At 43.9% G+C, this 243,793-nt stretch overlaps 4 protein-coding genes, 1 long non-coding RNA gene, 1 other non-coding gene and 1 pseudogene across 13 annotated transcripts; 5 read left to right on the plus strand and 2 right to left on the minus strand.

Moving 5' to 3' along the window:
* Positions 1 to 8,158: 8,158 nt before the first annotated feature.
* Positions 8,159 to 18,846, minus strand: LOC120100797 (uncharacterized). 2 transcript variants are annotated; one of them, XR_005500853.2, is made up of 4 exons: positions 17,250 to 18,846; positions 10,524 to 16,401; positions 10,297 to 10,420; positions 8,159 to 9,244 (listed from the first exon to the last, which is right to left on the minus strand). It is a non-coding gene; the product is annotated as an uncharacterized LOC120100797 (long non-coding RNA). The 2 variants fall into 2 exon arrangements; XR_005500854.2 differs by having other exon boundaries at positions 8,161 to 9,244; positions 10,524 to 10,636; positions 17,250 to 18,820.
* On the plus strand, positions 10,293 to 10,433 carry LOC120101270 (small nucleolar RNA SNORA48). Its single transcript, XR_005501645.1, has one exon. It is a non-coding gene; the product is annotated as a small nucleolar RNA SNORA48 (small nucleolar RNA).
* Positions 18,847 to 39,332: 20,486 nt separating the features above from the next.
* Positions 39,333 to 62,885, plus strand: Actl6a (actin-like 6A). 3 transcript variants are annotated; one of them, XM_063282052.1, is made up of 14 exons: positions 39,333 to 47,129; positions 49,589 to 49,665; positions 49,818 to 49,992; positions 52,206 to 52,306; positions 53,006 to 53,103; positions 55,138 to 55,232; positions 55,474 to 55,580; positions 55,671 to 55,760; positions 56,876 to 56,937; positions 57,158 to 57,272; positions 57,401 to 57,481; positions 59,724 to 59,819; positions 61,227 to 61,313; positions 62,438 to 62,885. In XM_063282052.1, the coding sequence occupies exons 3-14, from the start codon at positions 49,872 to 49,874 to the stop codon at positions 62,516 to 62,518; spliced, it is 1,134 nt and encodes a 377-aa protein (XP_063138122.1). In that variant the 5' UTR covers positions 39,333 to 47,129; positions 49,589 to 49,665; positions 49,818 to 49,871; the 3' UTR covers positions 62,519 to 62,885. The 3 variants fall into 3 exon arrangements, with proteins under 3 accessions (XP_063138122.1, NP_001034122.1, XP_006232315.1); NM_001039033.1 differs by having other exon boundaries at positions 46,858 to 46,956; XM_006232253.4 differs by lacking the exon at positions 39,333 to 47,129 and adding an exon at positions 47,288 to 47,411.
* Mrpl47 (mitochondrial ribosomal protein L47) lies at positions 62,326 to 73,917 on the minus strand. Of its 4 annotated transcripts, none has more exons than NM_001037183.2 (7): positions 73,366 to 73,488; positions 70,748 to 70,899; positions 70,216 to 70,276; positions 68,156 to 68,252; positions 67,132 to 67,262; positions 65,704 to 65,799; positions 62,326 to 63,620 (listed from the first exon to the last, which is right to left on the minus strand). In NM_001037183.2, exons 1-7 carry the CDS (start codon positions 73,461 to 73,463, stop codon positions 63,497 to 63,499), a joined length of 759 nt encoding a protein of 252 aa, NP_001032260.1. In that variant the 5' UTR covers positions 73,464 to 73,488; the 3' UTR covers positions 62,326 to 63,496. The 4 variants fall into 4 exon arrangements, with proteins under 4 accessions (NP_001032260.1, XP_038957911.1, XP_038957912.1 ...); XM_039101983.2 differs by lacking the exon at positions 73,366 to 73,488 and adding an exon at positions 73,778 to 73,917 and having other exon boundaries at positions 63,405 to 63,620; XM_039101984.2 differs by lacking the exon at positions 73,366 to 73,488 and adding an exon at positions 73,643 to 73,659 and having other exon boundaries at positions 63,405 to 63,620.
* On the plus strand, positions 73,732 to 88,070 carry Ndufb5 (NADH:ubiquinone oxidoreductase subunit B5). The gene is made up of 6 exons (NM_001106426.1): positions 73,732 to 73,929; positions 79,456 to 79,544; positions 80,772 to 80,838; positions 82,290 to 82,351; positions 84,931 to 85,037; positions 87,532 to 88,070. Exons 1-6 carry the CDS (start codon positions 73,806 to 73,808, stop codon positions 87,650 to 87,652), a joined length of 570 nt encoding a protein of 189 aa, NP_001099896.1. The 5' UTR covers positions 73,732 to 73,805; the 3' UTR covers positions 87,653 to 88,070.
* A 2,816-nt stretch (positions 88,071 to 90,886) lies between these two features.
* Positions 90,887 to 91,012, plus strand: LOC120101231 (small nucleolar RNA SNORA70; annotated as a pseudogene).
* Positions 91,013 to 128,937: 37,925 nt separating this feature from the next.
* Usp13 (ubiquitin specific peptidase 13) lies at positions 128,938 to 243,176 on the plus strand. 2 transcript variants are annotated; one of them, XM_008760924.4, is made up of 21 exons: positions 128,938 to 131,802; positions 152,812 to 152,937; positions 161,591 to 161,648; positions 167,614 to 167,735; positions 172,739 to 172,881; positions 176,177 to 176,361; positions 186,346 to 186,440; positions 187,845 to 188,032; positions 192,383 to 192,454; positions 193,167 to 193,260; positions 200,624 to 200,749; positions 203,536 to 203,689; positions 206,956 to 207,130; positions 213,351 to 213,439; positions 215,800 to 215,922; positions 216,660 to 216,686; positions 217,338 to 217,481; positions 219,073 to 219,230; positions 220,540 to 220,693; positions 237,350 to 237,434; positions 238,193 to 243,176. In XM_008760924.4, exons 1-21 carry the CDS (start codon positions 131,641 to 131,643, stop codon positions 238,284 to 238,286), a joined length of 2,574 nt encoding a protein of 857 aa, XP_008759146.1. In that variant the 5' UTR covers positions 128,938 to 131,640; the 3' UTR covers positions 238,287 to 243,176. The 2 variants fall into 2 exon arrangements, with proteins under 2 accessions (XP_008759146.1, NP_001101135.1); NM_001107665.2 differs by having other exon boundaries at positions 131,570 to 131,802; positions 161,588 to 161,648; positions 238,193 to 240,682.
* Positions 243,177 to 243,793: the final 617 nt, after the last annotated feature.

Below are 243,793 nucleotides of genomic sequence, written 5' to 3' on the forward strand. Positions count from 1 at the left end.
CTACACGAGCAGACAGGAAAAATTTTATAGCAGAGTGAGGCAAAGGGGAATAACATCAGACCAAAGTGCAGGATCGGATTGAAGAACCAGAAGAAGCCTCTGAGAAAACCAGCAAGGATGCATCCTCCATGATGGCTCCGAGGGTGCACCTTCTCTGAGGGCAATTAGGAGAAGTTGGTCTGAGGGGAGCAAATGTTATGTTTCCTCTTACTTCTTGGTCCTGTAGTTTATGCAGATATGTAGAACCATGTAAGTGCAGATGGTATGACATGACAGTGGGATTGGAGTATCTAGGGGACAAAGGGACAGGTGGGTGTAAGGAGTGGGAAAGGGGAGTTGCACCAGGACATTGCTTAAAGTACACTACATACTTGCAAGAAAACAGCCTTGTGTAGCCCAGTATAACAAATCAAATCCTTAAACGTGCCTCAGGGCAAGAGTCTCTGACACACAGTGATGATGATTACCGTGTCGTTCTCCTAAAACTCACAAGCCAAAACTCCAACCCCCAATGCCACGGGTTTTTTTTTTAATCACATTATTTTATTTTGTGCATGAGTATTTTCCCTCTACCTACATCTATACACCACACATGTGCCCACAGAGGCTAGAAGAGGATGGGTTCCCCTGGACCTGGAGTGAATAGGTGGTTGTGAGCCTCCCTGCGTGTGCTGGGAACTGAACCAGGGTGCTCTTGAAGAGCGGCCAGCACCCTTAGCCACCGAGCCCTCCATCACTCTAGCTTCTGCCGCTCTTCTTCGGTAGTAGAGGCTTTGAGGAAATAATAAAAATTAAATGACGTTGTGGCCTCTCAGAGTTCATTGAGGTCACGATGTGAGGCACCATGTACTAGAGAGAGGCCCCGGGAGTAGGCTCCTGTGGTCAGCAGCCTGACATATCATCCGGAACATCCGGCTTCCACAACCATGAAAATAAAAGTTGTGTGGGTTAAACTACCTGCCCTGTGGCGTTCTGTTACTGTCAGCCTCGCAAACCACACAAGGCTTATCATTTGGCTTGGAGCATTTCTTTGTTCTTACTAAAATAAGCTTTATAAGAGTCACTCTTCCCGGGCAGTGGTGGCCGCTGTCTGAGATCCCAGCACTCTAGGGGCAGAGGCAGGTACATCTGTGAGTTCAATGCCAGCCTGGTATACAAAGTCAGGGCAGCCTGTCTCAAACATCAACTACAACAACAACTACAACAAGGACAAGAATAAGACCGACAATAACAACAACCCCAAAAAGTTACATCTTAAAGTTATTGAGTTGTTCTGACCCTCCTGGGCTCTCAGCTTCTGCATCTGAGCGAGGAAGACCAGCCCAACTTCTGTTTTCTGTGGTTATTTAACTTGACCGCCTTAAATCAGTACTTATGGTTTCAGAATGTTTGCTTCCATAAACTGTTCAAAAGTCATCCTTAGCACTCTGAGTGACTTCCTCGGAAGGCGCTAGAGCAAAAATCACGACAAAATGGGCGTGCTAAGACCATGTATACAGTGTCCCACTTGGGACTGCAGTTGAATTCTCATACTTGGGTTAGTTACTACCATGGCCACCCATGTGAGGGGAGGAGACTGGGCAGGGAGGAGAAACTGACTCCAGGTCACACAGATGAAAAGAGGCTATCCTAAACACAGAACTAAGTTGGGAATCGACTTAATTTCCTCAGATGTTTGACCTTATTATTCAGCCACTAAGAGGAAGTAAAACTATCTGGCCACTTGTAGAAGACTTTATTTTTAGACGTGACTCACAATTTCAGTGGAAATTGAATTCTGTGATGAGCATTTGGCCTCCATCTCTCCAGAGTCCAGGGCTTCTCTGCCTCTTTCCTTCCAGCTCCAGAGCATACATGGCCATGCGTGCCTCACATACGGCACATTTCTCTCTCTGGGTGAGAGAAAGCCAAGTCCACCCTTCATCCTGATGCCACACACCTATCTTTCAGATGTCTCTCTGTTCTTTCCTTAACCCAGCAGGGTTTTGGTATCTTTATTGCAGAAGTCAGAACCATGTGGCTGGAACAAGACCGTGTTCACGCTCTAGACTGAGTTATATAAACTCCAAAAAGCCAAGGACAACTTTTTCTTCCTCTTTCTCAGGTTAGTTGTTTTGGTGATACCTCTGGTGCTACCTACAGAAGATCCTCAAGAAGCAGTTCTGAGCTGCAGGAGAATAAATGGGGGCTGCTTTTCCTATCAAAACCAAGAAAAAGTAGTCTTCTATTTGACCAGTATGATGGACTTTACAGGGTGCACATGCTTAAATGAATCAGGGGCGTGTAGCGAACAGCTCTGCAAGATGGGAGGGGAAAATGTAAGTATATGCACCAATGCACCACATATGCGCCGTTTTGGAAGCGAGGTCTTTAGCAGTGAAATGGTTAAAGCACAGAGAGGGCTGGCTGTGTCTGGAGGGAGTGTTTATGCTGGGAGACAGGAAATGTGAAGTCAATGACTTGTGCTGGCAGAAGGAAGACCCAAGGGGAGGGGGTGAGGAGCAGGATGCCAGAGGGAAGATTCTTAGTTTTTCTTTGCCTGGAAGGCTTTCTTTCATGATTGGAAGAAGCAAGATATTGGCCAGAAAACCTCTCCCATTGCTTCAGAGAAGCTTAAAATGAGCCAAGCGCAGAGTGAAGCTAAAGTTGAGAGACACAGGCGCTGTGCCCAGAACACAGTCCAAACCTTAACATTTGAATGGGGCAACACAAAAGTGGGAACTGAGATGCCCAGACATCTAGCAACACAGTTGGTAAAGCCCTCTTACATAATAATGATAAAAATACTTAACATTTATTTAACATTTTTACACAGGAGTGCATGGAAAGGTTGATGGCCGTTATCTGGTGAGATTCTCAAAAAACGATGTGAGAGCAGTCTCTGCTTTACAAACTGTCTCTCTTCACAAACACATACACGGGCTTGGCAGGCTAAGAAGTCTGCCCGAAGTCACCATTTAAATAGTTTTCTCATGCCAGAGTGCGAATTTCAAAAAGTTAAAAAGACAATGTTTTTTAAAACGTGCAGTAAATGGCTTAAGGTTTAATTTACTTCTGTTGTGAGAGACCCAACTGGTTCAGCAGGGTGTGTGTGTTAGTGTGTGAGACCAGTGAGAGGCAAATACTGGATAAGATTGTGCAGTAAAATGGAGGAATTGAAAACTGACTAATACTTCCTAGAATAAGCCCCAAACTTAGCATTCTTTCCTATTTGTATGCATATTATGTTCTTCTATAAGACAAAACATAATTTTCAACGTATAGTCTTATAGTGCACATTTAATTTTAAAGACTTACACCCAGCTGAGAAAACATATGTTCCCTAACAACTGGATGATCTCAGGTGGACTTACCAGACAACGTGTGGATATCTGTGTCGCTTCTAAGTTCCTGAGTTGGCACCATTGCAGCGGAGGTTAAGAGATGGGATCATGTACAGACATAGAATCTCATGAACTGAATTAGTACCTTTGCCTCCTCAATTCTTGTTTTTTGTTTTTGAGAGAAGATCTCATACTCCCAAGCTGGCCTTGAACTGACTTTGTAGCTGAGGCTGGCTTTGTACTGATGATCCTCCTGCCTCCACCCCGTCATGTGCTGGAATTACAGCAGTGTGTCACCTGTCCGGTGGATTAGTTTCCTTTTAAAAGCACAAGGGAGTTAGTTTTTCCTTTATACTACGTGAGGGCTCAGTGAGGCTGACTTCTGTGAATCATAAAGCAGGCCAGAGGCTGAAATCACCACTGCCTTCATCCAGGTTTGGAGCTAGGAGGAGCTAACTTCTGGGGTTTATATGCTACCCAGCCTGTGGTGTTTTGCTGTAGCAACTTGAGTGGATAAAGACAATAGATTGAGCTGCCTTGTGTTCTACAATGGCACTGGCCATGTAGCACTTGACAGTGACTATCGTGGACTGAAGGAATGATTCTAATAAGATTAGTGTCTTATGACTAATAACTACTACAGTAGCTAATCTTGGTTGTCAACTTGACTACATCTGGAATCAGTAAAACTCAAAACGCTGGGTGTTCCATACACACACACACACACACACACACACACACACACACACACACACACACACACACACACGTGTATTCAATCTATCAGTCCTGTTCCTCTGGATAACCCCACCTAATACAATACTATGTTCATTTTGTGGCCCATCGCTTTGGAAGAACTTGGTCTACAGAACACCTAAGTGAGTCCCACGTGCAAGATTCTTCGAGGAACATAGATATAGGAGATTTTGGCATGAGTGGCATGAAGATACATTTCCTATCCATACCCTTCCACGATATTACTTCTTCAGACCTATTATCTCAGGACTTCGAGACCAAATCACTTGGGATGGTTTCAATATGAAATTAGTTCCCATAGGCTCGTGGGTCAAAGGCCTGTAGGCTCTATTTTGAAAGGCGAGGGAAACTTTAAAAGGCAGAGTCTCTCTAGGCGAAGAAGGTTACAAGGCGGTGCCCCTAGATCCTTTTCTCTCTCTGCTTCCTGTTTGCCATGAGATGCGTGGCCTCTACCACGGGTTCATATCACCATGATTCTAGATCTACAGATCCTTGAGCTTATTAAACCACAGCACTGGAACCTCAGAAGCCATGAGCTATGAGCACCCAGCCCCTTGAGGTGTTCATGGCATCTATTCGCCAGCTCCACCAACCTCAGCAATATGCTTGTGAGAATTTTTCATTTGGGGGTGACTAGGCAACATTCCCCCCATCCCTCCTCATAAAGTCCCAGTGATAATCCAAGGTTTGATTATATCAGCATTTACCTGGAGGAACCAGAGAGCTTAACAGACTCATTCACAGAGCAATAGCTGAGGAGTATAGCAAGAACATAGATGACCTCAAAGCAGCCACCCTGCAGCATGAATGATGGCTTCCTTCTTCCCCTAGACTTTCTAGTCCATATACTATGGCCTCTCTTGGACCTCAAGGCCATGTGCAAATTAGGGCAGAATTACAAACATCTTGTCAGGACGGGTGGCCACATACTCAGGGAAAGGTCCTATGACCCTCCTGTTCTCTCCTACGGTGAGGAAGCTCAGCAGGCAACACTCCAGCTGTGACTACCCTTTGCAAGCAGGCCCAGCCAAGAAGGTGGTAGCTTGGTTCAGAGGATGTCCTGTATAACATAACCCAGGAGTGTATTGTACCTTCCAGTATTGTAGATTTTCTGCTTGGGAGGTTGGGGATAGTTCAATGGGTAAAGTGCCTGTGGTACAAGCACGAGAACTAATTCACATAGAAGCCATGCATGGTCCTACTTTTGTAACCCAAGAACTTGGGTGGAAGTGGGAAGGGCACATATTTGATCCTCAGGGCTCACTGGCCAGCCAGTTTAGCCAATCAGTGAGTAGTGGCTCAGTGGGAGATTCTGTCTCAAAATGATAAAGTGGAAAGCAACTGAGAAAACACAGGATGTTGACCTCTGACCTCTCCAGACACACACGCACACATACAGACATATCATACGCACATATAGTCCTGTGCTTGTGTGAGTGAACACACAAAACATACATTCACATATATCACTCCCCCCAGCACACACATACCACACAACACAAATTTCTGCTTTAAAACTTCTTCATCACATCTCAGAAATGTGTTAGTTTGAGAATGGCCCCCATAGGATCACATATTCAAATTCTGGTTCCCAGATAATGGAACTTTTGGGAAGGATTAGGAGGTGTGGCTTTGTTAGAAGAGGTATGCTATTGTCTGGAGGTTTCAAAAACTCGTGCTAGGCCTAGGGTCTTTCTCTTTCTGCCTGCACTTTATGGATCTTATGTGAGCTCTCAGCTACTCCAGCACCATGCCTGCCTACCTGCCTGCTGCTATGCTTCCCTCCATGATGATAATGGACCGTCTTAGTCAGTGTTTTATTGCTCTGAAGAAACACCATGACCAAGGCAACTCTTACAGAAATTAATATTTAATTGGGGATAGCTAATAGTTCCAAAAGTTTGTAGTCCATTATTATCGATGGCAGGAGGCATGTCAGCTTCTAAGCAGACATGCTACTGGAAGAGCTGAGAGTTCTATATCTTGGGTTGAAGGCAGCAAGGAGTGACTGTGTTCCACACTGGGAAGAACTTAGGCATAGAGGATTTCAAAGCCCACCCTCGTAGTGATACACTTCCTCCAATAAGGCGACACCTACTTGAACAAGGCCACACCTCCTAGTAGTGCCATTCCCTGTGGGCTAAGCATTCTAAAATATGAATCCATGGGGGCCAAACCTACTAAGTATCACATGGATTTATCCTCTGAAACTGCAAGAAACCCCTTAAATACATGCTCTCCTTTGTAAGTTGCCTTGGTCATGGCATCTCCTCACAGCAATGGAACAGTAACTAAGACAGAGTAACATAGCATTATGTTCATGTGTGCAGTTCAGTTTCCACAGCCTTTAAAAATTCCTACATATAGAAGACACGGGTCTCCTTCAACATCCAAAACCTCTTACCTGTTGTGTAAAATAAAAAGAATGCTTTCCTGACCTCAGAGGGAAGAACCAGGGCGCCATTACAGTGAGAACAAAGCAAAGCCAACATCCAGAAGTGTAAATCAAATCCTGTCTCAGTGTCCAGCGTCTGGGACTTCCGTATGATCATCCAGGCTCCAAAGGGCTTGGGTGGCTCCTCTCTCGTTCTACCATCTGCAGTAGACAGCCTGTGTCATAGGCTCAGGCTGGCTCCACTCCACAGCTTCTCATGAACCTGACACCTCTCTTTTTTTTTTTTTTTGGTTCTTTTTTTCGGAGCTGGGGACCAAACCCAGGGCCTTGCGCTTCCTAGGTAAGCGCTCTACCACTGAGCTAAATCCCCAGCCCCCCTGACACCTCTCATATGTTGCAATGTCCACTGCAACTGAGGCCACGTCTCCACCAATGGCTTCTCCACACCTCTCACGTGCCAATTTTCAACTTCTCTACGTGACATCCTCAATCCTGGGGTCTCCACTGCAACCGAGGCTGCACCTTCATCAATAGCCTAGCTCTCAGGCTCTCTAAAGAAGAGACTGACCCTGACGTAGGGTACCATTCCTTAACTGCTCTCGGTGGTCCCTTTCAAGGCCAGTACCACCAGTGAGACTGCGTTTGGTCAGAGATAATTATTTTGTGAATGGATTTCCAAGCCCTTTAGAGAAGCCCAGAAGAGCGTGAGTGACTTCCAGAAGTTAGGCACTAAGATTCACTGTTAAACTTTGGTTTCTCTCTGATTTAATTGTGGCTGTGCCCTTTCAGAGTTCTCTCCTCGTGGAGTAAGAAAATATTTAACTTATTTTGACTTTGCAAGAGCTCACAGTTGTGAGAGATTGGAGTTTGGGAGATATTCTGGAGTGTTAGAGAGATCGGGGATATTTTAGAGAGGTGTGAACTTTGTAAGAGACTTTACATGTTCTAAAGAGATTTAACTTTTAAAGTGCTTGGATTTGTAAAGACTATGACTTTTTAAAGTTGGAATGTTGTATATCATGATATTAATATTAATATGTAATCGTGGCAATGAAAAAGAAAGGGAAAGTTTTATTTTAACTGCATTCTGTTTGTGTGTTACATTGACAAGCAGTCATATTTTTATGTTTTATGGACATTTTTCATAAACTTCTCAAGGCCTTGGGAATCCAAAATCCATTTCAACTTAACACACACTAGAATCGTTGTAGAAAAGGGAACCTCAAATGAGAAAATACCCTTATTAGATTGGCCTAGGAGGAAGCCTGTGGTTCATTTTTTAATTGAGGCAGATATGGGAGGACTCAGCCCATTGTAGGCAGTGCAACACCTGGGCTGGTGTTCCTCTGTGCCAAAAGAAAGCAGGCTGCTAGGCAAGCCATAAGAAGCAAGCCAGTAATCATCAGGTACCTCCTGTCTCCAGGTTTCTGCATAGAGTTTTTGCTCCAGCGTCCCTCAGTGATGGATTTAATAAGCTATAAGGTGAAATGAACCAGTCACTTTTGTCACAGAAAAAGAAATTCTAACTAAGACAGAGACTCTTAAATATCATCTAATTCAGCTACCAGCCTGATGTGGTCTTGACACCCCTGGACGACAGCTTCTGTGTGTGAGTCCTGAGGAGACACTCCCCAGAAGATTTCACTTCCATTAGGCAAGTGTCGTCTTAATCGTGCCGAGTTTTCGGCTCCAGTTGAGCACCATCAATTGCCCTGGAAAAGCACAGCTTTCCCTTGGGCCATGCTGGTGTCTTATTACTCAGAGCACATTCTTTTAAACCTAAGCTGAGCAGGAGCCTTACACTGAGCTTCATGAGCCAAACCCAGGTTGTCAGCATTGCTCTCAATACCACCATCCAAGCCCCTACACTAGTACTTCTTCAAGGTTTAAGCCCTGATAGCTCAAAGCTCCAAATGCTTCCCCAACCACTCTCTCCCCAAACAACACATCTGTGTCCATAGCAGCAACAGACCACTCTTTGGTACCAATTTCTGTTTAGACAGACAGACAGACAGACAGACAGACAGACAGACAGACAGACAGACAGACAGACATAGTAGAAGGGGAACTTACAGGAAAGAAGTAAACCAATAAGAGTGGCAGGGACAAAAGAGAGTACTGGGGTGTGTGTGTGAATGTGATCAAAATACACATATATGAAATATCATTATGAAACACTTCTTATAATATATAAACAAGAAACCTTTTGTATGTGAATTTAATCTTTATTTAAACTTTTATTAGAAATTTTTTTATTAACTTGAGTATTTCTTATATACATTTCGAGACAAGAAACCTTTTTTAAAAATTTTTCAAAATTTATGCACACAATGAACATGTGCAGCTTTTCTTGTCATTGTCCCCTAAACAGTTACATTAACAACTATTTTCATAGCATTTAAACTGTTAAGCATTTAAACTAGAGATGGCTGAATGAGTGTAGGGGATGTGAGCACATTATGAGCAAATGACACCATACTCTATGGGTCCCCGAGGATTTGTTTTGGTCACTTCACTGGGCATTGGTGTGGTCCTCTCACAGATACCCAAAATAGATCTGGTCTCCTCCATGCCTGTCTTTAAGGTAAGTAGGTCTTTCTCTTGTCTTTACAACTTTATGAGCCACATCCAGCTCCTCTCATGTAGTTCCTCAGTGAGAAGAATGGTGTGTACGGAAAGGACTCTGCAGTTCTTGCCAAATGCAGCCATGGAGCAGAAATCTGCAGAAGCAGAGATGGGAGCTCATTCCTGCACTGCAAAGTCTAGGCTTCTGGAAAGAGAATTTCATCAAGATGAATGTGTTATGAATGTTAAATATCGTGCCTTTGATTCTAAAAGAGGAAAAATACGTATGTTGTCCTTTCTTGAAGTCTTGTGTCTGGTCACTACCCTGGTAACTTCTGAATGGAAACTGACATCTAGGGAGGAGGAAGAACAATGCTGGGGGCTGCCTGCCATGCCTTCTAGACAACCCCACAGACTCATGCAGGCTCTACCTGGCTTAAAAATGAGCGTATTTTTAAAAAATGAGCATATTCCATTGATGGTCTATGTCATGGATATTTTTCATAAACTCCTCAACGCCTTGGAAATCCAAACAGCATCCAAGTTTAATGTAAACAGATGACAATTCATTGTTTATTAACTTAGGTGTTCTGTGCCACCATTACTGCCAAGGAGCAGCAGAAAATCCCTAAATAACCAGAAGTTCCTCCTTTGTTCCAAAAGTAGTTTTCTCCAACATTCTATTATATAAAACCTCACACATAGTAATCTGAAAAAAGGTTACTGGAGATACCCATGTACTTTTTTTTACCAGATTCTTTCATTGTCAAGTTTCTTTAACAGCCTTATCATCATGTGTCTGTCTGTCCATTTGTTCACATCCAATCAGGCACCTGTATCTATCACTCCCCATCCATTCACCATCCATCCATCATCTATCATCCATCCATCATCTATCATCCATCCATCAATCCATCCATCCATCATCCATTCATCATCATTCCATCATTCATCATCCATCCATCATCCATCATTCCATTTATTCATTCCTCTACCCATTCATCATTCATGTATCCATCCATTTTATATCCCTTTATCTATCTATCCACGAATGCACCCATCTGTCATCCATTTATCCTCTCATTCATATAGTAACTCTTCTAATTTTAATGCATGGAAAATAAATCATTTACTTTTTTATTCTTTGAGATAGAGTATTATAGTTCAGCCCTAGTTATAATAATATCAACGTTATATTAAAATTAAAATAATATAAATACCTATAAATATAAAATTAAAATGATATAAATAACTCACCCATCAATGGATGAAGAGACACCTTGTTGGTGGCATTGCCTTGTATCGGTCAGGGGCAGAGTAGATGACAGTCTTTGTTCATCCTAGCTTGATGCCTGGCTTGGTGGCCAAAGCTGTCTTATGTCTAGGACACGTAAATATCAAATCAAATCAAATCAAATCAAATCCAGGCAGTACAGCACAGGAAGAGAAAGACAGGGATCTGCAGACTCATGGCACATAGATACCTGCTTGTCACCACATCATGTGGCATGGATGGAGGATGTTTCCCAGGGGCCTACCAGCCATGGGGTCAGTCTTTAGCCAGAGTCACCACAATGTGCAAGTATGTGGTAGGCAGCTGGGAAAGAAAAACAGTGGGCAGCTTGAGCATTATGAAGTGAGATGGACCTGGAGACTCAAGGGTAGAGAGGAGCAGCCTGTTGTGAGTGTCCAGCCTATGGTAAGGCCCCAGACGGGGCTGCCACTGAGGGCCATGTCTGAGTCTGTGAGTACACAGCAGTCGGGGTCAGGATAGATGTCCGTGACTCATTAGACCAAGCCAGCCCAGTCAATCAACGAGTTCTCCAGATCAGGAGTGAGGATTAAAAAGAAAAAAGACAATTAGACAATGTTGTAGCATGACCCCAGGCAGTTCTGAGGCTAAGGTGGGTTTATTTTTTCCCAATCTGTTTTTATACCATTTTGATAACATGCAAGTAATAAGGTTAGTTCTAGGTTGAGGAACAAGCAACACAAATAGTCAAGGAAGAAGCAAGGCAATAAACAGAGTCCCATGATCACTGTTTCTAGGGCCTTATCGGGATGACCAAGATACTTGAGCCTACTTCCCTGTCCTATCCCAAAGTCATACTCTTGCCTGAAGCCTACTTCTTTGTTCTAGCCTAAAAATCAGATTCCTCTCTGAGCTAACTTCCCTGTCCTGGTCCAAGGTCAAATTCCTGCCAAGTGGCCCCCAAACTCTCCACACTCATTATCACTAGAGAACATGGGGATCTTTCTGGTCCGCACAGCTGCAGGGAACCACATGGATGTTCAGGGACTATTAGCCCCGCCTCTCACAAAATGTGGCCCTTGGGAGAGCTGGGCCCATCTCACCAGTGGCAGGCCTTGGGAGAGAGGGCCCTACACCTCGCCCAGGCAGCACAGTGGAGCTGGCCCTGAGTGTGGGAGAGCTGACCTCATCACTCACCTCCTGGGGGTATGTGTGTGTGGCACCAGTGCAGAGGTGATGTTTACCCCATTCCCCCTGCAACTCCTTGGCACCCCTGGTGGCTGGGAAAGCTGCCCATTATTGGGCCATGGGCTCCAGAGAACTAGCCCTGCCCTCACCATTCAGCACTCAGGGCAGTTGATCCTGCACCACTCCTGGACAGCACTGCAGAGCTGACCTCAGCAGCAGGAGTACACATGAACCAGAGGGAGAGAGAAAATGGGAGCATGGAAAAGCTGGTTTCACCACCTCCCTGCCATGAGAGGTGACTTGGGAGAGCTGACCTGGTGGTCATGAGAGTGGGTGGGCTGATCCTGCCTCTCACTCAGGAGTGGCTGCAGCACTTGGGAGAGTGGGCCCTGCATCTCACCTTGGCAGCTCAGTAGTACTGGTTCTGGTAGCAAAGGCATGGGTAAGCCAGACCCAAGGGTGTGGGAGCAGGAGAGCTGGCCCAGCCCCTCACAGGATGTGGTACTTGGGAGATTGGGTCCCACACCATGAATGGCAGCACAGTGGAGCTGGCTTTGGAGACATGGATGCAAGGTGAGCAGACCCCAAGGGCATGAGAGTAGGAGATCTGCCCTGGCCTCCTGACTATGGTGGGAGCACTGAGTGGTCTACAGAGCAGTGCTGGAGAGCTAACCCTGGTGGTACAGGATAAGGGAGAGCTGGCAGGATGACCAGCTCAGCTTCCAAACAGACCCAGATCCAGGGCTCTAAGATGGCCCAACCTCAAATCTACATCATTTGCAAATGATTGGGGTTTGTGAAGGGGCCAGCACTGCTGTTCCAAAGCTGCAGGATCTCCACGACACAGACCAACAACAGAATAACCAAGAGGAGTACTAATGAGAACTCAATATTGATGGTGTTACAGCAGCCAGAGACCTCAAACCAGACGAATGAGTCATTGCCATGAACATTTACAAGTGAAGATGTGTGGACAGAGGGATACACTGTGGGACACAGTATGGCATACTACAGCTTTCATGATGAGATGTTTTCTATGCTTTGTTTTTGTTGTTTGTGTTCTATTTTGTGAGGGAGGTTGCAAGGGTGAAGGGTGAACATGAGGGGATGGGGAGATGAGTGTGACTAGGGTGCATGATAAGGAATTCACAAAGAATCAATAAAGTTAAAACAGTAATATAAATAGTTATTTAACTAGTTAAATAAATTCTATACTTATTTGTGGGATTTCTTCTGATACATTTAATATACCCATAAAATGCAAAAATACTAAATATACATTGCTGCTTATGTGTGACCCAAACTCCATCAAGATATAGAACTTATGCTGGAGAGACAACTTGCTGGCCTCTTGCAGAAGACTCAAGTTCATTTCTCAGCACCCACACAGTGGATCACAACCCTGCAACCCTGGTTCCGGAGAATTTGGTGCCTTCTGTAGTCTCCATAGGAATAGCTCAGACATGGTGCACAGACAGACATAAAGGCAAAACACCCATACACACAAAATAAAAATAAATACATCTTGTTTTACAAAAGGATACTGAACTTATCATGCCTTGAACCTCAATACTCAGGAGGCAGAGGCACCTGGATCTCTATGAGTTTGAGGCCAGGCTAGTCTACACAGTGAGTTTCAGGCTGGCCAGGGCTGCACATACTCAAAAAATAAAAAATAAAAAGATGTAAATGATGTAGAACCTTATTACCACCTCAGAAGATCCCTGCTCCACTCATTGTCTCCAGTCAGCAACTGTTCTGACTAGGCTGGCTTCAAACTTATAGCAACCTGTAGGGGTGGTTTTTGATGCTAAGGTCCTGTTCCCCAATTGGTTCTTGATCTGTCAGTAAAGAAAGCCATGGGCTAATTGTATGTGCTGAAGAAGACACAGGCAGGACTTCCGGGTCTCTGGAGGAAAAGAAAGACACAAGGAAGGAGAGGAGGAGGGGTTTTTCATCATGCTTTGGAAGGGGAAGAATCAAGCAGCTATGTAAGGTCTCAGGAGGAGCTGGGCCCTGTGTCCACTATAGGCAGGCGGTCAGGGATGTTTGACAGGGCTAGTTGGGACTAGCCACTGAAGTTTAGGGCAGGTGGGAGGTACAGAGCTAAGAGTATTGATAAGGGCACACCTTTACAGGTGGGAGATAGTGGTGCCCAGCAATTGTGCCAAGAAGGCAAGATGAAAATGAACAACTGTGTGTGTGTGTGTGTGTGTGTGTGTGTGTGTGTGTGTGTGTATCTGTGGATTTCAGGGAATCTGGGAGGGGCTGGTAGTGCGACCCCATCCCAGAGTAAAGACAGGTAGATAAAACTACATACAACAGCAACCCACTTACCTTATCCTCTCATGTGATGGGTCCACATGCCTGGCATAGGCTATGATGGCACCTGGCTATGGAACTCCTGTAAGTAGTGATATGTACAGTGGATTTCTCACCCACACCTAGCTCTCTGACATGGAGGAGCTGCTCCCAGACCAACCCCTAACACTGGACTTAAGGCTCTAGGGCCACAGAGTGTTGGATTATTAATGGCTTCCCTTGTCTCAAGTGGATCTCTTACTCTCTCTAGGCTTCCCTCGTGCTTGTGGAGTTGGAATCTGCTCTATTCCTGTGGTATGAGGGTTTTTGTATGTTGGATAATAGTCCCTTCTCAGAGAGTATGTTTTGCAAATGGTTTCTTTCTTTGTCTTTCTTCCTTGTCTATGGATTTTTCCTTTCACCCTCTTGATGGCATTTTTTTAAAAAATCTTTTTCACTTTCTTTTTCCCCCTGCCATTTAATTGAGGGGTGGGTTGGTCAGTAGACAGAGAGTGTCATCATCATCTGGAACCTATATTTTAATAGAAGGAGTTACAACAAGTATATAAATGAGAAAACATCATGGGAAAACCCTGGTGTGATGGTGTAGCAAACTAACACTAGGGAGGCAGATACAGCATTATCACCATAAGTTCTAGGCCAGCTTGGCCTTCAAAGAAAGCTCCAGGCCAGGGAGGATGAGCAAGCCTCTGTCTCAGCAATAAAAAACAAACAAATTAACCAAAATGAAAACAAAAAATTGGCGTTGGGAGATGGTTTGGTAGGTAAAGCATTTGTTACACAAGCACAAAGAGCTTGTGCAATTCTCACTTGTTCAAATTCTCAGAGACCACATAAGGCATGGGGAGCATGTCTAATCCTAGGGTTCTACAGTGAGATGGGAAATAGGAACTGGAGATTTCCCCAGAGTTAGTCTGTGTATGCAGTGGGAAACAAGCAGCAGATAACTGTCTTGAGCAGGTTGAAAAATCAGGACTGATCCCCGAGGTAATCCTGGGATTATCACATGAGCAGTTGCATTCCCGTAAACATGTGCACGCACTACACACATGCAAAGATATAAATATAGAAAATCAAAACAAGTATATATGGTAGATGTTTCAGTGGTTGAGGTTGGCAGGGTGAGCATTCTCACAGAATACCTGAGAAAGCTCTCTCTGGCCGCTGTGGAGCCCTAGTGGAGTGAGGTTGTGAGCAGGTAGGAGTTAGCTATGGCTAGAAAATGAGAGGTGACAGGGCAGGAACTAGGGTAAAAGCAATAAAAGGGTCATGAAGCATCCAGATTTGGGGTGTTTCTTCCTGGCGGTTTGGTCGTGGATGTGAATCAAAGAAAAGTCTCCAGGATAGAAATCCAGGTGTGGGTGTATGCAACAAAGTAAACAGAGGGGAAAGTGGAAGGGAAGCAGAAGCAAGGGACAGGGGATACAGTTTGGGATGGGATGTTCATGTAAAAACTCACATGGAGTCATCCAGGTAGGTCTGTGATTCATCCTGGAATGTGGAGTCAAAAGATGGAGAAATTTGAGAGTGTGCAGTCTGCAACATTCATATACAATCCCATACTCACTCTCCAAAGAGCCATACTGGTTAGATCTGACTAAGAGATCAGCTTCAGTGAATAAGGCAGAAGAGTGCAAAGGATGGTTCTCCAGATTAACCTTAGGCCTCTACACACCATGCACGTGTGTGTGCACCCACACGTAGAAACATTCACACACATGGAAACATGCTACATATACACTTATAGCATAACACACACACACACACACACACACACACACACACACACACACACACAGTGAATGGGGGAGGGGGTCCTTCCTCTTTTTCAGTGAATATCTCAGAACCCTTTCTGCAGGGAATGGATGTTAAGAAAAGAGCTCAGGGTTCTCGGGGTTGAGAAGCCCACAGTTGGGTGGCTGAGTCTGGCCAGTTTCTTTGATGTTTTTAGGCTGCTTCAGCTCAGACTAGAGAGAGGAAAGGGAAGTAGGTAAGGAGGAAGAAATACTTCAGTCCACTCATTCACTGTCTGCTCTAGCCCTAGGAAACCAAGAGCTCCATCTGTGAGAAAATCATTATCATTCAAGAGGACTCATTGATACCTTAAAGGCTCTCAACATCACCAAAATGACTATCAGATCTTAATATGGGTTTGGAAGGGGACAAACCACAGCATTGGCCAGCACATAGTGGTTTCTTTCCATCAGTAATCACTGCTGATTGGATGAGACAAAGGATATTGCTTAGAGACTCATACTAGACAGAAGAGAAGTGAAGGAGGAAGAGGAAGATTCCACTGGGGGCAGGGAGGGGGAAGTCAACAGAGGAGAAAAAGAATAGGAACACATGTGGTGTTTGGTGTCTAGTTGACAGCTCAGAGAAGATGATCCAGGAAGCACTTCTCCTGAAGTCCGCAAGCTTCCACATCCCTGGGACCCTAGGATCTCTTGATGCCCTGATCATCACTCTTGACCTTTTCTTCCCTCAGGAGTCATGAAACTATTTTCCAAGTTGACATCCGTCACGTCTGGATCAGATGATGTTGAGTGTCAGAGCCCTCTGGGGACATGATGGATGGAACCCATTCACAGCAGCTGAGTCTGTCCACAGATACATCAGATATGAGGAAAGGACAGAAACAAATGAAGCCCCGGAAAACATGAACACAGACAAACACAGTCATGTTACCTTTTACCTATGTCACACACTAGACCGAGACTGTGGCCAGGGCAGGAACAAATCTCCATTCACCACTGTTATTAAGTACAATATATAACATCCACTACACAACAGCAGCTCTTTTATGAGTAAATTTTTTAAAAAGGTTTACTGTGAGCCATTAAACGTCTCAGTGGATAAAGGTACTTGCCACAAAGACTCATGACTTAGATTTGATCCCTGGCATATGCATGATAGAGACCCAACTCTTGCACGTTGTCTTTTAACCCCCAAAGCAGTGCAGCAATGTCATGGTCTGCTCCCCTCTCTCTCACACTCACCCTCACACACACCCACACATACACATACACACACCCACACAATAATAATAATAATAATAATAATAATAATAATAATAATAGGAAGAAGAAGAAAAGAAAATACAAATCTATTGTGATTTTTTCTTTTTTTTACATGAAGATCCTTTTCCAGGTCTAACATCATTCCTTGATTTACCCTATTTTTTCATAATATTTTTATTGATTGTTTGGGAATTTCCCATCATGAATCCTAAGCACCCTCACTTTTTTGTCCTCCCAGGTCTGCTCCTCATTCCCTGGAACTGCCCCCCCCCCAAAACGAAGGAAGAAAGGAAGGAAGGAAGGAAGGAAGGAAGGAAGGAAAGAAGAAGAAAGTCCAGTTTGTGTTGCCCATATACTCACTAGAGCATGGTCAAAGTCCCAGTGGCCAACATCTTAGAAAAAACCCAATTCCTTCCCCACCTACACACCTGCCAGAAGCTTTCAGTGCTGGAGAGCTGTACCTCAGCATCTTTATCACAATTTTTAGAAGTTCTCTTCAGTGGCTTTCTGTCTAGGCTATTCCTTTGGGTGGCGGGTGGGTTGTCACAGATGCCTTCTACTTCCCTCTTTCTCAACTTTCAGTCCCATAGCAAAAGTAGCTTCCTTGCCCTTTATCACATTGAGACGATGACAAGATTAAACAAAAGAAGCCAAAGCCATGGAGTTGGGCTCCGTGAGCTCTGAGCTTGCTGGGGAAACATGTCGATCTGCACTCTCACAACACTGCTCTTTGTTTCAGGAGGTGACACTCACACACTAAAGTCCTGGCGCCTTTCTCAGAAAGCAACCCGCAGAAGCGACAAGTGAGCACAAAGACTGGTCTAGGTTACAGGCTTTATGTTAGTTAGCTTGACTGCTTTCTCCAACGGTTACTCTCTTATGTCAGCTTAGGTAAAATGGCTCCTTCTGCAGTTTGTATAGTTAAGGCACATTTTAAAATGGAAATATATGTGTAGTGTGTAGCTCTTATTACCCAACTTTAAACTCTGGGCAGACAGAAATATCAGATCTGCCCAGGTTCCTTTGGATCCATGGATGAAAGACACACACACACACACACACACACACACACACATACACACACACACACACACAAACACACACTAACATGTTTTTCAGCCTGTCTTTTTTTGTTGTTGTTGTTCTTTTTTTTTTTTTTTCGGAGCTGGGGACCGAACCCAGGGCCTTGCGCTTGCTAGGCAAGCGCTCTACCACTGAGCTAAATCCCCAACCCCTCTCAGCCTGTCTTATTGGCTCAATTGCTGGGCACTTCTAATCTCCCGTGGCTAACATGCCCTTCCCAATACTCTTAGATCAGCACCTAAAGCTGCTGGCAACTTTAGTTACTCAGTTACCTTCTCCTTGTTTAGCAACACAAAAATGCCCTCTGTTTAGTTGCATTTCTAATCTCCTGCCTGGGGAAGTGACCTATGGCCAATCTGTCCAAGATCTCAATGGCTGGTCACCTTTTCTACCTCCAAAGCATGGTGCAATCTCCCTTCCCCCTTCCTGTACTTAAACTGCCTGTGGAGACCCAGAAATCCCACCTCTTTCCTTCCACCCAGCCATTAGCCCCTGGTATCTTCATTGATTGATCAAGAACCAATTGGGGAACAGGACCTTAGCATCAGCACCACCCCCTATATCTATATTTAAATTTCTCTTTCTGGGGATATAGATTGTGTTAATGGAGTGCTTAGCTAGCATGTTTGAAGCCTTGGGTTCCATCCTCAGTACCAGATAAGCTAGGGGTACTGGCACACACCTGTAAAAGCTCAACACTACAAGGTGGAAGCAGGAGGATCACAAGTTCAAGGCCATCCTTGATTGTGTAATGAGTCTGAGGTCAACCTGGGCTGCATGATATTGTCTCAAGTGAAAAAGAAAAGTATTCAAGTCAAGTAACCATCACATTCTGCATATTTCCAAAGATAAATATGCATTCAGACTTTAGAGTGTAGTCTCAGTATCACAGTAAGACACAGAGGAGCAAAGCCAAGTAGAGAGGCAAGGTTTAGAACCCTGGTGGAGAAGGAGGAAGTCACTGCTTATTGAAGCCTGTTAGGTTCTGGTGAGGGGATAGAATGACTAAACATTCCATGTAAGGAATCTTGGTTGTTGATGACAGAAATCTAACCCAAAATAGAATGAGGGATATGGGAACTTTGGGGTTGTATCTGTTGGAGAGGGGGGTGGGGCACTAGTGGGCCTCAGGGACTGTAGGAGGCAGGAAGTGAGAGCCAATGGAATTCCCTGCCTTGAACTCTTTCTTGGGATATCATGTTGATTGGGAGATCCAGGGTTCCCCCAGAGTCAAATACACAGCTTCTCAACAAGGGGTCACTTCTGAAGAGGGACTTTGATAGGCTGGATCTTATCACATGTCACTGCTGGGATGAGGGTCCCTCCTTGTAGTTCTCCCAGGAACAGGACAGACAGGATGAAGCCCTATTATCTGAGCCCAGCTTGCTCTGGTGGAATGGGTCCCAACTAGCTGTGATGAACTTCTGAACTGTAAGTGATCTTGGCCCAGTTTGACCCCCAATTGCAAGCCTCTCAAAACAAACAAACAAACAAAAACAAAACAAAACAAACGCCCAGTGTCTTCATTTAGGGGAGTTTTGTAGAAGGGGAAGGTTTACTTGGTTGTGTGTGGATGTGTTTTCTGTATTTTGTGTGTGTGTGTGTGTGTGTGTGTTTGAGTTAAACTTCCCTTTTCCAAGATACCATGTGTACCTTTCAGTGCTGTTTCTCATCAAAATACAGGATATGAAAACATTCTCAGAAAAGCTGAGAGATATCTGTAAGAACTCTGTCTACCCACAATCTAGGTGCAGCCATATTGTGGAGAAAAGAGTCAAAACATCAAGGCTGAGGTGGGGGCTGGGGTATGGCTAGTCTGTTAGAGTCCCAACAGTCTCATGATCAAGATCTAGTCATGCTATTGAGGGCAGTCCAAACATCAAGGCAAGAGGTTGGTAGGGCGGCCGGTATGGGGTGCTGAGAGGGGAGCAAATAGCAACTTAAATCGGGGTCCAAGGGAAATGTGTTTCTCACGATGAACAGAGCAGGTCTGAGCTGGAGATGGCTCAGTGGGTAGAGGGCTTGGAAGTATTCAGTGTGGAAGTATTCAGAGGGCCTCAGATTTCTAACACTCACATTAAAAAAAAAATGCAAGGTGGACCCATAATGCTAGCACTGAGGGGTAGAAAAAGGAGCCTCCTGGGTGTTCACTGGCTAGCCAATGAGGAGAAACAATGGTCTCTAGGTTCAGTGAAAGACCTGATCTCAAGAAGTAATATGGAGGGCCTGCAAGATATTCAAGAGTGTGGGCACTTGCCACCAAGACTGAATTAGATCCCCAGGATGCATGGGTTCACTTAATGGACGGAGGAGATAGTCTTGTAAAGTTTCCTCTCCTCCACACTCATACTGTCCATACTAAATAAATAAATGTAAATTTAAAATAAGCAGAAGAGTGGTTAAAGACACCCAGCTTGGCCAATCTCCCACTGGCCTCCATAGGCACACACACACACACACACACACACACACACACACACACACACACACGGTCATGCTGTGATTGTTGCTCTTGTGGCAATCCTGTGATACTGTAGCCAAGACCAGCACTGCTCTTGAAGTGGGATTTTAGGCTGCTACTCCATCATGTCAGTGTGAAAGAAATGGAAACGCTCCCTGCAGGTGAGCCAGGGGGAGCCAGGGGGAGCTCCTGAGCCCCAAAGCAAGAAGAGGAACATGGGCTGGGGGCATAGTGGGCTGAACTGTACTCCATTCACTTCCGAAGGAGCTATCTATAACACCTAACCTGTGTTACATGAGGTTGTGACTCTGTGGAGGGATACGGGTTGTGCACATGGATTTAAGAGTGGATTCACTCAGCATCACTAGAATCCATTTAAGAAGAGGGAACTTGGACAAAAACATCTCACAGGGAAAGATAGTGAAAAGACAACGGGGAAAGAACGGCCTCTGGAGGACTTCGCACAGCAGCCATCAGAAGCTGATTCATCTCCCGAGCTGTGGGCAATCAGGAAAGATCCCCCTCCAGTGGTTTCCAGAGGGATGGTACTTTTTTCACCTTGGCTACAAGTTCGTAGACTAGATCTGTGAAACAATGAATTTCTATTGTATTTAAGCTACCCAGGTTGTGACAGCTAAAAATAAATAAATAAATAAATAAATAAATAAATAAATAAATAAATAAAATCATCTGAGGGAGATAACCCAGACAAATATTGTGTTTTCTCTTCTATGTGTATGTTAGCTTTTAAGTCTTTTATAGGCATGCTATAGTTCATATAACCATAGAATTTATATTATCAACGAGGGGCTCAGTGAGAGGGAAGGATCCCCCAAAGGACGGGAAAAGAGAATTTAAAGTTAGGGAGAGATAGGGAAAGTATACTGGAGTGAGGGAATTAAACAGAGCACAGGGTGTAAGAGTCAGATGGGGTGGGGGTGGGGCATCAGTAAGGGCCAGTTAAGAGGTCATGAAAACCTATTCTTAGAGAAGTGTCTTAAAATATATCCATGTATTAAAGAAATCTAAACAGAGTCACCAAATTACAAGGAAGACAATTTTCACCAAGTGAAACTTCCAGGGCCAGGAATAGGTTAGATCTAACTGAGTCATTGGCCAAAGGGCCCCCTGGAAAGCCCCAAATAACCCAGGCTATTGACAAAGCTATTGGTTGCTCTCCACCAACTGGAGTTAAGGCCCTATTGCTAAAAAACGTTCATGTACCTCACTGAACATGGAGAGTTCAGCTGGTGCCTAACTAGGGCCTTCACCCCTACTGACTAGTAGTGTTCCTGGCGCTGAAAGGTACTTTGCATGTCCTCAGAGGAGAAAGGTAACCACTAACCTAGTTACAAACCCAGTGCACTACAAAGGTGACCGGCTGCATAGCACACTGGTGCAATGATAGCAAACATGGTAGGATTAACCAATCATCCCCTGCTTGGATTCAAGGCTCCCTCCACAAGGTGAAACCCATGCCTGACACTACATGTGTGGCTGAGAATCAGAGACGAGGTAGGCCATAGGTCTAGGGGAAAGCCAGGTACTATTGTCTTTTTAAAGACCATAGCAATAGAATGACTCCTCACAACATTCTACTAAACTTATAGATCATCGTCTCACTCAGCAATCATCAGAGAAGCGTCCTTCTGTATCCATGGAAACTAACACATCTGGACCCACATCTGGACAGTGTGCAGAGAGAGACTTTGGAACGCTCAGTCCTAAACGGGATGTGTTCATCAAACCCTTCCCTCAGGGCTCAAGGAGCTGTATAGAAGAGTATAGAAGAGGGGGTAGAAAGATCATAAGAGCCAGAGGGGACAGATAACACCAAGAAGACAGTCTCTTGCAGACACAACAGAGCGCATAAGAACTCATAAAGAGACCCGCGGATCCCGGCCCGCAGCAGCTCTCTGCTCCCAGACCCGGTGAGAGAGAGACCCAACCGCCTGGTCAGGTGGGCACTCCTGAGGCTGCAGAGCGGAAGAGACCACCAACACTGCTCACCCCTGCCCACATCCCTGGCCCAAGAGGAAACTGTATAAGGCCTCTGGGCTCCCGTGGGGGAGGGCCCAGGAGCGGCAGGACCCCTGCCACAGACACCGCCGGACCCTGAAGGAAACAGACCGGATAAACAGTTCTCTGCACCCAAATCCCGTGGGAGGGAGAGCTAAACCTTCAGAGAGGCAGACAGGCCTGGGAAACCAGAAGAGACTGCTCCCTGCACACACATCTCGGACGCCAGAGAAAAAAGCCAAAGACCATCTGGAACCCTGGTGCACTGAAGCTCCCGGAAGGGGCGGCACAGGTCTTCCTGGTTGCTGCCGCTGCAGAGAGCCCCTGGGCAGCACCCCACGAGCGAACTTGAGCCTCGAGACCACAGGTAAGACCAAATTTTCTGCTGCAAGAAAGCTGCCTGGTGAGCTTGGGACACACGGAAGCAGAATTTCTCTAGAACCGGGCACGTTCTGTGTTTACCGGAAGTCCCACACCCGCGGATCCCGGCCCGCAGCAGCTCTCTGCTCCCAGACCCGGTGAGAGAGAGACCCAACTGCCTGGTCAGGTGGGCACTCCTGAGGCTGCAGAGCGGAAGAGACCACCAACACTGCTCACCCCTGCCTACATCCCTGGCCCAAGAGGAAACTGTATAAGGCCTCTGGGCTCCCGTGGGGGAGGGCCCAGGAGCGGCAGGACCCCTGTGCCTAAGACACCACCAGAACCAGAAGGAAACAGACCGGATAAACAGTTCTCTGCACCCAAATCCCGTGGGAGGGAGAGCTGAACCTTCAGAGAGGCAGACAAGCCTGGGAAACCAGAAGAGACTGCTCTCTACACACACATCCCGGACGCCAGAGGAAAAAGCCAAAGACCATCTGGAACCCTGGTGCACTGAAGCTCCCGGAAGGGGCGGCACAGGTCTTCCTGGTTGCTGCCGCTGCAGAGAGCCCCTGGACAGCACCCCACGAGCAAACCTGAGCCTCGGGACCACAGGTAAGGGCAAATTTTCTGCTGCAAGAAAGCTGCCTGGTGAACTCAAGACACAGGCCCACAGGAACAGCTGAAGACCTGTAGAGAGGAAAAACTACACGCCCGAAAGCAGAACACTCTGTCCCCATAACTGACTGAAAGAGAGGAAAACAGGTCTACAGCACTCCTGACACACAGGCTTATAGGACAGTCTAGCCACTGTCAGAAATAGCAGAACAAAGTAACACTAGAGATAATCTGATGGCGAGAGGCAAGCGCAGGAACCCAAGCAACAGAAACCAAGACTACATGCCATCATCGGAGCCCAATTCTCCCACCAAAACAAACATGGAATATCCAAACACACCAGAAAAGCAAGATCTAGTTTCAAAATCATATTTGATCATGATGCTGGAGGACTTCAGGAAAGACCTGAACACACTTAGGGAAGCACAGGAAAACATTAATAAACAAGTAAAAGCCTACAGAGAGGAATCGCAAAAATCCCTGAAAGAATTCCCGGAAAACACAATCAAACAGTTGAAGGAATTAAAAATGGAAATAGAAGCAATCAAGAAAGAACACATGGAAACAACCCTGGATATAGAAAACCAAAAGAAGAGACAAGGAGCTGTAGATACAAGCTTCACCAACAGAATACAAGAGATGGAAGAGAGAATCTCAGGAGCAGAAGATTCCATAGAAATCATTGACTCAACTGTCAAAGATAATGTAAAGCGGAAAAAGCTACTGGTCCAAAACATACAGGAAATCCAGGACTCAATGAGAAGATCAAACCTAAGGATAATAGGTATAGAAGAGAGTGAAGACTCCCAGCTCAAAGGACCAGTAAATATCTTCAACAAAATCATAGAAGAAAACTTCCCTAACCTAAAAAAAGAGATACCCATAGACATACAGGAAGCCTACAGAACTCCAAATAGATTGGACCAGAAAAGAAACACCTCCCGTCACATAATTGTCAAAACACCAAACGCACAAAATAAAGAAAGAATATTAAAAGCAGTAAGGGAAAAAGGTCAAGTAACATATAAAGGGAGACCTATCAGAATCACACCAGACTTCTCGCCAGAAACTATGAAGGCCAGAAGATCCTGGACTGATGTTATACAGACCCTAAGAGAACACAAATGCCAGCCCAGATTACTGTATCCAGCAAAACTCTCAATTAACATTGATGGAGAAACCAAGATATTCCATGACAAAACCAAATTTACACAATATCTTTCTACAAATCCAGCACTACAAAGGATAATAAATGGTAAAGCCCAACATAAGGAGGCAAGCTATACCCTAGAAGAAGCAAGAAACTAATCGTCTTGGCAACAAAACAAAGAGAATGAAAGCACACAAACATAACCTCACATCAAATATGAATATAACGGGAAGCAATAATCACTATTCCTTAATATCTCTCAATATCAATGGCCTCAACTCCCCAATAAAAAGACATAGATTAACAAACTGGATACGCAACGAGGACCCTGCATTCTGCTGCCTACAGGAAACACACCTCAGAGACAAAGACAGACACTACCTCAGAGTGAAAGGCTGGAAAACAACTTTCCAAGCAAATGGTCAGAAGAAGCAAGGTGGAGTAGCCATTCTAATATCAAATAAAATCAATTTCCAACTAAAAGTCATCAAAAAAGATAAGGAAGGACACTTCATATTCATCAAAGGAAAAATCAACCAAGATGAACTCTCAATCCTAAATATCTATGCCCCAAATACAAGGGCACCTACATATGTAAAAGAAACCTTACTAAAGCTCAAAACACACATTGCACCTCACACAATAATAGTGGGAGATTTCAACACCCCACTCTCATCAATGGACAGATCATGGAAACAGAAATTAAACAGTGATGTAGACAGACTAAGAGAAGTCATGAGCCAAATGGACTTAACGGATATTTATAGAACATTCTATCCTAAAGCAAAAGGATATACCTTCTTCTCAGCTCCTCATGGTACTTTCTCCAAAATTGACCATATAATTGGTCAAAAAACGGGCCTCAACAGGTACAGAAAGATAGAAATAATCCCATGCGTGCTATCGGACCACCACGGCCTAAAACTGGTCTTCAATAACAATAAGGGAAGAATGACCACATATACGTGGAAATTGAACAATGCTCTACTCAATGATAACCTGGTCAAGGAAGAAATAAAGAAAGAAATTAAAAACTTTTTAGAATTTAATGAAAATGAAGATACAACATACTCAAACTTATGGGACACAATGAAAGCCGTGCTAAGAGGAAAACTCATAGCGCTGAGTGCCTGCAGAAAGAAACAGGAAAGAGCATATGTCAGCAGCTTGACAGCACACCTAAAAGCTCTAGAACAAAAAGAAGCAAATACACCCAGGAGGAGTAGAAGGCAGGAAATAATCAAACTCAGAGCTGAAATCAACCAAGTAGAAACAAAAAGGACCATAGAAAGAATCAACAGAACCAAAAGTTGGTTCTTTGAGAAAATCAACAAGATAGATAAACCCTTAGCCAGACTAACGAGAGGACACAGAGAGTGTGTCCAAATTAACAAAATCAGAAATGAAAAGGGAGACATAACTACAGATTCGGAGGAAATTCAAAAAATCATCAGATCTTACTATAAAAACCTATATTCAACAAAATTTGAAAATCTTCAGGAAATGGACAATTTCCTAGACAGATACCAGGTATCGAAGTTAAATCAGGAACAGATAAACCAGTTAAACAACCCCATAACTCCTAAGGAAATAGAAGCAGTCATTAAAGGTCTCCCAACCAAAAAGAGCCCAGGTCCAGACGGGTTTAGTGCAGAATTCTATCAAACCTTCATAGAAGACCTCATACCAATATTATCCAAACTATTCCACAAAATTGAAACAGATGGAGCCCTACCGAATTCCTTCTATGAAGCCACAATTACTCTTATACCTAAACCACACAAAGACACAACAAAGAAAGAGAACTTCAGACCAATTTCCCTTATGAATATCGACGCAAAAATACTCAATAAAATTCTGGCAAACCGAATTCAAGAGCACATCAAAACAATCATCCACCATGATCAAGTAGTCTTCATCCCAGGCATGCAGGGATGGTTTAATATACGGAAAACCATCAACGTGATCCATTATATAAACAAACTGAAAGAACAGAACCACATGATCATTTCATTAGATGCTGAGAAAGCATTTGACAAAATTCAACACCCCTTCATGATAAAAGTCCTGGAAAGAATAGGAATTCAAGGCCCATACCTAAACATAGTAAAAGCCATATACAGCAAACCAGTTGCTAACATTAAACTAAATGGAGAGAAACTTGAAGCAATCCCACTAAAATCAGGGACTAGACAAGGCTGCCCACTCTCTCCCTACTTATTCAATATAGTTCTTGAAGTTCTAGCCAGAGCAATCAGACAACAAAAGGAGATCAAAGGGATACAGATCGGAAAAGAAGAGGTCAAAATATCACTATTTGCAGATGACATGATAGTATATTTAAGTGATCCCAAAAGTTCCACCAGAGAACTACTAAAGCTGATAAACAACTTCAGCAAAGTGGCTGGGTATAAAATTAACTCAAATAAATCAGTTGCCTTCCTCTATACAAAAGAGAAACAAGCCGAGAAAGAAATTAGGGAAACGACACCCTTCATAATAGACCCAAATAATATAAAGTACCTCGGTGTGACTTTAACCAAGCAAGTAAAAGATCTGTACAATAAGAACTTCAAGACACTGAGGAAAGAAATTGAAGAAGACCTCAGAAGATGGAAAGATCTCCCATGCTCATGGATTGGCAGGATTAATATGGTAAAAATGGCCATTTTACCAAAAGCAATCTACAGATTCAATGCAATCCCCATCAAAATACCAATCCAATTCTTCAAAGAGTTAGACAGAACAATTTGCAAATTCATCTGGAATAACAAAAAACCTAGGATAGCTAAAGCTATCCTCAACAATAAAAGGACTTCAGGGGGAATCACTATCCCTGAACTCAAGCAGTATTACAGAGCAATAGTGATAAAAACTGCATGGTATTCGTACAGAGACAGACAGATAGACCAATGGAATAGAATTGAAGACCCAGAAATGAACCCACACACCTATGGTCACTTGATTTTTGACAAAGGAGCCAAAACCATCCAATGGAAAAAAGATTGTATTTTCAGCAAATGGTGCTGGTTCAACTGGAGGGCAACATGTAGAAGAATGCAGATCGATCCATCCTTATCACCCTGTACAAAGCTTAAGTCCAAGTGGATCAAGGACCTCCACATCAAACCAGACACACTCAAACTAATAGAAGAAAAACTAGGGAAGCATCTGGAACACATGGGCACTGGAAAAAAGTTCCTGAACAAAACACCAATGGCTTATGCTCTAAGATCAAGAATCGACAAATGGGATCTCATAAAACTGCAAAGCTTCTGTAAGGCAAAGGACACTGTGGTTAGGACAAAACGGCAACCAACAGATTGGGAAAAGATCTTTACCAATCCTACAACAGATAGAGGCCTTATTTCCAAAATATACAAAGAACTCAAGAAGTTAGACCGCAGGGAAACAAATAACCCTATTAAAAAATGGGGTTCAGAGCTAAACAAAGAATTCACAGCTGAGGAATGCCGAATGGCTGAGAAACACCTAAAGAAATGTTCAACATCTTTAGTCATAAGGGAAATGCAAATCAAAACAACCCTGAGATTTCACCTCACACCAGTGCGATTGGCTAAGATCAAAAACTCAGGTGACAGCAGATGCTGGCGAGGATGTGGAGAAAGAGGAACACTCCTCCATTGTTGGTGGGATTGCAGACTGGTAAAACCATTCTGGAAATCAGTCTGGAGGTTCCTCAGAAAATTGGACATTGAACTGCCTGAGGATCCAGCTATACCTCTCTTGGGCATATACCCAAAAGATGCCTCAACATATAAAAGAGACACGTGCTCCACTATGTTCATCGCAGCCTTATTTATAATAGCCAGAAGCTGGAAAGAACCCAGATGCCCTTCAACAGAGGAATGGATACAGAAAATGTGGTACATCTACACAATGGAATATTACTCAGCTATCAAAAACAACGAGTTTATGAAATTCGTAGGCAAATGGTTGGAACTGGAAAATATCATCCTGAGTGAGCTAACCCAATCACAGAAAGACATACATGGTATGCACTCATTGATAAGTGGCTATTAGCCCAAATGCTTGAATTACCCTAGATCCCTAGAACAAACGAAACTCAAGACGGATGATCAAAATGTGAATGCTTCACTCCTTCTTTAAATGAGGAAAAAGAATACCCTTGGCAGGGAAGGGAGAGGCAAAGATTAAAACAGAGACTGAAGGAACACCCATTCAGAGCCTGCCCCACATGTGGCCCATACATATACAGCCACCCAATTAGACAAGATGGATGAAGCAAAGAAGTGCAGACCGACAGGAGCCGGATGTAGATCGCTCCTGAGAGACACAGCCAGAATACAGCAAATATAGAGGCGAATGCCAGCAGCAAACCACTGAACTGAGAATAGGTCCCCTATTGAAGGAATCAGAGAAAGAACTGGAAGAGCTTGAAGGGGCTCGAGACCCCAAAAGTACAACAATGCCAAGCAACCAGAGCTTCCAGGGACTAAGCCACTACCTAAAGACTATACATGGACTGACCCTGGACTCTGACCCCATAGGTAGCAATGAATATCCTAGTAAGAGCACCAGTGGAAGGGGAAGCCCTGGGTCCTGCTAAGACTGAACCCACAGTGAACTAGTCTATGGGGGGAGGGCGGCAATGGGGGGAGGGTTGGGAGGGGAACACCCATAAGGAAGGGGAGGGGGGAGGGGGATGTTTGCCCGGAAACCGGGAAAGGGAATAACACTCGAAATGCATATAAGAAATACTCAAGTTAATAAAAAAAAAAAAAAAAAAAAAAAGAACTCATAAAGACTATGGTAGCATGCATAGGGCTTGCACAGGTCCAAGACAGATGTCATTCCAGCACTGAGAGTGGGGAGTGGACATGAGTTCCCACCCCTAACCAAGGAGCTAATCGCTACCCATTTGCAAAGGAAAAACAAACTCAGTGAAATTTTTGTAGATTTTTTTAAACACTTTTTTAAAGATTTATTTATTATATATAAGTACACTGTTGCTGTCTTCAGACACACCAGAAGAGGGCATCAGATCCCATTACAGATGGTTGTGAGCCACCATGTGGTTGCTGGGATTTGAACTCAGGACCTCTGGAAGAGCAGTCAGTGCTCTTAGCCACTGAGCCATCTCTCCAGCCCACTTTTGTAGATTTTTAAATGGTGTCATATTGCTTTGTTTGAGCACTTTTTAATCTTACCAGTCTTTGGCTTGTATATTATGGTTTTCAATTTTGTGTTTTTTTATGGAGGTATGTGTGTGTGTGTGTGTGTGTGTGTGTGTGTGTGTGTGTGTGTGTGTGTGTATGTCTGTGTGTATATGTGTGTCTGTTTTTGTGTGTATGTGTGTGTGTGTATGTGTCTGTGTATATGTGTTTCTTGTGCTTCTTATTTTTAAATTGTGGCTTGTCTTTTTATTTGCCTGTTTTGTTTTCTAAAGAGAAAGAAAGGTGTGGAGTTGGAGAAGTGGGGATGGGAAGGATCAGGGAATAGTTGGGGGAGGGGAAACCATGACCAGCCTTTAGCACTCTAGAGGCAGTGGGACCTGAGAGAATGGAGCCAATAAAAGAGTCAAACTAAAGCCTCATGCAATAATCAACTTTACTCAGATCAGACAATTTACGCTCTGAGGATTAAGAGGAGCCACATGAGTAATGTGTACAATTACAAGAACAAGTCACACGTGGCAAACCAGCTGCACACGGCAAAAACATGTTTTGCATTGACGCATACAAACAAATAACGATAGCCATTCATAATGAATGATCTGAAGTGAGCGCATTCCTGTCGCACCTGGGAGGAGCACAAGAATGCATTCCAAGAACAATTTCATGTTTCAAAGAAACTGGGTCACAAGGCTTGTCTCCTTCTGTTTGTTTGATTTGGAGTTTTCTCACAAGCACTCAGAAGTCTTGAAAAACTTCATTCTTAGACTTGTTATGCCGAATTGCAGGTACTCCAAAGACTCCTGAGGAGCCAATTCCGATGTAAACACGTAAGGGTCTTTATTAGGGGTTGGGGAGCAAGGGTCAGAGTGAGAGCTCTGAGGACAGGAGTGCAGTGTACTTATTGTAGTTACAGCGAGCTTGGGGAATTTCCATACGGGTCAGCAAACTGATATTTTGAAAACTGCATTTCTAGTGTAATCTGCAGGAACCAAGCAAGGGGACAAAACCACCTGACAAACAGGATGGTCGGTTTATCTATTCTCTACAGGGTGTCTCCAGTTATCTCTATTTACTTTGACCCTGCTATTGTAGCCTGACTGGCTGTTGCTAAGGGGAGGAGGGTGCCATAGGATGCTTGCTAAGGAGAACTCTGATTTTCTTCCTGGAACTGGAGTTTAGCCCCGGTCTTGCACAAAATGGAGTTTCTTAAAAATAAAAATAAAAATAAATAATGGAGTCACTCTGTAGATCAGGCTCTCTTTGAAATCAGAGATCCATCTGCCTCTGCCTCCCAAATCCTGGGTTTAAAGACATGTACCACCATGACTGGTTCCCCCTTTTCTTGTTTTTTGTTTTTGTATTTTATGTATGTGAGTACACTGTAGCTGTCTTCAGACACACCAGAATAGGGTATCAGATCGGTTGTGAGCCACAATGTGGTTGCTTGGGAATTGAACTCAGGACCTCTAGAAGAGCTGTCAGTGCTCTCAACCACTGAGTCATCTCTCCAGTCCACCATTTTTGTTTTGTTTTGTTTTATAAACACAGAATATCCTCAGTGGTTTTGAGATGTTGTACATAAATATAATTGTCATTTGATGCCTGAGTATCCTATAAGCAAATTATAAACATGAGTAAGATTAGAACAGTTAACATACTATGTGTAATTTTGTGCCATTAAGAACAGGATACATGTCCAGCACTGTTGGTTATATTAGTATACAGGTCAGAAAAGTCTAGAGAAAAACTTGAAAAGAGACGCTTATGATTAGTAGTTCTGGTATCTTGTAGAACAGAAGCCCATGTCTGCCCTTTAATAGGAATACAAATGTTATGATGTCCTATGAAATGGGAAGTGATACAAAGCCCAAGGAAAAATTAAAGCCAGCCCCTTCTCCAGATGAATGAATGAGTCTATTACATTCTCAAGGTCCAGGCATAAACACAGTCAATAGTAAAGATAACAGGGATGGACCACAGATGCACAGCTCAAAGCAGCTAGCATAGCCAGAAAGGATTCTCAGTGACATGGGGCTCTGTGTGTTTTGTAGAACAACTTCTCCCTTGGTGCACAGGGCCTTAACTTGGCCCCAAGAAGGAAGGCTTGACTTCTGATAATATGACCACTATCTCCTTTTGCAGCTGGGTGGTGGTGGTGCAAGTCTTTAATCCCAGCACTCAGAGGCAGAGGCAGGCATCTCTGTGAACTCAAAGTCTGGTCTACAGAACGAGTTCCAGGACAGCCAGAGCTACACAGACAAATCCCTGTTTCAAAAACCCCCAAATCAAACAAAGTATCTCCTTTTGCCTTTTAGCTGGAAGTTTGCTTTCTTCCTGGTGCCTTCCACTGTCTCCTCACCCTCTACTATGTCATTAATGGCCTGGAGCTTAAGAAGCTGAAGAGAAATCCATGTTTCAGTGGGTCCATCTGCAGTAGCAAATGCAGACCCCTTCCCAATTTCCTTCTGGAAAAGCAAAAACTAGGGGAAGTTAATGCACCAGGTTGTTTATTTCCTTCTGCAACCTGGGAGCTTAGAGTGTGCATGCATACGAGCAATAAACAAAGGATGTGTTCGGGTTTTAAGCAGATGTCGTTTCTGTAGTAACAGAACTATAACAGAGTGTGACGATGAAACTGAACCAGCTTAAGCAGACTCTGAAACAATATATTTGTTTATGAATTAACCATTGAAAAGACCTCTGGAGAGGACCTTTCCCTCAGGAGGAGACCCCCAAGCGCCCAATGACCGAGCCGAGGCCACTCGGATGCAATCAGCAAGAGGGTTTATTGGAAAACACAGGTACCTGCGGGCACACAGTCTCTTCGGAGGACTTGCGCGCCCAGCAGCTCCAGCATGGGGCTTTTATAGGGTTTGGGGAAGCAGAAGCGGGCGTACAGAAGCAGATGCATAGTTACGGGGATTGGTGGATTTAAACGAGGCATATAGACATGTTCACATATGATTGGTTATTTCACAAGATGAGGTAATAAGGTATAGCTACACACATTGGCAGGTTTGAATCATATTCGAATGAGGCTGTAACATGGTAAGAGTACGTGCGGGCTGGGACGTCCTGAATGTCGGGGGGCTAGGGACTTATCCCTTCCTGCCAGATCCGGTACTCCTAGTCTGTTCTGTATTCCTTTCCTTTTATGGTCTGTTAGTTTTAACGGTGACTCGGCCCTAGGTATCTGGGCATGCCTGGGCTCGTTCAAGCCTGTTGCAACTCTGAGTTAAGACTCATGGGGTGGGTCTTTCACCATAACAGGTGAATCAAAACAGACAGTTCTGCCTGTTGAGCTGAGGAAAAGAGAAGTATTAACAGGTTATTGAATATCCGGACCACGAATTCCTCCTATCCCATTAGATGACTCATCAAGAAAGTAAGCATCTGCCTGTGGAATGGGAGAAGGTTGGACAATCTTGTATTCACAAATTCAGTTCGTATGAGGAAACCCCATAGCTTAGCAGTGGGGTAGTGATTTCCTATCCTTCCACAGTAATCTGCAAGTGAAATTTGAAAATCCATAGAGTTCTGCGATGCTCTTAAAAACGGATTCTTAGTTAAGGGTAAGATAATAGAGCAAGGATCAAATCCATGGAATTGTTGACATCGGGTCCTCCTCTGATTTACCAATTGAGCAAGAAGAGTGAGGTAAGCAGTTAGTATTCTATGTCCTTATTGTATAAATAGATACCCCCCAAAGGTTTGTCCTCTAGTGCCCATAGGAGACAATTTAGTGGAGAAATAAGTTTAAAGGCAGTGAAGTTTCCACACGATACACAAATGCCCTTTTAGCCTGAATTTAAATAACTGTATTTCTTTTCCTGCCTCTCAGATAATATGTGAGGACTGTCCAATGCTGAGTTTCCTATTAGAGTTTGAAACAGATTGGTTAGTGGATTGGAAATACCAAGTTCAGCTTATGAGGCTAGGGAGGAATTAATTCACTTCCCCAACGGTGCCTTAGCCTGCCTAGGAGGTGAAGTTAGCATTTCCAAGGCTTTCCTAAATCCTCATCAAACAGTGGAGAGAATTTAGGACTAGATTGATTATCAGACCCATCACCCCATGCTTCAGGGTCGTTTTCAGGCAGTGGAGGATACATGTGTTTAAAGGAGGCTTCCGGGCTGGAGAGATGGCTCAGTGGTTAAGAGCACCCGACTGCTCTTCCAGAGGTCATGAGTTCAATTCCCAGCAACCGCATGGTGGCTCACAACCATCTGTAAAGAGATCCGATTCCCTCTTCTGGTGTATCTGAAGACAGCTACAGTGTACTTATATATAATAAATGAATAAATCTTTTAAAAAAAATAAAGGAGGCTTCCACTATGGGAGCGGAGGAAGTCATTGCTGTAAAGTTATGGGTGGTGCTGTGTTTACTTTGCTTTCAAATCCTGCCTGAATGGGGAAATTCTCTTTTTGTCTCATTTACCAATTTTAAAGTTTGGTCATCCATTTTATATCAATTCAAGAAATTAACTGTCTCTTCCTCATGATTAATATCCTCATTATCTTCCTCAAGTCTTTTGATAGCAGTCCAAATCAATGCCCAAGTGACCCAAAATTGAATGGGATCTTTCCCTCTTGTTTATATGCCTTTCCAATATTCTTTTGGACACCATTCCCTACTCCTTCATCTAAAGTTTTCTTCTGGAAACCAGGGATATACTGTGCTCCTCTTTTCCTATAAAAATATGGTGCACAAGTTTGACACAAGGCAAAGCCTTACCTGGCTTCTGCCCCACTTTTCTCACTCGCCTCCTCTGTGAGGATCCCCACTCTCTTATCTTGTTGCAGATTTCAGGGCCCTGTTCATGGAGCCACTCGTTTATTGTTCTAGAGTGGGTGGGATCTGGGGGGACTGGAGCCGATAAAAGAGTCAGGCTAAAGTCTCATGCAACAGCCAACTTTATCAGAGCACCAGACAGTTTATACCCCAAGCCACTTAAGTGTGCATACAATCCTAAGGACAAACTGAAGCCACTTAAGTGTGCAAACAATCATAAGGACAAACCAAAGGGGTGGACAAGCTGCACAGGGCAAAAACGTGGCATGTGAACAAATAACCATAGCCAGTGGTAATGAGTAATCTGAAGTGAGCTCACTACTATCTGCTCCAAGGAGTAGGAAAACACATTCCAAGAATAATTACATGCTTTCAAGGCCCTGAGGTTACCAGGCTGTTTTTTTGTCACCTGACACACAAACTAGAGGTATTTGAAAGGAAGAAAACTTGATAGAGAAAATGCTTCCATAAGATCCAACTATAGGGCATTTTCCTTATTAGTGATTGATGGAGGAGAGCCCAGCCCATTGTGGGTTTGCCATCCCTGGGTTGGTGGTTCAGAGTTCTACAAGAAAGCAGTCTGAGCAAGCCAAGAGGAGCAAGCCAGTAAGCAGCACCCCTCCATGGCCTCTGCATGCGCTCCTGCCTCCAGGTTCCTGCCCTGCTTGAGTTCCTGTCCTGACTTCCTTTGGTGATGAACAACAATGTGGAAATGAAAGCTGAATAAACCCTTTCCTCCCCAACTTTCTTTTTGGCCATGGACTTTGATCACAGCAATAGAAATCCTAACTAAGATGCTTGTCTTGTTTTCTTGGAGTGATCCCACAAGCCCTCAGAATTTTCCTCATATGATTCCATTCTTGCTGGTGTTCTGACAGCCCAGGACACCTGTTCTGTATGATTTCTTTTTAAAGAAAACTGTTCCCTGAAACCATTTAATGCCAACCATGCTAGTATCTGCTTCATTTACCCAACAGTCGGCAGTGTGTACCTTATTAGCTTAAAATCTATTGTAAAGACACCACAGCTTTCATTGCCGATTCTTTCTCTTCTTTTTCCTTATCGAGACAAGAACTCAGATAGCACAGGTTGGTCTCAAACACTAAGATAGCAGGGGACAGTCTTAGACTCCTTCCTTCTCCACCTGTGCTGGGGTTACAAATGTGTGACACCACACACAAGTGTTGCATGTGATTCCAAGCCCACATTCTCTGACACAGGAGTCAATATTTAGTATGACCAGTGCCTGGATAAGTTGTGTTATACTACTCTGCTTTCTTCAACCAGCCACATTTTGCAAACATTTCCCCTGCATTAAAATCCTTTTCTTGGGCTGGAGAGATGACTCAGTGGTTAAGAGCACTGACTGTACTTCCAGAGGTCCTCAGTTCAATTCCCAGCAACCACATGGTGGCTCACAGCCAACTGAAATGGAATCTAACGCCCTCTTCTGGTGTGTCTGAAGAGAGCAGCAGTATAGTTATAGTCATATTAATAAAATAAATCTTTAAAAAAAAATCCTTTCCGTTTTCTTGTCCTCAAACAGAGGTCTGTGTGGTCACGTGTTCTCTGGATAAATTTGAATGATTTGCACCTAGGAAAAATTTTAGCTTTGTTTCCCAAAGCTTCATTTGAATTCTGCATTGTAAGTATTTTTTGTTTTATTTTAAGTTGTTGTGTGAGTGAGGCACATTATACATGTGTGTACTGCTGGTGCCGAGAATAAATTCCAGCCCATTACAAAAGCAATTCGTGCTCTTAACCAGTGAGCCAGCTCTCCAGTCCTGAACCCAGCATAGCAACCTGTGAACATTAGCATTTGTTTCAACATTAAACTCCTTTGCCTTTCCTTATGCAGCCAATTACTAAATTCCCTTTCTCTCACATCCCTCTCCTCTGATCTTTGAGGAAAAAAGAACTTCAAGAAGCTACACTTTGTAAGCCAGGTGTGATGATGCTCACCTTTGATCCTAACTCTTAGGAGATGGAAGCAATGTGATCAGAAGTCCAAAGCTCTGCTCAGCTACACAGCAACTCTGGAGCCAGCCTGGGCTATGTGAGACTGAGTCACACACACACACACACACACACACACACACACACACACACACACACCCCATACACATACAACCCAAAGCAAGCAAGCAAACCAAGACCAAAGCAAAACAACACCCCCCACACAATGCAACACATGAACACCCTCCACACCACACACACACACACACACACACACACACACACACACACACACACACACATACACACAAGCATACTGAGGATATGATGTATGTGTGACAATGGCTTACAGAACCCTCTCCCCTTGGCCACTCACTGAGTTGCAGAATACAGTTTGAGGACATGGAGCTGGAATTAGAAGCAAGGGCTCAAGCAATAGCAGCAGCTTGGACAGCAGGGGATGAAAGTGGGCAGTGGGGCTGGAGAGATGACTCAATGGTTACGAGCACCGACTGCTCTTCCAGAGGTCCTGAGTTCAAATCCCAGCAACCACATAGTGGCTCACAACCATCTCTATGAGATCTGATGCCCTCTTCTGGTGTGTCTGAAGATAGTTACAATGTACTCATAAAATAAATAAATAAATCTTGGGGCTGGAGAGATGGCTCAGCGGTTAAGAGCACCGGCTGCTCTTCCAGAGGTCCTGAGTTCAAATCCCAGCAACCACATAGTGGCTCACAACCATCTCTATGAGATCTGATGCCCTCTTCTGGTGTGTCTGAAGATAGTTACAATGTACTCATAAAATAAATAAATAAATCTTGGGGCTGGAGAGATGACTAAATGGTTAAGAGCACCGACTGCTCTTCCAGAGGTCCTGAGTTCAAATCCCAGCAACCACATAGTGGCTCACAACCATCTCTATGAGATCTGATGCCCTCTTCTGGTGTGTCTGAAGATAGTTACAATGTACTCATAAAATAAATAAATAAATCTTGGGGCTGGAGAGATGGCTCAGCGGTTAAGAGCACTGGCTGCTCTTCCAGAGGTCCTGAGTTCAAATCCCAGCAACCACATGGTGGCTCACAACCATCTGTAATGAGATCTGATGCCCTCTTCTGGTGTGTCTGAAGACAGCTACAGTGTACTTATATGTAATAAATAAATCTTTTTTTTTTAAAGATTTATTTATTTATTTATTAAGCACACTGTAGCTGTCTTCAGACACACCAGAAAAGGGCATCGGGTCTCATTACAGATGGTTGTGAGCCACCATGTGGTTGCTGGGATTTGAACTCAGGACCTCTGAAAGAGCAGTCAGTGCTCTTAACCTCTGAGCCATCTCTCCAGTCCTAAATAAATCTTTTAAAAAAAAAATAAATCTTTAAAAAAAATTAAAAAGAAAGAAAGTGGGCAGTGGAGGCAGAGCCATGACAACTGCTGCTGTGGGTGCTGGGATCTGAAGCTCTTGAGAAATTCTCAGGACACTGTGGCCACAAACAAGGGTCCAAGGCCGAGGCAATTGCAGCTTCTGGCTTAATCAACATGTGAATGGACTCTGGTAGGACTCAGGAGGAGGCCAAGTATGGCTTGCATTTTCTTCTCTCTGGGTGACCAGAGCTGTTGGGACCTGGTTCTATCTTTGGTGGCTGATTCTACTTTTTTTAACTGTTGCACAAGATAAGTCTTGCCTAAAGAGCTCATGGCTTTGTGAGAGCAAGACAATGGACCTTCTTGTCTCAGTCCCTGCCTCCTCTAAGGTCCCAAGAGACACCAGCCTGCACCGATAGCTGTTAGGGTTAGGTTTTACAACAGATTTGTTTATGAGGGAAAAGTGGTACACCATATAAAAATCAAGGCTGACATGTGACAGGGAAACAGGGACATCATTTTAATGATCCACAAAGAGCATGTATTTGTGTTGAGTTTGAGCAGAAAGATTTGAAGTATGAATTGAATACGTGTATTAGATGATGTACTTTAACAACTTGTGTGCATGTGTGTGTGTTTGTGTGTGTGTGGTGTGTGTGTGTCTGTGTGTGTGTCTGTGTGTATGTGTGTTTGTGTGTGTGTGTGTTTGTGTGTGGTGTGCAGAGCTGGTGCTGGTATTCAAATATGGGTAGTAGATATGTAGCACCATGAAATAACACTTTGTTAGAGGTGAAATGGGCACAGAAGTAGAATTTTAGAGGTATTTCAATGCTGCTTGAGTTCTTAAGAGGGAGTCAGTCTATCCATTTGGAGGATTTCAGGATGAGGTAGGGCATGGGCTCTTCTCAGAGAAGCAGATTTGACTTAGCTGTGCAGGCATCAGGAATGCTGAGAGGATATAGGGCTGTGAGTAAAGCCATAGCAGGAAGGCTCAGGGAGTGGCCAGGGGCCACTTTGAATGGCTCAGAGTCTGTGTGAGAACAGCTGGAGAGAATGACACCACAGTGAAGAGTGCATACTGCTCTTCCAGAGGGCTCAGATTCACTTCCCAGCACCCATGTGAAGCAGCTCATAATGGCCTATAATTGGCACCAGAGTTCCAACACCCTCTTCTGACCTCTGAGGGTACCTGCACTCACTGCCCTCCCATACAAGTAATTGTAGTAAAATAAATACAACTTTAAAGAGTTATTAATGTGAGAGACTAGAACACATGGGTGGTGATATCACCCAAATTGACCTCATATGTTCAAGTCATAACCCCAGTACCTCAAGTAAGGCTAAATGTGGAGATAATGTTTTAACAGAGGTTACGATCTGGTCTTCAGGGTGGGTCCTAACCCAATATTGCAGAAGAGGAAGTTTGGGAACAGACATGCAGAAACACAGAGGAAAGACTTCATCTAGAGAGCCCTCAGGAGTAATAAAACAGTCAACAGCTTGATTTCATGGTGCTGGTGTCTTATTTGGGGTTTCTATTGCTGGGATAAAGGATAAAATGTGTACACTATAGTGGTTTGAATGAGACTGGCTCCCAAAGGCTCATATAGTGAATGCTTGGTTGCTACTTAGTGAAATGGAGAAGGGTTAGGAGATGTGACCTTGTTGAAGTGGGTGTGGCCTTTTGGAGGAGACATGCCACTGGCAATGGGCTTTAAGATTTCGAAAACCCATTCCAGGTTTAGCGTCTCTCTTCCTCTGCCTGACGCCTGTGGATTTGGATGTAAAGCTCTTAGCTGTTGCTCCAGCACCAGGCCTGTCTGCTCCCCACCATGATGATAAAGGACCAACCCTCCAAAACTGTAAGTGGAATTCCCTCAGTTTAATACTTTCCTTTATACAATTTACAATTGTAGTTCATCACTGAGGGAAGGCAGACTAGGAACTCAAGCAGGGAAGGAACCTTGAGGCAGGAACTAAAGCGGCGACCATGAAGAAATGATGGTTGCTGGCTTGTTCCCCATGACTTGCTTAGCCTACTTTCTTAAATCACTCAGGACCATTTGCTGAGGTGTGGGACCACCCACAGTGGGCCAGGCCCCCTCTACATAGTTATTAAGAAAATATCCCCGGGACGGGGGATGAGATAGGGGGTTTATGGACCAGAAACCAGGAAAGGGGATAACATTCGAAATGTAAATAAAAACATATTCAATAAAAAAGAAAAGAAAATGTCCCCACAGGTACACCTACAGGCCAATTTAATGGGTGACGTTTTTCTAAATTGCGGTTCCCTCTAGCTTGTGTCAAGTTGAAAACAGACAGACAGACAGACAGACAAACAAACAACAACAACAACAGATAACCACAACTAGTTAGGCCAGCCAGGGTCCAGACTGTGATGAGTCTTTTCATCTTGAGGTCCTCACCTGTGGTACATTAAGGTACTCTAAGCAGCCTAAGCCATTGGCGCTGTTCCCCGGGGTCTTGGGTTCTACGAAGAGGAGTTTAGGCTAGACCCTGGGCAGGACTGGGGTGGCTTTCTGGGCTGTGAAACAGCTCCATAGTGACATTGCCACTGACTTAGATCAGCGGCATGTCAGGTTGGCCAAAGGTGTCACTTTGCAGCATCCACTGATTAAATACTGACTGTGCTCATCCATGCCTATCCTGTGATGTGTCCCAGGAGCTGCAGCAAATTAACAAAGGGTTTGGTGTTTGGTTTTTGTGTCGAGAGAGCATATACACAAAAGTTCATGTTATCCTCACACAATTTTTCAGTGCCGTTGTCTTTTCGAGGATTCGAATGTGAAGAAGCCCACCGTTACCAAATTGTTAGCCTTATTGGGCGAGAATAAGATCACTACTACACTTCTGAGCCAAAATGGAAGCAAGCTTGATTTTATTGGGGTGCACCCAAGAGCTGGCCAGCGGCAACCATCTCTTACGTCAGGTTAAGGAGAGCAGGGCCTCGTCCATCTCTTGGGCCCCTTTTAAGGAATTAAATCACAATTAGTTTCAAATCAGGTTTACAGAAGAGAGACAATGGGGCAAAAAGAAATATATAAAAATCTCAAAAAAAAAAATCACCATGTGGTTAGGGAAGGTTAGGGAAGTTAAGGAGGGTCACGGTGTCCTCAAAAATAAGTCAAGATCATGGCTCCAGGAAACAGATTTTAAAAACAGTAACTCAGCTCTTACAGTAAATAAAAACTTTTTAAAAATAACATAGCATTATCACTTCTGCCTTCAAAAATGGAGTCAGGTTGGTTCCTCAAAATATCATTTGCTGTTTTGTAATCACTGATCTGTTAGTAAAATGGTTAGCAGAGGTCTTCTTATCCTAATGGCAAAACATGTGTGAATCTGACAGTGTTTTAGTCAATATTCTATTGCTGTGGAGAGAGACACCATGACCAAGGCAACTCTTTTTTTAAAGGTTTCTTTATTTTGTTTATATGAGTGCACTGTAGCTGTCCTCAGACACACCAGAAGAGGGCATCAGATCTCATTACAGATGGTTGTGAGCCACCATGTGGTTGTTGGGAATTGAACTCAGGACCTCTGGAAGAGCAGTCAGTGCTCTTAACCACTGAGCCATCTCACCAGCCCCCAAGACAACTCTTTTTTTTTTTTTTTTTTTTTTGGTTCTTTTTTTCGGAGCTGGGGACCGAACCCAGGGCCTTGCGCTTCCTAGGCAAGCGCTCTACCACTGAGCTAAATCCCCAACCCCTCCAAGACAACTCTTACAAAAGAACACATTTAATTGGGGCTTGCTTACAGTTTCAGAGGCTTAGTCCATAATTGGCACGGTGGTGACCATGGTGGCACATAGGCAGACATGGTACCTGAGAGGTATACATCCAGATCAGAAGGCAACAGGAAGAGAGACACTGGGCCTAGTGTGAGCATATGAAACCCCAAAGCGCCCCTCCCCCATCCCCGACAAGCTTCTTTCATCAAGGCCACGCCTACTCCAACAAGGCCACACCTCCTAATCCCTGCAAGCATTGCCACTCCCTAATGACCAAGCATTCAAATAGATGTGTCTATGGGGGCCATTCCTATTCAAACCACCACTCCCTGTTTCTGTGGCTGAGAAGCCTAGATTCCTGTTACCTGTTATCTCAGCAGCACTTGCACCAAAAAAGGTCAGTGATGGTGCTTTCTACCACTCCCCATACATACATGTATCCACACAAAAATCACTTACTTTGTGTATTTTACAGCATGGAATAATTCTAGGCATACCGATTTGTCTTTCTTTTCCTTTTTTTAAAAAAGGCACACACACACACACACACACACACACACACACACACACACACACACTGTAGCTGTCTCAGACAACACCAGAAGAGGGATCTCATTACAGATGGTTGTGAGCCATCTGTGATTGTGGTTGCTGCGAATTGAACTCAGGACCTCTGGAAGAGCAGTCAGTGCTCTTAACCGCTAAGCCATCTCTTCAGCCCCCAAATATTTTTTTTTAAGAGAAAAAAAAATTTTTTTTTTGGACAGAGATAGTCTTCCAAATTTGTAAGACTCCGTTTGTATCTAACAGCTGAAGCTTTTTCAACAATGAATTTAATAAACACGGAGGAAGAGATCTTTGTGGTTATGCAGTGATCATTGAATTCCTTAATGTGCTTTAATATGCTAGGCCTGAGAATTAGTGTGGTACCACAAGAACAGAAGACCAGCGCCCTCTTAAGGCGAAGCCAGAAAGCGCAGTAGGAACACAGAAAACTCTTTATGCTTGGGTACCAGGGTTTGAAAGTGCAGTGTCTATTGATCTGGACTCAGTCTCTGAGCACCCACTGTTTGGCCGGACGACTGTACTGTGGGACTTCACTGTTTATTGACCTGGTGTCCGGGTTTAGGAAGAAACGCTCCAAGCGTGGATACAGACAACTGGATCGCGTTGTCCTCGTGGTGCTGAGGAATCAGCTCACAGCCCCTCCCATGCTACTCACCCACTGTGCCACTGAGCTGTTCTCCCATCCCAGGCACTTCTAGTTTTGATATGGTGTGCTGGCGAGAAGGGAAGAGACGCAATACTCTTGAGTTTTCTTGCTCTTTAATTCTACTTGTAACAGTAACGTCGACTGGGGCCTGGGGAAGACTGTAGACAACAGGCTTCAGGGGAGAAACAGCCAGGCAGAAACAGTTTGCAGCCTTCAGATATTGGACATGCCAAATAGCACAGTCTCTAGTGTTCTGTGGTGGGCTGGGCATCAGGCCCAATATTTTTATTTTTAATGTATTATATAGTAGTTTTCTAAACTTTTAAAGACATATTTTATGTGTATGGATGTGTTGCCTGCGTGTATGTCTGTGCATCACGTATGTGAAGTGTTTGGGGAGGTCAGAAGGTGTCAGATCCCTAGGATCTGGAGTCTGGACGATCATGGGTCAGCACGTAGGTGTTGAGAATTGTACCTGGGTTTTCTACAAGAGCAACAAGTGCTCTTAACCACGGAGCCAATTCTCCAGCCCCAAGATTTCTAATATTTAAGAATTAAAAACCACAAGCAGCAGCTGGGAACCGTGGCACACGCCTTTATTCCCAGGTGCGGGGGCAGGTGCAGGGGTAGGGGGGCAGGCAAATCTGTGAGTTCGAAGCCAGCCTGATCTATAGTGCAAGTTCCAAGGCAGACAGGGCTACACAGAGAAATATCAAAACCTGACCAACCAACCACACACACAAGCTGCCATGCTCTAAGTCTCACCTCAAAGGAAGCAATACCATGACTGCGGGGTGTTCTCTTGGGCTGCACAATTTTCCTTTAAGAGATTCTTCTAGCAATTCAATACTTTACGGTCAATAATTTTTGCATCTTATTACATTATTTTTAATTAGCTGAGGCATCGTAGGGCTTCCGAAGCATGAATGAAGCTCCAAGTCTGATCCCCTGGATAGTGTGAAGCCATGCATAGGTGTGGTGTGCCTACAATAGCAGCATTCTGGGAGTGGAGGCTGGAGGATCAGAAATTCAAGGCCATCTTCAGCTACATGGTGAAGGCCAGTCTGGGTGTTAAGAGGTCCTGTTTCAAAAATGAAAATATCGTCAAAGGTTTAAATGTGTGTTTTCATGTATTTAACATGTCCTGACACATCATGAATACTGTGAAAAAAGTAATTTCCTATAAAGTTCACCCAGTTGGCTCACTAAAAGAAGTCTCTACTCTGGTGATGTATCTAGAGACTGAGCTGAACTGAAATTATTAAAGATGTTTTCTAATCGTTATTTCTTATTTTTCCACCTGCTTACCAGTTGTCTTCTTTGCTTTTAGATTCCCCAATCCTTGGGGTAGGTTCAGTGAGCTCAGGACGGTGTGGCCAACCCTGCTGAACAGCTCTGGTTTCTGTCCAGCTCTGGACTAGTGGAACAAACACTTGATTCTTCTTCAGCCCAAAGAGGTATTTTTAATTCTAGGGTTTATTCTCATATCCATGAGAGACGTTACAGATGGTATTGGTAAAGGATATCAATTTGTAAATCCATCAAACTTGTAAATGAATTGCTAGTGAAAGACCCCAGCTTAGCAGCAGTAACGCCATTTTGCAAGGCTGTACTTAAGATGACTGGTTCAGGGAAAGGTTAGAACACTGAGTACACAGCGGCTGCCAAGCAGGATGTGTTTGGTTGAAGGCCTGGCAACAGGACGACTTCGGTTGAGCACCTGACAATGAGAAAAGCCCGGGGAGAGGTCCCACACCCTGGTGGGGGGCCGAGTCAGCCGTTATGTTCCAAGAAGGTAGCTAAGAAATTTGCCCCCGGGCTGAACCCTTGGGGGGCCGAGTCAGCCGTTATGTTTCAGGAAGGTAGCTAGGAAACTCGCCCCCGGGGCTAAACCCTTGCTACATTAGAATCCACCAATTATATCCCTGTAACCATGCATCTGCTTCTGTATGCTTGCTTCTGCTCCCCAGAATCCTATAAAAAGCCCATCCTTGGTTCCGTGGGGCGCGCCAGTCCCCCGAGTGACTGAAGCGCCCGCAGGTGCCTGTGCCTGTGTATCCCGACAATAAACCAAATCCTCTTGCTGATTGCATCCTGTGGTGTCTCGGTCTGGTCTTTGGAGTTGGAGGGTCTCCATCCCGAGGGAAAGTTCTCCCTGAGAGCTTTTCACTAGGTATTAAAATCATGGTTTAACTGCATTACTGTAAATAAAGTAAAATAATGTCTCTTTAATATTTCATTATTGGAGCCATAGTATTTATGTATTGATCCTGTATTTATATATTTGAGCCAGGGTCTTGCTATGTAGCCACTATGCAGCCCTCACTGGCCTGGAACTCACTATGTAGACCAGACTAATTTCAAACTCACAGAAATCCATCTGCCTCCACCTCTTGAATTCTGGGATTAAAATTGTGTGCCACAATGCCTGGCTTGGAATCACAGTCCTTAATAACCCATCAGTTTAATTTAGTCAAACATGAAAACATAACTGGAAATAGAATTATTTTGGGGTGTTGACCGGCAGTGAGCACAGCACACAGCACTCAGGTGAGAAGTAAGCAATCCTTCCCAGCAGGTCACTTGGCAGTAACATGCTCTACAGCTCAACCAGGCACATAGCTTCAGTCACAGTGGCAAATAAGCCTGGCTATGCTCCAATAAAGCAGCTTAATGTTTCTGACACGGGAGTATCATAGCATTCTTAAAAACATCTTTGAATCATTCAAAATGTACTAATACCCAAGGTGGCACGTGCCTATAACTCCAGTACTCAGGAGGCAGAGGCAGGAGGATTACAGCTTGGAGACTAGCCTGGCCTATACCATGAGACCTTGTCTCAAAAAACCCAAACCTGAACCATCATTGTGAGCTCAAAGCACAGTGTCAAGTGAACAGGAAAGCGGTTTCTTACTTGCATTATTCCTGACCCTATGACAGGTCAATTTCTGCCACCTGGATGGCATGGAAATGGATGAAATTTTATTCAACCCTTCTAAGGTTGCTAGTAACGCTTGCACTAGACACTTCAATTTAAGCACTGCTACCAGTTACAGAGAGAGCTACATTATACTTGAGTTTTGGACCTTTTGTTATGTAGATCAAGCTAACTAAAGCCCAGAGAAGCAGAGGGACAAATTGTTGCACTTATTGTTTTGGGGACAGTGTTCTGGACACTGATAGAAACATAGTCTAAGAACAGTAGACACAGATTGGGGATATATTTACAAACGGGTGTTTCTCTGAATGGTGCTCCACTTGCTTGGTGAATGATTTTCACAGAAATGAAAGAAACCAAAGTAATGATTTTTAAATGCTATCTGAATCTAGCTGGGAAAACATATGATCTCTTATTATAATAGCCATTTTAAAAAATGATGAATCCGATTATTATATCTGATTTGCCGATTACTTCAAAGTGTAGTACACATTTCTTTTTCAAGTATAAATGTTAGTTGAAGTTTTTTCTGCTTAAAAAAAAAATCCAAATCCATCACAATCCCAGACCAGGAATCTCTTCGAGGTAACTAACTCAAATTCCAGATTCCTTGCAGATACTCTCCTTTCTCTGCCTAAGTTCCCATGGCTCCTGGGGAGCGGCCACACTTCAGAAGCAAGAGCGGTTGATGGCCCAAGGCAAGCCCCTTCCCAGTACCTAATTAACTCACTTTAGAAACCCGGTCCACTCCCGCACAAAGCTCCTCCCACTCGCCCGCCCACCTAAAAACTCCTCCCACTCCATTTGCGCGCGAAGCACAGTTCGCACCCTCTTGCGAAGCAGCCCCTCCCACAATCCCGTCTGCGTGTAGAAGCCCCACCCACTTCTCACCCGCCCGCGAAGCTCCGCCCCCTCCTGCCCGTTCCCCAACACCTTCCCTTCTTCCGTCGCTTCTCCCCATGGCTGCCTTCCATTGGTCAAGACGGCTAAACCGCGCAGGGATACAGCAGCACCACATTCTGATTGGCTAAAGACTAAGCCGGGCCTCTTGTCATTGGCTGACAAGAGAAACCAGCAAGAGTGGCTGTGCAGCGGGCGTGCGGCCGCTGCTTTGTTGCCGGAGGGGGCGGCGTTGGAAGTTGCAGGCTTACGGGGTCGGCATTCTTGGGGAGTCGAGTCGCGCCGCTGTTATCTTTCGCCCAGTAGTCTTCGGCCAGTCCCCGCCCAACAGTAGCTATGAGCGGCGGCGTGTACGGCGGAGGTGAGTGAGCGCAGAGGCGCCTCGGGGCGTGCGGGCCGGAACGACCGGCCCGGTCCCTGGTCTCTTCCGTTTCCCTCCGGTCCTCGGCGGGCCCTTCCGGTCTTTGGCCGGTGCTTCCGGTCCCCGTTTGGGCCATGGCCTCTCCTTCTCTTCGGACCCAGGGCCCGCGCTCAGTAGGTTTCCGGCTTGTACTGTTGCTGGTTCCGAGATGGCCTCAAGGAAGGGCCTTGGCGTGTCTTACACCTGGAGCTCCAGGACGGGCTGGACTCTGTTGGCAGTCACCTGGCACTCCGGGTCCCTCGCTGTACCGGTTCCGCCGCGGGTTAGTCTCGGGAAGCTCGCGGAGGTTCCGGGCCCTCCGGGTGGGCACTGGTTCTGAGTCGCGCCCGGTGTTGCGGCTTCCGACTGGACATCGTTCCAGGTGTGCCTGGTCCCTAGATGAGCGGAGCGTTGAGGTACAGGCTGCTGTTCCCCTGGCCAACTGGCCAGGAGTCTTTTTATAAATTGGCGATAACGAAATCAAGGCTTTCAAGCACTGGTTTTGTTTTATTTTAAAAGTAGTTAACTAGTTAGAGACTCCTCGCTAGGGTGGATGCCGACAGGAGATGGTGCTGCTATCCTGCACGTTAACGAAGAAGAAAGCATTGGGAAGAGTTAAACAACCAGCTCAAAGTTAAAAGACTTTCTTTGCAAATTGGGAGCAAATAGCTTCTGGATTGAGGCAAAGGCATTCCTTTCTCGGCCGTGTACCTGTAACATGCACCCCTAATGAGTTAAATAGTATACTCACACTATAAATTTATAAATGTATCGAGTCAGTAGATCTGTGCCCACACATTTTAACTGCTGTGTACTGTTTTGTAAGAACGAACTGTAGCAGTTTCTCTAACTGTAGTCATTTCCCTAGCAAGAAGTGTGACAAGAGTAACTACTACTATTAGCTAATATTTATCGGGCTTATTGCTTACCAGCACTATTTTAAGTATACATTAAAACATTGAAGACATTTAGTCATAGTATCCAATGAGATAAGTATTAAATACTCTTTACTGACCAAACTGGGGCAAAGAGGTTAGTAAATTACACATTTCACATAGTGTATTTGTCCCTTGTCTGTTGCCGTGATTAAAAAACAAAACAAAAATGACCAAGGCAACTTCTAGAAGGAAGAGTTTACTTTAGCTTATGATTCCAGAGGGATAAGAGTCCAGTATGAGGGAGGCATGGCATCTAGCAGCAGGCATGGTGGCAGGAGCAGGAGTCTAGGCTCACATATCCAACCTCAAGCATGAAGCTGAGAGCAAACTGAAAATGGTGGGGGCTTTAAACTCAAAGCCTGTCCCCAGTGACAGCTTCCTACATCAGGCCCTCATCTTCTAAATATCCACAGATTGCACTAAACTGGGGCCCAGATGTTTAGATATCAGAGTCTAGGAGACATTTTCATTCAAACAGTTGCACATGCATCTCCTTTTAAAATATGAATTTCTCTTAAACTGGGTATGTCTAAACTAAATAGCTCTGTGTTTCTCTTTGGGTGCCTCTTTGTAGCTAGCACTAAACTGCATAGAGTGGCTGTGGTGATTTGTAGCTTTAACTGGAGAATAGAACTTTTCTTAAGGTTGAGTAATGTAGGTAAGTAGGATTAGTGTTTTAAATTTTTTGGGAGGGGACCCATTGACAAACTAGCACTTTATCCTAGGAGGCCTGCTGTTTGGGGTGAAGTACTTGGAAAATATAAATGGAGGCTTTTCTCTGAATTAGACTGAAAAAAATTGCCAGCTTTTTTTCTCATCACTAAACTATCCCCTAATGTCTGGAATGTGTGAGTTAAATAGTACCTTCATTAAATGCTTTTTACTTGGCCTGTATAAATTACATTCTAAGCTCTGATGTCCCAGTTTGGATGCTGGCTTATAGTTTCCTGAAGGCTGGAGGCTGTGAGCTTGGTCCTTCCTCCCTGATAGGCAGTTCTAGCTCTCTGCCTCATTTCAGCTGTTACCACAGCTCCCAACAGCCATCCCCACAAAAATCCTAGGTTCTGTTAGCAGTTTCTTGTTTTCTCAGTTCAAGGATTATGAGGACATGTCCCTTTGTTCATCCTTCTGTACCTGGATGATAGATGTTTATAACTAGTCCCTTTAGTAAGGAACTACTACCTGCTGTCAGTGTACCATATCTTTCCTGACTAAACCTCCGCTGATGAACAGTGTATGACTCACCATATTTTAATTAAATAAATCTTGAAGGTATATTTAATACTAGGTTCAAGCCAGACATTGTGGTGCATACTTTTAATCCCACTTAAGAGTCAGAGACAGGAACTTTGCGACAAGTAAGATCACATAGAGGTTGATTATATCAAAACAACAATCGTAAAAACTAGATTCTAGCTAATTATGTGTTATGTAATGGAGTTTTACAAAGTTTTAAATATTCTCATTTTATATACATAAAATATGTTCTTTACTTTGTTGAGACAAGAGTTTCTCTGTGTAGTTCCAGAATTAGCTCTGTAGACCAGTCTGGCCTGGAACTCATAGATCTGTCTGCCTCTGCCTCCCTTACTGGGATTAAAGACATCTGTAGTTCTCTTTTAATCACTTCTGTAATTCTCTTTTAATCTCTTCAGATGAAGTTGGCGCTCTTGTTTTTGACATTGGATCATATACAGTGAGGGCTGGCTATGCTGGTGAGGACTGCCCTAAGGTAAGAACAGTGATAAGAATTACTTGGGCAGGCAAGAGTCACCTGTGCAAAATTAAGTATAAACAGAAACTCAAAGCAAAAATGACAGTAGACACTAGAAACAGTCCCTTGTGAGAGCAGATGATCCTTCCCATCATGTTTTAACATCCCAGGTTGATTTCCCCACGGCTATCGGGGTGGTGCTGGAGAGAGATGATGGAAGCACGATGATGGAGATCGATGGTGACAAAGGCAAGCAGGGCGGGCCCACCTACTACATAGACACCAATGCCCTCCGAGTGCCCAGGGAGAGCATGGAAGCCATCTCACCGCTCAAGAATGGCATGGGTAGGAATTGGCTATAGACAGCAACAAATCTCAGAAGATGAATAACAAGTATTTGTTTGTTTTAATTCGATAAAGTAATATTTTAGATAGTGAGAGTACAGAAATGTGTAAGAAATGTTCTTTTCCTTTAAACTCAAAGTCAGAAGAGTTTGGTGTATGTACAGAAAACTGCGTGCTGTGTACAAGGTTAAAAGCTATGTGCGTGTGGTCAGCAAACAGTGGGATCAGAGAGTTTATAAAGGAGGTAGCTGCTAAGTCTTGAGCCATGGGATAGGAATTCAACTGTCCAACAAGGCTGAGAAAAGCTGAAAAGCAGCAGCTAGTGTGATGAGATGGGAGTTGAGAAGGATATGTTTGAACTGCTTCACAGATGTGGCTGCAGCATTGTGCATGTTAGGTTGCTTGCAGGAAAGGTAGGCAGAGAATGCTGTCTTCTTGGAGCATGCTAAAATAGTCCCTGAAAGCTGGCCTAGGGAAGTTAAATTAAGTAAGGCGTAGTGTGTGCGCTTATCTTTGCCATTCTGAAGGACTCACTGACAGTCTGTAGGGTCTGCTGGAGACAGGACAGTAATCAAAGAGGAGAATGGAACTGAGGAGGGTTTAAACTAAACCACTGAGAACAGAGTCCTGAAGCGACTTTTGAATATCTAGGCGACAGGTGGTACTAGGAGATTAAGGGGGCAGAAAGGAGAGGAGAATTAAGGTTTCCTAGAATTTTGGTTGAGGTGATGAATCAATGGTAATACTCACTAAGATAAGAATTAAAAGGGGAGGCAGGCAGAAATGTTATTGTCTCTGGAGAAAACTCTGAGGTACTCATAGGAGCTATTCATAGGAGGACTCATGATACCACACTGAAAAGACACAGAAGGCATCCAAGGAAAAGGGAGAGGGGATGAAATCCAGAGGAGACCCAAGTCTTTCACTGTGGATGCATAGAGTGTGCTTCTGCCTCACTCTGCACAGTGTAATAATGCATGTATTGTCTACCTAGGAGCTTAGCAGAGACTCTGTAAGGCTTTGAGGGCTGGTCACATCGGACCACTTCTGCCTCTCATACGTCAAAGGTGTAGAAACACAGGTGGGAAGCAGTAATCAACATGAGCTACTTTGCAGACAGGTTGGACACAGTAGCCTACTGTCAGCATACTGGGTGTGCTTTGTATCAGTGCAGGGAACTGTAGACTGTTGAGTGCCGAGACACCAGTGCAGGGTCAGGTTTGCTGCGCTCTCCCATACAGCAAGTGAGTGGCCTGACTTCAGAGTGTATGGGACATTGGTACTGATCTAGTAAGCAGGTCAGCTAAAAGTCATGGAGAAACATTGTAGGTGACCCAGAAAGGGTGTGGAACTTGTAAGAGGTTAAGAACGGGCTTTCTATTGGGAATTTGCTCAGTATTTAACCAGTTGAGATGAGTGCTCAGGAAGGAGAATTTCAGCCTCAAATTAGGTGTAGGGGGAAAATTCAAGAGAAGTTTAAGACTTACAGAGTCAAGTCATGGCCAGTGGGTTGAAATTTCCCCAAGGGAGACATAGGTCCCAGCTACTGTTGAAGACTACAGACTTAAAAAAAAAACATGGGTTTATGGAGAAAACATTTGTAAACCATTGTAATCAGTAGTGCCAGGTAAGGTCAAAAGGTCACATTTAATTGATAATACTAATTGTCCAATGGAACTGTCACCACTTAACCAGTGACACATGAGCAAAGGGTGGGGGGATGCCAGGTTTTGTTTGCTTTGCCTGGAGCTCACAGAGACCTGCCTGTCTCTGCCTCCCTAGTGCAGTGTGCTGGGATTAAAGGTATGCAATGTCACGTCTAGCTACTCTGGATTTTTAAAACACCTTTAAATCCTTAGTTTTCTAACAGATAGTGTGTATTTTGCTTTTTGTTTTCTTCCTAGCTCCAGAAATAATTGTGTCTAGCTTATGAGCTGCTTTCCCTCTCTGATCACCCACCTGGCCTCTAGCAAGAACTAGGTGTCTGTTAAGCACCCCATTTATATTTGGGGCAGATCTGAGGCCCACCTGGAAGAACCAGAAGGAGATTTTATATGCAGAAGACGATACTGTCCTTTCTGTAAAGTACTGTGTTACAAAGTAGATTCTGTATATTGAGATACTAATTATAAGTCTAGAAACAGTCCTTTTGTCTTAGATGATGCTCATTCATCAGCTAAGCCTTGTTTCCTGCTCTGACTCTTACGTTCTAGTTGAAGACTGGGATAGTTTCCAGGCCATTTTGGATCATACATACAAGATGCATGTCAAATCTGAAGCCAGTCTGCATCCTGTTCTCATGTCGGAAGCACCGGTGAGACCGCTTTCTCTTCTAGTTTCTCTAGTGTATGCTCTTTTTCTTCTTTTACTTTCTGCTCATTTGAAGATTTTCTTTTTGTTTTTAGAAAAAAATACACTTTTTAAAATTAATTTATTATGTGTGTGTATGCACACACGGGTGCTCATGTGCCAGGCACACATGTAGAGGCATTAATTCTCTCTACCATGTGGATCCCAGGGCTCTAACTCAGGCTGTCAGGATTGGGGACAAAGCAGACTTTACCTGCTGAATTATGTTGTTGGCTTTTTGTTTTCTTTTAAAGAGTCATCAACATTTACATTTTGAGTTTGGAAATTTGGGGAAAGATTAATTTTGATTATGGTTATAACATTATTTCAGCAAATGAAATAATTGACTTTGTGAGAACCAGTTACAAGTGGGATGATTGAGTGTTTTAAAATTCATATTTAGTCTTTTGATTACCAGGTTTAATATTTAAGAATACTTTTGTTTTTAGAGTCTTAATTTCCCTGTGATTGTAAAGTCTTTATTTCTAGAACTCATAGCAGCTAACAGTTTTACCTGTTGAATAATAGAGTTTCATTTATATATTTTTTTTAAAAAGGACCTCTTAACTTCCTTCACCAATATGACTCTGTAATGTGGTATGAAATGAATCAATGCTTTAATTACTGTTCAGTGAATAACCTATGTCCTTTCTCCCTTCTCCAGTGGAACACCAGGGCAAAGAGAGAGAAACTGACAGAGTTGATGTTTGAGCACTACAGCATCCCTGCATTCTTCCTTTGCAAAACTGCAGTTTTGACGGCGTATCCTTAAACTATAAGACAGCTTTTCTCAGTGTGTGTAAGACATTAATGGAAGAAGTGGTTTTTAGCTTTTTACCTTTCTTTGAGTATTTTTTAAGGTCCTCCCTGCCCCCCATTCTTGGTGTGTGTAATCATTGTACACAGTGTTGGGGTTCATAAAGACACTCTTCCTTCAAGTATATCATGGACCTGGACCATATTCACTCACTTCTTCTGCTTAGATTCACCTGCCCCTCCTGATATACTCTCCCTCTTTCCTGTCTCCCACTCTGCCTTCCAGGGGCTGGGGGCTGGGGTTTGGGGGTGACACATGTGCAGATGCCTGTGTTTTTAATGTATCTGAGGAATTGTGGGGTTTGCAGATGGCACCGTGCATGCAACAGTCTGTTTCCCTGTGTCACTCATTTACCTGCAGTTTCCCAGGAGGCACCATTATTTCATCCTTCTGGCTAAGCAGAACAGCGTTTGAGCACGCCAATTCTCTCCAGATGTCGATGAGCCCTGGCTGACTTTGTGACTTGGCTGTTGCAGGCACTGCTGGGCTGTGTTGACTTCCTCCTTTCGGCATAGATTTAGTAGGTCCGACTAGATCCTGAGTAGTAACTTTCATTTTTTAGGATCCTCTTAACTGATTCATAGTAGCTGGACTGATTTCTGTTACCACTGTCCTTTCTCACCGACTTCTGTTATCTGTTCTTTTGTGGATGGCCATTCTGATTAGGGTGAGATGAAATCTCATTGTGGTTTTAATTTGTGTTTTCATGATAACTCTAAGGTGTTGACCCTTTTCTCATGTTTACTGGCTGTTGTTAATTCATCTTTTAAGAGCTATGTATTCATTTCATTGGGCTATTATTGATTAGGTTGCTTTTCTTTCTGGTCTAGTATTCTGAGCTAGGTAAGTATTCTAGATTGTAATCCTTTGTCTGAAGTGCAACAAGCAGATTCTCCCGTTTCAGTTGGCCACTGGTACTTGTGAAATCGTTGTAAAGTCGTCCTGTGTTGAGTCAGCATGGTTCTCCTTGTTTTCTCTGCCCTGTACTGGGGCTCTGTTGACTGTAGTTGTGAGCTTCCCATGCTTGCGTGCATCTTGTATTTCCTGCTTGCTCCTGCTCCATCCACATTCTTCCCCAGGTTACTGTTGGAGGAACCTGGGGCCAGGAACAGGTTGGGTGGGCCTTTCTTTATCTTTCCAGGACTTTTTGCAGATAAACTGACTTATGCTTTTCTAAACAAGATAACCTTCAGGGCAGAAATGGCTTGGTGTGAATCTTCTACTTGTAAGGAACATTAGTGGCAACTTTGTTGTGCCCTTCTCCCTACCCATTTCTCTGTACTTACCTCCTTGAAGTGTTAGTGGGTACCAGACTCGGGCCTTCATAAATGATCAGCAAGTAGTTGAGCCACCAGTGAAAGGCCCAGGTCATGAGCCTGCATACAAGCCTGGAGCATGCAGTGGAGGGAGGCAGGAGCTGCTCTTTGACCAGCTGTGAGTCCATCTGGAGTTGCTTGTCAGCCTTACTGGGGTAGGGGCGGGAACTGCCATCTAGCTATCATACCTGCAGTGCTTCTCCAGAACTCCACCCGAGGTATCACAGCCTCTCGCTGTCCTTGTCAAGTGTTTGTAAATGTTGTTAAAAATGTCTCAATTTGGGGCTTGGGATTTAGCTCAGTGGTAGAGCTCTTGCCTAGCAAGCACAAGGCCCTGGGTTCGGTCCCCAGCTCTGAAAAAAAAAAAAAAAGAAAAAAAAAGTCTCAATTTATTATTATCAAAAGATCAATTGTAGAGGTTTTCAATATGCTCATTTTAAGCAGCTTAATTAAAGAAGAAATCATTCTGGGAGTCATATGGGTATAAATTTTTTTCGAGACAGTAATTATTGACACTAGTTTTTATCCCTAGACATGCTTTTACACATGTAAATGGTAACATATGTTTAATAAACTGGCTTAAATATTACGAGAGCCAGCCTTTCATAATCAGCACTATCCTAGGAGCTTTGATACTTTATTTTCCTTAATGCTTTAAACTAGATTTGCTAATGGTCGTTCTACTGGGCTGATATTGGACAGTGGAGCTACCCACACCACTGCGATTCCAGTCCATGATGGCTACGTCCTTCAACAAGGTAACTGCTTAATGAGGGCACCAGGTGACTTTCCAGGTCTTGAGGACACAGATTGTGGAGACAGACCAGAATTCTGTTGAAGCACATCCATTCCCAAGTAATATGTTTTGAGTGTGTGACTTTACTCTTTGAAAGAAAGTTTACATAATCTACTAAAAGAAACCTATTCCTGTGTAAATAGAGTCGTAGATCCAAGGAATAAGACTTCGGTCTCCTTCAGTCTTGTTGACTTGGTTCTCAGGCATTGTGAAATCCCCTCTTGCTGGAGACTTCATTACCATGCAGTGCAGAGAACTCTTCCAGGAAATGAACATAGAACTCATCCCTCCTTATATGATTGCATCAAAAGTAAGCAGCATGTGAAGTTCCTTAGAGACCTGCCTCTGCCTCCTCTGCTGGGCCATGAAGTCTCTTAGCATGTGCTCTTGGTGTTCTCAGGAGGCTGTTCGAGAAGGCTCTCCAGCCAACTGGAAAAGGAAAGAGAAACTGCCCCAGGTTACAAGGTCTTGGCATAATTACATGTGCAACGTAAGTAACCCTTACTGTCTTTATAAGTTGTTGAGTCCAAGGATTTGTTTTGTTTTGTTTTAACAACACAAGAGATTTATTACCCTGGAGGGACAAGTGAGCTACCTCTGGATTGGGCAGAGACAGCCATGTCATTTTTCTTAATATCAGACAAAACAAATAGCTTAGGGGTGGGAGCACTTTGCACATTATTGAAGTAGTCCCTGCAAGCAGACTGCTGCATAGCAGGGTGAAGGCCCAGAAGAGGCTTTGGCTTCAGGTAGAAGCAGCCATGCCGTTTTACACTGTGCTTGCTGGGTAAGTGGTTTCAGTTTGTGTAGAACTTTGTATAGCTTAGGTGTGATTTCTTTCCTAGCATTTATCAGACGTGAAAAAGTGTGTGTGACTGCTCCAGCAGTGGGGCCAATGAGACTCTTTGCTGGAAATCTGTCTGAGTGTATAGACCTGTGTGGGTGAGAGGTCAGTACATTGCCATCTCATAGATACATACTAATTTCTAATAGAAAAGGGATGTGAAAGCCACAATTGACTTAGTGTATTCTGAGAGCAGGACATTCATTTCACAGCAGTCACTAGAAATTTCTGTGAGATACGTGTCTACATGTTACATCCAGGTGATAAAATTTCACTTCTAAAACCAAACTATGGTGGTGGTGGCACACACCTTCAGTCTCAGAGCTTGGGCAGCAGAGGCACTTGGGTGTCTGAGTTGGAAGCCAGCCTGGTTTACATTGTGAGGAGGAGACACAGAAAAATCCTATATCAAACAAAAACAAAGACAAATAATCAGGTTGCTCTTAAGGAAATGTTCTGAAACTGGTTTAGTTTGTTGGGGCAGTGGTGCAGGCTCTGGTTGTGTTTAATCTCTTGTTATTGTCCCTTATGTAGAGTAATTGAAATAACTCGTGTAGAAGTGAGTTTCAGTCGTCCTGTAAGTTGTAAGTTCCCACATAACTGTAGAAGCAGCTGTGTTGGCACTCAGTCTTCAGTAGAGTTACACTCTTCCAATGACTCAGCATGAGAAAGTGGCCTGATGTCATTCTGTAGCCTGTCACGTACGGTGCATATTACAAAGGCAGATTTCAACCCGATGCTTACCTTCCCTCTGTCCACAGTGCGTCATCCAAGATTTTCAAGCTTCCGTCCTTCAAGTGTCAGACTCCACCTATGACGAACAGTATGTTTTTGTCTAACTGTGTACTTCAGAAATAAGGGCTTTTGTTTATTACATATTAAATGGTTGTAGAATGTGTTAGCATTCTGAATCCTATGTTAGTATATTCTGAATACTGCTCTTAGGTATTTGTAGTTCTCAGAGATTGGTGGGTCCTCATAAGTGGATTGTGATTTTGAACAGAGTCGTTTTGCCTTCTGTGAAATACTCTTTACATTTGTAGAGTGGCTGCACAGATGCCCACTGTTCACTATGAATTCCCTAATGGCTACAACTGCGATTTTGGTGCAGAGCGGCTGAAAATTCCTGAAGGATTATTTGACCCTTCCAACGTAAAGGTGTGAAGAAAGCTACTTTCAGAATTGGTGTGGCTTTTTCCGTGTAGAGAATGTATGGGATAAAAAGCCTAAATAAGACTAAATTTGCCAGTAGGGGATTTCCATATGAACAGCTGTTCTTGTTCTAGGGACTATCTGGGAACACAATGCTGGGAGTCAGTCACGTTGTCACAACAAGTGTTGGAATGTGTGACATTGACATCAGACCAGTAAGTGCCAACCTCTACTTGTTACTGTCTCTTATAGCAATGAAGTACTCCAAATTAGGTTTGCAACTTTGGCCAGTGGCTTTTTTTTTTTTAATTTATTTATTATAGATGAGTACACTGTAGCTGTCTTCAGACACACTAGAAGAGGGTACTGTACCCCATTACAGATGGTTGTGAGCCACCATGTGGTTGCTGGGAATAGAACTCAGGACCTTTGGAAGAGCAGTCAGTGCTCTTAACCACTGAGCCATCTCTCCAGCCCCTGGCCAGTGGCTTTAAGGGCTGTTTTTAACCATGTGGAAAGAGATGGACAAACTGATTTGCAGTGCTACTGACCAGTCAGCTCAGTCCAGAATTGCACTAACTCTTCTGTGAATGTGATTTGTGGCTGCTGGACTGCACACAGCAGACTCTTAGAACACTTTCCCCTCACTAAATTTCTTTGGTTATTGCTACTCCAGATTTCCTAAAATATAGTAAATCAAGATACATAGAAATTGGTGAATTTTTTTTGACTTTTTTTTTTAAAGATTTATTTATTTATTATATATAAGTACACTGTAGCTGTCTTCAGATACACTAGAAGAGGGCATCGGATCTCTTTTACAGATGGTTGTGAGCCACCATGTGGTTGCCGGGAATCGAACTCACGACCTCTGGAAGAGCAGTCAGGTGCTCTTAACCGCTGAGCCATCTCTCCAGCCCTTTTTTTGACTTTTACTTGTAGTTTTTAGAAAAGTATGGTCTAGGGGGCTGGAGAGATGGCTCAGCGGTTAAGAGCACCCGACTGCTCTTCCAGAGGTTATGAGTTCAATTCCCAGCAACCACATGGTGGCTCACAACCATCTGTAAAGAGATCCGATGCCCTCTTCTGGTGTATCTGAAGACAGCTACAGTGTGTACTTATATATAATAAATAAATAAAATCTTTACAAAAAAAAAAAAAGAAGAAAAGTATGGTCTAAGCGTGCAACTTCTGCATGGATTGTATGATTTTTGTATTTGTTCTGCTATGTCAAGTTTTAAATTGTTGATACTATATTGACTTGATTATATAATATACTCATCTATATTAATAATTTATTAAGCTATAGATTTATTTCAGAACCCACATACTATCTTGGTTTTCAAGTTAATTTGCTTAAAGTATGATGTGAGTAGATATGAGTGTATAAACGCCATACTTAGAAAAGGCTGTTGAGTGACTACAAAGTAATTTCTTCTGAGTGACTTAGCAACCTATACCACTTCCAGGACAGTGGAAGTAATAGTTTAGAATTTAAAAAATACGTACATACACACACACACACACACACACACACACACACACACACACACACACAAATTGTGTGTGTGTTTTGTGGGGTTGAGTGTCTTTGTACCTTCACATGGATTCCAGGGATCCAGCTCATGTCCAAATGTGCATAGTGAGCACTTGTAGCACTGAGCTAATTTTCTGCTCTAACTGTTGGTGGTTTTTGTGCACGGTCCCTTAAGGACACAGAATTAAATACATTTGCAAGAGTGGAACTTTCTATTGAGATCATTTTCTGTTTATTTAATGTTGTTAGCAGATGGGACCCAATTTTTGCATTTTTCTGTTTTAAAATTTAGATGATCTAGATATTTGGTGTAGGTTTTAAAACTAAGAACATAGCCAGTTAAAAAGGCAGGCTGACATTTACATTTTGATAAATATATGCAAAGTAGAAGTAAATACATTCCCTATGAGTATGCAGTTGTTTTTATTTGGGAGTTCAGTCTGTGTTCTAAAAGAGTTGCAACATTTCTACAAAAGAGAAAGCATTTTGGTCAGGCATGTTTCAAAAGAGTATCATTATCTGTCATGATCATAAAACAATTTTGTCTAATTTAAAATACCATGACTTTCAGATGAACAAAGACAAATACCATTATAAAATGTACCTCTAATATTAGCAGCTGTCTGCCAATAAGAATTATGAGCTTAAGAATAATTGTTTTACATCATTTGCTCTAAGATGGCTCAGTACATAAAGGAGGTTGCCACCAAAGCCTGACAACCTGAGTTTGATTTCCAGAATCCACATGCTGGAAAAAGAGTCACCTCCCAGCAGTGTCTTCTAATGTCCACGTGAACGGTGGCGTGCTTACACACACACATAGATCAATGAAGAACGGTGAGGTTGGTAGGTGGCTCCAGCACCTGACAGTACTCCACAGTCGTTGGAAACATCTGAAAATGGTTCTCTTTCTCTCCTAGGGTCTCTATGGCAGTGTGATCGTAGCAGGAGGAAACACCTTAATACAGAGTTTCACGGATAGGTTAAATAGAGAGCTTTCTCAGAAAACTCCGCCGGTAAGTTTTTCTGTTCTTTGTGTTATTTAGTTGTGTCTATTTGTCTTAGGCAGGGTTTTACTGCTGCGAACAGACACCATGACGAAGGCAACTCTTACAAGGAGAACATTTAATTGGGGCTGGCTTACACGTTCAGAGGTTCAGTCCATTATCATCACAGGAGCATAGCAGCATCCAGGAAGGCATGGTGCAGGTGGAGCTGAGAGTTCTACACCTTCATCTGAAGGCTCGTAGGAGAAGACTGGCTTCTAGCTAGGGTGAGGGTCTTAAAGCTCATACACACAGTGACACACCTACTCCAACAAGGCCACACCTACTAATAGTGCCACGCCCTGGGCCAAGCTTATACAAACCATCACACCATTCTTACCTAGTGGAATTTAATAGCTAATTGTGTGCATGTGTTACTGTGGCATTGTAGGCCAGGTTGCTTTACTCAGCATTCTGGCCCCTTCAGCCTGGGCACTGGGGATGCAGACATGAGCCACCTTGCTAAGCAGAAATAGGAATTTGGATGGCAGGCAGTATGAACCAAAAGTCACTTGTGCTCTGGCATTTTGATTGGGAAGAGTTGGTAGTGGGACCTCTGAGGGTAGGGTGGTGGGAGGGAGACTTTAAATGAAAATGAAGCACCTAGGGTAGTGCCTGTGGAGGTTTGTGCATGAATTGTAAGTGCTGTCCTACTAGCAGGTTTTAAAGTTTTGCTTTAAAGTTTAAAAGTTTAAAGTTTAAAGTTTTGTTAATTTGTTATGTTTAACAGTGAGAAATTATGTACACATATAAATTCTGTCTTACATCTCTAAATGAGATTAGAAAGTAACTGTTAGTGATCAGAGCATCATAAAACATGTTTAATAGAACTGTTCAGGGGAAGCAGACTCCAAGCTGTGTGATGTCTTTAGGGCTGCAGAAATGAAAACTTGCCAGGGAGTGTCATGCTGAAGATACTGAACAAGTTTCCTGACAGCAACAGTTAGAGCATGGGTTTCAGTATTTCCAGTCCAGTGTGTCTTCCTTCCTGGTGTGGTGTTGCATGCTTGTATTTGCCCAGTTCTGAGCCACATAGTACATTGTTTTACCCTGTATTCATTAAGACATTTCCTGAAAAGTAGCCTAACCTATGCCAATATTAGCTACTTGACACCATGTGAAACTAACTTGTTTTTCTTCGTGTGTATGTGTGGGGAGAGAGAGGAGGGGGGACAGACAGACAGACAGACAGGGTGACTTTGGGTGTGAGATATGGATGCTATGTAGGCCACACTGGCCTAGAACTAAGAGATCTGCCTGTCTCTGTGTCCCAGTTGCTAGGATTAGGTATCCGCTTCACTGTGGCTTTAGAGGTTTTCAGCTGAATTCCCAGGTTGGCTGTTGTAGCTATCCCAATATCCTGCTTGTCTGTTGTAGAGTATGCGGTTGAAACTGATTGCAAACAACACGACGGTGGAGCGGAGGTTCAGCTCGTGGATCGGCGGCTCCATCCTAGCATCTTTGGTTAGTAGTTAAGATCCCACTGACACAGGCTCCGTGGTTTGACAGAGGAACTGTTGAGAATGGGATTGTGTGCAGCTTATAAGGAGCATTTTATCATATTTTTCTCTGAATAACTATTTATTACATCTTTTCTGGTTCTTTTTGTTGTTGCTTTTAATATTCTGTACTGATAAAAATCTGTCTTGGTAATATATCTATCCCCCAGCACAGTACTCTGAGTTTTCCGGTAATGGTTGTTTATAACTTTAAGTCATATAAACTTTCAACACAAGCAGAAATTTTCTTCACTTAACAAGATTCTTATCTGCTTTAAATATATCATTGAAAATACTATTTAGTAAAAAATATTAAGAATGATTTCAGTGCTTCATTGATCTTTGCATTTAAAACTGACAGATGAGTGGAGATATCTGCTTAAAACCGTGCATATAAAAATGACTCCCAACTCTACTCCCCCTCACTCCAGCAACCTCAGGCTGGCCTCCAATTAAGAGTCTTCTTGCCTCAGCCTCTAGTGCTGGGACTACAGGTCTGCACCATTGCACTTGGCTCTGTTGGATACATCAGATGCATCATCAGTGAGCATCTGTTACCCGACACTGACTGCCCCTTCGGTGGGAGCTGTTGAGCCTCCACTTGTAATTCCTCTTAGCCCTGGGCATTTATCAAGTAATGACTCAAGAAGTCATTTCTTGAGTTCGGTTGTTTTCCAACTCCTGGTGAAGCTGTCAGGAGTTGGCTGTATAACCAGGGCCAGTGAGATCACTGTGCCTGGTCTAAATGGGAGTCTGCCTTGAATTGGGAGTGTGTGAGATGTAGGGCATTCCATTTTCCCTCAGGACCTGAAGTAATTGGTGTGCCCACTAAGAGGTTCTACTACTGCCTTAGGACCCTTCCTTGTGCCTTTGCCAGCCGCTTTCTAGTTTCTTTTTGATGTAACAGTTAGATAGAGGGGCTAAACAGTGTCTGGCCTGTCCCAGAGGAAGGCAGAAGGAATGGGGGACAGTACTGTTTTGGAGGAGGGAGTTTAATAGTATAGCAGTTGAGGACATTGATGAGTAAAAAGTACCACCTTCTAATGAAAACTGGGGCATAATTATGTAATATTTCTTTCTGCCTTACAGGGTACCTTTCAACAGATGTGGATTTCCAAACAGGAATATGAAGAAGGAGGGAAGCAGTGTGTAGAAAGAAAATGCCCTTGAGGGCTCCACCCTGCCTGCCCATCACCTCACGTCTGTAGCTTTAGGACACTCAGGAAAAGATGACCATCTTTTGTAGAATGTTTATACATGTTTGCATATTTCAATTTCCACTTAAATTTTTTAAGGCTTTAACTGGCTCTATAAATTAAATGAGTTTGTGCTTTCCTTGAGATGCACTTATTCTTATTACAGGCATTTTATAATTTTGTATGAATGTCTATTTTCTCTAAATATTTTGCTTTCAGTAAGTACTTTCCAGCTCTCCTGTGGGTTGGTGGAATTACTCTTTATTGACTAGTAAAAGTTACTGCCTATGCTTTTTACCTTAGGCTTACAAAATTAAATAAAAATCACTACTGTCCTAAAAGGGTTTGGATTGGTCTGTTGTGACTTGCTGCTGTCAGTGCTGCTTTTACCGTTACTTGATGAGGGAAAGCAATCACTTTTACTACCAGGATCCACACCCCTTTTACGCTGACAAAATTACGCATGGGTATTTCACCTGAACGTACATCTGTACCACACTCGTTAGTGTCTGGTGTCTGTACAAGCCAGAGGAGGGCATTGGTTCCCTACAACTGGAACTACAGACGGTAACTTCCTACCATATTTGTGCTGGGTTCTTTGGAAGAGCAACAAGTGCCCTTATGTATTGAGCCCTCTCTTCAGCTCCCTCCCCGTCACAGTTTAACATCACTGGTAAGAACAGCATTTCTGAACTGACTTCTGTTAGTGTTGCTCTGGCAACCAGCATTACATTTACACCAAGATATCAGGTGACATTAAGCTGCTCAGATGTCAGGACCTGTTTGGGGGGAATTGAACCTGAACTCTGCTTGGTTTTGGTATAAGGAACACTACTTGCAGAGCTAATGAAGATGCCATGTTTACAAGAACATTTCTTTATAAACTGCTTAACAGATATTCACATCAGGACACAGACTTTAAGACAACGGAACTGGACTTCGGGATCTCATTTTAGACAGTACTTGATTTCCGGTCTTGAGAGAGATGTGGGAACTTTGCCTGGAGAATTTTTTCTTTCTTTTTCTGTAAGCTTCTCTTTCTTGCTTCAGTGCGGGCATGTTTCTCAATTCTCAGTCTAGAATAAAAACATAACAGCAACTTAGACAAAACCATTCCCCCATTTTTTCAAAACATGTCCTAGCCGACTCTATAAGCCTGTCATGTCGGCAACATTGGTGTACAGAAATCAGGCTTTAACAGGGATCTCCACAAACACACAAGATGATGGAGGTAAAACCATCTCAGTACTGTGCCTGCAGAAACTAACAGAAGCAGTGTAGTGAGTTCTTTTAACCAGGTCTTAAATGTGGAAAGACGTCAGCCCCACCTCTGGGGCAGGAGACAGTAAATGTTCTCACTGATGAAGGACGAGCCTAACTAGAGTGGGGGGAGCAGAGTGTGCTGTTCTGGAGACACAGCTACTGTATAGTTCTGAAACTGATAGAAGCCTTGAAAATCATGAAGCACAGAGTACAGTGAGGATCACGTTCAGCAGGGGGCTATGCCAGAGCAGACAATGGACATAGGAAGATTCCATGCAGTGCAGGAACCATTTGAAGGACAGACTGAACCCAAGACTGGTTCTGGAATACAGGTGGTCTTAGAATCCTCACTGCACAGGTACACCAAGGACAAAAATGAAGCTAGGTATGTTGGTGTACCTTTAATCCCGGCAGGCAGAGCTCTAGGCTGGCCTGGCCTACAGTAGGTGCCCGGCCTACACAGACCCAATCAAAACCAAGGAACAGGGAGCTCATTCAGAGAGGAAGATGAAAAGTTGGTTGATTCATAAGTATACTAAACATTTTAATGCTTAGTCTAAAACTAAAATGACTGGTGATACGGATCAGCAGGTGAAGGCACTTCCTTTTGATTCCCTGAACCTGGATTATAGGAGAGAAGTACTTTGTATAAGTTGTCCCCTAACAAATCATCACACACAAATCATCGCACTAGGACTGTGTGTATGTGCACACACACATGGGCAAACTTAGAAATGTCTCTTATTTTTGCTATGGATTAAGTTTTGGGGTAGCAACCAATCTGTGAAGAACCTTGCTGAGAGCAGAAAGAATCCCTGGCAGGTTTTGTTTATTTGTAACAGGCCTAACCAGGGCTCTTGTAACCAGTCTTCTACAGCCTCCTCAGTGCTGGGTCACAGGTGTGCCACTAAAGGGTGCATGTCACCCTTCATTATGACACTGCACTTTTGTGTCTCCCTGCCTCCTAACTGCAGTGTGATAACTAAACAGTCTTGGTGTGTATGCTTTTGGGGTGAGTGAGGCTTCAGGGTTTTAAGTAGTTTTGGGCTGGAGAGATGGCTCAGCAGTTAAGAGCAATGGCTGCTCTTCCAGAGGTCCTGAGTTCAACTCCCAGCAGCCACATGGTGGCTCACAACCGTCTGTAATAAGATCTGATGCCCTCTTCTGGTGTGTCTGAGGATAGCTACAGTGTACTCATAAAGTAAATAAACCTTAAAAAAATCAAAGGGAATCTCACCTAGTTTCTTTTTTTTTTTTTATTCATTTATTATATATAAGTACACTGTAGCTGTCTTCAGATACACCAGAAGAGGGCATCGGATCTCTTACAGATGGTTGTGAGCCACCATGTGGTTGCTGGGAATTGAACTCAGGACCTCTGGAAGAGTAGTCGGGTGCTCTTAACTGCTGAGCCATCTCTCCAGCCCCTCACCTAGTTTCTTAAGTATCACGTAGCTAGTGGTTATTGCCAACTACAATTCTGTAACAAGCACATATTCTCCTTGTCTTATATAAACTGAATGCAGAAGCTCCCACAGGAAATGCTTGAGGTAGCAGTCTGCAGCAAAGCATCATCTCAGACACAAGGCAGCAGACACCTCCCCTTTCCACTAGCCCTGCAAAGTGCTACCACACAGTACCCTAGAATTTCCCTCTTGTTTTCAGACATACAGAAGCCACCTATCAAAAGGATACACGCTATTGGTACAGTGACTTTATGCACATAAGGTTTTAGATAAATAGCATCAATTTTCTCCCTTTTTCAACCTAGTGCTAATCCTTTTTTAAAGTAATGCAAAGATACTCTTTATGTAATAGAAACCAAGGTGTAAGGGGGGCTGAGGTCACATGGGCCCTGGCGTAAAGAGGCTGCTTCAGCATGAAGACGCTGCTTACCTGATAAAGCTATCCACGTAAGGCATTGCGAAGAACCGCCTCCGGTTGTATCTCTTATTTAGGTACCAAGGTATAGGCCACTGCTTGAATTTGTGCCTGCCAAAAAAGCGAAGCTATTGCTTTATATAAAATATTCGCTACATTTTTACTTCAATTTTTCACTCTCCTAATTGGCCTCAAAATATTAAATTAATATCAACAATTAATGTAATTGATAAATTAATAAAGTATTAAATTGGCCTTAAACCAAATAAAAATGATTAGATAATAGGGCCAGTGAGATAGCTAAGCAAGTTCCCTCTGACTTCTACACACATACCATAGCATATACCCACAAACAGGTAAATAATTTTTTTTAAAGCACAATTTTAAAAATTACTAGAAAATGCAGTTAAAATTGCATGCTGGAGATTTTTCAACCAGAGCTATGTCTATAATCCTTGGAAGATTTTACTCCTTGAGACAGAGTTTCTCTGTGTAGCCCTGGCTGTCCTGGAACTCTGTAGACCACAGACTGGCGTAGAACTCAAGAGATCCTCCTGCCTCTGCCTTGCGAGTGCTGAGATAAAAGGTGTGTGCCACCACAGCCTGGCTCTTTGGAAGAGTTTTATTTTTTTTATTTTTTTTTAAAAGATTCATTTATTTATTATATTTGAGTACACTGTAGCTGTTTTCAGACACACCAGAAGAGGGTATTGGATCCCATTACAGATGGTTGTGAGCCACCATGTGGTTGCTGGGATTTGAACTCAGGACCTCTGGAAGAGCAGTCAGTGCTCTTAACCGCTGAGCTGTCTCTCCAGCCCTTGGAAGAGTTTTTAAGCAAGGTTTTGGCAATTTCTCTTCCTGCTTGGATTAGATGCTCCTGACAGGATGGCTGAAATTCCACATGAGGTGAGAGGTACAAGCTTCTTTTCTTGCTGACTCATGTCTAAGACACTACATGTCCCTGAGTTAGTGTGTCCTGGGTCCTCTGGGTCCTTTATCCCTCAGTGTCCAAGCTGAATCCCAGATCCTTTCTAGAAAGGGCAAGCTGTTCATTACTTGGCCCAGGGATTACCCTGATGCTAGTGACTTAGAATCCTCAGGAGCCCTGGTTCCTAGCACCTAGGTGGGCAGAGGTGTACCTGCAATCAGTGCTTTAGAATCTGGGATCTCATGTGCTTAGGTTGACTGTTCTGTCAGAAGTACCTCTAAATCTCATGAAACTCTCGGAAGACCCCGTGATTCACAGAAGACAAGAACCCACGGGATCGGCTGTCTGGTCTGGAATTTGTTTTACGAGACAAAACATGTTTCGTGGTCTCAGGGATGGGGAGCTCTCTTTACGTAAGACCTCTAATAATATCCACAGGAGGAGTTTTAAAGGTACTGAGAGGGGAACGTGGCAACCGATCTCCACTCTTAGAAGTCAGTGTAATCATGTACCAGACGATTCTTCCAAAGATGTCCTGTCTCCAAGCACCGGGTCTTGGCTTTTCTTGACCGGTCTGAAGCAGCCTTAAAGCATCTTCCCTCTCCTGGACAACTTTATCTAAGGCATCCATGGAATCCACAACCTGAGGTGAGAAAAAGACAGCTAACTTTAGCTATTACTGTACTGCAAAAAAAACTCAAGAAGATCTACAAAGTGGGGAACTTGTATTTTTATTTAGAAAACACCCTTTACAGTACTTCGTAAGAAGCTCCTTTGATGGATGTGTTAAGGGTGTCTACAGCATGACTTCCTGTTTGAAGTTTTATTGTTTCCTTTCTCAATACTAGTTTGTGAGTGCACATGGCATTAGCACTCAGTTTGAAAATGCAACAAACTAATGACAAGCGCTGCTGCCTTTGTCCGAGCAAAGTGCACACTTAGGTGTGGCGGACACACCGTGTTACACTTGTGTCGCATGTGGTCTTTCACCTACAGGCAGTATGTGGGGATGCTTATTAACAGTGTGGGGAAGGGGAGGCAAGTGAGCCGAGGTGCGGCTCAGTACTGGGGCTGCTACAAAGCTCAGCTCGGCTCTCACTGGCTACACACAGCAGGAAAATCAAGTGCTGAGCTCTAAAACAATCGAGGGGTGAAACACAACAGAACTTTCAACTAAAAGTGGGCTGAGCTACTGGAGAATGGCCAGACTGAGTTAGAATGTGAGTGCGATGACCATTTTATGTCTGGGGGAATACTGGAGACTGAACGTGGGCTCTGTGGCACGAGTCCATCATACATGGCTGCCTCAGAGAGCTGCTCACTGGAGACCTATTGTATGGCAATTTTACTCCCAGGTAGCTGTCAAGATAAAAATAAAAACCCATCTGTAAGTAGCAACTGAGAATGGGGACAGCAAAGGTGCTTAACACTTGGCACACAATGCTCGCAGGTGGAGGTGTTGGAATGGTGTTAGAAAGATGGACTCCTTCCCCTTTAGCTTTAACCCTGCAGGGGTCCCAGCGCCCACAAACCTACCTTTTCTAAGCGCTCTGGACTTGGCATCGGCAGTCTCTGTCGCTTGGCCTCTTGCTCTAGAGTTAGAAGCATGTTCCTTTCCTTCAGAAGGACATACCTGCACCAAACACAAAGCGGTGATGCTATCCTCTAGTGATTTCTTACACCAAAATTAAAGGCCATGAAAGTCCTGCAGTCCTTCGGAAAGCTCACACAGCACCATCATGAAGAGCCACCGTCCAGCCTACTCAGTGCTGAGTGCTGTGCGGAGTGCCAGAGGGTCACAAAAGCGTCAGGTGCAGTCCCTGCATCCCACAGGGGAGGAAGATGAGCAATAGCTACTGTGTAGCTACTGATGCCCATGTGCTGGGCATTCTTCACACCTCTGCAGGTTGGTCCTAGTTCCCTCTGATGAAGACAGCTCAGAGTAGTCAGGGACCATGACCATGGGTCACACAGCAGATTCTGGGTTCACATCCCAGACTTCTGTGTAAATTCTACCTTTAGCCTGCCATGCTACTTCCAGTGTGGTTTACTGGGTCAGGGAGATGACATGTGTTAGAACAGCTAAGGTGTGGACACGAGGCACCTCCTCTAGCTCTAAGGTGACCAGGGAGGACTTCCTAGTATGGGCTTTAAGATGTAGGGAGACAAGGCAGCTGAACTCTGAAGAGTGCTCTGGCTAAGCTGGGAGAGGTGTGCTGTGCGTACCTCAGCTTCAGAATGACTGCAGTAACTGGAGGGCAGAACAATCTAGAACCAGGAACTTTATACTCGGATGTAGACAGTCCTGGTGGGAGGAGTGGCAGATGTTGGTTGTAGCTCAGTGAGTGCTGAGGCAGGCCTAAGTTGACCTTTATCAATAACTCATAACAGTGCTTTATAAAACTTACTTTTCTATAACAAATAGGCACAGTATGGGTGGGCTTTGTAAATGCTATGTTATTCTTTAAACTGTTAGGAAACAGAACTAATCTTCTAAACTAGGGGATAAAAAATTACATGCCCACTGTAGTACCCAGGTAGGTAACAATAATGAGTGAGGGCTGAGTGACAGTGATAGCTGGGGGGCTGGGTAGGCACCACTCCACAGCTTGGCCAGGGCTGGCACAGAGCCACAGAGGCCTACACATGGGAGACTTCCCTCAAAACAAATATGGTTTAAACAAAACAAGCTTTGGGCTAAATACTAAAATGCAAGATAGATAACAATCTACTTATGTTCCCAACTGACAGAGCCTTTGATGCAACCCACCAGGAAAAGACTAAGAAAAAAAAGGGCAGGGGCTGTGAATGACTCCTTAACATCTGGCCAGTGGTGAGGGTTTAGTTAGAGACATAGTCTGAATGTTCTTTTAGAACAGGGAAAAAGAACCCTGCTTGAAATGGGACATTCCCTTTCTTCTGTTCAACATTTCCTTCTGAACAAGTGAGGTGGGAAAAGAAACGGGTGTATTTAGGGCAACAGAACTCTGGACATCAGTAAGTGCAGGCTCCACTTCTGCAGATTTCTAAGAGGATTGCGGCTTTCTTTCTCAATGCTCTCCGTGTGCATGTGGTTAATATTAGAGACCCCACATTTTGCTTAATCCTTGCCACTTTATTATCCTGGAAACTGAGCCTCTTGTTCCTATTTAGGGCTTAAGACTCCTATGAGTTGCAGATAACAGGGTTCATTTTAGTAAGTTCGAGATGAGTCAACGTTTGGACTGTAAATATAGGGAAGTAGATTCAGGTCTTTATCTGCTTCCCTTCAGCGTTTAAATTAGACAGTAAGTTACAAGGAAGGGAGGGCAGAGTAGATGTGACCGGCCAGTCCCCGTGTCATGTCTGACCTTGTTTGCTGACACTTCTGGTTTAATGGCAGTAGTCTGACTCATAGTACTTAAGAGCAAAAATTTACAATTTCACTACCCTGAACTGTGAAGCATGTCTTAAGGCAATCCTCTGCCCCATTTTCACAAGCTCACACAAATCACCCTCTGTTCCATGAAAGAAAACCACGGGGCCATTTCTTGCTCACATGGGGTAGCTTGGACTCTGCTGTTAAACTGTAATGTTTCAGTACGCAGAGCACTTACCAAAGCTTATGTAAGTCTTCGTTACTTTTGTTCCTCAGCTGCTGGCAGGTCCATGAAGCTCCTGTGAGAAGGAGAAACGTGTGACATTAAATGATGCTTCTAGCTCTGTCCTGGCTGAGTACTCTCTCAAAATTCAATATTTCTGTATCTGTAAAAGGCACAACAGGATTCTTATATTATATACGATTAGAATTCAATTAAATACCAACATGAAAATAACAGTAACATGACTGGCAAAGACTGCTGGTATTTGTGTCAAATGCATTTTCCTTCCCTAATGTCACTGCAAACTATTTTTAATTATTACTTTAAAAAAAGGAAGCCAACTAAAATAAACCCAAGCCTCATGTTATTTAACGTGTTCAAAGCACCCCTCTTCTAAGCAGCCCAGCGACCAGCCATGGAAGTTTTACTTCATTACAAGAATGACCTTTAAAATCCAAAAGAAATTTTAAAAGGAAATCCTAAACTGGATGACCCTAGGATGATGGAGGGTTCAATCAATTACTACAGACCATTCTATGTATCTCACCAGATTTGACTTTTTCTTCCCCCCAATTCTTTGGGTCATCAAAAAATTCTTCTAGTCCTTTCCTTGACAACGTGGTATGAAGAAATTTACACTGGAGAAAAGATGTGGCATGTGGTGTGTTCTTATGCAACAAACTAAGAGGAGGCCTGCAACTGAACACAAATAAGGACAAACAAGTAAAGTTTATAATGTTCAGACTTTATAAACAAGAAGCATTTCTTATTACGATGTCAAAAATTCTACACAGGATTTTTACCCCAGTATCAGTAAGCTTTTTAAATGCACGAGAAAGTATTTGTTATTGTATAGATCGCTACCCTATATGTTCAGATAACATATGTACACGGTTATATATGTATATCTTTTTATTTACTATTAGAGCATGTGTGTGTGATTACGTGCATTCCTATGCCATGACACACGTGTAGTGGTCAGAAGGCAACCTCCAGTGTTGGTTCTCTCCCGCCTTGTTACGGCACGATCTTTCTCCTTTATGCTGCTGTGAATACTCAGGTTAGTGGGTTTGAAAGCTTTCGGATGCTTCCCCTTTCTCCACCTCCTATCTGGGTCCAGGAGTGCTGGGATTGGAGATGTTTGCCACTGCGTCCAGTTTTTACTACATAGGTTCTTAGGATCAAACTGAGGGCAACAGGCTTGAGTGGCAAGCACTTTTTACCCCCTGAACCATTTTCTTGGCTCCCACAATTATATTTTAGAGTAACAGTTTTAGGTATTTCCTCCATGGTAGCAAGTGAACTTATGAGCAGATGAAAACCATTGTGAATGTCAATTCAGCAAAATTCAAAAGGTACAATATTTTCTCCTTTAATGCAATAATTCTGTATCTAGAAACTTTTAACCCAAGACAGGAGCTGATGGATTAAAATATCCACAAAGGCATTAAATGTGGTATTAAAGAGTCGTTACTTACATAAACATACAACACTGCATAATTGTATGAAAATCTTATGCATAATTATATATATTAAGTGGTTTCTAAAACCACTTAATGAGTTGGTGAGATGACCTTAAACAAAATGTGAAATGTTTTCACAAGTGTTGTCTCCTGAACCAAGAGTATCTGACTGGAATCTATGTTTGTTTTCCTGTGCACTGAGAATTGAGCCCAGGGCCTCAGGCGTGTTAGGTAAGTGCTGTGCTCTGCTCTACCACTGAGCTACATCCATGATTCTTGACTTGAAACTAATTATGATGAAATTTAAAAAAAATCTAAATCCTACCCAAATTGCCAGTATCGTGACAAAGGAAAAAGCAACATTGGACTAACAGCTACTATTGCAATTGATGATCCTTCATTGGATCCTGAAGAAAAGAATGGAACTGAATGGAGACAATGAAACAGAAAGATTAAAAAAAAGGAAATAATAGGACAGTTTCTATCTTTATTTTGTAATATGTGCTAAATAATAGCAGTGTATTCCTGAGTGTGATCACAGGGTCATGCTTATAAAACAACGTACTTGGTTCTATGTTTGAATTTTAACCTTTGTCAAATAGTGCACGAAAAGAGCATAAATACAGGAATCTTGAAAAATGTGACAAAGAGTCAATGACTGGTTACTGTGGGTGAAGGGTATCTGGTTACTGTTTTACTCTAATAAGGTTTCTATTGTTCTGGGACAATAATGGTAAATAAAGTGTGTATATCTGCAAAATTAAAGAAGAAATAGTAATGTATTCATCTGGGCATGCTCAACTGGCTTTTTCATCTTCAAAATATTTTGCCTCTCTTCTGAGTGACAGAGATTAATTTTTATTAAAAAATACACAATAAAATTGTTTCATTATAAAAATGTAAGATTTATGTATTTGAATGTCTTTCCTACATATATGTGCACCATATATGTGTGTGGCCTTTAGAGGTCTAGGAAGGCATCAGAATTAGAGTTAAAGGTGTTAGTGAGCCACCATGAGCCAAGTTAGTGAACCTAGCTTGGGTCTTCTATAAGAACAGCACATGCACTTAAACACTGGACCATCTCTCCAGCCTCAAATTAGTCCATTTTTTAAGGAAAAAAGATTAATAAAAGACACAATCATTTATTCAAGCTTGCCGCCCTGATCAAGTTACAACTGTGCAAGGTTTTAAAAAGCTAATTTCCAAAGTTAGTGTTAATACTATAGAAGCTAATAGGTGCACAATAGCGGAGCATTCCACCGAACATGGATTGTTTCCTTCAATTAATCGCACTCTACTATTTCTAAAATTCGGCTCCCTGCAGGCAAATGTCAACGAAGAGTAAGCTTTGTCATACTCGAAGAAACAGCTTCTGTTGACTTAGCTGCTCTCATCACTTAACATCTACCGGACAATCTACGTCAGAACCCTACGGTACAAAGACCGTCCGTTCCACAGCTCAAGACTCCTCGGAAACCTCCCTTCCAACCTACCCAGTCCCAGTACACGTCTGTCCCAGTAAACACCGACATCCTATACTCCCACCGCCCGCGGCAACAGAACGCTAGAGGAAGAACAGGGTGCGCCAGGGTAGACGACTCCAAGGTCACGCTCTCTGCCTCCCTGGTGGTCTATCTCTATTGCACACTGCAAGAAGCTCCCAAAGGCGGCGGCAGTCAGTTCTTCTCTCATCACTTACCCGGAGTGAGCAGGGGTCTTGGGATTTACTAGGGAACAAGCAGCCTTTAAGAACGCTGAGGCTCTTCTACAAATACCCACTAGACTGGTGGCAGCCATGTTTCTAATGCAGACACACTGTGCCGGTGTCCACTAGGTCACTTCCGCGTGAGACGAATGAAGCAAACAAGAACAGGCTTTGCCCTTACTAAACATGGTCGCTCCCACGGCTCTTTCCCTCACTCCCTCCCCCCCTCCCGTATGCTATAGAGTTTACGCGGCTCTCTTCGCGCACCCACCTACAATGTCGTCACTGTTTTCCGCCAGCGCCTGCCTATGAAGCTAGCAAGCACCCGTCGCTGCCCTCACTCAACATGGCCTTCCCGGCATTCGCCTTCACTGGTGGATTGTCCCTCCCGGCTCCCGTTGCCTACCCTACTTCCTTCCGTGGCTGTAGTAGCCATGGCGGCTATGAGCCTGCTGCAGCGGGCTTCGGTCGCCGCTCTGACAGCTCTGTCTGGCCGCCGCGCTGGCACTAGGCTCGGAGTCGGAAGTTTTCTCACACGGAGCTTTCCGAAGACTGTCGGTGGGTGCCGGCCTTGGAGACGCGGGTGAGAGGGGGGAGGGCTCTTTCCAGGTGACCTTGGGGACCTCCGAGGGAGAGAGTGGGGACAAAGTCGGCCTGGGGCTCTAGAGGACACGCCGCGCTGGCTGTGGAAGAGCTGCTGTAGAAGTCGGATGGCCTTGTTTAAGCTCAGCGTTTGCGAAGCGCCTTGCCACCCATGCCGGTCGCTGCTCACTCGCAGCCAGGCTAGACAGGCGTGGAGCTGCTGCCCGCGTGTGCAAGGGCAACTACACACTCTTCGTTATTGAGACTGGGTCTCGGGGGTCCGAGTCTCCTGCCCGCGTTCCCAGGGCTAGGATTACAGGCTTGGCTACATCGTAGGACTCAGGGCAGAATCAGGATGGGTGGCACCGCACATAGGAAGTTGCTGAGAAGCGCACTGAAGTGAAGGCTGTAGTGATGGTTCTAGGCACGAGGGTAAAAAGGCTCCAGGTGACTGCCCAGTTAGGCACAGTAGTAACAGTGTCCGTGAAGCTCACGATGTCTTAGAAGTCCACGAAAATATTTTATGTTTTTTTAAAAGACTGTAGTGTGAGTGAATATGTAATGTTGAGTTCAGTCCAAATTGTATCTGCTGTATGTTAATGCAGTCGTGCCTTTAATATCTTTAATATCTTGCAGTGGTTCTCGGCCTGCGAGTCGCGACCCCTTCATAGGGGTCACCTAAGACCATAGGAAAACACAAATGTTTACATTATGATTCATAACAGCAAAATTTCAGTTATGGAGTAGTAATGAAAATAATTTTATGGTGGGGGGGCTGTCACAGCATGAGGAACTGCAATGAAGGATTGCAGCATTAGGAACCTTGCGAACCACTGCTCTCAGAATGGAGCCTAAGAGGAGTAGAGAGCTCAGGTCTCAGGGCAGTCATAGTGAGGGCCCAGGAGCCTGACCCTGGATCCTTCTGCTTTCTAGAAGAGTGAACAGCAACACTACCTGCTTAGTGTACCATCTGTTTTTTCTCTTCAGAGACTAAGGAAAGAAAATTCAGTGTTTTTCAATGTTTTACAAATGAGGAACCTGACTTAATATTTAAAATCATGTGCTGCTGTACTAAGTCAGCAATAATGGTGGCAGGGTTTATTGAACATCTGCTAAGTGCCAGGTGCCATTTTAAGTAGTCAGTTCATTTAATCCTCTTTGTTAGAGACACACAGTTTGCCTTGTCCAATACAGAGGAACAAGAAAATTTACCCTAAATCCAGAAACATTCTCTCCAATCTCCCAAAATCTGCCATTGCTCCCTGAAGGTTTTCCTCTCTCCCACCAGTTCCCTGGGCATCCCAGAAAGATTGTTAGGCCCCTCTCCCACCCACTTTTTCTCTGGAGCTTTGCTGCTGAGATTCAAATCCTGGCTGCAGAATTTAAAAGCTCTATAACCTTGAGTCAACACCTACTGGCTGCTACAGTGGAAGGCCCTTGGTCATGACCTTCATTTCCTTTTCTGGAAGATGATCATTGGAGATATCTTACAGAGTAGTTGTGAAGCTTTGAGTAGGAAACATTTTTAGCACCATACACCTAAATTAGAAAATACACACAGCATTAAGTTTACCCTTTTATTTTATTTTGCTTATTTCTTTGGTACTGCTGATGAAATACAAGTGCTTGCATATTCTAGCCAGCTGAGTTCTTTTCCTCTGGGCTACATCCCTAGCCCTCCTTTTTTAAATTTACTTTTTAAAGTTTTGAGACAGAGTGCCACTGAGTTGCCCAAGCTGATCTTGATAGACTCTGCACTGCAGGCTGGCTTTAAGTCTGCGGTGCTCCTGGCACAGTCTTCCAAGAAGCTGGAAGGTTGTGATTGAGGTCTGAGAGGTGGAATTCCAGTCCAAGAGATTCCTGTCATTGAAGGGGGACCCTTGAAAGGCACCGGCCTCTCTTCTTTCTCCGCTTCCTAGCCACTGGAAGGTGCGCAGTTTGTTCTAACACACACTTCCATTGCACTTTGCCACAGGCCCAAAGCAACAAACCCTCCAGCCTGCTGTGGGCAGAAAACATTGAATCCTTTCCCATTCTAAAGCTAATACACACAGATATTTCTCAGGGTGGAGGAGAGTGGATCAACAGATCTGTGAATACAGTACTGTGAACTCAGGTGAGGAGTATGCAGTGTAAAATGAATATGGGAATCACCTTAACATGGGAAACTGGCAGAAGTAGTGTGTGGGCTTTCTGGTGTGCCTGGATATGGGACTTTTGGGAGAAGAAGGAAGAAGTTGATCAGGACCTAATTGGGGTGGAGAAAGGGGCCTTGACACAGCTGAAGTGCCTATGTATAGAGAGGCCAGAAGGCAACTTGTTGGAATCAGCTCTCGCCTTCCACTCTGCGATCTGGGGATCAACCTCAGGTCATCAAGCCTTGCAACAAGTGTTCTTCCCTTCCAGGCCACCTTACTAGCCCTTCTTAGAATCATTATCAGATTATTGTTGATAAGTGATGAAAGATTGACAGATGCTAGGAAGTGGACTGAGCTTTTGGCCCAGGTAATTAAAATGGTACTTTTAACTGAGAATTTAGAGAAAGACAATGAAGACCAGTTTTGGATTGTTTGAAACACCCACACCAATGTTCCCACAACACCTGCCACAATGTGTCAGACACTGATGCTTACTGGACAGACTGACTGAGTGAGCTGCATATGTTGTCCTCTGACCTCATGAGCTTTAACAAATTATTAGGCTTAGTGTTCTTCGCATTAAAGGAAATTATCAAGTGTTGCTCAAGGGAAAAGCAAGAGACCAACACTATTTGGGGAAATCAGAAAAGAGCTATGTTGGAGCTCCGAAGGGTGAGATGTGAGACAGACAGGAAGAGAACTCAGGGCCTAGAGCCTGATTTGGGCAGAAAGACAACCTAGGGGACAGGAGAGATTTCTTGAGGATATTTGTCTTCTTCTGTTAGATAGCGTCTGGTTATGTAGCCCTGGCTGGCTTGGAACTTGTCCCTATGTAGACCAGGCTAGATTCAGCCTGCCTCTGCCTCCTGATTGCTGGAACTTCAAGTTGTGTGCTACCAGCCCCGCCCACCTTGGGAATGTTTGTCTTGGGAAGCCAGAGATAAGTTGGGAAGGAATACCTTTATTTGAAGATAGGCATGTGACCAGGTTTTCTGAAAGAAGCGGCTTGATCCTCTAGGCCAACCTGTATGCCACGAGACTTCCATATTGCATTGTGGATTCTTGAACAAGAACAACCTCGTGAAAAATGGGTGAGGCAGTCCAGTTTTATCTTCAGCTCCCAAAATTCTAGAAACTTAGAGCTGCTCCCTTTACCCATTGACCATTGATCTTCCCTTCAGGTAGAATCAGTAGAGCCCTCTTTCCTCAGTGGTTCTTTAGCTATTTAAAAATGTATAATCAGTTGATTTCCCAGCACCCACATGGACACTGGACATACATGTAGTATACAGAATCCAGGACTACCAGCCCAGGGGTGGCCTCACCTACAATGGGCTGTGCCCCTCCCCCACCAATCACTAATTTTAAAAAAATGTCTTACAGCCAGATCTTTTGGAGGTGTTTCCTCAACTGGAATTCCCTCATTCTCCAATGACTCTAGCTTATGTCAACTTGACATAGAAGTAGCCAACACAGGTAGCACAAACTAGCCAGCTTCTTCCCTGAGAGAACAGCGTGTGTCCTCTGCTCCCTCCACTGTCCTGTCTGAATGTGCATTTTCCCTCTGGGTCTCTTCTCTCCTGCTGGTTTATTTGTTTCTTTGCTGCCCTCTGTGCTCTTGCCTCCCTTTGTACTCTTTCTCTCCCAGCAGGGTCTGTACCTATCTTGACCTTTAGCCTCACAGGGGACCTGCACACGGTGGGCATTTCAGCCTTAGTGAATTGGTGAATGGTTTGTAGTATCATCCTGACTTTCTTCCATATTTTAAGGGGTTTCTGAAAACATGTCAGGGTCTCTTATCTTGTCACTCTGCAGTGTTAGTAATATGGTCTATACTTCGTAAGTTCATGCCCGTATTCCAATGCTCTAGTGAATTAACTTCCTAAACCCTGTTAGCTGCTGCAGGTGATTCCAAAATCCAGGCAGATCCCACCTTCAATCTGTGGATAGTTGGAAGTGACGGGATTAGTAGTGGGTAGAGCTGGTCCTCCACCTCCATGCAGCAGCATCCTCAATCCAGCTGACTGGTTTGAAACTAGGTGGAAAATAAATTGCTCCTGTAACCGTTTTTCTTGGTATTATTCCTTAACAATGAAATATAGTAGTGGTTTGCATGGCATTCTCTGTCATCTGTATTACTAGACACTATAGTACATAGGAGAATGTGTGAGTTATGGTAAGGGTGCTGTTTTACTTAAGGTCCTTGATCATCTGAAGGTTTTGGTATCCAGGAACCCAGAACTAGTTCCTCATGGATACTGACACCAAAGTATAGTTGTGCAGACACATGTGTGTCAAAGGGAGTGTGGCATCTGATGGGACAGCATCAGCTTCCTGCAGCATAGATGTCCTATGGTCCTGAAGGAAGGGAGTTGGGAGTTGTAGCTGTTAAACTCGGATTAATGGAACATTTTTTCTTATGTTAGTGTTGCCACCCTGGGGTCTTGGCCAGGTTCATTTCTGTTGCTGTTTTGTTTGCAGTTCCTTCATTGGGAATCTGAGCAGAAGCGCGGCTATGAAGCTTCTAAATGGCAACACAGTCTATTGTAGTGTGGGTGTAGAGTGCTGACGGCATAGAGCTGATGGTGTAGAGTGCTGACCGCAAGCCTCCAACCTTGCAGCTTCTAGGGATGGGACAGAGGGAGGGGATCTAGCAGTCACAATCCACCTCTACTCATTTCCAACAAGGCTGAAATCACTCCAGAACTTTGAACTGAGGAGGAAGAGGAGGAGGAAGAAGAGGCGGAGGAGGAGTGGGGGAGGAGGAGGAGGAGGAGGAGGATATTCCTAGTTGGAAATGACTTCCAAGTGGATTTTGTCACGATGTGAAGGATGGGACTATAACCTGGTGGTAGAATGCTGGCGAGCTTACACAAGGCACGGAGTGTAACTCGCTGTAGTCTGTAATAGTCAATTCCTGCTAGCGATTGGCATAGATAAAGTGCTGGTCCTGTCCATCTGTGTTTCAGCAGCTTCCTGCCTTCACCTCCTGTGTTAGGGAGCTTTAGCATGCTTGTTTCTTGGAGAAACAAGAGTGAGCAGCTCATCAGGATCGTCTGCCCTCCCTGCCTGCCTCTAAGGTGCACTGAAGTGAGCGCTCGGTCTTCTTACAGTAGGTTAAAGGGAGGAGCTCTGCAGCTGCACACGTACCACACATGTAAGGTCTGGGCTTCTATGTGCTTACGGATAAAAGTAAGATAAAAGCAGCAGCAGCAGCAGCAGCGGGAGCTATACTTGAGAACAGCCTGTCAGTCTCTGAAATGTGCCCTACCTACTCTGATGTGCAAAGCATTACTCCCATGCATCTGGTGGGTCACCCCTCCCCCACCCCTGTGAGTCCTGTTAAACAGTTTCACATTTCCAGCTCCTGTGCGGCACAGTGGGGACCATGGCAAGAGACTGTTTGTCATCAAGCCTTCCTTATACTATGACGCCCGCTTCCTGAGATTAATGGTGAGTTGAAATGCTCCTGACTATGTGTCTAGGAGGAAAAATCCCCGTTTAGATGTCTTCCATTTTAAAATTACTGTTTCTGTTCCCTAGAGGGAACTGTGATTGGGTAGTAAGGTCCAGTTTGTACTGAATGGTTTCAGGTTTGGCTGGAGCAGTTGTGTCAAAGCATGGATTCACTGGGGCTGCAGGTCAGGTGCCAGCCATTCCTTCTGCTCAGGGCCGTGCAGTTGGACATCCAGTTTGTGTTTCCTCTTCACGTGTAAAGATAAATCTGTAGTAGGATTGGGTGGGCAGTGTCTGCTCAGGGCATGTCTGCGTCAGGCCCTGTGGTCCTCTCCCAGCACCATGATAAAACAGCAGACTTTAAAAACAGCCACTGAGCGGGTCATTTGTATCCCTAAGATAGCTATTGAAAAAACTAAGACTCACTGGAAGACTTCTACTGAAGCAGCTCTATTTTGGGATGTGATTTTGCTATCTGGGAATGTTGATTTTAAAGCAATATTCTTAATTTAGCAGGAATGTAAATAATACTACTTGTTTAGAATGCTGCTTATCTTTATCTCATGATCCAAAATAGCAATGGGGGTGGGGTGGGGTGATGGTGCTTAGAAATGGAGGCTTGCTGTTCCCCCTCTTCCTCACTGTGTGCAGTCTCAGCCCTCCCCGCTCCTCCCCACTGTGCACACTGCCTCTCCCTAGCCCTCCCCTCCTCCCCACTGTGCACACTGCCTCTCCTTAACCTTTGCTGCTGTTTGTTTGTTTGTTTGTTTGTTTTTTAATTTAGCAGAGGATCTCCTGTTATCCCAGGATAGTCTCAGACTTGCTATGTGGCCAAGGCTGACTTCAAACTCCTGATCCTCCTGCCTCCACCTATGGAATGCTGGATTCCCTGGTGTGTGCTATCACACATGTCTGAGTGACCAGGACCAACTCCAGTGACGTTCAGTGGCTGAAATGCTATTGTTTTCACACTTTGTTCTTAATATAGAATTCTCTTTATCTCATTGCTTTAACTAAGAAGTCAAAAGTCATTGCACGTATTGTACTCTACTAAATAGTTGTGTCTAAAAACTAAATCAGAGGAATGACAGAAATCAGTGATTTGATTCTGATTCCAAAATTGTCATATTTGTTCAGTCAGGATAGAAGGAAATCAAATGAGGATAATTTTGATGGGAGAAGTAGAAAAGACCATGAGAGAAACCTTTATGTTTTTCCTCACAGAAATTCTACCTTTTGTTGACTGGGATCCCAGTTATAATCGGCATAACACTGGTGAACATATTTATTGGTAAGTCCCTCATCCGGCCCTCATTCCATGAAATGATAGCTTTTGTAAACAAATACACACATTGTACAAAGGAAGTGAGCATTTACATTATTTATACATTACATTATACAGTAACCAAACACATTGCTCTGACCAAACACATGGCACAGACCTTCTTAGGAAGAAAGGTTTGTTCTGTCAGGGTTTTAGAGAGACAGTGGTCTACCGTGAGAAGGGGAGGGGTACAGAGAACAAAAGAAGCTCTGCTGGAAACAGGGAGGTGGGCTCGAGCGGCTTCTGGCCAGTACTTTCTCCCTCAGGTCTCACCTCCTAAAAGCCTTAAAGTAGCATGTGAGCCTATGGGGGGCATTTCTACAGAGGAGGTGGCTTCTGAAAGCTTCCCTGTTCTCTCGTTGTGAAGAAACACCATAACCTAGGAAATGCTTATAAAAGAAAACATTCAGTTGGGGAAGTGTTTGCAAAGCATTCGGTTGGCAGCTTTCGAGGATTAGCCCATTATCCTAGTGGGAGCATGGCAGCCTGTATGGTGCTAGCCCAGTTGGAGCGCTACATCCTGATCTATCAGCAGAGAGAGAAGCTAGGCCTGGTGGGGCTTTAGAAGCCTCAAAGTCCACCCCATTGACATACTTCCTCCCACAAGGAATACTCCAAAGCCTACTCTAATGGAGCTGTAAGTTCTTCTAATCCTTTCACACAGTTCTGCTCTGTGGTGACTAAGCATTCAAATATATGAGCCTAGGGGGCCATTCTTATTCAACCACCATATCTCCTTTCCCAAAGTCAGCTCTGACAAGCTAGATGAGGAAAATAGAGTTGGGAAGAGAGAATCAGAGAGACAGAGAGACAGAGACACACAGAGATACACAGACACTCAGGGGATTAAAATATATCTTAGGGTCTTAGCATCAAATATACACAGGGTCTTCTGAACAGGACTCTAAAATGCTGAAATTTTTTGAATCTTAGAATATTTTGTCTGGTAGATTTACAGGGGAGCAGAAAATAAATAAAAGGGTTGGAGAGATGGCTCAGTGGTTAAGAGCACTGACTGATCTTCCAGAGGTCCTGAGTTCAATTCCCGGCAACCACACGGTGGCTCACAACCATCTGTAATGGAATCTGATGCCCTCTTCTGGTGTGTCTGAAGACAAGAGACACTGTGCTCGCATACATAAATAAATAAATATTAAAAAAAGAAAATAAATAAAAAACAGTGTGTCCTTGATTACGTCTTGTTACATAAGAACAAAGGGAAACTGCTAGACGCTGGAGGTCCCATCTTACTCCTACAGGATGACTAGTCCCTCCTGAGGGACTCACCTTCCCCAGGGAGGGTAGCACTAGAGGAGTCATGGAGAAGCTGACTTCTGAAGGTGGGGTGGAAGACCTGGTGAGGAGCTGGGGACACTGGCTGTAAGTGCTAACCAAGCATTGTCAACTTTTCTCTCTAGGTGAAGCTGAACTCGCAGAAATCCCAGAAGGCTACATCCCAGAACACTGGGAGTATTACAAGGTTCACACAGCTTATTAAAACTTTTATTGGGTATCTTGTTAATGTTGTGGTAAATGTCTTAATTAGGCAATTATGATATACTTTTTATAGTCAGTTTTTCACATCAAGTAGATGATACATTTTTGAAACTTAATTTTAATTCCCTTTTAGATGTATTTATTTATATGATTGAATGTTTTGCTTAAATGTATGAATGTGTTGGGGGATTTAGCTCAGTGGTAGAGCGCTTGCCTAGCAAGCGAAAGGCCCTGGGTTCGGTTCCCAGCTCTGAAAAACAGAAAAGAAAAAAAAATGTATGAATGTGCTCCATGTGTGCTTAGTACTCCACATGTGTGCTCAGCACTCCACATGTGTGCTCGGTACTCCACATGTGTGTTCAGTACTCCACATGTGTGCTCGGTACTCCACATGTGTGCTCGGCACTCCACATGTGTGCTCGGAGACCAGAAGGGGGTGTCAGATCCCCCGGTACTGGAATTACCCATAGTTCTGAGCCACTATGTGGGTGCTGGAATCGGATCATTGCAAGAGCATTGAGTGATCTAAACTGCTGAGCTGTCTTTATAGCCCATGGTATTTTTTTTTTTAATTAACTTGAGTATTTCTTATATACATTTCGAGTGTTATTCCCTTTCCAGGTTTCTGGGCAAACATCCCCCTCCCCCCTCCCCTTCTTTATGGGTGTTCCCCTCCCCATCCTCCCCCCATTGCCGCCCTCCCCCCAACAATCTAGTTCACTGGGGGTTCAGTCTTAGCAGGACCCAGGACTTCCCCTTCCACTGGTGCTCTTACTAGGATATTCACTGCTACCTATGAGGTCAGAGTCCAGGGTCAGTCCATAGTCTTTAGGTAGTGGCTTAGTCCCTGGAAGCTCTGGTTGCTTGGCATTGTTGTACATATGGGGTCTTGAGCCCCTTCAAGCTCTTCCAGTTCTTTCTCTGATTCCTTCAATGGGGGTCCTTTTCTCAGTTCAGTGGTTTGCTGCTGGCATTCGCCTCTGCGTTTGCTGTATTCTGGCTGTGTCTCTCAGGAGCGATCTACATCCGGCTCCTGTCGGCCTGCACTTCTTTGCTTCATCCATCTTGTCTAATTGGATGGCTGTATATGTATGGGCCACATGTGGGGCAGGCTCTGAATGGGTGTTCCTTCTGTGTCTGTTTTAATCTTTGCCTCTCTCTTCCCTGCCAAGGGTATTCTTGTTCCCCTTTTAAAGAAGGAGTGAAGCATTCACATTTTGATCATCCGTCTTGAGTTTCATTTGTTCTAGGCATCTAGGGTAATTCAAGCATTTGGGCTAATAGCCACTTATCAATGAGTGCATACCATGTGTGTTTTTCTGTGATTGGGTTACCTCACTCAGGATGATATTTTCCAGTCCCAACCATTTGCCTACGAATTTCATAAAGTCATTGTTTTTGATAGCTGAGTAATATTCCATTGTGTAGATGTACCACATTTTCTGAATCCATTCCTCTGTTGAAGGGCATCTTGGTTCTTTCCAGCTTCTGGCTATTATAAATAAGGCTGCGATGAACATAGTGGAGCACGTGTCTTTTTTATATGTTGGGGCATCTTTTGGGTATATGCCCAAGAGAGGTATAGCTGGGTCCTCAGGTAGTATGATGTCCAATTTTCTGAGGAACCTCCAGACTGATTTCCAGAATGGTTGTACCAGTCTGCAATCCCACCAACAATGGAGGAGTGTTCCTCTTTCTCCGCATCCTCGCCAGCATCTGCTGTCACCTGAGTTTTTGATCTTAGCCATTCTCACTGGTGTGAGGTGAAATCTCAGGGTTGTTTTGATTTGCATTTCCCTTATGACTAAAGATGTTGAACATTTCTTTAGGTGTTTCTCAGCCATTCGGCATTCCTCAGCTGTGAATTCTTTGTTTAACTCTGAACCCCATTTTTTTTGTTAATTTTCTCATTTATTATTTCATTTTATGATTTTAGACATATGTATGTAGGTGCTGGAAATTGAACTCTGGTCCTCTGAAAGAATTGCATGTTCTTTTTTTTTTTTTTTTTTTTTTTTATTAACTTGAGTATTTCTTATATACATTTCGAGTGTTATTCCCTTTCCCGGTTTCCGGGCAAACATCCCCCTCCCCCCTCCCCTTCCTTATGGGTGTTCCCCTCCCAACCCTCCCCCCATTGCCGCCCTCCCCCCATAGACTAGTTCACTGGGGCTGAACCCCATTTTTTAATAGGGTTATTTGTCTCCCTGCGGTCTAACTTCTTGGCCCATGGTATTTTTAATAAGTTACGATTCATGGTACTTTTCTCATTAAAAAAAAGTTGTTTTATAGGTTAAATTAAATAAGCATAAGTATAATTTCTGCAGCCTGGTAGAAAGATCTTTGCATTTGGATGAGTAGAATTTGCTTTGTCTCCCACCTTGCTCTTGAGCTGCCGTTTAGGTGCTTATCTCAAAAGTGTGAGTGAGCCCAGTGGTCAGAGTGACTTAAAGCACATCAAAGTTGTTGGCATGTAATGTTTTAGTTATCTCAGACAGAGGTCAAGCAGAAATGTGAAGAATCCTTCAGAGGGTAACTGATTTGAAACAACTTTCCTCTCAGCATCCAATATCACGATGGATTGCCCGGACTTTCTACGATGGACCTGAAAAGAACTATGAAAAGACCCTGGCTATCCTCCAGATCGAGTCTGAAAAGGCCGACTTACGGTAGGGAGTGGGGCTGGAAGAATAGCGCAGGTTCAGAGCCTGGATGTCTGTGCGAAGGAGGACACTGTTATCCCTCTCCCTCTCCCTCTCCCTCTCCCCCTTTCTCTCTCTCTCAAATGGCTCTGGGTATATGTGTCCGTCTGTGTATGTGTCTGCCTTGTGGGTGTAGCCCATGGAGGTCAAAGGGGCATCAGGCCTTTGAAGCTGGAGTGAGCCACCAGACACGAATGCAGCAAGTACATTTAACTGCTGAACCATCTCTCCAGCCCTGGAAAGAAATTCTTAAACGAGCTACTGTGTGCACACAGCAGCCCACTCCACACCCTGCCTGATTTTCTTCCATCCCACATCATTAGAGACTACCCTGTATAACAACTAGAAACCATCGGTAACCTGTGGACCTGTTTCTAGAGAAAATGTTTTTAGTATTAAGTTCCGTGAGTGCAGATACAGCCCTCTTACGAACCTTGCTTAGCCTGTGCCTTTAGTTAATGCTCTTCCTGAGAAGAACATGCCTTGAGTACTGTGTTTCTCTCAGCCATGGTGTGTTATTAGTTTTGGGTTTTTATTTCTGTGTTTGTTTGGTTTTGATTTTTTTTTTTTGGTATGCAGGTGTGTGTGTGTGTGTGTGTGTGTGTGTGTGTGTGTGTGTGTGTGTGTGTGTGTGTCTGTATGTGTCTCTGTGTACATAGACACCTATGGAAGCCAGAGAATCATCTCAGGTATTGTTCCTCAGTCTCTATTCACCTGTTTAGTTTTGTTTTTTAAATTTTGAGGCCGGGTCTCTTACTGACCTGGAGCTTGTCAAGTAACTGGGCTGCTGCTGGTTAGCAAGCTCCAGGATTGGTTTCTACCTCCTCAGCATTCATGTGGGCCCAGAGGGTTTTACGTGGGTTTGGGCAGAACTCAGATCCTTGCAAGTCCAGCATTTTACTGACTGCCATCCCTTAGCCTTGGTTGTTGGAGTTCTTGGCTGTATCTTGTTGGTTATTGTTATTGTTGGTTTTAATTTAATTTTTTAATTTCTATAAGAGCTTTCTACCTGAGTACTATTATTTACATCATTTCTGCCTCCCTTCCTCTCCCCACTTCAATTCTTCCCTGTTCCCCTCTCTCAACTTTATGAACTCTTTAATTATGACATTTACACATTTTGTGTAGTTATATTTAAGAGTAAGAAGCATGTAGCCCTTTCTGAAGAGATGAATAAATAAACTTTAAATCACAGCTACAAAGGTCTAGTCTCACAAGTAAGGTTGGAAAGCTGGCTAATGCTTAGGAAGTGAATTATGTAGTTGTATACTACTGGTCATACAGACTAATACATGTGGTTTGGGAAGCCAGGGGTTTCGTGGAGAAGGGTTGGCCTTGCCTGTGGAACTGTGAAGGTGTTTTTGTGCTGTAGAGATCACTCAGAGTAGAGACGTATGATGTCAGCTGCATGGGGCTCTGGGTTGATGGGTTTTTGTTTTTGTCTTTTTTTTTGGTTCTGATTTTTCTCTTCTGTTTTTAACAACTGAACATCTAGTGTGGGCTATTGAGTGTGATGCTGGTGAGGAGACTCCACCTCCTGTGGATAAATTCTTCCTAACAGTGACAGTAGCAGTATGGGCAGACAGTATCACCTCGCAGTACGGGACCTCACATAGCCCATTGGTAGGCATTCTGTGGCCAACTGTATTAACATTGAAAGGGTGGGGTGACAGAGCAGGCTTGTCACAAAGCCAAGGAGCAGGGCCTGTGGAGACAATGTAAGTGTTGCTTTGACTACATAAGCAAGATGATAAAAGTCACCATTCCCAAGTTGGCTTGTATGTAGAGCAGATGTCTGCCTCCATGTGCCTGGCTGTGCCAGGCTATCATGTATACAGTGATTAACTCTGTCTTTGGGATTGTGGCACTGTTTTCTCTTTCATTAATTTTTTTAGTGTATGGATTAATGGCTTTCCTGATGACATCTTCATAAAGATATATTTTACTCATTTTTACCTCCCTTTATCTTTTCTTATCCTTTTCCTCCTTCCTGCTGTTCTCTTCCTGTTCTCCTTTCTCCTATTGGGCCCTTTGTGCCCCCAGTAGTTCTCCACTGGGGTCCTGTGTATATCTGTATGTGTCAGTATGTGTGGGATCTGGATTCCACATAGGAGAGGACACAATACCCTCCAGCTTCATGCGTTTTTCTGCGTATGGCATGATTTCATTCTTTGTGACTGAATGGCATTCCATGTGTACATGTGCCACATGTTCTTTATCCATTCAACTGTTGATGGACTGCTAGGCTGCTTCCATTTCTTGGCTATTATGCACAGGCACGGGCAGTCAGCTACGTGTCTAGTGTATTAGACCGGTGAGCAGTGAGGCTGTCAGCTGTGAAGGCATCTCTGTCCTGTGGTGGTTCTGTTCTGTTATCTGAAGAGCCTGTGTGCTGACTGCTGTAGTGGCTGCCCCTGCTCGTGTGTCCATATTTCCACAGTTATTGTTCCCTTTGTCACAGGTTAAAGGAGCTGGAGGTTCGAAGACTGATGCGTGCCCGGGGTGATGGACCTTGGTATCAATATCCAACCCCTGAAAAGGAGTTCATTGATTATTCTCCAAAATCAACTCCTGACAACTGATGATTCGTCTGTTCCTCTAGTGGGAAGAAAGGAATAAATACTCTGTATTTTCACTCGGATGCACACAAGCTTCTGTGGCTGTTTCTTCATGTGGTTCAGGTGATGCGTTTGTTCTCTTGGTCCTTTCAGCTTCATCTGTTGCGGTTTACAGGGCAATAATAAAAGCTAGAGGCCTGGGAACTTGTGATTTCCTAAAGTGACACTGTTGATAACCTTCGTCTGGCAGGGAGACGGTGCAGAGGTCCTGTGAGTGAGTATTCAGGAACTGTGATCTTTGCCATTGCAGGTGGGGTTACTTGGGACTACTTGGAATTTTAACTTCACAAGAAATACTGAACTAACCATATAAAATTATCAGCACTAGAATAAATAAACTAGTAGACTAGTCTTTAGTAAACGAGTCTTAGAGTTTATCCTGTAGCGTTTTGCTTTATTTTTGGGGGGTGCATGCTATTATTCTTTAAAACCACAAACAGACAAACACTTGAGGCACAGTAGCTGGACCTCCTTAGAGTACTGTTTTGTAAACACTGACGGGGCTTCCTTCCTAAGCTGGCTGCTTCCTTACTGGTGTTAGTGTTTGAACCCAGGGCTTCAGTTGACTAAATACACATCTGCACTCCAGCTGTGCTTTTACTTTTGGATCCTTTTACAATGCCGGAGTAGGCTGAGGATTTGGGACAAATGGCAGCGTGCTGCACAGCAGCCCTGGGCTGGGGCTCCAGGACTGCATGAGGTGTGGGTTAAACCTAACTGGTGCCTGCTGTCTATCAAGCCCTTACTGTCATGAGCCAAACATGGCTCCTCCACAGCCTTTCCAGCATCACCATCTCATATGACATCCCCTTGCTGTCCTTTAGAGATGGTTGGAGACTTTAGATGTGTTCAGTGTTCACAGAAAGTTCTCATGTCCAGTATCTGCTATTTCTCAACTCAGGACAGCCTTTCTTTGCATCTGTTCTTCATTCCTCATAACGGTGCAGCGAACTCAGGTTGTGTAGATTGAAGCTCATGGTTCTCTGTGAGGAATAGGCATGACTGCCAGGGTTCAGCAAGTTCAAAACCTGGAAATCTCAAAACTCGAGACTGGCAGGAGTGAAACCAGTTCCCTCCCATTTCCATACATGCCTTGGAGCATGCAGCCCAGAGACCCCCAACCAGGTGGTCGCAAGTAGTCCGTCATAGTCTTCCCAATGCAAATAGAGCATCAGCCAATAGAATTCCCCCAATCCCAAGGCTCATGTAGTCCTGTCCACATGGAATAAAGCACACAAGTCATTTCACCAAGGATGGTCTGAGACTGGCTAGTTTTGCTGAGCTGTAGCATTGGAGCGGAGTGCTGCCCTGACATCTCTGCCACAGCAGCTGCAGGGTCCAGGACCCTGGGTACCCTCTGCACCGGCCGCAGGAGCCCCTTTATGCTTTTTCTTTCCTATTCCTCACCAGTCTGCAGTTCCATGGACCCTATTTGTCCCTGATTCCGCTTCACTCTCCTCTCGACTTGGTGACTGACGCCCTGGAGAGAAGAGGTTGACTGCAGACCCCACCCATTCCAGATGCCACCTTTCTGAGCTGGTGTCCCGGTGGCATCCAGTCACTGTGAGGAGAGGCAGAACCCAGTACCAGTTTTCCAAATATTGTCCTTGGCCAAATAGGAAGGTGTCTGTCCTTGCCTAAAGGAACAGAAGAAGTGAAAGGCCACAGGCCCACTTGTCAGGCTGCCTGCACCTGACCTCCGCTAAGGTCTTCTGGAGAGCTTGTAGCTCCTTGTTTTCTCAGAAGGGATTGGTCACACCTCACTGCCCCAAAGTTTTGTCCTGAAGCTTCCTTCCCTGTGCAGTCTAACAATTCTGCCTACAGACTGAGAGAAGGACATAGGTGTCTGTGCCCTGCTTATGTGAACCATTTTGTAGGAGAAATAGGAAAGAAGGAGCAGGTCATGGGTGTGCTGGATCTGTAGATACCATTCTCTTCTGTGGACTGTGGTTTTGTTTTTGTCTCTCATCCTGACTATAGTTTCCTCTCCCTCTGCTCCACTCAGCTCGCCACTACACTGCTCAGTTTCCCTTTGCCATTTTACTAGTACGAGGAACATACCATTCCTTTTGTTCTACTAATATGAAGAAAACTTAGCACAGAAAGAACACAATCCTATTAGAAATACCTGTTAAATCTATTGTGTAACAGATAAGAACTTACAGTATTATAACTCTTTACAACATTGCTATACACACACACACCATTATCCTCACTTAAAATTAAGATAATAGGCTTTGAAATGTTGAATAAGTCACATTAGGTTACATCTGATGAAAGGCGTGTCCTTTGGAGGGGACTGTTTTGGGGCGGGGGTGGGAAGCACTGCAGAGCAGACCAAGGCTTCGTGTGTGCAGCACGCTGCTGTCTTTCCAAATCCTCAGGCCTACACCCGCATTCTAAAAGGATCCAAAAGTCAAAACACACCTGGAGAGTACAGATGTGGCTCTGAGCTAAGTGTGTATTTAGTCAACTGAAGGCCTGGGTTCAAACACTAACACCAGTAAGGAAGCAGCCAGCTTAGGAAGGAAGCCCCTTGTCTGTACCTGGGGCATGCCTGTTTTGTAAGACCTTCTCCTTTGGATGGACAAACGTTCAGTGAGGTAGGTCCTGTTATGCCATAACTAACCACTGGCATGCATCTGTAATGGGCTGGATGGAGTGTCTGTAATCCCAGCACGGACCAAGAGGCAGAGCCAAGAGGATCCTGCTGGCACACTGGCCAGCCAGTCTACTTGTAGCTAGGCATCAAGCTCCAGGTTCAGTGATAGACTGAAAAATAAGATGTAGTGAAAACCCTACATCCAGTTCCCAGCTCTGCAAAAACAAGATGATAGATTAGACAGACAGACTGAGCACTCCCAGGTTTGTGGTGGAAGAAAACAAAGTGCACATTGTCTTCTGATCTCCATATGTATGCTGTGACTTGTATTTTACACACACACACACACACACACACACAGAGACAGAGACACACAGAGACAGAGGCAGAGACTTTAAAATTAGGCTTATATCAGGAACAGCACAGACAAACCCCATCTCAAAAAAAAAGGGGGAGGGATTGGGGTCGGGATAGTGAGGGAGCTGATCAAAAGTGGAGAACATATTTTGAACTGGCAAATTTCATAATGGGGTTAAATCTATGAGAAAAAGATAATCAAGGGAGTGACTATCACCCATAAAGGAAGCTCAAACACTCTGCAGCCACTTAAGTAACCTTTGTTCATGGGGCCTGCTGTGCAATGGCTGCAGGCCTTTGCACTCTTGGTGATGCACACAGCCTATGGCTTCATGAGTTTGTCCCTAGGAACCTTAGATTTTCAGAGGATAGTAATGCTTACTGGGAGCTCTCCTGCCTGGAACATGACGTCTAGCCTGATAGCCAGATGCTAAGTGAGACACCCACTGAATAAGAAGACAACATTTACTCCTTCAGAGAGACAGACTCTACCGGCAGACTGTTCATAGGTTTGGAGCTGACAGTCACTGGTGAGTTGAGCTCTTGTCTGCAGTCTTCCTTCATTATTACATACTGACTGTCTCCCTTAAGACGTGCCGGGTCAGCATGCATGCATGTGATGGGTGTCTGGCTTCCCTTTTCCAGATGAAGTTCTCACTGGTCCCTACCATCAACTCTTCCACTCTCAGCAGCTCATCACAAGCAAGAAGGTGCTGCCAGTAGCTATGATGATGTACACTACATCATCATAGGGAGGTCATTGGTCTTGTCCTGGACCAAGCTAGAATGCTATATACTGATATGTATTTAAATGGGGGATATGCTTAATGGAGTCATCAATTGTTAGTATTCTTCAGTGGCAGCCAAATGTCTTTCAGGCTGCTCACTCAGCTGACTGGACTTCTATGTTGATACTAGATACCCCCTAGGTTAGATATGGGTCATGGTTTAGCACAGTCTTAAATAGTACTAAATAAAAAAGCATATCCTAGCATTATATTTTATTCTTCCATACAGGTTTACAGTCTTTAGAGCATCTTGATTTGGGGGAGTGTTGGTAGAAGAAATGCTTCTGGCTTCACATCCCTCTGGTGAAATGTCTCTCAGTCTTCTATTACTGTGGAGAGACACCATGATCAGGCAACTTTTATAAACTAAAACATTTGATTGGGGATCATTTACAGTTTGAGAGGTTTAATCCATTATCGGCATGGTGAGAGAAGCATGGCAGCATTCAGGCTGATGGTGCTGGAGAAGGAGCTGAGAGTTCTACATCAGGATCCAAATGCAGCAGAGAGAGAAGCACTGGGTCTGACTCGGGGCCCTTGCAACCTCAAAACCCACCCCTAGTGACATACTTTCTCTAACGGCCATACCTGTTCCAGAAGGTAGTGCCCCTTTCTAAACACTCAAATTTACAAGCCTGTGAGAGGCCTTCTTATTCAAACCACCACATTGTGCTTTCTGAGTAAAGGTTCAGAATTGAAAACCCAACCTATACTATCCTTAACTCTGAGAGAGGCATAAAGAGCACCAAATAGACAGGACCAGAAAAGAAACTCTCTATAACTGGTGGTTTAAATATGCTTGGCCCAAGGAGTAGCACTATTTGGAAGTGTGGCTTTGTTGGAGGAAGTGTGTCAATATGGGTATGGGCTTTAAGATCCTTGTCCTAGCTGCTTGGAAGTCAGTCTTCTGGATATCTTGGATAAAGATATAGAATTCTCAGCTTCTTCTACACCATGTCTGTCTGAATGCTGCTGTGCTCCCCACCTTGCTGCTGTTGCTGGACTGAACCTCTGAACTTACAAGGCAGCCCCAATTAAATGTCCTTACAAGAGTAGCCTTGGTCATGGTATCTGTTCATAGCAATAAAACCCTAACTAAAATAAACATATGGTCAGCAAAGCACTAAATGTATAGAACAAAGAAAGAATATTACAAACTTCAAGGTTAATAGAAATAATCACATAAAAAGCAGGCCCATTAGAACAATGTCTGACTTTTCAAGGGAGACTATATAGTACAACAAATTTAAGCTTATCCTCAACCAACTTACAAATTACTAAGACAGGCTATGGTTATTTTATCTGGCTTTGGCAGTTAATTCTAACTACTGGTCTGACTATCTTCCCAGCAGTGTTCCCCAAATACTTGCTGTTTCTCCTGACTATGTGCTTATGGTATATCTCCTCTTATGGTGCCTTCTCCTCTCATGGTCTCTCCTCTCCCTCCTTCCTCCACACCCAATCAGGTAACTCTTAAACTGCCCACCTCTAATCCCTCCAGTTATTGGCTGTAGCCAATTTTATTTAACCAGTAATTTTAAAATAAGGAACAAAATTCCTTATTTTAAATAATAGCACAATAAAAGCTTGTAATCGTGAGAATTCACTCATAGGCCTAGACCTTAAGTTCAGAATTTAGCATTACAATACACAGTAACAGTTCAGACCTCAACAACTCTGAAAGACAAAAGGGCTAGGAGTGATGTTCGGTAAGCTTTGAAAGACTACAGTTGCCAGCCCTGACTACCCGCCAAAACCATCAGTTACAATGGACAGAAAAAGAAAGTCATTTCACAGGGAATTTAAGCAATTTCTGTCCACCAATACAACTCTACAAAAGATATACTTCAGTCTAAGAGGATGCAATGAATAAAAATCCCAGAACAATTAAGCAAAAGGGGGGAGGGGGAGACACGGGACTCCACACCAACACAACCAAATAACAGGAATCAATAAACACTGCTCATTAATAACTCAATATTAATGTTATAAATTTCCCATTAAGATGACAAAGACTAACAGATTGGATTAGAAAACAGGATCCATATTTCTGTGGCATCTAGAAGACACACCTTACCACCAAGGACTGACATCATTTCAGGATAAATGATGTAAAGATATTCCAAGCAAATTGACCCAAGAAATGAGAAGGGTTTTTTTGTTTGTTTGTTTTTGTTTTTGTTTTTTTTTGTATGCACTTATTTTTTTATTTTTTCTTTATTAACTTGAGTATTTCTTATTTACATTTTGATTGTTATTCCCCTTCCCGAAATGAGCAGTTTTATAGCTATTTTAATGTATGAAAAAATGGACTTTAAACCAAAACTAATCAGAAGAGATTGGAAAGAACATTACATACTCATTAAAGAGAAAAGTTCACCAAGAAGATGTTATAATTTTAAACATTTATGTAGCATACACAAAACAACAAAGACAAATTCATAAAAGAGACCCTGCTACAGCTAAAATCACACATTGGCTTAAACACAGTGTCTCAGTTACTTTTCTGTTCCTGTGAGGAGACATCATGACCAAGAAAACTTATAGAAGGGAACGTTTAATGGAAGTTTACAGTTTTGGAAGATGTGTCCATGACCATCATGGCGTGGAACATGGGAGCAGGCAGACAGGCATGGCACTGAAGAGTGTACATATGGTTATGGGGCGTCGGAGTAGTGGGGCTGGGAATGGCTTGAACTTTGGAACCCACCTGGTTATGGGGCATCAGGGAGAAGGGGGCTGGGGGAATGGCTTGAACTTTGGAACCCTCAATCTTACTCTCAGTGACACAACTTCTCTAACAAGAGAGAGACTCTCCTAATCCCTTACAAACAGTGCCACCAACTGGGGACCATTTATAGTGGATGATTTCAATACCTTAATCTTACCAATAGACAGGCCATCCAGACAAACAGAAATGCTGGAGTTAAATGCCATAATTAAAATGGCTCTAGCAGACATAACAGAACATTTCACAAAACACTAAAGAATATACTTTCTTCTCAGCAACTCATGGGACTTTATGAATTTGACCACATATTAGGACACAAAGCAAATGTTAACAGATTTAAGAAAATTGGAATAACACCCTGCATCCTATTTGACTACCATGGATTGAAGTGGGATATAAACGACAGGAAGTATATGAAATCAAGGAAACTGAGCAACTTACTACTGAATGAAAATTGAGTTAAGAAGGAAATTGACAACTTTTTAGAATTGAATGGAAATAAAAACATACCATACCCAAACTCCTGGGACACAAAGAGAGCAATTCTAAGAGGCAAGTTATTAGCATTACATACCTACATTTAAAAAAAAAAAAAAGCTAGGTGGTGATGGTGCATGCATGCTTTTAATTCCAGTGCTTGGGAGGTAGAGGCACAAGGATCTCTGAGTTCCAGCCTAGACTATATAGCCTAGACTAGTTCTAGGACAGCTAAGCTCTGTCTTGAAACAAAACAAAACAAAACAACCCAAGCCCACAAAACCCCAAACCATCACCACCACCAACTACAAAACAAAACAAAAACACCAAAACCACCCCCCACCCCACCCCACCCCCAAAATCTGGAGAAAGCTCATATTAATAACAACACACTTAAAAGATCTAGAAAAACAAGAAGAAATAATGACCAAAAAGAACAGATGGGAAGTAATGAATCAAACTTGGGGCTGAAATTAATGAAAGAAATAGAAACAAAAAACAATACAAAGAATCAATGCAACAGAGAATTGATTCTTTGAGTAAGTAAAAAAAAAAAAAAAATCAGCAAAGCTTTAGCCGAATTAACCAAAAGATAGAAGATCCAGATACTTTAAAAATCTGTATTCCACTAAATTGGAAAGCCTAAAAGAAGTGGGCGAATTTCTTCATATATCCAACCTACCAAAATTAAGTGAGGATGAAATAAACAATTTAAACTGACCTATCACTTCTATTGAAATAAAAAGCTCCAAATCAAAAGGGCCAATGGATTCAGCATAGCATTTTTCCAGATCATCAAAGAAGAATTAATACTAACACTCCTCAAATTATCTCACAAAATAGAATCTGAAAAAAGTACTGCCTACCTCTTTTTATGAGGCCACAATTACACTCTAAACCACACAGACCCAACAAAGAAGGTAAATTATTGATCAGTTTATCTTATGGACATAGGTGCAAAAATTCTCAATAAATACTTGCAAACTAAATCAAAGAACACATCAAAAAGATTATCCACCATAATCAAGTAGGCTTCATCCTAGAGATGCAGGGACATCATATGAATATCAGCATATGAATATCAATAAATGAAGCATATAATACAAGCAGCTAGAATAACAAAGACACAGGATCATTAGATTCAGAAAAGATGTTGATACAACCCAACATCCATTCATGATTTAAAAAAATCCTCGAGAGATTAGGGATGCAAGGGACATACTTCACCATAGTAAAGGCAATTTACAGCAAACCCATAAATCAGTAGCCTAATTTTCCCACCAGTTGCCTATTTCAGAGGGTGGGATTCCTCTCCACTCCCCTGGCATTGGGACTCTCCTCCTCCAACTACTAAGAACATGGGCCTAAAGGTTTCAAATACACCTAAGGGGGAAAGTGTTTTTCTCCTTAACCTACTTAACTTTATTTTCGCTTCTAATAGGTGTATGTGCTTTAGCATCCTGCCAAGTGCAGGTGTTTACTCAAAATCTGCATCCAGGACAACTTCAGAGAAGATACCCACAGGAGCTCCACACTAGCCTTACAGACTGCTCCAACCGGGACTGCACTTTCCTAGTCACAGATGATCCACAGATCCTGGCTGGACAGCAGATCTCCCGGGACATGACCACCAGTATCTTAGGGTTCCCAAAGACAGAAGGTCTCCCAGACATTAGCAGGAAGTAGTCTAAACAACATGACAACCTCATTCCTGTACACCATTACCCCTGTCCTTGTTCCTCATTTTTTAAAAAATATTTATTTATTTTATTTATATGAGTACACTGTCACTATCTTCAGACACACCATGTTTGCGAGTCACCATGTGGTTGCTGGGAGTTGAACTCAGGACCTCTGGAAGAGCAGTCAGTGCTCTTAACCACTGAGCCATCATCTCTCCAGCCCCTCATTTTTAATTAAACAAAAAGGGAGGAATGTTGTGTTACAGGGAATTCCACTAGGCTCCTTCCAGCCATAGCTTGCCTGCTGCCACCTGGTATGAACCAGGTATGGCAACCACAGTAGCATATAAAAGGACCCCAGCTTCCCCACCCCATTTCCATGTGTTTCCAGCCAGCCTCTCTTTTTCTCTTTCGGTCCTTCTCTGCCCCCACTCCCCATTCTCTGCCCTCATGGCTTTGCTCCCATCTGTCTGCCTCTATCCTTCTTTACTCTCTTCCTTCAAATAAACTTTTTAAAAAATATATTACTTATTTTTTTATTTATTATACATTTTATTCTGTATATGAGTGCACTGTAGCTGTCTTCAGACACACCAGGAGAGGGCATGGGATCCCATTACAGATGGTTATGAGCCACCATGTGGTTGCTGAGCTTGAACTCAGGACCTCATAATTGCTGAGCCATTTCTCCAGCCCCAAATAAACTTTTCTTAAACCAAGTCTATCGCAGGGTGTGATTTCTCAGGGGGACACCTTGGCACGGTCTTCCCGGGTACACCTTACCCCCACCTGCCACTGCATTCTATGTCATAACTGCTACCCAGTAGGAGTAAAAGGGTCCAAAGCTCAGGCAGAAAAGTCAAAGACATCCCCCATTCCCACTGTTACACCAAGCGACACAACCACGACACACATACAGAGGACGTGCTCAGATCCATTCCGGCTCCAGGGCTGTCATTTCAGTTTCTGGGAGCCCCTGTGAGCCCTGCTTAGTTAATTCTGTGGATCACATTCTCATGGTGTCTTCTACCCTGCTGGCTACTAGAATCCTTTCTTAGACTTCTGCAGGGGTTCCCTAGTTTTGCCTGTTGTCTGGCTATGGGTCTCTGAATCTGCTCCTGTCACTTGCTGAATGATGATAATTGGACCAGGCACCAATCTAAGAGTATAGCAGAATAGCATTAGGAATAATTACACTGACTTTTTTTTGCCAGTTGTATTTGGATCTATCCTGGGGTCTCTGAGCTAACCAGCCTCTGGTTCCTGGTCATCCACAAAGCATCAGGTGTGGGCTCTCTCTTGTGGCATAGTCATTAGTTGGCCACTCCAACAAGTTTTTCCCACACTCATCCTAGCACATCCTACAGGCAGGGCATATTGTAGGTCCAAGGTTCTGTGGTTGGGTTGCTGTCCCAGTGCCATTGCTAGGAATTTTGGCTGGTTACGGAAAGTGGCTGGTTCCGGCATCATGTCCCCATTACTAGGAGACTTTGTTAGGGTCTTTCACATAGACTCCAGGGAGTTTCTACTATGCTAGGTTTCTAATCACCTCTATGTGTACTCTCCATTTCAGTCATCTCTCTGAATATCGTCTCTCTCCACCAGACCCACCCCCACCACCTGAACCCTCCTGTTTCTATCACCTATCACCCCAGTCCACTTGCAAAGTCTATTCTATTTCCCCTTCAGGAAGTTGTCTCCTGTGCCAATACATTCAAGGCAATTCCCCACTTTCTCTTCTATCAGATTCAGAGTATCTGATTGTATGTTGAGATCTTTGATCCATTTGGACTTGAATTTTGTGCAGGGTGATAGATATAAATCTGTTGGATTTCTTCTACATGCTGATATCCAGGTAGACCAGCAACATTTGCTGAAGATGCTATCTAGTTTCCAATGTATATTTTTGGCTTTATCAAAAATCAGATGCCATTGGTAGGGAAATTTATATCTGAGTCTTTAATTCAATTTCATTTCTCAACCTGTTTTTATGCTAATACCATGCAATTTTAATTACTATAGTTGTATAGTATAGCTTGAAATCAGGGATGGTGATATCTTTTATTGTATAGGACTGTTTTAGCTATTCTAAGTTTTTGGTTTGTTTTGAAGTTGAGTATTGTTCTTTCTAGGTCTGTATAAGCTTGTGTTGGGATTTTGATGGAGATTGCATTGAAATCATTTGCTTTGATTCGATTGCATTGATTGCTCATGGAAGGACAGCTATTTTACTATGTTAATCCTACTGATCCATGAGCATGGGGGTTTTTCCATTTTCTGGCATCTTCTTCACGTCTTCCACTCTCTGAAGTTTCTGTCATACAGGTTTTTCACTCGTTTGGTTAGAGTTACCCTGTGATATTTTATATTATTTGGGGTTCTTGAGAATGGTGTTTCCCTGATTTCTTTCTCGGCACATTTGCCATTTGTGTACACAAGGGCTACTGACTATTTTCAGTTAATGTGAATGCAGCTACTTCACTGAAGGTGTTTATCAGCTGTGTAGGTGATCTTGGGTAGAATATTTGGGATCGTTTATGTATATTGTTCTATCATCTGCAAATAATGATGTATTGATCTTCATTTTCTTCTTATTTTTTCTTCCATTTTTATTAATTTGGGTATTTCTTATTTGCATTTCAAATGTTATTCCCCATCCATCAGCCCTCTAACCCCACCCCTTCCCCTTCTATATGGGTGTCCTCTACCCATACGACCCCATTACACCCCCCCAACAATCCTCTACACTGGGTGTTCCAACTTTGGCAGGACCAAGGGCTTCCCCTTCCACTGATGCCCCAACAAGGCTATTCACTGCTACATATGAAGTTGGAGACCAGGGTCCATTCATGTATAGTCGTTGGGTAGTGATTTAGTCCCTGGGAGCTCTGATTGGTTGGCATTGTTATTCTTATGGGATTGCAAGACCCTTCAGCTCCTTCAGTCCTTCCTCTAATTCCCCCAACTGGGGTCCAGTTCTCAGTTCAGTGGTTTGCTGCTGGCATTCACCTCTGTATTTGATATGTTCTGGCTGTGTCTCTCAGGAGAGATCTATATTTGGTTCCTGTCAGCATGCACTTCTTAGCTTCATCCATCTAGTTTCGGTGGCTGTATATATATGGATCACATGTGGGGCAGGCTCTGAATAGCAGTTCCTTCAGTCTCTGCTCCAAACTTTGCCTCCCTATCCCCTCCTATGGATATTTTTGTTCCCCCTTTAAAAAAGGAGTGAAGCATTCACATTTTGGTCATCCTTCTTGAGTTTCATGTGTTCTGTGCATCTTGGGTAATTCAAGCATTTGGGCTAATATCCACTTATCAATGAGTGCATACCATGTGTGTTTTTCTGTGATTGGGTTACCTCACTCAGGATGATATTTTCTAGTGCCATCTATTTGCCTATGAATTTCATAAAGTCATTGTTTTTGATAGCTAAGTAGTACTCCATTGTGTAGATGTACCACATTTTCTGTATCCATTCCTCTGTTGAAGGGCATCTTGGTTCTTTCCAGCTTCTGGCTATTATAAATAAGGCTGCGATCAACATAGTAGAGCACGTGTCTTTGTTATATGTTGGGGCATCTTTTGGGTATATGCTCAGGAGAGGTATAGCTGGGTCCTCAGGTAGTATGATGTCCAATTTTCTGGGGAACCTCCAGACTGATTTCCAGAAAGGTTGTACCAGTTTGCAATCCTACCAACAATGAAGAAGTGTTTCTCCACATCCTAACCAATATCTGCTGTCGCCTGAGTTTTTGATCTTAGTTATTCTGACTGGTGTGAGGTGGAATCCCAAGGTTGTTTTGATTTGCATTTCCCTGATGACTAAGGATATTGAACATTTCTTCCGATACATTTCAGCCATTCGATATTCCTCAGCTGTGAATTCTTTATTTAGCTCTGTAACTCATTTTTTAATAGGGTTATTTGGCTCTCTGGAGTCTAGCTTCATGAATTCTTTGTATATTTTGGATATTAGCCCTCTATTGGATGTAAGATTGGTAAAGATTTTTTCCCAATCTGTTGGTTGCCCTTTTGTCCTAATGTCAGTGTCCTTTACCTTACAGAAGCTTTGCAGCTTTATGAGATCCTATTAGTTGATTCTTGATCTTAGAGCATAAGCCATTGGTGTTCTGTTCAGGAAATTTTCCCCAGTTCCCATGAGCTCGAGACTCTTCTCCACTTTTTCTTCTATTAGTTTGAGTGTATCTGGTTTGATGTGGAGGTCCTTGATCCACTTGGACTTAAGCTTTGTACAAGATTGATTTACATTCTTCTACATGCTGACCTCCAGTTGAACCAGCGCCATTTGTTGAAAATACTCTCTTTTTTCCATTGGATGGTTTTGGCTCCTTTGTCAAAACTCAAGTGACCATAGGTGTGTGGGTTCATTTCTGGGTCTTTAATTCTATTCCACTGGTCTATCTGCCTGTCTCTGTACCAATACCATACAGTTTTTATGACTATTGCTCTGTAATACTGCTTGAGGTCAGGGATGGTGATTCCCCCAGAAGTCCTTTTATTGTTGAGGATAGTTTTAGCTATCCTGGGTTTTTTGTTATTCCAAATGATTTTGCAAATTGTTCTTTCTATCTCTATAAAGAATTGAGTAGGAATTTTGATGGGGATTGCATTGAATTTGTAGATTGCTTTTGGTAAAATGGCCTCTTTTACTGTATTAATCCTGCTAATCCATGAGCATGGGAGATCTTTCCATCTTCTGAGATCTTCTTCAATTTCTTTCTTCAGAGACTTGAAGTTCTTATCATACAGATCTTTCACTTGCTTGGTTAAAGTCACACTGAGGTATTTTATATTATTTGGGACTAGTATGAAGGGTGTCATTTCCCTAATTTATTTCTCAGCCTGTTTATCTTTTGTATATAGGAAGGCTACTGATTTGTTTGTGTTAATTTTATACCCAGCCACTTTGCCGAAGTTGTTTATCGGGCTTAGTAGTTCTTTGGTGGAGCTTTTGGGGTCACTTAAGTATACTATCATATCATCTGCAAACAGTGATATTTTGACTTCTTCCTTTCCAATTTTTATCCTGTTGACCTCTTTTTGTTGTCTGATTGCTCTGGCTAGGACTTTGAGAATTATATTGAATAAATAGGGAGAGAGTGGGCAGCCTTGTCCAGTCCCTGATTTTAGTGGGATTGCTTCAAGTTTCTCTCCATTTAGTTTAATGTTAGCGACTGGTTTGCTGTATATGGCTTTTACTATGTTTAGGTATGGGCCTTGAATTCCTATTCTTTCAAGGACTGTTATCATGAAGGCTTGTTGAATTTTTTTCAAATGCCTTCTTAGCATCTAATGAAATGATCATGTGGTTTTGTTCTTTCAGTTTGTTTATATAATGGATTACATTGATGATTTCTGTATATTGAACCATCCCTGCATGCCTGGGATGAAGCCTACTTGATCATGGTGGATGATCATTTTGATGTGTTCTTGGATTCGGTTTGCAAGAATTTTGTTGAGTATTTTTGTGTTGATATTCATAAGGGAAATTGGTCTAAAGTTCTCTTTCTTTATTGGGTCTTTGTGTGGTTTAGGTACAAGAGTAATTGTGGCTTCATGGAAGGAATTTGGTAGTGCTCTATCTGTTTCAATTTTGTGGAATAATTTGGACAGTATTGGTCCAGGGATGTAAGCAAAGGTGGGTAGAAGTCGTGGTCTGTCCTGCCCTGCAGTCTCAGGATTGCTCGCGCTTCTGGGTGTTCAGCTCTCTCTCCCACAGGATTTGAGAGCAGGGAGCTGTAGGCCCGGATCAGAGAAGTTTGGGCCACTGATGTCTTCCTTTCTAATTTGTATCCTGTTGATCTCCTTCAGTTGTCTTACTGCTCCAGTTAGAACTTAAATTAATATATTAAATAAATATATAGAGAGTGGACAGCAGTGCCTTGTTTCTGGTTTTAGGGACATTGCTTTGAGTTTCTCATCATTTACTTTGATATTGGCTATAGGCTTGCTGTAAATTGTCCTTATTATGTTTAGGTATGTCCCTTTATTCCTAATCACTCCAAAAATTTTACCATGAAGGGGTATTGAATTTTGTTAAAGCCTTTTTTCAGCATCTAACAAGATGATCACATGTATTTTTTCTTTTCAGTTTATTTATATGATGGCTACCACATTGACTGATTTTTGTATGTTAAACCATCTCTCCATCTCTAGGATGAAGCCTATTTGACCTTGGTGGCCGGATTTGGTTTGCAAATATTTTACTTAGCATTTTTGCATCAATGTTAATGAGGGAAAATGGTCTGACATTCTTTCTTTGTTGAATATTTATGTAGTTTTGGTATCAAGGTGACTATAGTCTCATAAAATGATTTTGGCAGTATTCCCTCTGTTTCTATTTTGTGGAATAATTTGAGGAGCATTGGTATTAGTTCTTTGAAAGTCTGGTAGAATTCTGCAGCAACTGTCTGGCCTGGAGCTTTTTCTTTTTCTTTTCTTTTCTTTCTTTTTCCTCCCTTACTTTCTTTCCCCACTTTTCTTTCTGATTTGTTAATTTGGATATTCTCTGCCTTTTAATTTTTTTTGGATAAGGGTTTATCTATCTTGATATTCTCAAAGAACCAACTCTTTGTTTCACTAATTTTTTGTATTGTTCTCTGTTTTTTTTTTTGTTTATATTTTATTGATATCAACTCTCAGTTTGATTTGCATCTTTTTATTCTAGTGATTTCAGGTGTGCTATTAAGTTGCTGATGTGAGATCTCCACAATTTCTTTTTTTCTATTAACTTATTTATTTATTCATTTTACATCACTTTTTGAAGCTCACCCCTTTTTACATTTCATCCCTCATAAGGCCTCTCCCTCACTCCTCCCCTTCAACTCTGAGAAGGAGGACATCTCCCCTGGGTACCAACCCATCCTGGAACCTCACATTGCTTCAAGACTAGGCCTATCCTCTACCACTGAGACCGGATAAGGCAACAGAGTCAGGGAAGCCTCATTTCTATTGTTGAATTCCACTTTTAATCTATGGTGGTCTGATAAGATACAAGGGGTTATTTCAATTTTGTTGTACCTGTTGAGACTTGCTTTTTGACTGACTATATAATCAATTTTGGAGAAGGTTCTGTGAGGTGCGGAGTAGGAAGTTTATTCTTTTGTATTTGGGTGAAATGTTCTGTAAATATATATTAGGTACATTTAACCTCATTAGGTAACATTCATAACCTCAGTTATTTTCATTATTTTTCTGTTTAGTTTTTATCTTGATGATCTGTCCATTGATGAAAGTGGGATGTTGAAGTCCCTCACTATTAATTTGTGATGTTCTATGTGTGATTTAAGCTTTAGAAAAGTCTCTTTTATGAATGTGAGTGCCCTTGCATTTGGGGCATAGATATTCAAAATTGAGACATCATCTTGATGGACATTTCCTTTGATGGGTGTTAAGTGTCCTTCCCCATTTTTTTAAGATTTATTTATTTATTTTATGTATGTGAGTACACTGTCGCTATCTTCAGACACATCAGAAGAGGACATCGGATCCCATTACAGATGGTTGTGAGTCACCATGTAATTGCTGGGAATTGAACTCAGGACCTCTGGAAGAGCAGTCAGTGCTTTTAACCACTGAACCATCTCTCCAGCCCCTCCCCCATCATCTTTTTGGTTGAAAATCTATTTTATTAGATGTTGGAATGGTTTTTCCAGCTTGCTTCTCTGGTTTGTTTGTTTGGAAATTTTTTTCCTAGCACTTTACTCCAAGGTAATGTCCATCTTTAAGGCTGAGGTGTGTTTCTTGTATGCAGCAGAATGAAGAATTCTGTTTTCATATCCATTATGTTAGCCTATGTCTTTTTAATGAGCTTTTCAGTCCATTGATGTTGGGATATGTTAATGACCATCAATTTTTAAGTTTTTAATTCCTGTTACTTTGATGGTGGCAGTGGTAGTGTTTGTGGTGTGTGTGTGTGTGTGTGTGTGTGTGTGTGTGTGTGTGTGTTTGTTGGGTTGCTTATATCTTGTGTTTTCTTGTGTGTAGTTAGTACTTTTTGTAGGGCTGGATTTGTGGATAAATATTTTTTAAATTTTTTTTTTTGTTGTTGTTGAATATCTTGTTTTCTCCACTTATGGTGATTGAAAGTTTTGCGGGGTATGGTAGTATGGGCTGGCATCTGTGGTTTCTTAGAGTTTGCAAGACATCTGCCTAGGCCTTTCTGGCCTTTAAAATCTGTTGAGAAGTTGGGTGTAGTTCTGATAGGTCTGCATTTAAATGTTACTTGAATATTTTCACTTGCAGCTTTTAATATTCCTTCTTTTTCTCTGTACATTTAACGATTTGATTATTACGTGGTAGGAAGATATTTTTGGTCCAATATATTTGGTGTTCTGTATGCTTCCTATATGTATATAGACATCTCTTTCATTAGATTGGAAAGTTTTTCTTCTATGATTTTGTTGAAAGTATTTTGTGGGCCTTGGAGCTGGGAATCTTTTTATTTCCATTATTCTTAGGTTTGCTCTTTTCATAGTATCCTAGAGTTCTTGGGTGTTTTGTGTCTTGATCTTTCTGGATTTAGCATTTTCTTTGACTGATGTATCAATTTCTTCAATTTTACTTTTTTTTTTTCAATTTTATTTTCTATATCTGAAAATGGATCTCAGGAAACAGGATGATTGTCAGCTCTACAGGTACCCTACTGGTGGGAAATTGGTGGGGGAGAAGTCTAAACTGGATGTTCCTGTGGCCTTCACAAGCCTCTTCAGGGAAATAGGATGCTCATGGAGTCCTACAAGTCTTCTCAGGAAATCAGAGAGAGACATGGGCCAGATAATGGATGTCAGGGGACAGTGTGCAACTCAGCTCAGCTGTCTGTGCCCCAGTTGGTCTCGACTGGCAGGGGATTGATGGGAGAGACATCTCTTCGCTCCCATCTTAATTAAAAGTGACCACATGAAAACAACCCATCCTTGTTATGATAGCCAAATATCACCCCCATCATCATTAAATCATAAAACCCCACCAAATATATCACCCAGGCTCAATATCCGCTCTCTCTTCAAAGCCTCAGGGGACCTAAGCATCTCATCTCCAACCTTTTAAGAGAAATCTTCTATGCTTCATGTTTCCCCCTCTTGCACTCACATAACACATGGTGGAAAACCCCATTGAGATCCACTGTTTGTTTCAGGATCTCTGTGTAATCAACTCTACTGTGGCTCCTATTCACCCCATAGTACCCAAACCTTATATTCTGCTCTTCACTATCCCCATAGAGGCCTCCCATTTCTCTGTCCTAGACCTTAAGAATGCCTTCTTATCCATTCTTATCAACCCTGATGACAAAATATCTTTGTCTTTACTTGCCCAGTGGACCCAGACTCTCACCCAACTTATACCCAACTCACTTGGACTGTCCTGCCCTGAAGTTCTGCCCACATCTATTTGGCCATGTTCGAACCTCTGGCTTATTCTCTCTGTCTCCTCTTAAATTCAAGCTTATATAATACATCGATGATCTTCTGTGTAGTCCATCCCTGAAAATTAGCCAGGCTAATACCTCTTCCTCATTAAATTTTCTGTCCAGCTGAGGATATAGAATCTCACCCTCTAAAGTCTGACTACACACCACTCAGGTTTCTTATCTGGGACTACCTATTACTTCAACTCACAAGGCCATTACTCTTGATAAAACAAAACAAAAACAAAAGTGAATGGAGCTGAGGTGATCCATGACTGGGATCCTGAGTGGAACTATAATAACCTAGAGGATTTTAGCTATACATTAATTTTTAGCTTGCTTCCTGGACTATCTCCACAAGCTCAACCTGAAATCAGTAAATTATATTAAAAAAATTCAAGATGTCATCCAAGAGAAACCTGAAAACCTGTCTCAATTCCTAGACCACTTTACAAAGTCCTTCTTATACCATCTGGATCCTGAGACCCCCCCAGGTGGAAAACAGTTACGACCTAACTTCTTCCCGAGTTTCTCTGCTATTAGAACCAAACTTAAATATCTAGAGAGATGACCCCTGATCCCTAGGCCAAGTTCTTAGTGTAGTACTTAAGGCATGGAATCACTGGATGCTTGTGAAAGCCTTTAGGCAGGCCTTAGCAAAGCCAAAGAACTTCTGGTTCCCTGTTTTAAATATAGTGAGGAGTGTTACTGGTCTCCTAGCTTGTCTGAACCCTCATGAACCATAGGCCATATCCAAGATGCCATCAAGAAGGGCTGGCACAGCCATATCCACTGGAAATGTTGAGAGTAATGAAGCCAACACAGCTGCTTGACATAGTTCCAGCAAATTGAGCAGATGGCTGCAATCACGGTCCTTCTATCTCTGACTTCTGTGGTTTTTGGTCTCTGCATGTTGCATTCTTGAGGACTTTCTGCATTATGATTCACTTTATGTCTTTTCCTGAGAAAATTATGACTGAGCCTTTTTAGGAAAATCCTAAAATTAACTTTATCTGGTTAATTTTATTTGGAAGTCTTCCTTATGCTCTGGAGATCATTAAGCACAGATAAGCACATAGGTAGATGAAGTCATTCCAGGAATATTCTTGGGGTATCTGCCCCTGAGCAAACCAAAATAGTATAATTGGTGGAGGGTAAACGAGACAATTGACAAACTCTAACTGGCCAGGAGAATAAGTTACAGAGTCAAGGCCTCCTTTTACAATATGGTTAGAGGGTTTAGATATACAGAGGGGTGGGGGGCTCCAGTCCTGGAGGAATAAAGTTCAGTAAATAAGATAGATCGACTAAAATAACCTTTTCCTTTTTTACAGTATAGATGATGAAACATATAGTAAAAGAAGTTAGGAATTAGTATTTGCTATTCATAAAAAGACTGGTTCAGGTATGTTCTGTTTGTTTAGAGTGCTTTAAAATTACAAACACTGCCAACCTACAAGCAGGTTGTCATATAATAAATGTGTTTGCTCTGGATGAGATATTGTTTCGATTATTTAAGTTGGAGTTATAGGGCTAGTAAGAAGAATAAAATGTTCTGTTTGTATTTTCTAATTGTAAGTGAATTTATAACCCTGGACATGTAATAAAAAAAGTCAAACACATAATCTGTACCACTTGGATAATCATTAGTCTGTCTTTGTTCTGTGAAACTTGTATAAATGAAGAAGCACCTAAGTGGTAGTCAGTCAGAGCTGTGAGATTCCCCTGATCATTGCACTTGACTCCTTCCCGCCACTCACTGACTTCTGATCACCTTTGTGGGCTGCTCTGTCAGCAGCAACCCTCTGACTCTCCATGCCATGGGAGACCCTGAGCAAAGGGCATTGAGGTGTTGACTGCCATCACAGCATGAAGACATCAAGCCCAGATTGCCCTTCAGCCAACATCCTAGGTCTGGCCATGGATGACTGAGGGGACCCAAGATCCTTTGGCCTGACCACTGCCATCTTCAACAGGAAACCTTGGGTAGACATCACAGAATAAGGGCAAACTATCTTTTTTCTTTTGGACACCGGGGGCTACTCTTTTAGTCCTGATGGAGTTTTAGGGTCCCACCTCTCCTTCCAGTCCCCCTATTATAAGGGTATGAGGACAGCTTTACAAGCCTCCCCAAACCCTACCACTTAGCTGTATCTTTGGGGGAATTACCCATTCCTTCCTAGTCGTACCAATCTGTCCAATGCTCTTGCTGGGCAGGGATGTCCTAGCCAAAGTTAGAACCTCTATTTTTTTTGCTCCTCCCATCTACTCGACCCCAGGTTTGCTGATCATTTCCCTCCTCCTCCAAATCACACAATCTGACATACCTTTTCTCCTTGCCAACCTTCCAAGTTCATCCCCAAGTATGGGTCACTCCAAACCCCTCTATAGTTAAACAATCTTCCACTGATCATCCAACCACAAAATCCTTTCAATCCCATTCAGGGTAAAAGCAAATGTTGCCCAGATGCCTTCTCCTGGTTGTTTAGAAAGGAAAGGTTTGTCTGTCTTTTTGTGGGTGCAGATGGGTCTGTGCTTTCTGGTGTTTGTAAGTCTTGTGGCAAACTTGGTTGCCAAGATGGAAATGGGTGAGGTTTAGCTGACTGTATGAATGATGGAGGCCACCACAGATTTTGTTTCTAACCGGCCTTCTTTGTAATTCTGTTTATTAGTTTTGCTTTTGTTTTATCTGCCATTGCCAGCCACCAGCCACCACTGCTAATGCTGCTTGCCATGGCTACTTTGAGGGCCAGGATTCAGATTTATCTCAGGGCTTTCTGGTCATTGGATTCAGTTTAGCAGAGATTCAAATAATATAGATAATATTAAAGTTATTTGCTTTATTGGAGAGCTGGCTCTGGAGTTGGATTTTGACTCTCGTTCCTCCAGACCCAAGCATATTTGTTTAAAGGTTTTCTTCAAAATCCCTGTCCTGTGTCAGACAGGCCACCTGACTGACAGAGGAGAGCAAAACAAAACAAAAAAAGCAAAATGATTTAAAGAAACTTGGTTTGCAATGACCAATCTCAGTAATAACTACTCATATCTCTGGCAAACAGATAGAGGATGTGAAAATTTAAGTAGGTTCTGACTGAGGGTCTGTGAAAGTGTATAACTATCGGAGGATACAGAAGTTTAATCTGAATGTATAAGAAAGCATTTTAAGACATGTAGAGGACAGTTCTCAAGGTAAAAGAAAGTGATTTAAGGGAATGGAAAATGTTTCAGATTTATTTTCTCTTCTGTGCTATTGCCATATTAAGATTTCAAAGGTTTAGGAAGTCTATACTCAGTAGTTCAGTCAGACCAATCAAGTGGTGGTGTCTGGAGACTGCTTACCCTCAGGTTGCCGAGGAGCTACCTAACCCTATAACACCTAAATTAACTTCTGAAACACCTGTTCCCTATGCTTGCTTTCTCTGTGATCAAGCTAGAGAGAGAGCACTGTCTATGTTGGCTTACACAGGCTGCCTTTATTGGTCCTGTTGGAGACATAGTGCATATTCAGAAAGGTGTTCTACCTTTTATATGGAATGGTGGGTCTTTTATATCCTAATTAAGGACCCATGGCACTCCAGATGGAAGACAGCATCATTGGTAAACTTTACTATAGCGTTTATCAGGCATGATCAAAATACAGGGGACACAAATCCCATTCTCTCAAGTCCTAGGAATAGACATGGTAGAATAAGTGGTCCATTGTTCCACAAAGGTCCTTACGTCCCTAACGTCACCCCTTTTAGGTGACATTGATTCCACTTCCCTGTCATACCATCTCTTATTTCAGACCTTAACCTTTTCAATCAACTATTGAATAAAGCTGTCACTTTGTAGAATGTTGATTGTGTGTCCCTCCTGGGTCAAACTCAAGACGATCGTTTATGGCCACCCATCATCTTATTAGATTCTCTCACTTTGATTCTTGTTAATTGCTCTAAGACAAATGTCACTACTACCCCTTGTCTCTCCCACATTCTCTTTGGTGTCATAGACTGCTTTACCTCCTCATGAACACACTTTTTGGGCATATCAGATTCCAAAGACTGCAATAAAATCGTATTCCTTAGTATTGTCACCCAGCCTATGACCAAACACTTACAATGCTTGGATTCTCTGCAGCACTCAAGTTTATTGTGGCAGTGGTCTGGGACTTGTGCCCTGGTGTTCCTTTTTCCAAAACTACAACCTGGTGAAGAACCTTTTCAGTTCCTATCATAGGGTTTCTAGCAGGATGTCATGACAAATGAGATCCTACCCTTTCTAGCAGTTCTGGGCATAACTGCTGGCGTCACCACTGGAGCTGCAGGTCTGACTATTTCCCTAGCTATTTACCATCAGTAAATAGGATGTCCAACAGGTGGCTCAGAACATCCTTACCCTCTAGGATCAAATAGACTCAGTGGCCACCATAGTGCTACAAAATCAGTGAGGATTAGGTTTACTAACAGCAGAGAGGAGTATTCTTTGTCTCTTCCTCTGGGAGGAATGTTGCTTCTATGTCAAACAGTCAGGTAGAGTAAAAGATACAATCCGACAATTCCAGACAGAGGATTCCTCTGGCTACTGGCTCACTGACAGTCTATATGAAGATGGATACTACTCTTCTTAACCCCCATTCTCCTGCTTTGTTTAATCCTATTAGTTGCACCCTGCCTTATAAACTTCTTGTTTGCATTTCTTTGACAACAGATCCAAAAGATCTCTAACCAGACTTCGTCAGTTGCTATTACAGGATTATTGGCCCCTAGCTATGGAGCCAGAAGTCATGTACTCCTGATTATACCCTGGTGGTAAAGGTCAAGTTTGCCTAAAGGACTTTGACATCCCTCTTCTGCAGGTTGTAGTCTAATGATAACATGCTGTCCCCCGTACAGTCTCCTGATTGTTTATCAATAACAAACAATAATAAGCAAATAATAAATAATAGTCAGGCCCCTCCAACTACCAGGTTCCACCCACAGAACATTCTAACTACCCTAACAGCTGTACACGGCCCCTACTCTAAGAGTAAAACAACCAACCAATAACCAAACAACCAACCAACCAACCAACCAAATGACCAAACAAAAATCCAAAACACCCACAATCTCTGGACTTGAAATCCTACCAATTCCTACCCTGGAAAGCTCTGTCTCCCACAAAAAATCCTAAACAAACTCTGTCTCTGCTCAGTCCTCTGCTGCTTCTCACCTGAGCAGAGGTAACTACCTCCTGAGGTTTTCCCTCCCAATGAATCTCTCATATGAGGCTTGTGGTGCTGCATGTCCTGGTGGTACTCCTTGGTTCCCGATCAGGATACCTTTCCATCCAAGCTATAACACTTGCATTGTTCAGTTTCTATGAGTATGTAGGTTTCCGGTTGTTTCTGTTGTTGAAATCCAGCTTTAATTGTGGTGGTCTGATAGTATGCAGGGGGTTATTTCAATTTTCTTATATCTGTTGAGACTTGCTTTGTGACTGAGTATGTGGTCAATTTTGAAGAATATTTTGCGAAGTGCTGAAAAGAGTTGTATTCTTTTGTGTTTGTATGAAATGTTCTATAAAAATCTGTTAGGTCCATTTGTTTTATAACCTGTCAGCTTCAATATTTTTTGTCTGGATGAACCATCTATAAGTCTTGGCACTTTAAAGGGAATGGTTTCCTGGTAATTGGAAGCCAAGGAACACCACAAAGTTACACTTCACAAAACAAACAAGCAAGCAAACAAACAAAAACCCACACAAGAGATTTATTGGGAGGGAAAAACCAGGAAAGTGGCTGCCTCTATTCAGGCTAGAAGAGAGCAGGGAACTGAACAACAGTCAAGGCTTATATCGAACTTCCAGGGCAAAGCTTTCCAGGGTGAGGACTGGTGGGATTTCAAGTCCAGAGCTTGGAAGAGTTCAGGCATTGGTGGGTTTTTCTGTTCAGGTATTGGTGGGATTATTTCTTGTAGGGTGGGGCCTGGTCACTCTCCCTATTTGGGGCTAGAGATGACAGTTACAGCTGTTAGAAAATGACCCTTAGGGCCATTAGGGACGTCTGGGGGGTGGGGCTGGGCTTGGCTGCTGGAGCTCCTCAAGAGGGGACCTGGCTACTTTCTGGCTTTGAAGGTTTACAGCGTATACAAAGTTTACCCTGCCGCTTACTTGGTGTGAATAGCCCATAGTGTCTATTGGTTAGAGCGGGGTATTGAAGTCTCCTGTTATCAGTGTATGACGGTTGATGTATATTTTCAATTTTAGTAATGTTTCTGTTACAAATGTGCATGCCCTTGTGTTTGGGGCATAGCTGTCAAGAATTGAAAGATTGCCTTGGTATATTTTTCCTTTGATGAATATGAAGTACTCTTCTCTTTCTTGAATAATTTTTCTTTGAAGTCTACTTTCCTCTATACTAGGATGGCTACACCAGCTTGTTTCTTAGGTCCATTTGCTTGGAAAATCTTTTTCCAACCCTTTTCTCTGAGGTCATGCTTATCTTTGGTGTTGAACTGTGTTTCTTGTATGCAGCAGAAGAATGGATCTTGTTTTTGCATCCATTCTGTTAGTCTGGTCATTTTATTGGGGAATTGAGCACACTAATATTGAGAGATATCAATAACGAATTGTTAATTCCTGTTGTGTTTGTGTGTGTATATGCACATGTGCATGCATAGGTACGTATGCACTCATGCTTCTCTTTTTTTGTATTTGACTGGTGTGATTATTTATTGCCTGTGTTTTCATGGGTATAGTTAACCTCCTTGGGTTGGAATTTTTTTTCTAGTACCTTCTGTAGGGCTGGATTTGTGGATAGCTACTATTTAAATTTGACTTCATCATGAAATATCTTGTTTTCTTCATGTCGAGTGATTGAAAGTTTTGCTAAGTCTGGGCTGGCATCTTAGAGTCTGGTCTCTTAGAGTCTGCAGGACATCTGTCTATGTCCTTCTGGCTTTTCAGAATCCCCTCTGTGAAATCAGGTGTAATTCTGACTGGCCTTCCCCCCTTGCAGCTTTTAATATTCTTTCTTTGTTCTCTGTGTTTAGTGTTTTGATTATTATGTGGCAAGGGGACTTTCTTTTCTGGTCTCATCTGTTTGGTATTGTGTGAGCTCATTGTACCTTTATAGACATGTCCTTCTTTGGGTTAGAAAAATTTTCTTTATGATTTTGTTGAAAAAGTTGAGCTGGGTTTCTTCTTCTATTCCCATTATTCTTAGGTTTGGTCTTTTCATAGTGCCCCAGACTTCCTGGATGTTTGTATCAGATATTTAACATTTTCTTTGACAGATGTATCTATTTCTTCTATTCTGTCTTCAACACCTGAGATTCTGTCTTCCATCTCTTGTATTTGTTGGTAGTACTTGCATCTGTAGTTTCTGTTCACTTACCCAGGTTTTCCATCTTCAGGATTCCCTCATTTTCTGTTTTCTTTACTGCCTCTATTTCTATTTTCAGGTCTTGAACAGTTTTATTTCATTCCCTCAACTGCTTGTGTGTGTGTGCATGTGCGTGTGTGCATGTGCGTGTGTGTGTGTGCGTGCGTTCGTGTGTCTAAATAGAGTTACCCTGTAATAGGAGGACAATGCTATCTCTAGATAACATAGGTTATCAAATAAAATAACCCAATGCTATGTATAGGATATCATAACTTTCTGAGTCACTGGTCAGTAAATTTACATAGTCTCCCTCCCAAACATTACAGGCTATTGCCATTCTTCTTGGTTACCCTCTAGAGCTTAAAGATAAGGCTTTATTGCTAAGATACCATATACCAGATTCATAGGACACAGGGAAATCAAGCTGGTACCAACCTGGAAGCCTCATCCTTACCAGCTAGCTTTCATAGTGTTATAAGAGTCTTTGCACTCTACCAAGGGAAAAATGTAACCAAAAGTCTTACCCAGCTGTGAACCCTGTGACCTGAAGTAATAATTGTCCTGGCAAGATATGTTCACTGGTACAGTAATGGCATAGATGTTATAAAAGTAACCAACTACCTTGGGTTTGGATTTAAGGCCTGATCCACAGATATTATTGGCACTATTGGCACTAAGATGTATTTTCATCCTGGGGTTGAGTTATAGAGATTAAAACTCAAATATTCCATGTTCCTACTTTTGTGAAATTATTTTATTTTTGCCATCCATATATCTTCCTTTCTACCTATCAACATATTTTTCAGTAATGAAATTCACCATGTGTTAACAATAATCATCCATCACAGAAGAATATTTGAGGATCTGCATGATTGATTCTTTTTAATCTTTTTCTGGGTATTTTCATATTGTTTGTTAAGACTATGATGATGGAAAATTTTAAGAATCATCTCTGTTGGAGTGAATGAATGTGCTGCTCACAAACACAATTTCATCTATATTCTTCAAGAGCAGAAAACAAGAGGGAATAGACTAAAGTTAAAATTTAAAGATAAAGCTTTTCATCAGAAAAAATAATAGCAAAAAGATCAGAGTTTAGTCAGAAGGTTACTGCTGTAGCAGCAAGCCACATTTAAGCCTGGCCATTTGCTATGGTAACTGTTGAAGATTATAATAATGGGTAACTATTTCTTGTTTATGAGGGTGAGAGTTAGCTTCGCATCTGCTGGGCTCTGCTAGTACTTGTATCTTCTCTTTCCAAATCTCCAGGTTGAAGAAGTATCTCAATAGCATTGGGGTTTGGAAAACACACTATAAGGGGAGATGTGAAAGGGCAGGTCAGGGATTTATGAATATGGACCAATACTGTCCTTGATCTCGTACTGTCATGTCGCATTTGGTCATCTGAATTACACATTTAATTTGGACCTTTGATGCATAAAATCAATTGTAAGCGGCCTCATCTTTCTCTTCCTCCTCTTTTTGAGACAGGGTCTTAATACATAGCCCTGACTGTCCTTGAACTCACTATGTAGATGTACTGGCTAGTTTTTTTGCCTTAGTGCAAGCTAGAGTCATCTGGAAAAAGGGAACCTCAATTGAGAAAGTGACTCCATCAGCTTGGCCTGTAGGCAAGTCTTTGGAGCATTTTTTAAAAATTAATGAGTGATGTGAGAAGGCCAAGTATGTAGTTCCTACTACTCTGTTTTAATCTCTGGCCACGCCATGATACCAGCCCATAACTGGGAGCCACGCCATGATACCAGCCCATAACTGGGAGCCACGCCATGATACCAGCCCATAACTGGGAGCCACCCTGGATCCATGGATGAAACTCTCTCTCTCTCTCTCTCTCTCTCTCTCTCTCTCTCTCACACACACACACACACACACACACACACACTTGCATATGCATTAACTTACTTTTAATATGCAATAACTCAATGGTTGGCCTCTTCTAAGTCTCTCTTGGCTAGCCTGCCCTCCTCTTCACTTCCAGCTCAACACCTCTACCTACCCTCAGCTCAGTCGCTTAGTTACCTTTAGTCCTAGCTCAGCACCCTAAATCTACCCTCAGCTTAGTTGTGTTTCTAACCTCCTGCTTGCTACCCTGGCTTACTCAGAGAAGTGGTGAATGGCCACTCTGCCAGAGATCTCACATGGCTGGTGGTCCCTCTGAAGCATGGTGACTTTTCCTCTCCCTCCCTTGTGTCTGCTAGCCTGCTTGTGGGAAACTGGAAGTCTCACCTTTTCCACCTAGCCATTGGCCACTAGCATCTTTATTGATCGATCAAGAGACAATTGGGGAATAGGACCTTCAGTGTTCACACACAGATTACTGATCATCAGAACCACCCCCCTGCACATCATAGGTACTACCACCTATAGGAAAGTTGGGTTGTATAAGAAAGTAGGCTAACAAAGCCATGAAGAACAAGCCAGTAAGCACTACTCCTCCATGGCCTCTGTTTCATTTTCTGCCTCCAGGTTCCTTCTTACATTTTTGTTCTGACTTCCCTTCATGAAATACAAGCCCATTCCTTCCCAAGTTGCTTCTGTCATGGCGTTTATCATAGCAACAGAAGCATAGTAGGGTAGTAGACCCCAATGATCTATAACTTACAAAGATCAACCATCCTGTCTCCTGAGTGTGAGCATTAAAGCTGCCTTACTTCCCAAATTTTAATGTGCCTCCTTCTAGTTTGGAGTGTTTCAGTTCAGAGTAAATAGCTATTTGACAGCAACCAGGTCTGAGCACCAAGGTGTGCTGATACACTCATCTTTTTCTGCTCCTCCCTCACTAATCACTGCCTCTTTCTTTTCTTCAAAATGCATTTTAGCTGACCTTGGTAGTACATGCCTTTAACTCCACCACCCATTAGGCAGAGGTAGTAGATCTCTGTGATTCAAGGACAAGGACAGCCTGATTTATATAACAAATTCTAGACCAACCAGAGCTATACAGCTAGAATCTCTCAAAATTATATTTAATTTTCCTCATTATTACCCTCCCGTGTGTGTGTGTGTGTGTGTGTGTGTGTGTGTGTGTATACATGCCATGGTCTCTTAGTTGTTTTTCTACTTATAAACTAAAGCATTTAATTGGCTTACTGTTCTAGAGGGCTAGAGTGCTTGATATTGGAGTGAGTGTACCTTCATTGACCCACGTCGTCCAAGGAAGTCATGGTCCCTAATCCTACTCAAACAGGCCTACCAACTGGGGACCAAGTATTTAAACCTTTGAACCCATATGGGATGTTTTCATTCAAATTACCACGCGTGGCTTGTGTGCACACAACACTGTGAGGTTGGTTCTCTACTTCCAGCTTAACGTGGGTTCTGAGGATCAAAGTGTGGTCACCAAAACTGAGCAGCAAGCGCTTTTACCCAGTGGACCATCTTTTCAACCCTTTGCCTCTTTCTTCTCTTGTCACTTTTCAGAGGATAAACTTTTCTTGAGCGATATTAAAGTATTCAAACTGTCCTTGGAAACTACTTACTTTTGGTGAGACTGTCCATGTGACACCAGAAACAGATGCAGGTCACATAATGAGTGTCACAGTTTGGTTGGAAATCCATTAGACTGCTGTGACTTCCCTTTACATGCTGAAGTTCTCTCTTGCATAGTCTTTTGTAACTTCAGCTTTCAGGAAGGCTCCTCCATGTGTGAATTTGAAAGCAATAACAGAGGGGCGATGAGAATAAAGAGGGCTGGGAACAGGATGTGTAGATTGCTTATTATAGGTAAGATTTTCTCTATGAACATTTTATGGATGATGCCTCTGCAGAGTGCAGCCAGCACTGTTATGGATGTTCTGTAACTTGCCCTCTAGACCAGGATAGCCTCAAACTTGTGATTCTCCCTTCTTAGTATCCTGAGTGTGAAATTATAGATCTGTCTTATCATATCCAGCAAGATAAGTAGTCTTAGATTAATTTCCTCAGGCTGTGACAAGTGGCCACAGACATAGTGGTTTAGAATAACAAAAGTTTACAGACATGGTGGTTTAGAACAAAGGAAGTCTATTCTCCCCAGTTCTGTAGGCTGATCTGAAACTATGCACAAGACCTGGGCCCCATGGTCAAGCTCCTCTTTCCTCTTCTGCACATGACTGCTCACTTTGTCTCATGAGGATACCTGAGGTTATTGTTGGGTAGGGTAGGCTAGTTTTTTTAATCTACAGATATTCAATTGAGGATTGCATTAAAGGCCATTTTCACAGGTCTTAGAGACTAGGACACAGGGGTCTCTGGGGAAATGTTTCCCTTCTCCAGGAGCTGAGCTTCAGATGACTTTGGGGGAACTGCTTTTGTCTGCATGAATCTCTAACTTAGGCTACTCAGGATTCATTGGTCTCTTCAGAAGCAATCTGGTTTTCACACTTTTGCTCATAATGAACCTGATCGAAAGACTCCACTTTTCTAACTTCTGCTTTCTCCACATTTTCAGAGACTCTAGTAGACGCACTATCCATTATTCATTACATAATAAAACCAATTTTAGGAGGTACTTTATTGTGAATGCTCTTCTCTTAGATAGATTTCAAGTCACCTGAGATGGAGACCGCATTAATACACCTTGTATCACAGGGACTAAGCCATGATTCTACACAGATTCTCAGAAATACATTAAAAAGTTCAATTCTAGAGGTATTACTAGGGTATGAAGCATTTGTAAAGCACTAGCAGTTGGCCTTATGCTAGTTGCTTTACAAATGCCACCTATCCTCAGCAGGTTTTCAAGGCATCGTTTTTTATTTATAATGGCCCCATTTCTTCTTTGATGAATGACTCTTTCCCCATCATAGGGCTGGCTCAATAAATTCTGGAGCTGAGCTAAGTAGACTGCTGTCTAGAAACCAGGATCTTGGGTTGACTGTTGGAAGAAGGAAGGCATTGCATCAACTGATGGGCGCACCTAGGAGGAAAGTTGTTCAAGTAGATGCTGTCCTGGTGAGTGTCTAGCTATGTGGCCTTCAGGGATAGAGTCACTCATTACTCATTACCCCTCCAAACCCTTCCTGCTGCTTATACAAAATTAGATCCTAGCATTTACTGTGATAGGGCCCCAGTTCATTGCATATGCTTGGGAACTAAAAATGTGTTTTCTAAGTTGATAGAAGGCAGGGGCTTCCACTTCGATTCCAATTAGGAAGTTGCCGATTACAGTGCTTGCTCAGAGGTGAAGTCAGACAATCACGTTAGCATCTGTGTTGTCTGAGATGGTATCCCAGAGCCACAGAAGTGTATGTAATATCCTAGACATACAGTGGAGAAGAGGGAGAGGAAACCATGCTCTTTTAAGAGAGAGTAGGCAATTTGATGTGAGGGCGAGACATCTTTATAAATTTCAAAGAATAGGATGAATTTATTGTCTATGTGACCATGAGAAATAGATTCATTTCCAGCCAGATGTGGTGACACACACCTGTAATCCTAGTACAGGAGGAGGCTTCTGTGAAGAAGTATGTGTGTGTGTGTGTGTGTGTGTGTGTGTGTGTGTGTGCATGCGAGAGACAGAGACAGAGAGAGACAGAGACAGACAGACTGAGACAGACAGAGAGAGACACACACACACACAGAGAGACAGCGAGAGAAAGAGAGAAAATGACTTATCTTTGTGTCTATGGCATATGTGAGGAAGGAACACCATGTGTCATTATAATTAAAACAGAAACATCTAGGTATGCAGGGACTGGTAGATGTACAATTTTGAAGTTCGTCCAAACAAGTGACATTTTTCTTCTCTAATGAATCCAAAATTTCCCTCCCGGAGCCAGCTACCATTTCCTCATTGTCCAACACTTCTCTCTTCTCTGCTGATATCCATTTTATATGACAACTCAGTGTATGTGGTGGTGGGGGAAATCCAGAAGTCATTCTGAAAATTGTAAGAATCAACACATTCTACAAAATGGGCTGTTTTTGTAGGGCTGGAGCTTGAAAATATTTAACATAGGAGTGCAAACTGTAAGTTTAGGTCCAGCAAATTTGGTTGATCATGATGTACTTACAGATGGCCTCAGCATGGACTGTATACTGGTGAAAACCTTGGATATCTGGTGCAATGTCTGGACCAGATGCTGGCTTGGGCTACATGATGACAAGGGCTAGAAGTCTCTTGGCATGGCAGGGGATCAGGGACTCAGGAGACAGAACTGCTGAGTTCAGCCCATCCAGTATGTTTCCAACAGGGCCTGGATTCTTTTCAAGGCAATTTACTAATTGCTCCTCATGGCTCAGAATGCTAATGACAGGAATTAATGGTGCGGCAGACTTTCTTATGCCTGTGGTGATGACAGAAGCCTAGGTGGACATCCTGGGTGGTAGTTATTCACAACCAGAAGCAAATCCAATGTGTTTATCACATCCAATGTAAGTAATGAATCTCAGAGGTGGCTAATCCACCCAGCTTTGACAGTGGTGATCACAGGATGCACAGAGTAAAGGCAGTGGGCATTCCAGGAAACTGTCACATTCTGCTCTCAACAACTCCATGACCAGCAAGCAGAGGCCTAAGGCAAACCACCACATGCAGTAGTTGGTGGTCATATCCATGTGGAACGGGAAAGTCACAGAGCTCCTTGGTGGAAGGTGGGGCCAGGTTCCTGGGAGAAAGGTTCGATATCATCATGTGTAGACACTGTGGACATTTCCCCACTGTGAATGCAACTTTTATTCTCCTGTTGTAATTGTGGTTTCTAGGGCTTACTGCATCTATATGCTGACCTAGGTCTTGTCCTGGAAGCTTCTAGCTTCTGTACAATTTAATCTAGGTCTAGAATGTTTCCAGCTTCTGAGACCTTCTGCTGAATAAACTTACACTTTACAGTTCCTTCTGAACTCTGTTGGCTGGTTTAATTCAGCTGTCCTGGCTCAAACTCTTCTAGTTAACTGATTCAAGTTAGCTTCTCTTGGCTTTTCTCTGGATTACTCTGCTTGGCCGCATACTAACTTTGGCAATATGTTCTAATCTTCTGGCTGATTCTCAGTCTATGGCTTGTCTGTCTAGCTTGTTCTCTTTCTGCATCCTGTGTCTGTACAGCTGTCCCAGTAAAACTGCCTCCGTCCTCTCTACCTCTGTGCGGTCCCTCTTATGGTGACTCTTTCCTGTCTGTTCTTGCGAGAGTTGGACATAGGCTATTTTGTCAAATCTTTCTCTGATTTATCACACGGTCTGCCTCTCAGTTAGACATCGCTTTCAAACACTGGTGCTTCCTTCTACACACTAACTTCACCTTCATTGTTTGAGATCGAAGGTGTGGCTGGAGTCCAGGAAATTGCCAGACAAACCGCATGTGCACCAAACTCAGTTAAGCAAGAACGGTTTACCTAATGAACACTTTACTACTGAGTATTCAGGACCACAGAGAAGGACTGCAGTCTGCTCTCAAGGTAGGATTTTTATAGGAAAAACCAGGTTCAAAAGTTTAAAGAGCAAGGAGGGGAAGCAGTTGGCTTAATAGGCAAAGAATTGTCAGCCCACCTTTAAGCTGATTGTTTGAGTAAGGTAAAGGGGAGATGGACTGGTGGTGAACGGGGGAATTTCAGAGCACTGAGATAACAGATCATGAGTATTATAATCATAACTTTTTGGCCTATAGTAGCATTCTTCAGTGTCAGTCACAAAAACCACAGAGAGCTCACATGTGGTTAGGTGAAGGAAGGGCTGCCCAGTGGTCAGTTCTGACTCAATCCATTTTAGACATAACAATTAATATTAATCTTTGATTTGATGGGTTCTATGTAAAGCTTTGTGGAATTTCTTAAGATCAGCAAATCTCATACAGAACAAAACAGGGTACATGGTCAGCATGTTCTTGAGCTGGGTCACTTCTCCGTGTCAATGACTGAAAGGCATGTTACAGCAACAATATGAAATAGCTGGCAGTCATGGAACAAAATGACTACAAATATTCTGGTGCACAGGATGTGTGTCAAACCATAACAGTGTATACTAAGGGTATATATACATTCTAGCCAGATCACATAGACCTGGAAAGTCTTTGGATGTGGTCAGAGCAGTCATGGTGATTGATTAAAATACCTCTATACCCCACTCTCCTCTGCAGTCACTCCACAAGGAGTTATGTTTCACATCTTTTAGAGAGCCCTGGAAACTGGCTTTGAGCAAAACTGGAGCATGTTCAGTACCTATCTTCTCTGCCTGGAACGGCTTCTTGGGGGCTAGCACATCTCTTGCTGGGCTGAGTAGGACAGTCATCTTACCTTGCAGATAGTATCTATGTTTCTAGAAGTATCATTGGAATCCATTGCCCAGGGTCTCCACACACTGGAACCCAGACCCATGAAAACATAATGACCATAGCAGGAAGGATCAGAAAGATGAACTGGCGGCCTCTTCCCCAACACACTACAACTATGAAGAAAACATCAGTATTGACATTTGCATCATTACCAAAGACCTAGAAGTAGACATGGTTGTCCTTACCAAGATAGCTCAGGCTGTTTTTGGTCTGTCTGGTCTGTCTTTGGCTTTAGACTGGAAAACTGTGGCAATGACAAACCAATAGTGAACACTGTGGTAATTTCAGTCTGGTAAGTGTTTCAAAGTCAATCTCCCTGAAGCAAGTGAAGGAAGCTTAGTTTTCAGCTACTGGTTTCTCACTAAGATAAACCTGAGGGTAAGCAAGAAAACCAACTGACTCCCTTACTGCAGGTCATGTCAGTTATCTGATTCTGAGTCTTCAGAGACCTTGACCAGGGTTTAGCAAACCTTTTCTGTAAAGAGTTGTGTGATAAATATATTTGCTCTTTAGGCCATGAGATATCTGATGTGTCTATTCAACTCAAAGCAGGAAAGCAGCCTTAGCTCTAACAGAGGCAGGCTGCAGCTTACCCATGCATACCAGGGGCGTGACATTTCTGGAGAGCATTTGGTGATTTTTGGTTACCTTTGTGTCCTTGTGGCCATAATCAGACAGAAACAACTTAAGCTGCCAAGGGAGGAAGAGTTCAGTTCATTATGGCGGTGAGGGCATGGTGGGGCAACTTGGTTGACATAATGTCGGCTAGGAAAAAGAGAAAAGGGAAGGCTGGTGCTCAGTTGCCTCCTCCCAGCAGGATATGTATATGCGGGGTTGGGGGTGACCTTCCCTGGGGAGTGATACTGCCCATATACAGATAAATCTTTCCCTTCAGCTAGTACTTTCCGAAAATGTCCTCCTGGGCACTCGCAGAAGAGAATCTCAATGATCTCATCTAGTGGCTCTCTGGCTTGTGCCTATAATCACAGCCCTTGGGAGGCAAAGTGGAAGAGGACTTCCGGGAATTCAAAAACAGCCTAGGCTATAGAGTGAGATCTGGTCTCAAAAAACCAAATCCAAAACCAAACCAAACAAAATCCAAACAGACATGCGGTCAAGAGAATAGTGAAGACTAAGCAGTATAGTCATCTAGGAAGAGAAGGCTAAGGTTTGAATCTTTGCTGCCCAGCACCAAGATTAAGGCATAGCCTTCTGAGAGCTTCCTGTGAATCTTTTGGAGTCAGTACATGTCACATGCAAAGATCTTTCTTTGTCCAACTTGCTGGGCTCTGAAACACAGCCTTGGAGGCTGGTGTTGATGACTGTGCTCAGAGTGGTTTTCCACTATCCTGGAGGTGTGGGCACTAGGAGGACTGTGCTGTCAGATTGCCTTGAAAGATGATCTGCCCATCAATGTAAGTATCCTGTGAGCCAGGCTCCTGAAGGACCGTGGAAAGCGTTACAGACCATGAGCAGGTACCAGGTCTCCTGGAGAGCTGAGTAAGGGCTTACCTCATTTTGAAGTTGAGAGCTACCCTCCAGTTAGTTCATTCTGACACAAGGCAGACATTTTCAATGAATTTAACAGTAGAAACCTGCTTACTTTATATGCACGGTGAAAGGGGCAAGTAAGATCCAGCAGAGGAAAAAATGGACATGATCAATAACAGGGTAAAAAAAATGAACACTTTCCTGGGAGTCATGAAAGATAGATGACACACACTAGAGTCACCCAGGAAGAGAAAGCATTGATTGCGGAATTGCCTCCATCTGATTGGCCTGTAGGCAACTCTGTGGGGCACAGCCCCATGTGGGCAGTGTGACCCCTGGGCAGGTACTCCTGAGCTGTATAAGTGGGCTGAGTAAGCCATGGCGTTGTGTGACTTTTCTTGGGGAGATGCAACATGCACATCACTCCAGATCACCAACCTGGTATAGACCTAAGTACAGAAACCATCCAAGCCCAACTTTGTGATCAGTGAGTTTTATCGGTGCTACTTACAGGGGTATGGGTGAGGGGCCACATACAGAAGCAGAAATGACTCAGAAAGTAAAAGAGTTGCATCATGAAAGCCCACACCAGCTTGGATGACAGTTCACAAAGCTGGGACATTGGAGCTCACAGCACATGTGGCTTGCAGGCAGCTAAACAGGCTGGAAGGTGTCCCTTCCAAGTAAGTCACATGTTCCTTTTTCCCTTCCATTTCCCCCTTTTATTGAAAATCGATTACTTTCTCATATACTATATCCTGTACCAGTTCCTCTCTACCTCTCCACCCTCCAGATCCATTCCCTTTCTGTTTCTCATTAGAAAAGAACGGGGTTCTAAGAGATAACAAACATACATGACAAAATGAAACACGATAAGATAAAGCCAAAACCATCACAGTGAGGCTGCACAAGCCATCCCAGCAGAGCGAGAAGAGCCCAAGAACAGGTACAAGAATCAGAAACTCACCTGCGCACACATTCAGGAGTCCCATAAAGATATTAAGTTAAAAGCTATGATGTATACACAGAGGACCTGGTACAGACCCAGGCATACCCTGTGCTTGCTGCTTCAATCTCTGTGAGCTCATATGAGCCTGGCTTAGTTGATTCAGACGGCCTTGTTCTCCTGGTGTCCTCCATTCCCTCTTCTGCTGGACTCTCTGAGCTCTGAGGGGGGGATTTGGTGGGGACAACTTATTTAGACGCTCTCTGTGTTATGCCTGATGGTGTGGGTCTCCATGTCTGTTCCCATCCACTGCAGGAGGAAGCCTCTCTGATGATGGCTGGATATGACACTGATCTCTGAGTAGAGCAGAATATCATCAGGTGACTCAGATATTATAAACCTCTTCCATGAAGCTGGACTGGTCTCTGCTTTTTCCCAGTCTGGTCTCAAAGTCTTCTTTGCAATTTGGCTTGTATGGGAATTGTGGGAATAGCTGTTAATTAAGGTTGAAGCCCACCATGACTGAATAGCCTCTGGGTAGCTTGATGCAAAATGGGAGACTCCCTTCATTAGCTGGCTTTCTCCTCTTGTCTGGGGAACTCTAAGCCCCCACTTACTCCTCTACCTGAGGAATGTCCCATAGCCTCAATTGGATTACAGAATCAATTTCCTTTCTCCAGATAAGAACCCTATTCAGCCAGCACCTGAGATTCCTAAAATGCTTCCTCATGCTAATGAGGCACTCCAGGTACCCTAAGCCCCCAGCTAATGACCTTTAGCCAGCCTGGATGTTCCTACCCTCAGTCTTCTAAAACTTTATAAGCCTGAATCCACCCTAAGTAAAGTTGACCTGCCTCCTGATAGCTGGTCCTGATGTGGTTATTTGCTGTAAGTACTCACAGGGCTTCGAGCCTGCAACCTACTCATTGTCTTTGCTTCCACTGCCCTTGTAGGCCTTATCGGCCTATCATCCATGAGAGCAGGGAGACCCGCACGAGTGACTTTTGGCATCATTTACTGTATTCTTGGAAGGGAGTGAGTCTGATCAATTTTAGGGACTTCCTGAAGTTATTTTGAGTTGTTTACCTTCTGCCTTAAGAAACTCTCCCTAAGGATTAAGTGTTTCCATCTCAGAGGAAACAGCTATGGAACACACGGAATAACATTCTATTTCCTGCCTTGGCTTCCATTGATGATGGACTGTCACTTTTTTGTTTTTTCTGACCTACTGGGTCTGTTTAGTGTTGCATGCTGGTGATCTTGCTGGCTTGATCTTATACGTGTCTTGTGCAGGTAGCTGCAGTTTCACTGTGTTCATGAGTGCAATAGTTATGTCATTCCCACAAGGTAGTCCTCCACAGCACTCTTCTGTGCCATCCAGCCCTTCCATTCTTTCTGTTTCCTCTTGCTTGCTGTTGTTGATGGGGCTGAGCACACAGTGGTCACTTACTCTGGTCAAGCTGACCACTTATGAGTCTGCATTAACTGCTGCTTCCTGCCAAAAGAAGCTTTTTTGGCCAAGGTTGAGGGCTGCACTACTGATATAAATATTTAGAAGGTAGTTTGACGGCATGCCCATTTATCAAAACAACATTAATAGGGGCCCTGCTGGGGCTATGACTTCTGGAGTGCATATGCACTTTTGACTATGTTTACAGTATCAGTCATGGATTCTCTCCCATGGAGCAGGCCTCAAACTTGATGACAAAGTGCTTGCTTTCCCCCAATAATATTCATGCCACACTTGTACCAGTGATCATGTCTATCAGGCTGGTATTGTGGCATTCAGTATTCGCTGATGGCTAAGACCGTTGATGTCTTTTCTACTTTAGTGGCCTGTATAGCACCTTCTGGTACTAATGCTAGTCAGCGGGGAGGACCCTTCCAGGTCACTTTCAGGCTGATTTTTCTATGTTCTGCAGTCAAGGATGTTGTATTGTTGCAGTAAAGTACAACGATTTAATTATGGTGGACAACCAACAGTAACCATATCCAGCTCTTTACCTGGGCACTGGGAATTTGAACTCAGGCCTTAACATCTGCATAGGAAAGGTCTTTCCCATCGAGTTATCTCCTCAGCCCCTGGATAATCTATGTATGTTTCATGGCTTTGTAGAATAGCCTCAAGAAGAAAACACCATAATTTTCTTTTATCGGTACACATTGTTTTGCAGATAATCAGCAATGCTTCTCAGGGAGGTTTCCCACAGGACTGAAGATCTTATGGTTCACTTCTCCCCAGGTCTCACAATAAGTGGCTCTTTGGGATCCCTCACATTACAGGCAAGCCTTTAAGGTCAAGAGCTATTCTGTTAATTGACATAATTATGGTATCTTTTTACTCTGTAAATTTCCTTGATTTTCCCTCTTGGCATTAGTCATTATAACTAATATTCATATCACACTTGATGTAACCTCTGTCAGTTCTTGAAATAACATTTGTGCAGCAATGTATTTTACCAAAAAAAATGAGCAAAGCTGACCACAGAAAGCATTTGTCACAGTGTCACTAAGGTGAGTCAATCACTTGTCAGGTACTTATGAATGCCTCAAATCAAACCATTCTGGGCAGTCAACACTGCACAAATACAGAATTTGCAGATTTAGACATGCAACCTAGGCTAATCCAAGCAACAGCGCAAGACACATCATAATGGAGTTTTTGATGCCAGGCCACAGGGCTTTTAATTTTTGTAGCTGTTGATTGTTGTCTGCTCAGGATCAAATGCAAGGCTCTGCATATGCTAATCAAGTGTTCTCCACCACTGAGATTTATTATTTTAAATTACATGAATATTCATGCATGCTCACACATTTGTGTGTTTGCACAATGCCTGTGGAGGTCAGAACTGCGGAAGCCCTCTGGAGCTAGAGTTGAAGGTGGTTGTGAACCTGGGGTGGGTGCTGGGAAATAAACTTGAGCCCCCTACAAGAACAGTGCACTTTCTTAACTGCTGAGCCTGTTGTGGTTTGTAACAATGGATCTCTGAGGGTTGTTGGAGCTGTCAGGAAGGAATTTGTGCAAAACAAGTACATTTTGAAAGGACTGAGATGATAGATATGAGAGGGGAGAGTTTTGAACCAAGGCTGGAACCCACTCATTTCTCCTTAGGGAATAGTCACTGGCTGTCTTCAAAAGTACGGTGATGAGGTGGAGTCTGAAGGGCAGAGGAGGGCCCTAGAGTGCTGGGCTTAGCTGGGCTTTGCCAGGACATCGTGAGAGAAGCTTGGCTGAAGCGGGATGGCCTGATGTGGCAAAAGTCAGTCTGCCATGTGGAGATGTTGGATCTGTTAGAAGTTAAGGGTTTATTCGTCATTGTTCCTTCAATCTGTGCACTGATTAACATCTATGTGCAGAAACTGGCCTAGAAATGGAGTCCTGTTATGAGTTCATATCTAGAAGTTGGAAAACTGTTTAAAGTTTGCAGTAATTGAGCTAGATTTTCCTCTAATGTCTGTCTTGCTTTACTTCCCTCCTTCCTTCCCTCCTTCCCTCCTTCCTTCCTCCCTCCCTCCCTCCCACCCCTCCTTTCTTCCTTCCTTCCTTCCTTCCTTCCTTCCTTCCTTCCTTCCTTCCTTCCTTCCTTCCTTTGGGTAAGCTTAGTGTGTTGCACAGGCTAGTCTTGAACTCCTGGACCCCTCCACACAGGTTCCCAAGTAAATGGGACACTTCATATGCCACTGTGTCCATCCCTGAAATGTCTTGATGAAGACATTTCTTAATTCATATGCCACTGTGTCCATCCCTGAAATGTCTTGATGAAGACATTTCTTAATTCAGTGAAGTTTCATTTACTCAGATTTTCATTTTGATAATGTTTTGTATGGTACAATACATGTAAACTTGGAGACACATTGAAAACAAACCCAGCTTCCAAACAGAACCATTTAAGTCTTATGTTCTTCTAGTCACACAATGAGCGTATGTTTACTTAACTGACTTTCAACGTTGTTGCATAAGCAGTGCATGTTAACCAAGATACTGTAAAAGTATTGAGGCAAAGTTCACAATGATCACTTTAAGATTTGCGTCTTTGGGTAGATGGATGGATATAGTCTGTCTCTCTCTGTTCAGTTGATGCCCATTTCCCTGTTGTGATTAGCGATGTCATTTGGCATGCCACTGGCATTCTGCTATGCAAATACACATATCCGTATCCATATTTGATATTTATGTATATGCAAATGTAAGTGTTTATATCTTTGCATTCTTTGTGCACACCTGTTTGTTTTATTTCACAAAAAATAAAAAAGGGTTTCTTTTACCCCTTGCTAGCGGGCACTGTAGGACCACATGGTTTCTACCGGATATTTTCATCTCAATCAGCAAAGCATCTCACATGCTAAGCTCCACCCCATCTCACACTGTGATGGCTACTCTCTGAGCCCTAAAGCAATCTCTCCATTCATCTAGTTCCCAAGCTGGGTTGCTGCCACGCCAGTTTCATGCAGAGACTGCCTATCTCACAGCTCTCTTACTGGGAACTCTGCTCACATTATCAGCATCTACACCCTGGTCCCAGCTGTGGCTACCTTCTTGTAACTCTCTGACACTGCTCTGCTTACATTCTCAACAACCCGTTAAAATCAAGACAAACTGCAGCCCAACAATCAGATTTATATGTTAAATTCTCAATCCATAACACATCCACACAATAAACTCACAACCAATTCATAAGGATACAAACTGCCCACCTAGATAAGATAAATTTGAATAGAGAAATCCATCCCAACCTTGGCAATTGAAGACCACCCAGATCTGGGTCATCCTCTGCCTCCATCTCGATTCCCCTTTCTTCTCCTTCTCTTCTGCCTTATAAAAACTTTGTTCCTGCCTTATTTTTTACCATCCAATCATGGCCTTGACCTAACTTTTGCCAGCCCTCATTTAGACATCAACCTATACCCATTAGCTCTCTGGAAGGCCATAGGTGGAACCTGAAGTCATTGTAGACCCCAGACTAGTTGCCTTTGCTGCAGTAAACCCGTTTGACTTTGGTGTGTTCTATAAATATCTCTTCCGGTAACTTGTTTTGTTTTGAGATGGATCCTCTTAGGAGCCCAGACTGGCCTGGAATTCATTGTGTAGCCAATGCTGGCCTTAAATTCATGGTATCTCTAAGTCCCCAACTGCCGGGATTTCGTGTGTGCAGCACGACTGGTTCATGGTCCATCACTTTAGTCTGTGTTGTTCTTTGAGAAGGGCTGGCACGCCCTGCAGTGAGCCAGCAGTGGCCTTCAACTTCTGTACTGGCTATGGAACCTGAGGTGTTTCTCTAACTGAATCTTAGTTCAATCTTGTTAGTGTGTGTGTGTGTGTGTGTGTGTGTGTGTGTGTGTGTGTATGGCGGGGGGTGGAGGGTTGCCACTTTGAGTATGTAGAAATCAGAAGACAACTTTATTGAATCAATTCTGTTTCTACCTTTATGTGGTTCTGACCATTGAACTTGGGTCATTAGTCTTAAGCAGCATGCACTTTACCTGTTGAGCAACCTCACTGTACCTAAGAAGAAGGTTGAAGTAGGGTATGGGGCTCAAGGCTATAATCTCAGCTACTAGGAACACTGAGGCAGGAGGGTGGCAAGTTCAAGGCCAGTCTGGAAAACACAACAAGACCCTCTCTCAATATATAGTTTTAAAAGGAGTTGGGGACATAGCTCAGTGGCAGAGTATTGAATTATTGTTTTCCCAGTAGTAGCAGGCTCTTGGGTTCAATCAGACAAGCAAAGGGAAACAAAACTATTAGAACCACATAGAAAAGTAAAGCATGGTAAGGAATCCTTGTGACCGCAGTCTTTCTGTTCCTCTCAGCAACCTTGACAATTATATAGCTTGCACATTGTCTAAGAGATATATGGGGGCTAAAAGACATTCACACAAGTATGTACAGGAACTTCTCAAGGACTGGAAGGAAAGCCTGTCAGGGCACTGTAGATGACCAGACTTGTGCCCGTTCCTGGCTTGCATGCACTGTTTCCATCTTGCCATGCGGCTGATGACAGTGCAGAGTGACCTCATTGTTTTTAGAGGTGCTCTACAGTAACTGCTTCCCACAGAGGGATCTTTTCTTTGTTCCCAGTCTCTTGTTATAAACCCTCCTCCAACAAGTGGCCTACCTGAATGGGATTTAAATGGGGGCATAAGTATCTCCCAGGATACCCCTTGGAAAACAATATATACATATAAAATTAACATCAGTGTTACTAGATTTCCTTTTACAACGCACAGGCCTGAAATCCCAGCAATGGGGAAGCAAAGGGGTGTGTGTGCCTGCATTTGTGTGTGTGTGTGTGTGTGTGTGTGTGTGTGTGTGTGTGTATGTGTGATGGGTTGGAGTGAGGCAGGGGAATCACCAGACATCAAGATCAGCTTGGGATACAAAGTGATACTCTGTTTTAAACAACAATGACCAAAAAAAAGTAAATAGTAAATATCCTTTCAGAGATTTGCAGGTTTAGTTCCCACCAACAATGTGTATGAGGGTGTTTCTCAAGCCCGGATTAATTTGATAAATCTTTTATCAGCTGCAAGATGAGAAACAAGTATCACAGATTTGATTTTCGTTTAATTTAAGATTGGATATTAAGCTTTGGAAATTTTAAATCGTTTCTTTTTGTAACCAGTTTGTGAACAGAGATCCTACTAGATAGAGAGGAAGCCAAGACATGTGTCTAATTCTTTGCTCTGAAGCAATATGAGGCAGAGAAATTTAGTAACAGCAACAAGACTTTAAGGAGAGTCTTATCTGGAGAGTATTACGGAATGCTTTGGATTTGCTGCTTCTGGGTATCATGGAGAGCTTGGTAGTATGATGCATATAGTTAGGGAACTCCAGCAGAATATGTAAGAATAGAATTCAATCTCATTGTAGGATTGGTCGGTGTCTTTTTTGTTTTTTTGTTTTTTTTTAAGACAGCATTTCATGTAGCTAAGCCAAAGCTAGTTTTGAGCTTCTGAACCTGTTTCCATCTCGTTGCATGGGTTATTTATTTATTTACTCTTTTTAAAAGGGGGATGATAGAAATAAGAGTATACGCCACGGAGCATGTTCTGTGTGCACATTATTAAGCCCCCCCCCCCCCATTATTTTATTTTGAAGATCCATTATTTTATTTTGAAGAATTAACAACCAAGGGCAAGACTTTGTACGTCTGCGCATGGATCCTCAAATCAGGCCACCGAATGTTCAACAGGGGACCTTGAGTCATATGAAGACATATGAAGCCGGAGAAAAATAGACATCCTTATCTTAAGGCGTGTGTGGGGGGAAGGAGGTAGAATTGACACAGCCCCTACCCTTGCAACATATAGGGAAACATACCTCTTCCCTCTGCAGGCCCCGATGGATTCTAGTGTCTCTTGTAGAGCTTTGCATGTTTGAAAAAGTGAGAAGCAAAGAACCCGAGAGCGAGGCTACACCCGAATCCCACCCACCCCTTTCCGATCTACGGGGAAGTAGAGCTGCGCACCGCTGTTTTGTGCGGGCTTCCTAGGACCTGATCCTGGGCAGTTGGGGATTACGTCCCCGAGGTAGGGCCCATAGCGGGTCGGGAGGCGTGCTTGGGGACCTCCGGGCCTCCCGGGTTCCCACTCCTGCGTCCCCGCCCGTGCGGCATCCCCCTCCCCGGCGCTGCGGCTGGCGCGCGCCCCGCCTGACGCTGCAGCTGGGCCAGCGACTCGCCATTGGATTAAAAATAGCAGCTCCCGCCCGCTGGCCGGTCGGGGCAGGGGCCGAGTCTCCCCAGCCTGAGCTGATCCTCAGCCCGCGCGGCCGCTACGTCCAGGTCCTGCTCTCCCACTGCGCCGCGTTCCTCCCCAGGCCCGCTGCGCTCAGCGGCCATGCAGCGCCGGGGCGCCCTGTTCAGCGTGCCGGGTGGCGGCGGGAAGATGGCTGCAGGGGACCTGGGTGAGCTGCTGGTGCCTCACATGCCCACGATCCGCGTGCCTAGGTCAGGGGACCGCGTCTACAAAAACGAGTGCGCCTTCTCCTACGACTCTCCGGTAAGGGAGATCCACGGCGCAGTCGCGCAGCCGGCCTGGGAAACGGGGTGGCGCTCAGGGCAGGGGATCCGATGAGCTGCGGGCCCGGGACTTTTTCTCCTCCGGCTGCTTCTCCTCCTGCTTTGGCTCCCAGGCATCAAGTGAGCGCCCCCGGGCTGCTGCGGTCGAAGACTGGGTCCTCTGGGCCCTTCACTCCGTTAGCGTGCGGCTAGGTTACCAGGGCCCCTGGCTTCAGCATTCTGCCCACAGCCCCCAGCATCAAGAAAGGCAAGCAAGAGTTAGACCAGGGTTCTGAGCTGCTTTCGCGGGTGACAGAGGGGTGGGGACGTGGTAGGTGAGAGTCCCCTAGCCCGCGACACGCACAGTCTCTCTCTCTCTCTCTCTCTCTCTCTCTCTCTCTCTCTCTCTCTCTCTCTCTCTCTCTCTCTCTCTCTCTCTCTCTCTCTCTCTCTCTCTCTCTCTCTCTCATGCCTTTTCTTGCCCAGAGTTTCCCACTGCCGGACAATGCTGATGGCCTCTCTCTCCATTTCCATATTTCCATCCCTTTCCTTTCTGGCCATTGTCAGGTCCGGTGGTCCCAACTGGGCAGCAGAAATAAGGGGCCGCTGTCTTATGATGGCTTCCTAAAGCCTTACTCAAATCTTTCCCTTCTAAGTGAGTCACTGGGTTGACGTGAGCTATGTGAATTATTAAAAGTTCACTCCCGATTCGTGACCTCGCAGGAGGAGGGGAAGTTACGAGGCGTCCTGGCCTTCCACTAGGAAGGCTGGTAGAGGTTTCCAATCTAGTGGGTCTTTGAGGTTGTGAAAACGTGCGTGCGAGGCAGAAGCAGGTTGAAATGCCCCCGTCAGTAGTCAAAATGGGCTTCAAAGTGACTCAGCTGTCTGGCCGCTATCTGCCTTTTTGAGGATCAAGCTATTTTTATCCTTCCACTTTGGATCTCATATGTCACCCAGCAGATCTTGGGGCATCGCGAGGTTCATGGGTTGGAGGGAGAGACAGAGGTTGTCCAATACATTTTGCTCTTAAGCGTATAGAGAGCTATTGGGGGGGGGGGGTGGTGGCTAAATGAGAGGCAAAATCTTAGAAGTTTTCTTTTTTTTTTTTTAATTTTTCTTTTTTTCTTTTTTGACCAAAAAAGGGGGGTTGGTTGATTTGGGATGGTTGTGAGGCTTATTTTGTTTGGTATACATTGGGGTTCTGTCATTACCATCTTCTCTAGGATTGTTTAGTTTTTCTCTTATCCTATTCCAGACGATCCGGGGATCAAACCTAACTAATTTGTTTAATTATTTATTTTTCATATCTTAAAAAAAAAGACCCAGGTAGAGTGGAACAAAAGATTGCATTTAATAGTTGGCACATTTTGAACACGTGACTCACAGTGACCGTTAGCATGGCCATGGCGTCCCATTATCTACAACAGTCTAGGAAAGACCATTTTCAGGTTGTGTGGGCCCTGTGTGGGACAGGTTACATGAAAACAACAAACAAACAAACAAACAAACAACCCAAAAAAACCCAAGAGGGGGGTATGGCTAGCGTCTGACTTAAGCTGTGGCTTAACTCCTCAGGGCACATAACATGGCTCTCTCTATGGTGGACTGGTTGCTCTTCTAGCTTTGCTGGTAGACTGGTCCTGGAGAGAAGGTGTGAGAACAAGTTGATTGTTGAAACCGATTTCCACAGATAGGAGCTGGTTTTCTGTGTGACAGACAGCACTCTAGAAGCTTCTTGTCCGTGTAAGAGATGATTTCATGCATGTTGCCATGTTCCGTGGGGGAGACTGGTTCTGTTTACAGGCTGTGAGTCATCCTGTTTCGTTATCTGTATTTCAGGGAAGATGACGAGGGTTTATAACAGATAATTTAAAGCAAGATGCCTGATAATGAGAGGTTTGTTTTGGGGGGAGCTTAAACAGTTCGTTGAGGATCTGTGTTTTTTGAGTGCTTCACTTAGTGCTGTTAAGCATAGCAAAAACTTTCCTTCATAAGTGCTGTGGGGCCAAGGTGAAAAACAGTTAACATTGGGGTAGGGGTGATGGTGGGCATCCTCCTTTCAGATTGTTTTGAAAAGGCTCATAACTAAAGCTGATAGAAGATAAAATAGGTGGATATTCTAAACAAGAGGAGTTATATGGGCCAATGCGCTAAGCACAAATATTTCCTTCTTGTTTGCCTATAATGTATTGCAAAACGAAAAGACTAATTTGACTGAGTGTGGTAGTTTTCTAGATGCTAAGATAAAAATCCCTACAGGAACAGCTATTGAGAGGGAAGGTTTAAGTTGGCTCACTGTGTTAGAGGGGAGGGCATGGTGGAGTAGCTAGTGTGTGGCCGCTCAAGGAAGCAGAAGGCTCAGGCTGACATCAGAAACAGATATAACCCCGAGTGACCCATTTCTGCTAGGCAGACTACACCAAAGGTTCTGCCACCCCACATCTTAATAGTACTACCATTTGGGGCACAGGGTGGGGCGGGGCAACGGGGATGGACTCAAATCATAGCAGCAAATAAGGTGTAACTTCAGGACCAAGAAGGGAGTAGAAAGAGTCCTGAAAAAGTACTTGAAAAAAATTATAATGAATATATATTCGATATATATAAAATCAATTATACATATCTTGCTCATGGTCAGGTGACCCCATGCACTCCCACAGTGGTGAGAGCTGGGGTTTAACTCATGGCTTTGTACATGCTAACCTCATAGCCTAACATTGAACCTGATCTTGATATAGGCCCTTATACATGTTAGAGAAGTATCTGCCAGCAAGCTATATCCTCATCTATCTTTTTATATCTCCTATATCTTTTTATAATTTGAAATAGGCTCCCCCTATTCAAAAAAACTTAGTTGAAATTATTCTGAGCCCTGGGCTGACCTTGAACTTGGGATTTTTTACCTCCTAACTACTGTATCACAGGTCTATGCCATCAGTCCAGACTTAGAAATCTATTTTATTTTTAGATGAAAAGATTTAATTGATTAACGTGTGTGTGTATGTGTGTGTGTGTGTGTGTGTGTGTGTGTGTGTGTGAGAGAGAGAGAGAGAGAGAGAGAGAGAGCGAAAGAGCAAGAGAATGGGGGGGGGCTACACCCACATGAGCCTCAGCTTGCTTGTTGAGCTAAGAGGCCAACTTGCAAACAGAAAAGGAGTCTTTCCTCTTGCTGTCAATTGAGTTTTAGGGGTTGGATTTAGGTCCTCCATTTAATTGGCTCTTGAAAAGCTACTTTTAGGTAACATGACTTTATGTGTGTTGTGGGTCTAATATGAAATATCCTTTCCATGTTCACATGTTATTATTCCCCAGCTTATGGTCTCTCTAATTTTAGGAGACTCTGAAGACTTCGAGACATTAGATCTGAGAAAGGAAGTGAATTAATTATTGGGGTGGGTCTTTGCTGGGTGTCTTGTTCTTGGCTCCTCCCCAGTTCTCTCATCTACTGTCTGCCATGAGGCAGGAAGCACTTCTACCACATACTCCCACGACTGAGGGGGTCTCCGATCGAGTCTATGGGGCCAGCTGACCATGAGTAAGAAATAATAATCCCTCCCCTCCAGTTCTGCCCTTGGCAGCTTGAATCCAGTAACGGAAAGCAGCTACTTCAAAGCAAGGTTGGAGGAAGACAGTCCAAGCCTTTGTATCATGGAGGCTTCAGGCCCTAGGCACAGTCACAAGAGCTTTGCTGGCCAGGGTGAGACCCTTCTCAGTACTTCCCATTTCCTTCCCTCCCTCAAGTGTCTGGTACAGAACAGCTGGTAAAGACAAGTTTGTTCCCCTACCCTTTTGGTTTTGCCCAGGTCTTGTCTCCGGCCTCAGCGTGTTCAGTCAATTCTCCTTGTCTTGGTTCATCTCATGAAGTCTTTCATGCTCTTCCCCGTGGAGCTGGATGTCAGATACTGTGTTGAAAGTTTTGTGAGGTGAAGGGGTGGGTATTGTGTTGGGTCTCCCATCTACTCAGTGCCTTCACACACCCAACATGGCTCTCTCTGAGGTCGAGTGGTTCCTTCCTGCTGTGTACTTTGTACTTTTCTGTTTGTCGTCCAGTGAGGGCAGTCTATGGCTTCTCACTACGCCACAGTCTTTCCCTTGTCTAATATTGCCTTCCCCTGGCGTTCTTTAATGAAGGCTCTTTCTCATCTGCTTCTGATCCCATCCTGTCCTGGAGGCCTACTCTGCACATCCGTGGATCATATGGGCACCGGCACTTAGGTATCCTCTCTTCCACACTGGCCTTCTTCTGTTTATTTTGTCCCTTTAATTCTTATTTTTGAAGCACTTACCAGGTGCAAAGTCTTGGATGAAGCAGGGCACACTGTTCTCCTCTGCAGAGTGAGGTGCTTGCCTATCCCTTATTGTCTTAGCCATTTTATTTTTGTTATGACAAACTCCACAACGAAAGCCCCCATTGTGGTTTCTGACTGAGGGCACAGTCCTTTGAGATGGCGGGACTAGTCATGGTGGCAGAAATCATAGGAAGATCATCACCTCACAGGCGGGAAACAGGGAGGCGAACGCTGGTGATTACTTGCTTTCCTCATTCTTTCAGTCTAGAACTCCGTGCCCGGGATAGTGTCTCCCCACCGCATTGAACCCAACCGAGAACCCCCCTCACAGCCATGGAGAGGTTGGTCTCCTAGGTGATTCTGGGTCCTGCCAAGTTGACAGGGAATGTTAACGGTCAACCTGGCCTTATCTTGGATCACTGCAAAGAGCAGGCTTCAGAACAGGCAGCTAATGTTGGCAAGCCTCTCAGGGAAGGGAAAGATCAGCCACAAGAAGGAAGGCAAGCCCTGGCTTCAGCAGCCTGCAGCTGGTAAGGATTCTCAGGGAGGGGAAGCTGTGGAATGCACCTCCAGTCCCCCACAGGAGGTGCAGAAAAGGGGGAGGGTATTTATCTTCTGGCTTCCCCCTCCCCCTGCTGGGCTGAGTGTTGATCCAGGACACACCCTTACTTACCAGCTCAGCATTTGTTCTGGAATCCTCTTTAGCCTCCCAGGCTTCCAGGAGCAACAGCAGCTGAGGGGAGCCATTCAGCAGCTCAGGGCTCCCTTCCAGTAGCAGGACTTTTGTAAAGGAGGAGCTTCTCTTCCATTTCCCAAGGTTCTTAGATGGCAACATCGCTGTTGGTTCTCTGTCTCCCCTGGAGTCTCTGTAAAATTCTAGCGGAGAAGGGCCTGCTAGTCAGGACTGACTTGCAAACCATGAAAGGTTGAGAGCACATCTACTTGTGGGGCAGCTTCGTCTTAGGGTTTGGTAAATCTCCTGAGCTTGTCCATCAAGTGTCACCATATACCTGCTGCACAGGCAGCTGTGGCCTGGAACTCCTAGAAATGGGAGTTATGGGAGCTTTTGCTTTTCCCGGATCTTCTGGAACAGAAATGGCATGGGAGATCAGTTACTTGTGTTTTAAAGCAGTATCCTAGGGCCTGGGGAGACGGCAGAGTCAGTGCAATAACACTACGCAAGTGTGAGAACCCGAGCTTGGATCCCCAGACCTCTTGTGGGAGGCTGGGCATGGTGACATGTGTCTGTCCTTCCAGTGCTGGGGACACAGAAAGGTTCCAGGGCTTGCTGGTCAGCCAGTCCAGCTAAATTGTCCAACTCTAGGTTCAGGGAGAGATCTTGTCTCAAAACGTAAGGTAAGGAATGATTATGGAAGACAGCTAACCTTTGACCTCTCTGTGCATATACAATGTACACGTATTGTTCCCGCCACATGAACCCCACACATATGCACATGGATACATACCCACATACATGAACACCGTTGAACACACATACAAGGATACATACTGGCAGATACCAACACAAACTCACACACAAACACATGCAGGCACATACTTTTTAATAAATGTCTTTCATTGGCCAATATTAGTTCTACATAACAATGGGCTTCATTATGACATTTTCATGGCATATATGATGGATTTTGACCATACTCATCCCATTATTGCTTTCTATTCCCCCTTCAGCCTGCTGATCTCCTCTTCTCCCCAGTTAGTCCCCTTCTGCTTTCATATTCTACCGTGGTACTTCTGCCTCTACAATTTTGACTATTCTAGTTACCTTATATAACTCATGTAACAGTGGGGTGTGTGTGTGTGTGTGTGTGTGTGTGTGTGTGTGTGTGTATGTGTGTGTGTTTATGTGTATATGTGTGTTTTTTTTTTTTTTTTTGGTTCTTTTTTTTGGAGCTGGGGACCGAACCCAGGGCCTTGCGCTTCCTAGGTAAGCGCTCTACCACTGAGCTAAATCCCCAGACCATGTGTATATGTGTGTATGTGTGTAATGTGTGTATATGTGTAATGTGTGTGTGTATATGTGTAATGTGTGTGTATGTGTGTATATGTGTAATGTGTGTGTATATGTGTAATGTGTGTGTATGTGTGTAATGTGTGTTTGCGTATGTGTGCGTATGTGTGTGTGTAATGTGTGTGTATATGTGTATATGTGTGTACGTATGTATGTATGTGTGTATATGTGTATATGTGTATGCGTATGTATGTTTGTGTGTGTAGTGTGTGTATGTGTGTGCATGTGTGTAGTGTGTGTGTGTGTGTGTGTGTGTGTGTGTGTGGTTTTTTTCACTTAGGTCTCTATCCATGCTGCAGCATTTATCAGGATTTTTTTCTTTAAAGGCTGTATAGTATTCCATTGTGTAAACAGATACTTTCTTAATTTGTTCATCTGTTGATGAGTATTGTATTGCTTCTCCCTTAGGCTTTTGTGAATTATGCCATGACAAAGAGCCATCTGTCTTTTCTAACACTCCATCCAGTCAGTCATTAGATCTGGAGTCACCTCCTCTCTTTCTTACAGGCCAAGGGTCAAGCCCTCACCAGCTTTTGGTGAGCCCTTCCAGAGGCTTCCCTGAAGTACTTGTTGCACATTGCCCTCTGTAACCATTCTAGATGCCTGTTTGATACCATTTTCTGCCCAGAACTCCGCAGGGTTGCTGATCACATGACTCTGCCTCTTCTCCTCAGTTTACCTGTCCGACACACCTCTTGTGTTAGCTCCCAGTTGCTTTTCAGGGCAAGGAATTCCGTTTCTCACCCCTGCCTGAGTTTTGGCTCTTTCAGCCAGAATACCTTCTCTGTCACCTCTCCCCTCAGCGACCCAGCCATGCTTCAAAGCTGGCTCTGGTGTTGACAGTGAGGACCCCTCCCCACAAACTAGGCTCTTCCTTTCTTTTTTCTCCCCTGTATTTAATGACACTTTTTTTGGTAGGGTCGCTGACCTAGTTAGGATGCAGATTGTCCGAACCATGAAATATATAAGGCCAGAATAGAGAATCAAAGGGAAAAGAACAGAAAACTAAAAGCTACACCATTTGTAAGTCTGTGTTAGTAAGCCTGAATCTTTTTCTCTGATTGCTTATTTTCAGACTCTGAACATATGCTTTGGAGTGAAAAACACTTCTAAATCACCAACATGGTACTTTAATTTTGCTATATTACTGTTCAATTCCTGAGTTTGACCCTTAAGATGCCAGGGAATAGTGTCTTGGGTGTTTTGTTTACTGTGATTCTAGATGCCCCTGGGGCTTTGTAGAATTGACCCCATGGCATTCTCTGATGAGAGGACCAGAGGCCAGGTCTCTGTGGATGCTACCAGGACTGCACTGTGTTCAGTACTGTGTGATTGGTCCCCATATCTGTATGCACAGTGACTGAATAAGAGCTGGAACTGTAATAGTGACATGAATGTGATGGATCTGTGCCTGCCCAGTACTGAGAAAATGCCTGGGATGCAGGATAGTGTGTGTTTCCAGTGATAGGAGTGAATAGAGTACTTTCCCAGTATGAACACAGGTCTATTTCAAGAAATACACAAAGCCGGTGCAAGTGGAAGCTTGCAATTCTAGCATTAGAGAGATGTAGGCAAGAGGACCAGGGGTTCAAAGTCATCCTCTGATGCATAGCGAGTTCAAGGCCAGGCTGGACCACATGAAACCCTTACCACTCCCCCATTTTGTTTGAGTCACTTCTCATTTAGACACCACATTCAGCCTGCACTGGGGTAGGTGACACAGTAGGGGAGGTGTGTCCATGGAGGAGACAGAGGTCCAAGGGCAGGAGGAAAGTGACAGATCTCCATTCTACTTTAATGCGTCCATTACGAACCCACCCAGCATCAGGGACTTTTAGGGGATTTCTTCAAGGCTAATTCAGAATCTGAGGTATGACAGTGGTACAGTGTAAACTCTATGCAGTTAGAGCTCCCCTCCCAAGACCACTTATAGGATATTTAATGTGGTGCTTAAAACGTGTGCTCCAAGATTTTAGGCCTGAGAACAAGTAGTGCGTCTGACTTGGGCTCCTGGAGGATCCACACGTGTAGCTTGTTGGAGAAGGGTATGAAGATGTAGCAGTCTTTCATGTAAACTCTCTTCTGGAAGAGCCAGTCAGCGGGGAGACTGGGTAGCAGTCTTACTCTGTGGACTGCAGAGGATGATGATCTTGATGAGATTTGACCTGGTAGAGAGCAGACTGTAGTGACAAGTACCTATGACCTTAGCATGGGGCAGGTGAAGCCAGGAGAACCAAGAGTTCAAGGTCAGCTTTGGCTAGATAGGCAAGTTCAAGAATAGCCTGGGCTACATGAGAGCCTGTCTTAAAACAAGACTACTTTAGAGGGGCTGACCACCTAGTGAGGGGATGGAGGGACTGGAGATGGGGTGGCTGCTCTTCTGGAAGGTAGACTAGGCATAGAGTAGGGTAGTTGGAGATCTGGAGTTAAGGGTCCAAGTAGAAGGTTGCTTTTGTACTGGAGGACACCCCTTCATCAGGACAATGGCCATGGATATGGAGCATGAGGAAGCAGGCAATGGCCCAGTAGAGTCCACAGTGCATGGGTGGAGGAGGACCCCTGGCCAGTGTTCTGGGAATGGAGTGTGTCAAGGGTGGCCGTGAAGGAGGTAAGACATGACATACAAGTGTGTTGTGAGTTTGTACAGCCCAGAAGTCAGGAAGTAGGGACCGCAGAGGTAAGGCTTGGGGTCTAGGGATGTGGCAGTGCGTAGTTTGCATACCCTAGACTTAAGAGGGGCTGGGACCCACCTCTGTGCTCTTTGAATCTTGTCACCCATTTTTTGGAGGAAGCAGTGCCCACTGTATCCTTGTCACCTTTTCTCTGACTGGCTCGAGCTGAAGGACCCTCGGGCAGGAGCCTGGGGTAGTATTTCCTCCAGAAGTTAGACAGTGAACAGACAATCCCCAGCTCTTCTGGACAGAATGCACGTGACTTAAAGACACCTTGGAGCAGATTCGCCGGGTACGTGATTAGCTAGGAAGCAGAGATGGTTTACAAGACACTTGTAATTGACTGCAATCATGCAGACTCTCTCCTAGTAATGCCAAACGTCCTCCCCACGCTGGCTAATGCTTTGGGTGTGACTGTGGAGGAGGCATGACCTGGACAAAGATGTCTGTTCCCAGCCGTTCTTAGAAACAGAGTTGTTGGTCTGCTGAGGGGATCAGAACAGTGATTGGCCAGGAGGAAGGAGAACAGAAGAGCAAGGATGTGGGGGTGGAGGGGAGCTCATGCACATGGCCACTTGGGGTTCACTGTAAGGGATAGCAGGTCTCCAGCCTGAGGCTTCAGTGAATGTGCATTCTCTGGACATAGCCGATAAGGGCACAAAGACTGAGGGGACTGCCAACCCTTCAGGTAGGTCAGCGGCATCGGCATCTTCCACACAGCTCAGTCCATGGCGTCTTGGAAGCTGGCTGAACAGGGTGTGCTCAGCCAGAAGTGGCCACTCCGCAGGGAATCAGTCACCCTTTGACATTTGAGAAGGGCACACCTTTCTTCTCTCTACAGGAGAGCCTGGCACAGGCCCCCTCAGTGGAGTCCCATGGCTGTCCCTGTCCTGCCCCTCTGCTTTGAGTGCAACAGCCTGGAAGGAAAAGCTGCTCTTTTTTGCAAGCCCTGGCAGTGGCTGCTGTGCTTGCCGACAGCCGCCCACCCAGCTCCTGCCAGCAAAACGACATCTGCTTCTTAGACACACTAGGCAGCCTTGCGGGGCAGGCTAGCCTGGGTTCAGTTTAGCCTCTACTTGTAGTGGCCATGTGATCTCAGCAGGGGCTTCACTTCAGTCCATATTTGGGGGATTTGGGTCCCCAGCTTAGGGACTGTGTTATTGTGCTGCCTGTCACACACGGCTTCTTGTTGTTCTGCATAAACCCGTCTTAGTCAGTGTTCTGTTGCTCTGAAAAGACACCATGACCATGGCGATACTTTTAAACAAAAGCATTTAATTGGGGCTGGCTTACAGGTTAGCATGGTGGGAAGCATGGTGGTGCACAAGGCAGGCATGGTGCTGGAGAAGTTGAGAGTTTACATCTGGATCCACAGGCATCAGGAAGAGAGACACTAGGCCTGGCACAAGCTTTAAAAACCTCCAAATCCAACTCCAGCGACCACCTACTCCAACAAGGCCACACCTCTTAATCCTTTCAAGTAGTGTCATTCTCTAAAGATTGAAATATGTGAGGCTTTCGGGGTCATTTTTATTCAAGTCATCACAGTACCTGTGATCTTTGGTCTGTGTTTTTCTCGTGTGTGTGTGTGTGTGTGTGTGTGTGTGTGTGTGTGTGTGTGTCCCCTCTAAGAAAAAGGTGACATAGCACTCACAGGATCTTGTCTTGGGCTTGGCAAACACAGTGTTCTTGGTGACCCTGTGAGAAGTTGGGCCCACAGTGAGAATCACAGCTCTTAGCATTTGCTGGCTCTTGGGGGCCAGCCCATTCAGTACTGCTCTCACTTGTATCAGCCTACCAAGATGTGCTTTTATGGGCTCACCTGGAAACCCACTTCTCACATTTAACAAAGTCTAATCCAGGTGAGCGGCTTCATCACAAACCCATCTCTTTTAAAGGACAAAATGAGGGTCTTGAGAGATGGTTCAATTGGTAGAGAATAAGGCGTGTCTTTGAGCCTCAGAATCCATGTTTTAAAAGAGCCCAGCATGGCCTATGGAGGCAGCTCAGTGGGTAAGCGCCTGAGTTTGGCTCCCAGGTCCACATTACATGGGTGAGGCTGTGAAGGACAGGGAGGGCAGAAGACAGGTAGCTCCCGTGAGCAGGCGGGCTAGCCAGTCCAGCCTACTCGACATGTTCCAGGGTAATGAGAGACTGCCTCAAAAGACAAAGATGGATGGTACCTTGAAGACCAGCTGACATTTGGCTTTTCCATGTACACACATCTAAAAGTATGCACACAAATATGAACATATATAAAGAACATGAAAATTTAGCTAAGGCGTTAGGAAAAATGAAATGATGAAATTTGCAGGTAAATGGGTGGGGCTGGAGCAGTTATTCTGAGTGAGGTCACCCAGGCTCAGAAAGACAAATGTTACTCGTCTTCTCTCAATTCTGTATGTTAGCTTTGAATGTTCAGATATTCAAATATGCATCTGAAACACCTGTGGAAGTCAGGCAAGTAAGGGGCTTTTGGATGGTTTCAAGGGAAGAGAGATAGAAGAGAGCAGTACAAAGGTGAGTAATGGAACAGGAAAGATTACAGTGGGGTGGGGCTGGCCGGGTGGGGTGGAGGAAGGAATATGGACATGGATAGCTAACACTAAATCGATTCTGAAAAATCCACATGGAAACCCACGAGTAGACTTCTGTGTGTGTGTTTGTGTGTATGTGTGTGTGTGTTTGTGTGTGTGTGTCTGTGTGTGTGTGGTGTGTGTGTTTGTGTGTATGTTTGTGTGTGTATGTGTATGTGCTGTGTGTGTGTTTGTGTGTATGTGTGTGTGTATGTGCTGTGTGTGTGTTTGTGTGTATGTGTGTGTGTGTTTGTGTGTGTGTGTCTGTGTGTGTGTGGTGTGTGTGTGTTTGTGTGTATGTTTGTGTGTGTATGTGTATGTGCTGTGTGTGTGTTTGTGTGTATGTGTGTGTGTATGTGCTGTGTGTGTGTTTGTGTGTATGTGTGTGTGTGTGGTGTGGTGTGTGTGGTGTGTGTGTGGTGTGTGTGGTATGTGTGTGTCTGTGTGTGTGTGTGTGTGGTGTGTGGTGTGTGTGTGTATGTTTGTGTGTGTATGTGTATGTGCTGTGTGTGTGTGTGTATGTGTGTGTGTATGTGCTGTGTGTGTATGTGCTGTATGTGTGTGTGTGTGTGTGTGTGTGTGTGTGTGTGTGTGTGTATGTGTATGGATCCAGGGGCTGGGGGAGAGACTACATCTCATGTAAATCTCTTTTTGAACTTTTGGCCAGTGGTGTCCCATAAACACCAAATACTCCAGGCTTTTGCCAGTGCTCTTGGCTACTCTCTGGAATTGGTGGTACACTGTTGTTTAAGACGATACACACTTGAGTAACAGAAAATGGAGTAATTAAGTTGGTACTAACCTAGAAGCTTCATCCATACTGGGTAGAACTTTAGTGCTTAGAAGGTGCTCCGCACACAACCAGAAGAGAAAAGTCCTTATCACTTTTATCCAGCTTTGAACCCTGAAAGTTACAGTAATGAGTGCTTGACAAGATACAGCCGCCGAGGCAATAGTGGGACACACATTTTTGGAGTAACTACCCACTTTCTGATTGTTTCTAAGGCCTGCTCCATGAGATAAAATCTATACATGTCAGTGTAAGCATGAGCAAGAACTTATGGCTAGATAGGTCCTAGGCCCCAGGGAGACCCTAATACTATCATTATGCTAAATGGACATAGTATGAACTATAAAATGAATTCTAGTGATTTACTGCTGCAAAACCAGTGCATTTCCCCACCCTCATCAGTGAAGCAACCAATGGCAGCGAACACAGAGACCCTCAGCTGGTCACCATGCAGAGTGTCAGAGACAGTGGAGTGCTCTGCTCTAAATGAGACACACAGCTCACAACTCTCCCTTCAAGGCTCAGAGATTTTCGTGGTGATGGAAAAAGAGTGGTGGGTAACTTCAGTGGTGTTTTCTGGACACAACAGGGCAGCTGCACATAGGACCTCACAGAATGCATGAAACCTGTGAAAGCTGAAGCCAGACAAATCCCAATGTCTCATCACTGGCTGAGGAGCCTTTGGTGTTTGGTAGCTGACAGGAGAGGAGGAGTTATCTTTCTTTAATAACATCATCCCTGGTAGGGTGATCACACTCTAGGGCACACCACCTCCCACGACTGGGCAACACTAACTCGACTGGATGGGGTAGAGAATGAAGAAGAAAATTCTATATTTGGTGGGTAGGGAGGTGGGGGCAGGGGTGAACATGGTCAAAATACATTGTATGAAAGTCTCAAAGACTTAATAAAATATTACTAACTTATTAATAAATAAGCTAAGAAATGACCAGGAAAGGTTTTATTTTTGATGAGGTAGTTCCCTGGTTTCTATGTTTAAACCTGTGAGTTACATGTTTGGATTTTAGATTTACTTTAGCACTGGCGAGTGTCCTCAGCCAGCCGTGGCTGTCACCACCCATGGCCCTGTGAGCATCCTAGTAGCTCTCCTTTGAGGCCTGTGCCATCATGCTTCCCAGATGCTGCTGGTGACAGCATCTGAGTCGCTCAGAACACCCAGAGTGGGAACTCGGTTTTATAGGTGAGAAAAACGTGGCCTCCTCAGTAGCCTGGTATACATGTGGCACTGAAGCCTAGTTCTCCTGCTAGGGAGATGGCAGAATGACCTTGTAAATGTGGTGGAATGGAGGCATTTTCCATTTTAAATACTTGCAGTGGCTTTCAATCCTGACAAAGGGGAAAGACAGATCTTCTCTTGTTAGAGGGGCCTCCAGAGCTGCTGTCTGAAGGCCTCTCCTCCTCTTCTACTGTCCCCTCCTGTCTGTCTCTTGCTCCTTTAGGACCCCGGCTCGCTTCTGGTCTGTGTTCTTTTTATTTGTCTGTTTTAGTGACAGGATCTTGCACTCCCTATGTAGCTGGGGGTGATCTTGAGCTGCTGATCTTCTTGCCTCTACCTTCCAAGTGCTGGGATTATAGGCAGTGCCCATTGGGCTACATCCCTATTGTCTCTTTCGTTCTTTGAAGAGCTTTGAAGATTAGCTTGGCTTGCTGCACGTCTGGTTAGGCTGCTTATCTCTCTTTGCTTGTTTGGACTTATCGTTGTGTGTGTGCGCGCGTGTATGTGTGTGTGTGTGTGTGTATGTGTGTGTATGTGTGTATGTGTGTATGTGTGTGTATGTGTGTGTGTGCGTGTGTGTGTGTGTGTGTGTGTGTGTGTGTGTGTGTGTGTGAATGCAGGTGCCTATAGACACCAGAACCAGAAGAGGACATTTGGTGTCCTGAAGTTGAAGTTATAAGGAGTTGTAGGCCGCCCAGTGTGGATCCTGGGAACCCAATCCAGGTCCTCTGAAAGAACAGCAAGTGCTTTTAAGTGCTGAATCATTGTCCTATCCCAATTTCTATTCCTTTTAAATTAAGGAACAAATCGATGTTCCTGAGTGACAAGTAGGAAATGCCAGGAGGGCTGGGGAGATATCCCAGTACAAGACCTGAGTTTGAACCCCAGAACTCATGCTATATATATATATAAAAAAAGCATTTATAACGCATACCAGCAGTGGGTAACCAAAGACAGGTGGATTCCTGGAGCCCGACAGCCAGTCAGCTGGTGAGTTCAGGCTCACAAGAGACCCTTTCTCAATCAAACAAAGAGGACTGTGCCTAAAGAACTGTATCCAAAGTTATCTCTGGTCTTCACATGCACAGCCCCCCTCCCCGCCCCAGCTCCATGCACCTGGGTCTGTGTACTCTTGTGTATTCCAGGCCTCTCACAGATTAAAAGTATGTGAAGAAAACAATCCCACCTCATCTCCCTCTCACATGAAGAAAATGTCTCATGCCAGAGGATGTATGTTGTGTATGTTACAATATACACACACAGTTCGGTTATTTACCCTTTGTCCCCTGGTGGTAAGGTCTTTCTGTGTATCTCAGGCTAGCTTTGAACTCTCAAACATCATGCCTTAGCCGCTGAGTGCTGGAATTACAGTTGTGTACCACGACATTGACTGATTACCTTTTCTATTTGGAAAAATTGCTACACGTGTGTCCCCTCACTGTGCGTCCTCAAGTCTGTTTCTCACGGCTGACATGTCAAGGATGAGCCACGAATGAATGTTGCTTCATCTCCTGATTCCAAGCAACTGATTTAGGGACTTTCCCCTTTCCTTTTATTTTGGAGTCAGTGTTCTAGAAGGTACTGTGCCCTTGTCTGTTTTGTCTTCCTTGTGTCAGTGTGTGGGTTAGTCTCCATCCTGGCTGTGGCCCTGTGCTGACTCTGGCTCCCTGGGCCACATTTATTATGGTAGTGACCACTTGTTTTCCACAGGAGATGCTGGAAGTGTCCCCAGCTTCCTGAGCTGTCATCCACACAGGCACATTCTATTTTTCGGCCTGCCAGTGAGGCTCGTCTCCAGGAAAACGCCCTCATGAACAGAATTCTCTGAGCGCCTGCTGGTTGACAATGGGGAGTGTTTTTATTTGAAATGACTGCTCACTTGCGTCTTTGAGACTTGTGACCTTGTTCCTGGTGTGGCAATCTTCTGTCATTGTTTTAAATGGCAGACAATGGAAAAGAAGTCACTTTGCCCTCAGTGGTACTCATGAACATCAAGCGGGGTAATACATAGTAGATTACAGGCTGTGTACATGCCACACACATGCTGAAATGCATTACACGGGCTGTGGACACGGCCTGTGCAGTATTTGATCCTGTGTGGGAGAAGTTGTCAGGTAAATTCATCATACAGCTCCTGGCAGTCTGTCTTTCTGTCTTTTGTGTGTGACTGTATGTGTGTATAAGGTCAGCTGGAAGGTAAATTATTTTCACACAGTTACTGTTGTTTGTCCCATAATATATAAATGCCAACACTGCAAAGGGAAGGTGTTCGCTTATCCGTGCAGAGGTCGGAGAGAACCTTTAACCGCTGAGCCATCTCATGGGCCTAAGATTGTTTTAATGGCCATTATTTCAGGAGGTTGTGAGAATGTAAGAAGTTAATATTTTCTACACATTTAATACCAAAATGCCTAGTGTAGTGGCGTGCACATGTAATCCCAGAGGCTGAGGGAATCGAACGTGCAGCTCCAGGCTAGCCTGAGTTACACGGTTGGTTTAGGGACATCTTGGATTACATAGTGAGAATCTGTCTCCAAAAAGGAAAACTGACCACAAACTCCCATCTCCTTGCAAAGCCCCAAAGTTTATCTTTGAACACTCTTACTGAGTTGGATTTCAGTGTTGCCTTGTGATGTGTTAGCCTTGCTTTTGTGTGGATGTGAGCTTTATTCATAAGACTTTACATCTTTCTTCCTCCTGAGCCATCTCTCATCCCCTGCAGTGCATTTTAACTGCATACCTTATTCTCTCTCTCTGTCTCTCTCTCTGTCTCTCTCTTTGTCTCTCTCTCTCTCTCTGTCTCTGTCTCTGTCTCTGTCTCTGTCTCTCTCTCTCTCTCTCTCTGTGTGTGTGTGTGTGTGTGTGCGCGCGCATAACACAGTGTGTGTGTGTAGGTCATAGGATGACCTGTGTGTCTGTTCTCCCTTCCCACCTTGCCTGAGGTACGGTCTCTTTTGATGGACACTGCTGTGTATGCCAGGTACCTGGCTCGAGAGCATCTTTGTCCCCTCCCCTCTCTGCCTCCATCTCGCTGTAGTAGCGCTGGGATTACAGATGATTGCCACTGCACCAGTTCTTACGTGACTGCTGTGGCTTTTCTAGCACATAATTCCAAAGTCCTTTGGCCATCCCCCTCGAAAACGGTCTTTCACAGCAACAACCCATGCCTTGGTACTAATATCTGTTTCAGTTTGGTTTCTGTTGCTCTGATAAAACCCTGTGACCAAGAGCAACTTGGGGAGGAAAGGGTTTATTTCACCTTACATTTCCACAACACAGTCTATCACAGAGGGAAGTCAGAGAAGAAACTCAATGCAGAAACCCAGAGGCAGAAATTGAGTCAGAGGCTATGGAAAAGTGCTGGTCCTCATGACTTGCTGTCAGCTTTCTTTCTTATTTATACAAGCCAGGACCATCTGCCCAGAAAGGACACCACTCAAAACAAGCTGGCTGCACACACACACACACACACACACACACACACACACACACACACACACACCACAAAGACAGACAGACATATACACAGACATGCACACAAACCCCAGGCTAGCCTACAGGAAATTTGGATGAATGCATTTTCTCAATAGAAGTTCCTCTTTGCAGATACGTCTAGCTTATGCCATCATGACACAAATCCAGCCAGGACAGATGGAGGGAGGAGCATGACTCTGTATCTCAAACTGGCCTGAAGCTGCCAGTAGCCTAAATCTTAAACTCATGGCTCAATCCCCTACCTCTGCTTCCAGTGCTGGGATTAGAGCCTACCGACCTGTATTTAGGTGTTAATGAGGCAAGAAGGGAGGAAGCATAGCTCTGTGGGCTGGGCTGTTAGTGATTCTTTGCAGGGGAGTGAAGGGTAAGCTCTCTGTTGCTGCTTTTCCTGAACCTCTGAACTATTGACAAGTCCCTATGAAATACCTTCCCAAGGGCACAGCAGCCACTCCCCATTTCAGAGGTCAGATGACAGATTTCTGTGGGTGTGGTTCTTTCTCTCTGAATTCAGAATTGCTCTGTTTTATTATGGACTTTGGGACAGTGCCACACAGCCCTTGACATGGATTCCCAGACCTTGGTGCATTAAATTTCTAATGCATCAAATGCCCTAGAAAATAAACAAACTGTAATAACAAAACAAAAATGAGATGGCTTGGATAGATAATCAAAGGATTAGCCTGCCTATTATTTTGGAATTTGCATTGTAGAGCAGTTGTACCACTTTCTCTAGGAAAATGTTATTGTACAGCATTTTCCTTCTTCTGTTTGCTACTTTCTCTGTTCTCGCACTGTTTGCCTACATTTTCCTTTCTGACTGATGGATATTTCTTGGCCTTGGTCTGCAGAGCTATCAGAACTGCTTGACCTCCCTTTTGCTGATTTCCCCCAACTGTGAAGTGAGTACACTAGGAGGATAGTTACCTAGTAACAGCAGATAACTGACATTTATGTAATGTTTCGTGGCACAGGAAGCTTTTTGGTGTGTTTTTTCTTCTTTCTAGCTAGGCAGTCTCATGAGGTGGGAGTTACCAAAGGCTTGTGTATTAGTCAGGTTTCTCTAGAGTCACAGAACTCATGGAATAAATCTGTCTGCTGTTTGTCCATCCATCTGTTAGTCTGTCTGTCTGTCCGTCTGTCCGTCCATCTATCTGTGGGATTTGTTAGAATGACCTTGACTTACAGGCTGCAGTCTAACTAATCCAACGGTGGCTAGCTGTGAGTGGAAACTCCAAAAATCTAGTAGTTGTGTGGTCCCACAAGCCTGGGTGTCTCAGCTGGTCCTCTGTGTATGCTGGAATCCTGAAGAAGTAGGTTCCGATGCCAATGAAGGAATGGGTGTGGTAGCAAGTTGAGGGCAAGCAGGAAGAGGGCAAAACATCCTTCTTCTGTGTCCTTATATAGGCTTCTAGCAGAAGGAATGGCCCAGATTAAAGGCATTGTCTTCCTGCCTTAAGATCTGGATCACAGGTGTGTGTCTTCCTATCTCAAAGGTCTGGACTACAAGTGGATTTACCTACTTCTAGTCAAGCAGAAAATCTCTCACAGGTGTGCCCTCCATTTCTGGATTGTAGTTAATTCCAAATACAGTCAGGCTGACAACTAAGAATAGCCATCACACCTTGTTTCTGGAAAATGTGGAACCTAAGACCTCTTGGGTGTGAGCTGGCTAGTTCATGACCTCTATTACAAGTCCCATGCTTCCCTCACCTCCACTTCATTCTTAAGGTTCAGGTTCCTTAACTGAATCCACATTTAATTGAGATCAAATGGAATTGCATTGTTCTCCCCCTCTGGGGAGAATCAATATCAATATATTGATATTAAATCAATATATTGATTTAATAATTCAAAGACCATTATTGATATTATAGCACACATACTCTCCATATATCTATATGGGTATCTAATATTAAGTGTAACTATGCTAGAGAACATGTTTATTTAAAAGAAAATCATTTGAAGACACCTTTAATGTATTGATCAAGAGAACGTCTTGTTTAGTTAAAGGTTGTTCCTTTTTTCCCTGCCTCTCTCCATCCTTGCCTCCCTCCCTTCCTCTCTCATAACCGTCATCAAACTCACAGCCCTTCTGCCCCACTCTCACGAGACATGACGTTAGTTGGAGGAATCTGGATAGGTGTTGGCTCAGGTTTGTTTTTCTTTTATTTTGTTCCTTTACTATTTTACACGTGTGGGTGTTCTACCGCATGCATGTCTGTGTACCTGCTGCAACCCCCCCCGCCCCCCGTCCCCGGAGTGAGACGAGCAGGGCTTTCATAGGATCCAATTTCTTTGAAGAAAGGCTGGATACTTTTATAAATTAACTATCATTCAGAGTCACGTTAGGTGAAGTGAGAGAAAGGTATGAAACTGAGTCAGGCAACCAAGCAGTGGGTGCGAGCATCAACCTTGACTTCACTTTAATGAAGAACTTCCTGTTTTAAAACATGGCAGGAGAGAGAAACAGAGAAACGATTGAAACCTAAATCTGAAAAGTCCAGACTGGATATACTTGGGAAAATGACTTGTGATTAGTTTTTTAAATGATGAAATGGAAATCCTAATAAATAACTTGAAGTGGTTGATAGAAACTGTTATAACCTATGCTTGTGGACTGCATGCCAGGCATGTCTGTAAGTCTTTCTGTCTCTGCGACAGACACATTGGGAAAGGTTTAATGGAGGAGGAAGTGTTAAAGGAATTTTAAAAGTAGCTGTATTTTATTTATTCTGGCTAGCTTTCAAATAAGTGAGACAGAGACCATTAGATTTATTAGCTAGAGACTAATCAAGCTTTATGGCACAATAACTGAATAGTTATTAATCTAGTCTATTCCTCTAGCTCATTTCACTATCTTCTAGCCAAAATCCTTGAGATATTTGCATTTTAGTATTGGTCTGGCCCTCTCTGCTCCAGATGTTTCCCCATGGTGTCTCTTGGATCCCTTCATTGTGGTGAATCGTCCTCCTCCTCCTCCTCCTTCTCCTCCTCTTCCTCCTTTTCTTTCTCTCCCCCTCCCCTGGTTGGGGAGCTTTTGGCTGATCAGCCTTTATTGACAAGTTGGAGAATCAATACAAAACAATGTTTACACAACATTCAAGCAAGCAGAAGATACATAGAATAATCATAACAATGCCATGTCTGGATTGCAACCAGATGTGGGGAGTAGAGAAATCAGCATTTGAATAATGCAAGGATAATCTTTACACAGTGCACAATAGCATTATGCCTACAAGGAAGGATTTATTCTGGCTCATGATTTCAGAGGTCTCAGTCCATAGTTGGGCAGCTCCATTGTTGTGGTCTCTGGTGAGGCAGAATGTTGTGGTAGGGCTGTGTGTGGCAGAACAAAGTTGCTCACCTCACTGCATTCAGGAAACAGAGAGAATGATGTGTAGTAGGCTGCCTCCTCCTCCTCTCCCTCCTCCTCCTCCTCCTCCTCTTCCTCCTCCTCCTCTCCCTCCTCCTCTCCCTCCTCCTCTCCCTCCTCCTCCCCCTCCTCCTCCTCTTCCTTCTCCTTCCCCTCCTCCTCCTCTTATTCGACCTAGTCCATGGACTATAGGCTGCTATAGCCCATGGTCAGGGAAGGTCTCTCCCCTTAGCGAATTCTCCTGCAAACTCACAGGAATCCAGAAGTTCCACTCAAACTGAACACTGAGATGTGTTTCACAACATGCAACACTCGTAGCTCCTGACACACGTCTCTAGGGACTGTCATATTTCATGTGGGGTGAAAATAGCCTGCACTCAATAAGCTGTGAGCTCTACTGGGGTGAGGGTGAAACCATGTGGGGTTCCAGCAGATACCTATGAGAGTCACTGTAACGCTTTGCTGAGGTGCTTTCTCTCCCAGTTGTCTGTATCTTGATGGCTTGGCCAGGTGTCCTTGGTAACTTTGTACCCTGTCTCTTTCTTCTAGAACTCTGAAGGTGGACTCTATGTATGCATGAATACATTTTTGGCTTTTGGAAGGGAACACGTTGAAAGACATTTTCGGAAAACTGGACAGAGCGTGTACATGCACCTGAAGAGGCACATGCGAGAGGTGAGCTGGATGTTTGGGGAAGGTTCCTGCATGTTCACCGTAGGGATTTTTCTTCGCTCTCAGAACTTCTTGATCTCTTCAATGACAGGAAACCGCAGCAATGTGTAGACTCTCAGAGGTTCCTTCCCATCGTGGTCCTTACCTTATCTGGTTTCGTTTTCTTCTGCTAGGCCATCAGTTGGAATTAAGAGACCTTGTGTTTGATTGATTGGAAAAAGTAATTTTAATTTTAAAAAGTACGGAAAAAGTACAAAACTACAGTATCCCAGTGTTTTCCTTAAGTGAGAGAAGGGACTCTCTTAAAAGTTCATAAACCCCTTGTTTCTTTAAAAATTGTGATTTTTAAAAAAGAGAACTTGGACTTTTTTTTTTAAAGATTTATTCATTTATTATATATAAATACACTGTAGCTGTCTTCAGATACACCAGAAGAGGGAATCGGATCTCTTTACAGATGGTTGTGAGCCACCATGTGGTTGCTGGGAATTGAACTCATGACCTCTGGAAGAGCAGTCGGGTGCTCTTAACCACTGAGCCATCTCTCCAGCCCCTGAGAACTTGGACTTTTTAAAATTAATTATTTTTTTCACTTTACATCCAAGTCAAAGGCCCCCTTCTCCTCCCAGTCCCACCCTCACAAATCTCTCTCTCATTTCCCCTTCCCTTTCTCCTCAGAGAAAGGGAAGCCCCCCTTGGGTACCACCCTGCCCTGGAACATCAAGTCCCAGCAGGACTCAGTGTATCCTCTCCCACTGAGGTCCCACCAGGCAATTCAGCTAGGGGAACAGGATCTGGTGGCAGGCAACACAGTCAGAGACAGTCCCCACTCTAGTTAGGGGACCCACATGAAGACCAAGCTGAATATCAGCCACAAATGTGTAGGGGGACCAGGTTAAGACACTGCATGCACGGTGGTCCAGTCTCTGTGAGTCCCCATGGCCCCAGGTGAGTTGACTCTGTAGGTCTTCTTAATCCTGTCTCCCACTCTTCCACGAGACTCCCTGAGCTCTGCCTGGGGTTTGGCTGTGGGTCTCTGCGTCTGTTTCCGTCTGCTTCTGGGTGAAGCCTCTCAGGACACAGCTATGCTAGCAGTGTAACTGCAGCAGCTCCTGTCTGTAAGCAGAGTATCACTAACAGTGTCAGGGGTTCGTTCTCTCCCATGAAATGGGTCCCAAGTTGGGTCAGTCATTGTTGCCTGTTTCCTCAATCTCTGCTCCATCTCTATTCCAGTGCTGCCTGTAGGCAGGACAAATTTTGAATAGAAGTTTTTGTGGGTGGGTTGATGTCCCCCTGTTTCCACTGGAAGTTCGGCCTGGCTACAGGACATGACCACTTCAGTCTCTTTATCCCCTACTGCTAGGAGTCTCAGCTAGGGTCACCTCCACAGACTCCTGGGAGCCTCCTCCATACCAGGTGTCCAGCTAGTCCCAGAGATACCCCTCTGTCCCCATTGATTTCCACTCTCTCCCATTCCTCTCTCTCCACACCTGATAATTTTCTTTATTCTTGAGACTTTATTCATTAATTCAATCATAGCCACCCACTTTCTTCCTCCAACTTACATCCCCAATTTGCCCCCAATATGTCCCTTTTAGTGATCGATGTTCTAGCTCTTGATAATCCACCGAGTCTGTTGAGAGCTACCCATAAGTGCATGGGTTTGTGAGCATCCTCTGGAGTATGGGAGGTCTGTCAGTGGCCACACATTAAAAAGAGAACAGCTCTTTCTTTCCAGCGGCCACCAACTGCTGGTAGCTCCTGAGTAAGTGGTGGGGTCCGGAGAGCACACACTTCACGTGTGCTGGGACCGTGGCTGGCTTGATCTTGTGGAAATCTGTTCTAGGAACCACTGCTGCTGTGAGGGCAAGAGTCACGTCAGAGAGCTGCTTCCCGTTCTCCAGTCCCCACATTCTTTCTCTTCTTCCACGATGTCCCCTCAGCCTTGGTGGTGATGGGTTGATAAAGACGCCCTGCTTAGGACTGAGCATTCAGCCCCTTATTCTGAGCACTTGACTGAGCACTTGATTGCCCACACAGAGAAGTGTCTTTGGCCGGTATTGAGAGAAGTCTAGGGCTACAAATGAACATAAATATTTAGAAAGCAATGACAATGTAACCATTTAGCAAAATTATAATAGCAGGCTCAACCCAGCCATGGTCTTTTGACCAGGCTTACGGTATCAAGGATGGATTTCTCTTCTGTGGAGTAGGGCTCAAATCCAATCAGAAAGCAGTTAGTTACCTGTAACTGCCACGCCACTAAAGCACCAGTAGGAATGTCTTGCCTGTCAGGCTGATGTTCTCTCATGCAGGGAACATGACCAAAGGATTCTCTTTTTAATCTCAGAAGCCTGCCTAGAAACTATGAAATTTGGCCAGTGGTTCTTGGTCTGTTTGGGGTTGATTTCTGTATGTCCTGCAGCCAGATGTGTGGCATATTCAGCAGAAAGGTCTTACCATGCAGTTATGCTGGGTGACTAAAGGCAACCATAATATCCTGTGTGGCTTGAAGAACTTCGGGGGCCTGCCCTCGACCCTGAATTTAATAACCCATGTTTTCTAGGAGTGGCATTGCCCTCCCATGTACAGTAATTCTATTTGAACGCATTCAAAGTTATATTTTGAAGTTGGCTTAGTAGTTAGTGGGTTTCTATGTAAGGTTTTTCGTATATCCTTAGTTTTGGCTAACTCACCCTAAGTTCTGGGATTACTGTGTGTGCTAGAGATTGACCTGGGCAAGCACTCTGTCAGTGAGGCCACATCCCAGATCCCTTTGAAGCCCTTCATAACCCCCAGAGTGGGCACCACCCATTCTCATTGTCATTTCCATGCACATCATTATACCTGCATTTCTGCAGGATAGTATGTAGTGTGACCGTGCATTTTAAAGACATGGATGCATGCCATTGCTCCATCACCCTTGATTCCGCAGAGTGCCCCATCATCATGCTCAGTGTTGCTCTAGAACCTAGCCACGCTGAGACGCACGCAGATGTATTCACTTCATATTTATTAAGAGATGTTCAGCATTCTCTCCTAGGCTCATCTTGGAGTCCCTTTCTTCTCCTATCGCTGAACATTTAGATTGCTTCTGTTCGTTGCCATGCCAAACAATAGACAGTGAACATCTTCATGCATTTTCTGCAGACACCCTTGTACAAAGGTTTCTGTAAGAAACGTACCCTCCCCATCCTGCTGGCTCGTGGGAGCAGGCTAATTCTCCCCAGTGTGTTAGTATCAGTGTGTTTCCTGTCTAAGTGGTGAGGAATGTCTGTTTGTCCACACCTTCACCATTTTTTGGCCAGACTCTCAGTCTTTGCTAGTCTAATGGCTGAGAAATGACATAAAAATATTTGACATTTCGCTCTGTGATGCTTGAATATGTTCTTATGTATTTAAACTCGTTTAGAAGGTTAGGATGATCATTGTCGTCTCAGTGACTTTTCTGCAGTTACTGCTCTACTGCTGTGGAGAGAGAGCTTAACGCTGACCATAGGGCAGAGAGGGGTAGAGAGTAAGAAGAGGGAGAGGGAGAAGAAAAGAGAGGGGGTGGGAGAGGGGGAGGAAAAGAGAGGGGGGAGAGACAGACTGAGGGAGAGAGAGGGGGGAGAGGAGAGGTTGAGGGAGAGGGAGAGAGGGATGGGGAGAGGAGAGGGAGAGGAAAAGAGAGGAGGTGGAGGGAGAGACTAAGGGAGAGAGAGCGGGGAGAGGAGAGGGAGAGGAAGAGAGGGATGGGGAGAGAGAGGGAGGCAGACTGAGGGAGAGGGGGGGAGGGAAAGGGAGAGAGACTGAGAGATTGGGTAGCTCATTCCTAGTGACATCTCTAACAAGGTCATACTTCCTATCCCAGGTTCCACAGGACCAAACATTCAAACATTTAAATGTATGAGCCAATGGGGGACAATTTTGAATCAAACCAGCCCAGGTGTGTGTGTGTGTGTGTGTGTGTGTGTGTGTGTGTGTGTGTGTGTAGCCCAAAGGTCACTTTTCTTCTTCTATCACGTGTTTCTGGAATTAAACTCAGGTCATTAGGCCTGTATGGCAATTGCTTTTCCCTACTCAGCCATCTCTGGCCCCTCGCTTTTGTTACTGATTTTATTTTATTTTATTTTACTTTATTAATTTTTTTTTGCAGATTTATTGGATTATTGACATTGTTAGTTTTCAAGTATCCATCCTATATATTTCTAATAATTTACAAAACACCTTGGATCTTCTAAATAGTCACTTCTGATTTGAGTTTTACTTACTTTCCCATGTTGCCCTACCTGGGATGCCTAGATATCACAGTTTCAAAAGTAATCTTTGAAATCATTTAATTTTGCCCTAGTCGCATGTTGCTCTCATGGTTCTGCTGGGATCTGGGATAATTCTTATAAAGCTCAGGTCGCTTCACGTCTCAGTGTAAAGGGGTGGAGTTGAAATGGAGGCCGAGAGACTTTACTTGCTCAGGGTCACAGAGGTGGTGGTGGCGTGGCGGGCTGTTGGTGACCTCATTTGTGTGATTCTGCATCTATGCCTCTACCTTAGCTGTACCATCTTTGGTGACAACCCCCACTCATTTTTGCCCTTTTGCCTGTGTGTTCCTATTTTGATCTGCTGTTCCCTGGGCTCCAGGCCTCTAAGCCTGTCACTTGCTCAGCTTGCCTCTTATGACTCATAGCCGAAAACACTGGATCAACAACAGTCTCCTTAACTGACCCTTCCTATAACAATGCTCCAGATGTGATCCAGTTGACGAGTTGATGCTTCCTTGCCCTAATGCTGGAGCTCTCCCACCACTGTAGGGCTTGGGATGACATTTTGCATTACCATAATGAGACAGACTAGCTTTATAAAGAAAGAGATCTATTTACCTTATAGTTTGGGGTCTGAAAATCCAACAAGCATTGTATAGGTTCTGGTAAGACCCCAGGGAGGGTTCGTAGATGGCGGAGTCTGCATGTGTAGAAGTCACATTATGAAACAGAAAGCCAGAGAGATGGGGATTCCACAATTCCTTCTTAGGATGTACCCTGACAGTCCAATTCGCCTAATTTTTAATGTTCTCACCATTGCCCCATTCCATGCAAAGGGCCAAGCTTTTCAATACAAGAGTCTTTGAGGAGAGGATGGGATAGAGTGTCTGATACACACAGGACCAGTGTCCTGGCCCCAGCCTTCCGTTAGGCCCCTGCACTTGCTCTGTGCTCTCCTGCTCCTCTGAGTGATCACTGAGCGCCGGTCTCTTGCCTCAGATAGTGTGTGGTCACTGTGTTTAGCCTTGGACTCTACATAGTCTGTGGGGAACTGTGATTGCATTAGTAATTTGTGGGATGTATTTCTCACCTTCTGGAAGCTGCCAGCCTGGGCCTGTGGTTTTCATCCCTTTCTCCCTCACCCTGACAGAAAGTTACATACGCCTGTCTTTGTGTTCCCAATTGCCCCTGCTTTGGGGAGCTCACTCTGAGCGTAACTCCGCTTTCCTTTGTCAGGGTCTAGCTTCTTTCCTCCTGTCTTCAAACAAACAGTCTACACAAGGGCCCCTCTCCTTCCATCCTGTGGTTGTTAGATTGTGATCTTCAACTAAAGCCTCTTAAACACCTTTTCCTCCCAGCTGTGATTGTGTCCTCTCAGGGCCAGGACCTCACACTGCATCTGACTGAGTAATGAATCCTGCTGATCCTTGGAAATGTCTGGCTTGTCAGGGAGAGCTTGGTTGCTGTTTTAGGCCTGAGGTTACGTTCTAGGAGTTTGAAGATTTGAGACTGCCTCTTGCACCCTTTCTCTGGTACCTTTCCTTCTCGTCTTCTCTCTTCTGGCTCCTTTTAAGCTCAGGCCCTTCCTTCCATTAGTCATTGGTTTCATTGGTTACCTGCCTTTCCTGGGATGCCTGCCTTCCTCCTCTGAACATGCTCGTTTTCCTGTGTTCTCCATGTCCTCGTTTGGCTGTTCTAAGTGGAGGCTTCCAAATAAATCTCTTCCCAGAACTGGATTGGGCCATCCAAATCTGACCTCTGGTTTTCTTTTCAGCGTCTCAGAAGCTCCTCAGGTCCAGTGTGACAGGCTACACACCGCATCCCCTCTGCCAGCCCCGTCCTTCCTTGTGAGTTCCAGAGAGCAGGACACTTTTTTGGGGGGTGGTGAGGGTGGGACTTGATTTTCTTGTGGATCTTCCTGGTAACCAGGTCTTGTTACCCGAGCTTCCCACACAGCTCTGAAGTCCATCCAATCTCCACCAACCAGGCTGCCGTCACTTGGTGCTCCGTGTTCCTGTGGTTGACATGTCCTGTAACTTGCTGATTTATCTTCCTTTCTTTAAACACAGAGCTTTATGTTTTGGTTCATGCTTGGGACACACAATTTTTTTCACTCCTTTCTTACTGCACCGTATTTGTGTTCTCCACATGGCTATTTCTCCTTCCTAGAACTACCATGACTTAATGCCTGTGTTTGTGTGTTCTCTATATGTATTTTTTTATCTACTTATATCCTCATTTCTCTTTTACTTGTTGTATTCTCTGCAGTTAAAAATATCCATTTATAAGCTAGGAGGTGGTGGCACATGCCTTTAATTCCCTCACTCAAGAGGCAGAGGCAGGCAGATTTCTCTGAGCTTGAGGGCAGCCTGGTCTACAAAGAGAGGTCTACCAGGACAGCTAGGGCCATACACAGAGAGAAACCCTGCCTTCACAAACAAACAAACAAACAAACAAACAAACAAACAATCAATCTACCCATCCATCCTACCTACCATCACCTACCAACTCATCCATTTCTCCCTCCCTCCCTTCTTCCCTCCTTCCCTCCCTCCCTCTACCCATTAGTCAATCTATCTATCTATCTATCTATCTATCTATCTATCTATCTATCTATCTATCTATCTCATACATACATCCACCATCCATCCTTATATCCATCCATCACTCTGTGATGTCCATCTCTCTAACCATCCATCCACCCATTAATTCATCTTTCCATCCATCTGTCCATCCATCCATCCATCCATCCATCCATCCATCCATCCATCCATCCATTTTTCTACCCATTCTATTACTAATATCTTCTATATTTGAGGACCAATGCTCTTCTTACACGATCAGTCTCTTCTTACCTCTATCTCTAGATAAACCAACCATTTCTTCATTAATTGTTCCATCTCTTGGGTTTCTCTTAGTACTTCCCATAACCCATTGTTCTTTCTGCCTGCGCTCAGTCACCCTCTGTGTTGGTGAGTTCTTTGGGAGAAGAACTTTGTGTTTATTCAGTTTACTCGCACACAGAACCTGACAAATGGACACAGTGCTATTTACTCGGGAGGAGTTTTCCTGCTTGAACCCTGCCGTAGGAGCAGGGGCAATGGTCTTTAGCTGTAAGTCCTATTCTTGCCCTCCCAGAGGGAGTATTCTAATCAGAGTCTACCGTGTGACCCTACCATCACGGGGGTGACACACCTTCCAGCCAGTCTCCACACAGACCCTCTTTCTCATTCCTCTTCCATCATGTAGGACCGTAACAGGGAAGCAAACCACAGACGTCTGTGAGGAAAGTCTACAGTGCTCGTGGAGACGGGCGGTCTGGGGTTCTGAAGTGAATCTTTGGTGTAGGTCTTCCTTCTACCCCTATCCCCTCCTAATCCCACTTTTTTGAGGGAAGCGAGTAGTGGGGAGGGGACAGAGGTTCTGAGATCATGGAGGGAGAGATTCTAAGGAGATGGACGGTTGGCACTAGAGTTTGGAGAGACATGTCTTTGAGCTAAGTGTTCTGTAACTTTGAGATTTCTATGAGGACAACTGTAAACCCATAGTAGAAGCCATTGAAAGGGTGTGAGACTAACTAAGAGGACTTGGCTTTCAGTATCAGATAATAAAATGTGGGAAAGTAGACTTAGGACTCCCAGGACAAGCAAATGAGAAAGAAATTCTGAGAGCACAGCGTGGCCTTGACTCGTGTGGCTGTGTGGAAAGGTCCTGGGGTGGACTCTGCTTACAATGAATCTGTGTTCTTCTCTAATAGCCAAGAACACATGTGGTATGAAAATAGACCGGATGAAAAAACTTTTGTAATCATATTCAACTGCTGCTGTCCAGCCATTTGATGGCTGCTGCTGAGGACTCCCAGCAATGGTGGGGATCATATATCACTTCGCAGGGCAGCAAACTCTGTAGTGGTTCTCTAAAAGCATTTAGATGGGTTGATTTACATGTTCAGATGATCAGAATATCACCAGTGACTATATGTCAACAGTCAATAAATCTTTGAACCGTTACTGTTGAGCATACCCAGGGGCAAGGACTGAGAATCCTCATGTAGGCAAGGGAACAGGAGACTTTGCACAATTTTCTTTCCCAAGTCTGCCCCTCATAATGGACTCCAGCTCTATTAGGAGTGAGCACTGATGACCAAAGTTCCAGAATCAGCTTCAACTCCTCCTCTGGTTTGTACTTCCTTTCCAAGAGGGATTGCTTTGTAAGTCAATGAAAAACAAACAAAACAGACAATACATAGTGTCTGTAAGGGTAGAGGTCCAGTTTCTGCTTTTCCCAACATCTAATCCAGGGGAATGTTTTCTCTTGGCCTTTTATTCTAGGGAACCTCTGAGTCACACCCTTTGTTATTGGACTGTTTATTTTATGGGCTTTATTTTAATGATCTGTTTTTATTTTCCCAGAAGGTAAGAGGAGCTTCTGGTGGAGCTTTACCCAAAAGGAGGAATTCTAAACTATTTTTAGGTAAGATAATTATCAATACTGTGCACGCTGTCTTTCCCTGTCTTCTTGTCTCTAGGGATAGGGATGAGGTATCCCAATTTAAATGCTGCCTGTTCTTTTTATTTTCCTAGCCGTGCTTTGAGAGTGGAATTGGACCCAGGGTTTGAAGCAATTGTGGCAGCTAGAGAGGAATTATGGCCCTCTTGGTGGTCTCTTTCTGTGTTTCTCCTGCCTTTGCCTCTGCTTCTGTGTCTTTCTGTCTCTCACTGTCTCTGTGTCATTCCCCCCCACCAGCCCCTGTAGTCCAGCGGTCGATGTCAGGAGTCTTTCTCAAACAGTCACTCTCTTTATTTTATGGACCTGGTCTCTCACCAAACCTGAGCTTAGCAGTTCAGTTAGATTGGCTGCTAGCAAGCCTGGGGATCCTCCCGCCTCTGCCTTTCTAGCACAGGGGTTACAGTGACATGCCTACACCTGTTTTTTTAAAAATGTGGTTTCTGGGGATCAAATCCAAGTCTTCATACTTGGGTGGCCAGCATTGTACTGGCCAAGACTCCGGAGCCCTTTTGCTTTCTTTACTGCCTTGAAGGAAGAATGAGTCTTTTTTTCTTTTAAAAATTAGACAAACAATGGGTTTTGTTAGAATCAAACCGATGTTTTCAGTAATTCCTCCTTTTGGCCTTAGGAAACAACCAAGAGCCCTGTATCATTCTTGCCCGTCGTATTTACCTATCCTTTCCAGTCTCCGCTAGCTCCTCAGTTTAAACTTTTAAAAGATTTATGTGCATGGTAGGTTTTGTTTGCACGTAGGTCTGAGCACCATGTGTATCCCTGCTGCAGTGGAGGTCACAGAGGGCGTCAGAACCCATGCAGGTGGAGTTGTGGATGGTTGTGATCCGCCATATGGGTGCTGGGAGTTGAACCCAGGTCCTGTGCACGAACAAGTGCTCTTCACCCAAGGCATTCTCTGTCCCTACCAGCAACTCTCAACCTTCCTAAAGGTGCAACTCCTTAATACAGTTCCTCATGTTATGGTGGCTCCTTACCGTAAAATTATTTTGTTGCTCCTGTATAACTGTGATTTTCTACTGTTGTGAACCATAATGTAAATACCCGACACATAGGATATCTGATATGTGACTCCCAAAAGGGTCACAGCTCACAGGTTGAGGACCTCTGCCTTAGACTGTTTTTAGTAAGTGATATTCCTCATTTTCTTTGTAGAAGGCATTTTATTGATTTGGATCTGAGGTCGTGTGTTTTAGCAAGGCCAGTGTAGAGGCAGTGAGTCCTGCTCAGGGAGACCCCTCTGTTGCTGGCGTCGAGATATGTGTAATACTGCTGATAAGGCCTCATACTGGTGATGTTGAACTTGGTGTCTACCAAGGGGATGGCTCAGTCAGCAACGTGATCCACAAACAGGAGGACCTGAACTCAGATCCCGAGCTTCTATGCTAAAAGCTGGGCATGGTAGTGCATGTTTGCAGTCCCACGGCTCAAGGAAGAGATAGTTGATCCCTGGGGCTCACTGGCAGTCAGCCTAGGCTACTTGGGGAGTTCCTGGCCAGTGAGAGATCCTGTCTCAAAAAATAAGGTGGAGAGTAGTTGAAGAAATTACCTGACATTGTTCTTACACACACACACACACACACACACACACACACACACACACACACACACTTTACCCCCACACATGTACATACAACTACACATACTAAAATGTACAATCAAGAACATCCCAAAGGATGGTGGATTAGCCTGCTAATTTTAGCACCCATCAGTAGATCTTCCCTGCAATAATGATAGCTAGTGTTTGATTTTCCTTATGAAGGAGAGCTAGCCTTGCTTATGCAAATGACTACTGGTTTCTAAATCACATAACTAGCCTCGAATTTTGTGTTTAGCCTCTGCTATAGTTTTTCTCAGCAATAAAAAAACAATTGCTATTATCTGTGTGCACGTCTCTGAATGATTACAACTATTATTTAAAAGACATTTCAATAGTGTGACTTCGTTTCAATAAAAAACAACTGCACACATTATTGTATACATTTGCCTAAGTGTATACATGCATGCATGTCTCTATTTGTGAGTACACATGTATGTATATATCCGCATGTGGCTGCAGGCACATTCGTGTGTGTCATGCCCACACATGTACATATTTGAAATCCTGGCAGTGTCTCGGAGATTACTAACAGTAGCTCTTTTCTTAGGCTAAGTTGATTCTGATTCTGGTTTTCTTTTCTTCACTGCCGTCATCACCACCATCCACATTTTCTTTGGTTGCACAAAGGAGTTAGTTAACCTCTTTGCTTTCAACCTTAGTGCTGAAAGATTTTCGAGTTTTTATTTTTCTAGCAATTATTTCGATTGCAAAGGTTGTTGTCAAGTTATGGTTTGAAAAATGAATGGGAAGGAGGCCTCTGAGATCTTGCTGTTGCCCCCAGCTGCGTTTCAGCCTTTGAGACAAGCTGCAATCAGTGCACCCTTAGCAGTCCAGAGCTCTGAAGCTCACAGGATGGTCCGGTCCTATTCTAGTGCAGACCCAGTGCAAGCATCTTGGCTGCTGTGAGTGTGTGATCGTGATGGCTGTGGCATGGCCATCAAATGGCAGGCCATAGCTCTTCTCTCTGCCTTTTTGCTTCTGCAGTGTTCCCCAAGGCCTGGTGAACGTGGTTTAAATGGGTTGTATAGGGCTGAGCCGTCCTTGGTCACTTATTCTCATTACCCTGTGAAAGCATGAGTCTCTGCATCACCACCATTCACTGGAAAGAGAAGCTTCTTTGAGTAAGGCTGAGAGTAGGGCTTGTCTATTGGCATAAACATAAGTATTTTGTAGGCAGCTTGTTCTTGTGTCAGGATTGCTAAGCCATAATGTTGTGTTTCCCTGTATGGCCTATGATCTCCCAACCACATACATATGAAAGTTTGTATAGAGACTAGGTTTGGATTCCCTCCTGTGGAGTAGACCTCTAATCCAATCAGGTGGGGTTGGTAACAGTAATACCCTTTTTGATGTTTTTGCTTGTGGAGCACAGGATTGGTGCTCAATGCAATAGCATAGTATTGGTGTCCTGATGCCTCTTTGACAGTATGTATTACACAGAACATGTGTGTCAAAGAGACTTCAGGACACTAATACATGGGACCAGGAGTGCAGCAGGCAGATAAAACTTGTTCCCTTTCTCTGAGCTGCACTGAAGCATGGGAAATTCCATCTTCTCCACACTTAGATGACTTGTTGAGGAGCCCTGCCTGGTGTGGTCTTTCTGAAACTCATTTCAGCTTTGCTTCAGAGCTGAACCAGCCCTGGTGTGTGTGTGTGTGTGTGTGTGTGTGTGTGTGTGTGTGTGACTGAGTGTTTGTGTGAGTGTGTGTGTGAGTGTGAGTGTGTGTGAGTGTGAGTGTGTGTGTGAGTGTGTGAGTGTGTGTGAGTGTGAGTGTGTGTGAGTGTGAGTGTGTGTGAGTGTGAGTGTGTGAGTGTGTGTGAGTGAGTGTATGAGTGTGAGTGTGTGAGTGTGTGTGTGAGTGTGTGTGTGAGTGTGTGAGTGTGTGTGAGTGAGAGTGTGAGTGTGTGTGAGTGAGTGTGTGTGAGTGTGAGTGTGTGTGAGTGTGAGTGTGTGTGAGTGTGTGAGTGAGTGTGTGTGAGTGTGAGTGTGTGAGTGAGTGTGTGTGAGTGTGTGAGTGTGTGAGTGTGTGTGAGTGTGTGAGTGTGTGTGAGTGTGAGTGTGTGTGTGTGTGAGTGTGAGTGTGTGTGTGTGTGTGTGTATGTGTGTGTCCTCCTTGTGTTGTTCATTAAGAACTTAGAGAAGACCATGAGGAGGATGGTAGTATTGGCAGTCACCTAAGGTGGCTCTAGGCTCTAGAGCATCCTGGATCCGACTCCAGCTTCCTGTAGACCTCATTCTCTGGAATCTCCTCAACTGTTCAGTAGGTAGCTCCCGCAGACTTACACTCTACATCCAGAGCAGGCTTTTTTCCTTCATTTATTCAGGCTAGGTAATATTTGAGAAGGCATTACGTGAAAATGTTTTCTATAGAAAAGAAATGGCTAACATCTGGATTGTATGGAGTCCATTCACAGAAGCGTGAGATTACTCCACTCCTTACAGATTCTATGTGTGTAATATGTTAATAATAAAGGAACATGGAGTGCAAGTGACTCACTTGAGACTTCTGTTTCTTCAGTTTCCTTCCTTCCTTTCCAGTTTCTGTGCATTGGATTGGTACAAAGCTGCCTTTGCCTTGAGGGTCCCTTGGTTTTCATTTTCATTGTTATACAGAACAGACTTTTCTAGCTTCTGCTGTGGTACTGGACTTTTCTTGTTGTGGTATTGAACTGATCATCTTTCTCATTGAACATTTAATTATAACTTTTGTTATAGATGGTGGAGCCCCAATTTTTTTTATGACACATCTAAATGTCTTTTTTGTTTCAAGTCTTCCCTTTAAGAAGGTTTCTTGAGTGGTTTCTTAAACTACCAGACTCTTCCTTGAAACTTCCCTTTCTTGTTAGCCCTTTGTAGCACTGGGGTCTTTATTTTGGTGTTTCTGATTTTTAGAACTTCTAAGAGTCTTACATGTCTGGCTTATAGCTTTGTTGCATTTTTTAAACTTAAAATGGTTCTGCTTTTGAGAGTGAAAAGCTGAACTGCTCATGGAAGTAGACCACATTTTGTTAAAGGTGATAATAGATCATTGGTTCTCAAGTACCTGCTATAGTACATGTAGCCCAAGAATTTTCCGTAGAGTCCGTGCGTCTGTGTGGCTTTGTATGTGGTTGCATCATGTGACTGCCTTCATCACCATAGTCCCAAACATATAAACACACAAACATGACCTGGGACACTGGCACCGCTTGTGAGGGCAAGGCTGTGCCATCCACGGAAAGAATATGACCAGACTTTTCCTTCAGCTATCAGCTAACCTTCACCAGAGAGGAGCCAAGCATAGAGGGTGCCTGGCAGGGTGGGCTGGAGAAACATGCTTTGTTTATGGAGCATTCTCTAGGTCCTCAGTCAACAGGACTGCTCAAATGATGGGTTCCTTTTGGCCTACAGGATTCTAACCACTGTCAGAGATGGGGGAGCAGAGAGAAGGAAGAGGTAGTAAGGGAGAAGGCTGGGTTTCTATAGTAAGGGAGAAGGCTGGGTTTCTAAGTAACTGCTTCTGTTTATTGGAAACCCACGTTGTGTCTGTCTCTTCTCTACAAGGCATCATTCCTTTCCTGTGTAAGGGGAGTGCTGGACATGAGGGCAGTACATGGGTTAGAGTTTGTGACTTGCTTAAAGTTCTATTAAATGTGTGAATAAGCATTAAAACCAGCCTTATCCACTCTCAAACTGGTGTGCTTTTGGGTAGGAGAAGCAGCTGTTAGTAAAGTGCTTGCTATGCAAACATGGGGACCTGCATTGATTCTTAGATCTCACAAAATGGGTGTGGTGAAGCACACTTATAATCCCAGCAACAAGAAGGCCAAGAGAGGCAGATTTCTATGGCTCAGTGACCAGTCAGCTCACTGAATCACTGAGCTCCATGCCAGTGAGAGACCCTCTCTCAAAATACAAGATAAGGACTCCTGAGGAATGATACCTAGATTTGACCTTTGGCCACACACACACACACACACACACACACACACACACACACACACACACACACACGTTTTCTTTGATCTGGTGAGATTATGGTCCTAAGCCCATAGCGAAAACATCTGTTCCTTTAAAACGTATGAATTCAGTTTGCAGCAGGTATGTCCACCCTGTGAAAGTTCATGATGTGACCCAGTCATTTATTAACAAATATGCACCGCTCAGTAAAGATGTCAGGGTCTGCTTCTCCTGGGTGGGGCAGGAGGATGGCCAATCCTGTCAGGGTTGGATCCCGTCCATGACGTTTAAACTCTGTGGATTCCCTGTGAGGACTGCTTTGGCACGGGCCACCTTTTCCTTACTTCTTTTCTTTGTTTTTATTCTCTCCTCAGATCTAGATATGGATGACGATTTAAATAGTGACGATTACGAATATGAAGACGAAGCCAAACTTGTTATATTCCCAGACCACTATGAAATAGCCCTTCCTAACATTGAGGAGTTACCAGCCCTGGTCAGTGAGTGTGCATGTGGCTGCATGCCGTGTGTGTGTGTGTGTGTGTGTGTGTGTGTGTGTGTGTGTGTGTGCACGTGACGGTGGGAAGGCCGGTCCAGAGGAAAAAGATACAATGGAACAAAAAGCTGGGCGTGGTGGTGGCACACACTTGTGATCTCAACACTAAGGGTGCTCAGTCAGGAGGATTATGAGATTGAGGCTAGCCTGGGCTAAATAGTGAGTTCAGGCCACCCAAGGCCCCTTAGAGAGACCTGTCTTAAAAGTCAAACCAAACCAAAATAATAAAATAAATAAATAGAAACAAAGTGTGAACAGGAATATCTGTCTCCTCTGAGATCTCTGAGAGTAGCCTTTCCTGATTGCTGTCCACTCCCTCTCTGCCACCCCTCTTTAGATTTCATTGCCCATGAGTCCGTGCTGCCCTGGCTGGGCAAGCTCCTATGACTTGGCTGATCTGTTGCTGGGATTGACAAAGCCTGCACCTCACAGATGCTGGACAGCTGGAGAGGAATGTGTTTTGGTTGGAGGAATGACCATGTGTTTGTCAGATTTTCATGCTGTCCTCCCATGTAAGATTCTGTCTGAGAAGCCGGAAGACTTTGCCTGCTGGGGTGGCAGTGGTGCAGTTGTAAAAAGGACCAGCTACATTTAAAAAAAAAAAAAAGGACCAGTTGTTTGCACCTCACCTTGGCTTTGTGAGAACCAAAATGGCTTTCTTATATTTTTGTTAGTGAGCTCCCCCGCCCCTACTCCCTTCCTCTGTGTACTTCTCAGTGTCAGTTTCAAGGATGGGTCTTGCTTTTCCTGTAGGAACTGGTACCACATTGGTAGCAGACAGGAATCTGCAAGTTGTGTTTGATTCTGGGTCGTCTGAGAGGTCACAGGGTTCCTGCTTCTCCCTGATTCCTGTAGCCTCCAATACTCTATCCCCCTTCCTTCCATAGTGTGCATGGATAACTCTGTTTCCTATACCTGCTCCCAGAAGGCAGTGGGGTCAAAGTGGGTTGAGTTTGGACATGCCAGCTTATTCCCCTTTGAACTCCACTAGGATCAAAGCCAGGCCTGTGGGTCCCAGAATCTTCTAACAGACCCTGACCAGTGAGACCCTGACCAGTGAGACCCTGACCAGTGAGACCCTGACTAGTGAGAAGCATCTTCTCAGTTGCTTCTGCCCAAAGTGGATGGGTGTCTGTGCTTAGAATTTCCCTGTTCGGAGGGACTGGGTTTCTAACGTACCCTATGTCCTTGTGATTTATCATAAAGCTAAATTTATGACCATGGAAGTAAAAGCGTGTGTGTCTGTGCACTACAGCCCTTCGCCTTACTAAAAGTGAGGCATCCTTTCCCAGATGAGGTGCCCAGTGAGGCTTGCGGAAATGAATTGCTGTTGCTTTTCTCAGATTTCCTGGGTTGACTCATGTGGCTGTTACCGGGAATAAAATGCATTAGTGGGTAAAATGGTCTTATGCCAGCCAGCCCTTAGCCTCAAGTGTACTAATGCTTCCCTCTCCGATGCTGAGAGTTCTTTTAATTCATGTGCATTGGTGTCTTACCCACATGCATGTGTGAGGGCATCTACAGCCCCTGAAACTGGAGTTACAGATGGTTGCGGGCTGCCATTTGGGTGCTGGGAAACATCCTTTGGAAGAGCATCTAGTGCTCTTAACCGCTGCGCCATCTCTCCAGCCCCAGTGCTGAGAATCCTTATCACTCCAGTTCAACATAATTCTGGTTTTGGGAAAGGAAATGATGAAGCACACTGTGAATAAATGTCATGAGAATTTTTTATTCATTCACTTTTTTTATGTGAAGATTTTTATGTGAGTATAGTAAATATTAAGAAAAGACATCCAACTAGGCACAGTGAGTCATGCTTTTAATCTAGCACTGGGAGGCTGAGGCAGGAGGATTGCTAGGAATTCACTGCTACATAGAGCCTGCCTCAAACAAAAACCAAAACAAACACCAAACCAAAACAAACTACACCAAAGCTCAAAGAACAAAGAGCCACCCACATACACTACTGTAAAAACATCCCTTGATTCAGAGTATAAAAGACGAAGTGCCCTGGGAATCCAAAGCTAATAAGAGACATCATAATTTTTAATAATAGAATTGGAGAATACTTTAAAGTGAAAACTTGAATAAAATTTCTTTTAAAGAAATGATTTAAAAAGTAGAAAACAAATGAACTCTTAAGGTGGGTCGAGCAGGTTGAGAGGAAGCCTGACTTTGTGTCTCTGATGCTCGCTCCAGGTCTTTGCTATACAAAGGACTCCAGTTAGCGCACCAGAGTCAAACGTGCATCTGCTCCGTTTTCAGTGTTTGAGGGTTCTCTTCTGAACTTTTAAATAAAAAGAAAATGCTTGGTTTAAACAAAATACTGGACAGATGATTCTTTCTTTCACATCTTTGGGTGTGGCAGCACAGAACATTTTCGTTTGCTTTGTGAGTCCTACCAGAGAGGCAGACCACCTTTGCGTGGAAGGGCTCACGGCTCACGGCGGGCTCCCGAGCCTGGGCCTTCTACCAGAGGAGCTGCAGCGGCCATGCGCTTGTACGTGCCTAACAGCTCCGAGCGGAGCAAGCTGCTCCGTGCTTGCTGGTTGCCACTGGAGACCCCGAGCATGCCCCACTGCAGCCAACATTGAGGCATCTCTGGCTGTTGGGAAGAAACACTACTGTTAGGAATTTGCAACATTCAGCTAACACAGACGTCAAAACATCAGGAGCACAGAGGCGACTGCAAGTTACAGTAAAGCAGGGAGGAAGGCACAGGGTTTGACTCTGTGGCCTTCTTAAGGATAATTAAGGTTAAATGATTTAATTTTAATACTGATTGCATTTGGCAGGTCTCTAGAAAATTTCTTAATATTTCCTTTCTTTTTTAATTTATTTGAAATATAAAAACATGGACTCAGGGCTGGGGGTGTAGTTCAGTGGCGTGGTGATTATGTTGTGAAATGGCCTTTCGTTTTGCTTTGCTCTGACACAGGTTGCTGCTGTACTAAGCCTAGGTCGCCCTCCATCTCACAACCCCCTCCTGTCTCCTGAGTTGTGTGCTGGAATTTGTGCCTGTCTTTTCAAACATTTAGCATCTTTATGGTGAAAGCAGTCAGAATCCTTTGTTATGTATGAAAACTGTACTGTGTGTAAGTACCCAGTATTGTGTGTAAGTACCCAGGACTCCCTTACATAACCAATACCCAAGACCTTGTACTCTCTAATCAGTCTTCATCACTTGGGCTTGCTTCTCTTCGTTCAAGGTGATTACTTGACAAAGTTTGTGCTGAACTTCCTGGGACTAACTTTGTGATGTCGCACATGTGAATGAGAGCATGTGGTACTCATTTTTTTCTGTACCTGACTGATGTCACGGACGTAATAATCTTCAGTTGTATCCCTGCTGTGGAAAATGGCTGGATTTCGTTACTTTTCATGGATACCCAGCATCCCGTTGTTCACAAGCATCATATTTTCTTTCTCTGGTTGTCAGTAGATAGACGCTTGCCTTTTTGTTTGTTTGTTTGCTTGCTTTTCTCTCCTGTTGTGAATAGTGCTGGGATGATCACAGAGATGCCGAATTTCTTAAAATTTAACAATCAACTCTCAGGGGCCAGTTTGAACCAGTTCCAGGGCAGCACGGGATTTGAGGCCAGTGAGTGTTTAGGTAGAGTCCAGCTCAAGGGGAAGAAGCAGCAGAGCATCAGCAGCAGCCTCACCGCAGCTCTGAACCTGAAAGGGTATTGCATTGTTTTATGGTGGCCTAGAGGCCTGACGAAATTTTGTTGGCTATCTCCAGAAGAGACACTAAGAGAAAGAAGATTGTAAGTCAGAGCCCCTGAGGGTGCTGTGTGTGGTGTGTGGACAAAGTGCAGAGGTCTGAGCAGATGCAGGCAGTTGGTGGAAGGCCGGGCTGAGGACACTGGCTGCTGGGGTGAAATGCTGAGGCTGTGAGGTCCAGGCACGGAACCAGCTAGATGGTGGGAGATGCATTGTGAGGGTTGGCAGGACAGTTCACTGTAGGTTATATACAGGGCAGGATGAACAAGGGCGGCCATTTTGAAAGGTCTAATATCCACACTTGCCTGTGCTGATAGGACTAAGCTTTCTGAGGCCTGAAAGATATGTGACTGGCTTTTTTCACCTATACATTTTCCAGATTTATCCATATCTCGTCATATATTGGAATCCTGTCTCTTTTTATTGCCAAATAAAATTCCATTGTACAAACATACTACATTTGGGTTTTTATTCTATTTATCATCAATAGGCATTTGCTCTGCTTTTGTTCTGTAGCTAAATTGCTATTACAAAGATCTCTTAATTCATCCTCCTGCCGTCGAATGTTTTCATGTCTCTTGGATGTATTCCTAGTGTAGATCTGCTGGGTCCTGTGGCACCTGTTTAAGCATTTGAAGAACTATTGGACCATTTTCAAAGTGAATGCACTGTTACTTTCAGGCAGACTTTGAGTTTTATGGGCAGCTAAAAAAACAGCTCTGGGCATGGGTGATGAGAGGAAGCAGGGCATCTGTCTTCCTGTTCTGCTGAGCCGAGGACAAGCAGGACACTGAACATCTGCTTTTGAGACCCATTAGCACAGGGACACTTGGACATGTCCTCTGCCAGCATCATAGCTACATTAGACTCAGAAGTAGAGCTGTGCTGTGTGCAGTCCACTCACGTGCCCTTGGCCTTGTGCCGTGTAAGCTGAGGATGTTGGATATCTTGGTTCATCAGGAGGACCCTTTTTCCCCCACTTGCTGAGTGGTAGGGATTATTTGTGTGAGCTCTAGGCTTGAGACAATGACTGAATGTGCTCCCTTGTTCTCCCGTTATCATCAGTATCCCAAGGCCTGGGGGTCAAATCTAGCCAGATTCAGGAGAACAGACCTCACTGAGGGGTAGTTGAGATCCGCGTCGAGGCAGTGTTTATTGAAATAGCTTCTGCGTTCATTTCTAGACACGGAGTTCTCCTTGTTGGTTCTGTCACACAGGTAACAATTGCTTGCGATGCAGTGCTCAGCTCAAAGTCCCCGTATAGGAAGCAGGATCCAGACACGTGGGAAAACGAACTGCCAGTATCGAAGTACGCCAACAACCTCGTGCAACTGGACAACGGGGTCAGGATTCCTCCGAGGTGAGAGTCTGCTAGAACAATGGAAGTTTAGACCCCAGACTGGTCCAAGCAACATCTGATTTTCTACCTTCTCTCTGAACTAGCAGTTTTATATTTTCTTAACTGATGCTTTTTATTGCAAATTCACTAAGAACTGGAAGTTTGTTTTTATTAGAAATAATTCAGATTCTGAAAGACAAAGCCCATCATGTTTCCTCTCATTTGTGGACTTAGAGTTAAATTTATGTGTGTGCACACAAACACATGCACATGTCTATTTGTGTATGTATAGGGCATGATGCTTGAAAGGCGATTGTGACTGCAGGGAGAGATCTGTAGTGACAGTGAAACAGAGGCGATGGAGCACACATGATATGAAAACAGAAGGAAAGGAAGGGGCATGAGGAAGGGCTGTGGGGGGAGACTTTCTAGAACAAACTGAGCTAATTCATGTGTGTGGAATGTCACAATGAGACCCACTATCTTATATGCTAACTTTAAGAATTATTTTACAAAAGAAAGAAAGTGAAGAAACAAATAAAAGTCAGAGATGAAACCTTCTCTCTGAACATTTCTGGCCTTTGCAGCAGGTGCTGAGTGCTCTCAGTCCTCAGCCTAAGCCCAGGTGCTGTCCTGCAGCAAACCAGGTGTTTGCACACAGGTGCAGCTCAGGGACGTTCTACCTGTAACACCTGCTGGGCAGTGCAGGGGATGGGCAGACATGGCAGCTGAAGCCATTGTCCTTCTGGAACCTCACACGGGCAGCAGAGCCAGTGCATCAAACCCTTGGGGGACACTTCTCCCCTGGAGTTCCTCATCAGGCCTGAGTGCCAGGTGTCCATGGTGGTTGCTTGTTGACATATCCTATGCTGGCTTTTCCATTTCTTATTTGTCTTTCCCATTCTGCTGGGCTCAACTCCCACACATCTAGGTCTGACTTCAGTCTAGGGGGTCAGACTTGACACAATGTTGGGCAGTCTCCAAGGGACCAGAATGCTCTCGGGGACTCAGAAGCTAGGTCTCAGAGGAAGAGCAAGGGGCGCTTAGAGATATGTCCAGTTTCGTTGACGTGGGCCCACTCTACTTTCTGTCCTAAGACAGTAGCTTGGGGTAAGCAGACCACTGCTGGCCTCATTTTCTACCTCCACAGAAGAAGGATGTTTACACTGACACTGAGCAGAATTTGCTAGAATCACACGATGGGGCTTTCCGATAGTCATTTGACACATAACTGGCATTTAGTGTGCAGTTTGGTCCACTTATTTTCTGAATTTAGAACTGTAGTGTGGTAGGGTATGTCAGTCATTTTATAACAAACCCCTGAGATGGGTCAAAATCATAAACGGGAGTTAGCCTTGGCTCATGGTTTTAGAGGCACCAGTCCCGGTTAGTTGGCCCCGTTGTTTTTAGGTGGTGGTGATACAGCATATCAGGCGGGAGACCTACAGTGCTACAGGCTGTTTAGCTCATGGTGGGTGGAAAGAGAGACAAGGCCGGTCCTGAGTTCTAATGTTCCCTTTTAAAATATTTCCCAGTGGGGGCTGCAAGGGTGGCTCAGTGGGTAAGAGCACTTGCTGCTCTTGCAGAGAACCTGGGTTTGGTTCCCAGCATCCACATGGCAGCTTAAAATTGCCTCTCACTCCAGTTCTGGGCAGGGGGTCTCCCAATGGCACCAGATACACACATAGTGCACTTTCATACATGCAGGCAAAACAGTGTACACATAAAAGTAAATAAATCTTAAAAATAAAAAGTACACTCAGTGAACATAATAATAGGTCTCATGTTTGATTGTTGTATTACTTAGTTTCTATTTCTGTGATAAGGAACCATGACCAAAGGCGACTTACGGAGGAAAGGGGTTATTTCATCTTATATTTCCAGGTAACCAATCTATCCCTCAGGGAAATCAGTGTAGGAATTCAAGCAGGGCAGAGACCTGGCGGCAGGAAGTGAAGCAGAGACCGTGGAGGAATGCTGCTCACTGGCTCGCTCCTCATGTCTTGCTCAGCCTGGTTTCTTATACACCCAGGACTACTTGCCACAAGGGTTGAACCATCCACAGTGAGTTAGGCCCTCCCACATCAACTGTCAATCAAGAAAACTGATTGCCCACAGGCCAATCTTATGGAGGCATTTTCTCAATTGTAGTTCCCTCTTCTAGAACAACACTTACTTGTGTCAGTTGACATAAGAAGTAGCCAGCACCATTATAATGTTTTCATACATGTATGTAATCGTTTGCTCACGTTCACTCCTGTTACCCCCTCGCATCCCCTGTCACTCTTGCAGATCACCTTCCTCTTTCAAACCAGTCCCTTCTACATTAATGCTTTTCTTTTTGGGGATTCCATGAGTTGAGTTAGGGCTGCTTAGAGGAGCACAGGTTATTTATAGGAGCAATGGCATCTTACCAATGACTATGCCATTGAAGAAGGTGTTTCCCTCCCCAAGCTTATTAATTGCCTATAAGTTTTCAGGGAGGGGCAGGCCTCATGAGTGCCTCTCTACTCCATGATAGAATGGGCCCAATCCTGTAGTCACAGGCACCGTGAATTCAGGAGTGCAGCAGTGGCTGTGACACACCCAGAAGACAGTTTTCCACAACACTCCACATCTCATGTTCTTCTTGCAGTCTCATGAGCCTTAGAGGAGTCTTGTAGAAGCGCAGGGATAGCTGAGCGTTCTACGGTCTCTTGTTCTCAGTGTGATGTTGACCAGATGTTCTCCGTGGTCCCTGCCGCTCACTGCAGAGACAAACATCATTGGCCAAAGCTGATTGTACCAATAATCTACAACCCCAAACACAAATATCTAGACAACTGTTGAACAGGCGCGTTGTGTCCATGTAAGAGCTTTCCAGACATGCTGGGTTCACAATGCCATGCAGAAGACCATGGCGTTAACATGCAGTTCTTCCTGGGATGTGCCCAAGTTGGACTATAGCATAGTTGTTATCTCCATCAGTTTTATCGTGTATGTGTGATGTTTTGGAATGTCTTCCACATAGGATCCTCCATTTTTGTACCTTATTCAGGAACCACTGTCCTGCAAGCGGGAGTTTGGAGGACACGGCCTCTTTCTCGCGCTTCATGTCATACATCAATTTTCATTTTAAAAGAGCCACACTGGAGATCTATGGCTCAGTCTCGGAAGCAGGAAGGGTACCGGGTGGTCCTGGGCTCTGGACGGGAACAGTAATATCCCTGGGTAAGAACACTGGGGAAGTGCAGCAGTAGGATACACTGTTCAGTTTTCACATATCAATGTTTCCCTTTGTACTGGCTGTCCTGATTGTTCTCTGGTGACTTTCTAGTGGCTGGAAGTGTGCCCGATGTGACCTGCGGGAGAACCTCTGGTTGAATCTGACTGACGGCTCTGTTCTGTGTGGGAAGTGGTTTTTTGACAGCTCGGGGGGCAATGGCCATGCGCTGGAGCATTACAGAGACATGGGCTATCCTCTGGCCGTGAAGCTGGGCACCATCACGCCTGATGGAGCAGGTGAGTGTACCATTGCATGACTGGCATCTCACAGCTGTCTCAGCTCAGATCTGAGAAATGGGCTTTGCTTCTTCTTATTTGTAGTGTGAGTACTCGAGATTCCTTGTCTTGGGGACATTGATGGTGCTACTCTTGTGGTTATTCATGGGTCTAAAGCATTTAGCCCGGTGGCTTTCAGTAAAGCGTGAGTAAAATAACTGTTCTCCTATATCTCATGGCTAGGGGGATCTAAGCAGGAAACAGGATCAGGGAAGTGATGTGTATGTTGAATCTTCCATTAAGATAGTAGGAGGTAATCCTAGAATTGATTGTGAATATTATTAGTACCACTTAGGGATGAATGTATTATAAGAAATCAGTGGGGCTGGAGAGATATCTGGCTTAGTGAAAAAATGCCACTTGATTATTATCAAGAACTTGATTATTGAACAGTTGGATTCCCAGGACCCACATGGTGGGAAGGAGAGACAACTCATGCAAGTTGTTCTCTTGTCTCTATAGCTGTGCTGTGGCCTGCAGGAGTGTCTCCTGCAAATGTGTGTGTGTGTGTGTGTGTGTGTGTGTGTGTGTGTTAAATAAATATATGGATATGTAGATAGGCAAAAATATGAAAAGGAGAAAACCAAAACCTTGCCTGTGGTATGAGCCCAGTGATGATGATTCTCATGTCTCTAGAAGGTCAGACTCCTTCCCAGACTGCCAGCTTTTCTGCCTTTCTCCTCTCCCAACCCATCTTCTCTAAATGGTTAGCTTTGGACCGCATCTGTACTCCTCATTCATTCCATTCCTCTCACCATTTTGTGATAGAAAAGGGAAATAATACCAAGTCACCATGCAAAACCTAAATCCTGAGCAGTGGCCACGATGACACGTCATCTTGTTACCATGGATTTTTAAACTCATATCTAGAGCAGCACCTAGCCACAGATCTCTGCTTTCTTTTGTGATTGTTTTTTCTCTGCTCTAAGCTGGGATGATGTTTGTAGAAGAATAAAGATATCTGTCTTCTTTCTTTCCTCTTTGTGATTATCTGTGATGGAGTTAGCCTGTCTCAGAATTCATTGACTTCCTATTCAAGCCTTCTTATTCAAGAGTTGGTCTTTAGGTCTGACCATTGCTTTCCTGTGAGCTGGCTGAATTTTCCTTTCATTTTATGGTTGAGGGCTAGTGGTCAATAAGGCATGTTAGAATTCTTTGGTTTCCCATTTGGAAAATATTCCTGCTTCCAAATTTCATGGAATTAGTATTGTTGTTGCTGTTATTATTGATTTTTTGAGGCAGTCTCACTGTATATCTGGATGGCTTTGAACTTACTATGTAGTTTAGGCTGGCCTCAAACTTGTCATTCTCCTTCTCTAACTTCTCATCAGCGAATTATTTAAACTCATTAAAGAAAAGTGGTTGCAAAGGCATGAGGTGCAAGTACAAAACATTTTCCATCCAAGTAAATGACTTTGTGTATAAACTGATTCTCATTCCGAGTGTTCTGGGATTTAAAGAGAAACTCAGCCTGTGCTTTGTGGGTCAGCACTGCAACTATGTTGACAGGTGATGGCCAACACTGTAACAATACTGACAAGAGATGGTCAACATTGTAACAATATTGACAGGTGATATCAACATTGCAACAATACTGACAGACAGGTAATGGTCAACACTGTAACAGTACTGACAGATTATGGTCAACATTAATACTAACAGACAGATGATGGCCAGTACTATAACAACACTGAATGACTGGAGACAAATACTTAATAATGGGGGTCACAGAAAGCTTTCTCTATGCCCCTTATGGGGTTACAGAAAGATTTACAGTGCAGGAATGTGTGGTGATTTGAATGAGAAATGTGAATACTTGGTCTCCCATTGCTGGCACTGTTTGGAAGGTTATGGAACTTTTAGAACATGAAGCCTTGCTGGAGGATGTATGTCACTGGGGGGGGGGTGTATTGTGGTAAAATGAACCTCTGATCCAACTGATAAGATATAATTGCCCACCTAGATAAGATATAATTTGTTCATCTAGACATACAAAGTCCTGTACACATCCATCCAACCTGTGCAGAGAGACATCTTAACATCTGCCTCCATGTTCCCTCGGCTGCTCCCACCTCTCTTGCTCCAGTCTCCTTTTCTCTAAAACTTTTCTCCTTCCCATCCTTCCTTCTCGTCCAGTGACAGACCTCATTCTATCTTGTACCTGCCTTCACCTGCATAATGACATCAACCTACAGGGGTGAGCTTTGAAAGTCTATATAGTCTTGCTTTACTTTCCATTCACTCTTTTGGCTTCTTCTCTGAGGTGGAGATGCAATCTCAGTTTCCTGCTCTGCACACCTGTTGCCATGCCAGCAAACCTTTATAGATTAACCCTCGGGAACCATAAATCCAAATAAGTCTCCCTTCTATAAGTTGCCTTGGTCATTATATTTTATTATTACAAAAAAGCAATTAATACAAGAAGAAAAAAATTACAGTTCAGACTTTTCTATGTTCTGTGGCATCATGGGAAGTGTTTCTAGAACTATGTCTTAGGGCGATTATTGCTGTGATGAAACAACATGGCCAAAAATCAAGTTGGGGAGGAGAGGGTTTATTTGGTTTGCACTTCCAAATCATTGTTCCTTCATCACTGAAGGGAAGCAGGCAGGAACTCAGGCAGGGCAGGAAACTGGAGGCTGAAGCTGATGCAGGAACCATGGAGGGATGCTGCTTACTGGCTTGCTTCACATGGCTTGTTCAGCCTGCTTTCTTATAAAAGCCACAAGCCTTGGGATGGCCCCAACCACAATGGCTTGGCCATCCACATCAATCACTAATTAGGAAAATGTCCTACCTACTTGCCTATAGCCCTGTTTTATGGGGCATTTTCTCAATTGAGGCTCCCTTCCGTTTGATGATTCTAACTTATGACTAGTTTACATAAAACTTAGTCAGTGCAGACCAATATATAAGAAACCCAGTTCTCATAACAATCTGACTGCAATGGCTTCTCTTGTCAACTTGACAGGACCTAGAATCACCTATGATACGTTTGTTTGAGAGGGGTTTCTAGGTTGGGTTCATTGAATTGGGAAGACTGACCCTGAATGGGATCACCCATAGGTCTAAACCACATCAAAAGGAGAAAGTGAACAGAGCACCAGGTTCATTTCTCTCTGCTTCCTGTCTGGCTGTCATGTGACCAGCTGCTTCACACCCCTACCCCCACGATTCCCTCACCCTAAGGGAACCGTACCCTTGAATTGTGAGTTAAAACAAACCTCCTTTTCCTTTAAGTCAAATTCATCAGGCATTTTGTCACAGTATTGAATGAAGTGATTAATTCAGCACCAACACCTTACCCATCTGTAATGTGGGTTATTTATGATTCTAATGGTGAAGTCAGGGCAGTGCCTTACTCCTTTTTGGATTCTATACAAAATCTTGGGCATATTAGGCACAAATAGTTTTGTTAATCAACTGACAACTGAGTATTTAAGTAATTATCTTCTACTTAAGTGGGATAACACAGGTTAATTATGTTTTTATGTATCTTTTAAATTAAATTTATTTAGTGTGTGTGTTCATGTGTGGAGGTGCAGTGTGTGTGTGTGTGTGTGTGTGTGTGTGTGTGTGTGTGCACATTTTGAGAACTCTAGGGTATGGTTCTTTAGGAGCCATCTATGTTTTATTGAGTCATGGTCTCTCCTTGGGCTGGAGTTTGCTTATTGATCCAGGCTACTGGCAAGTGAATTCTAGTAAGCTGCTTATTTCTGCTTCTCCACTGCTGGGGTTACAACTCCATGTCACCACGCTTGGCTTTTTAAAGCACATTTGAAGCTCAAGCTCAGCTGCTGTGTGGAAAGCACTCTACTGACAGCAGCTTCCCCAACTTTCTCTTTTAAAGTTGTCATTGTTTCAGTTACACTAGACTTGTAAGCAGAATCACATCATTTGTCCTACAGTAGAGGTGTTTGAAAGCACCCTTCCAACACATCCTGGGTGACACTGGCTATTATGCTTACCTGCCATCTTACTTGAATTTGCTTTTCTATTGAGGTCAAAGAAATTTCATTACATTCTTTATTTTAGTTTTTGCTCTGTGGAGGGTGTGTGTGTGTGGGGGGGTTCTCTTGTAACCCTGGCTAACCTTGAAGTCCTGACCACCCTGCCTCCACGTTTGCATGCTGGGATTGCAGGCATGTACTACACATCTAACTTTTCATTATATTCTTGGCTATTTGTAGTTTTATTTTTTCTTGAACATTTTAGACAATCTTTCTCCCCCTTTCTTTCTTTCTCTCTCCCTTTCTTTCTCTCTCCCTTTCTCTCTCTCTCTCTCTCTCTCTCTCTCTCTCTTTCTCTCTCTCTTTCTTTCTTTCTTTCTTTCTTTCTTTCTTTCTTTCTTTCTTTCTTTCTTTCTTTCTTTCTTTCTTTCTTTCTTTCTTTCTTGGTGTTATTTAGCCCAGGTTGACCATGACCTCACTCTGTAGTCCAGGAAGTCCTCAAACTTGAAATTCTCCTGCCTCTGCAATTACAGGTATAGACTAACACACCTAGCATCTAAGGCTTTTTCTTGTCAGCATATATATAGATATTTTTGTTAAGTTTTATGAACTCTTTCTAATATCAACTGTCATAGCTGTTGTTAAGGTGGAGAACTATTGTCTTTTCCTCTAGGAGGGAGAACTTTAATAACAGTTGATTATTTATTATAGCCATGATCATTTGAATACATGCTCTTAATTCTTTTAAAGTCCAAAACCTCGGGTAGTATAGCCAGGTACTTGTGTGCTCCATATTTTGATTTCTTGTGTTTGCTGTATGATGTTGGTTTTCCTAAAGTCTTCCTTTGGTCTCTTACTTCCTTTTAGTTCATGACTGCAGGAATTGTTCCCCTCCATCTTTTTAATAGATATTTCTGCCTTATATCTTTCTAAATTGGTGGTTAGCTGCAACTTTCTACTTGCTGGCAAGCCAAATAAATTCTCAACATCATACATTTCTTTAAAGGTTCAGTGATGAGCCTTCAGGATGTGACAATGTGGGGTATGGAGTACTCTCTGGGGCGGGGAATTCTGTGGAAGGTTGGAGTGTCTGGAGAGTGATTTTTCCATACTCAATAGGTCTTTCAGACTAACTTGTGAAAAAGTTTCAAAGTCAGGGCATTTGTTTTTTTAGGTCATAATGAGAACCACTATTGCCAGTCTGTGCGCTGTTTATGTCAACTTAACCAGTACATTCTTTCCCTGTGGGAGCTGAATTATATTTAGAAGATTGCTTGGTAGACATGAAATCTAAGGTTGTGCATTCAAATATCCAGTGGTGTCTTGATCTACACCTCCCATCCCCCACCGGTTCCTTTCCCAAAGAGTTGTACCTGCTCAGTGAGACCCTCTTCATTCTTAAAGCCTCTACTTATGGTTTTGCTTTCCCAAGAAGTCCTAACCCACCAGGCTAGGCCAAAATGATGGCACACATCATAAAAATGGACCCTGTATCCAGTTCCACCCTGGGTCCCCATGGGTACAGACAGTACAAACAAAACAAGAACCAGATTACCACACAAACCAGCCAAGCTCTCCAGTGTGGGAGGAGGTTCTTGTCAGAGTAAGATGAGCTGGAGGTGGGAGAGGGTTGTAGTAGTTCCATCACGGAGACGGTTGTTTACATGGGAAGGTTCTTCTGTGCCAGGTTGACAGCACACTGATGGTCCAGGTGCACAGGGCAGCCGTGAGCTGTTCGTTTGACTGGATGTGCTCCCTGCATGACTTCTCACCTAGGCCTTCGTCCTTTTGATTGTTTTCATCCCTGACCTGAGCACAAGGACCCTTCTGTTTCTCAAAGCCTACTGTGTTGGGGTCAATGCCTTGATTACTTCCTATTAGCTTTAACCTTTTATCCCCTGCTGGTGTGTGGTAGCACCTTGTGCTGTTGCCCAGTGGAGCTTTTAAAAGATCCTGTGTCAGTTAGGTTAGTGAGGGTAGCCAGGGACCATCTTTGTTGTCCTCTAGCTCTGCCATTTTATATACCTCCCTGGGCATATTGGTGGCTCAGCAAGGATTTGTGCAGTGAACAAGTAGAGGAAAGGTGCTCCTTGTTTGTATTGATATTTGACATCAGTGTAGGTTTCCCCTGCCTAGGGATGGTCCTGTGCCATAAGCATGTGCATTTTGTGTTTGTTTTGCTAGTGCGAGCATCTTCTCATTTCAGCTCTGTTCTCTGTGGGTGGTAGATGGCTTGTGGGACACAGGTAGCTCTTGGTGACCAGGTGCTATGGATCGGTCTGCATTTTCTCAGCCTTTTGCTGTTCTTCTTGGTGTGTGACTGTGTCTCTGGTTTCCTCTGTCCTAAGCAGTGGAACCACCTGGCAGTTCCTTTTTGAGTGTGAGGACTTCTTTGTGGTTAAGAACTTGTGTTACACAAATGAACCTCAGCTAAGATGGTGTCTGTTGTGGTCTATTGAAGTCTAGCATTACTTCCAAGACTGTTTGAGATACTAGGCTTTAAAGTCACAAGAGGAGGGACCCTGCTTATCTTGCATAACGTTGCACCTTCATATCTCTGTGTATTTTGTGTTCACTTGTGTTTTTTAACTATAATCAATGAGCGAGTTAATCAATGTGGCCGAACAAGTTTGATTAGTCGTCTGTGGATCCTAGAACATACTCTTTAATTAAATTGTAGGAATTATAAACTTAGAATCAAAACAAAAGCAGAGTCTCAAGTAGCCCAGTCTGGCCTCAAACCCTATGTAGCTAAGGTCAACCTTGAACTCGTGAGATTTCTACCTCTACCTCCCAAATGCTGTGATTATGGGTGTGTTGTCACTGTGCTGGGTTAACACAGTGCTGGGAATCAAACCAAAAGGCTTTGTGCATGCTAGGCAAGCATTTTACCAACTGAGAGACACCCTCAGTCCATGTGTGTATTTTCAGTTAAAATATTACAATCAATATGGGAGAGTAGAAAAAAGCAGAAAAAGGAATCTGGGTATTCAACCATTGTTTTGCAGTTATTTCTTACAGATCCCTTTCTTGCTTCAACCCTCAGTTCCCATGTCCATTTCTGCTTATAACCTGCTCGTCTATCTTTTTTTAGAGATCACAGCCTCTGGCCCTTTGGCTTAGCTTTTCACTGAACCGGAACCCAGAGTCACTGGTCAGCTAATACCTACTGAGCACTATCTGTGCTAGCCCAGGAGCCTCTCCCTGGGCACCATCACTGTGGTTTCTGGCTTAGGCTTTAGGCCACAGCAGGGGGTGTGGAAGCACTCTGCCCAGCAGTGCTTACAGGATGAATAGCTCTCCAGCTAAGACAGGTTTGCTAAGCTGAATTTGGAGATAATGTGAATTTCCCAATAAAGACACAGAAGGCAGTGCCTTTACCCCCAAGTCCACTCACATCTGAACATGTGTGTCTCCCTTGTACAGTTCTTTGTTATTGCCATAGGACGATTGAGTTCATTTTCAGTTTCTTGTATGGCACTTCTTAAATTGTTTTTGTTATTGGGATAAGACATGATTATCATATTTGACCAAATCATGTGACATCTTTGGACATTTAAGCACCTGAGATAGGTGCTTATTTATTTATTTATTTATTTATTTATTTATTTATTTATTTATTTATTTAGTGTATACAGTGTTCTGCCTGCATGTATGCCTGCAGGTCAGAAAGGGCACTAGGTCTCATTAAAGATGTTTAGGAGCCACCATGTGATTGCTGGGAGTTTAACTCAGAACCTCTGAGAGAACAGATAGAATGGTGTCTTCTTAATGTGAGAAAACTTAGTAAGGGTAAGAAACATTGGAGGCAGCATGGTTTTTATTTATTTAGGGATCCCAGGGAATTTTCACTGGGGGTGACGCTAGGAGTTTTATTATTTTCTAACAGAGCCATGACAATTAAGTTTTCAAAAATGTCTGACCACTTGAAGAGAGTAGAGTAGCCTTAGGACTGCCATTTTCATGTTCTCTCAAGTATTTGCTATTTTTTCTATTTCTTCTCATTCCTTACTTAAAAAAATGTTAGTTCAGAAAATATTTTATTTATTTATTTTTATATATTTAACTTTCGGGAGACTTACTGTTGTTTCTACTCTTTTCCAGAATCTTTCCACTTCCTTTGTGGGTCTTTGAAACTCCTCCTCTACTGTCTTTGGGATAGTCTAGTTTTTTTTTTCTTTCTTTCGGAGCTGGGGATCGAACCCAGGACCTTGCGCTTTTTAGGCAAGCACTCTACCACTGAGCTAAATCCCAAACCCTAGTCTAGTTTTTTCTTATTGTGAATCTTTTACCTTTCATACAGAGATGGTCTCAATGTGCCATCTCACTCAGCCCTCTGGGAACTCTCTTGATGGAGTTGGGGGATTTCAGCTTTTGGTTTTGACTTTGAGAGAGCTTGCATTACAGTAAAGAAGGTGTTGGTGAAGACTACTGCTCACATTGTAAAGAGTAGGCGAGACATCTCTACACCAGCCACTCTGTTTTTAACAGGAAGACCACCTTCCTTTGGGGTCAGCGAGTCTCCACATACCTTGGTATGGGTCAGAGGATCACTCTAGCTTCATAGCGTCTTCATGCCCGCCATCTGTCGGTCCTTCACAGTGTCCCAAGGAGCACTATACTCTCTTAGACAGTGCAGGAGAGACTGTCATGAAGAATGACATCTTTGTAGCTATTTTTCTTAGAATATTTTATTTTCCGAAGTTTAGAAGGAAAGAGACTGTGGTTTGGGGCCTCTGTTCCTAGACTGTGCCTAGATGGCACTTCACCAGTCATATCCTGAGATACCTTGAACTTGCTGAGATAGAAGGAAGGAGATGGACAGGAGTGAGACACTGGGGTTCTGGGCCACATGTGAAATGTGAGGAAAAGCCACTTAGCCTTTATGAGGCTCTCCAGGGACACAGGACATGTGGACTCCTGTCCCTCCTTTCATTGCTGCCTCAGGACAGATAGGGCTCTACAGTGTGTCTGAAACTGTCTCTGGGCTCTTGTTGGCAACACAGAGTTTGATTTGATAAGGCCGGGGCTCAGAGTCTGCATTTCCAAGTAGCCTCAGATACCTGGTGCAGGGTCTGTGCATTTGATGGGGCTCCTCTAAAACATTATGCTATCCTGTGGAATATTAATTTCCTCAGGGTAGATGCTGCCCCCCAGCATCAAGGTATCACAGGGGACTAGCATTTGAGGCCTCCCCAGTTGTTTGCCTCCTCAGTACCGGTGTGGAGTCTTGGGGTAAGTTGTGTCCATTGCCACAGGTTTGGTGTGGGCTTCAGAGTGAGCATATCTCTTCAGTCCTGGAGCAAAGGCCATGAGTGGTCACAGCCTGCCTTTATAGTAGTGTCCTGGGTGATGGATTCATCATGTTGCCCACCTTAGTTCTGGTGCGAGCAGGGTGAGCATGCTTGCCTCTTCAGTTCTTGTGCGCTGCTGTGCGAGCACATCTTGGGAAGCTGCACAGGTCTGCATTCTGGCTCCCATCTCTCCCTAGTTCTGTGAATTATAGACACTGAAGGCAGAGAGATGGGCAAAGGGGAAGGAGCAGCATAGGTCCCCAAAGCCTACATGACCACTTCTCACCATCCAGCTGCCCCTCAGGGCCTGTACCCTGTCTCCCCCGTGGTTCTTCCTGCCCTGGCAGAGAGCTGTCACCCTCTCCCCCCACCCACTTTTCTCTTTCCTTCCCGACTTTGGAATTATGCTGCCATGGGTTGTGGTTATAAAGCTGAAAGGTTAGGTATTCATACTGATCTCCTTTTAAGTTATCTTACATCCAGCTATCCATCCTCCGTCTGCTTTAGGGAACTCAATGTTTCTTAACTGTGTGAAGATTATTCATGTTTACAAAATGTGTGTCTATTGTTTGTGGCCTCCTGGTTGGGTGTTGTGAGTGTCTTCTCACTGGTGCCAACCCTCCTGCAGGCTCCATTGGCTAAGCCAGTGTTGCATGGAAGCCACATACAGACCTCAGTGCTGTTTTCTCTTCGTCTTCCAGATGTTTATTCTTTTCAAGAAGAGGGGCCTGTTTCGGATCCTCATTTGGCCAAACACTTAGCACATTTTGGGATTGACATGCTCCACACACAAGGGGTGAGAAAACCTTTTGTCTCTAATTCTACACTGGGTTAGTGACGGGTAGGGGCGGGAGTCTTTAATTTGTTTAATATGGACTTAGTAGATTTTGTTTTAATTGTTTCATTACTTTGTTGAATTTAATTGATTAGCATTTTGCATGGGTTGCCAGCCTAGAGTTTTGTTTAGTCGTGGTTTATTTGGGGGGAGAGTGGTTACTTGCAAATTTTTGTTTCCTTTAATGGGTAGTTGTATGAATCCCTGTCCTTTTCACTAAAGGGAGAAAGTACAAGATGATGACCTTTAAAATCACTATAAGGAACTTCCAGAAGGGAGTGAGGGCTGCTGGGTAGTGGGTGGAGTAAACTGCTGAGGCTCTGCTTCATTGCTTGTTTCAATGTGACGATGGAGGACGATGGAGTATTTTTGCCTGAGAGGCCTGTTTCAGTGCCGGGCTGTGTTCTCTGTCTCCCAGGTCAGCACTCTGTCTTTGTGCTCTCATGCTGTTTGGTTATTTCTCATTGGTACCCATCTTTTCACTTACCCGTCCCTTCCTTTCGTTCCTTTCCTAGGTGCGTCCACACTTCGGCAGTTCCGGTTCACCCTCCTCTCTCCCTGACTTGCCTTTTTCTTTACTGTAGGCCTTGCTTTGAATTTTTGTGAGAGCCTCAGGTAGCCTGGGCTGGCTCCACTATGTAGCCGAGAATGACCTTGAACTTCTGATCTTCCTGCCTCAGCTCCAGAGTTCTGGGGTTCCAAGTGTGAACTATGCCCAGGCTGTGCAGTGCTGAGGACAGAACCCAGGACTTTTTCATGTTCTGCACACACTTGGGCTTCATCCCTCATTAGTTGACTTCTGTCTCCTTCTTTCTTGTTCTTTCTCTTTCCTGAAAACAAAACCAAAATAAAAAAGAACGACAAAACACAAACACAAAACAAAACAGTAACAACAACAGCAACAACACCCAAAGAAAAACCAAAACCTTTTCATATTTTAAAAAACTGTGGTGAAGGGCTGGAGAGATGGCTCAGTGGTTAAGAGCGCTGACTGCTCTTCCAGAGGTCCTGAGTTCAATTCCCAGCAACCACACAGTGGCTCACAACCATCTGTGATGGGATCTGATGCCCTCTTCTGGTGTGTCTGAAGACAGTGACAGTATATATATATAATTAAATCTTTAAAACATTGTAGTAAAGTATTTATAAAATTGCTTTTTAGCTAATTTCAAGTATGCAGTTTTGTGACATTAAGTACATTTACATTCTTATGTAATACTTATTGTCTCTTAATGTCTTTAAATACGTTATTCATCTTTTTTTATGTCTTCGAGGAAAATGGCAGAACTACCCATTACATCAGGAAAAAGTTTTGATTGTGAGTCCTATTTAAAGCCCTTTTCTCTCTCTTTAATGATGTCCCAGACAGAGAATGGGTTCCGGGACAATGACATCAAGCTGAGAGTCAGCGAGTGGGAAGTGATCCAGGAGTCAGGAACTAAGCTGAAGCCAATGTATGGCCCAGGGTACACGGGCCTGAAGAACCTGGGCAACAGTTGCTACCTCAGTTCTGTCATGCAGGCCATCTTCAGCATCCCAGAGTTCCAGAGAGCGTAAGTGGGCGCCACTGCTGACGGCCTCTGTGCTGCCAGTCTCCCTGAGCTAGTCTGCTCTGTGTTAGGGGTATACCATTGCTACTGCATCATGGTGGGAGTGTGGCTTCTCACCCCGAGGCCCGGTGACTTTGCTCACCCTGCATTACAGGGTCAGGCTAGAGAGAGAGAGCTTGGAGACTGAGCAACTGTTGTGCATTTATTCCTATGGACGATTTTAGGTTACTATTTTTTGTTAATGATGTGTCTCTGAGGTGATGGCCTGGGCTGCTAGGTGTGGGTCTGCAGTGAGGAGTGGTGGAAATTGGAGTTGATCAAGCTCCTAGAGATTGGCATAGTGTTTGATATCACTGCTTCTTATATGTGGATGGTAGCTTTAAAATCATTCATCTTTAGGAGTTGGAAAAGTTGATTCTTCTCACAGACACTCTGGGTGTACTGATTTAGGGGGCTTCCTAGTTCTGCAGGTACACGGTTCTCCCCCCGCCCCCCACTAGTTGCTGTGTCTGTGGGCATTTTCTGCTTGGGCTTGTGGACAAGAAGTCTAACAGCAGAGGAGTTTACAGTCTGTAGGTTTCCACACCAGGTTAAATGTGGAATTTAGCCTGTTTAAATTTAAAATCTATTATACCCAGATAGACTGACCAACAGAAACAGAAAACAAGGTGGTATTTTACCCGAATGCAGCTGAGGTCTAGTAGTTACATAGTGTGTCATTAAATGTACATCAGGTCAGATAATCTCCTCCTTCCTCTCAGAACCATTTATTGATGTTTTCTGGCTTTGAAAATACATTGTCAATTTTCCACATGTACTCTTTAATATTCTAGGAAAGGGCCAGTTATGTTATGTTTAGCTGTGTGTGTGTGTGTGTGTGTGTGTGTGTGTGTGTGTGTGTGTTCAAGAGTAAACTCAAGTGTCTGGTATTTGACTTGAGGGAACACACAAAGTTAGACATTCTGTAGAAAGGTATAAGAACTTAGTTATCACTGTGGTTTACTCATGAAGGGGAAGCGAAGAAGGAGTCAGAGGGGACACACACCACTGACAGATTAGTGGGAAGGGTGGAAAAGAGGCACAGAAAGTGTGTAATTCCAGCTTGGGAAACTTTTTCAGAGGCATGTATCATGAATCATACTATTTTTATAAATTTTAACCTACGTTTCTTTTATCATCTCTTGAATATGGGCTAATGAAAGTTTATCTTACATGATAAATATACCGGTTTCTTTTTGACATACCTAGGAGATGCCATTTTGGAAGGTGACATATAACTATTATTTACTTTAAATTATAATGGAAGAAACTTGTGCTCTTTCAAATTTCAACATTTTTACTGCTTTGTTATCTAGGAAAAATTAACTCTACATTGTGAAGTGTGACAAATAATTAACTTTGTACATTTTTCTTTAATGAACATGTAACTTATGCCTATATTTTTGCATGTGAGATTTAGACCTCTCTCTATTCTTGATCAATTGACCCCGTTACTTTGGGACTTTGATGGGATAGTGTCCCATGACCAAAAAGCAAGTGGGGAGGAAAGGATTTATTTGGCTTATACTTCCAGAATATAGTCCATCGTTGGAGGAACTTGGGTCAGGAAGTAAAGCAGGGCTTGAACCTGGATGTAGGAACTGTTGCAGAGCCATGGAGGGGTGCTGCCTAATGGCTTGCTTCACATAACTTGTTCAGCCTGCTTTCTTATGGACCCCAGAGACCACCAGCTCTGGGATAGCACCACCCACAATAGGCTGGGCCAGTTTCCATGATCGCTAATTGAGAATATGTCCTACCGTGGATCTTATGGAGGCATTTCTTCAACTCAGGCTCCTTCCTCTTTGATGACTCTTGCTTGTGTCAAGTTGACACACAGAACCAGCGAGTACACATAGTGCATAGTGGCAATAATGTGTGACAGACCAGGTCATTCATGGTCTTTGTGTGGTGTGGAGAGCTCCCACTGACTCCTCTAGGCACTTCCACAGTGACTTTACATCTTCACACTACTCCACTTTCCAATAATGCCACTGACCCCAGGCTTTAACAACATGTGGCCTTTGGGGACAGGCACCCAAGTCTAGTAGTGCATTTCCTGTTTGGTTATTGGTAATTGTTTGATGAAATTGGTGATGTGACAATTCAGTGCATAAGCATAGCTCTCATCTCCAGAGGAATGCAGATTGTTTACTCTAGAATTAAATGTGTGATTATGTCCAAAGAACATGTATTCAGGTTCCGCCAAAAGACAAGCTCACTGTGCACTGGTCATGTGAGATTTTATTAGTTATAGAACAAGGCAAGTCAAATCCAGTATGTTATTAAGGACCACAGGTAGACAGGTCACAGCAAAGAGCGGACATCTCTTCTATAGGTATCAGATACTGTCTGATGACATTTTAGCTTTGGGATTTGTGGAAGCTAACAGTCTACGAAGAACACATTGTCAAGACCCTAATAGTTATAGGATGTTAGGTAAGATGTATGACATGAATGGGCAATGAATGGCTTTCAGAGGAACTGAAAATAGCCCAAGATGATTTAGCTTTGGTCTGTTACATTTTAAGTCTCCATAATCTTTTGAGTTCAGTCATTTGCTGGCAAAATCTGTAACTCAGGTATAGCTTTTCCTTTTTCCTGGGACCTTAAGTTCACAGATGATATGAGCCCGTTCATTTAGTAGATATACACCAAATATTTCCCATGTCAGACACTACTCTGTTACTGTAGATACTGTCTACATGGAGTCCCTGTCTTCACATAGAGTACATGTTAGTATGGACTCTTGAGTCACAGATAATCATGAAGAATATAAACAAACTGTATAATTCCAGCTAGCAATGGAAGTTAAGAAGTTGAGCCAACAGCAGGGAGCTGGGAGGGTGATGGTAAGTTGCCATTCTTCCTTTTGCCCAGTCTGGGGAGGAGGCTTCTGACAGACCCGAAGAAGAGTTACCAAGCATCTGGAAAGAGACAGCGATAGCCTGGTTTTGAAGCAGGGGTGAGGATGGTGAGTAGCTAGAGCTACTGGACAGAGGGAGAGAGCTTACAAATGACATCAGAGAAATGGGCAAGGGTCACGAGGTCAGAGGTCAGCATGGGCTAGAGAGTGACAGCATCCTGTCTCAAATAAACTACAACAAACAACAACAAAAAGCAGAGCAGGTGATGAGGCAATGAACTGTGGAAATGGAGGGGGTGACATGTTAATAGCAGATGTCAGAGTTAAGGCTAGCACTGCTTTGTTAGGATTGTGGCCTGCTGGGAGAAAGGGTAGCCAACCAGTGACATCCTGCAAAGTTTCAGAACTCAGTTTTGGAGCCAGGCTGGGTGTGTGTGCATGTGGGGCATCTTGGGCTCTATGGGTAGGTGACTCAGATGCTACCTAGGAAAGTGGCACCCCAAGTTGTTATTTCTCTCATGGGATAATGGCAATGTCAACCCCTTGGTTATAGGAATGTAATGAATAACTCCTCAGCCACACTGGAAACCTTTTCTCAAGAAAGCCTTACCTCAGGGAAAGTAGTTAGGGTAGGTGTCATTGCTGATACCTTCATTTTGAAATTATTGACAAGATTCCCAATAGTACAGGAAAACGTCACATAAATATTTGCTAAGATAATATAGCAGATATCTATTCAGGATGAAGGTGAAGGGCTTGGCCATGACTCCAACAAGGCCAAGCAGAGATTTCTAACAAAGAACATGGGCAGGCTTAGGGAAAGAGCATCATTGTGAGGGAACATAAGGGTACAGCTTTCTGGACAAATTCCACTCAGATTATTGTTGATGTTAGGCCATAATGGTCTGTAACTGAGGATGGGGACTTTCAATAAAGTGATGGAGCAGAATTCACAGGCAAGGAAAAGACTCTATAAAGATAGAGAAGGAAGACTGCAGCTGAGCTAGGCAGAGTTGAGGATATACTCATCACTTTGGGTGGAGAAGAAGGCTGTCAATAACCTTACCTATTTTGTGTGGGACAGGGTCTTATCCTGTTGCAGAAGAAGGCTGACCTTGAACTTGCAACCTCTTGCCTTAACCTCTCTATTTGCTGGGTGCTGTTTGTTTTTGAAGCAGTGATTGTGACCACATGGTTTCTGATACATCAGAATGATTGTGGGGGACTGTTGGCAGAACTCTAAATCTTATGCTTGTATCTCAGGTGAGGAGATTGGTACATCTGAAGGGTACTGCTCTAAGGAGGATGGAAGCTTCCAGATTTGGGGATGACTCATGAGTCTACTCTGAGGGAGAAACTCAGGAAAACCTTTCCTCAGTTGGGTGGCCATAGAATGACAGCTTGCTTCTGTTGTCCTATTATGTAGTGACTGTGCTGTTGTCTCCTAGGTATGTAGGAAACCTCCCAAGGATATTTGACTACTCACCATTAGATCCAACGCAGGACTTCAACACACAGATGTAAGTGCCCAGTGCTGTGTTTTAAGTTTCTGGTGGGGTGTTTGCATTGGTTACTGCTGAGTTGAAGGCAATTCTTTTTTCTTCTTTATTTTCTGTATTTTTAAGTGTTCTAGAATGGGTGTGTGTTACCTTTATAAGAAGAGATTAATAGGTCCCCTATTGAAGGAATCAGAGAAAGAACTGGAAGAGCTTGAAGGGGCTCGAGACCCCAAAAGTACAACAATGCCAAGCAACCAGAGCTTCCAGGGACTAAGCCACTACCTAAAGACTATACATGGACTGACCCTGGACTCTGACCCCATAGGTAGCAATGAATATCCTAGTAAGAGCACCAGTGGAAGGGGAAGCCCTGGGTCCTGCTAAGACTGAACCCCCAGTGAACTAGTCTATGGGGGGAGGGCGGCAATGGGGGGAGGGTTGGGAGGGGAACACTCATAAGGAAGGGGAGGGGGGAGGGGGATGTTTGCCCGGAAACCGGGAAAGGGAATAACACTCGAAATGTATATAAGAAATACTCAAGTTAATAAAAAAAAAGAAGAGATTAATAAAGTTATTAAATTCTGAGGAAACTTTGAAAGTGAAGTCAGAATACCAAGCCATTTGTGAGGAATCCGGATAGAGAGGAGCCCCGCTACAAGAACTCATGGGTCATCTTCACATCTCTGTGGGAAAGAGCGGTGGCCTCTTTATTGTCTGTCTCTCTCCTGCCTAGGACTAAGTTGGGACATGGCCTCCTCTCTGGCCAGTACTCGAAGCCTCCAGTGAAATCTGAGCTCATTGAACAGGTGATGAAGGAGGAGCACAAGGTACGTGTCCCCGAGTGCCAGGGTTGACATTGGTTAGTGGTGTGGGATTCCACGGGTTAGCAAAGGGCTATTGTAAATTCAGTGAGCTGTCAGGATACCCATAAGTGGGAGCCTTGTCCCTGTGTTCTTACAAACAATGGTAATAGAAAGGCAGCACCAGAGTTCCTACTGTCTTGGGTCATACAGAGGCCACATGTGTGCCCTCATTCATGATTTTCTCAAGGCAGAGCTGGGACTGGAAGCACGAATCTTAAAAACTATCCCCTCCCCCCATTTCCAGTCGGGGCCTGTTTTTGTTTGTTTGTTTTTTCTGAGACAGGGTTTCTCAGCCCTGGCTGTCCTGAAACTTAGTCTGTAGACCAGGCTGGCCTCAGACTCAAGTAAATTTGCTTGCCTCTGCCTCTCAAATGCTGTGAGCAAAGGTGTGCATCATCATTGCCCAGCTTGTGGGTTTTTTATCTTAAGTTCTAGATGTTTTTGCTAGATCCCCTGTCTCTCTCCTTTCCTCTCTTCGTCTCTTCCTCGCCACTCCTTCCCCACCCGCTTTCTTCCTTCTAGAAGGATTCTCCCCTGTAGGCCAGAGTTACATTACTTTCCCACTGAGATATAAACAGCACGTACTTACTGTAGGTGGAGCGCCCACAACAGACTAGAGTAATGGTCTGTCCAGGTTTGCTCTGGTGAACCAATGAGTTTCTTGGAGAGTACTTAGAGGCATCAGGATGAGAGGAGTGTGGATGCCTCAAAGCCAGGTCACCCCAGTAAGAGCAATGACTTTGGCAAGCACATCCCTGTCCAATTTACCGACAGCTTTATTGAAGAGCTTCCACTTCCTCAGAATTGTTCATTGCTTATAGGACAATGAGTCTTGTAAGTTTCCTGAGCTTCCTGACCTTTTCCGGCCAGCCTTGAATTCTTGATTCTCCTTGTTCAGTTTCTAGAATGCTTGCTACAGGTTCCCTTTTGTTAAACCACAGCACATGGCTTTCTCAGCCCCCTCCTAATCCCCACCCAAAGCTGGGGATTAGCAGTTTCTGCTAGCATCTTGCTGTTGGAAAGTTATAAGTGGTTTTCCAGCGTGCTCAACCGGGAAGCTTAGTTAGCTACTTTCTAATTGATAGACGAACTGAAAGTTGGACTTGATGGATCTCCATGTGCACCCTGGGCTGCTATTTCTCCCTGAACTTCCTTGTTACACAGCTCCAGAGGGAACTGCTTGCAGCCTTCTCTTTTTTTTTGATTGGTGCCCTATGGTAATGTGCAGTGCATATCTGTGTAGCTGGATTCAGCATGCCTTGCGCTATGGCCACACACAGCCATAACGAATGAAACCCAGACTCACCTCCCCACCCACTCTGCTCACCTGTTCACTTAGTGCTCAGGCCTGAACCATGCTGGGTCCCGAGTTTGTGACCTCTGTGCTCCAGGGTTAGGTCAGCTGTCCTTAACTACTGTGGTAATTTAAGAGCAGAAGTGAGAAGAGAGCTCACACTTGGTCATATGGAGCCAACAGTTGGAGGAGGTGGGCAAGGAGGAAAGGAGGATGAAGGGAGTGTATCCACAGAGGTATCTAGATGTGGAAAGGAAGTAGGTTAGGAAGAGGGGAGGGAGGGACACAAATGTTTTGCTTAGAGAACCCAAGAGATGAGATAAAGAGAACACGTCTTCTCAGAGAGCCTTGTTACCCAGCATTGCAGTATAAAGCTATAAATCTACTAGACCATCGGGGGAATCTTCACTGCGGACACAATGGAAGGTGTGTTTGGGTAGGGGTTGGATCACCCAGGCTTCTCTATCTAGCGTCTATGGAATTTTGAAAGAATGATGATTGATTTTTTTTTAAATGTGTTTTGATCTCATTATTCTGGGACATTGTTCAGGCTGTGCTGGGCCTTGGGTAGCTTTCATGAGGGCAGCTTCTGCCTTGTCGGGTAGAGTCAAGGAGTCTGGTCCTGAAGGGCAGAGTGGCTGAATGCAGCTCATGGAACCACAACCTTCAGATGGCTGCAGGTGTGTGTGTGTGTGGGGGGGGGGCACTTTCAGGAATTAGCTTTCTTTTTTTTTTTTTTTTTGGTTCTTTTTTTCAGAGCTGGGGACCGAACCCAGGGCCTTGTGCTTCCTAGGTAAGCGCTCTACCACTGAGCTAAATCCCCAGCCCCAGGAATTAGCTTTCTAATGAAGGTAAATCTGTGTTTATTTTATGACCATTTTTATGCTTTTAGAATCTTCTTATTTAAGGAAGTGTAAACTCTTCAGGTTAGCAGTGTCTGGCAATAAAACTGCATTTGGCTACTATCCTGATGTCCTTGATAGGCAAGTGGGAACCTCTGCTCTGTCTGTATGAGGTATGACTGTGCCTTACTTGGGCTGTATTTGGCTGCTGAATGTGTTTTCTTGGTTCAGACATCATATCCAGGCCCTAGTCTGTTGGTGGCAGCTGGAGCCCACTGGCAGATCTCCTGTACATGGAAGGGCATGGTTCCCAGCTGACTCCAATCCCTGTGACTTGTGACCTGTTTAATGCTCCTGGCATTTTGGGTTTGTGACCTTTCATCTAGATGACTTAGAAAACCCTTCCCTGTAGTGCAGAACCAATACCCAGTGGTCTAGAAAAGAGGATCCCAAAGGGCTTGGGATATTTAATTGGTAGAGTGCTGGCCTAATGTGCTTGAGCCCTGGGTTCCATTCCCAGCCTTGCATAGACTGAATGTGGTGGTACAGGACTGAGATCCCACCACAGAGTGCCACAGCTCTTGAGTCTCGGGACATCAGGAAATGGAACCGATAAATTAGACAGACTAGAGTCACATGAGATAGCCAAGTTTATTCAGAGCATCAGACAATTTATACTCTGAGGGTTAAGAAAAAATCAGATGAGTAAAGTTCTCACAAATTCAATCTCTGTACGATTACAAGAACAAGACACATGTGGCAAAATCATGTTTTTCCACAGAGGTATATAAAGTATAGTTTAAACATCTAATTGAATAGCAACAGGGAGCAATAGTGAGTAATCTGAAGTAAACGCGCTCCTATCTGCTATACCTGGGAGGAACATGATAACACATTCCAAGAACAATTCTGTGTTTTAAAGGAACCTAGGACATAAGAGTCTTGTATTCTTTTCTTGGACTTTTCTCACAAACACCCAGAATTCTCTTCACATAACTGCATTACTAGACTCTGACGAGAAAGGAGGCAGAAGCAGGAGGATCAAAAATTCAAGATACATGGTGAGCTCAAGACCAACATGGGCTAAATGAGGCTCTGCCAAAAACAAAAACAAACAAACAAACAAACAAACAAACAAACAAACAGACAAAATTAAAAGAAGAAAAAAATCATGACCATGAGTTACAGTGCGCTTTCTGGCAGTAGAGAGAAGTTCTTGTCTATGGGGTGGGTACGGGAGTAGATCTTTGGTTTCATATCTATATGGCTCCTGTGACATTCAGGGTAGAGGTTGAATTGAACTTGTGTGCGTGCGTGCGTGCGTGCGTGCGTGTGTATGAGTGCGTGTGTATGAGTGCGTGTGTGTGTGTGTGTGTGTGTGCGCGCGCGCATGCGTATTTGTTTTGTTTTATTTTGTAGTCTTGGGCATGTCCTGGATTTATGTAGTATTTTATGTATTTTCAGATAGACCATAGTCACCGTACACCTCTCTACTCTATTAACAGTGGAGGGTGGAGGGAACCATTTTCTGCTGGTAGCTCACATCACACCATGCTTGTTGAGGGCCAGACTCTTCCTGTGTGGAAACAGAAATGCATGCAGAAAGGTCTTGCAAAGGTAGAACACTGTGGACTTTGCAGTTGCCTCAGGCCATTTGGTGCCTGTGCAGCTGCTGTTGACAACTGCATGATCTTGCTCCAGCACTTGCTTGGATCGAGCATTTCAAGTGTTCAAATTGCCAGCTATGGATGACATTAGCATGGACTTTTCACTTCTCACCTCTGCCTTTTGTATCTTGGTGCATTTCTGATAGATATGCATCCTGATATAAAATCATCTGCTACAGACCAAGGGAAACCCTAGACTTTTTAGTATTATCTCCGTTAACCATTTCATCTATAAAAAGATTCCCAGTGTCTTAGTTATGGGTTCTATTGATGTGATAAAACTCCAGGACCGAAAGAAATTTGGGGAGGAAAGGGTTTATTCTGTCCTACACTTCCAGGCAACAGTCCATCCCTGAGGGAAGTCAAGACAGGAACTTTAGCAGGGCAGAAGCCTGGAAGTGGGAACTGAAACAGGCTATGGAGGAATACTGCTACTGGCTTTTTCCTCATGACTTGCTCACCCTGCTTTCTTATACACTCTGGAACCATTTGCTCAGAGGTTGTACCATCCAAAATGGGCTGGGTCTTCCCTTATCGATCACTAATAACGGAAGTGTCTTATCTACAGGCTTGACTATGGGCCATTCTTATAGAGACATATCTCAATTGTGCTGGACTCTTCTCAGATGTGTCTAAGTTTGTGTCATTGCCAACCAACACCATTTGTGTGTCTAACCAACAACCAGTATTTGAATTTCTTTTTTTTTTTTTTTTCCGGAGCTGAGGACCAAACCCAGGGCCTTGCGCTTGCTAGGCAAGCGCTCTACCACTGAGCTAAATCCCCAACCCCTTGAATTTCTTTAAGAGAAGCTTTTACTTTTATTCATGTTTGTGTGTGTGTGTGTGTGTGTGTGTGTGTGTGTATGTGTGTGTGTGTTTGTGTGCATGCATGTGTAAGTGCTAGTGGGATTAAGTGGTTGTGAGCAGCTCAGTATATGGGTGCTGGAAACTGAACCTGGAAAGAGCAATAGGCACTCTTAGCTGCTGAGTCATCTCTGCAGCCTAGTATTTGATCTGTGCTCTACCATTCGTTCTTGATATTTATTTATTTATTTATTTATTTATTTATTTATTTATTTATTTAAAGCAGAGGCCCAAACCCAGATTCCTCTGTATAATAGACAAGTGCTTTCCAATCTTTTTCTCCTGCAAATAGCATGTTTGAAGTAGTTGTGTATTCCGCAAAACAGTGTCCTGGACAGATATCTGATTCCCAAATTAAATCATTTTGACATCATTGTAGGTTTCACATCATCTGAGCTAACCAGTATTTTGCTGTATTGAAAGGTGATAGGATTTTAGCTTTAAGCATGGGGCTTTGCTTTACTTTGTATTTACCTTGTGGGCAAACAGAACATTCTGCCTTTTTTTTTTAAACAAGCAAAGTACATTTCATTCACATACATAGAAGACAGTGGTGTTTCTAAGTGAATCAAAACATAGACACAGTGTCTTTCCAGGATGTTTTCCTCCACCATGTTATTCCATAGCTATAATTAGCCAGCTTCAGTCTGGTTGTTTTAAGTCAGATGATAAAACAAACAGGGGAGGAGAAGAGACTGTCTAGGATACAGCAGTAGCACTTCCGCAGTTGGGCTTGAAGTGTGGCTGCAGGAGAACGAGGCTGCCAGTAGAACTTTCCATTCACGGCACTGGTATGTCCATGCTGCCTTCACTCTGAGCACTGAACCGTTCCTATCGTGTCAGTTATTTAGAGCAATAATGTTACAGACCTTCCAGATGCTATAGTGCTAAAACTGACCAGTGACTTTCTTGTAATCTTTTGTTAGGACAGGTTAAGATGTATGTGTGGTCAGAAATATCGTCAGCGATTGCTCTGATGTGCTGGAAGCCTCCCACTAGCTATCTTCTTCTTTATTAATTAAAACACTGGGCTCTGGGCAGGGAGCGGACACTGTCTGGCTGTGTGCCTTCACGTTGTTGCAAACTCATGGATAAGCATTGAGAGAGTCTGAGCACTGTGGTCCTCTCTCTAATTTTAGTTGGTCTCATTTTTACTTACTGATGGAGAAGATAAATACAGTTCCCTAGTCACACTGCAGGTTCTCTTGGCGGTTTCTATTTTGGAGACTCTGGGCCACCATTTTACAAAGTGAGTGGTCAAGAGGCAGCTTTCAACCAAGATAGTGGACTTCGTGCCCTGCTCACCCACCGTCCTTCCTCTGAGTCCATCTCAAAAGGCCTTTTATGTAAGGTTTTGGTATGAAGGTTTCAATATGTATGTGTCCCTCTGTCCAACCATCCATACACATACATGTATACATATGTATCTATATATTTTTAGACAGTCTCATGAATCCCAGGCTAGTCTTCAACTTGCTATGTAGCTAAGGGTACCATTGAATTTCTACTCTTCTTGCCTCTACCTCCTGAGTGCTGGGATTGCAGATGTGTATCACCCACCTGCTTTCTGTGGTGCTGGGATGGAGCTTCATACATGCTAGACGGACGCTTTACTGATTGAGCCAACTATGCTCACGACGTTTATAGAACAGTGTCTGGTACATGCTAAGTACTCTGCAGATGCTGCTTTTTGTCATGGTTCACTTTTTTCTTCTCATTAGAAGGGTAGAATTCACAGTTAGACCCAACCAGCTTGCCATTCAGGCTTCAAATGTATATGGGGGAGGGGCTGGCTGCTGATTTCTTAAATTTAGTGTTTTTATTTACTTATTAACTCCATACACTATATTTTGATCTTATTTTCCCCTCTTTTAACTCCTCTCGGGTCTTCTTTACCTACCCAACCTCATGTTCTTTCTTCTTTCTGTAAAAACAAAACAACAAAACAAAAACCCAAAGTCAAACAAACAAACAAAAAATCCAATAAGACAAAATTTTAAAACAAACAAAACAAAACAAAACAAAACAAAACATGGAGTTTATTTTGTGTTGCTGTCTACTCCTGGCCAGAGGGCCTGCCCTGGAGTGTTGTTGATATATCCAGTCCTGCTCCATTGAAGAACACTGATTTACCTCTTATCTGCAAGTGTCTTTGCAGACAGTTTCTGTGTTAGAGGTGGGACCATCCATCCACTTCCCTCTCTCAGGGCTGGGATTTCACCTAGGCTGAGCCTCTGCAGGTCCTGCGCATGCTGTCACAGTCTCTGTGAATTCGTATGTGCATCAGTCCTGCTCTGTCTGGAAGATGCTGTTCCCTTCGAGTCATCCAGCACTTCTGGTGCTTACAATGTTTCTGACCCCTCTTCTGTATAGATCCCTGAGCCTTGAAGGGAAGAGTTTGACAAAGACTTACCATTTAGGACTGGGTGCTTGATAAAGTCCCTCACTCTCTGCCACTGTCCAGTTTTGGGTCTCCACATGATGGGTACAGATGGTTAATCACCAGCTACGGCAAGAAACTTCTGTGACGTAGGCTGAGTGAGGCTCTGATCTATGAATATAGCACTATGTCATTAGGAGTCATTCTATTATGTCCCTTTAGCAGAATGACAGTAGCAGGTTCTTCGCATATAGAAGATGATTTTGTCTTTATACTGCAGCCTCAGCAGAATGGGATCTCTCCACGAATGTTCAAGGCCTTTGTCAGCAAGAGTCACCCAGAATTTTCCTCCAATAGACAGCAGGATGCCCAGGAGTTTTTCTTGCATTTGGTTAATCTGGTAGAGGTAAGTCTTGAGAGCATCCATTGGGGTGGTCAGAAATGCACCAAGCCACTGTGGTGATGGCTTGATCAAATGCCCCCTTCTCTTCACCTCAGTTGCTCACTGGGCCTCTTGCTGGCTGTCTCTGCCATGCAAACTTGATGTGGCAGTCACTTAAATGGGTTTCAGGTGTTGCTGGATTGTATGCCTTTCATGCTGCGTGTTATATCACTTTGTTTTGTAAATTAATAAATTTATTTCTATCCCTGGATAACTTCTAAATGAAAGACTGAGGCTAAGATTTTTTTATTCAGCTTTAGCATAATTACTGAGGGAATTACCCTGAATCTATTTTTTGAGTACTAGACTGGCTACTTCCCCAGCTGCACTCCCCAGTACTTGCTGTTCAAGTCTCTCCTGGGTTATTTCTGCTCCAGCAGTCTATCCACAGGGTCCATTTCCTCAGGCATGTGGTCCTGGTCCATCATGTCTAATGAAGACCTCCTGCTCTCTCCCTCTTCTTCTCTTTCTCCTCTCCTCTCGCTTCTTCCTCCTTTCATTCTCCTTGTGGTCCCTATCTGTGACCCCTTTCCCGGTAACCAAAGCCCTGCCTACCGTTTTTCTCCCTAGTAATTGGATGTAGCCACTTTTATTTAACCAATAGTTTTAAATTGGGGAGCAAGTTTTATAGAATGAAGGCTGGTATATGTGAGAATTTGCTTGTCTGTGGGCAACCAGATCTGAGAGTTTAAAATTTAGCATTTCTATTTACAGCACCAGACCAACCCCCAACATTTCTCCTTTTTGTTTAAATGAAAAGGCTCTATCTCTTATAGTAAGAAATGACATGTAATAAATATGAAACAATTATGAAAACTATTAGGTAGGAGTTACATTTATAATGTCCAGTCCATTTGTATTTGGTAATTTTGGATAAAGTATTTTATTATCTATCTTAACTTGGTGTGTTTAGAGTTCTATACCTAAATCATTCTCTATCATAACTTTTATTCTAACTTAGATACATTTTCTTTTTTTTTTTTAAAGGTTTAATTTATTTTACATATATGAGTACACTGTAGCTGTCGTCGGACACACCAGAAGAGGGCATCAGGTCCCATCACAGATGGTTGTGAGCCACCATGTGGTCGCTGGGAATTGAACTCAGGACCTCTGGAAGAGCAGTCAGTGCTCTTAACCGCTGAGCCATCTCTCCAGCCCCTAGATACATTTTCTTAGACCTAAAATCATCTTTTAAAATTCTAAACAACTTAAGCTTAATTGTGAGACTATAACTATCTAGTCTTCAACCCCATCAGAGATTTGAGAAGGAATAAATATTACCTGAGTATGCAGGAAGTACAGGTAAACGGCTTCCAAAAATTATAGAAATGACAGAGAAAGTTGGCTGCCTGAGCATTCCTCCCAGAATATCTCTAAAATGTTGTAGCATCTATCTTTAGCCTTCTGTCCCAGAATATTGGACAGACTTTTCTGTGGAGCAGGAATTATGAAGGTCTGCTTAACCCTGTCTTGGCAGAGTTCAGCAGTTGACTTTCCTGCATCATGTTTGCCCATTTCCTGCCGCATTTTGTCTGCAGTTGGAGCAAGGGCAGTTGTTTCCAGTGGCAGCTTGCTATCTTTGAAGCAAACCCCAAATGGAGGTTCTCTGATTCTTATATCTTCTTTCAAGTAGAATGGGGTAATGCCAGGAGCTGACATGTCTCATTGTCAAAAAGGCTTTAAATTAATAAAAGCATCTTTAAGTGGCTTATTTGATAACTCTATGATGTTTTTAAAGACCATGTATCTATTCTTAGCATATGTGACTAGGCAAACTTTGTTTTTAGTTATGTACTCTGTTCAACCTAGGAAGCCTATTTTGTGATCTTCTCCTTTGTAATGGGTTGTAACCACTTTTATTTAACCAATAGTTTTAAATTGGGGAGCAAGGTTTACACAGCAAAGGCTGGTGTATGTGAGAATTCTCTTGTCTGGGGGCAACCAGATCTCAGGGTTCAAAATTTAGCATTTGTATACAACACATCAGACTAACTCCCAACAGTGTTTGGTCCCTTGTCAGAGCCCCTTGGAAGCCTCTCCAGGTACTTAATACCCAGGTACCATGCATGTGATCCCACTTCCAATGCGACAGAACTGAATCCCATAGAAGCCATAAAGAATTCCTGAATAAAGCCTTTCATTCACCTTTAAACAAAATGAAACAAATCAGCAGCCTTCCCCCTAGTTATGAAAGTGTTTTGTATGGGAAAAGAAGAAAACTCGGAGGAGAAAATCAGACTGCCATAGTAACTTCCATAGTAGCAACTTGTGCTGTTAACATTTTGGCAGTTAACCTTTCAGTCGTGTGAATTCTCTGTGTTTGTGAGCAGTGTTCTCCCTTAACTTGTTGGAAGGATGTTACCATATCCTTATGTACCCTAATACAACATGATTTCTTTATATACATATAGTTTACATCAAATGCATTTGAAATTGTATCAAACATACCTTGATTTTTCCTAGGACAGTTTTTTTTCTCTATTTCATTACCTTCTTTTCCTTCCTTCCTCTAATTACCCCCATGCCCAATTATCTGTCTTCTATTCTTTTAATGGCTTTATAATAGTACTACCCAATCCCTCATTTGGGGACATATAATACATATATATGTATCCCAGTGTCTTAGTCTGGCACACTCTGATAAAACTCAGTAAAGCAAGACCTTGATGCCAGAATCACAGTTATACTAGTTATTTTCATAGCTTCATTTCCCTGCGCCTGCTAACTTGGTATTATCTGACCTTCAGAGGAATCGCATTGGCTCAGAAAACCCAAGTGATGTTTTCCGGTTTTTGGTGGAAGAGCGAATTCAATGCTGTCAGACCAGAAAGGTCCGCTACACAGAGAGGGTGGACTACCTTATGCAGTTACCAGTGGCAATGGAGGCAGCAACCAACAAAGGTAACAGTCCCCCAAGGGAAAAGAACCATGTGTGTCTCTATTCATCGAGACCTGCATCAGAGATGAGGTCTCTCAGCGCAGTTGCACCACTCCTCCCATCTTTTTTAAGTCACCATGTGACTTTCCATGGAGGGTCTAAGTGTATGCTGGCAGGCTTTGTAGAAGTGCTATAGATAGGAGCTAATTTGAAACCCTGAGAATGTGGTTCATGGTTAGGTGGGAGTCAGCATAATTGTGGACAGGTAATTTGTGTGTACAACGTTTTCTCTTGTCATTGGTAATGCGCTGTGGTGTGAAGGTTGATGGAAATGCATCTCTGCATGTTAGATGTGCAATCCTGGGAAGCAACCAAGCTTTGCTTTAAGGCAGGCCTTCTGGAGGTAACTTGTGGCAGACACAAGTTTGTAGCAGCAAGACCTAATAGAAGAATATTTGGACTTTGAAAAGGAGAGGAGCCTTCATGTAGTCTTTCCAGGGCATGACTCCTCCCTATGCTGTCAGTCTGAGCTCACAGAATGGATAAATGGTGGATGGATGGATAGATGGATGGTCTTCCTTCTAGATAGTGTCTTAGAGAAGAAAAGGCAAAATGGCTGTTGTATAGCTCATGTTTGGGTTCTTGCCATCTAAGTAAAGGTCTACTCTATGAGTTGCTATGGCTACTTTTTGGGGGACTTAATTTACTGTGATATTGGAAAGTAATGATTGTTGTGTGTAGCTTGCTACCCTGCCTGAGCTGAAGAAATGGTTTGAGCTACCAGCCCTTACCCAGATTCCCTTGAATCCACAGATAAAACACACACACACACACACATGCTCACGCGTGTGCCAGTTAATCTTAGAATGCCTTGCTAACTCAATGACTGAGCACTGCTAAAACTCTCCTGTCACCCCAGACATAATCAGAGAGAGTGACCATAGGCCACTCCAAACCAAAAACTCACAAGGCTGGTTGGCTTTATCTCCTGCAGCTATGCCCAGCTCTCTTCCCACCCCCTCAATTCTGCTTGTGACTTCCCTCACAATTCTTAGTGTCCCACCCTACCCTCAGTCATTGGTCACTGGTGTCTTTAATGATAGATCAAGAACCAACTGGGGAACTCGGACCTTAGCATCCGAACCAACCCCTACAGATGATTCTGTTGATTTAAGAGGAAATTATTTTCATTTTTCTGTAAGTACATACAGCTCTGGACTACATTTAGATTCGTGCTCATTATACAACACATGTAAGGCTGTGAAGTGAGTGGTTTGTTGTCTTTTGAGAATGATGGCTGTCTTATTTTTCCTTTTGTTGCCATAAAGTGCCTGGCAAAAGGAGGGAGGGAAGGAGGGAGGGAGGGAGGGAGGGAGGGAGGGAGGGAGGAAATGGCTTATTTTGAGTCAAAGTTACAGCATATATTCCACCATGAAAGGAAAAGTCATGCTGACAGGAGCTGGCTATATTACCTTTCCAAGGCAGGAAGCAGAGGGAGATGAACGCCCCTTATTTGACTTGCTTTCTCTCCTTGTGCAGTCTAGGCCATTGATGGTGCTACTCCTCTTTGGGTGGATCTTCCCACTTCAGTTAGCCTAATCAAGATGATCCCTCACTGGCTTCCCTCAGGGCTAAACTAATCTAGATAATCCCTGACAGCTGTGCCTGTAGGCTTATCTCCTAGCGGGCTGGAGAGTCTGTCAGGTTGACAATCAATATGAGCCATCAGAGGGAACTATCGCTTTTCCTTGCTCACCTCAGCTTTACACATTCTGTTCAGTTCTGTCAGCCTCAGTGATAAAGTCTTCAGTAAAATTAATGTTGGTGTGAAAGTCTCATGGCAAATGGAGTATACATGCTATAGGAAGTCCTCTCTGTGTTTAAGGCTGGGGATGAAGAGGGATCCTTTTAAATGCAAAATGAGGAGCTTGGTGGCACACAGTAATTCCAGGCTTCAGGCTGAGCAGGCCATCACTACAGAATCATCATTCAGGGAAGGCTGTGGTTCCAATGTTCTTGTGCTGGCTGATGTGCCAGGTTTAAGCATAGGACCCCCTCCTTTAACCCTTGCTTTCTTTCTTTAGTTGCAGGGCTTGACAGAATGGAGCCATTTGGATCTTAATAGTTTTCACAGTTCTGTGATCTCTAATTCACCGTACTCTATGATTGGTACTCTTTTTGCGAAAAGAGATTTCTAACTTAATTTCTGGATTCCTAGTAATGCCTAACCTTTGTATAGATAGAAGTAGTACTCTGTAAAGTACTCTGGAGAGAGAGGGGGTTTAAAAGCTTTTCAGAGGAGTTTTAGAAAATGCATAGGTGCACAAGCAGATCTATTAGGAGGGAATTCTTTCAGTTGTTGCTATTGTGAAATGATTGACCAGAAATGACATTCAAAGTAACTGTGATGCTGTGGCTGTGTGTAGTTAGTGTCAAAGTGGGAGCAGACCTGTGGATTTTAAGAGGTCCCCAACCTACTTACTTCTTTTCTGAGTATTTGTTTGATCACTTTATAAGTAGAGTTGCCCTGAGAGGCCTGAGGTAAATCCTCAAGGACATACTGTTTACACAACCCTGGGGGTCCAGGATCACAGTCTCAGTTGCTGGAGAAACCACAGACACCTAGTCTGGCAGTCAGGGGCTCAGGGGCACCTCTTCTCATTTCTACATTTATGTCCTTCCATTGGTTCTGTCACTTTGGGGACAGCCTGACTTTGGCAGCAGGAGCTTTGTCTCTTTCCTTCCTTCTGTCCCCTCCTTCCCCCTACCTGATCATCCCTGAACTCTAACCCCTTGAATGAATTCCTCTGGGCCTCATCTGTATTTGTTGACCAGGGCTTTAAGTCTAGGCCTGTCAGTGTTTGGTTAGTTTTGACTTTCAGCCTAAGTGTCTTTGTGGGCGCATGTGTGGTTGTCTGTGGCTCCCACACACCTGCAGAATTCCAGTATGAAGTCTGCAAAGGACCAGGTACTTGGGTCACTGCAGGGTGGGATAATGGAAGAGCAGCTTCCTGTGCCATTTATGTCCCACTCACAGTCTGGTCTGAACTCACTTCCCTCTAGTTGGTCTCAAAGAGAAATAGCAAAAAATAAGAGAATTTTAAAAATGGAAACAAAAAGTGTTTCTGGCTCCACAAAGCCTTTAGGTCTTGGGAAGGGTCCTTGGGCAGGCTTCTTTGGAATGGACAGACAAGACAGCAGCCCTGACGTACTAGGAAACACACTACGCCAGAGGGTGTGACTCAGGAAAAGAGTGATTGCAGGTCCTGCCTTCCTTGCTCTTCCTCAGATGAGCTGATTGCCTATGAACTAATGCGGAGGGAAGCAGAAACCAACAGGAGACCCCTTCCAGAGCTGGTACGAGCCAAGATCCCATTCAGTGCCTGTCTTCAGGCCTTTGCTGAACCAGACAATGTGGATGATTTCTGGAGCAGTGCTCTGCAGGCCAAGTCTGCAGGGGTCAAGTGAGTAAGGCATGCTGTTGATGGGGAAGAGGGGGCCTAGTGAGGTGGGGGCCAAGTGAGGCTGGGAGGGGACTAAGTGTTCTGAGAATCCTTGTTCATGAGGGTGGGATGGGTTGTGATGTACACCTGTAGCTGTCTTTCCCTTCCCTTGATAAGGCTGACCAGTAAGACAGTCCTATAATTTGGATTATGCTCTGGGATTGAGAGTATTCACCGTTTTTTTTAAATAAATCAGAATTGTGGTTTATTTTGTAGCAAAAATTTTTCCCTTTCTATTCCTTTCCCTTCCTCCTTCTCTCTCCCTCCCTCTCCTTCTCTCTTTCTTTTCCCTCTCTCTCTCTCGCTCTCTCTTTCTTTTTTATTTCTTTCTCTCTTTCTTTCTTTCCTCTTATCAAGAGAGTAGAGTAGAATTGAGAAACACCCTTGTTCCCATATGGCAAGAATGATAACTGGTAGAGAAGTCACAGAATTACTTTTGGCAGCCTTCCATATGTCAGTGTCACTACATTGTCCTGTAACCTTATAGTTAAGTTTCTGCATAGGCCTTGGTTGATTGTGCCTCCCGGGGAAGTCTTGGGAAAGCCAGGATGGCATGAACCTTTGCTTGGTGAACTGCTTACAACTGAGTCAGGAGATAGCTCATGCTCACAATGTGAGCCTGACTGTCAGGTACATGTATTTTCTTTTCTCCATTTGGTACCTTAATTTATTTGTTACTGACAGTTCTTGACAACACACTTCATACTTGCCACATGAGTTGGGGACAGAGTGTATGTAGAGACACAGAATAAAGGGCTCCTGGGGGCTCTATCCACTCAGTTCTCCCTCTTACCCTCTTCATTAGGATGTCTGCTTTTTCTTTCTCTACACTCCCTTTCAGTGCTGGAGATTGAATCCAGGATTCTACAGATGCTCAACTCTATCAGTGAGTTATATTCCTAGCTCTTGGAGCTTGTTTCTGGAATTATACTACATTCCAAATTATACATTCGAAATGTTCTTTGGCCCTTCCTTTCAAAGGTGAGACCTAGCACTCACATGATAGAGAGAGGGCTGTGGCTGCCTGTTTTTTGTGTTTTTGTTTTTTCCTGCAGCCTGGCAGCCAAGGCTGCCGACTGCTGCTGTGTGCAGCTCCTGCAGGACTCTGCTTTGCTTCAGACCAGACCACACATGTCAGAAATGGGAAACCCAAACAGCTACTTTAAAAAATAATCATGTAGAAATGCATCTCAGTGGGAGAGTTGAGTTTCTGCTTAGTGTGTGTGGACTTAGGCTTGATCTTTGAACTACAGAAAACAAAACAAGGCTAAAAAGTACCCGGACCACAACCCCACAACCATGTCAAACCAGAACCGGGAAAAAAAAGGCGCCATTCTTATAGTAAATAAGTTTGAGAAGGTGCATGTGCAGAGAGGATTAATAGCCATTCATCTTGTAATTTTCCTTTGTAGACCTTTCTGTAGTCTTTCCTTAGGTCAGTTTTGTTTCTGGAGGGGCAGTTCTGTTTGTGTGTGTCTGTGTGCGTGTGTGTCTGTGTCTGTGTGTGTATGTCTGTGTCAGTGTGTATGCATGATGGAGTGCACATGTGCCATTCATACAGGTACGCACTTACTCAGTGTGTGTGTGGAAGTCAGAGGACAGCCATCTCTCACCTCACTGAAGGAGCAGGGGGATGATTGAGGCATATCACTCACTGCCTGGCTTTCCATAATTTGTGGCTACCTGAACTCAGATTCCTAAACGCATGAGGCAAGTCTTCATCCAAAAAAGCTATCTCCTCAACCCTCATATGCTCATTTCTATGTGTGAGTAGAATTAGCATTGTATGGCAATTGCTATTACCTGAAGTAACCATCCGTGAGGTGAAGAAAAAGGATAGAGCTACTGAAACACCTACTCTTTACTGCCTACCTGGAGCTTGGGATTCAATTTCCTTTGAATACTACTCTGGTTGTGTTTTGAGATAGGGTTTTACTGTAGCCCAACCTCCCACCCAGCAGTATCACATTTAATTTGGTCATAGCAGTGCAGGGTAGGTTCCAATGGTCTCCAATTTTATAGATGGGACAATAAAAGGAGAAGCAGTTGGCCAGTACGTGGCAAGCTTGGGAGATTCAGCCGGTCTGATGGCACTCAGGGATGGCACTTCTATACTGGTTTTATCCATGTAATCCATCGTGTCCACATATAGCCATGCTTAGCAGTCCTTGCGTACTTGATGCTAATTTTGGCATTTGGCAAAGCCAGCTAGTGAGCTTCTGAAATGTTTTTTATATCTTTTAGCAATGTAGGTTGTGACTCTACTGACATTTTGTTAATGTCACGTTGAACCTTCTTTTTGTTAGACCCAGAGATCAAAACTCCAGAAAAAGGCAAAAGGCATCTATCCTTGGTGGCTAGGTGGGGTAGTGCATACAGTGATCCCAGAACTTGGAAAGCTGAGGCAAGAGGATTAGTGAGTTCATGACCAGCCTAGACAACAGAGAGAGTTCAAAGTCAGCCTGGACAACCTAGTGTATCTCTAAAAAACAAAGAAAGGAAGGAAGGAAGGAAGGAGGGAAGGAAGGAAGAAAGGAAGAAAGAGAGAGAGAAAGAAAGAAAGAGGAAGGAAGAAAGAGTGGGTTGATCTTGGTGGGACTATAGGTCAGGATGGATCAGACAGTGATTTTTTTAAATCAATGCTTCTCAACCTATGGGTTGAGACCCCTTTTGGGGAAATAATAACTCTTTCATAGGACCAAATATCAACTATCCTGTATACCAGATATTTACAATCTGATTCATAACAGAAGCAAAATTAGAATTATAAAGAGGCAATAAAATAATTTTTTGGTTGGCTATCACCACAACATGAGGAACTGTCCTAAAGGGTCGCAGCGTTGAGAGGTTTGAGAACCACTGCCTTAAAGTGATCCTGATAGGCTGTGTCTGGGAAGCCTGTTGTTGTTGGAGCCTTCATTCACCTACCAAACTAGGCAGAGTGCTGGACAAGACCCAACTCCTGTCCAATGCGGCTGTGGAGAGACTTACACTTTGTCATTTGGGAAAGAGGAGCGTAGTGTGGGCTCTAGAGCAGACTCTCAGTCAGCTGGAATGTGACCTTGACCGCTGACTCTCCTGCCAGCGCCCTCTTTCCTATCTGTAAAGTGAGGATAACAGAAGGATTTTATTTATAGAACTGATGTCAAAGGGAGCTGAGCAGAGTAAATGCTTTACATGTACCTGTCAGTAGCTTTAGGAGGGACGGTGTTGTCACTGTCACTGTTTCAATCTTTTGTGAATGTGTGTGTGTGTGCGCGTGCGTGCGTGTGTATTTGCTGTGGGTCATGTGGTTTGCATGTAGTTGATTAATCATATTTTCGGTGCATTTTCCCCATTATTCTTTTCTACTTAGCCAACTTTCAGCACCACACAGTAAGCCATGTTAGTCATCACGGCTTGCATTTTTTCCTTAATAAGATGTCTTCATGACATGTTAGTGTTAATTGTAATTAGTGAACAATTTTAATAGACATCATAAGACCGCTAACCCTGTAGTAGTGCCTAGACCTATCCTGAGTACTCTTTAGGGCCTGACTAATTTAATTCCCACAACAACTTTTTTTTATAAAGCTGATTTATGTACAGATTTTTTTGGATTTATACTCAATAGCCTTTATTAAAAAATGTACAGCTCTCTAAGAAACACCCACAGGTTCAGTTTAGGAATGAAAGAGAATGCAAAAATAATCTGTTTATACTTAGTCTTTTGTAAAGCACAGTTTAATGCCTTGTCAGATTTAACTGTAAACTTGATGTCTTCAAACTACTGCCAATGAGTGGAGATTCGTATCCCTCTTATTGACCCTGAGATATATGGGGAACAGTTGCAATGTGTTTGAGTTTAAGACATTTAAATATGGGAACCATCTACACTGCCTGTGCTCTTGTGTTGGTAGCTACCCATTACAGAGTCACCCCTTAAATTGTCCCTCCATCCTCTGTCCTAACCTCAAACCAAGCCACTGCCCAGACCCCATTTTCACCAGCCAAATTTCCCTACAGCTCTTTAGCATAGAGTCAGCAACTGGCAGGGCACCAGGTTACCATTTACATATCATTGATTTAATTAGATTTCCCCAGATTTGATATTAATGTGAAAAGAGAAGGTCTGGGGCAGGGGAGAGGGCTCAGTTGGTAAAGTCTGCTCCTTAGGACTGAGAGACTGCCTGCCTGCATGGGATCTTGTGACACTGGTGTAAAAAGCAGAGCATGGTGGGTCATTCCTGTAAACACAGTGCTGAGGAAGAGGACACAGGCAGATTCTGGGTCCCACTGGCTAGCCAGTCTCATCTGAGCTCCAGTAGAGACTGAGAGACCGTCTCATAAAAACAAAGTGGAGAGTGAGAGAGGAAGAAAGACACCCAGTGTTGACCTTTGACTGACATATACATGGATCTCTCTCTCTCTCTCTCTCTGTCTGTCTCTCTCTCTCACACACACTCCCACATTACAGTTGAAGGTGAATTTTGTTGGCTTTCTGTAAACTGGAGGTCTTAGCCTCATTTAAATGAGAATGATGTTTATTTAGACTTCTCAGACATCCAGAAAATCTAATTGGAGGGACTTAAAGTTTCTTCGGAGAACCAGGATAGTCCTAGATCAATCCCTTTCAAGGCTGAGCTCTCACAGCTGCCTTGCATTTGGCCTGTTCTTGTGACAAAGAACTTGAGACTCGGCAGGCTATGTAACTTGTCTGGGGGAAGGTACAGGCCAGTGACAGACCAGTTCAGTGTCCAAGACTTTAGGGCTGATGGAATTCACTTCAGTTCCTCAGTACAACACTGTCCAGTATGTCAAGGGGTTTTCTCTAGGGTGGCTAAGCACTATACAGCCCTGGCAGTAGATGCATGAGTAAGTTCATCTCTAGATATAAAGAGAGCCTCAGGAGGGCCAGTGATCCACCCGGATCCGGAGTAAATTAGGAGCCTACTGAAGACTTAAAGCCACACTTTTCTCTTTGCCAATGGTCAGCCCAGTGCTGTGTCTACTATTCTGCACCAGAGGGCAGCAATCCACAGGCATTTGCTTTGTTCATTCTGGGAAAAGATGTGTACCACATAGAAGGCAATGGCTCTGATTCACAAAGTTAGGTTTGGAGGAGGAAGCTCAGAGTCTTTTATTTTAAAGCGGACCCTATTGTACCATCTCTGGCTCATTGTCTATACTTGATTTTAGCTCAAAGGCTGAGGAACAATGTGGCTCATTGTTTACATAGACAACCAAGTTGAAAGAGGTCCTGGAAAGACGATTATTGCTGACTGAGCTGGATTCTGGCACTGAGAAAGGCATGGATTTGATGTGCAAATTGAATAGTCAGTGTGTGCAAAAAGTGATAAACCCAAGCTCAGAATATTCTATATTTCAGTTTGAAGTGAACTCAGAATTAACTGTGTTAGTTTAAAAAGGTCAAGTTCAGGGGCTGGAACACTTGCTGCTCTTGCAGAGGACCAGGGTTTGGTTCTTAGGACTTACACGGTGTCTCAGACCACTGGTAGCTCCTGTTCTTGGGGATATGACCTCCTTTTCTTATGTCTGTGGACAAACGTGGTGCATAAATATACACACAGGCAAACAAACACCCATACACATAAACTAAAATTATTTAAAAGGTAAGGCTTAAATTTAGATAGCTTAGATGATTACCCCACAACAGAGCTAGCTGTCGGCCTCATGCTACCAGGGATCCAGGTATTTAAAGAGACTCTGTAATGGTTAGCCTCAACCCAAGTTCTGGCAACCCCTCTCTTGCACCAGTCCAGGGCTGTGAGGCCCTAGTGGGAGTAAGGCTGGCTTCTCTGCACCATGTAGGGGATGTCACAGGCACAGTGCATGCTCGACTGAGAACACATGCAGATACATACACAGGTAAGAGCACTGCAAGAATGCTGGGAATCCAAGTGGTTTAAAAGCACCGTTCAGAGCATTGCAGAGAAGCAGTCACTGTGAGATAGCTGCACCCATGATCACTGTGTCCCACAGTCAGCATCTTCTGTTGTGGAGAAGCCAGGAGGTCGAAGGAGTGCGAGAGTATCTGTGTATTGACTATCGGTTGGTTCCTCCTCACAGGGTAGTCCTTGGCATTGCCAGGAGCCCCAGACAAAGCTGCCTGTGAGCCAGGGACTACAATCGCCTTTCTTTCTGCCTTGTTTGATTGATCTCCTCCCCTTGTGTTTCCCAGAACATCTCGCTTTGCCTCATTCCCTGAATACTTGGTAGTGCAGATAAAGAAGTTCACTTTTGGTCTTGACTGGGTTCCCCGAAAATTTGGTAGGTATCCCTTGCATGCTCTTGCTTAAACTGTAGAGTGAGCCCCTAACAAGACATGGCATGTGAAAGAGGCTGTGGGAACGTCTGCCCCCGTCACTTCCACCCATTGTTTCCTCTGTTACTCCCATGTTTCTCTGGACTCACAGTCTAGGAGAAACACTACAATAAGCAGCACTATATGCTAGCCACCCCTTCACCACTGAACTCTGGAAGGACCAGGTTCTAAGAGGGAAAGTAGAATCCTCGTGACAGCACATCTCAGACATTACTGTGCATACAAGTCACCCGGGATCTATGGAAAATGCAGATCCCGATTGGCAGGTATAGGTGGGCTGATCGTGTTGCTAACCCACTGGATGGTGTTAGCATTGCCAGTCCAGAAACCACTCTTGGAGTAGTAGGTAGCTGGAGGTATAACCTCCTTGTAGCAACCCTCCCTGCCTCTGAGATACAGCAGTGCTGTATGTATGTGATATTTATCTAAGTCATACAAATTTTCCTGCCAATCACTTGGAAACATTTGCTTTGGACAGTTGAAAGAAGGATGTGGTTTGGGTCTCATTGGACTGTCTTCCCATCAATACTCAAGGTCATTGTGGAAGGATTCGTTTTCAGACGAGGCATAAAGACCTTTCCGTCTACCACCAGGGTTGAGCATGAGCGGTCTTAAGTGACCTCTAGGCTTGTGGAAGGATGTATAGTTCACCCTGTATAGCTTCTCAAGCAAGGACTTCAAACTGTTTGCCAGATGTGTGTTTGGGCACTTGTCCAACAAAGCGATGCAAGTTTTAAGAGTCAGGCAAACACTGGTAGAAAAGGACCTGGAGAAAGGAGGAAGAACAGCCAGAGTTATTTCCTAGGAAGCCTGGTGCTCATGGGCACACAATGCCCATTTGATCATCCTTTGTGCTGGGCTATTCTCGATGTCCAGGAGACCCTTAATTTTCTCGCTGGAAGGGTTTATGGAGCAGAGAGTGTGTGAGGGCAGGGTGCTGACCATTCCATTCTCCACTGGCCTCTGAGAGGGTTGAGATCCTTGAGAATCTTGGCTTTGGACTGCTGTGCACAGGGTTTTTGGTTTATTTGTTTGTTTTTCCTTTTGAGTTTTTGTGGAAGAACAAAAATGAAGTCAGATTTTATAGACCAAGTTTAAAGGAATCTCTAGATAGGACCTGGTTTTTTTCCTCTTAAGGACCAGTTGTATCTGTTTTGTAAGTAAAACTAAACCTTGTATTTAGTTTTACCGGTCCTTAGAATTTAACTTTTTCAATCTTAGTTTTTGTCTTCAGGTTGTGGTTTCATTTGTTTGTTTAGTTTGTTTTTTGAGACAGCAACTCATGTAGCCCAGGGTGGCGTTGAATTCACTGTGTAGATGAGACTAACATTGAAATTCTGATGAGCCCATTTTCACTTCCCAAGTTCTACACATGGCAGGCATGTGCTACTGTGCCCAGCCTGCCTTGTTGCCTTTAATAGGGTTTACAAATCTGATGTCATTTGGAGGCAGTTTTCTCCAGGTCTGAAGGACAAAGCCCTGCAGATGTGTTTAGACTCGCTTCTGTTCCTGTTTACATAGGCACAGCACTAATTGTTATTAGGCTTATAAATTTTGCTTTTGAGTAAGTCAAATGCAGTAGCAACTGAGGCATGAAGGTTTTATTTTTCTCCCAGATAGCCCACGGGTGCTTAAGACACTTATGATTCAGCTAGGTTCTTTTGAGCTTTATGATTTATAACAGCATCATCACAATGATTTGAGAAAAAGTATAAATTAGGAGTTTCGAATCCAGATGTGAAAGGAAGGGGGCACAGCATCCAGGAAAGGAGAGCTCTAAGCTTATGGAGGGCTCCACTGTGCTCCACTGTGACAGGTTGGAAAGATGTCCTTTCCCATAAGCATGATGTTCATGTTTGGGGCAGCACAGAGCAGTGGGGTCAGTGTGAAAAGGTCACAGCAGCTACCATTGTCCAGAATAGAAGCTAAAAGGAAGCTCGGACAGTTAACAGAGGAAAATGTGCTGCAGCTTTGTGGTATTTGGAATGCAGAAGTCTAAATTTTATCATTAGATCTTGTCAACATTTCAAGAACACCAAATGGAGTGCCTTGGCCACAGATACCCTGGGCTGCTGGTCTCTGACCTCTGGCTTATCTGACCTGTTGCTGTTCAGTGGCACCTCTGTCCCATCACTCTCTGCCCTTCTCCTGAGCCCTCCAATATCCTCTCATGTGGCTTGACAAATCTGCTGTGCTCAGTGCCCCTAGGCTGCCTACGTACATGCATGCAGTGAACACAAGCGGATTTATGATGATCGAAGTGTGGGTCTGGAGGGTCCAGTGAATACGATCTTTTGTTTTGCAGATGTTTCTATTGATATGCCAGATCTACTAGATATCAGCCATCTCAGAGCCAGGGGCTTGCAGCCAGGGGAAGAGGAGCTTCCTGACATCAGCCCCCCCATAGTCATTCCTGATGACTCAAAAGGTACCATCTCCTACTGCAGTGGTTCTCAACCTGAGGGTCACAGCTCCTTGGAGGGTTGAATGACCATTTCACAGGGATCACGTTATCAGATATCCTGCATATCAGATATTTACATTACAATTCATAACAGTAACAAAGTTACAGTTATGAAGTAACAACGAAAATAGTTTATCGTTGGGGGTCACCACAACAGGAGGAACTGTATTAAAGGGTCATAGCATCAAGAAGGTTGAGAATCACTGCCCTATTGGAAGGACATTCTCTCCTCCACCAGCCTGGAACCACTGTGTTCCACCACTAATCTGGTCCCTGTGAGATCATCCTAGACACATAGGAATGACGTATACACTCTGTGCCACTGATTTTGGTCCTGTTGGCAGGTGGTTCTTGAAAGGGCTTACAGACAGGCAATACTGAGTAGCAAAAAAAGGCCAAGGTGTTTTTTCACACTGCTCCTATCAATAAAGCTCAGGCCAGAACCCTTGATTTGCAATTAGACAGTGTCCTTAGAAATACATGCAAAGATCAAAATTCTTTAACTGATTGAGCTGTCAGAACTTCCTGTTTTATTTGCATCTAAGTGCCCAGAGCCTGCTGTTTCCCCTCATTACTGTAATGAACTGTGTTTTGCAGGTGGTGTGTGTGGGGTAACCAGGAGTGAGAGGGTCTGGGAATCTCTTTTCTAAAACTATTGGCCATGGCTAGCTCTCACTTATGACCTGTCCCTTCATTTCCAGACCGCTTGATGAACCAGCTGATAGACCGTAGGTATCTTTTACAATGCTTTTGGTGTTTTACATCTGTTCCTAGTGTGCCATGTTTTAAAGACATATTTATTTCATATATATGAGTGTCTTGCCTGCATGTCTGTGCACTATGTGAATATCTGATGCCCACAGAGGCCAGAAGAGGGTGTCAGATTCCCTGGAACTAGAGGCAGAGGGGGTTGTAAGCCACTAAATGAACATTGGGAACAGAACCAGGGTCCTCTGGAAGAGCAGTAAGTGCTGCTCTTAACTCTTTAACTGCTGAGCTATCTCTCTAGACCACAACGTGACAGGTTTTTCTGTGGTAGTTCAGCAAAGAAGTATTGTTCTGTGCTGGACAGTTGCAGCCATTCCTGGGTGGAAGGGTTTATAAGTTGAATGAATAACAAATGTAGATCCAATGACAATGCTCAAGTGGCCCTTATGGAACAATTCACTTCCTACACTATATGCCTCAGTTTCCTCATTTGAAAATTAAGGTAATAATACCATTTCTTCTTATGAATAGCTTAGTAGTTAGATGGCATAAGAAGAATTCAAATTAGGACCCAACAAAATGGACCCGTTTTCAGGCAGTCTGTAGATAAGTGGGTTGAAGAAGCACACAGTTCCGTTTCTTATCCTGGGATGTTCTGCTGTGCTCTGCAGCCTCAGACATTGATGAGTCCTCGGTGATGCAACTGGCTGAGATGGGCTTCCCTTTGGAGGCCTGCAGGAAGGCTGTGTACTTCACGGGGAATACTGGAGCTGAGGTGGCCTTCAACTGGATTATCGTGCACATGGAAGAGCCTGGTAGGTGGCAGCATAGAGTGCTTTGGTGTTCATGTTCCCAGTGCTGTGTTCCTAAAGATGATGGTAACCTCCTGTAGTCTGGGCAAAGTCACAGTCTTAGGCTTCTTCTAAACAACAGCTTTCTCGGTGTAACTAACTTCTCCCTTCAACGTGTACACAGTTTGTCGACCAAAAGATCCTTAGAAGGAAGCGGTGTCTATTTCAAGCTGGAAATAGAAAACCCAAGAAGTGAGGCCCAGTCCTTAGTGTCTTCTTTTACCTCCCTTTTGAAGGTGTCATTGCCATGTCCACCCATCTGAAGTGTGTATTCACATGAGTTTTAGTCCCTTGACAATTAGGCAGCTAATTCATTCTAGAACATTTTTATACACCCAAAAGAAATGCTATAGACAGACGGTGTCTCTCTCATGCCCTCGGTGTCTCCAGTACCTCATGTACATTGTCTTAGGAATTTGCCTATTTTTTCACAACTCACATAAATCTAATTGTATTGCATGAGGCCTTTTGTGCCAGGTTTATTGCTTTTCATGATATATTTAGGGTTTTGTGCTGTGGCATGAATGGTACCTCCTTTTTATGACTGTCTAGTATTCCATTGTACGGCTGTACCACAGTTCATTTGTCCTTTCCTCACGGGGTGATAAACAGTTGGGTTGTTTCTTCATTTTGACATTTATTAGTGCTGCTGTAAACACACACTTTCTTATGTATGTGGATTTATACTTTTGTTTCTCTTGAGCAAAATTGATGTAGTTCCGGGTCTAACTTTTTAAAAACTGTCAAACAGTTTTACACAATGCTGAACCACATTACACTCTCACTCATGATGGATGAGGGGCCCAGTTTTTCTGAATTCTCACTGTTAGTGATTTTGTTAGAGTGGTTCCTGGCCATACCATGGTATGTCACTGTTGTTTAAAAGGTATTAGTGGTTAATGATCCTGGGCATATAATGAGTTATTTGCCGTTTTATTATTGAGTTCTAAGAGTTCTTTTTAAGTTCTAGACACAGGTTTCTTCTCAGACACATGGTTTGCAGAGGTCTCTTTCTGCTTTGCTGTCTCTTGCCTTCTTTAATTCTTTCTACTAAATAGATTCCTTTTACATTTTGATGAAGTCTGGCAAAACTTTTTCTTACTTTATGAGTTATACTTTGTGTTGTACACAAGAAATTATCACTTACTCCAATGTCACAAAGACTCTGGTGCCTGTGGTTTCTTTTTACTTAAGAAAATTAAAATTAATTATTAAATGAACACCTTTAGTTCCCATTTTAAGACAATGATCCATCTCGATTTGATTTTGCCTGTGGTGTGAGGAGGGCCATCTATCTTTATGGTTTTGTAATGCAGATAGCAAGTTACCCTAGCACCACTGTTGAAAAGGCTGTTTTTCCTGCTGGAAACTCTGCTTGGAAATCATCTGATCTATGGGCTCTCTGACTTCCCAGTTCTGTTAACTTGACATGTATCTCTAGCTTTTCACAAGATCCCTTGATTTACAATTTTGTAGGTATTTTCCCTCATTAGTCCTAAAATGTCTGTTTTCAAGACAAAACCCAGAAAATTTTGAGTACAATTATTTTCCTCAGATTTTGCTGAACCACTGGCCATACCTGGGTATGGAGGGGCTGGGGCCTCTGCCTTTGGTGCTACTGGACTGGACAACCAACCTCCTGAGGAAATCGTAGCTATTATCACTGCCATGGGATTCCAGCGCAGTCAGGCGGTACAGGCTCTACAAGCCACGGTGAGCACTGGGGACTGTGAGTCTGGGACTACTGACCTTACTGGAGGTGGTTTTCAGTTTGGTTTTTAGCAACAGAGATCTCCCAAGGCCTTTTGATCATTCTACGTCACCTGCATCTGACTGTGTCCCATCACACCTCCTGAAGATTCATTTGCACGCAGTATACCCAAAATTAAACTGAATGAACGAGGGACTCAGGTGGTCAACTTATGCATAAGGGGATATGGAACTGAGCAAGGTGATCAAGACGTTGAATGTTCCTTAGTGGGGCTCACAGATCTGCTTAGGGCATGACCTTCAGAGCAAAGAGGTGCCAAGGTTCTGGCTTGGGAAGAAAGTTCTTAAGATGAGAAATCATGCTTTTTTGATATCAAGACCTTGGAAAAATAGGCCCGAGGTTATCAAAATATATCTCAGAGTTCACTACTACTGGCTCCCTCTACAGAGAAGAGGTTCTTTTGGTAGTTGTGAACATCTCCGTTTATTTGGAGACAGGGTGTTATAGGTATCAGTTTAATACTCAGGAAAGTACATTCAAACCTACCCTCCCTTGTCACATCAGAATTCATTCTGAGTAGCATTCTGCTCCTAGGTCCTTTTGCTTGTGCTGACCAGGTTCCTTTTAGGACTTATTGCCGAGGTCATAGTGAGTTTTGGTCAGGTCAGGGGAATTTTCCCTTTAAAATTCTCAAACTATTTCAACCAGAGATTTTCCCCCTTGGGTGCTCTCTTGAGCCCTACTTGTATCATTAAAGTTTCTACATCCAAACAAATCCTTTAGCTTGTTAGTGCTGTCACAAACAGGGGAAGGCAGAAATAACTTCATGATGGGTTGGTTTGAACCATTTGGGATCCCATTAAAGCGACCATTAGCTAAGGCGTCATCTGTTCTCCAGTTCTTCCAGTACTTAAGACACGGAGGCACTGACCCAGTGTGCACATTGGCATCTTCACCTCACAGAATTGTCTGCAGAAGATGCAGTCGGTCAAAAAGATAGTGCAAATAATGACTTTGGCTGGAGAAAGGGCTGCATGCGAGTGCTGACCTCTCCCGTTTACACCCTTGTCATTGGCACCAGCCTGCAGCACTGCTGAGCTAAGACAAGTGGAGACTCCAGAGCTGATGTGCTGCTCTGAACCACTTCCTGGTGACTGCAGGGGGAGGGCATAGGTGGGAGAGCGGCAGTGTCCAAGCCTCTGACTCAGAAGTACTTGGCACCAGTTCACCTAGCTGCTTGACGTCTGGTGCAGATGTTCGGAACTTGATGAGGCCCGAATGCTGAGTGCACTGTGAACTTCCTTTCTTCAGAACCATAACCTGGAAAGAGCACTGGACTGGATCTTCAGCCACCCTGAGTTTGAAGAGGACAGTGACTTTGTCATCGAGATGGAGAACAATGCGAATGCAAACATCATGTCTGAGGCCAAGCCAGAGGGGCCCAGAGTCAAGGATGGGTCTGGAAGTAAGTCCCAGCCCTAGGCATCACCTCAGCAGTCATGAGTATGTTTCAGGTCACAGCTTCCCCTCCCTCCGTGTATTGGAACCTTTGACGTCAACCTTAGTATAGACCTGTCCTCTCATATATGGTGTATCCCGCCTCTTTGGCTGCCATGGTTTGATAAAAATCTAGATAATGTAGAGTCATGCTACAAGAATGTTGGTGTGTGTGTGTGTGTGTGTGTGTGTGTGTGTGTGTGTGTGTGTGTGTGAGAGAGAGAGAGAGAGAGAGAGAGAGAGAGAGAGAGAGAGAATGTGTGTAGGTACCAGTTTAGACTTTTTCCTTTCTATGGGTGTTAGATGTTGAACCAAGGCATTGCCTTAGCTAGGTAAGCACTCTCTCAGTGGAGCTATAATTCCAACCCAATTTCTTCATGAAGCATGACAGCTTAGGCCAAAAGAAGCATTAATATTCACAGAGGAATGCTTTGAATGTAGAGAAGCAATCTTAGATCCAGGACTCTCCCATTTCCAGGCTAACAGCTGGTAGTTTTCTGAAGAGCTGTTCCAAGATGGTGAGGAATGGCGCCACAGGCAGACTGGTTCTGTTTCTCAGTAGCTAAATGTTGTGTAGTGGCTGGATGCCAGGCACTATCATAAGCACTTTGTATATAAGAATTCCTTGAATTCTTTTTTTTTTTTTTTGGTTCTTTTTTTCGGAGCTGGGGACCGAACCCAGGGCCTTGCGCTTCCTAGGCAAGGACTCTATCACTGAGCTAAATCCCCAACCCCTCACTGAGCTAAATCCCCAACCCCTTGAATTCTTACTGTAGCCAATTTCACAGGTGAGAAAATGGGGTGGGGAGAGTATGTACTGTTTCTAAGGTCATATAGGTCATCGGTGGTAGGGACAAGTTTAGATCCATCACCCTTGGTCTTACCATCATGAGATCCTCCTCCTGTACTGTCATTTCCTGTCAAATGACACTTAGTTTTTTAGACTGCCATATAACATGCTCTACAGTCACAACCCAGCCTACCATGTTTGTTACTTCTGCATCCTTCTTCCTGCAGCCTGTACCACATCACCACACTCAGCCACCATCCTCCCTTCCTGCCTGCTTTAGGTCTTTGTCAGATGAATCCCTATTTGTGAAATCCCCCCTCCATCACTGAACCCATGATATCATCACCTCGTGTTCAGAACTTAGCCACTTGCTCTCTTCTCCTCCCTTTCCTCCTATTCTACCTCCCTTCATCTCCTGCCTTTCCCGTCTTCATCTATAAAATGGACATTTATTGACTTAAATGCTTTATTTTAGCTAAGTTGGAAAAGAATAAGATACAACTCTTCCAAATTTCCTATTCATCTACAATGGTGGATACCCAGGTTTTTCTAGATGTTGAATTTTACCCTTGCAGAACACCATGAAAGTGTGTTCAAGCATCTTTTAAGACACTTGAATCAGATCATGGAGTTGAGGGTGTCAGTGGGGACAGAGGGTTGCTAGAAATCCTCTGAAAAGGTACTTAGTAAATATATCTATATTACAACTTTCGAGGGCAGAGAGAAGGGATCCCCAGAGCAAGCCTCTAGCAAAACCCACTATCTAGGTGAGCTCTGGATTTGATTGAGAGACTCTCAGTGATTAAGGCAGAAAAGCAATCAAGAGCTAATCCTGATGTTTATCTTGGGTCTCCACATGCACCCACACTGAACACTGTACACATGGAAACAGAAAAAGAGAAGAATATAATTTATGTAATGAGCTGTGATAGGCCTTCACTTATTTTATTTTTAGACTAAACTTCTTTTTAGACTAAGTTTTCAAGGGAGAGAGGCAAACTTTGAAGACTTTTGTGGCTCCCTGTCACATGACCTCCAGAAACAACCTGGGAGTTTATTGGGGTTACTTACAGGAATACGAGTGAGGAAAGGGGGCTGCACCCCACTATGCATCACTAAAATTCCCATCCCACTCTGGGTGCGTTCCTGGAGCACTAAAGTTGCGTCCCCGGAGCACAACTTGTAGGAGGCTCCATTGAAGAGTCTCTTCTTCCCAGAAGTTGCTTACTGCCCTAGAACCGTGGAGGAGGGCGTAGCTTGTGAGTCCTGTAAGTTCAGAGTTTTCTGAACCTTGTGAGTCTTCTTTACTTCTGTAGTTGCAAGAACCTCTTCTCTCTCTCTCTCTCTCTCTCTCTCTCTCTCTCTCTCTCTCTCTCTCTCTCTCTGTGTGTGTGTGTGTGTGTGTGTGTAGGAAATGGTTAGATGAATATCTCATAACATACAGAGAGAGAGAGATTCTAATTACTTTGCCAGGCCAGCCTCCAGGTGTAACTCCAGAGGGACTTCAGATGCTTAAGCGCCACAGCTGTTGAAGGCACATTAGAGATAGAGAAAAACACACAAGGCTCAGGGCCCATAATTGGTTGCCTATATCTTGTCTGTAGCTTCTACTCTAGTTCCACATTCACACAGGCTCTCCCCAGCAGCCCTAAGATGGCTTTCAGGGTCTCCCTTCAGTTATGTTGGCTATGGCATACACAGAGTGGTTTGTCCCAGCCTTCTCAGGTTCCAAGAGTCTGACTCTTATATCCATTCAAGTTGTTGGTCCCATATAGGGCAGCTCAAAATTGTGCTGAGGAGAGCAGTGTGAGCCTTCTGAAAGCCTGATTCAGATGTGGTCTGGGACAGTAGAATCTTACTTCAAAACAGGTCAGCAATGCAAAGGGTTGGGCTCTCCTCAAACCTGCCAAATTTGGAATGTAGGGTACCCACTGTTAAAGAAGCCTGATAGGAAATGAAGCCTTTCCTTGAGAACCACTCCCTGAAAGGCAGTGTTAGGGTAACATAGCTGTAAGAAGGTGGAGAGTGGCTACCAGAATCTTCCACATTGGATTAACACTGCACCCAGTAAGGTAGGCACCTGACTCAGAGTGATTATTGCCAAGGCAGAGGCTCAAGGAGGACATGTGCAGAGGCTGCATTTAGAATATTTGGGGCTATAAAGAGTTGTAGGCTCAGCACCGAAACATTTGGAATACCAAATACTCCCAAGTCTGAAAGTTTTGAGTCTTGACGTGATGTCTCAGTGAAAAATTTTACACCTGAGCTCATGGGATGGGTTACAGTCAGAGGCAGGCACTCTGGAAATAAGTTACCTTCCAGCTAGTTTTAAGAAATGTGTATGAAACATAAAGGAATTTTCTGTTTGATCTTAGGTCCCAACATACACAAATATTTAAAAACAAAACAAAAATGTCTGGAATCTTGGGCACTTCAGGTCCCAAGCATTTTGGGTCGTGGCTAATGAACCGACAGGTGCTTCTGTTTTTCTGACCGAGCAAGCAGTGTCACTATCAGCCTTCAGGAGGCAGCTCTTGTCACAGCCTTGCATGCCAGAGGCTTGCTTCCTCCTTCCCTGCTCACCAGGAGGATGAGCTCCAATGGCTGCTAAGCTGCCATCACACGCCTCCCTTTCTCCGTGTTTCACACCTGCCATCTATGTTCATGTCTCCGATTGGGTTGGAGGTGAAAGCCCACTTTTCATCATGCTTTCTTATTGCTGGGTCTTTCGAATCTTAGACCTAATGCCTCATTTTCTGTTGAGTGTTGAACATTTTCTAGACGGGGAAATCAAGTCTTTATTCTGGCCTATCTGAGCTTTGCTTGATAACCACTCCCTAAAAGCAATATCGGGGTAGCGTAACTGTAACAAAATCATCCCCATTCTATGCCGTGCTTAATGAGTGTTTAACTTTTTAAAGAACCTACTGATTGCTGATGTAATTACCGTATGATTATGCGTGATTACTTCAAGCCTGCACCCCTCCAGCACTGCTGCTGTGGCTCCGATGGCTTCCACAGCAGCTGAGAGTTTTCAACCAGGAAGCAGACACCCATTTCATCTGCTCAGTACTCGGGCACCCAGACTTCAGAGCTCCCACCTTGAGTGATAGTTAACCCCCTTAAAAGAAATAACCTGGAGCCCATTAATTTACATCCAAGTGTAGATGCCTGAGGACTATTACATTTGGAGAGACATGATCTTCATAATTTGAAGCATTATAACGAGGATGGGGAATGGAGACAGCTCTGTGTTAAAGAGCTTGCTTAGCACACAAAGCCCCAGACTCCGTTCCCAGGAACAGAGAGACAAATGTACAGGAGTTCTTGGTCAGTGCATATGTAAGCAAATGCCCTGGCTCTATTCAGAAGATGGCGTCTCAGCACTATGGGTAGAGCCTGTGGCTTTCTGACTCACTCATGCAGGCTCAGTGAGACTGGAGTTCTGAACTTTTAGGCCACAAAACAAGAGAAATGAAACTAAAGAAAGTAATTCGGAACATATAGGCTAAACTCTGTGTGAAAGGGAGACAGCACCCTCTGACAGAGAACTCCAGACACTTGTCAGTAGTCCTGCCTTGAGGAATGGGCAACCATAGCAATGGCTTCATTTCTTCCATCACTGCTAACCACCCTACACAGATACTTTCATTATGTGGCAGCCTGGCCTGCCCCGGAACAAGCACAGGTCACTGGAGCTGTCAGGAGAACATATGGGAGAGTGTGGAAAACCTAGCTCTCTTGAGTAACAGACTAAGATGCTGGGGTTAGTTTTGTCTTTGGTCCTTTAGGGAAATCTCAAGCAATCTCAATTGCTAGGTGGCTTGTTCTTGGAGTCATTGTGGCAGAGGCACCTGGTTTTTATGCTTCTGGACTCCATGGCTAAGACCGTTGGGAGCGTGGGCAGGTACAGAAGAGCATGTGTAGCACTTTAAATGGGTAGTGTCAGTACTCTCTGTCTCAAAGGGTCTGGATGCTGTCAACTGGATTGAGGTATCCAGTTGTAATTACAGTAACATAATGTGAGCTGTTAATATTGGAATGCAAATGCCAAAGGTGTTGTAGTATAGGTAATGAGAGTGAACCACTGGGCCTTACCGTCTACCAGCTTTTCCTTCTTTTTGGTGCAGACTGAGGTCATGCCCTTAGGAAACACTGGTGCTGGTTGTATATAGTAATTGCTTATGACAGTGGGTTCATGTCAGGTGCTCTGATGCTGGGGTTGACTGGTAATGACATATAAAGTGTGATTTTTCAAGAAGGTGAAGTCATGACTTTTTAAAATGTGAAGTGAATATACCTCACAGATTAGCTCATTGATGGAGAACCAGACACTGCCACTGCATAAACACATCTGAGTAACTAGGATATTCACTCTTATCTCCTGTTGACTGATTACTTTGTAGTGCTTAGAATAGAACCCAGGACCTTGTGCATACCAGGCAGAGCTCTACTACTGAGTCACAGCTCTAGCCCAGGATGCTGGTCTATTTAAGGACAAGTTAACAAAGAAAGGTTAGGGTAAGCTTGCCTGGGTTAGATCAAAGACAGATGTGTTCACACTGTATCATTGAACATATGGGTCCCATGGGACAGAAACTGGTTTTTATCTCTATTAGCCAAAAGGTACAACTTGGTAGTAGCTTCCTAAGTTTGGGACTTCAGCAGTAAGTGGTAAGATGAACCTAGTTGACCCTTCAGACTGGAGGCAGTGGCTTACTCTAGTGTCGTTGCTATGGATAATTTTGAGTTATTAGAGTACAACCCTGACGTTGTACTTTCAGATTTTGACAGTCATGTTCACACCTATATCACACTCCCCTCATTTCCTTTTCTCCTCCCATCAGAACAAAATCAGGCTACAGGGTGGACTTTGACTCATGAGATCTCTAACTTCTGGGTGATTTCTGGGTGACCTTTACTCCACATGACATTCAAATGGTGTCTTCAAGCTCAACCTCTTTGACCTTGAAACTTTGATGGAATTTTGTTGCATTATATTTAATCACACTGTGAACCCTGAGATTGTGTTATTTACTGAAAAAAAGTTTTTTTCTAATTGGGTGTGACTCAGCCCTTAGCACACACCTTTAATCCCAAACAATGAAGGTAAAGTTGATTTGTAGAAGGAAGCACCAATGTTTGAAATGAAATGAATTGAATGGCAGTTAAAGTGACAAATCAGAGAAAGATTTGACAGAATAGGATATGCCTGTCTCTCAGGAGAAGAAAGAGAAAGCTCCTCAAGAGAACAGTGTAGAGGGAGAGACGAAGGAACTTTTATCAGGACAGCGGCACAGAGACAGGTTGCAGAGAGAGACCAAACTAAACATGGGTGAAGAAAAAATGAGCGAAAGCATGAGGAGGAACCAGAAGATTAAAACAGATTGCCAGAGTTCTTATGAGGTCAAGCAGAGCAATTCAGGAGAGGCAGAGGCAAAGGCAGAGGCAGAGGCAGAGGCAGAGGCAGAGGCAGAGGCAGAGGCAGAGGCAGAGGCAGAGGCAGAGGCAGAGGCAGAGGCAGAGGCAGAGGCAGAGGCAGAGGCAGAGGCAGAGAGAGAGAGAGAGAGAGAGAGAGAGAGAGAGAGAGAGAGAGAGAGGCGCCAGATTGAATCAGTCAGCTTGGAGAGGAGTTTGAAACACAACAACTGAGTTGAATCAGCCAGCCAGAATTCAGAAAGAGCTAGGAGAGGGTAAGCTTATTCAGCAGTAAGTCTCAGAGGCTGAAAACATTCTAGGCTTAGATAAGATTGTCCAGAGGCTAGAAGTTTCCAGGGCTAGGCCTAAGTTAGCAGACTGAAGCAGTATGTCTCAGGGAGACAACAGTTTATCAGGAGAATAAAGTTACTTTTACAGAATTTATCGGACAGTTGCTTTCTCAAATAGTATAGAATACAGTTGGATGGATGGGGATGGTGGTGGTACCATGTGGTAAACAAGCAAACAAACAAACAAACAAAAACAACCCTCTCCCTTTGGAAAGACTGAGATAGTTTTCATAACATTCACACAGAGTAAGTTTTATGTGGAAGAAGAGTGCTTGTTTCACAGGTTGCTTGAGCCTGGTTGTTCAGAGGGCTACCCCTTTACAGATGGAGAGCTGTAGCAGTTGTTCAGGCACATCAAACTGTTCCAGGCTCTTTGAGTGTTTCTCTATTGGAAGTCAACATTTCTGAGCTAGTTCTTTTTGTCTCAAGCTGTGTTTTCTCTCTGTCTGGGAAGGGGTGTGCAGGGTGAGGCTGCTGTTTTGGGACAGGACCTCAGGGGACTGAGAGAAGAACCATGGTAGCTTTTCTATTGGCTTTAGTCATTTCAGTCTTTTTGGAAACAGAGAACAGTTTGCATCTCTGGCCTACTTAGCTTCTGCAAATGGGTTGAAAGAGATTCTTCTTTCTTTTGCTCTCAGCCCCTAGTAGGAAGTTTTGAATAATGCATGGGAAAGTTGCTTATATTAATAAACATGGTTAATTTAAATTACGGGCCCGGGATTCACACTAAACTTCAAACTTTTATGATTCTGGGTATATACATCCATTTAGTTCTTAACTGAAGAGGAGAGAGTGCCTTGTGGTCTGGTTTTATGTCAGCCTGACACAAGCTACAGTCATTTGCGAAGAAAGAATCTTAGTTGAGACAATTCTTCTGTGGGATTGGCCTCTGTAAGCAAGACTGTGGTGCATTTTCTTGATTGGTGTGGGAGGGCCTGGCCCATTGTGGGCATTGCTACCCTTGGACATGTGGTGTTCGATAGTATAAGAAACCAGTCTAGCTTCCTGGTTGCTGCCGCTGCAGAGAGCCCGTGGGCAGCACCCCACGAGCGAACTTGAGCCTCGGGACCACAGGTAAGACCAACTTTTCTGCTGCAAGAAAGCTGCCTGGTGAGCTTGGGATACATGGAAGCAGAATTCCTCTAGGACCGGGCACGTTCTGTGTTTACCGGAAGTCCCACACCCTCGGATCCCGGCCCGCAGCAGCTCTCTGCTCCCAGACCCCTTGAGAGAGAGAGACCCAACCGCCTGGTCAGGTGGGCACTCCTGAGGCTGCAGAGCGGAAGAGACCACCAACACTGCTCACCCCTGCCCACATCCCTGGCCCAAGAGGAAACTGTATAAGGCCTCTGGGCTCCCGTGGGGGAGGGCCCAGGAGCGGCAGGACCCCTGCCTGAGACACCGCCTGAACCTGAAGGAAACAGACCGGATAAACAGTTCTCTGCACCCAAATCCTGTGGGAGGGACAGCTAAACCTTCAGAGAGGCAGACAAGCCTGGGAAACCAGAAGAGACTGCTCTCTGCACACACATCTCGGACGCCAGAGGAAAAAGCCAAAGACCATCTGGAACCCTGGTGCACTGAAGCTCCCGGAAGGGGCGGCACAGGTCTTCCTGGTTGCTGCCGCTGCATAGAGCCCGTGGGCAGCACCCCACGAGCGAACTTGAGCCTCGGGACCACAGGTAAGACCAAATTTTCTGCTGCAAGAAAGCTGCCTGGTGAACTCAAGACACAGGCCCACAGGAACGGCTGAAGACCTGTAGAGAGGAAAAACTACACGTCCGAAAGCAGAACACTCTGTCCCCATAACTGACTGAAAGAGAGGAAAACAGGTCTACAGCACTCCTGACACACAGGCTTATAGGACAGTCTAGCAACTGTCAGAAATAGCAGAACAAAGTAACACTAGAGATAATCTGATGGCAAGAGGCAAGCGCAGGAACCCAAGCAACAGAAACCAAGACTACATGGCACCATCGGAGCCCAATTCTCCCATCAAAACAAACATGGAATATCCAAACACACCAGAAAAGCAAGATCTAGTTTCAAAATCATTTTTGATCATGATGCTGGAGGACTTCAAGAAAGACGTGAAGAACTCCCTTAGAGAACAAGTAGAAGCCTACAGAGAGGAATCACAAAAATGCCTGAAAGAATTCCAGGAAAACATAAATAAACAAGTAGAAGCCCATAGAGAGGAGACACAAAAATGCCTGAAAGAATTCCAGGAAAACATAAATAAACAAGTAGAAGCCCATAGAGAGGAGACACAAAAATCCCTGAAAGAATTCCAGGAAAACATAAATAAACAAGTAGAAGCCCATAGAGAGGAGACACAAAAATCCCTGAAAGAATTCCAGGAAAACACAATCAAACAGTTGAAGGAATTAAAAATGGAAATAGAAGCAATCAAGAAAGAACACATGGAAACAACCCTGGATATAGAAAACCAAAAGAAGAGACAAGGAGCTGTAGATACAAGCTTCACCAACAGAATACAAGAGATGGAAGAGAGAATCTCAGGAGCAGAAGATTCCATAGAAATCATTGACTCAACTGTCAAAGATAATGTAAAGCGGAAAAAGCTACTGGTCCAAAACATACAGGAAATCCAGGACTCAATGAGAAGATCAAACCTAAGGATAATAGGTATAGAAGAGAGTGAAGACTCCCAGCTCAAAGGACCAGTAAATATCTTCAACAAAATCATAGAAGAAAACTTCCCTAACCTAAAAAAAGAGATAACCATAGACATACAAGAAGCCTACAGAACTCCAAATAGATTGGACCAGAAAAGAAACACCTCCCGTCACATAATTGTCAAAACACCAAACGCACAAAATAAAGAAAGAATATTAAAAGCAGTAAGGGAAAAAGGTCAAGTAACATATAAAGGCAGACCTATCAGAATCACACCAGACTTCTCGCCAGAAACTATGAAGGCCAGAAGATCCTGGACTGATGTTATACAGACCCTAAGAGAACACAAATGCCAGCCCAGGTTACTGTATCCAGCAAAACTCTCAATTAACATTGATGGAGAAACCAAGATATTCCATGACAAAACCAAATTTATACAATATCTTTCTACAAATCCAGCACTACAAAGGATAATAAATGGTAAAGCCCAACATAAGGAGGCAAGGTATACCCTAGAAGAAGCAAGAAACTAATCGTCTTGGCAACAAAACAAAGAGAATGAAATCACACAAACATAACCTCACTTCCAAATATGAATATAACGGGAAGCAATAATCACTATTCCTTAATATCTCTCAATATCAATGGCCTCAACTCCCCAATAAAAAGACATAGATTAACAAACTGGATACACAACGAGGACCCTGCGTTCTGCTGCCTACAGGAAACACACCTCAGAGACAAAGACAGACACTACCTCAGAGTGAAAGGCTGGAAAACAACTTTCCAAGCAAATGGTCAGAAGAAGCAAGCTGGAGTAGCCATTCTAATATCAAATAAAATCAATTTTCAACTAAAAGTCATCAAAAAAGATAAGGAAGGACACTTCATATTCATCAAAGGAAAAATCCACCAAGATGAACTCTCAATCCTAAATATCTATGCCCCAAATACAAGGGCACCTACATACGTAAAAGAAACCTTACTAAAGCTCAAAGCACACATTGCACCTCACACAATAATAGTGGGAGATTTCAACACCCCACTCTCATCAATGGACAGATCATGGAAACAGAAATTAAACAGAGATGTAGACAGACTAAGAGAAGTCATGAGCCAAATGGACTTAACGGATATTTATAGAACATTCTATCCTAAAGCAAAAGGATATACCTTCTTCTCAGCTCCTCATGGTACTTTCTCCAAAATTGACCATATAATTGGTCAAAAAACGGGCCTCAACAGGTACAGAAAGATAGAAATAATCCCATGCGTGCTATCGGACCACCACGGCCTAAAACTGGTCTTCAATAACAATAAGGGAAGAATGCCCACATATACGTGGAAATTGAACAATGCTCTACTCAATGATAACCTGGTCAAGGAAGAAATAAAGAAAGAAATTAAAAACTTTTTAGAATTTAATGAAAATGAAGGTACAACATACCCAAACTTATGGGACACAATGAAAGCTGTGCTAAGAGGAAAACTCATAGCACTGAGTGCCTGCAGAAAGAAACAGGAAAGAGCATATGTCAGCAGCTTGACAGCACACCTAAAAGCTCTAGAACAAAAAGAAGCAAATACACCCAGGAGGAGTAGAAGGCAGGAAATAATCAAACTCAGAGCTGAAATCAACCAAGTAGAAACAAAAAGGATTATAGAAAGAATCAACAGAACCAAAAGTTGGTTCTTTGAGAAAATCAACAAGATAGATAAACCCTTAGCCAGACTAACGAGAGGACACAGAGAGTGCGTCCAAATTAACAAAATCAGAAATGAAAAGGGAGACATAACTACAGATTCAGAGGAAATTCAAAAAATCATCAGATCTTACTATAAAAACCTATATTCAACAAAACTTGAAAATCTTCAGGAAATGGACAATTTCCTAGAGAGATACCAGGTATCAAAGTTAAATCAGGAACAGATAAACCAGTTAAACAACCCCATAAACCTAAGGAAATAGAAGCAGTCATTAAAGGTCTCCCAACCAAAAAGAGCCCAGGTCCAGACGGGTTTAGTGCAGAATTCTATCAAACCTTCATAGAAGACCTCATACCAATATTATCCAAACTATTCCACAAAATTGAAACAGATGGAGCCCTACCGAATTCCTTCTACGAAGCCACAATTACTCTTATACCTAAACCACACAAAGACCCAACAAAGAAAGAGAACTTCAGACCAATTTCCCTTATGAATATCGACGCAAAAATACTCAATAAAATTCTGGCAAACGGAATTCAAGAGCACATCAAAACAATCATCCACCATGATCAAGTAGGCTTCATCCCAGGCATGCAGGGATGGTTTAATATACGGAAAACCATCAACGTGATCCATCATATAAACAAACTGAAAGAACAGAACCACATGGTCATTTCATTAGATGCTGAGAAAGCATTTGACAAAATTCAACACCCCTTCATGATAAAAGTCCTGGAAAGAATAGGAATTCAAGGCTCATACCTAAACATAGTAAAAGCCATATACAGCAAACCAGTTGCTAACATTAAACTAAATGGAGAGAAACTTGAAGCAATCCCACTAAAATCAGGGACTAGACAAGGCTGCCCACTCTCTCCCTACTTATTCAATATAGTTCTTGAAGTTCTAGCCAGAGCAATCAGACAACAAAAGGATGTCAAGGGGATACAGATCGGAAAAGAAGAGGTCAAAATATCACTATTTGCAGACGACATGATAGTATATTTAAGTGATCCCAAAAGTTCCACCAGAGAACTACTAAAGCTGATAAACAACTTCAGCAAAGTGGCTGGGTATAAAATTAACTCAAATAAATCAGTTGCCTTCCTCTATACAAAAGAGAAACAAGCCGAGAAAGAAATTAGGGAAACGACACCCTTCATAATAGACCCAAATAATATAAAGTACCTCGGTGTGACTTTAACCAAGCAAGTAAAAGATCTGTACAATAAGAACTTCAAGACACTGAAGAAAGAAATTGAAGAAGACCTCAGAAGATGGAAAGATCTCCCATGCTCATGGATTGGCAGGATTAATATAGTAAAAATGGCCATTTTACCAAAAGCAATCTACAGATTCAATGCAATCCCCATCAAAATACCAATCCAATTCTTCAAAGAGTTAGAACAATTTGCAAATTCATCTGGAATAACAAAAAACCCAGGATAGCTAAAGCTATCCTCAACAATAAAAGGACTTCAGGGGGAATCACTATCCCTGAACTCAAGCAGTATTACAGAGCAATAGTGATAAAAACTGCATGGTATTGGTACAGAGACAGACAGATAGACCAATGGAATAGAATTGAAGACCCAGAAATGAACCCACACACCTATGGTCACTTGATTTTTGACAAAGGAGCCAAAACCATCCAATGGAAAAAAGATAGTATTTTCAGCAAATGGTGCTGGTTCAACTGGAGGGCAACATGTAGAAGAATGCAGATCGATCCATCCTTATCACCCTGTACAAAGCTTAAGTCCAAGTGGATCAAGGACCTCCACATCAAACCAGACACACTCAAACTAATAGAAGAAAAACTAGGGAAGCATCTGGAACACATGGGCACTGGAAAAAATTTCCCGAACAAAACACCAATGGCTTATGCTCTAAGATCAAGAATCGACAAATGGGATCTCATAAAACTGCAAAGCTTCTGTAAGGCAAAGGACACTGTGGTTAGGACAAAACGGCAACCAACAGATTGGGAAAAGATCTTTACCAATCCTACAACAGATAGAGGCCTTATATCCAAAACATACAAAGAACTCAAGAAGTTAGACCGCAGGGAAAGAAATAACCCTATTAAAAAATGGGGTTCAGAGCTAAACAAAGAATTCACAGCTGAGGAATGCCGAATGGCTGAGAAACACCTAAAGAAATGTTCAACATCTTTAGTCATAAGGGAAATGCAAATCAAAACAACCCTGAGATTTCACCTCACACCAGTGAGAATGGCTATGATCAAAAACTCAGGGGACAACAGATGCTGGCAAGGATGTGGAGAAAGAGGAACACTCCTCCATTGTTGGTGGGATTGCAGACTGGTAAAACCATTCTGGAAATCAGTCTGGAGGTTCCTCAGAAAATTGGACATTGAACTGCCTGAGGATCCAGCTATACCTCTCTTGGGCATATACCCAAAAGATGCCTCAACATATAAAAGAGACACGTGCTCCACTATGTTCATCGCAGCCTTATTTATAATAGCCAGAAGCTGGAAAGAACCAAGATGCCCTTCAACAGAGGAATGGATACAGAAAATGTGGTACATCTACACAATGGAATATTACTCAGCTATCAAAAACAACGAGTTTATGAAATTCGTAGGCAAATGGTTGGAACTGGAAAATATCATCCTGAGTGAGCTAACCCAATCACAGAAAGACATACATGGTATGCACTCATTGATAAGTGGCTATTAGCCCAAATGCTTGAATTACCCTAGATCCCTAGAACAAACGAAACTCAAGACGGATGATCAAAATGTGAATGCTTCACTCCTTCTTTAAATGAGGAAAAAGAATACCCTTTGCAGGGAAGGGAGAGGCAAAGATTAAAACAGAGACTGAAGGAACACTCATTCAGAGCCTCCCCCACTGTGGCCCATACATATACAGCCACCCAATTAGACAAGATGGATGAAGCAAAGAAGTGCAGACGGACAGGAGCCGGATGTAGATCGCTCCTGAGAGACACAGCCAGAATACAGCAAATACAGAGGCGAATGGCAGCAGCAAACCACTGAACTGAGAATAGGTCCCCCGTTGAAGGAATCAGAGAAAGAACTGGAAGAGCTTGAAGGTGCTCGAGACCCCAAAAGTACAACAATGTCAAGCAACCAGAGCTTCCAGGGACTAAGCCACTACCTAAAGACTATACATGGACTGACCCTGGACTCTGACCCCATAGGTAGCAATGAATATCCTAGTAAGAGCACCAGTGGAAGGGGAAGCCCTGGGTCCTGCTAAGACTGAACCCCCAGTGAACTAGACTATGGGGGGAGGGTGGCAATGGGGGGAGGGTTGGGAGGGGAACACCCATAAGGAAGGGGAGGGGGGAGGGGGATGTTTGCCCGGAAACCGGGAAAGGGAATAACACTTGAAATGTATATAAGAAATACTCAAGTTAATAAAAAAAAAAAAGACTGAACCCCCAGTGAACGTGATTGTTGGGGGGAGGGCGGTAATGGGGGGAGGATGGGGAGGGGAACACCCATATAGAAGAGGAGGGGTAGGGGCTAGGGGGATGTTGGCCCGGAAACTGGGAAAGGGAATAACGATCGAAATGTAAAAAGAAATACTAACGTTAATAAAGAAAAAACGAAAAAAATGTGATTCAAAAAAAAAATAAAAAAAGAATTAAAAAAAAAGAAACCAGTCTAAGCAAGCTTTAAGGAGCAATCTTGGAGTGGGGACTGCTCCTTCAGTGCTCTGTTGAACTGCTGACGATACTGTTTTAGGGTACAGTTGGTGGGGTGGATAAGTCTCGGGGATACTCTATCCTCTCTTTGTGAACACCTATAGGGAGCTGCACTTGGAGACAGTAGCATTGTGTCTTTCCAGATGAAAAATCGCGATTTGACATGGAATTGTTCCAAAAAGGTTTGCTTACAAAGTTGCTTTGTGCCAAGGAAAGGTTCCCATGTAGCATTTCCTGCCTATTGAGGTAGAATGGGTTCTTAGCCCAGAGGGAGGCTTAGAGGAGGGGAGACAAATCTAAAATCTCTGGATCACCCTTTTGAAAACTGAATCCCAGTTATGATGACTGTCATTGCAAGTCTTTCTTCTGGCTTCTGAGTTTTAAACTAGGATAACATTTCATCCAGTCAATATGATAGCAACAGAAACTTAGCAGATGATTGATTTTCTGTTAATATTGATTCACCAGGGTATGCCCAAATTTACATGTTGGTATGAGGTTGATAAAACTGTGTACAATGTAAGAAGCTATAGAAACACGTGTGGACATGAGAGGGGTTACTTGCCTCTTTCACTTATTAAAATATTCAGATATCTCGTAAAAATAACTTTTCTCTATGACTAGAGTATCTCAAGAAAAATGACAAAGTCCTTGCCAAGTTGTGTTCTAGACTGAGCTAACGGTTGGTAGATAAGTATGTGACATCATGTGGCACTTGGTGTTGTTTGGAAATTGAAGCAGGGTGAAGCAACAGCCCTAGTGGCATGAGGTGGGAGATAGGTGAGGGTTTATAAGGTGGGTGGTTCTGGGTCACAGCAGAGGCCTTGAGTCATGTGAGGATTGAAGAAAAACGTTGGCTGCTAGAAGGTACAGTAGGTGTGGAGGCTTGAGGGCAGAGCACACTGTGTGTGCTTGAGGCCCTACTCGGGGCCAGAGTAACTTAGTGAAGTGATGGGAAAGATGGGAAGAGGTCAGGGCATCTCATAGACTGTTGCAAGAATCAGAGGTTCTGGAGCTCTGTAGGAGTCACCAGAGGGTATTGGGAACAATAACAACCACAGTTTGACGTCCACTAAAAGCAAAAACAAACAAGCAAATAAACAAAGATAGGAAAGACCACTTTGGGAGCCATGCCCAGAGTAGTCCAAATTGTCAGGGAGAAGGGAGGGGCAGCAATCAGTTAGGGGACTTGTAACCAGTCCTGAGTAGGGCCCTGGTGACCTGGAGCCAGGGGGATGAGTGGAGAAGGCTTCGATGGCTGGCTTCTGGATATATTTTGAAGGACATAGTGACTGGGTTTACTAGTGATTTGGCAAGATATAAGGAGCGAGAGAGCTAATCGAGATTTTTGACATAAGTTACTAGAAGACTGGGATCGCCATTGATTGAGATGGTAAGGCTGAGGGAAAACAGTCAGCAAACCAGGGGTAAAGGAAGCTTTCTCAACCCAGTACAAAGTACCTAGGTGACATGGTCCTGCATGTGGAAATCAATGACTCTATTGATAGCCTTAGAGCTGACAAGCAGGCATTGTAAGGTTGCTGGAAATAAGAGTAATGTACAAATCTCAGGGTTATGCTCTGACTTCATTTTCTTCCTTTTTATTTTTGAGTTAGAGTCTTAAACTCAGCATTCTCCTGCCTCAGCCTACTGAGTTCTGGGATTGCAAGCACACATGCATGCGCATGTGTGCATGCGTATGTGCACACACACACACACAACAGTGCTTGCTGTACTTTGATAGCGGCATACCATATTAGTGTGTGTGTGTGTGTGTGTGTGTGTGTGTGTATGAATGTGTGTGTATCTGAACGTGTGTATGAATGTGTGTGTGTGCATGTGTGTGTATGTACATGCGTGCATTGCCATATTGTGTGTGTGCTCTAGTGTGTGTGATCGATATGGCATGGTGAATCTACATAGTCAGCCAGTCTCCTGTTGGCCCCAGGCTCTGTTCAGAAGCGTGCTTGGCTCCCAACTGCTGCCTTGTAACGGCATTGTTTTCTTTCCCTAGTGTATGAGTTGTTTGCGTTCATCAGTCACATGGGAACATCTACGATGAGTGGCCATTATGTTTGCCATATCAAGAAGGAGGGACGGTGAGTCTTTTAGAAGGTAGTGGATAGCTATGCTGTCCAGCCTCCTGGGCTCAGCCACTTTACTAATCGCACTGGTGTTTTTATGTTATTTCTGCTTCCTACATTGCTTTGCCTTGTTTTGTTTTGTTTTGTCTTATTTTAAGACAGGGACTCATTATGTAGACCTGGGCTGGTCTGGAATTCACTATAGAGCAGGCTGTTCTTGAACTCATATCCACTGCCTCTTCCTCCGTAGTGCTGGGTAGGATTAAAGGTGAGTACCACCATGCAGCCTCTCATAGTGGGTTGAAGAGGCATACTCCTCCCCTCCACCTTTGCTTTTTAAACCAGAGTCTCTGTGTAGCTCAGGCTAGCCTAGAACCTGTTTTGTAGTCTTAGCTGGTCTTTAACTTGAAGTTCCCCTGCCTCGGCCTCCTGAGTACTAATGTTATAAGCATGCACGTGTGTCTGACATGTTGTATGCTCAACTGTTTAACAAACACAAACACTGGGGCTTCCTACTCAGTTACTGGTGCACAGTTCAAGGGCATCCTATGCTACTTATGGAGTTTGAGGCCAGCCTGGGGTTAAAAACACTGTCCTGGCAGGGGTGGGAGTGGGGGTGGTTCTTTACCAAAATTCTGTTCCTTTTATGTTGTGTTTTGGCCTTACATTAAAGCATCTGAGTTACTGGAGACTCCCCTCCACAGTGTACAGTGCCTTCCTCCTGCCATGGGGATATTGCTGACACAAACCCACACATACTTCTGTGTTTTCAGATGGGTGATCTACAATGACCACAAAGTTTGTGCCTCAGAAAGGCCCCCCAAAGACCTGGGATATATGTACTTTTACCGCAGGATACCAAGCTAAACCTCACAAGAATTGGCGAGAAGAAGCCATACACCTTTATAATTTGCCAAAAAAGAAAAAGAAAAAAAAAAAGAAAAAGGAAAAATAAAGGAAAAAAGTTGGGACAGCCGGATGCGGAGGACTACATGGGTATTTACTGCTCCTTTCAAGAGCGTGGTCACTCGACGCCTTCTGGAGAAGAACTGGGAAGAAAATTCTGTTGGCGGTGATATTCTGTCCTGGGAGATTTTGTAACTCTTCAGGGAGAGAGTGACGGAAGCAAAGGCATTGTCCACCGGCCCCTCAGAGAGGCACTGTCTTCCCCTCTCTTCTACTTGGGGGGGTCACCAGTGAGGGCCCCCCACAGTGAGAAAAATGCCCACTTTTAAAATTTTTCCACATAGGAAATCAAAACCTGGACTGGCTTTTATTGGTGGCACTTTGTTTTCATTTCCCACAGTAAGTTCTGTGCACACTAGGACATCTGCAGTGAGAGCTATTTTTAATTTAAATCACGTCAAACTTTATATTACACTGTATGAGTGTGTGTGTGTGTGTGTGTGTGTGTGTGTGAGAGAGAGAGAGAGAGAGAGAGAGAGAGGCAGAGAGAGAGAGAGAGAGAGAGAGAGAGAGAGAGAGACCTTTGTAGTCTGCTGTACGTCTGATGGATTGGTGTTCAAAGGCCAAATAGCTGCTTTTAGGCATATTTGGAAAAGGCAGGCAAACATCTTTAAAAATTATAACTCAGGAACAATTGTTAAAAGTGAGTTCCCCACTTGGATTTTAAAGTACAGAGAGCTGAGCTGTGGCCCCTTAAGTGCTGTCTGGCATTCATGAGGGTCTGTGTCGTTTGACCTTGATGCCAGGTGCCTAAGTCTTGTCACTGTGCTTTGCCAAGGGCAGATGGGATCTCTTCCTCAGTAGGGCATTCCCTCAAAGCTTTGTGTTTAGTTTTAGTTAAATAACTGGCCTCCCAAGCTCCTGCTTACTCCCTGGGATCACGTTAGATGCCTGTGGCTTGTCTGATTTTTTTGGTCCCTGAACTTCCTTGTGTTTTCACATCTCTGCTTCTCTGGGGCCAGCTTCACCTCTGCCCTCACTGCCTATCTGCTGTGGCCCATGGTACAACCTGGGGCGCTTTAAGGATGCAAGCTGCAGAAACACCTCTGTTGCAGCTGCAAAGCCAGGGCCTTCCTTCCTTGTCATTTCCGGGTCCTAGCTGTGGTCTGAGATCAGAGCAGAGTTGTGGATGTGCAGTGGAGAGGAACCAGAGCTCTCCATAATTTTCTTACTACTTCTCATCAAATTCCAGCCTCTGGAGTTTCTAGTTCAGATTATTGATCAGATGGGAAAGGATTTATTGCTGTCTGCTTGATGTGTGCTTGTTTGATTGATCTTTGCAGGAACTGCAGAAAAAAAATGATGAAATAGAAACGGAATGGGCTGAGTAAGCAGAGGCATTGGGTTGGGATGGGATGAGTCTGAACAGTCAGAGTTCAAACCCTGGGGCCCTGTCTCAAGGAAGACCCCGTGTAAGTCCGGGCTGTGGGGCAGGGCCACGGGCCTGGGTACTTCTGGGTGCTGTCTCAGTTGGCTATGGGCCAGTCCTTCCATCTGTGCCTCATTCTCCTCATCCGCACGGTGGTCAGGTGACACCTCCCTCTTTCTAGCAGGCTTTGATTAATTCTGAAGAACCTCCAATGAACAGAAGGTGGAACGTGGTAGGCCCCACTGGAGAGTGCTCCTGTCTTCTTGACTTACCTGTTGCGTTTTCCACTTGGGAATAAATGACATCACAGGAGGGAGCTCATGATTCTCTCTGACACTGTCCCACTGAGGCACCTTTGAGGCTTGGCTCAGAGATCCTAAGTCTCTGTCCTGTGTGTCCCTGACCAGCGCCCCTACCCCGAAGTGGAAATTCACACACCAAGCAGCCTTACAAATGTAGTCCCTATAGGGCCACATATGGTAGGATAATGACTGACCTTCAGTGGCTGGTTTGCAGTGTTACAAAGCAAAGGCCTTTCACGTGGGTAGGGGACTCTCAGGAGGTTTGAATTCAAATGTGGTCAGAGATAGTATATATATTTTGGACAAAATAAGAAGTTTTTATAAAACTTTTCAAGCTCAACATTGTAAAATCCACATTAAAGATTTTAGGCTATAAACTGTTTAATTTTATTAGGTAGAAGAAGCAAATTAATCCTTCTGATGCCAAGACATACTTCAAGAAAGTGGATAATGACTGCCTTTTCCCTGCCTCACAAACACAAGGGCTATTCATGGCAAGGTTTTGTATATGTGCTATTCTTCACTCAGATCAGGAGCTGGACGCACCGGTGTGGGCAGTGCCTTGCTTTCTCGTTAGAAATGTGCTTGCATGTGTCTCCTGGTATAGGCAAACCAGCTCTCTAGAGTACCAGTGGGATATATCACTTATCTTACGTGTGTAAATGGGACGCTTGTGGCCACAACTGGAACAACGTGGGCTGTGTCTGCTGACCCACCTGCTGGGAGTCTTTTTGTGTGAGATGTGGCGTGATTGTGTGGCTCTCTCTCCATGTAGGCATCTGTGTGGAGGACAGAGCTTTCTTCCTGTAAATATCTTTTGATATCCATTTGTGTAGACTCCCAATATGTCTTTGGAAAATGGATCTGTTTTGTCAGTTGGTCGAAATACCCAAATAACAAGTCAGAAATCAAGCTTGGTATAGGTTTTCTTTTTCTTCTGAATGAGAAGAATCTGGGAAGAATCATATTTTAATGACATTTTATATCAATGTTCCTTCAGGATTTTGGAATCGATGAGCTTGTTTTCCCAAGCCTACAAGAGAATGTGCCTGCCATTTCCCCGGCATCCCTTTGTGGTCCCATTACCTCAGCTGAAGACTTACAAGTGTGCTTATGTCCTGACAGCATCTCTGTGTCACATGCCTGAGTCTCACTGCTGCTGGGCCCTTGTCTCTGGACCAGGAGGTTAGACCAGATAATCTGTGAAGTCTCCTTCTGTCTGGCCACTACATTTTGTGTTTATTTTTCTGTGGTTCTGTCCAGAATCAGACATGAGCTGTGGCGGTCACTCAGGAGTTTCAGTGTTGGAGTCTGCAGCTATTCTAGCTTGTAGGTTGCTGACATCATTGGTCCACATCCCATTTCTCTTCCTGATCTATTTTCTTTGGTAATCTCACTTCCCCCCAACCCTGAACTCAAAACTTTTCAGTCTATGAGGTCCTTTGCTACTGCCCCCCACTCCAAACAAAAGCAGCAATGCATGTATGTCATCCTCTTGGAAAAGTCTCAGAATGCCTCTCAGCTCGCTCTGACATGCACAATATTTTAAAATCCTGATTCCATTGTTGCTAGTCCCATCCTCAGATATGTGCTGCCAAAGCTGTCTGTCCTAGAAAGGGTGTCTTCATCATCATAGATGCCGTGGCTTCTGGATCTCATCACAGATCTTCATAGTCTGTGGGGTTACTAGGAGACATGAGCAGAACAGAGGATGGCATTAGATATAATGTGCTTCTGCCTGTCAGGGCAGTGTCTCAGGGGACAGAACAAGGTCTGTGCTGTGAAGCTGGTGGGTGCCACCTACTCGATGCCACCAGGATTTCCTACTCTCCTAATTTGATTTTCATTGGTGTAATAAAGACGATGAACAAAAACAAGTTGGGAAGGAAAGGGTTTATTTGGTCTTATAAAGTAACACCCCACCAGGAGGGGAAGTCAGGGCAGGAACTGAAGGCAGGAACTGAGGCAGAGGCCGTGGAGGAGTGCTTCTTACTGGCTTGTTCCCCCCTTCTCTCTTAGCCTGCTTTCCAGGACCACCCACACTGGGCTGGGCCCTCCCTCACCAATCATTAATCAAGAAAATGTCCTGTAGGCTTACCCACGAGCTGATCTTAAAGGAAGCATTTTCTCAGTTGAGGTTGCCTCTTTCAGATGATCTTAGCTTGAGTCAAATGAACCCAAACAAACAAACACAAGCTAATCAGCACAGTCCTCTGTAATTCATCACCCTTATAGTTGGTGGCAGGCTCTGTAGCTCTCTAGCCTGGTGGGACTTGGTCAGTCCATACTGAGGTTGTTCCATATACATAAAACGCACACTAATACTTGGAAAGCTTCAACAAGCGGAATGACTGTTGCAAATGATGTTGACTGCATGTGATGGTAATTTAATATTAACATTTCCACTGTCATCTGTTCTTAGCATGGCTACTGAGCAATTCAGAAGTGTGCCTAAGGCCCAGCCATTATTGTTCTGCACTGAGAGGTCGCCAGTGAAATCCCATGAGTGAGACAGGACCCTGCAGAGACTCTGAATCAAAACAACACAGATGGTTTTGCTGGAGTTGAGGGCGCATGAAGCACTGGACAAGGCCCAGAAACCACAAGAACCACCTTGTAGGTTCTGGGGCTATTTTGCTTAAACACCCCCCCCCCCCACACACACACCCCTTCAGCTGCAAAAGCAGTGTGCCCCCCAGTGGCCTTCTCTTGGCCTTGCTCCGGTGCTGCCCTGTAGATTAGCAACTGTTTTCCCAGCATCCTCCAGGTGCTGTGGATGTTAGCTGGGGCAGAGGTTTGGGCATACTGCTTTCAATTCAGGCAACATTCTCTTGTGGTCCCTCTCCCCGTGTCCTGTATTCTGTTCCCAGCTGGGCATGTGGAAAGGCTGTGTGGATCTCAGCTCCTCCGCTTGCACAGAGGCTGAGCCTGACCTGTGCCCGTCTGCTCAGCAGTGTTACTGTTGGTGGCTGGAAGACTTGGTATTTATTTATTTTGCACTAGTCACAGTTGGTGTGGAAACTACTTCAAGTGTTTGGGAGACTACTTGGCTATAACGGAAAGAGATGGATAATTTATTGCTTTGATAGTTTTAAATTAAAAGCTATTCTCACAAACTCAGGTCCCTTTATGGCTCTTGTCTGTTTTTCATTTGAAAAATGCCATAGGAGAACGGGGAACTGGAGACCATGCCTGGTTCTGTCTTTGGCCATGGCTTGTTAATATGACCCGGCTCTCTGTCCCTGGCAGATGTCTGTACCTTGAAGGAGGGTTGGAACGGTGGCAGTCTGGGAAGCTGACATTTGGCTTTTCCCTGTTGGGTATCCAGCCACACAGAGAGGTCTGTGGTCCTGGTCCTCCAGTAGTAATAGCAGTATGAGCATGCTATGTCAGTGATTTAGCATATCTGACACTATGTTTCTGTTGAGTAAAAGTTCCCTATTGCTACATTGCAATAGACTTGATTTAAAACAACACATCCGGGGCTGGGGATTTAGCTCAGTGGTAGAGCACTTACCTAGGAAGCGCAAGGCCCTGGGTACGGTCCCCAGCTCCGGAAAAAAAAGAACCAAAAAAAAAAAAAAAACCCAACACATCCACTCCCTGGTTCTATTGACGCTAAAACCATGGGACAGGAAGAATTTATTCCTGTGGTTTCCAGAATGGTCTCAATCAAGTCTGTCTGTCTTTCTGTCTGTCTGTCTTTTGCAATAAATATTTGTTTATTTTTCCTTTTT

The sequence above is a fragment of the Rattus norvegicus genome, chromosome 2, assembly GCF_036323735.1.
Source record: "Rattus norvegicus strain BN/NHsdMcwi chromosome 2, GRCr8, whole genome shotgun sequence".
NCBI lineage: Eukaryota > Metazoa > Chordata > Mammalia > Rodentia > Muridae > Rattus > Rattus norvegicus.

What these genes read in the sequence shown, in the direction of transcription:
- Actl6a (NM_001039033.1), top strand. Translation starts at nt 46,932, where the DNA reads ATGAGCGGCGGCGTGTACGGCGGAG. An exon ending in TTGACCCTTCCAACGTAAAG is followed by an intron (nt 57,273 to 57,400) that starts GTGTGAAGAAAG and finishes TTCTTGTTCTAG; the next exon opens with GGACTATCTGGGAACACAAT. An exon ending in TTTCTCAGAAAACTCCGCCG is followed by an intron (nt 59,820 to 61,226) that starts GTAAGTTTTTCT and finishes TGTCTGTTGTAG; the next exon opens with AGTATGCGGTTGAAACTGAT.
- Mrpl47 (NM_001037183.2), bottom strand. Translation starts at nt 73,463, where the DNA reads ATGGCTGCCACCAGTCTAGTGGGTATTTGTAGAAGAGCCTCAGCGTTC. An exon ending in GGAAGAAAAAGTCAAATCTG is followed by an intron (nt 70,277 to 70,747) that starts GTGAGATACATA and finishes TCCTTCTCACAG; the next exon opens with GAGCTTCATGGACCTGCCAG. An exon ending in ATCTTTGGAAGAATCGTCTG is followed by an intron (nt 65,800 to 67,131) that starts GTACATGATTAC and finishes CTTTTTTGGCAG; the next exon opens with GCACAAATTCAAGCAGTGGC.
- Ndufb5 (NM_001106426.1), top strand. Translation starts at nt 73,806, where the DNA reads ATGGCGGCTATGAGCCTGCTGCAGCGGGCTTCGGTCGCCGCTCTGACA. An exon ending in GAGCTTTCCGAAGACTGTCG is followed by an intron (nt 73,930 to 79,455) that starts GTGGGTGCCGGC and finishes TCACATTTCCAG; the next exon opens with CTCCTGTGCGGCACAGTGGG. An exon ending in AACACTGGGAGTATTACAAG is followed by an intron (nt 82,352 to 84,930) that starts GTTCACACAGCT and finishes CTTTCCTCTCAG; the next exon opens with CATCCAATATCACGATGGAT.
- Usp13 (NM_001107665.2), top strand. Translation starts at nt 131,641, where the DNA reads ATGCAGCGCCGGGGCGCCCTGTTCAGCGTGCCGGGTGGCGGCGGGAAG. An exon ending in CAGGACTTCAACACACAGAT is followed by an intron (nt 192,455 to 193,166) that starts GTAAGTGCCCAG and finishes TCTCCTGCCTAG; the next exon opens with GACTAAGTTGGGACATGGCC. An exon ending in CTGGGTTCCCCGAAAATTTG is followed by an intron (nt 213,440 to 215,799) that starts GTAGGTATCCCT and finishes TTTGTTTTGCAG; the next exon opens with ATGTTTCTATTGATATGCCA.